The sequence below is a fragment of the Anabrus simplex genome, chromosome 7, assembly GCF_040414725.1.
Source record: "Anabrus simplex isolate iqAnaSimp1 chromosome 7, ASM4041472v1, whole genome shotgun sequence".
NCBI classification, from domain to species: Eukaryota; Metazoa; Arthropoda; class Insecta; order Orthoptera; family Tettigoniidae; genus Anabrus; species Anabrus simplex.
This window is the reverse complement of record NC_090271.1, coordinates 160,378,096-160,625,321: the sequence shown is the minus strand read 5'-3', so window position 1 is coordinate 160,625,321 and position 247,226 is coordinate 160,378,096. Positions and strand designations below refer to the sequence as shown.

The following is a 247,226-nucleotide window of genomic DNA, read 5'->3' as shown; positions in this document are numbered from 1 at the left end:
ATTGTGTGAACAGAAACTCCAGTCATTCCGTACATGTCAGCTACATTGATACTTCAAAACAATAAAGCTTTGAAAAGGTGATAGTGCTTTGTTTATTCTCTCGCCTCGATAGAAACACTTTGCGTGACATTGCCCTGAAGATAAGCTGACACTCTTTAATAGATGCTTCATATTCCAAACTGCGAGTCAAGTTACTAAAAGAATAATGTACTCTGCAATGCAAGATCTTTGTTTTACACAGAGAAAAGACATTATGTTCTCAAAGCAACGTCATACTATAATAGATAGACGCTCCAGTTTGTCAAGTGCAAAAGTTTTTAAAATTATGTTTTTAAACTATTTGAAGTAGATTTTTAAACTGGATTAGGTCGAGTCTGTTATATGTATTATAATGCTGATCTTGGACTCTAAAATTTAGTTACTAATTTTATAATCATTCAAAGCCTGCCTGGTAACCATGATTGTTAAGACGAAGTCTAAACGGTCTGACACCGTGGATAGCCAGTTCGAGTCCCGTTGGTCGAAAAAAGTTTCCTTATTCGAATGTTGGCTGGCAGGGTAGGGGAAGTGGTGTTATTCAATTTCTAATCACTAGATTGCATGCCAAAAGCCTGGATTAAATTCCAAACCTCTCTGCAGTGCTCATATGGAGTGAGGGCACATGACACTGTTGATGGTGATTCATCTGTTGTTGGAGACGTTAAGCCTTGATCAGACCCCTCGGTGCTATTCGACAGGAGTAGGCTATGTGGTGGTTTCACCCTCTCCCTTCCTACCATCATATGTCATTCATTTCATCTAGTTATCTCCTCTGATGATGTTGAGGTCAAGAAGGGCATCCGGTCCTAATAAACCCACCACAGCAGATTCATCTTGCCTCATACCTGACCCTGTAGAGAAACGGGACGAGGGTTGGACAAATAAACAAAAACATAAGCATTCAAATTAGTTTGTTTAGTTTGTTAACTATCTTATTATGCTTTTGTAACTAGTTAAATTAGTTCATTTACTTAGACTACTATCTTACTACGCTTTTGTAACTGGATTAAGTAACGTTTGTTAATGTACATAGAATGTCTATATCAAACTCTTCTTACATTTCATTAATCAGTTTAGAATTATTCAAATTAGTTACTGCTTTTAAATGTAAAATTGATCCCTTGTAGTATCAGTATAAACGCATGGTGAAGCAGCAAATGCAGTTTTACTCTATCTTGGTACTTATTATACTGTACATCGTCCATTTATCATACTGTAATTCATACATTTACTCATTAAATATTGCATGAACCTCATATTTTATCATTATCAGAACATCAAGCAGTTAATATTCAGTGAATTAAACTTGGCTATGTAGCGTGACCCCATCGCGAAACACTGCTTCTCTTGGAGTCAGATACAGAAGTGTGCTTGTGTCGACACACTGCTTCGAAGCAATTCGCTGTGCCATATCGAATGCTTCAAAACAGTCGGCAGTGTCACTTTGCCCATCTCTACTAACAACCCGCTCCAGCTTTGCACAGGAGCCTTTTACAATTTATGTCAATAAGCATTTTAAAGTCTTATAACGTTACTTCCTGATGTTAGCACAAAGATTTTGCTTTGATGCAACACATTAAAAGGTGTAAAATTGTCCACTAGGGGGTGGTATGGGGGTGGGGGGCGACATTCTCCTCTGAGATCAATCCCAGCCAAGTAACGTATCTGTTCCCTGTCCGTCTGGAAAGTAAAGTCTTGCCAGGAATTAGACTCATTTGAAAATGAATGGCAAATCTGTGTAATCGTAAACAGTTTCTCCAGCAGCACAGCCAGTCAAAATAGTACCTTCGATGAGAAAACTTTTCATCATTTTTATTTGCAAACATGTCCAATTGCAAATTTAAGACTATGTAGTAATATAATAGGAACCCCTTACTTTCAGAACCTCTTTGTGCTGTGGCACATGGGAAAGATGCGAAGGATTGATGAATTCTAGGGGCCTTATATACTCATGTTCATAGAAACCAGAACACCTAGAAAGACTAGAGATGGGAAGTTCATATTCACAGGACATGTCCATTAGTACGTTCTGAAGAAATTATTATATTTGAACCATGTCGGCCTTCAGGTTCAAGGTCCACATCGATATCTCAGCGCCCCGTCACAGACTGGTAAAATGTGCCTGTGGCTCTCGTCACTGTAAACTGAATGTAATGGATCAGTGTGACTCTAGCAGACGTGCACGATGCCTCGCAGACGTATGCGAGAACCGTACCGTCAAATGAGTGAGTTTGAAAGAGGGCGCATTATTGGGATGAGAGAACATGATGCATCTATCTGGGAAATTGCTGCTCGTGTGCGATGAAGTGTGTCAGCAGTGCAACGGGTGTGTACAGAATGGTTCATAGAAGGCCGGAGAACACAACGAGATGGGTTTGGTCGCACCACCTAGACCCCCCCCCCAAGAAGATCGACAGTGCAATGGGTGTGTGCAGAATGGTTCACAGAAGGCCGTAGAACACAATGAGATGGGTCTGGTCGCACCACCTAGACCACACACACACCTGAGAAGATCGACACCTCATTCGAATGGCATTGCAAGACAGATCTGCATCCTCCTCGGCTCTGGCGCAACTGTGTAACACATTGTACACTATCAGGAGTTGATTATTTTCACCATGTTGGTCCGTATTGACTTATATTCAAATTTCTGTAAACATATTTTCACTGCCTTGTCAATACTTTATACATTTTATTTTATTTAATTACCGTACATGTACATGTTTCGAGAGCCACCGCTCTCTTCTTCAGTGGTGCCAAACTTTAATTGACCGGGCGAGTTGGCCGTGCGCGTAGAGGCGCGCGGCTGTGAGCTTGCATCCGGGAGATAGTAGGTTCGAATCCCACTATCGGCAGCCCTGAAAAATGGTTTTCCGTGGTTTCCCATTTTCACACCAGGCAAATGCTGGGGCTGTACCTTAATTAAGGCCACGGCCGCTTCCTTCCAACTCCTAGGCCTTTCCTATCCCATTGTCGCCATAAGACCTACCTGTGTCGGTGCGACATAAAGCCCCTAGCAAAAAAAAACTTTAATTGATCCTTGGACTATGGTACAGTGGTATAATATAACAAGTATAAATGAATTTTGAAAATTGTTACAATTATTTCTCTTAGTTTCACCTTTACTATTTACTGTGTCATTTGTTGCAGATTTTACTGGAATTTTCCTAAAGTAAATCTATTAAATTAATCTCTATATGTTTATTTATGTCCTTATTTACAGTACATCTGAAAGAATAAATATTTCTTCTTGTCTAAATTTAACATTTACTTGTCATTTAGTGGAAATCCTTAAATAAATCAATTTGTAAAATAATAGATAACATCTATAAAATAGTTCTTATCCTAAAATTGTAAAATCATAAATAATAAATATCAATTTGTAAAATAATAAATAACATCTATAAAATTAGTTATCCTTTAAAATGTTTCTGCTCTCTTCTTTCTTCTTAAAGTCTGCTATAATTTTCTAGACCTCTCATAAATCAGAATATCTTCTCTTAATCTCGTCCAATTCTTCATTCCATCTTATTTATCCAAAAATTAAAATGATGTGATATTGGTCTGAACCCAAACAATATGTCCTCCTTCCTTGTTGTCAATCTGCTACTCTGCTACTGGTTACGCGATGACCATGCTGGTCGCTTTCTAACCGTCAAACTCTTCAGCTCGACTGGTTGCCAAAATTTAACCTTGACCAAAGTATTCTTGTACTAGTTTGAATAAACAAACGTGTTCTGCTCTCTGCTGTCAATGACCTTGTTAGGCTCGCTACTACCTGTCGCTGTGCAGTAGCCTTTGCACCACCATCGCTGACGCAGCCTTCTTCAGCTCGTCACACCATGTCCAGATGTGTGATCCGCAGTGTGGATCTTGCCCTTTCAGAACAGACCATTCTCCGTCACCTCCAAGCTGAAGGCGTCCCAGATCGTCGCGTCTTCCGAATTAGGAACGCATCCAGCCCAACCTATATGCTTCGTATACACGTCTCGAGCAGTGTTGCCAACTTATATTTTCAAGATCCGCTAAATACCACTAAAAATCCGCTAAAATTCCGCCAAGAAATCTGATCTCAAATAATGGGCAATAATAATAATAATAATAATAATAATAATAATAATCTGAGGAAAATTCTCAGCCCCCGAAAAACAGAAGATGGATATAGACCGAGGTCACGTAAAGTGACAGAAGAGCTTTCCAACATTGCAGCAGACATCCGCAAAAGACGTCTGGAATTTTATGGGCACGTCCACAGACTGCCGGCAAGTAGACCGACACACAAGTTTGTCATCTACATAGAACATCTAAATAATATTCTATGGGTACTGGAAGTGAAGAAGGATCTGGAAAAAGCCCAGATGAACTCAAATGACACCGCGGACAGAAACCTCTATAGGGAAAAAAATTAATGGATGGAAAGTGCAACCAGGGAACGAAGTGAAAAAGAAGACTGGAGCAAAGTGGACAGAAGAACGAAAATGGATCCACGGAGAAAGGATGAGAGTGGTTTGGCAACTCAGAAAACAGAATTGTTCGAGCTTTGCTTGAGCCATTGGGTCCATGCAAATAATAATAATAATAATAATAATCGTAAATGTCTGTACTCACCTGATCTGTGAGTTTCACTGGGATTAACCCCCTGCCTGCGAGCCAGCGAGCTAAAACTTAAAGGCGTTTTACTGCCGGGTAAACTAGGTGAATCTCCTACCTCAAGGGCCACACACAGAACAGGCCAGTTCATTAAACGGTCTTCTTTCATAGCATAAATATGAATGCCACTCTCTCACAGTTTCATTATCTGTCGTCATTCGTCAACTAAGAGATAAGTACCCTTTCCCCACGCATTTGATCTCATAACATCAAATCCAAATAACATGTTTTCCTCATGTGACTTCTAGCTCCTGACAAGAAATGCGGAATAGCCCAGAGACAGACTGGAGTACAATTTTTTTTTAAAGTAAAATGGATAAAATGCTAAATTCCGCTATAATAAATGTAGAATTCCGCCAAAAATTCCGCTGTCCGCTAAATGGTATATTTCTCCGCCGACAGTCTTCTAATTCCACCAAATTTAGCGGAAAATCCGCTAAGTTGGCAACGCTGGTCCCGAGCGCCTCAGATGCCCAACACCTAATTAGAAACGAAATTTACATCTACGACAATCGCCATAAAGTGGAGCCTTCCAGTTCCCCACCCCAACCTGTTCGCCATCCCAACAACAATTATCGTCGCACCCGGCCAACCACTTCTTTTTAACCTCACCAATTCGTCAGTCCACCCCTCCCCCCACCTTTTTACATCCCCTATCCACCTTCACTGCTTGAAATCCTATGATCCTTAACGTCTTCCATCCTCAACATCACGTCACTGCACCTCCTAATCCTCCATTTGCATCCTGGTACCCTGCTCTAAAACTTCACTCCCAAGCAAACCCTCTCTTCTTCCTATCACTGCAGTCAGGAGAGACCCCCATCTTTGCCCTCATTCAATCTGTTAAATCACTTACCCACCTTCTTCATTTATCGCATCACACGGTTATCTTCACCTCTCTTGGCCCGAGGAAGAGCGTCACTGTCTAGGGGGAATGTAAGCTTAGTTAGTTAGTTTGCCATCACCTTCTGAAGACCCTTATCGTCATGTACTATCGATCCATCTCTCTCTAATGCCATGATTTTTTCTTGATTTATTCTTTTCGATTTTTTTATTCTGTATAATAGTTTCTGATTTCCTCGACTGTCTTGATCAATTTTATTGATAAACTCTCCCTAACATTTCTCTTTTTCTTCCTTGATACTCTTTATTTGTAGGTTTAATCTTTTGCATTCCATGTGTAACCTTTCTACCTTATTCTCATCCCTCTGATACATTTTTTGCTTTTCCTTTCCATTTCTTTCTTCGCCTTGTTCCTTCATTTTATTTTGTCTGTCCATCATCGTGTCTCCTTTCCCTTAACCTTTGCTTTTGTTTTCCCACATACCTCAATTCTTGCTTCCACAAAATGTCTTAAATTGTCCCACTCTTCTTCTCCACTTCTTCTGTATTAGGCAACTTCCTTTTTAGTTTAAGTACATATGGTCCTATTTTTTTGTCCTAGCAGATATTATAATAATAATAATAATAATAATAATAATAATAATAATAATAATGTTATTTGCTTTACATCCCATGAACTAGTTTTACAGTTTTCTGAAACTCTGGGGTGCCAGAATGTATCCTACAGTTCTTTTATATGCCAGAAATCTACCAACACGAGGCTGACATATTTGAGCACCTTCAAATACCATCGAACTGAACCAGAATCGAACCCGCCAAGTTGGGGTCAGAAGGCCAGTGTCTCAACCATCTGAGCCACTTACCCCAGCCTAGCAGATATTTTATCATGTCCATGTGCTGATTTCATTCCTATATTGGTGATTAATTAATTAATTTCATTTTGCAGTACTGGTTGTAAAAACATTTATTGTTGTACTGCCTTCCAATTCATTTGTTGTTAAATGTGTGCTTTTGTTTTCTATGGACTGTGCTAATTTTGTCCCAATTTCTGTAAAATAATCTACAAATGCATCTGCAATGGAAACTGGTTCATTGAAAAGTGAGTTATCTTGATTACATTAATGGTTGGTGCAGAACTTTTATTTTATCTTAATACTTCATCAATAATTTTCCACTTATCACTGGGGTTTTAACACGTTCAATGCGGATCACACGCTGGGCGCGCGACGCTACGTTATAAGCACGTGCAAAGCACACGCCTAGCACGTCATGAGACGGTTGCTAGGAAATGTAAATCACAGGTTTTCCGCATGGTAAGAAAGGCTCTAATTGTCATCCCGCACATCGTGCAAGTCCAGTCTACTAGCAGATTCATCTGTAGCCATATTTGCGCATGCATATTCCGTTTCCTGCGTATTTCCTCTCCAGAGTTGTCGTCATACGTCATCGTTCATTTATGTAATCTTCGAGCAACAAGACCACTTCAATGCAAGGTAAGACACTGCATTTTCGGGTTATTAATTCTTTAGGAGAATTACGAGTGGTTCCGCTTTTGGAATAAATAAATTCCACTACTGTAAGAAGTTCAGTAAAAGAACTGAACTTGCAATTGTCGTTTATTCTTGCATCACATTTATAAGTAACTTGAAAGAACGTGCAGTAATCATTTTTGACTGCGTCGTGATGCTTATGTTATCAGTTTATTTATATTTTTTTCTGATGGCCAACAATGTGGTTCCTTCAACATCACGAGAGACCTACCCAATTAGCCAAAGTATTTTATTTTTGTCTGTCAAATTCTGTAATACAGAAGTGTAAATATGAATATATTTATGTCTGTGACATACTTTATGCATTTGTTTGCTATCCGCGGTAAATAATGCACAATAATCTACCAACGCGCTTGGCGCGTGATCCGTCTGGTGACCAGTATTACTTCTCGATTTCAACCACCGTGCGGATCACGCACCAGGTGCGTGAGTGGGATAATTCCACGAGTTCAATATAACTCGTCCTACCAACGTACAAAACTTTGATAATTACAACTTTTGAGTCCCACACAAATATTTTGCTCAGGTTGGTGAGTATGTCACGCTCTGCTAATACGCAGTGAGCGTGTTAAACAACTGCAGCAATCTTATTGGAGAAATATGTTTCCTTTGCTGCCTTAATTAGTCTGTTGATCCAATTCCTATATTAATTCTGAGTCAGAGGTTTGATTATGAATTGTTCGCTGCTTTACGAGGCGCTAGCCGGCCCCGTGGTATAGAGGTAGTGTGCCTGCCTCTTACCCGGAGGCCCCCAGTTTGATTCCTGGCCAGTTCAGGGATTTTTACCTGAATCTGAGGGCTGGTTCGAGGTCCACTCAGCCTACTTGATTAGAATTGATGAGAAGCTGCCTGACGGTGAGATAGTGGTCCCGGTCTAGAAAGCCAAGAGGATTCGTCGTGCTGACCTCACGACACCTCGTAACCTCCAGGCCTTGCTGAGCAGCAGTCACTTGGTAGGCCAAGGCCATTCAGGGCTGTATTGCCATGGGGTTAAAAGGCGCTAATATAATTTGTCTCTTGCGCATATGTACATGAGGATACCTTTGGTTATCCAAGGAGTCAGCTTCTTATATTTAGATTGAGTGCTAATTTGTTTGATGGTAGTGTTTTCTTCAATATACTTTGTTATAATTCCAATAAATTTGTCCATGGCTATATTCACATCTGTTTCCTGCATTGTCGTAAACCACTGTCTTTTATAATTTTTCATATTGGATAGGTGACACTAGCGTGTCATTCAATATTGGTTTCCTATTCTTTGTCTCGTAAGTCTGACTCCTTGGCTGAATGGTCAGCATTGAGGCCTTCAGTTCATAGGGTCCCGGGTTTGAATCCTGGCCGTGTTGGGGATTTTAATTGCACCTGATTAATTCTTCTGGCTCAAGGACTGGGTGTTCGTGTTTGTCCCAACACCATCCTCTTCATATTCAGACAACACACCACATTACCAACCACAACAGAAACGCACAATATTCATTGCATCCCTCCATATAGGGTTGGCATCAGGAAGGGCATCCAGCCATAAAACAGAGCCAAATCCACACAACCCCACAGGTGTGGGGAAAAAGTGGTAGTAGAAGAAGATTCTTTGTCTCATAACCAAGGAGAATACTGGACTATGGTCACTGATGCAAGTTCCCTGTACTAAGGCAGAGAATGTTAACTTAGTGGATATACATAAATGTGATCTACCTACGTATACTTGTTTTGGAGTGACTTGTTACCCTTGTAGGGTTGTTTACATATGGAAGGAATCCAGTTTTGCTCATTACATTACTGTAGTCGTTACTAGATTTGCTATATTCCTATCCAGTTGACAATAAGATGTCTTATGTTTATATCACCGACTGTTATCGTATGTTCCATGAACCTACTACGCTGGCGAAGCAAGGGGAGAGGTGATACACGCGGCGCATCCCAGGTGGCGGATAGGGGGGTCCTAACCAGCTTGCTGGCACACTTGAGCAAAATAAAATAGCTCTCGTGGACCGAACACACGTCACCCTGGGGTGGGGGACGCAGGTGAAGAATAAACCCACGGTATCCCCTGCCTGTCGTATGAGGTGACTAAAAGAGTCGACCAAGGGATGATTGAATTAGAACAATGAGACTACTTGTAATTAGTACCACCACGCGGGGAACACCATGGATCGCCTTTACTTGCACATAGTACCCCTATGTTAGGTACACAATAGGTGTGTGATTAGTAGCGATAGTATGTGAATCAGGGTGGGTTTTACAGTACCTGTGATTAGTACCACTATGTGAGGAACAGCACAGGATAGTACAAGTCCCTGTTGTCAAGTTCCGAAATGAAAGTTCTAATATCTGTAGATGGGGATCTGTAGATTGCTAAAATTATGAATCATTATTATATTTGACATTTATGATACTTGCATATTCTCTAGTTGTTTGGTTGTGTTGCTCCGTTTGTTATCTGACTGTGATGAAATAGTGATTTTTTAAATCTTGGTACTCCGAACTGGATCAGATCCTTACAGACTGGGCTTAATGTGTCCTTCTGGAAGATCTGCACTGGACTTTATGACTGGGCCGATATCACCTTTCCTCATAAATACTTACCATTTATTTTGGTCCCACTGTACTTATGCCTAAGGGTGCTTTTAGCACTATGGGTTAGCTAGAAGAGAGCGGGCGAGTTGGCCAAGCAGTTAGGGGCAAGAAGTGGTGTGCTCGCATCTGGGAGATAGTGGGTTCGAATCCTACTGTCGGCAGCCCTGAAGATGGTTTTCTGTGGTATCCCATTTTCACACCATGCAAATGCTGGGGCTGTACCTTAATTCAGGCCACAGCTGCTTCCTTTCCATTCCTAGACCTTTCCTGTCCCATTGTTTCCATAAGACCTATCTGTGTTGGTGAGACATAAAGCAAAAAAAGAAGAAGAAGAAGAGAGTTTAGTTATCTTTTGTCAAATGTTAAATTTATGAAAATGGGAGAGTCTGAACTGTAATGTATGTCCTTTGCAGTTTTTACTTCTGTATCTTTTTCTTAAAAATTCTGTCCTTTTGCTTGGAATAGAACTTGGCTATTATTGTAGGGGGTGATGTGCTCTTGTGTTTTTCTTCCTATTCTATAGCAGTATTCAATGTCCTCGTCAGCTTTAATTTGCTATCCACGTACATTGGTGGGGGTCTGTCGAACTGTTTGTTTTCGTGGTGACCTGTGATAACACCACTTGTTTGATAGGCATTTTAGCTATGGTTCTTAAGATTTGGTACAGGTCTCATCAAAGGCAATGATACACCGTAAGAAGTCCTATCTTTCGTGCTCATAGCGCTGACAGTGCGTACAAGAATTGTTATATCGCAGCCATTACTACATGTCTGTTACCTCATGTGGAACCCATTTTGACGGAATTTTCCACATGTTCAGTCAAATGTGCCAGCCCTGTATCTTGTGCTAATTCATGAATCATTATGTTCCAGTCTGTCTCCTCTAACGTGGACACAGTCTGTACATGTTTGACACTTACTGGTGGGTGACCAGATAGAGGCATGTCCAACACAAATTTGCGTTCTTGTCGGAAGGCTGCAACCCACCTTGCTATCATTCTATAAAGTAACACAGTTGCACTGCATACCTCGTGCAGTCCTTGGTGACACTGTCGTGCTGTACAACCTCTAGAACTCTGGATTTTTAACAAGCTACTCTGTTCATGCTTGGACTGTTAAACTGAGAAGAAACTGAGAATGCTGCTGTTCTAAAATTTTAAATTCATCGGCGTTTTTTCATCACTTATCACATACATTTCACCTGGCACGTTGGTCTCCTCTCAAACTTGGCTTCTCAAGCCTTTTCACTCCCCTCCTAGCCATTTGTGATGATGGTGTTTCTACAGACTGTCAGCCTGAATTTTCAACAGTGTTTTCGTCCTGTTTTTGAATTGTTATCAAACTAAAAACTTTTTAGACTAAGAGGTTTGCAACCTCACCATAAGCACTTACTATTTGTTTTCCTTTCTTTTCTTCTTAGGCTAGCACACTTTCTGGATTCAATTATGTTGTATATTAACATTGTATTCACTGAATTTGTCTCAGCGAGTTATTTATTGCTCCTTCTAGTGGATGTAAATATTGTATATTGTTATTGTTTTTTAGCTTGTATTATGTAGATTACCTTAACCCCCCTTATTTCACTGAAGATGGCTCAAAAGAGTTGAAACATGTTTGAATTTTATTGCTCCATCTAATAATGGAATTATGTTTTGTATTGAATTAGGAGGATACATTTAATTTTTTCCTTTGTAAAGTGAAAACCATCAGCACGGAATGATTCTAATTGTTACAAGTGAACTATGTAGCATGAGTGGAATGTAATTTTTTTAAGACTTTATTGGCGAAGTACTATATAATGTTTTATTTATCATGACCTAACCTGTACTGTTATTTGTAGAGCATAAGATAATTTAATGACCTAACCTGTACTGTATAATATTGTAACAATGCATTTGTAAATAGTAGAATTCTGTTCTATAGTTCCTGGAAAGATCCAGAAAGTTACATAACTTTGTACAAGGTGTGTTACTTTGTTGGTATGTGTTCTAGAAAATGTGTTCTGTCTGTTCTGGAAAAAATAAGACTTTCACGATCATGCGTATTCTGGAATGTTAGTCAAAGTTCGCGATCGAAAGTAAGGTTATGATTGGTGAGTCTAGGTGGCGATAGGGAACACATGCACGCTGATTGGCTGCCTCCAAGGCCAGTAATTCCTATATATAGTGAGCGAGGCAGTGTTCGAATTAATTCTGTATCCTGAATTCTGTCGGTCTTGGTCTATCTGTCTGCGAGCAGCCTATCTGGTTGACGTCCCCCGGTTTCGGGATGGCACTCTCCTCGGGTAAGCACTCTTGAATTCCGTCCTGCTAAAATTTCCGTAATGTTCCGATTTGCTTTTCATACAGGAGTCTGCCCTAACCTCGCCTAGATTCACCAAATTAGTTACTTATGACGCCTTAGTTTTTCAGCTAGACTTACCTGTTCGTTTCCGAGGCATTCCCATTTCTTGTTTCACTAAAATATGTAGAATGTAGTTTAATATTATTTCCCTTGGGGTTTGCCTCTGGTAGTTCTGTATCACTTTAGGTACACTAAGTTTTGGATAACCTTTTTCACATCACTGTATATTGCATTGTACAACTACATTGGTAAATAGATGTATAGTTGATTTGAAATTTAAATTTACACTGCTACAGAATAACCTATGTATATCACTGAACTTATAGCTCATAACTTGGAATGTATTTGTAAAATTATCTTGTAAATAATATTTTTAAAATCTAAGGATCACGGTGATTTATTCGGAATCCGCTATCTAAGCCATGTCCATGCCTTTGGTAGGTTCCCAGCCTTTTCATCTTCCCGGTTTGTCGTTCACTAGTTGGCCCTACTGATGTTTACATACATGTTTTGTTGGAGACCCGCGTGATGCCAGCTACTGTTTTTCAGAGTGTGTAGTGTTTTCTTATATTGTGTATTGTACTCTTACCTTCCCTTTTAACTGTGTTTGTGCCTTGTTTGTGTTACCACTGTAGTAGTAAGTAACATTTGGTAGCAGATCGAACACTGCCTCGCTCACTATATATAGGAATTACTGGCCTTGGAGGCAGCCAATCAGCGTGCATGTGTTCCCTATCGCCACCTAGACTCACCAATCATAACCTTACTTTCGATCGCAAACTTTGACTAACATTCCAGAATACGCATGATCGCGAAAGTCGTATTTTTTCCAGAGCAGACAGAACACATACCAAGAAAGTAACACACCTTGTGCAAAGTTATGTAACTTTCTGGATCTTTCCAGGAACTATAGAACAGAATTCTACTATTTACAAATGCTTATGTTACAATATTATACAGTACAGGTTAGGTCATTAAATTATCTTATGCTCTACAAATAACAGTACAGGTTAGGTCATGATAAATAAAACATTATATAGTACTTCGCCAATAAAGTCTTAAAAAAATTACATTCCACTTATGCTACATAGTTCACTTGTAACACTAATATCTTGTAATGGAAAACATGGCAACTGTCTCTCAAGAGTGCTTGCTCACAACTGCTCATCTTCACCGGCCACTGTGAAGCACGCAGATGGGGGAAGGGCGAGGTCATGTGCTCTGAGGGACGCAGGTCCGCAATCTTTGATAAGAATAACAGAGCCCAGCACTGTTGCCAAAACTTAAAAACCAACATATGGAATCTTATACAATAAGGAGTCTACAGTAACTAATGTATGATTATTCATGTAACTTGGCATTATTCCCCTAAACTTTTAACTGATATCTGATTTTAAAATGTAAATATTTCAAACATTTGTAAGCCTTCCTTTAACAAGCTGCACAGGAAATAATGGGAAAGAGCCTGGTAAGGAGAAAATAAGAATATTCTTACAACCATTTATTGTACCTTTTATTGATATTCTGAAAAAGAGCTGTTACTTCAGTCTGAACTTCTTGTAATACACGGCTGTTCAACAAGGCACTATACAGTTCTATACATGTAAAAATGCACCGTTAATTCCTAGGACGTACCATTTCATTCATCTGATTGATCTTTTTGTGGTTGGTATAAGATATGATGCAGTACAGTATTCTATTGCTATAAATCACACAATTAATATAATACTGACTATATCTTCCCCACATTGAACACCAACTTGTGTAATTTTCTCCACGCTGAAAATTATACTTTAACTTTCTGATGAGAGAAGCTGAGCATTTCTGATTTAACACTACTTAATATTAATACTTGCAAATGTAATTCATTTTCAGTCCACAATAGTCAAGCAATATTATACTCGTAATTCGTTTACAACCTCCCAAGCTGAAGGGAATCATATGTTGGCAAATAGTTTTATTTTCAGTATTTTCTAAAGTTAATTTTTATTGTTGGTATTTCACAGGTTATTCACATAGTCTTCTAAAAAAAAAAAAAAAAGGAAATCTTAAAGATATATAGGGTTTCCTGGGAGGAATGGTCAATGTTCAGGGATATGACAGGAACGATCATTTGAAACAAAATTCTTCATATGGACATACCTATTCCAAATGGTTTCCTAGATAGAGCACGTTTAACGTACATTTGTTTTGGGGCTAGTAGCGTGCACATGTCTTACCCACCTGACCTCTTTGACGTTTTGAAATGAGTACAAGTTTTCTGCATGTAATATTCGTCATACACATGTTCGCAGGACATTATGTGCAAAAAGTCTCCGAATGCTGGTAGTAGGACTATGCTGCACCATTTCAACAGTATGTTGCTGTTTCTACACAAGTTATTGAACTACACGTTCAGAAGAAATATGGGAACTTGGAAGAATGCCGGTTTCACGCAATGTGCTGAAAACTCTGGTAAACACTCTACGATCAAGTGGCACCACGGTATTCCTTGAGAGCAGCAGGAGCACTACCATCGTAGAAGCCATAAACATACACCGTATCTACATATTCTTCCTTAGTATAGATATTTGGCATTTTAGTCAGCGCGTGTACAAACACAGTTAACCGATGCTTCTCTCTGATGCACTCTCAATCCCCTCGCACTACTTCACTCACAACTGCACATTCAACAGGCTAGTTTAATGGCAGGAAGACACCCCGAGTAAAGAGATTGAAAGCAACAGAGTAGGTTGGGCTAGAATAAAAGAGGTTGGGTTGGTAAGACACATATGTGCGTGCCAATAGCCTAAAAACAAATGTACATTAAATGTGTTCTATCTTGGAAACTATTCGGAATAGGGCATATGTCCATATGGAGCTTTTGCTTCAAATGGTCGTTTCTGTCATATCCTTGACCATTGCTTCTGGGACACCCTATATAGTCCTTTTAGAAGCCTGAAAGATTGGTATTTTTCTCTAGTATAAAAAGCATGTGTTTCTGCAGTCACTCATACCACATTCTCTGACCTTCACTGACCCATCCATTTGCTTTAGTGAAGTCATTCACAAAAGGGTGCGATTTCATGACGACAAGCAACAACACTGAATCTCTCATCTGGCTATTTTCAAGGTGCTGGCATGACCTTAAGGCGTTCAAAGGCAGCCTTCTCAAGAGCTTGTCGGTGGTCAGGATGAGCAATGCAGATAAGAGCATGGGCCCTCTGGCGAAGTGTTTTACCAAACAAATCAGCAATTCCATGTTCGGTGACAACATAATGGACATGAGCTCTGGTAGTGACGACACCCGCACCTTTAACAGATCAAAGTCAAGTATTGTTATTAATAAGCGTATGACATATCATGGATCAAACCAAAATTTATACAAAAACATCCTGTCATAATTTAAACAAATGTAATGATAATAATGTTACTTGCTTTACGTCCCACTAACTACTTTTATGATTTTTTTGGAGACGCTGAGGTGCCGGACTTTTGTCCTGCAGGAGTTCTTTTACGTGCCAGAAAATCTACTGACACGAGGCTGATGTATTTGAGCACTTTCAAATACCACCGGACTGAGCCAGGATCGAACCTGCCAAGTTGGGGTCAGAAGGCCAGCGTGTCAACCATCTGAGCCACTCAGCCCGGCTGAAGAAATGTAAAAAAACCTAATATGCTGATTGAGATCTAGGTTAGCAAGCCTTCTAGCCATTGTACCAACAGTGATGAGGTGTTGGCAATATACTCCTGACTACCAAGGTATCTAACAACAGGGCATTCATTCACAATAAGCATAATGGTCAAACTCTGCTCCACAATCACATCCTGGAGAGATCTTAAAGGCCCAAGGTCCATTGATGAAGTATAAAGGCATGTCTTCCACAGTTGGTGTGGAACCTTTTGAGAGATGTCCACATTCTTGGGAGCTCGAAACCATCTGGGACATGGTTTGGATCAAAGAGGCTGGGCCACTCTGAAGCTACCTGCATTCATTTGAACTCCATTCCACTGTTAGAATGAAGCCGTCATCCTGGCTCTTTTCCTGGGTGACAGCCAATTTCACCATATGTCTCCAAAGATCTAAGACATCTCTGAATGGGAAGTGCTGGCTGGATTTGTTAACGAGGAAGCTAAACTTTCCAGTGTCGATTCAGTTAAATGTAACTTAAAAGCCTGTTTCGTTCTTAAAAGAACATCAGATTCTATCAAGTCACAATCAATATTTGGAAATCTTTATGTCATACCTGCCAACTTTCGAAAAGAGAAATCCGGAAGATCCAAAAAGCGGAAATTTTTTAACAACACGCACATGCGTCGCAAAGTCTTGAGACATAATGAAAAAGTATGGCAAGGAGGTAGATTATAAACAATACTAATACAAGCCAAATATATGTTATGATCACCCTGAAATTAAATACTTACACAAAGTTACATCTTGATGACACTGGAAACACTTTCCGTGATTGTATAAAGCAAGGAAATTAAACAGGATATGCCTTCCTAAAAGAATGATATCGTTTCTTATATTATTTAGACTTTCACAGCCCCTGTATCTATTTATGAAGTGTATTTTTGGGCTTATGCTGTGTAATTAATTATAAACACACTCTACGCATTTCAAAAGGAACCTTGGCTTTCTTCATCAGGAGACAACATAGGAAGGCGGTTGAAATACGTAAACACCCAGATCATTTCAACCGCGATACAGGCTACAACCTCAGTGAATCATGGCTACCTATTATCAGAACCATTAGAGAATGATGCTTTACTGTTGCCATTCATTGTCTTTATCATGGGGCTCAAATGGCGTCCCTCTTACATCTTAGAGCACCATTTTAAGTTCCTTGTTGCTTTCTCCTAGCAACCTTTAATGTGTTGTTTCATTTTTGTGTTGTCTCCTGATGAAGAAAGGCAAGGTTTCTTTTGAAATGCGTAGAGTATGTTTATAATTAATTACATGGCATAAGCCCAAAAATATACTCATGAATAATATCGTTTCTTAGTTGAATTCATTACGATCACCACTAAAAATACTAAATCGCCAATAAATTTGTCACACAGTTCCACGAATTCCAGAACTACTGCCAATGTTACTGATACCCACACACAAACAAAGCCTTTCGCAGCTGCTACGAAGCATGACGCAGTTAAAAAAGTTGTTATATATAAATTCACAGCCTGCTACTTTTCAGATTTTTTTTCTTCAAAATCACAGCCTGCTACTTGTTTGGGAACATCTCAGTGAATGATATAGCAGTTGAGGTCGAACAGGTGACAAAAGCACGGTGATAATCAATAGATTAACAATACATTTATCGGTCAAATTTAAAACACTGCTTCTCTTATTACCAGCTACTATCGAAAGTCAAACAAATCCTATTTGACCGCAGAAAGTGAAACCAAATGCGGATATTCAAAGTCCATCCAATAACGATCATCCGTACAACTGTAAAACGCTCAAAATCCGTACATTTTATGGAAAAACCAGAATACTTGGCAGGTATGTTATGTTTATTTCTTTCCAAACATCTAGAAATTTGAAATTTGAACTTTGAACTCATCGTAATGAAGTCTTGCTTTGTCTCCACTCCAGTGCCGACTATTCAGTCAAGGAGCTGGACAAAATCTGAACGACAAATAATTCAGAAAAGAGAAAATAGACTTTGAAAGGTGATATTACTGCAGAATATTAGAGATGAAAATGGGTAGATCAAATCACAAATTAAGAAATACAGAATCAAGTTGAAGGAGGATAGTTGTTTGATAAAAGTTTAATAAGAAAAATGGGTCTCCAGTGGAGCGAGCGGTCGCTAGGAGAATAGTACCATGAATGGTTGCACGTGATACTTTCTCTCACATTAAACTTCACTGAAAATAAATATTACTCCCTGCAAAATTGAGGAAGATAGAGTGAATTACTTACGCAAAGTCTGCATTATGCATTTTAGATTTTAAAAATGAAATGATTAACCATATATTACAGAAAAAAATTACCACTTAATGGAAATGAGTCATTAGTGCAGTCACATGTCAGTACGTAATATTTACAAGAGTGCCGGGCTGAATGTCTCAAACGGTTAAGGCGCTGGTTCTCTGAGCTGAAGTTGGCAGGTTTGATTCTGGCTCAGTCCGGTGGTATTTGAAGGTGCTCAGATACGTCAGCCGTAGATTTATTGGTGTTTAGGTCCCAAATAATTACTTTTTACAGTTTCCGCAGATGTCGAGGTGCAGGAATTTTGTCCCCCAGAAGTTCTTTTACATACCTTTTACACATTTACATATTTTACATATTTTTATTAATATAAACTTTCTGACAGACGCAATATAAATGCAAAAATAAAGTACAATAGGTCTTCTCTCTAACATTTGAGTTAGCTGGATTTTGTAACAGCGCTTATCACCCAACATTCTTCCTCGACTCAATTTTTGAAGACTCATTTATCAGTAACTGCAAATGGAGAAAGTTTTGCCCATGACTTCAGTCAAATACCAACATCTACAACAGGAGAAAGTTTCCCTCTCGACTTCAATATAATACCAACGCTACTGGTCGCGCGATGAGAGAACCTCTCACAAAGGGCGCACGAACTCATATGAATCTTTGTTCCGACTAGAGGAGAGGATGCTCACCCTTCAAATGTGAACCACCTTACGACAGTTTTCCACTCAACTAGAAGAGGGAACAGTCACCTCCCTTGCATCACTGAGAAGTAAACTCGCAAAACAAAATAATGTGAGGAAAAATCTCATATAGTGACCACTCGCGGGTTAAGATATGTTCCAAATTTCCAATTCCTAGGTGTTTGGGCAGAAAAAAATATGAATATTTCCAAATATTGAGTGTGACGATAGAATATGATTGTTCTTTTAAGAACGAAACATGTCATTCCTTGTTTAATAGTGTAATTTTTTTAGGTATGTTATAGTGTCATATTTATATTGAACTTGTGTGTTTGACAGGATGGATTTAACATAATCTTATCAAACAGTCCGATAAAGAGCATTTGAGTGGCACAAGCTTAATGGGGCAATGTGTGGCAGAACTGACTGCCAGTAAGTAGAGCCCTACATGGATGCAGATATCTTGAAAGTTAGTGTCTTAGCAGATGCAGGCTGTATGGCAATATGGATAATTTTGCTGATAATTTCAAAATAATGAAGTTGAATGATTTTCACTCAGGTATACTCTTATTTTTGCTTGTGGTTGATACCTCGACACTGGTATGGGAGAAAGGTGATATATAAAGAACCTTGAGATCATAAAGCCGTAAGTCTGACCTAAGCCCAACTGGCTCCTGCCTGCAATTAGTAGAAGGAAGGAACGAACAAACATTTCAAAAGGGAACTGCTCAATATGCCGTTAGTTGCTGCAAAACGAAATCCCTCATAAACCTGTGACTGTAGGGGTTCTGGTGCCAGCTACCAGGCCTGTTGTATTGTTAACAGATTTATCCGTTTCAATACCTTGGATATAATATAGTTTTAAATATTTACAATATCCGCGGATGCAGATAATATTTAGTACATCGACACCGGGCTCTTATCAGTAAGCTGGAGAAGGCTTGATAGTGCCCGAGATAACATTCTTGGTGTTTTTGACCTGGATGTCTTGATTTCTTGATTTAACCGCCATTAAGCCATTCTGGAGGGCAATACTATCAAAGTCAATGATAAAAAATGACCACAAAATAAGAACAATATCATATTTTCAGTAATTGCATTATTTACTGCAGAGTGAGAGTAAGTCATATACTGTACAGGTTTATTATTAAAAAAGCATGGAATGACTGGCTGTTTGGATGGCAGCATCATTTCTATAGCAAGAACTTTAGCCAAGACGGCAAAATGGCACATGACAATAGCTGAATGGTCAGATAAATTTTCAGAAAGGAAGAGGTTCCTGGTTCATTTACAGACTGTACCCTAGCATTTTAGTGTTGGTATTAAATAACTGTACACAGAGCCATATTTAGACATGAGCCTTATGGACCCACGACCAGGGCGGCAAAAATGGACAGGTTCTAATAGTTAGAGGACGAATTTTTAGAATGCACGACATTTCGTAGTATTCAAAAGTGAAAACTCCCAACATGAATAACGGAATTTTTGTTCCGCTTATATGAAAGCTGTTGGTAATCAAATTTAAAATGCCACCACGTTGTTGAAACACAGCGTACGGGTATAAAGATGACTTCGGGCTGCAACTTAGTCAGGCGGGCAGTGAATAAACACTACCTAGAGACAACCCATAACACCAAGAGTTCTGGAGAAGTCTGTGGAAGCCATTTTTATTCATTTTGTGAGAGTTTTATTAAGCTTTTTTCATGTTACATACACAACATGGATGGCTGATAACGATTACAGTACGTGGCGCACATTATCACAGACTAGCAGAAGGGAAGAAGAGGAGGAAAAGTGAATTGTTCTCTCAAAAACCAAAATTGGACTGGTTTTCTACAGGATCCAAACTATAATTCAAACAACTTCTCATGCAATGACAAAAATAAAAATGATGGCAAGTGCACAGAAAACTTTGATGAGTGAACGTCCACTTTTAGTTGCGTTTCCATTTGTCTGCTGTTGGAACTGTAAATGAAAATCATGAATAATATTACTAGAAACTACTGTGCTAAAAGTGGAGTGAAACATAATCAGAAAATTTTCTGTAACTATGTGGATGTATCTAGACAATTACTGATTTCTGACAAAAGTACTGTTTGAAAGAAAGCTTTTAAATAAAGACGTAAAACATGAATATCTGGTTTATTTCTGCAGCCAACAATCTGGTTTTTTTTTTGCTTCTTGTAAACTTTAAAGGGACATCCCAATTTTCAAAAACTGTTTTCAATGACGGAAATTGGTGGTTAACGTAATAATCATCATTGTATTATGTTTGATAATTTACCTCGGAGGCCTTATACTGCATTCCTTTATCCATTATATAAAATAATGGAAATTGCAATTTTATCCAGTTTAACACTTTCAACACTACCATATTTTAACATGCTTCCTGGCTGTGAACTAGGTCTTTTTGCTAATTTTTAACACGTTATTATGGAACAGCAAAACATATTACATGTCTGATTTTTGTACCGTATGAAGGTGTCAACCATCCAAAATGAAGATGTTAATCAACAAGTGAATGAAAATGAAAACCTACAACCTGCTTTCCAGTCATTGACCGGGTCAGGGATGTAATGAATGAAGCAGATATAGGCTGTTAGTACGATAGGGTCGCCACTCCCAAAGTGATTTATTAATGAATGATAGATGCTATGAAATGAGAGTAGAGAGTGTTGCTGGAATGAAAGATGACAGGGAAAACCGGAGTACCCGGAGAAAAACCTGTCCTGCCTCCGCTTTGTCCAGCACAAATCTCACATGGAGTGACCGGGATTTGAACCACGGTATCCACCGGTGAGAGGCCAACACGCTGCCGTCTGAGCCACGGAGGCTCCCTCCAACAAGTGAATGTCTGAAGTAATTTAATTATACTAGTCTTATGAAAAACATGAAAAAAATAGTATGAAAAATTTCTTTACATTAAGGTTATACCAATAAGCTTGCTCAAACAATAAAAAATAATCATTTAATGCGACTACTTAGGCCACAAATAAACACAAATTCAGTGGAATAAAATATTTACCTATTTAGGAAAAGTTTGTTTTCGTATGGTAGTTCTGAAAACATTGGACTATACACAGTCCTACTTTGCACTCCTTGCACCACCATCCTCTTTTCTGACGCGCTTACAACTTTCCTTCTTGCCCCTGTCTGAGCATACCTTGCAATAACGAATAGCATTCATTTTATTGTTCGTTGGAGGAACGTTTTCTGGAAAATGGTGAGCAAAAGTGCTGTCAACACGGGGGGAGGGAGTAGGTTCCAGCCTTGAGATGTCTTCTCGTCCTCCTTTAGCTGCTAACCGTGAACTGATCACTCTCATGTAATCCACAAGAGATATCTTTGATTTTGAGATCTCTTTATACAGAATGAAACTATTCACAACAGACATAAGGAACAAATGGACGAAGAGCTTTTTCCACCATTTCATTGTCTTCCGTGCAAATGGGTAATAACTGTTCAGTTGATCTGCTCTATCAACACCAGTTTTATTTATATTGTAATCAATGACTACGTCAGGCTTTAGTTTCTGTACGACACCATCCTTCGATCTACCAGAAACAAGTGTAGTGGAAGCCTTATGTTTCGTTGAAACGCATAAAACATCCCGCTTGCTCTTCCACTTCACAGCAAGAAGGTGCCCCTTCCTCAAAAATATCATCCTTCTTCAATTTCTTTGTCTTGAACGTCGGTGGTAAACCCTTCCTGTTTTTCTTGACAGTTCCAACAGCCAGGGTTTTCTTTTGCCACAGCATATTCAGTAGGGAGGGGCTAGTATAGTACCTGTCCATACAAATACATTGGTCCTTACTGAAAAACTGTGAGCATAATCTTATCTACAAGAGCCTGAATGCTGTTGTCAACGCTCCCTGCGGATCCTGTATATATTTCACAATTCAGTACGTAGCCTGTTGCCGCATCGCAAAGTACATACATTTTCATACCGTACTTATTGGGCTTATTCTTCATATAAACCCTACTCGACCACGGAAGGGAAATATACCATATTTTTCATACGGCTGAAAACTGGCAATGCATTTGTGCCCAAAAAAAAAAAAAAATCAAAGAAAGGCCTGAGTTTTTGTAAAGGGTCATGATTAGGTTCCCCCTTCTTGATGAAGGTGGCATTGTCATTTAGGTGCAACATAAATAAAATTCCGGAAAATCTATCACGACTCAACAACCGACTGGCAAATCCTGTCTGATAAAAGGGATCAGTAGACCAATAATCACCAAGTTTGGGTAGCTTCACCACACACATATGCAAAATTGTTGCAAAAAACCAATAAATTTCGTGAAGTTTTACTGCAGACCACCGGTGCCACATGGAATTTTCCTTCAGTTTGCCCTGACATTTCATTGCCGCAATTGTCGTACCTGCATATCTGTTAGTTTCTGTTTTTATATTTTTGATCACATCGTCACTAAAAAAATTACTGAAACAATCCATTTCGTCACTCCCCGTGCTAAACTGAGTAGAACCAAATGCCGACTGGAAGACAGGTAGCTGTGGTTGGTCATCTGTTTCTGACCATTCATCATCAGATTCAGATGATCTAGCAGATGTTCCCAGCACAGGTGAATCATCAGCCTGCGTCTCTTCGTCTAAACGAAAATAATAAACACAAATTTCTGCAGGCAAAGTATTTCTATCATTTGTATTCGGAGTAAAATAATACAGCTAAACACTTACGTACCAAAGTGACGCAACAAATAAAAATCTTACCTGAACTATCACTTGATACGTTATCCGGTTCGTAAACAGGGTCGTCATCACTTTCATCCATCCCTGAACCCGCTTTTCCCGATAAAATATCCAAAATATCACTATCATTGAGCCGGCATGAAGACATGTTTACACAGTAACACAGCTGACAGTGTGAAAGATTTGGCGCGCGTAGCACACGGCACACCGAGTGCTTCGGTAGAGGTCACGACAAGGAGAAAATAGCCTGTTTATAGTTCAGTTCGAAATTCCCGATAACTGCTGCATTCTAGTGGTCACTAGATGAACTATTGCCTCCAAGGGACAGGAACCGTACGTGATATGTGCAGCTGGATATAAACACACGAGAAAATCACGCCCCTACCACATACGGGCGCCGTCCAGAAGCAGGAAAGCAGCGCACCCGTATCCCGTACGGGCATAGTATTGAAAGTGTTAAGGAAGAGGGGGCACAAAAATATTTGGACCCAGAGGTGTTGCGGTACTTAAATTTAGCCCTGGCTGTACACCACAGTACAGTAAGTACACTATTCAAGTTAATCCCAGAAAATTTTAATGTGAAGTTGATGCAAATATGAAAATTCAACATTCTAGGCCAATCATAGGTGAAAACCATAGAAAAATGGTGTATGAAGTAGCACAGAGGAGATATCCTTCCTTTTTATACTTGCCAGGGACCCACCAACTTTCCCCTAAAAATATTCTTATTTATATAGAATTAAAATGGAGACTGTTTAAATCTGAAAAATGCAACCATTTTCTGTGTTGCTCCCATATGCAAGACTAGTTTTCTATTGTCTCTGATAGAGTTTGAATCATGACTGGCCTCAGCACTGCCACTTACAATAAAAATAAGAAAACCATGCAGTTTGAATTTGTCATGGCGTGCACCAGATAATCTTACTTTTTGTCATTTAGTAATTTTTGTTACATTTTAGTTGGACTGCAGGGGATGCTAGAGGCCTATTTGCCGTCTTGTGGCCCTAACCTGCAGGCTTACACCCCTACACCAATGGTCTAGTGTTGGCTACTGAATGCATGATTCGAAGCAGTGTATCGATTCATTCAAGTGTCCGAGTGAATCGATTCACAGGAACGGCGAGCTGACGGCACACGATTCAGCTTACTCCCAGCGGACAGTGCTGAGTGGCGTACTCACTGGACGTTGACGGGGAGCCGAACTTCCGCTGCAGCGAGACAGCGAATCATGGCACATCGAAAGAATCGTGAACGAGCCCGGCTCAGTGAGACACAAGATACACACGGCTCCTTATCGGCTCACTGGACACGTGGAGAGCTGAGCTTCCGCTGCGGCGAGACATACAGTGAGCCATCGCACACCGAAAGAATCGTGAACGAGCGCGGCTCAGTGACACACAAGATACACACGGCTCCTTATCGGCTCACTGGACACTGGCGAAGAGCCGAGCTTCTGCTGCAGCGGGACATACAGTGAGCCATGGTACACAGAAAGTATCGTATGCTATAATGGACTCTCGAGCTCAGCTCATTTGAAAATGATACCCATTTGCATTCACTGTCCTCTTCTTACAGGGAGGTTTAAATAATGGATGGATTTATTTGCAGTGTTAAAAAGGTAGTCAAAACATAATTCTGAAGTAGCTAGTAATTAGGTAGGCTATTAGGTTATACTATTTATTAGTTTAATGAATCTTAGTATTATAACTTAGTTGACATTTGACAATTAAACTCGACTCTAGCCTGCCCTATGACTATGAGTCATGCTCATGACCACTCAAAAGTACCTGTTTTATATTGGGAAGAACAGCTCGGTATTCTCTCAGTTCATATGTCGCATCGTTGCACAAGACTTCAATCATATGTGGACAGACGCAATACCTTAACCAACAGTATGTTGAATCAGAAAACTAGCGGGCTACTGTACATCTCGAGTAGCCTGTACAAAATAAGACGATTTAAAAAAATCCGCAGCTGATGGAAAAAAATACATATTTTCTAAAATGACTGAGTGAGTTGTCGTGCGGTTAGTATCGCGTAGCTATGCGCGTGCATTTGGGGGTGGCGGGTTCGAATCCCGGCAGCCATTAAGATGGTTTTCCGTAGTTTCCCCATTTTCACACCAGGAAATGCTGGGACTGTACCTTAATTCAGGCCATGGCTGCTACCTTCCTAATCCTAACCTTTCCCACCCTGCGTCACCGGAAACCTTCGATGTATTAGAGTGACTAGCATTTTTTTCTAAGAAAGGAGTTCATAGTATGAAGACCAGATGGCAGCTGCGAGCACTGAATGCTGTTGCTGCTGTCTTACCAGCACATACTACACAGATGCAGTAGGAGCGGTGACTAATGTGCCGTGAATCGGATCACTGTATCGATTCAGTAACGTGAACGGAATCAAATGAATCGATTGTCCCATCACTACAATGGTCTAGTCCAGACAATATCCTAACCTATCCAAACCAATGGTTTTGTCCAGACCAATATTCTAATCTGTCCCGACCAATGGTCTTCTCTCCTCTTAAATCTCCAATGTTGGCAACCGGTGTTTATTACTTGTGACGTTATCCAAACCACGCTGTATTGGATCATTAAACTATCTTTCACGAATGTTCAACGGAAGTTTTATTACCACAATACACAAGGGAATGCACAGAACAGAGAAACATTTGATAGTTGAGGTGTTGGCCTTCTGACCCCAACTTGGCAGGTTCTATCTTGGCTCAGTCCAGTGCTATTTGAAGGTGCTCTAACACGTCAGCCTCATGTCAGTAGATCTCCTGGCATGTAAAAGAACTCCTGTGGGACTAAATTCCAGCACCTCGGCATCTCCGAAATCCTTAACAGTAGTTAGTGGGACATAATGCCAATAACATTACTTATTATTATGAAAACCTTTCAGATCTTCACTCATAACGTTGAATTCAGGTCGTCCATATTTATGACCCCTGGAGACAGTGTATAAAAAGGTTTAAACAAATACTGAAGGGGGAAAAAAGAAGATATGTTAAGTATCAGGAAGATTACAAAATAAGTGGGGGAAAAAATATTAATTTTTACGTCCCATTAACTGCTTTTATGATTTCCAGAGACGCCGAGGTGACACAATTTTGTTCCGCAGGAGTTCTGTAACGTGCCAGTAAATCTACAGACACGAGGCCGATGTATTTGAGCATTTCAAATACTACCGGACTGAACCAGGATTGAACCTGCCAAGTCACGCTCGGACGGCCAGCTCTCCATTGTCCGAGCTACTTAGTCCGGCAAAAATGAAAAGAAATCTGAAACAATTACTACTGCTGAACAACTAGAGAAGACTAGTCTTTATGAATAACACCTGTAGAAAATGCACAGTACCTACCTGTTTTGATAGTAGGTACAATTTTGCTTTCACCCTTCTTGGTTGCAGAAGTCATGGCAATGATGGGCTTCCCTTTACCATCAAATCCTTCCGCAGCACCACGAATAAAGTCTACTTGGCCTCCAAATCCTAAAGAGATATAATTCAAACATTAGTAAGCCTGCACTGGCTGTCCTAAGCAAGATCATTTTATAATGCATTTGATTCTTTTAAATAATTTAAAGCAAGAAGAAAATGACCCACTTAAGAAATAGTACTGTTAAAGCTAAGCAAATATGCTATCAATTATCACATTTCTAATGTAAGAAAATCTTCTACTGAATTTCTCTTCTGCTGATCAACCATGTCAAAGTTTATCTCTTACCTGGACAAGTTTTTAACTGGCTCACTCAAAATGTATGTGCTGCTGTGGGTTACTTGACACAATTAACAAACTTCTTTTTTTAAATTTTCTCATTGTTATATACATAAATAAACAACATCACATGAATGAGTTGTTATACCATGCAACATGAATCAGACAGAAGTCATTCTCAAAGCAAAATCTAATATAAAGTAGATATCAAGACAAACTAATATAATAACTGATGCAGTACCATAAAAGCAGGTGATTCCAATGAATGAGAGCAACTTCAATCTTTCATGAGTTTTGTTAGAAAACGAACATCAAGAATATTATTTATACTAAGATCTGTAGCATGCCATAGGCACTGCAATACCTTTGGACCACAACAATAGTAAAGGAAACCAACAATTGGTGTTCTGATTGCAACTGTTAACCCTCCCAGCGTCAATATATATACGGACGTCGATATAGATGTTGATTCCCAGGCAGACATCAATTTTTGGTGGCGAGACAGAGTCTTCCATAGTGCATTGGCACTGCTGGCGACTCCAAATAGCGCAACTTAGCACACAGGGGCAGAACGCTGGCAACCAGGAATGAGTTAGCTGGGATATTTATAATGTCCAATAACGGGCCATTAATACTGGTATTATACGGACGTCGGCGGTATGTGCAAGAAATCCCAAGTTCCGTATATACGGACGTTTCGTTAATATTTTAAAAAAAATATAATTCGCTCTCAAATTTATGCATAACATAAAGCAAATTAATCGGGAAGAAATGTTTTACTCGTATCAACTGCTTAAAAAAACTTTAGTACACTATACAGTGCCGAAAGAAGCGAGCAAAATCTGACTAAGTTGTTTGAGGGAAGTAAATGGTGTTGATGCCAGTAGGCATGTTGTAAAGAAAAGTTTTTTTGAAAAATTGCCTCTCAAAAAGGAAAGAAACAGCTGTGTATGTAGTGCAGCTAGCACCAAATCTGGAAGAAAAAGAAAAAATCTACTTTTATATGCTCAAAGTGCAAAAATGGATTGCACCCTTTATGCTACCCTCTGCACGAATGTTAAAAGTTATTGGCACATATATGTTTGTACATATATACGGTAAATATATCCACTGTAAATACTAAAGTGTAATTTTTTTAAAGCTAATATGTTATTTTCATGAACAGTGGTATTTTTGTGGGTTTTCTTATTATTTACTATTTTGAACATATGAAATTTATGTGCCGAGAAATGCAAATTGCTGGTTTATGTTTAATCTTCAATAACTATGTTATTTTTCCAAATAAACTTTTGAAATGTAGCAGTTTTGTTCATTTTCAAATGTTCTTTTATGTGATATGGATGATTGGAGATCAGCTTTTTTTTTTTTTTTTTTTTTTTTAATTTTGAAGAAATGTGAACAAAGATAAAATTTTAAAAAATCCAATTTGGTCAGTAGATTTTGAAAAATTATGTTGTTTTTTGCATGACTATTTACTCTTTGCATTTGATATCTTTTAGAATATGTATTTACAAAAAAAAATTATAAAATTATTCAATTTGTACAATAAACAAGAGAAATATGCACATTTTAGTAAAATACTACAATAAAGCAAGAAAAAAGCCTGGGATTTCCTGCACATACCCTGCCAAAATGTCTGGGAGTAAAAGGGTTAAAAGTTGATGTGGTTGAATTCTATTGTACGGTTACGCTGTATGATTTCGAGGTAGCTTTTGCATATTTTCGTCCATTAGATTTCATACGCAATTATTAGTCATGAAAATTCATAAAATATCTTTAATTTTAAAATTAAACTGCACTGATATATTTTTAAAAGAAATGATTCATCATAGGGCAGAACTGATCAACATGGGGAAGTACAGAAAGTAGGATGCCACTACAATCCTGCATACTTAACTGAAGCCAAAAATGTTTATCAAGTCAGGAAAACTAAGTATATGTAAAGCATCGGAGGGGTATGTTGATCAACAATAAACACAAATTGAATTCAAAATATTTTCCTCTCCTAAACGTTTCCTAATCAACCACACAAACCATTTTACACTGACTGACAGAGCAAATGCAACACCAAGAAGGAGTGGTTCGAAAAGGATGAAAGTTGGGGAAAAAACAGAGACGGCACGGACGAATAATTGATGTTTATTTCAAACTGATATGCAGGTTACACAATGCGCACGGCATCGACTCGGTAGGATGTAGGACCACCGCGAGCGGCGATGCACGCAGAAACACGTCGAGGTACAGAGTCAATAAGAGTGCGGATGGTGTCCTGAGGGATGGTTCTCCATTCTCTGTCAACCATTTGCCACAGTTGGTCGTCCGTACGAGGCTGGGGCAGAGTTTGCAAACGGCGTCCAATGAGATCCCACACGTGTTCGATTGGTGAGAGATCCAGAGAGTACGCTGGCCACGGAAGCATCTGTACACCTCGTAGAGCTTGTTGGGAGATGCGAGCAGTGTGTGGGCGGGCATTATCCTGCTGAAACAGAGCATTGGGCAGCCCCTGAAGGTACGGGAGTGCCACCGGCCGCAGCACATGCTGCACGTAGCAGTGGGCATTTAACGTGCCTTGAATACGCACTAGAGGTGACGTGGAATCATACGCAATAGCGCCCCAAACCATGATGCCGCGTTGTCTAGCGGTAGGGCGCTCCACAGTTACTGCCGGATTTGACCTTTCTCCACGCCGACGCCACACTCGTCTGCGGTGACTATCACTGACAGAACAGAAGCGTGACTCATCGGAGAACACGACGTTCCGCCATTCCCTCATCCAAGTCGCTCTAGCCCGGCACCATGCCAGGCGTGCACGTCTATGGTGTGGAGTCAATGGTAGTCTTCTGAGCGGACGCCGGGAGTGCAGGCCTCCTTCAACCAATCGACGGGAAATTGTTCTGGTCGATATTGGAACAGCCAGGGTGTCTTGCACATGCTGAAGAATGGCGGTTGACGTGGCGTGCGGGGCTGCCACCGCTTGGCGGCGGATGCGCCGATCCTCGCGTGCTGACGTCACTCGGGCTGCGCCTGGACCCCTCGCATGTGCCACATGTCCCTGCGCCAACCATCTTCGCCACAGGCGCTGCACCGTGGACACATCCCTATGGGTATCGGCTGCGATTTGACGAAGCGACCAACCTGCCCTTCTCAGCCCGATCACCATACCCCTCGTAAAGTCGTCTGTCTGCTGGAAATGCCTCCGTTGACGGCGGCCTGGCATTCTTAGCTATACACGTGTCCTGTGGCACACGACAACACGTTCTACAATGACTGTCGGCTGAGAAATCACGGTACGAAATGGGCCATTCGCCAACACCGTGTCCCATTTATCGTTTGCTACGTGCGCAGCACAGCGGCGCATTTCACATCATGAGCATACCTCAGTGACGTCAGTCTACCCTGCAATTGGCATAAAGTTCTGACCACTCCTTCTTGGTGTTGCATTTGCTCTGTCAGTCAGTGTACTTTACTCCACTTCTGTAACCTCTCTCTGGGAAGTTGAAATAATCAGTGTCATTATCTCCTTAGAAAATACTGTGAACATTCCTCTCTTGTCTACTAATGAAATATCTAATGCTTTTCTTCATTGATGACTTTAAGAAAAACATTTCTTTTTTTTTTAAATTTTATACAATTTGCATTACGTCGCACCAACACAGATAGGTCTTATGGGGATAATAGGATAGGAAAGGCCTAGGAGTGGGAAGGAAGTAGCCGTGGCCTTAATTAAGGTAAAGTAACCTGATTTACAATGTTACTTACAGTATCACATATGAAAAATGGTTGGTTCTTTTCTCGAAATTATTTGTCAGTATCATAATTAAGGTTTTAGTTTCATATTTATATCATCATCATCATTTAAAGGCTAGGTGTAGTCGCAGCAACCATGTTTGATGTTTCGCTGCTCTCCTCTTCACATCCAAGTATGAATTATAACCTATTTCATCGACAGTGTTCTTAATACAGTAGAGCCCTGCAAACTCTACCTAATGTGAACCAGAAGGTTGTGGAGTTTCCGAAATGTCGAGTTCTATGGAATAAGGGGTGAGTTATGCACAACTCATAATATTTTACTGCATAGTCATCATATTAATAGAATGAAGCATTCTGACAGTGCAGGGTGAGTCCATTGACTGCCTACTTGGTTGGTAGTTGTCAAACCTCTCACTTCTCAGTCAGCTCTCATTGTGAATGGTTCAGTGCGAGTTTTATTTTACTTTTGATTTTGTTGTTTGTTATTAAAAATCAAATAATATTTCTAAATACTAATACAGAACAATGATTGTATTTCAATACTTATTTCAAGCATGATGAATACTCTGAGAAAGAGGGAGGCCCACGACTCTTGCACCTCGTGAAAAAAAGAAAGGAAAAACAATCCCTTCCAGCTATGGTGTACGACTATTCATCAACACGGAAGAGAAATAATACATGCTAAAAGGGAATTCTTTAAAGAGGAGGCTTTTTGTCGGAAAGGAATGTTCCTTTAATTACATGCCAGAGAGTCCAGGAACACACTGCCTAAACTCTTCAAGTTAGCCAATGTACAGTGACAAAAGTTATGAAGGAGAAATACAGCAACTTAGAAGAGGGTTCATCTAAACTGTCCATATCTGGAAAGAACAGGCCTAAAACTGCCAGAATCACAAAGCTGGATCCTTTTCAAAATGATGCCATTCACCACCGCACATACTTGTATTACTCCAACAATTACAAGGCTGCAGTTACACTTAGAGATATTTAATGGCAGTTGATTTTCTTGCTGAAAGTGGTTCATGGCCTTGGTTTTGAGTGGCTCAGGCGGTTGAGGCGCTGGCCTTCTGACCCCAACTTGGCAGGTTTGATCCCAGCTCAGTCCAGTGGTATTTGAAGGTGCTCAAATACGTCAGCCTCGTGTCGGTAGATTTACTGGCACGTAAAAGAACTCCTGCGGGACTAAATTCTGGCACCTCGGCGTCTCCGAAGACCGAAAAAGTAGTTAGTGGGACGTAAAGCAAATAGCATTATTATTATCAGTGGTAGGAAGCTGCTGTAGGAGAGGGGTGACATAGTTGCTCTAAGGAGATCTCCTGCAGGAGATTGGAAGTCGGAACCTAATGTCAATTTGAGTTTTCTCTTGCAAAACAGGACCAAAGATGGGTATTCCTTTTTCCCCTTTGCTGTCTAAACCATAAATAAAGCACCTCACCCACTTTCTCATATTTGCCACCTTTAATTTAAACTATCAGTACATGCTCTTTTCGCACACCAAACTTCTATTATGGTCCTCTTCTTTTAGCACCGTATTATACAGGGTGGGCTGGACTTAGTTGGACAGATTCTGTTTAGATGTTATTTTTATTGATAATGTTAACAATGGCAGTGGCTATCAAACATTGAATTGCAAGAACCTAAGTCATGATTTTCAAGATGGTGGTCGACACAGGCACTATCTGAGTCAACAGAGGCTTGCAGACACAAAGCAACATTTTCACATGCCTTTCTATACATATTCACTGGAACATTATTGAACTCCTGAACCATCACCTCATGCAGATGTTGCACACAGTCAATGGATTAGCGTACACCTTGTCCTTGAGGTAACCCCAAAGGAAAAATTCTGGTGGGGATATGTTGGGAGATCAGGCTGGCCAGCTGGCCATGCCACAGGCCCTCGGCGGCCAATCCAGCATTGAGAAAGAAGTTCATGCAAGAGCACCCAAATAAGGCTGGCAAAGTGTGGTGGGGCACCATCTTGCTGCCACTACAGTTCGTCAAAGTTTGGTCTCCTCTGAAGTTCTGGGATGACATTTTCCCTCAGCAACTTTAGATAGGTCCCCCGTGATGCCACCTTCAACGAAGTACAGGCCAGTCAGTCCTTTGTACGTCACGCCGCCCTTCTGCATCACTTCCAGGGACTGGAAATCATATTCAATGGTGGCAAAGGGGTTCTCTGGCCGCCAAAACACGTAGTTATGTCTGTTGACCAATCCTGATGTGCGAAATTTGGCCTCATCAGTCCAGACAATATTCCGGATAAGGTCAGGGTTCCCCTGAAATTTGGTCAGCATCAGCACTACGAACTCAAGTTGCCTGTCAAAGTCGTCCTCATTAAGAACATGAATAAGCCGTTGATGGTATGGCATCAGCTTAGTGTCACTCAACACTCTCTGCGAACTTGTCCTTGAAATGTCCAGTAGGACCGACAAATGGCAGGTAGACTTTGATTTCTGAGGAGATGATGCCAGTTTTGCAGCAATATGTGCTTGTGTGTCAGCAGTTCGGGCAGTTCTCGGTTAACCGGGATGCTTGGGACTCAAAACACTGGCAGTTTCATCAAACTGTATTTATTCGCATGATTGTCTCCCTGTGGACTGCTGGCAGTCAAAACTCTTCCAACATCTTGCGCTGGATTTCTGATAAATTGTTAGCAACTGAGAAAAGGCGCACACATTTTAGCCACTGCTCGATAGTCATAATACCAATATAGTTGGTCCGTTATTGGACATTAAAATTTTTTTCCATCTAACTCATTCCTGGTTGCCAGCGTTTCACCCCTTGTGCTAAATTGGACTCATCAGTTGGTAAATAGCACACCTACCAAGACGCATGGCTTGTGCATACCATGGAGGCCACTGCATTGGCTAATTGGAGCCACCAGCAGTGCTAATACACTATGAGAGACTTTGTCCCATTTTCAAAACCGATGATATTAGAAAACTATGGGTGAAGAGCCATGGAAGATCCGTAGCCACCCCTCCTCTGCTCGGTCGGTCGGTCAGAGTGCAGAGCTGTCGGACCACGGACCAGCCGTGGACTATCACAGGAAGTCAATTCAAAAATGCATACATTCAACATTGGAAATAAAATCAGGCTACACTATTGGTACATTCTGTTGTCCTTGTTCACGCACTGGAATTTCTAATTCACTCAGAAAAGTTTGACAGTTTTCAGTCATTGAACAACAGAATTACACATTACACATTGTTATTCCCAATACCTAGCTTTGGTATGGTAACATTCAAAACATTCTCATATGCAAAGACATACGTCATATTTACGGCAATATACGCTCGTCATATTCTTTACAGCACGGTCGGTGTTATGTTTGGACTTGCTGTAACAAACCTTGCCCGTACACTGTGAGTGTCCTTCCTTCTTCACGCCCACTGCAGTTATTGTGTGGAAAATTATCTCTACCTACTAGCCTTCCCACAGATGATGCTCGTGATTCTTCAGTAATTTCAGCAGCAACGCTACTCACCAAATCATCTGCCAAATGTTCACAAAATTTTGATAGGGGAAGAAAAAACGGGCCTGTTCAAAGGAGCAATATCTTGTTTCCATTGTGTTCCCATGCTTCTCACCTCCCTTCGTCTTTTTGCGACTGGTTCTTCTGGTAATGGACCTGATGATTCATCATCCTGAGGGGCTTGTAGATTTTCACTTTCTTTTTCAAAATAACTTTCATACAGATCAGAATCCGAATCATTTACAAGTTCCGTAATAATCTGTTCACTTATTCGTGGGCTGTATGCGTGCATAGGATTTTCTTTACTTGTACTAGGTCCAGGATCCATATCTCAATATACAGTATAAATCAACTACTTGATTGCAGACTGCTGACTCATTAGAATTTCATTCTACATCTGTGAAGTCATCATTAGAACAAGTGCGCATAAATTTGAGCTTATCGAACTACTAGAGTGTGCGAGGAGGATGCATATCAGCAATTAGATAAGATCTAGCTGAGCGCACATGGCTATGAAACTTTGTCCCAAGGTTGCACCACCAATCACTATCAATCAATAACACCACCTATCAATAGTAAAGGAAATCGACAACACGTTGAAACAAAAACCAATTCGATGACATGAATAGCTTTGGAGTGACTGAATTTCAAATTTTGTGGTAGTAGTATTACTAACAGCGGCACTCAGGCATACAAAACATTCTCATATGCAAAGACATACGTCATATTTACGGCAATATATTGTAATAACACTTGAGACATACTCAGGCATACGCCGCGTGGTAGTAATATTACGACCGCGTATTAAGAGGCCACTCCTAATACGGAGTACATACGCCTTCTGCGGCCACCCCTAACCTGGGGACAGATGCTACCTGACGGGTTCCAGTGTCATTTCCTACATTGAGGGGGCCATCACCCCACCTACAAGAACTCATTTGCCCAAAGCAGTTGGTCTTCTTAGGGGTCGAGTTATTTCTCACCTTTTCTATATGGCAGTCATTAATATTTATTTACACAACTTGCACAGGTTTTAACCACTAAATACCAAAATAATGGGCAAATACAGCCCAGCACGTGGACTCAAAATTAATTTTCTATTTTTAAAAATAGGCCATATGCATTTTCTTTGTACAGTGGAACCTCGATTCTCCATTTTTGGAGGGACAACGGAAAAAAGCATACAACACGGGAAAACGGAAAATCCAGGAACGAATGAACCATCAACAATTTGGCTAAACATCACAAAAAAGACATATGTATAGGCTACTTATAATCTTACAAACACCCCTAAACCAACCAAACTACAGCCCCAATGGGCCTTCCACCTACCAAGCGACCGCTGCTCGGTCCGAAGGCCTGCAGATTACGAGGTGATGCATGGTCAGTATGACTAATCCTTTCGGCTGTTATTCCTGGCTCTCTAGACCAGAGTCGCCATCTCACCATTAAATAGCGCCTCAATTAAAGGTAATCGTAAAATGAGTGAACCTGAAACCAGCCCTCATATCCAGGTAAAAATGCCCGACCTGGCCGGGATTCGAACCCGGGCCCTCCGGGTGAGAGGCAGGCAAGTTCGACCGCGGGGCCGGCTTCAAACATTAATTACCAATACGCGACTTTAAAATGTTGAAACTTTACATTCAGTTTTAGCGGGGAAACTTCGTCAGTTTCCTCTGAAAACTTCTTTCAGTTCAGCAACTTTGATCAGTCAAACTGTTTGAAAAACCTAATAACACCAAGCCAAACATCAATCGACCACAAGTAGTTTTTCATTCTCTAATCTAATAAAATAAATCACATTGGATACAAAAGCGCCCAACATGATGGCGAAATTCCTTTTTTTTAATCTTCCATTGTAATTTGGTCACCGGTCTACTGTTCGTAGTCAGTTTATGGAAATCTTGTACTGCGTAAATTAGGCCTACATCGACTTTTAAAGGTGATGTTGAACTCGAGAATATGGTTTTGAATGTATCGATTCTTAAGTTCTCGAATGCATTATATTCAATTCTGCCCGTCACTAATCACAATCAAACTGGAAATAAAAAATCATCAAAACTTCCGAAATTAAGGTTATTCGCGACCTTGAGTTCAGCTGGAAAGCGTGCCAACTGATATAAAGTTTTTAAATGTAACATGCGCAGATAAAACTACTGCAGTTTTTACAACATTTTAACACAAAAAAGTGAAATTCACAGTCTTATATTAGGACCAAAAGAGTAATAGGCAATCCCAAAACCTCCCATGGCTTTATGTATGTAAGGTGCAACATCTGTTCTGGTCTCGGTAATATAATCGTATACGATAATATTAAAATACTAAGTTTGTGTTACTTAAGAAGGAGCAGTTTCGATTCCTGCCTGAAAGCTCAGTGGCTATACAGTGCCCTGAGGGAAGTGCCGAAAACCTGTTCGGCGATACACTTGAGAAAAGTAAAAGAAAAAAAATAATAAACATCTAACCCTCGACATAATGTAGACATTTTGCAACTACGAACATTTGACAAAACTCGTTCCATCTTCAAGTAGAGCTGTCTAAATGCGCTCTGTCTCCCTATTCTTGTGCACAAATCATAGTATTTTTATGGATACTATTTTTGCCTTTTTCATCATGTAAAACTTGCACAGAGAATAGTGAAAGTAAATGAAACAAATAATAAGAACATCCAAAAACATTAAATTCTCCTAATATGTTTCTTAAGAGTTAGAAGACTTCTCTCAGTAAATTCTCTTAAGTACTCTTGATTGTTCTGCTTCCAGACACAGATGCAGCAGAACCTTTGTTATATGAAACACTCGCAACAGAAATACCATTTACCCAGAACAACAACCAAAAAATAGTTATGTTAAAACGAATTGAAGAAATACTGTTACGTTATACTATGTTGCGTTATGACGAAGGGGATGAGTAACAGAATGCATACACTCTAACCTACTGCCTCATTCCCTTCTCTATTGCTAACTCAGTTTGTTGACTCTTTCATTAGTGCACTAGTAACAAGTCCAATGTAGAGGTGATTGTACCTGTTTAGCAATGTGTTTTTGTCGGTCTGCCATCTAGTGGGCCTAGAGTAAAATAGAACGTCGAAATTGACGAGCAGACAGCCAGATGGCGTCAAATTGAAATGTCTGCACACGGTAGCTGAGGCCATACGATGATTATTATTATTATTATTATTATTATTATTATTATTATTATTATTATTATTATTATCGTTTATTATTATTATTTTATTGTATATCATGTTAACAAAGCAGAAATGACAAGAAAATTTAGCAGCAGTGAAAAGAATTAACAATGGTGAGATTTTTGCATATTGTGGTAGCTGGTTTTGGTGTTTTCCACTGTTTCTAATTGGGTCAAAGTGAATAAAATGTTCGAGAAGCATGGCTTCAAAAATGCCTAACAAGAAAACAATGAAAGCCTGTCAAATTGAGGAAGTAAATGAGACTATGATTTTATGGTTCACGCAACAGAGAGAGAAGGGGGTACAGTAGTTTGGGTTTATCACAATCTTTTATTAACACTGCATATGTATTGTCTTCAGATATTTTCACCTAAAACATCAAAAGTCATTTAACCTCTAAAACTGACATTTTAATTATTCTTCAAAATTCTGGTTATCCAAAACCACCTTCCCCCTTTCCCTTTATTCCAGTAAAGAAAAGTTCTATTGTAAATACAATAAATTCATTTACTATTCCAAATCATCAGAGATGATAACAGTGATACAGGAATGAATCTTTGACTGTACTACTCAGGCTTTGGGCAAATAATTAACAAAAAAAAAAGAGATGATGACAACAAAACAAAGAATATCAGGATGTATAGGAGAAACTGGTTCATTTATAATCATCAATATAGCAATCACTGCTCACCTCCCTATAATTGTAATGTCACCTACCTGAGAACATCCTTGTTCCGATGGAATCTGACACCACTTGCCCAGTGAGATCAACCTCTATGCAAGAATTGATGGCAGTCATTTTTGGGTTACGAGCAATGATGGAAGTGTTGTTGACATAGGCTACATCCAGCATCTCTGCAACACAAAGCTCAAATAAGAGAAAATTTTCATGGATTAACAATACTCACTCTAGAGATCTTTCAAAACTAGAGGTTCTTATTTCTTTATGAAGGGAAATGAGGAACCTTTATTTCGGTACAGTATAAACAATTTAACATTCTCACTCATTCCTTGAAATTTCATTTTAGTACAGGAGATGATGTAAATAAGAGTCATATTATTTAGTTTTTCAGAGCACAGCCTTGTTAGTTCATACATCCATTGTGGATTCTGTAGTGGACTTCAAAGCCATTTCTCCCTGTCTGTCAATTCTTACTATCAAGTGAGCTAATAATATGGATGTCCGCCTCCGTAGCGTAATGATTAGTGTTATTAGCTGCCGACCTCGGGGGCCCGGGTTCAATTCCCGGTACTGCCAGAAATTTAAGAATGGCAGGAGGGCTGGTATGTGGTAGAAATGGTACATGCAGCTCACCTCCAATGGGGGTGTGCCTGAAAAGAGCTGCACCACCTCGGGATGAGGATACGAGTTTACTTGTCCGACTCGTTGGCTGAATGGTCAGCGTACTGGCTTTCGATTCACAGGGTCCCGGGTTCGATTCCCAGCCGGGTCGGGGATTTTAATCTTCATTGGTTAATTCCATTGGCCCGGGGGCTGGGTGTTTGTGCTGTCCCCAATATCCCTGCAACTCACACACACCACACATAACACTATCCTCCACCACAATACCACGCAGTTACCTTCACATGGCAGATGCCGCCCACCCTCATCGGAGGGTCTGCCTTACAAGGGTTGCACTTGGCTAGAAACAGCCACATGAAATTAAATTAAAATCAGGCAAATGCTGGGGTTGTACCTTAATTAAGGCCACGGCCGCTTCCTTCCCAGTCCTAGTCTTTTCCTGTCCCATTGTCGCCAGAAGACCTATCTGTGTCGGTGCGACGTAAAGCCAATAACAAAAAGAAAAAAAAATATGGAAATATATATAATGATATTATTATTATTATTAAAGCGTCTTTATTGTGGCGAAGTTAGGGCTCCCGGCCCTTTCTTACTCTTAACCACTTCATGTATATACAATGTAATTTTTTGCATAAAATTTAAACATATGAAATTTTTACAACCTAAAGTATAACTAAAGCAACTAAAGTATCACTAACTAAACTAAGATGAGTAAAGTATAACTAAATTATATACAGGAACACATTGCAATAAACAACCATATTCACTCTCATTCATGCATCCCATTCACACTCAAGAAAGACTGGAAGTGCTTAAAAGATGACGCTGGCAAAGGATTTTAAATTTTGTCTTAGATTTAGCTTCTCTGATGTCATTGGGGAGTTCAATAGAGTAAAATAATATATTATTATTGGTCCACCTTTTCAATACAAAATGAAAATACATACCTTTAAAGAGACTGTACTTGTGTTTACATTGTTTATGTTTTCTTCGATCTTTGACTTACTTCAGGCTGATGATGACCTATTACTAGGTCGAAACTAGTCCCTATGTAATTTTCATTTTGTATTGAAAAGGTGGACCAATAATAATATATTATTTTACTCTATTGTAATCACAGTTCAATACGGATCTATCATTATGAAACTTATTTCTTTTAATTGGGGAGTTCATTCCACCAGCTCGTGGCGGTGATCGTGAACGATCTGTTGTAGGTTGCAGTTCGATGCACAGGAATTTCTAGCGTACAGCCTGACTGGGTATTGAACAGGTGTAGGGAACTAAGGTAGCGAAATCTGGTGGATAGGTAAGGAGGAGTGTTTTCAGAAAGCACTTGATACACCAAAGTAGTTGCATGGAGTCTACGTCTGCCATTCAGTCGTAACCAAGATAATTGTGTATAGAATGGGGATACATGGGCGTATGGTTGTATGTCGAATGCATACCTGATGCATGCATTTTGGGCACGTTGCAGTCTCATGCTTTGCTCGTTATTGATATCAATAAAAACTGTATCACAGTATTCGAGAATTGGAAACAAGAGTGATTGAATGAGCTTTATTTTCAAGGACCAAGGAAATATATTTTTAAACCGCTTCAGAGGATGCAGGCTTTGATATACCTTTTGGCACACTTTCGTCACATGTTGCGACCAGTTCAATGTTTCGCTTATAGCCACACCAAGATTCATAACTGTTTCACAAAATGGAATAATGGTATTGTTTAGTGCTACAGGAGGAATTTCGTATTGTTTTAAGACGTGTAAGTTTTTCGAAGTACCAATGATTATTGCTTGCATTTTAAGAGGATTAATTTTGAGATTGTTACTCAATGCAAAATTACTTACGAGACTTAAATCAGCATTAACTTTTTCAACAGCACTCTGAATTTTATCAGTTCTAGAGTGGTAGTAGATCTGCAGATCATCAGCATAAAGATGATACTTGCAATGTGTAATCGATTTGGCAACATCATGTAAGTAAATTGCAAACAGCAATGGTCCAAGTACAGACCCTTGGGGGACACCGAGGGGTTTGTTAAGCCACTCAGATCTGCTATTATTTACTTTGACACACTGACGGCGATTTTTGAGGTACAAACTGAAAAAGTTTATTGCCGTCTTGCTGAAATTTAATGAATCCAATTTTGAAAGTAGCAGTTGAGGAACAACAGTATCAAAAGCACTAGAAAAATCAAGTAGAACCAGTACAGTCACTTGTCAAGTGTCCATTGCCTGTCGGATATCATCAGTTACTTTCAGTAGGGCAGTCGTTGTGCTGTGTCCTTTCTTGAAACCAGATTGGTAAGGGTCAAGCAGTGAGAAGTTAGTCAAGTAAGTGAGGACTTGTTCGTGTACGAAGCGTTCTAGTACTTTGGAAAGGGGTGGGAAAATGGATACAGGGCGATAATCTGATGGTAAACTAGGAGAATTCTTCTTAGGAGTAGGAATGACGATACCGTGCTTCCACGCAGTTGGGAATACTCCTGGTACGAGGCAATGATTAAATATATGCGTCAGAATAGGTAATATGGCACCAATAATATTTTTTATGAAAGATAATGGTATGTCGTCATTACCCGGAGCATCTGACTTGAGGGAGTAAATTACACGCTTCACATCGTTCGCACCAACTTTTTTGAAAGTGAATTTTACTTGATTTACTCGGGAATGAACATTTATGGCGTTAATATCATCATCAGTTAGGTCATCAACTGGTCGATGATAATTATTATTACTATTATTATTATTATCATTTTAGTATAGTTAGCATCATAGTCATTATTCTCAGTAATATCATTATTAGTGTATGCTGCTTTCGTAAAATGAGAATTTAGATCATCAAGTGGTATACTGGGTGTCTGCATGGTCAGGCTGCGACCTATACCCATCTGATGCAAATGTTTCCATATTAGTGCTGAATTTCGTCTGTTTGTTATCTCTTGAATATATTTATACTTGCTGTTACGAATTAATTTCTTAACTTGATTTGGAAGAATACGGTAATTTTCGAAATCACTAGTGCTTTCAATTCGCCTAAATCTCCTATACCAAGCATCACGATTTGCCATGACCGACTTAATTTCATTTGTCAGCCAAGGAGACGAAGGGTGAGAAACTCGAATTTGCTTCTTCGGAGCGTGTTTGTCATACAATCCTAATATTAAAGAGTTCAGTCTGTCAACCTTATCATCAATGTCATTAGTCAGTAGAATGTCATTCCATGGCAATTGATATGCTTCATTTCGTATTATCTCAGTATTAAAATGCTTGAAGTCCCTTCGCATTATGTACCTGGTTTTGTACTTTGGTGCCTTGAGAGAGTAACATAAGTATATGAGATCGTGGGTCGAAATACCTGGTACAGCAAGCTGTCCATGTTTTACCACTTTCTGCGGATTGTTTGTTATAATAAGGTCAATCAGTGTGTGAGACGTGTGGTTTATTCTGTGAACATGGTTAGTTGCGTCTAGTGTCAGTATATTGTAATCCATGCCATGGAATAAGTTTTGTAAGTATGTTGATTCGTTACTTGTAACTAGGAGATTAGTATTGAAGTCACCAAGAATGATTATGTTTTCGTACAGCGGAGTTAACTTCGATAATGCCACTTCTAGGTCAGATATATGTCGTATGTCCAGCGCCTTGTATACCACTCCGATCAGTAGTTTTTGATTATTAACCAAGAGTTCAACAAACATGAATTCAGGTCGAAATGGAGTCTTAGGATCTGAGGTCATAATTATTTTACTTTTTAAGTCGCTACGGCAATATATAGCGCAACCGCCCCCTACACGATTTAAACGATCTAGGCGATGTAACGTCATGTTATTCAGCTTTACGAGATCAGATTTGAGTGACTGCTGTAACCATGTCTCTGATACACAAATACAATGCAAGTTACTGTTACTAAATAGAGCCTGTATTTCGTCGCAGTGACAAAGAAGCGATTGTGCATTGATATGACAACACTGAAAATATTGTTGGTGGGGAGCTAACCTTTCCTTAAGAATGTCTCCTGCCACGGCTGGTGAAGGGGAAGGTAAGGGTGAAGGCGGACGACAATGAAGAGGGATAGGGTCAATGACATCACGGACATGCTGTTCAGTATAAATAATTGACTCCTTTACGTTAGCCATTGTCAACAGAAAAATTCAAACTACTCACCCTAGTTGTTTCCTAAGCACACAATCACTCTCGCACACACAATCACATTCAAATACACAAACATTATACGCTATTATATCACTCATTGTTTTTCCTAGTCAATCTCGTCGCTCACATAAGGCTTATTAATTGTGCCATGCTGCTAACAAACATTTTCTGTCCATTGTCTTTCAAAACAACAATGCGGCCGTCCTGTGTCCATACCCGTCGGAGTCCGAAGTGATCACGTGCCCTGTTTAGAATAGTTTTTCTGATACCTGTCAGGGATTCAGTCAGTAGAAGGCCAGTTCCTTTTAACAGCCGCTTGGCCCTCCAAACTCTGTCCCGGTCATGATAACGCATGAATTTTATAATTATAATTATATTCAAATATTCTTTGAAAAAAGACAGAAAATATAATAAAATGGATGATTCCAAAGAGATGTACAACTTGATATCCTTTAGAAAGGGAAATATGCCTTTCATGTGGTCTTTGTATTTTAATAGAAACAAACATGAGATTCATTAATTGCGCTCACGTAATGAACCAAATGGTGAATTCCGCAGGATATAGAATTTAAATGTGCTTAGAGGTGCTAATGTTACCTAACAAAGGTTAGAGTGTGGTTTATACTAAAGTCCAATCACAGATCCCAAATGCAGAAGACCCATGGATATCAGATCAATGAACTCATGATAAATCAAAACATCATTTGTGATTATCAGAAAGAGTTTGAGTCTAGAATCACACAAGTGGGAAGACATTTCCAAGAAAGTTAGTTACGAAGGAAGACGTACTCTTCAGTGTCGACTCCGTTAATGTAACATAAGCTTTACCGTCTGTCAAACGCTAATAACATATAACACTACAACATACCTGTAAAAAAACAGACTATTAAAGAAAGAATCATCATCACTGTCCCACTCCAGTCACCCGGGTGTGGTTAAGAAGCCTCCTCCACTCCTTTCTGTCCTTCCACTTTTCCTGCTCCATTACTTCCACCACATCCAATCCAGCTTCTCTAATGTCCTTCCATATCTGATCCATCCACCTTCTTCTCAGTCTTCCAACTGGTCTCTTTCCCTTAACTTCTCTTTCTAATTCCCTTCTTGCTACCCGTTCCTTTCTCATTCTTTTTATATGTCCGAACCATCTCAGTCTTGCTTTCTGTATCTTCTGTACTACATATACATACATATCCCACGTCGTTCCATCTTAAGCGATGGGTCGGCAAACGAGGCTTCTCCACCAGTTGCGGTCCCTGAACTTCTCTCCTTCTTCAATGCTTTCCAAAGTATGTCCTCTCTGTTGAATGTCAATCTTCACCATGTCCTTGTACCTGAGTCTTGGTCGCCCTCTTGGTCTTTTGTCTTCAAGTTTTAGATCGTACATTTTTTTTTGTAATCTGTTATCACCCATGCGTCGCATATGTCCATACCATCTCAGTTGCTGCACTGTTATTTTGTCCTCCAGTCTTACAACTTGAGCCTGCTTGCGGATTTCCTCATTATGCACTCTGTCCCTCCGTGTTTTGCCGATCATGCAACGGACAAATTTCATTTCTGCTGCCTGCATTCTACGAACATCTTTGTTTCTCATGGTCCATGTTTCGCAACCATAGGTCAGGATTGGTACGTAATAAGTTTCATATATGACTCTCTTACATTTTGTTGGTATTTTCTTGTTCCATATTATGTCTAACTATTTTGTAAAAGTTGCTACCTGCCTGAATTCTGTGGGAAATTTCCTTATCTATAGAACCAGTATCAGAGATAACACTTCCAAGATATTTGAATTGATGGTTCATCTGTAGCTGTTTCCCCTCCATTTCAATGTGTCCCATTGGTTGCCCGTATCTCTTCATGACCATAACCTCACTTTTCTCTTGGCTGAAGATGAGTCCATATTCTTTAGCAGATTCTGCCCAGGAGTTTATTTGTCCTTGAAGATCTTCTTTAGAGTCTCCCCACGAACATATATCATCCGCAAACAATATAACTTTCATTTTCTTACCTCCAATGGTTTGGTGAACTTTTCTCTGAATCTCGTTCATCACAGTGATGAAAAGTAGAGGAGACAGAACACCCACCCTGTCTTAACCCAGATTTTATATCAAAGGTTTCAGTCATTCCTACAGGTGTTTTGACTTTACTTCGGGTATCTTCATACAAATTCTTGATCCAGTGTATCATGTCATCCTGTATTCCAATTTTCTTCAGTGCTTCCCACACCTTCTCTCTATTCACTGCATCAAATGCTTTCTTGATATCCAGAAAGGCTAGCCACAAATCTCGGTTGTGTTCATAGTATTTTTCCACTAACTGATGGACTGTAAAGATTAAATCAGTTGTTGATCTCCCCTTCCTGAATCCATACTGTTCTTCGAAGAGGTTCTCTTTAATAAGGGGTCTGATTTTACGCTCTATAATTCTTTCATAAAGTTTACCTACTTGAGATGTTAAAGTGATACCTCTATAGTTGGAACATTTCTTTCTGTCTCCTTTCTTGAAGATTGGAATTATGATGCCTGTTTTCCAATCGACTGGTATGTTCCCTTCTTTCCAGATCTTATGAAAGAGTCTGTAGATCCAATGTTTTCCAGAAATGCCCATTGCCTTGATCATTTCTCCATTAATTTCATCAGCCCTTGCTGATTTTCCAGTTTTGATGTATTTCCAGGCATAATCTACATCATTCCATGTTAATTCTAACCTATTGTCAGAGGCAGACTTGCAGGAGGTAGTACCAGTACTGTCTTTTTGTGTAGGCTGCATGCAATTCACATTTAGTAATTCATCAAAGTAAGTCCTCCAAGTCTCTTTGATCTTCTCATCTTCAGTGATCAGATTTTCATTATCATCTCTTAAGTATTTGGAGTGTTCTTTATCTCTTTTTCTATTTTTTATCATCCCATATAACATTTTCTTATTACCATCAACATCCTCTTTCAATTCATCACTCCACTTGTTCAACCACTTCTCTCGTTCTTCTGTAACAACTTTGTTTGCTTGTTTTTTAGCAACCCTGTATAGTTCCTTATTATGCTCAGTCCGGTTCTTGAAATATTTTCTGAACACGTTGTTCTTGTTCAGGACAGCAGTTCTTGTTCTGTCATTCCGCCATGGAGTTTCCTTCCATCTTCTTGTGCCACTGGTTCGTCCACAAACCTTCTCAGTTATCATTACTAGATTTTCTTTCAGATCCTTCCATTTCTCCTCAACTGTTCTTTCATCTGTCTTTGGTATCACTGTTTTGATGTTTTCTTGGAACTCTATTATTCTATCATTGTCCTTCAGCTTCCAGGTCTTGAGTTTCTTTACCTGTGTGGTTCTTACTTCTTTTAACTTGTTAAACTTTAAGTATCCAATGAGGAGTCTATGATCACGTTCCAGGGAGACACTAGGAATCACTTTTACATCTAACAGTCTATTTTGTAGTTGTTTCTCGATCAAAAAGTAATCTGTAAGAGATTCACTTTTTCCATCCCATCCATATCTTGTGACCTTATGGCTTTTTTGTTTTTGATACCATGAGTTCCCTATTATAAGGTTGTTCCTCAGGCAGAGGTCAAGTAGTCTAGTTCCTTCTGGGTTTCGTGGACCCCATCCATGTGCTCCTAGAATACTTTCATATCCATCTCTCACAGTTCCTACTTGAGCATTCATATCCCCTATGATAACTGTTCCATCTCCTCTTATTCTTTCCTCTATGTCTTCTTCAAAATGTTCTTTTTCTTCATCTTCACAACCAGTGTGTGGTGCATAGCACTGAATGATGATGATGATCTGGGAAGAATCCAATTTCAGCATTATGTGAAGAATCCGATCAGAAACATATTTTACTTCTACTACATGATCTTTCATTTGATGATCCATAACAACACCAACTCCATTTTTTGCTTGATCTCCACCTGACCAAAACAGATGGTATCCCTCTCTGAGTTCCTTTGATCCTTTTCCCTTCCACTTGGTTTCACTGAGTCCAGTAATGTTTATGTTCCTTGTTTTCATTAAGTCTACACATTCCTCTATTTTGCCAGTTAGTGTCAGAATGTTTAGCGTGGCAATTTTGATTTCAGTCTCATATCGAGTTTTGTGTTTTCTCCTCTTTGGATGTGATGGAGCATCAGGTATTGAACCGTCATTAATATCATTACCAATGAGGGAACTAGAGTCATTATTCTGGTGATTACAATATTTCCTTCCGAGAACTCATTTAGTTTTGAAAGCAATTCCAAATTATTCAGAAGCTTCTGTACTAATGGTTCTATAATTGGCTCTTCTCTGAAGGAATGCCATGGTTTATTTTCAAAAGAACATCATCAGATTCTATCAAATCACATTTTAAAAAGTATTTTTTTGAAGTTTAAAAGTTGCATTTCCAAGAAAGGTCAGGATACTGTTACTGAATCAATTTAGCAGGGAAAAAATCCCACCAATGGTGGACTGAACACTATCAAGAAACTGTCTCCAGCATGGAATTGCAGAAATGGGACAGGAGAACTGAAGTACTCCTCATCTATTGCACACAGACTGTTAAATTGATCCACAAAGCAAAATGTGCTTGTAGAAAGGCTATGCTTGAAACCAATGAAGAAACTTTCAGGAACAACCCTCATGAATTTTACCATGCTTTCAAATCTGAACATACCAGCTACCAAGCTCCTTCGACATACAACCTGTGACAATAAAGTTCGGTGAATGAAGTCAGAACAGTCGATTCGGTAACACTGGCGCAACACAACGCTGCATCTGCATAGCAGCAGGTTTTGACGATCTGCTCCCAACATTGTTCAGTTGAGCATCGTGTGTGTGCCGTGTAAGACCTGTTTGACACAGTGCATGTTTAGTGCGTTGGTTCTGAAGTGTGAACAGGAAAATGAACGACCAAAAGATCAATGTACAGTTTTGTTTTAAGCTTGGCAAGACACCGAAAGAAAAGCATGTGATGCTGGTACGTGTTTATGATGATCAAGCACTGTCCTTGAAGTGTGTGTACAAGTGGTTTGCCCGTTTTCGAGGAGGCTGGGGAAGTGTTTCTGACAACCCTCGTAGCGGAAGACCGGTGACCGCCGTCAGTGACGAAAACATTGAGAAGGTGAGGACATTAATAACGAATGATCGGCGATTAACAATGCGCATGATAGCGGATGAACTGCAGATTTCCCAGTATTACGGCCTACTTCTGCTTAAAACAATAATCACCACCACAACTATCACCAGAGATTTCTTGTGGTAGGGTGGCCAATTCCTTTCTGCGTCACCAGCCAACAGTACGTGAACTAGCCATCCAAGTGGTGACCATGCTCACTTTTGCTTAACTTCGAAGATCTCATAGAATTCTCTGTACCGTAATAAAATTACAGTTAATCGTTGATAATCCGATTTTCGTACCACATTCGTCAATATGATAGAAACAACAACCAAACAAAGTTAAAAGCTGATACCAAACAGAATACCTATCAACTTTTCAGCAAATGACTCTTGTAAAAAATTCACGCAAAATATTCCTCTAGGTGTTTGGCTGTTGGAGAGAAAGACAAATAAGTTATTTAATCAGCTGTGTGGCTCAGTTTGACTCCCCAAAAGCAGCGCCACTCAAGAAAGATAAGCCAAGTGGTCGAGTGGGGTAGTTTGTCGCACGTCGGTCATAACTCAAGGTGCTTGTAGGGATACTCACCAGGAACACTTACAATATCATTTCATATTAGAGAGACTGTGGGAAGTTGTTTTACAAATAGCACTGAGCCTCTAGATGGTTCATTCGTTCTAGGAGCTAAGATGTCCTTGAAGTTCATCCTGAGAGGAAACACTACTGAAGTTCATCTTGAGAGGAAACACTATTATATTTCTAGAATTCGATCAGTTAAACTAGAAAAAGCTGTTAGGGGTAGTGTCCTCCTAAAGTCAGCCTACCGTTTTCATTTCAGAGGCAATACTGGATGAATGGGAGACCAGCTCATTCGGGACAAATGTTTCAGATTCCCTATGGGAATCAACATCTATATCATCTGATAGCCAAGCAGGCATCAATTTTTGGTAAAGAGACAAAGTCTCTAATAGTGCATTGGCACTGCCGGTGGCTCCAAGTAGTTTACGCAGTGGCCTCCACGGTATGCACTAGCCAGTGTCTTGGTAGGTGTGCTAGGTACCAAGTGATGAGCCCAACCTAGCACACGAGGGCGAAACGCTGGCAACCAGGAATGAGCTGGAAAATTTATAATGTCAAATAATGGACCATTTATATTGGTACTATAAATTTACTCATTCGGAACAAATGTTTCAGATTCCCTATGGGAATCAACATCTATATCATCTGATAGCCAAGCAGGCATCAATTTTTGGTAAAGAAACAAAGTCTCTAATAGTGCATTGGCACTGCCGGTGGCTCCAAGTACCTACGCAGTGGCCTCCACGGTATGCACTAGCCAGTGTCTTGATAGGTGTGCTAGGTACCAACTGATGAGGCCAACCTAGCACACAAGGGCGAAACGCTGGCAACCAGGAATGAGTTAGCTGGAAAATTTATAATGTCGAATAATGGACCATTTATATTGGTATTATAAATTTACTCATTCGGGACAAATGCTTCAGATTCCCTATGGGAATCAACATCTATATCATGTCGGTAAATGTCGGCAATGATCTCTGGTGACTCGTTTGGTAGTTGGCTTGAAAACATCAATTAAAGCCCTGTCATAGATTGTCCAACAGAGTACCGTTTGTCTACCATCTGACAGGGCAAAGCAGAACGTTGAAATCAACAGGCAGGCAACCTAAATGGTGTCAAATCAATGAAATGTCAGCAATAGAATAGATGAAGGCATACATTTATTTTTCTTTACAATGTTTATTACTATAACCTGTGACAATAAAGTTCGGTGAATAGTCCTGCAAGTTCAGGCTGCTGAAGAATCTCAGAATATTAGGTCTACCCTCACTGCTCCATGTGCATACCAAGGAAAGCTGCCATTAAACCTCGCGAAACTAAAAGACATGATGGCATTGGTGGAGTAGTACATACCATGTAATGATATGTGGTACTACGAAGCAATGAAGTGTACCTCACATGAGGCAAGTGAAGACTGTACTGACTCTCTTACAGAAGACTAAGACAACGCTTAAATACTGAACATTCCACTTGCTATGGTGACTATTTTTGTTTTATTTTGTTTGGATATTTGGATTTAAATAGCACAAGTCTTTATTCTACATTCACTTTGTCACCCTTTACGTTAATGATTTAAATAAAGAGACATTCTCAAATATGTTAACATATTTTTAATATTTAGGTCCAAGACAGAGGTAACTAACATTTTAAATTTATATTAATATAAATAATACTAATCAGCCTGAATTTTCAAATTGTACCCATGCATTACCGTCTTAAAGTAGGTTCTTCAATAATATATCTCTTTGAACTATTCAAGCTACAGTAGAAGTCCGCTATAGCGAGTACGGCATATAACGAGAACCCTGCTATAACGACAATTTTGTCGGGCCCTTCAAAATTTGTATATTAAACTGTGTATTATCCTTCGGTTACAGCGAGAGCCCTATCACTGACACATCCGTTATTACGAGCGGTTTTTTCCGTTACTGATATTTATGCATTCCAGCAATTATGTTACATGCGATTGATCTCCTTCGGAATCGTTTCCTCACTATGTCGACTAGCGAGTTCTCTTGTTGACATTCAAAGGCAATGTCGGAGTCGATTAGTAATACCTGTCAACTGCTGCTCCGTAAAGAAAATTCAAAATGAAACAGAACTTTTTGCGTAATAAATGCGTAAATAACATGTCCAATAACAGTTGTTAACTCGTTAAAAATAAAGGCTGAGGAAACGATCGCTTAATTTTAATGCTAATATTGCAATAAGGATGGAATACACCTTAATGCATGGCAGCGTGCATCATTGATTTCAGAGGTTAGTTTCTATTTTCTCGCATCAGTTCAATTTCAGAAAGGCTATTATCGTATAAATTTATAGCGAGAAGGGTATTTTCTACTGGTGCTAGAAAAACGTAAGTATTCACGATAAATATAGTACAGTTAAGTTAAGTTAGGTCACGCTGTTTGAATAAGAAAACTGAAATGTTTGCCACAAAATGCGATCGATCATCTTCGGTATGATGTACTGTTCTCGCTATGTACATTTGCAAGCTCTCTCGTCGACATTCGAAGGCGATATTGGACTTGATTAGTAATACCCGTTGACTGCTGTTTTCTAAAGGAAATTCGAAATGAAAGAGGATAACGTGTTTTCGTAATAAATGCATAAATAACATGGCAGATTGCAGTTGTTAACTTGTTAAAAATAAAAGCTGAACTAAACTGTTTCTAAATTTTAATGTTATATACTGAAATTAAGTAAGAATGTGATACACCTCTAGATATGGCAGAGTACATCACTGATTTCAGAGGATAGTTAAATTTCAGAATGGTTATTCCCATGTCAGTTTTAGCGAGGAGGTTATCATTTCTCTACATGCATTTGAAATATGTTTTCATGATACATATATGGTTAGTTTAGATTATGTGACGCCGTTTGAAGAAGAAAACGGAAATGTTTGCCACAGAAGCCTGTGGAGTGATACCGTATTTCTCCGAATCCAAGACGACATTTATTTTCCCTCAGAATATCATGTGAAATATCAAGGGTCGTCTTGCATTCACGGCCTTGGCAACTACCGTAGTAACCCTGGTGCTACTTTTTCACCCCCCCCCGCGTGCACACAAAACTCGTTGACAATAAATGACCGTCTCTTTATTATACATCGCTAGCCCACGGCGACCGGTTGTTCAGTGCCTATGTGTAACGTCGCTGGATCTCAGGAAATAGTGAAGAGAGAATTACATAATATTAGCCTCTCTACACAATCGTTTCTCAAATCTGCAGAATGGCATAAAAAATGCACGCCTTCGAATTCTTAGAAAGGCCATGGAGCAGAGTTATAGTGCGTGCACTGTACCTGACACTTAGTAAAATCAAGTTTTATAGATAGCAGGAATATTTTTGTGATGGATCGTCGTACGGTAAAGATACGTGGAACAAGGTATTGCCGGCAAATTTTCAGCGGGTGCTTGTCAATATTATGATGACAATTTTAAGTTAATGGTTATTAAACACACGGAAATGTAGAATAATCGTGCAGCCGAATGAAAATACGGTATAGGCCTAACTAAAGCCAATATTCGGTGTTAGTGTGAAGACAAGGATAGCTTAAAAATGCGTACAGCACAAAAAATGCATTCAGTGGTCCGCAACATTGACAATTTAAAGACAGCGCAGATGAAATTGTGAGGTATGTGCACAAAAAACGCAAGGGCGTAATTGCCATACCGCGGCGCAATAAACTCGTTTGTTGACCTACAACGTCTGCGATTAGGCCTATTCATCGCTAGCTGCTGAAGTTGGCCGAAGCCAGTTATACTTGACACTGAGGAAAAGTAACAGTTTTATAGAAAGTAAGAATATTTTCCTGATGGATCGTCTTATTGTAGAGACGCGTGAAATAGGTATTGCCGGCAAAATGTAAACGGGTTCTCTTTGATATTATGATGCCAATTATAAGTTAATGGTTATTAAACCCGCTGAAATAGAGAATAATTGTGCAGCCAAAAAATAATACGCCATAACTAAAGCCAATGTTCAGCGTCTAAAAATAGTCTAAAATGTGTACTGTATAAGAAAGGCATTCGTATGATTTTACAAGGCATTTTTTAAGTCTGATATAAATATTTTGAAGGAAAAGGTGGGAGCGCCTTGGATTTGGAGAAATACGGTACTATAATTTTTGGGAATGAAATTAAACATACACTTTCACATAATATCAGATTTCGAAAAATAACAAACAAGTAAACCATAGAGTAGATATTATCTGTGAAAATGCAAGTTTTGTGCAAGCTGACTGTCGTTTCATACTGATTTTGATGTGTATGGGGTTTTGCCGACTTTTACAAAAATTGTATATACAGTAATGACAATCCGCGTAATGACAAATTTTCACTGGTATAAATTCTCGCTATAACAGACTTCTACTGTATATGAAATATGTTAATCTGTTTTATGTCTCTCCTGTAAAAAAAATGCTAAAATGGAGTTACCTCCCCCTCTTGCACCAGCCCTTCAATTATGTATTAATTTTAAAGTTTGTTAACATTGTGTATCGAACAAGGTAGATTAAATCCTATTTTTAACTAAAAAATCCTCTCAAAAGCACTTCAAAATCTCACTAAACCTACTGTTGATCTACAGAATGGTGAATATCAAGCCAGCTTCTGCAAGACCTGCTCCAGCAGCAAACAAATCTTTTCACTAAAGAGTATTATCAAAATCGCATCTTTTTGTGCCAAACTACTTGTATTCACGCATATTGATTTCAAGAAGGCCTATGACTCAATCAACTGATTCAATTTTCTTGATATCCTCAAGGAGATGGGTGTGGACAACAAGACTTCTTCAATTATCAAACAAACTCTGACCAACACCTACTCACAAGTAAAATTCATGGGGGAAATCTCTAGATCCTTTGGGATTAAGGCCTAAAACTTAATATGACAAACATCTGAATAAATTTTGATGATTAGTTTCAAAATGATTCATTGATACTTTCAGGTAACTAATTTAGAATAGCCCTGTATTGTAAAGAGAGGCTGCCTGGACGAGGCGGTAAAGGCGTATTCGGTTCGCCCGGAAAGACGTGGGTTCGAATACCCGTCAGGAAGTCATAAAATTTAAGAAATGAGATTTCCACTTCCAGAGGTGCATATGGCCCTGAGGTTCACTCAGCCTACACAAAAAATGAGTACCAGGTTAATTCCTGTAGGCAAAGGCGGCCGGGAGTAGAACTAACCACTCTACCCCATCAAGTGCCGAGGTTATGAATAGTGGAAGCCTTTACATTCCACCACTCCCAGGGCCTTCATGGCCTGTACGGAGATGACTTTGCTTTGCTGTATTGTAAAGTTATTTTTCTTAATTATTTTTATTTTAATGAATAAAATATTCTCCGAAGAATGTGACTAATCTTTTTCAGGTTCAATACATAAAAGGCTACATTCCTTTCTTCAGGCCCACCCACTTTCCACATCCATTTTCTTTTCTTGTTGTTTTATTAAACTTAAGTTGTAACTGTACCCATGGTAGTTACATTGGTAGTTATGAGTGTGGATTTTATGCACTGAAATCTCAAAAATTTAATTTTTGCATAATGAATATTTGAGATACACCTACTCCTTCTCACTTGAGAAAGGAGGAACTGATCTACAAAATAAAGATTTAAGAATGTATTCCGACAGGTATTGTTGGGGATATGTGACTGTTGACATCCTGTCTTAACAAGCTGGAGATCATTCCCCTGTGAGCAATGATGAATAATTGGTTAAGTCTTTGTCCATGAAAAAAAAAAAAAAAAAATTATTCCTGAATTTTGCTCTGTTGTTTCAGTGTTTGAATCTGGTAAGCCTTCTGTAAGCCAGTTGAAAAGAGTCAAAGGTCAATTAATGCATTACACAGATCATATCTGGGACTCATTGATGTTCCAGTTGTCTGATAATGCTACTGAGGAATGTAACTTGTTTCTTCAATCCTTGCGTGAACTAAAATTGTGGCTTTCCTTGAAAGCCCATTTGATCCTGTTTTGGCACAAGCTAGAATTATCTCTCCTTCTGTATATACCGCACCTGTTCTGTCATAAGCTAGTGTTACTAGTGCTCATATATGTACTGCTTCTGTGTCCTCATTAACCAGTTCTATATCTGAGTGAAAATAGATGCCTCTGGTTGTTTCACAGGTATGTGCGATGCCTGTTGAAAAATGCAATCCTCTGTCATTCCTCAAACTAATACTATCTATGCCTGTGTGAATGTTTACTACTCTTGTATTTTTGCCAGAGAATGTTTTTGTTACTCAAGTCATCAGTAATCTGGTTCCTTCAAGAGTCAATACTACTCCCACTCAAAGGTTTACTGCTCCTGTTTGTCTCCAAACTTATACGTCTCCTACTTCACTGCACCGATCAGTTTACAAGTATTTAGCCACTTACCACATCCACTATCATCTATGTTGAAATATGTGTCTAAGTTTTTTGCCAATTCTATAGATGAGGTAATTTCTTTCCTGTTGATTCCTTGTTGAATTTATAAACCAAGCAATTTTGTATAATCTCAGCAATAATCAGGTATTTCAAATTTGTCTGGAATTTTTGCTGAGCATGACTTGAAAGCTATTTCTGGAAGCTAGACTATTGATTCTTTCCATTCACATATTCTTGAATTCTTCATACCGTTTGGACACTGTCATTGCTCATACAAAATGTGCGGGCCAATGACCTTCGATGTTAGGCCCCTTAAAACAACAAGCATCAAGCATCATAAAATGCGCAACATCTGAGTGAGTCTCTATCAGAGTACATACAAGACATTTAAATTTTATGCTAGTGTGTTCTTACTCCATTTCTCTTAAGCCCAGATGGTGGCTAGTATCACTGAAGGCCTTGTGCCTAACTACTGCTCTTATCTGTCCTTGTCAACTTATCAACACATTTGTCCACCTTCTCACAGCTGGAAGCAATACTGTGTCAGCTGAGGGAGTGAAATATGCTGAATAGCTGCATGTTGAGCACTCAGAACCTCCTGTTAGTACCTCCTTCTCTCAGGCTACTCCTTTTTTTCTAGACCACATAATTCTCATGTGTGTGTTTTAATTGCGGTGCTTCTGATGATTTACATAATAACTGTCCAAAGATTGGGCCCTTAGGCAATTCTAGTCTTAATGCTAGTACCGTATTTCTCCAAATCCAAGACGTCTTTTTTTTCTCAGAATCTCATGTGAAGAATCAAGGGACATCTTACATTCATAACCTAATTTCCAAGATATTTCTATCTAATCAGTTTAAAATTCAACTTCCTCTAATTTTACAGTTTTGTAGAATCCAAGACTATCTAACCTAAACTGTTCTTTCTACTGCACTAGCATAATGTGAGGACCAAAAATTAGCACCCTGGATGTTAAAGTGGTACAACAATCATAGAATAAAGATATATTATTATAATACACACTCTTCATACTTATGAGGTAACTCAATCCAAAGACTTACCAACAAAAGGATTGTTGTCAACAAAGTCATAGAGGGCCTGTGTTCCATTGAGGAAGCTGCCAACGATTCTGCCCTTGTGAATGATCTTGCGATTATTTGTGATACAACCTTTCTTGACCAGGTCAACTACACCACTAGCAAACATTTCAGAGTGGATACCCAGATCCTTGTGGTTTCCAAGAGCAGATAACACGGCATCAGGGATGCTTCCAATACCTGTAAAATGACCACAGTGCAACTGCAAATTAGGGACTATAAATATACCCACGATTTTGTGGACAGTACTCAAAATTATGTACAACCAGAAATCACACAATACATTATTCTACTTGTGCATAAAAATTAAGATCAACAGTGAAATACTATGCAGTGTCAGGCTACAGCCTTTGTGCCAGCATCAAGACAGCACTGGAATATACTCTGTAACGAACTCACCCTATCTCAACCAAAGTTCATCAAAAAGCTCTACTAGCTTATGTAAAATTTTGTGTATGGCACCATCCATCCAAACTTTCCAGCTCCTGACTCTCTACTGCTAGCAGCATGGGTATACCTCATGCTTCACAGAGATGATAAAACTGTCCTGGTGCATAAACAAAATACGTAACTGGAGACAAGTACCAGGAAGGTCCCCCCCTCCCTCTCTCTCTCTCTCTCTCTCTCTCTCTCTCTCTCTCTCTCTCTCTCTCAACGGGTCAAAGAGCATCTCATTGAAGGAATGGCACAAGGCCAAATTTATATCTGTTCGAAAGAGGAAGGGAGAGATGAGGTAAACACCCACGCACTCGAGGCAGCCAGAATTTTAGAGAACAAATCAAGAGTGTTGCTGCTGCTGATGATGATGTCATCTGAAGTTCTGTGCTATTTGCTTTACGTCGCACCGACACAGATAACATATACCAATGCAGCTAGCAGTAGCGAGTCAGGAGCCGAAAAGTTCGGACGGACAGTGCTGCACACAAACTTTTACGCAAGATAGCAGAGTTTCTTAATGAACTTTGGTGGAGATAAGCTGAGTTCATTACAATTCCAAACATGTACGGTGGTATTCCTTATGGCTGCAATACAGTGCAAGGAACAAGGACAAAGATAGCCTACAACAAAGTAGATGGAGCAGAATGGAACATTTAGAGTGCATGTATTTTGGTATGAAATAAGTACATATTTGACCACTATGGCAGGAGAACGTCTCATGAAGTAGTCTGTGGATATAAACAGCTGAAGGATCGATTGGCATTACCATTCTATAGGAACCCCTTTCAGATCCTGAAACATATGTGAAGAACATTTGTCATCCGAGTATGGTCTGCCTCAAATCCCCCAATGATTCTTTCACTTGTAACACAATTGTTGTGGATTCTTTATTTGGTCCCAACTGCCAGATGAAGCAACTAGAGTAAAACAGACTACTGTCATTAGCAGGATCTGCGAGAGGTTCCTATAGAATGGAAATATCTGTCTATCTAGCACATGCACTTGCTCAATTAGAGTAGAGTTCGGACTACGGATCAACTGGGCTGAGTATTGTTTTCAGACGGTCCAGACTGGCTTCATAATGCTACTCGGTATGTTTATGTACAGGATGGCCTACCTTTTGACTAGATGAAAATACTGATGGGCGATTTTCACCTAGATTTCTATGTCCAAACTTTGTCCCATTTCTCTACAGGATCAGGTATGAAGCGAGAGGAATCTTTGTAGGGAGTTTTTACGGCCAGATGCCCTTCCTGATGTCAACCTCATCAGAGTTAATGAGATGAAATGAATGATGTGATATGAATAATAAAAAAGGGCACATGAAAGTACGTGCAATTTTTGTCCTGTGCTTTAATAAGTGCTCTGGCAGCGATATCAGGCTCTCTTTTTAAAAATGGAACTAGGCCCATTTCTGTAGCATACACAGTTGTTCGTAGGCAGTCACATTCAGCAGAGAAATTATTTCCACAGGCAAATATGCAGCACTGGTGAAAAGGAGTGCTGAAATGTGTACATTTTAAATGTGGCACCAACCTTCTGAACATTGAAGATGGCAGCAATGCACCATAGGTTGTGCGTATGTTCACTCTTCCCTGTGACAAAATGAGGCACAAGTCATACACAGCCTCGTCTTTTTGACTTACAGGCAATAACTCCTAATGGTACCACATTTGAAAACACATTCACTTCAATACTCCTTTTCCCCAGTACCACATGTCTGACAGTGGAAATAATTACATCACTGAATGTGACTGCCTCTGGTCAACTGTATGCAGCAGTTCCATGTTAAAAAAAGCAGCTTGGTATCACTGTCTCAGTACTTATTGAAGCATGGGACACACAATCTACAGTATGTTCTTTCCTGTGCTACTTATTGTTAATCATTTAGGTGAAAACTACTTCAACTAATCAGAAGATACTTAAGGTGAGACTTAGGTGAAGGAGTAGATATAGTCAACCGAACATCAATGAGGAGGCTATTATGGGGATGCTAGCATCTTAGACTGGAATAAAATGATGTTGGGCTTATGTTACCCTCTTCATGCATTCAGTCATAGTTCTGTAACAGACTAGTACAGCATATAAGATGCCATCTTCTAACAGTATAAGAGATTCTTTCGGGGGTGTAATGTAGTGTGCATACATGTTCTGTTCATAGATAACAACACATATTCACACCAGGCTACAATGACAAATGGATAACTGGAAAATGAGGTGATGTTGGTACACGTGGTGAAACCTTTCTGTACAGGACATTAGCAGATGAAGTCTTGTTGGACGTACTGACTGTTGTCCTGACTGGATGGAAAATGGCGAACTAGGAGGTGTATTACTCTGTGAAGCAGATGATATAACATAAATACGGAGTGGGGAGGGCAAGGACATACCCAAGGAATTGCTGGTGAGTGGACCAGCAATAAAGCAATAAACGCAAACTACATCGGGCAGCATATTATAATACATATATAATTATTTACATAGCACAGCACTGTACATTTATTTCTCCATAAAGATTCCAACTGTTGGTGAAGTCATAGGATCTTAATAAGAAATTTTAATATTGTCAACATTACTTTGTGCAACATTCTTTTCACTGTTCAGCTGCCACTAAATCATGTGTTTTAGCTGTTCAAGACACTAATTTTAAATAGAATAAAATACTGTAATTTTAATATGTGTAAGGTGAACTATGAATTCTTCATTCTGTTTTATATCTTGGTCACTTGTGAAGTTTTATGGCTGATGATGGCTCAATGAGCCGAAACATGTACTACAATTATGTAAAATATATTAAATTATACCGGGTCTCCCATATAAACTAAGACTGAACCTACGGTGTTTGTACTCTGCGCTATAGCAGTTGCCTCAGCCGAACTTACGTCACACGCAGCCACCCTGCTTTGTACAATCTTACCTTACCTTGTAAAAGATCCTGGAAGTGTCATCCTTCCTAGGTTATACAGGCACTGTATCTGGTAACCACACTGTGGTTGATTCGAGCAAGTTCTGCCACTGTAAAGTTTCTGATTTCATTTGTAATGTTTTCTTTCAGTTCTTCCAATGTGCGAGGATTTGTTTGATACACTTTTTTTCACTTTAGTAAAAAACACACACTGTTAGATCTGGAGAACGAGGAGGAGGGGGGGGAAATAGACAAGCACTGATCACTCTGTCTGCAAACACTTCCGAGATTGTAAGAAGGGAATTTTCTGTTGTATGAGCAGGGGCTGAATATTGTTGAAACCACCCACGTCATTGTTCTTCTTCCATTAACTGATGGATCAGAATGTCATCTTGGTACTCTCTGCATTGACCGTAGTCTCGAAAAAAATAGGCCCAATTATTAGTCTTGCCGTAACAGACACCACACACTAATCTTATCATAGGGGACTTCATAAACACCATTAGGGTTTTCCGCACACCAACAGCGAGAGTTTTGACTGTTCACATGAGCATAAAGATGAAAGCCTCACCTAAAAAGAACACAAGCTGTGGGTCAAATATAAATGATCATTCAATGATGCAAGATACCGCTCACAATATCTCACTCTTGTGGTTGGATCTGCAGGTTTTTAAAAATGGGCCCATGTAAACTATATGGTTTGATGTGTAACAGCTTTGTAACTTTGTGTGAAGAAGAAACCGAAACCTCTACTTGTTGTGCTAATTTTCTTAGTGATTTATTCAATGACCATTCCAGATTCGCACCAATGTCATCTAGCTTTACCTCTGTTAAAACTGTTTGTGTGCGTGCATTTTTTTTAATTGAGCACTGAGCCAGAATGTGGTAACAGGGTCAGTCACTCCTTGTTTAAGCCCAATTATTAAGCCAATGCTACACACGTGTTTTACAATGCGCAAGCAAAGGATCTGGCCAATTCAGTCTGTAGTATTAGGAATGTTAGGGAGGTAAATTGTTCCCTTCACATCTTTATTCCATTTACTTGATGATAATGGTGAAAATTTGCAAGACGATAGCAATTTGTTTGAGTAGGCTTATGGCAGACAGTGTGTCCTATGGAGCCACCTGGCTTTCTTGTCACTAAAATGTTCAAGAAAGGTAGGCACCTCTCCAGCTATCTCCATGATGAATTTAATCAAGGGCAGTTCCTGAGTTGCTGAAAACCTTTCACCCATTATCACTGCGTAGGCTTCTGAGGGATGCAAAGTTCCCGTGCCGATCTCACAATCCTCTTCCATCCTTTTTGATCTTGAGCCTGCTCTTCCCAGTTATCAATTTGGAGGGTCCGGCATACCTTGTTCATCTCCTTCTTCCAGGTGCTTCGGGGTCTTCCTGAAGGTCTTTTCCCATTAAGAGATCTCTTGTATAGATCTACAGATGCTCCGTTATCCTGCATCCTCAGTACATGTCCAGCCCAGTGCAGTCTGTGGGATTCTATCACACCCATTATAGTGTGTTGTTGAGAGAGGGTGTAAATCTCACAATTAGATCTTTTCTGCCAGCTTTGAGAGATAGGATTGAACCCTGGGCCAAATATTTTTCTATAAACTTCATTCTCAGAGACTTGCAACAGCTGCTGCTCTTTCTTGGTTATACTCCATGTCTCGGAACCATACAGAAGTACTGGTCGAATGATTGTATTGTAGATAATCATTTTTGCATTCCTTGTTAAAAACTTGGAGCCTAATATAGGACTCAGAGTAAAATGCCTTATTTGCATTCTTAATTCTAATTTGGTGTTCCTGTTGCCTCCACTTTAGCTCATCGATTAATACACCAATACACTCTTTTAAATATATATTTCTGAATCTTCAAAGGCAATCCTGTCAACCTTCTCATGATTCAGTCTCTGTACAATCATGTAATGTGTCTTTTTATCATTACCTCATGAACTTCATTTGCATGATCAAGATTTCTGACTTATGGGCCCATGTGGAAGATCACAGACGTCAATGTGAAGTAAGTTAGTCTTTGGCCTTCTGTTCACATGGTAACATGTTTGATTCTGGCTAAGGTTAGTGGCATTCGAGGATATCTGAATACACCAATTCCGTATAGCTGCTTCCAGCATATAAAAAGCAATCCTGTGGGATAATACTGTGACATCCTGGCATCTGTTGAGACTTGCAAGAGTTAAAGGGATGTAAAACAAATCTGGAAGATTAACTGTTATGTTTATGGTACCCACTAACATTAAGTCCAACAGATCTGAGAATGGTTGGTTGAAAGGTCTTTAACACGTTCCACTGCATATTAGCAGAGCGTGACATACCCGCCAACCTGAGCAAAATATTTGTGTGGGACTCTTTTAAAAGTTGTAATTATTGAAGTTTTGTACATTGGTAGGACAAGTTCTATTGAACTTGTGGACTTATCCCACTCACACACCTGGTGCGTGACCCGCACAGTGGTTGAAATCGAGAAGTAATACTGGTCACCAGACGGATCACGCGCCATACGCATTGGTAGATTACTGTGCATTATTTACCACGGACAGCAAACAAATGCATAAAGTATGTTACAGACATAAATATATTCATATTTACACTTCTTTATTACAGAATTTGACAAACAAAAATGAAATACTTTGGCTAATTGGGTAGGTCTCGTGATGTTGAAGCAACCACATTGTCGGCCATCAGAAAAAAATATAAATAAAATGATAACATAAGCATCACGACGCAGTCAAAAATGGTTACTGCGCGTTCCTTCAAGTTACTTATAAATGTGATGAGGAATAAGTGACAATTAGAAGTTCTTTCGTGTTATACACATATATGATGCAAGAATAAACGACAATTACAAGTTCAGTTCTTTTACTGAACATATTGCAGTAGTGGAATTCATTTATTTCAAAAGTGGAACCACTCGTAATTCTCCTGAAGATTTAACCCTTTCCACTCGTGTGTCGACCTGAGGTCGACAGCCGTCACTCAGCGTTATAGCTCGTGTGTCGACCCTGAGTCGACACAATGTTTCGCCGCTCGTTGCTAGGTTACCTGGAATGCCAGGTCTTTTGTACTTCGTTTCGTAAGTGCTGGTCCCTTCCGGAAACTGAAAGAAACCAAATATGTGCGTTTTAGTTTCTCTTTGCTTGGCAAAATTGCTCCGTTTCCTTGACAATGGAAAGCAGTCGCGTGACGTGAAGCAACATGGCGGCGCACAGTCTGACAGAAGCTGAGATTCTTGCGTCTATTTCGGCTGATTGTTTTTATAGTGACCATGAAAATGATGAAAATTTTGAATCTGGCAATGAAAGAGATATATCTATTAGTGATTCAAATGGCGATATTGATATCAGCGTCGCAAGAAATCATGGAGGCGGCGATAGTATTTTGACTCGTCCCGGTCCCAGTGATACAGTGCTGACTTCAAACATACCTTGGAGATCGCGGAGAACGGGTGATGCAGGATTACCCAAACGTCCTTACAGATTAGTCAGTGCATTCATAAATTGTGGCAATAGACTTAAAATAGAACTAGAGTACTGGTAGCTATTTTTTACTGATCAGTTGATAACCTCTATTGTCCATGAGACAAACAAATTTGCCGAAATATAAATTACAGCAAAATACTCCACTTCTGAAGAGATCTATCTGGTTTTCTTGGAAAGCTGTGACATTAGAAGAGCTGAAGGCATTTATTGGTACAATTATCAACATGGGGATGAACAGTAAGGCAAAAATGTAGGATTAATTTAGTGCAGACTGGTTGGATAAGCAAGCAGGGCTCCATCCAAGCATTTGCTTTGAACGCTTCCACACACTAAAGACATACCGTTAAGAAAGTGAAAAACATGATTTTGTGTCATGTAAATACCATACATTCATTAATTTTGTAGTTTCTTCCTGTGTTATTGTTACAACCAGTACTTAACACCAGGTTTTAAAATATGAAGAATGCTGACAGAAATAAATGCGAGTTGGGAGAAATCAGGACGTACAAATAATTCGAGTGGAAAGGGTTAATAAACAGAAAATGCAGTGTCTTAGCTCACATTTAAGTGGTCTTGCTGCTCAAAAATCCCATAGAATGAATGATGACGTATGACGACAACTCTGGAGAGGAAATACGCGGGAAACGGAACACGCACACGCAAATATGGCTATGGATGAATCTGCTAGTAGACTGGCTTACACGATGTGCGGGATGACAATTAGAGCCTTTCTTACCATGCGGGAAACCTGTGATTTACATTTCCTAGCAACCGTCCCATGACGCGCTAAGCGCGTGCTCCGCACGTGCTTATAAAGTAATGTCACGCGCCCAGCACTTGATCCACATTGAATGTGTTAAGCCTCTGGGAAGAAAACCTTTTCCTATCATTGCAATATGATGATACAATATTTAACTTTGTTTTCAATCAATTTGGCACCAAAGAAATCAATATGAGTGAATTAATATATTTCAACAGATTTCAGATGATAAATTTCAATCCAAATGAAAAATGCAGGCCATGCTAGGAATGGAGAAAATACTGGATAGAATAGAAACAGGGTGAAATGATATGGCCATGTCAGAAGGATGGAAGTAATATGAATACCAAGAGCAATGCTCAAATGGACAGCGAATGGAAGGAGACTAAGAGGAAGGCCAAGGGGAAGATAAGAGATGGATATAGAAAGTTGGATAAAGGGAGCAGGAGAAGAAAATTAAGAAGCAGCAATGATATGAAGTCTCTGTCTGATGCTTCATTTTGTTAACATTGCCTTGACATGCTCATCAATAAATGCCACAACTTACCCATTTGAAGAGTGGCCCCATCCTCTACCAAGTGTTCTGCAATGTTTTTACCAATCATTGTCTCCTCCGCAGAAGGTGGTGCTCCTCCATGTTCTGGAAGAGGCTTATCAATCTTGACGGCAAAGTCAAAGTGGGACTGATGAATAAGCGCATCGCCAAATGTTCGTGGCATTCGACAATTTACTTGTGCTGAAACAAACCAAAATTTATTGGTTATTTATTTCTCCTTCCTAAGTTTTAAAATATTTAGTCTCTGTTGAAGGAATGAGAGCCTAGATTTTTACTTAATCAGTTAGATGTGTACAATAATCTTCTGATATTTGGTCAATTAAATCGTAAAATAGTTTGTATTTTCAGGTATTTCTTCACTGATGATATTGTAAAATAAATCTTAAAATATTTTATATTTTCAGCTATTTTCTCCTAGGTGGTAAGAACTATTTTCAAGAAATCTCATAAACTAATTGACTATTTCAACATATGTCCAGTCCCGCAGTGTAGGGGCAACGTGTCCGCCTGTCACCCAGCGGCCCCGGGTTCGATTCCTGGCTGGGTCAGGTTTTTTTATTGTAAATGGTTAATATCCCTGGCCTGGGGACTGGGTGTTTGTGTCGTCCTTAACGTTCCTTTCCTCATATTCAACACTCTACACTTCCTCCATTCCAATTACACGCAGGTTCATATCACATGGTGCAAGTCGGGGAAATAGATCTCTAGAGATCGACGCCCTGAACAAATAGCATTTTTTTGTAATTAAAAAAAATTCAATATATGTTAATCATTATGTGTTTGTTCCATTTCCATTATATATATTGAACCCTTAAAGTTAATGTTTCTCAAATTTCACTGAAGACAGTCAACTTGTTTTGAAGTCACAATGTTTCTTAATAAAATTAAGAGTTTTAACTGAAGTTTGCACTTTGAAGGTATTACTTTTTCTAAATGTAAGTTATTATGAAATTGCAAGCTTTCATCTAATTATTAAATCATTACTGATCCACCATTCTGTGTTGAGCTATTCCAACCTAGACATTGTTTGCTATTTCCCAGAGCCCAGACTAGCCCACTGCTTTCATTCTATATACCCGCCAACTCCTGTTGTTGCTCAGTGCATGAATTTACCATCCATTTTTAAATAGATGCAACAATAATATATGCTAAAGTTTACAATTTAGACTTCAGAACAAATTTAAATAATTGAACAAAGTTTTGAATGCTGTAATGGGAAACCTAATCCTGGGAAGTCCTTGAATGGGACAACAACGTTCTGTACATAGTGCGCAATATATTTAATGGGGGGGAAAAATAATTACAATATTCAGCAGCACTACGACCAAAAGCACTTAGTTACACATCTTAATATCGTCAATGATGAAAGAAGTGAGCACTTGAAACATAGGTGCTGGCTTCGCATGATGTAGGGTAAACATGGAAGAGGATCATTTTTATCCCCTGTATAAAAAATACTGTGTTAGTTCTTAACCGTGAATCTAAAAGTATTGTTCTGTCACTCTGTTTTGAATACAAAATTTTCTTCTTTTAAGTTAGTTTTCTTCCATTTCATAACTTTCTTTGCAGAATTTGAACACAAGTTCAGAAGGTGATACATGTGAAAATTTTACCATACTGCCTTGAACATTAAAAAACATTAACACAGTTTCTTTTCTGGAAAAAAAAAAAAAAAAATGGTGTTTCAAACTGAAGCCTTTAAGATAAGGGCAAAATAAGAGATTCTGGCACACTACTGCTTTAACTGCATCAGAACTAGAGCAGTAGAAATATGGAATACTGTAAGACATTGAAGGCAAAGGAATAGCTGGATATGTGACTGCTACATTAATAACAGACTTCATAGTTTCTTATGCTTGGCATGAGGATTTTTTGTTTGTTTCTGTAAATCATAGAATACTTAAAGAAAAACAAATGAATAGGACTTCAATATGAATTTTGTCAGTCTTATGGAAAAATATCCATATATTTACAATCGCCTTGCACATTCTGTACAACTGAAATCGTTCAGAATCCTAGATACATCTCCCTAGATACATACACACTAAAGACACCCTATTTCCCTAAGTCAGCTTGACAGTAAGACTGTACCTAAAACTGACTTAACATTCAGATCATTATTAATGCCAAATAAATTTACTAATGTTAGTTACTGAATGATCACTTTAGTAGGCATTAAGTCAGGTAAAAGCTAAAGCACTGTCATGCATCTGTCACATTGCTGCCATATCATCTGCAGCATCACTTCCATGAACGATCTTCCCAACAATATTTGGATAATCTAAGACAGGTGCCATTACCAACAATGATCTTGGAGTAGGTAAGAGCAGCACGGACACAATCCACACTGGTTCCAAGACTGCAGTAGCCATGTTGATCTGGAGGAGATACCTGGCAACATTCAATTTATATTATCAGTCACCTTCAAAACAGCTCCATTAACAATACATCAATTAAAAAACAAAAAATTGTATAACGCAAAATTATGTATTTTTGAACTGATTAAGCTCCTATTGTTTAATATTATAGCAAACAAAGAATAGTAATAATTTCTTCCATAAAACAAGAATAACATAATTTTCTTGGCACACACAGTAATTAAAAACATTGTATTACCACTCCAGCTAATGTCTGAAACCCAACTGTGTTAATAAAGATTTAAACAAAGTAATTCTTGACTTAGTTTTGAATGGACTTCAGTATTATTTTCTGCAGTTTTCCTACAACAATTATTTTCTGCAGTTTTCCTACAACAACAACATCGTCTATGTCACTCACACCAGTGGTCCTTTTCTAATATTAAAAGCAAGGCAGTCAAACCTCTGTATACTGTAATATCCTAATATAATTATAATAACAGTAACAATATATAATTTTTAGACGTGCCTGTAAACGGTCAGCTGTTGAAGGAGATTTGTCTCTGCATAATAATAAACAAGAAAAATTGATTAATTTTGTATCTGAGTGATCCAGTAAGTGCAATTATTTATTTATTGTTTTACAATTTGTTTTATTCATTTTCTATGAAATACTTTTCTGCCTTGTCAATACTTTACATTTTATTGTAATTATCTACCATACACTTTTCGAGAGCTACTACTCTCCTCTTCAGCGGTGCCAAAACATCAAATGAAATCCTTGGAATTGATACATTTGTACAATCCAGTCATCAACAAAACAATTTATACATAAATCTTGAAATCGTTAAAATATTTCTTTGTGTCTAAACTGTTCACTTACACTTAGTAAGTCATTTAGTAAAAACTTTAAAAATAGAATAATTTTCAGACCATAAAATGAATCAAACCTATTACGTTAGTCATTATATACTAGAATTTAAAATCTACTCTGCTCTTGAAACTTCTCATTTACTTAAGTCCTAGTGTTTACTAAATGACATTGTAAGAGAACAGTTTAGACACAAATAAATATTTTTATTTTATTTTTTTAGGTGTAAATTAGGACTTAAGTAAAGGAGAAGTTTCAAGAGCAGAGCAGATTTTTAATTTTAGTATATAGTGACTAACTTAATAGCTTTTATTTATTTCATGGTTTGAAAATTATTCTATTTTTAAAGTTTTTACTAAATGACATAGTAAGTTAAGTCAACAGTTTAGACACAAAGAAATATTTTAACGATTTCAATATTTATGTATAATTTGTTTCATGTTGATGACTGGATTGTACAAACGTATCAAGTCCAGGGATTTAAGTTGATGTTTTGGCACCACTGAAGAAGAGAGTAGTAGCTCTGGAAATATGTACAGTAGACAATTATTAAAAAAATGTAAAATATTGACAAGGCGGAAAAGTGTTTCAAAGAAATTGAATATAAGTCAATATAGACGGGATTTAACCAACATGATTCCAGCATTTCCTGGTGTGAAAATGGGAAATCAGGGAAAACCATCTTCAGGGCTGCCAACATTGAGGTTCAAACCCACTATCTCCCAGATGCAAGCTCACAGCTGCACGCCCCTAACCACACGGCCAACTCGCCCGGTAGTGCAATAAATACTGTGATAGTAGAAGTAACCAAGATTAGTGACATTTTAAAAAAATTTTGCATTGAGTAGTTCTGTTGGTATTGGTAAGTTAAATGCTGTAGGTTACTATTGTTAACTATTAGAGCAGTACCATCTATCGGGATCTCTGTGATATCGACTGAGTCTTTGTATTCTTTGTTTGTGAACAGTTCAGTTCAATTCAGTATTTATCAGAATGTAGAAGTGTTAAGTTTGAGCGTATCAATTATTAATAAACTCTGTTTTCTTTTCATTAAGTTATCGACACAAAGTTACGCAAATTAGGTTTACTTTGCTTCAATTCTGGGTTGGGCGAAAAGAGCAAATAATATTCAATTTTTTAAAATTGAAATATCTGTAGTTTTGTTGGTAGAATATTTATAAAGACAGGTTATTACACTGAATAGTTCCTTCTGCAATATTTTACATTCCTACAGCCCTAGGTACTAAACACTGTATCTTGTATAGCACTTCGAAATCTGTCGCACTTATCTCATATGTAATAGCCAATAGGTAATATGATAGCCTAGTAAAGTTTATTTTAAAAAGAAGAGTATACATATGTTATTTTTCACCAGCAAGATAGTTAATGGTCTTTGCATTGATGATTATTACTGTTCTTCGTATTCAAATATTCCACTGTTGGCATATGGTCAAGTAAAAAATTAATCAGCCAATTCCTGTATTCTGATATTTGTATTTTTAAGTCTCCAGCATAGTTACAAAAGTTCTTGAGTAATTATTTGAAACATCTTCCTGTGTGCTTTCAATCTTTCATAATTTAAGGGCAGTTTTAATTTCTGTTAGTGCATAGGTAGAACAAAGGGACAGGCTAATACAAAGATGTGTCACATTTATGTTAACAACTAGAAGGACTCAGCCCTCAACCATTCATCCTGGAGATCATTAATTCATCGCGGCACACATTTTCTTGAAGAAAACCATAGGCAAATAGAGAAAAAAAGGCAACGTAGAAAAGAAGAGGAGCAAAATAGAAGAATACTGGCTGCTTTGCCAGGGATTATCTGTCATCACAGCGGCAAACGGGTGCCTACCATATTGGGCTGGACAGTCACCTACGGACTCACAGATGACGAGGAAATCTGCTTGAAAGACCAACCTATTTGTTTTCAAGTGTTAGCTAATGTATTGTATTGTATTATATTATTAAAAAAAGAAGGAAATTTGTTAATATCATTATCATTATTATTACTTTGCTCTATGTTTCCCTTTCCTCTTACCTCTCCCGCTGTATCACTTCCCTGTGTTAGATCTCCCTCAATGTGCAGGGTATGGTAAGACAAGAAGGAGGGGACCGAGCTCAATAGCTGTAGTCGCTTAAGTGCGGCCAGTATTCAGATAGTGGGTTCGAACCCCACTGTCGGCAGCCCTGAAAATGGTTTTCCGTAGTTTTGCATTTTCACACTAGTCAAATTCTGGGGCTGTACCTGAATTAAAGCGACGGCTGCTTCCATCCCACTCTTAGCCCTTTCCTGTCCTATCATAACCATAAGACATATCTGTGTCAGTGCAACGTAAAGCAACTTATAAAAAGAAGGGAGGGGGGGGGGGGAAGGACAGGAAGAAGTTGTGGAAGACATGTGGACCAACGTTTTAAGGGGAAGGAAATAGAGGGCTAAGGAAATTACTCGGGGAGAGATTTCAGGAGAGGTATTGGTGACGAACTGGTATGAGTCACTGCTGGGAGAACACCAGAGGGGAGACTGGGAACAGAGAAGTGTTACAGAATACGGAAAGGAGGAGAGGCAGGAAGATAGGAAGAAAGAGGAGGAAAAGGTCATGAGAGGAAGAAAAGAAAGAAAAAGGGAGACAAAAGATAAAAAGGGGACCTGGTGACGGTGATTGTGGCAGCGGCGGTGGGAGAAAAGGAACAAAATAGAAGAATATTGGCTGCTTCGCCAGGGATTATTTGTCATCACTACGGCAAGAGTTGACCACAGGAAAAATGAAAGTGAGGAACCTAACGCAAGTAATTAGAAGCAATGCCAGACTCTGCTAGGGGAACCATGATGGCAGCGGTGGTGATGGTACCGTTTTACGAGGAAAATGAAAGTGAGGAGCCTGGTACAAGTAGTAAGCGGAAGCAATGCCAGGGCTCAGCTAAGGGCCCCATGGTCGCTAACCCACGCTCCAAAGTTCAGAGCCCCTGGGGCCCCTTTTAGTCGCCTCTTACGACGGGCAGGGGATACCGTGGGTGGTATCCTACTGCCCCCACCTACAGGGGGTTTAAGGGAGAGGAAATTATTATCAATGAGATAGAGTGTAGGAGGGATACTAAATGGAGGGTGATTGGGGATTTAAATGGGACTAAACAGTGAGTACATGGGAAAGTACGGGCAAGATTTGCAGATCCTAATGGGTGGATAGTTGACTGAGATCTGCACTCAGTTGGCCTTCACTTGACATGCATAGGTACGTTTGTATAGAAGGGTTATTAGGAGGTATATTCAAGGAAATAGGGTAGACTAGGGCACGCTGATGAAAATACAGGAAGTTGGAAGTCAAGTAGGATGACAAGAGTTGTTAGAGCTAAATTGTAGAAGTATTGTACTGTAAGGAAAGGAATAGATATACACTGCTGTGCAAAACTTAAGGATAAGAAAGATGCAACATAACATATCAACTACACGGTGGAAATGAATGAAAGTGCGGTAACATGTTGCCAGAGGTCTCCCACACGTGCATAACCTGGCATGAGGTCAGTGACAAATGGCTCACAAAATGAGGCAGTTGAAGGAACGGGACAAGACAGTGTGATTCAATGAGCGAGCTGTTACAGTGCACTGGGGCGGTGTTATTCATTACTACATGGCCCGGAGACAACATTTGGATGACTTCACATGAGGAAGAATCATTGGAAAACTGGAAGAAGACAAAGTGTGACAATTGTAGCCCAGGAGTTTGGTATTGCTCACAGCATTGTTTCACGTGCATAGAGAGCATTCCGAACAACAGGCACTGCTGTCTGAAGGAGAGGAGGGGGTTGACCACCGTCAATTACAGCAGCAGATGACCGCTACATTGTGCAACGAGCAAGAAGAGACTCGCGTCAAACAGCGGGTGCAATTGCAACCACATTTAACAAGACCGCAAGGCACCCAATCAAATGCTCCATAGTGGCAAGACAACTGCTTGGGGGTGGTCAGTTTGCCCGACGATCATTACATTGTATTCCATTGACACCCGCACATCAGCAGCACCGTTTGCGATGGGGCCAAGAGCATCAGGTCTGGACCGATGAGGAGTGGGGTCGCATGCTCTTCTCGGATGAGAGCACATTCAGTCTGAGTAGTGATTCTAGATGTACCCTCATCTGGCGAGAGGAGGGAACATGTAATGCACCCAGGAACATTGTCAAACATGTTAATTTTGGTGGTCCAAGTGTTACGGTGTGGGGAGGCATAATGCTGCATGGACGTACCGACCTCCAAATCTTTGAATGGGGTACCCTCACCTGTCAGTGTTATTGTGACAGTGTACTCCATCCCCATATGTGCCTTTTCAGGGGCATATTCGGCCTGGACTTCATTTGTATGGATGACAATGCATGACCGCATCAAACAGCGCAGGTGGAGGAGCTCTTGGAACGAGAGAATAATCGGCGAATGGACTGGCCTGGCCATTCCCCGACTTAAATCCCATCACACAAGTTGGGCAGACGTATTTCAGCATGTCCACATGCATCAACGACCACCCAGCAGTTAATCAAGAAATTAATTTTAAAACCACCTAATCGATACTTTATTTTTTGCCTTTGGCAAAATTAAAAATACATTAGCACACAGAACATGTTTTGACCACTTAGTGGTCATCTTCAGCTGTATAAAGATAGTTTAAATGAAAACATTTGGACAGTAAGAACATTAAACCTTAAAACTATGTCCCATGGGATTCTAAAAACTATTGCTCTAGGTGCTCTAAAAGAAGGGAGGGGGTCGGGGGGTTGGGGAAAGTTTGGGGGTAAGGTAATATGTGTGGATGATACTTAAATTACAATTCGCGTCTATAATTGTGTTAAAAAACTTATTAACTAATATACATATTTAAAATATTTAAAAGCATCTGTGGTGATACACTTTTCGTAATAATGCTAGGTGGCATGAATAAAAAGTCAATGTTTGTAACAGTCTTCAGGCATTTGTGTGAAGGATACTTAAATTAAGATTCGTGTCTACATAATGTTAAAAAAACTTATTTACTAATAAACATATTTGAAAAATATCTTCAAGCGTCTATGGTGAAGCACTTTTTTCAAAACACTTGGTCTTGAATAAAAAGTCTATGTACAGTATATTCCAGTCTTCGGGTATTTGTTGTTTGTATTTTGTAATGATTATCTTCCTTAATTATTACTCTTTAGGTTATGGTACAAGGCCGTGTTGACTGTTTGACTGTAGACAGTCCTACAGAGAAGGCTCTGGTAGATAATGAGTACTGTGTTATGTTAAGTGGTTTGTCAGATACCTCATTGTGTCAGTATAAACAACAATATAAGGCTTCATGTAACAAAGTGCAAAAGCTGTATGATGATAAGTTAAAAGCATTTGCCATTACTCTATATTTTCTTTCTCCGAAGGCATATTCATTTGTAAGAAACACTTTTGATACTTGTCTTCCACACCCTAGAACATCATCTCGATGGTATCAAAGTGTAGATGCTAATCCTGGCTTCTGTGTTGAGGCTTTTCATGGACTTAGGTCATTTGATTCCATGGCTATAAGGAAACATTTGGAATGGGATGGTAATATATTTCATGGATCTGTAGGTGTTGGTATTAATAATGTAGATGAATCAGCAGCATTAGCTTCAGAAGCCTTAGTTTTTCACTTGGTATTTGTGAATAATTCCTGGAAGATTCCCTTAGGATACTTTAGACATTGCTGCAAGATTCTGATGTGACAGTAACTTTATTGACCTCTGATGGTGCTGCAACAAATATTGCTTCTGCTGATTACCTGAGTTGTAACTTTGATGTAAATAACATGGTTACTCATTTCCTCCACCCAGTTACCAAACAGCCAGTTTATTTTTTTCTAGACCCTTGCCATATGTTAAAATTGGATAGGAACACTTTAGGTGACAGGAAATACTTACATAATAGGTCAGGTCAGGTAATTCAGTGGAGTTTTATTGAGATGTTGAACGAGGGATGTACCTAGGGAACAAAATCAGGAATTCACACATAAATTATAGGATAATTAAAATGAAGGTCAAATTATCTGCACGAGTTTTGAGTCAATCTGTTTGTGATGCTCACTGTATTGTTCAAGGTTTCCAGGGTTGTGAGGCTACAGCAGAATTTATAACGATATTTAATATTCTCTTTGATGTTCCAAATTCTAGGAGATAAGGGGTAAATATTTTAAGAAAGCTCTGATTTTACAGAATATTACTGAAATCAAAGATTTCCTTTTGAGGGCCAAACAGTACATTATGCAGCTACAGGAGCAATTCAGTGAAAAGCTCATCTACTTGTCCACCAGAAAAACAGGACTTTTAAGGTTTCTAATTGGTACTGAGAGCACCATTTCAATGTACAATTTCTTTGTTGGAGGCTCTACATAAAACTTTCCACTGAAGTATTTTCCCCTATATAAAGTAAACCAAGTCATGGCAGCTTCGGATTGGTTGGATGTCTATGTTTCAGTGCATAATCACCAGAGCCAAAATCAGCCAAAATATCAATTTAGAAGTAAAGCAGTTGCTATTTCTCAAAAACACTGTCCCTACCTCCGACAGCGGTTCAATTTGGACACTAGACGACTACAACACCGACGAGAACGTTTTGATTTCAAGTGAGTGTTCAACTCAAATACAACTTAAATACCCACCAATACAATTTGTCAGTATACATTTCGGCTTGTTTCAAGCAATCATCAGTTGACAAATAATTAATGGTAAAGAATGATCATTCTCTTATACATAAAAAAACATACATTAAAACATTTGAACCTTTATGAGGATCCTTAAAATTAATGTCTCTTGAAAAATGTGAAATGTCATTTTAAATCCAATGCACTCTTAAAATTAATGATTCTTATAATAAAAATGTAATGTTAAAAACACTGCATATAAATTTGGTGATGAGTGCGTGAGTCCTCTGTTGCATCATAAGCACTTGTTTGATTAATTATCCCGGTCTAGAAAGCCAAAAATAACGGCTGAGAGGATTCGTTGTGCTGACCACACGACACCTCGTAATCTGCAGGCCTTCGGGCTGAGCAGTGGTCGCTTGGTCGGCCAAGGCCCTTGAAGGGCTGTAGTGCCATGGGGGTTTGGTTCGGTTTTTTGATTATCGCATAGGGAGGTGTGCATTTTCATGTAGTGTGATCTTGAAAAAAATTATGTTGTTCAATGGAATGGGGCTAAAACATATTAAAACCACCACACATCTTTCAGAAATCCGTAAAGAATTAGTGCCTCTTGATGAAGAGAATGTCCAGTTTGAAAACACTGTGCTTCATTGAATGTGAAGGGCATATTAACTTTTTTTTAAAAACATAGGCCTTAGCTTCATTAAATCCTTGAAATAAAAGTGAAAATCTCGAAGTTGAGGTGCTGAGAAATGTAGTTACTAACTATGATGTGGTCAACATTTAGCTGATTTTCCAAAATAAATTCTTGACTTGAATGATAGACGTTTTTGAAAAATGAAATGGATACTCCATTCAAGTTTAATTGTCTACTAGCATGTCCCCGCGGCTTTGTCCGCGTTTATTAATTCATCCGTTAGATGTTTTTAAAATATTTATTTAAAAGTGAAACAAGAAACTTTATGTTTATTAACACACATTACTTTTACATAAATTGCATGAATTACATTATTTTTATTATATTGTTACTTTCAGTCCTTAAGAAACTGGGTTGGTGGATGGTACAAATAATATAAAATATACTTAAGATATACTAATTTTTCCTCATTGAGTTTCCGGATAAACTATATTAGGTGTCCTTCCATTCGGAGTTAAGATTTATAGTATGTTTACCTTTCCAACTCTTGAACAACCCATGTATAGCTGACCACGGGAGTAGCACGGTTTCTGAAGATACGAGTCCTGAAACTTTTAGCAATTGTCCTTGTGTTTTGTTGATGCACATACAGAAACTTAAACAGGGAACTGCTGATGTCTAAATAGAAACTGTATCGGAAGGGATGATTTGAATCTGAAGAATGAATACTATTTAGCCCGCCGCATGTCCAGTCATGGGGGTGGCTTCAATAATATTCGGCATCAGTTTCTTTACTGAGAGTCGTGTTCCAGTGCAGAGGGAAGGAGGATTCATATTCTTGAGAAGGATGATTGGTACCACAATTGTCTGCCCCAAGATGTTTAAGGCTACTCCAGGTGATTCCATGTTGTTCAAAAACTCATGTCCGTCCATCCATCCCGTCCAATCCATTCTTATCCCATCCCATCTCATCTCATCTCCCTCAGGTATGAGAGATGCGGTCTTCTCGAGTTCTTCCCTGAGACCTTGTCTTCAAAGACATTCTGGAGAAAGATGTCATGTCGTAGGACGTGTCCAAGAAATTTAGCTTTCCTCTGCTCTATTGAATAAATTAAGGTCCGTTTCTCATTAACGTCATTCAAGATTTGGATATTAGTCTTCTTTTCTGTCCAACTCGTCCCTGTCAGTCTTCTCCAGAAGCACATTTCTGCAGCTTCTATTCTTGATTGTGCTTGTTTTCCCAAAGTCCAGGTCTCACAACCGTAAGTTAGCACTCTCCAAACAAAGATTTTAACAAATTTCTTCCTGGTTTCAATTCCTATGTGCTTATTTAACGATAGATTTTTCCTGTTTTGAAACATGTGTAATTTCATTGATGTTTATTTCTGTGCTTTGGGCTTTATACACGTTAAAAGGCAAACATCTCTCTTTCCAATCACACCCAACATTCTCAGAGTTTGAAATATGAACTTCCATTCAACCTTGTTGAATGCTTTCTCTAAATCAACGAAGCTACATAAGTTTTCCTGTTAACTTCCAGTCTTCTCTCCAGGATTTGACGCAGAGCTAGAGTTGCTTCTCTAGCACCCTTACCTGCTCTGAAGCTATACTGGTCATCATCTAAATTCTGATAGATTTTTCTGCTGATTCGGCCCTTAAGTATTGTCAGTAGGATTTTAGAAGCATGAGATGGAATGGCTATTGTTCTGTAATCTGAACAGTTCTTGGCACACGCTGAGCGAGATAGTTTAACCACATGGTGAATTTAAACATTAGAATTGGCAACAAGGTTTTGAGATCGCATTCTGCTGGAACCTATCTAATCTTATAAAATATAGAATAATAATGTTGAATAATGATCTCTTAAAATATTGCACAAGAACATCTAAAATAAGGACAAGGCACAGAAAGTTTTGTTAAGTACACTGAGAAATAACAGTTTTGAAGACTATAGCATGGTCAGTCTCGAAAATGTGAGCGTCTAAAACCAAAATGGATCTTCTTCTTCTTCTTATTCTTATTCTTCTTCTTCTTCTTCTTCTTCTTCTTCTTCTTCTTCTTCTTCACCATTAGAACTTTGATGGCCTTAAGTATTTGTGATATAAGTGGTATGTTCTGAGCTGTCAGTGGAGAGATGGCGTGGAATGACATAAGCAGACAAGTAAGTTTGAGTGGTGTCTTTAAAAGTAGGAAAGATCACAATATGAAGATCAAGTTGGAATTCAAAAGGACAAATTGGGGCAAATATTCATTTATAGGAAGGAGAGTTAGGGATTGGAATAATTTACCAAGGAATATGTTAAATAGATTTCCAATTTCTTTGCAATCATTTAAGAAAAGGCTAGGAAAATAACAGATAGGGAATCTGCCACCCGGGCAACTGCCCTAAATGCAGATCATTAGTGATAGTGCTTGATTGATTGATTGATTGATTGATTGATTGATTGATTGATTGATTGATTGATTGACATTGCATGCAACATAGTTTCGGTTATACACATAAACAAGTGAATGATGCGGCAGATTTAGCGGTTGGAAGAATTAGGACAAGAACTGCCATAGTATTCACCATGTGAGGGTGCTGATATGAATGAAGTTGACAAGTTTTATGAAGCACTGAATGACATCGTAGTCAGGGTTAATAGCAAGGATAGGACAGTGCTAATGGGCGATTTCAAAGTGTGAGTTGAAATAGGAATGAAGGATATGACAAGGGGATGGATAAATGTGGGGAAGATATGGAATCTAAGGAATGGGAAATGTTTACTAGACTCTGTGCTAGTATGGGATTAGCAGTTAGGAATAGCCTACACACTTCAAGCATAAGGCTATTCACTGCTTTGCATGGGAGGGTGGGGGCAATAAATCCATCAAAGAGTATATCATAACAGACTATGAATTCAGGAAATCTTACAAATGGGGTGGTATTCCAAGGACTTTTAATATTTTTTTTACTATTTGCTTCATGTCACACCCAACACAGATTGGTTTTGGATGACAATGGGATACAAAAGGGCTAGGAGAGGGAAGGAAACGGCCATGGCATTTGTTAGGGTACAGCCCCAGAATTTGCTTGATGTAATCCAGGGACATTTTTGTGATACAGATCGATATCTGATCTGTAGTGAACTAAGTAAATCTAGGCCTGATAGAGAAAGTGTACTCTGTCAGCAGATGAATAAGGGTAGAAAATCACCAGGACAACAAAATTAGATAAAAGTACATGGATATGATTAGTGGAACATTTCAAACAATAGACAGTAAGCAGGTTCAGGATATAGAAAGAGAAAGGGTGGCATACACTATACTATATACAATACAAGTTACAGGATGGCAGCAAGTTAAATTCTCTGTGTGTTTATCCTCTTGTGTTCTTGTATGAGTTTTCATGTTTAAACAAATAGTGTGTCCAGAAGAATATAGTAATGTTCATCTAGATGACCAGGCAGTAATTCTGTGTGTGGTGAAGTGCACAGAAATGTGTTTATACAATTTAAATGTCTGTTTGTAATCCATCCTACAGCAGCCACTGGCGTGCCCAAGCTTCTCTTGCGGAAAGTGTATGACTCGCCATTTCCACATGGAACATACCTCAGCAAGTTGGAAACTGGTTGACTGCTGTTCGTGAGTTTCACTTTCCTTCCCTGCCAACTGCAAACCTTCCTTGCATTCTTGTAACACTGGCTTCGAATCCAGCCTCCAGTAAATTATCTTGGTTTTCCTACCCGGTCTACTTTAAGTTTATTATTAACATTCTTGCTGTTAGCTGGTGATGTGGAAATAAACACCAGACCCATGGTGGCAGTACATTCTCAGTTTACCATCAGAATATCTACCTCACAAAAACAAAATTCTTGACTGTGAGGAATCCCTTTTTCCAAAGAGTTTTCCATTTTTATAATGGACCATGGATCTCAATGTAGGGGGGGGGGCTCTCCTGGCCATTAAATCCAAATGGCACGCAACCCTACATACTGATTTAAGTAGTGACTGTGAATCCGATTGGGTAGAAGTGAAATTTCACCATACCGAATACCTATTTGCTTATTTTTACAGATCACGTCGATCAACCCTCAATTTTTCTGAAATATGCTCTCTTCTGTAATGAAAGCCATTAATCTGAATCCTAATGTCATTATACTGGGTGACTTTAACCTTTATCTTGGAATTCCCCCGCGCAAGGCGTCTTTTCTAACAGCCTCAACGAGTGGTATCTCGACCATTATATTACAGGCCGAGGCCTCCACCAGTATGTCCTTGAGAACACCTGTGGGGATAGTCTTCTTGACTACCTGCTTTGCTCCACTGAGCCTTAAGCTATTTCTGTGGGGCGAGATATTTTTCAATCGAACCACAAGACTGTAAAGGCAACTTTCTTCTTGCCCCTCCCCATCCCCCTGGATGTCATTAACCCTTTATCAGGATCAATGGTAGAGTGTCAGTCTCTGGATCCCAAGATTATGGGATCAAACATGGCAGAGGCAGTTGGATTTTTTAAGGTCGGAAATAAGTCCATTCGACACTCCTTCTCATATGATGCTGGTATGCAACAGATCTCTGGTGACACATTTGGTGTTTACCCGACAAAATTAAACCTCAGCCACAAATGCCCAAGAGAGATTCGGTTTACTTTGTCTGCCATCTAGTAGGCCTAGAGTGAAACAGAACGTCGAAATTGATGAGCAGACAGGCTTTAGGCGTCAAATTTAAATGTCTGCACATGATAGCTGAGGCCATATGATTATTATTGTACCGGGCGGTACACCTCCGGGCCGCTAATTCAAACATTGCGCCAGTTGAAACTCCTCTACTGGAGGAAGCCTGAACTTTAACCACCATGTTACTTCTAAAGTTTCTCTGAAGATGTCTCTACAGTAAATTTTGAAGTGTTCTGAACTATGTCAGTTTCGATGTGTATTTGTTTGCTCTGTAGTAAGAAGTGTGAACATTCTCTTCTAGATGGCACCTCTTAAGAACTACAATTGTGCACCCTAGTGCGAAGTGAAGGAACCTTTTTTTGAAGAAATTTAGTATTTATAAGTTTGTTCTTTATTAAATTTCTTTCAGCCATTGTTTAAGTTGGCAGTTTTGAAATTGGGCAATCGCAAATTTCTGTAATTAATTTTCCACCAATCCTGGTTTTCTTCTCCAGTTTTGACATGTAATCTTTTGGCCGTCCAATAAAAAGCTTGTGGGCGGGTGTTATCATTCATGAAACGTCTTGAATCTTCCGCGAGAGTATATAAACTGCTGATTTTCTGGTCTCCTCGCCACTTCAGTAACATCTTTCTTTGAGTGATTATGTAGCAGGGGGCGGGAAGCGCCTCTTTCTTCGGGCAGCAGTTCAACCATCAGGTAATGGCCGTTTTATAACTTCTTTTCTTGCTAGCTCAGCAGTTTAACCCTCGGGGCGGGTTCGAAACTTTCCTCATGTAACCTATATTTAAAATGTAAAAGACACTTGGTATAAATTCTGTTTCTTTAACTACAAATTGGGATAGAGAGTGCCTAACCCTCTCGAGCTCCCATTCATTTTGTTGTGAGGTGACTACATTTTTATAACAGTTTCCCTTCTACTCGTAATGTCATAACATTTTTCAATCGTGTCACCTCCGTAGTATGGGATTAGCCCTTGCATAAGTGGCGTAGTGCCAAATAGGTTTTAAAGAAGTGTATTAGGAGTGCAGTTACGCCTCCTCTCAAGTTGGTATTTTGGGGGCCATGTAATTGTCCTGTTTCTTTATTGAATAGGCCTCAGTAGGTTGGGTATTTTTACCCCTGTTTTCATGTGCTTGGAGGACAGCTTGAAGGTGGAATTTGGTGTGGCCTTTGATAGGCTTGAACTTTGAGAGCGGGTTGCTCTTTCTGAAATTTGGTTTCTGTGTGCCTCGAGCAGGCTTTACTGAGTAATAGGGAGCGAGTGCTCCTGGGCATGATTGGGGTTTTCTGCCCCTTTGTTAAACCTTGTGTATAAGTAAAGTTGGGCTCATTGCTCAGGGATTGTGTTTCTGGAACTCAAAGCCCAAAATACATTAATAAACTGTAATTGTATATTCTTATTTTGTTGCTATATAACTAAGTTCCTGTTGTACTTGTTATTTCTTGATCTCGAAAAGGAAATATAACCTTGTTGAATTTTAAATTAACTTTAATTTCGTAAGTTGAGACCTGTTCATCCCAGCACCTTCTTTCACCTCTAACTACCACGGAGAACTCCGTAACAATTATTAATAGGGAATGGATTTTTATGTAATTACATTTTTTGTGCATGTTTTAACACAATTTACAACATTTATTATTCCTATTCTGTATCCCAAAATGTAAAAACCTAATCTTATTTGACATAAAAACACATATTTTCACAATTTTTTATGTAAATACATATTTTAAGAAAATCCATAATAAGCACATAAATCAGCGATATTTATAATAATATATTTATTGCAGCCAAATAGCCATACAGAAAAAGAGAAAAAGTAATACATTTACACACTGTATTCGCACGCTTGTGCCTTGATTTGCATATTTTTAATTGTTTTTGTTCTTTTGATGCAGAGTTCTATGTGGTAACATTCACAAATGTATCCACATAGTTTGCACTTACATGTCTCTACCGGTTCATGGTATGAGGTGTTGGTACAAATTAGATGGTGGAAACCATGTACTGCCAATCCTTTGAACACGTGCCTCATCTCGAAGCTGGATGTGTTCCATGTCCGGTCTATCATGGCCCCAGTTCCAAAGAATTCTGAAGGAATGTCTTCTCTTTTTTTTGTTGAGTGTTGCTAGGAGATTTTCTGATGCTCTGGTGTTGGGTAGGGTCAGGTGTGTTCTGAAGTCTTCAATGAGGAAAGATTCTTGCGCTAGAATGTAGAAGAGTCTTGATCTTGTTGTCTTGGATACTCCGACCGCTCTTTTTATGTATAGAACTTTTACTGTTTCTAGAGAGGATAGGTTCTTTTCTGTGAGGTACGGCTACATAAATTCTATCCCATATGTTAGTATAAGCATGATTTTTTATCTAAATAGTGCCACCGCCATTTCTAGGCTGAGTGTTGTGATGTAGTTGATTTCGTGCATCGCCCGTATGCCTGTGTTGCTTTCTCTGTTACATGCTTTATAAAGCATTTGGCACTTGTTTGCAGAGTAATGCCAAGGTACTTGAATTTGTTTCCTATGGCTACTTTCTGCCTCTTTATGAAGATTTCTGCCATTGCTGGGCTCTTTCCTCCTTGCATAAATATCATCATTTTTGTTTTTGAGGTATTAATTTCAAATTGTGTTTGTAGCACCATTCCTCCATATCTTTTATCGTGTCTTGTAGTTTTGTGATGTCCTTTGATCCGATCACTATATCATCGGCGTAGGCGTACAATACTACGTCTTCCTTATGGGTTATTCTCATTATTTCTTCTGCTGCCAGGGTGAAAAGTAACGGGCTAATTGGGTCACCCTGCAATACTCCGTTCGTTTGATGTATCGGTTCTGAGAGTGATATATTGTCAGAGATTCTTATTTTATTCCATTGTATTATCGTTTTTATGGTTTCAGTCCACACATTGTTTCTGTTTAGGGTTTCTTCCAGCGTCTGAGTCACAAGTTCGCAATTTATGAGGTTGAATGCTTTTGTGAAGTCTATAAACACTACGTAAAACTTTTCTCTTCTTTCAATCAGCGATATTTGTTACTCAATAAAATTTAAAATGCTACTGTGTTATAAAATGGTGTTCATATTCTCATTTTACGATTATGGTCTTGTTTTTTAACGGTGTACGCGGAGGGATCAAATATAAACAGTTTTATTTGTTATTTAAATTAATTTATTGAAAAACTGAAGACAATTACAATTTATTTTTTCACATAGTTTCCTGGTTTGGAAATGCATTTGTCCTGGCATACGGGCAGCTTTTTGATGCCCTCATCGTAAAAAGAACACGCTCGTGTCACCAGCCAGTTGCGCACAAAGTCTTCCACACTCTCGTCATCTTTAAATCATTGCCCTCCTAGAGCTTCTTTAAGCGGTCCGAACAAATGGAAACCGCAGGGCGATAAGTCCGGGCTGTAAGGAGGATGATTTAGTGTAGTCCAGTGCATTTCCTGTAGATTGGAGACAGAACTACAGTATGGGGCCGCATTGTCGTGGAGGAAGATGACCTATCGAATCGGTTGGTCTTGTCTTTTGTGGTGATATGCAACCCTTGCCTTGTTCAACAGCTCGCAGTAGTAAGCAGCACTGATTGTGCGTCACTCATGCAAAAAAAATCAATCAGCAAAATGCCATGCCGATCGAAAGAACCTTGCCAGCTGACAGTCGAGTCTTGGCTTTCACTGGTGCTGCCTCCCCTTTCATCCACCACTCCTTACTGGCTTGTTTGGATTTGGGAGTGTAGTGGTGGGCCCATGTTTCGTCGCAGGTGGCGATCCAACTCAAAAATGCATCACCCTCTTCCGCAAACCTTGCTGTAATCCTCTGACAGATCTCCAAACGTCTCAACTTCAGATTTTCGGTCAAAAGGCGAGAGACCCATCTGGACACACTTTACAGAAGTGTAGGTCGTTTGTGATGACTGCTTGACAGCTCCGATAACTGATTTTGACTTGTTCTGCAATTTCTGATAGTGTCGCCCGTTGATCATCGTCAACAATGTCTTTAAACACACGAATGCTTTCATCTGTAATGCTGATCCGAGGATGGTGATCATGTTGCTGACTTTCCACACGTTCTCGTCCTTTCTTGAACTTTTTTTGCCAGGCTCATGCGTCCTTGACAATGTTTGATCATAAAACTGTGCAGTCAATCTCTGGCAAATTTCCGCCGCTGTAACTCCTTTACGAGCAAGAAATTTTATAATTATACGTTGCGCAATGGAGGGGTGTACCTGTTACTCCAACATCATGAGGGTTACTGATGAAATGGCGGGAAATATCTAACAGCACGCTCTCCCCACTCCTAACGGTCCTGCCTAAACATAGCAGAAGCGCGGAGCCAGTCCTACCAATGGTTGATGTTCAGGAACAAAAATCCTGTTTATATTTGATCGACCTTCGTATCTTACGTCATAATTCTGAATGTTGTGGCTATTTATGGACTTCCCTCCTGAAGTTCAAAGACTTTCTGGTCACTGACACCTTAGCTAGCATTCCAACTCACTCATATTAGTCACCCAGCTCTGGTTTTATTTACAGAATGTCAGTGAAAGACAATCGCAGAGAGATAAGGTAATGGGGAATACCGTAAATTACACTGCGCACTGGGGATTGGAAAGATATTCTTAGTGGGATTGTGTCACTCCTAAAAGTAAGGTTAGTTGTTCGGGTCCCTTTATCATTCCTGTGATCATGTATTTTTTTCTGAATTTCTAAGGGAGAGGAAATATATCTTTCAGTGTCTTATACTATTACTTTTTTATTGAAACAGTTATTCACCATAAATGCGTGCGTAACCTCCAGAACAATGCCGAAAGTGAAGTCAAGTACAAGATCGCGTCTTCACAAATACGTAGAGGAATTTAAAAACATTTTCACTACCAATGGAAATGTGTTGTTTTGCCAACCATGTGGTAAAACAGTAAGTGCAGATCAACATTCTCAAGTAACCCAGCATTTGTCTGGAAATGAGCATATTGCGGCTGCTTCACGTGTGTTTTCGCGATAATTACTAGTAGATGAACCAGCTACTTCAAATGTAGGCCCATCCAAATACTCCCAGTATTATCTAGATTTATGCAGAGCATTTGTTTGCGCCGACATTCCTCTTGGCAAAATAAGTAATCTGGGACTAAGAAATTTCCTAACAAAATACATTAATTTTGAGCCTCCAGATGAATCCACATTAAGAAAAAACTACCTTCCAAAATATTACGAAGAAACTTCACAAAGAATTCGGGCAGTATGTGATAGCGAGAAACTGTGAGCGAGCATTGACAAAATCACTTATTCACGTGGCGGAAAAGTAGGAAATGTTGTAGTTGGTGTGTTGAAGAATGACAAAACTGCTTATTTACTAGGATGTAAAAAAATTCCCTGCTGAAAACCATGTCACTGTAGCTAGGTTGTTTAATGAAGCTATGCATTTCCTTTGTCCAAAAGGTGTAAAATACGACAATGTATTGGCTCTACTTACTGATAGTGCAGCTTAAATGAAAAGAGCAGCCGAAGATCTTTCTGTAAACTTTCCGAAAATGATACACGTACACTGATCAGCCAGAATATTATGACCACCTACCTACTATCGATATAAATCCATCCATGCAACAGCAGCGTCACCTGACGAGGAATGACTGCTAGTCAGACACACACGTGGTACATGTAGTATCAGTGAGCATGCTGTCCGTGTGTAGAATGGGGAAGGCGTGCGATCTATCTGCGTTTGACCGAGGGCAGGTTGTAATGGCCCGGAGGCTCGGCACGAGCATTTCGGAAACTACAAGACTTGTCGGGTGTTCGAGAAGTGCTGTGGTGAGTGTCTTCAACAAGTGGCGAAACCAAGGTGAAACCACGTCGAAACATCTAGGGGTTGGGCGGCCATCCCTCATTACAGATGTCGGACATCGTAGGCTGGGCAGACTGGTAAAACAGGACAGGCGGAGAACTGTGGCAGAACTAACATCAGACTTTAATACTGGGCAGAGACTCCATTGTTAACCAGATCAACCTCAGAATCAGATTGTTATTACTGTGTGAACCAGTGGGGTATACTGAGTACAAGTGTGTCTGAACATACAGTGCACCGAACACTCCTAAGGATGAGCCTCCGCAGCCGACAACCCATGCATATGCCGATGTTAACACCACAACATCAGCAACTACGACTGAAATGGGCACGTGACCATCGTGACTGGACGTTGGCGTAGTGGCAGAGCATTGCGTGGTAAGATGAATCCTGATACCTTCATCATGCCGATGGGAGGGTGCGAATCCATCGTCTTCCAGGGGAACAGCTCCTTGTCACCTGTACTGTGGGATGGAGACAAGCTGGCGGCAGCTCAATTATGCTCTGGGGAACATTCACGTAGGCATCCATGGGTCCAGTGGAGCTCCTGCAAGGCACCATGATGGCCAAGAAGTATCGTACACTGGTTGCAGACCATGTACACCCCTTCATGACAATCATGTTTCCCAAAGGCAGTAGCATTTTTCAACAAGAATGCACCATATCACAAGGCCAGGCATGAGATGGAGTGGTTTGAGGAACACAGTGGCGAGTTGCAACTAATGTGCAGCCCCCTCCCCCCGAACTCGCCAGATCTTAATCCAATCGATGACATCTGGGATGCGACTGAACGTGCTGTCAGAGCTCATCCCCCCCCCCCGGAATTTACAGGAAATAGGCGACTTGTGTGTGCAGATGTGGTGCCAACTCCTTCCAGCGATCTACCGACACCTCACTGCTTCCATGCCAAGATGCGTCCCCGCTGTTATCCGTGCCAAAGGTGGACTTACCGGCTATTAGGTAGGTGGTCATAATGTTCTGGCTGATGAGTGTAACTTGTGAAGTTCATGCTCTACACAGGTTATATGAAACTGTAAGGGCTCAGTATCCTAAAGTGGATAAATTATTGTCTAATGGTGAAAAAGTCTTTGTAAAAGAACCCTCAAGAATTGATCTGTTTAAAGAAAAAAACCCAGGTCTTGCAATTCCTCCTCTGCCTACCTTCACGTGGTGGGGTACCTGGCTTAGCGCAGCCAATTTTTAAAGTTTCACATCCGTTGTGAATGCATTATATAAAAACAACGCATCTTCAATTGAAATTTTTCAAGGGTTACTGAAAGACAGCTCTTTGAAAAGTGATTTGGCATTTATATTTGCCAGTCTAAGCTTCACGTATAAAACCATAGACATACTAGAAAAATCCACTAACCTGTTGTCCGAAACAGTGAAGGAAGTGCGTGCTGTTGAAAATGAATTAGATTCACTCAGAGCTTCACAGGTACAGAGACTGTTAAAGACCAAATATCAAAATTTGTTCTGCAAAAACAGAGGGTTTAAAAAAATGTACAAAGTTGCTCAAGTATTGGAAGGTGCTCATGTTGGTGAAATTGAAGGCATTAGTGTTGATGACATTCCTCTCTAACAAAGCACGTTTGACGTCCTGTGATGTGAAGCGATCATTTTAACAGTATAAGGCGTTCTTCAGAGATAATTGGCATGCATTTGTGGTGGACAATTTGGAAATGACCTTTGTTGTTCACTGCAATTCTGAGACTACTTCTAGCAACAAATATTCCAGCATGTGAGTAAGAACTGTACAATTTTTTCAAAGATGATAGGTTTCTTCGCTAAAGTTAAACAAAACATAACTGTTTTTGTAAATATCATAATATCTAGTCAGGCACTTCAAAAATGAATATACTGTACTGTACTTTTCCATATATAGACATCCATTTGCCTTAAGGAGCACATTTGGTAGCACCACATTTTAATACAAAACTTTATATTCATTAACCTCTTGAACGGGAGTAGTTATGTGATATTTAAAGCAGAATCTTTTTTTAAATTTTTATCAATTTTTTTTAGGTTTTTAGCACATAAAAAGTATTTTTCACTTTTTTTAGCACATAAAAATCTGCTCCCTAATTATTATTATTACCAGGAACTGTGTTCCTATCTGGCAAAAGGTTGATTGGCAGGCTGTTAATCATACCCTCTCTGCAGGTAGGTGATGTCCAAGATGCAGTGGACCTGTTTTATGACTGGACTCGTGCCGTGTGCTGTGACCTTCACACTCATAAAACATTTGCCAGATACCCCCCATGGAAGAAAAGTGACAACAAAATTGCACAAATGAATAAAACGAAAGGTCACCTTTTGAAGTCGGCTATAAAACCCATTTCAGATCTTTGCAAACACAAACAGCTTCTAAAATGGGATTACCAGGACTACATAAACTCTGCATGCCTAGAAATGAGAAATAACAGCAAGAGATTCTGGTCTCTGATAAAACAACAGGAAAAATAAAAAATATGTGCCAGACACAGTGAATTGGGGTGATAATTTAGCCAGTGGTAGCAATAGACCAGAAATGTTCAATGAATACTTTGAGTCTAATTTTGTTGCATCTGTTCAGTTCCCAGATTGTCTGAGTATTGATTCTGTTCCTTCTCATAGTATCAGTAATCTTTCCACCTCTGAGTCAGAAGTCTATTCCTTACTTTCCTCCCTGCTAGATAATAAACCTACTGCTCCAGATGGCCTCAGTCCTGTCTTGCCTAAGAATATCACTACTATTGCAGCCGGGCTGAGTGGCTGAGATAGTTGAGGCGCTGGCCTTCTGACTCCAACTTGGCAGGTTCGATCCTGGCTCAGTCTGGTAGTATTTGAAGGTGCTCAAATACGTCAGCCTCGTGTCGTAGATTTACTAGCACGCAAGAGAACTCCTGCGCGACAACATTCCGACACCTCGGCATCTGCGAAAACCATAAAAGTAGTTAGTGGGATGTAAAGCAAACATTATTATTGTTATTGTTGTTGTTATTATTATTATTATTATTATTATTATTATTATTATTATTATTATTATTATTACTATTATTGCTGCTGTTATATTTAACCATTGCTTCGTGGCTGGTTACTTTTCTGACCACTGGAAAATCACTAACATCACTCCGGTTTTTAAAAGTGAAAAGATCTGATGTCAGAAACTATTGCCCGATTTCTATTTTAGCCACCCTGTCACTCATCTGCAAAATGATTATCCACCAGCGTCTCCTTTCTTTCACCATTCCTTATAGATCGCCCCAGCAGCATGGTTTTCTTCCTGGTAGCTCCTGCCTAACTAATCTGGTTGTTCTTCTACATTGTGCAACGTCTGCTCTTAATGCTAGTTCTCAGTTGGATGTGTGCTACATTGATATTACAAAGGCTTTCGATACCATAGATCACTCACTTCTTTCCTATAAACTTTCAGAATGTTTGAACATCCACAGTCGCTATCTAACTCTCCTACAGAGCTTCCTCAATAACAGAACTCAGCATCTGGTTCTTGATGGGTTCAGTTCGACTCTTGTTATGGTACATTCTGGCAACCCACAGGGCAGTGTCCTTGGTCCCCGTTTTTTCCTACTTATTGACGATCTCATTAATACTATATCCTGCTTTTCTTGTGAAATTCTACTATTTGCAGACGATTGTAAAATATTCAAACAAATCAATCCTTTATCAGGCATACACCCCCTAAGTGTTCCTCTATCTCGATCACACTTCGTAAATATCCTGTTCCTAATAAATACTCCCTCCTCAGTGACCTGTTTCCAACTCCAGCAGAACAAAACTCCTTAGGAATGTTGTTTGACAGTAAATTGTTATTTGTCTCCCATATACAAACGATAACCTCACGAGCAATGTTACTTCTCGCTTTGTTGTATAGGCTTTCTGACATCACGCCATCAGAGCCTACTACTGTATGTATCTTGCACCCTACCGATTATTGAATTCGCGTTTCCCATTTGGTGTACATTTTCACCCACTAATCTGAATCACACTGCACTGTTCGTGTAATATGTCCCATTTATCTGTGTAGTGGGACATATTACACGAACATTCTATTGACAGTACCCAATTAACATCATGCACCTGATGGAATGTAACATGCCACTTGTATCATATAAGCAACTACAATGGAATTTTAAGAAATCAGTTCAGCTCAGGATTGAAGTTTAGAGATTTTAACTACACAGCAAGATTTTAAAATTTCAAGACGAGAGATTATATCTCAAGCAATATTCAAACTATGTTTCACTTGTATATAATTAGGGTTCAAATGAGACCCATTGTACCAATGTTTAATAACTTTAATTCATAATATTACTGGATTGTACTGTAAGTTATGTATTTTATAATTTAAATCCACTGAAGATGACTCAAATATGGGTCAAAACATGTATGGTAATGTAAAAGCAATATCTTTATAGATTAAGTATATCATAACGTATTGAATAGGAGGATTTGATTAGACATTTATATTGTACAAATTGAGTCTGTCAATACAGAATGTTAATATAATGCAAAATCCCAAAAATATATCGATTACTTCTCTGAAAGCACATCCTGCCTGACTTTCAGCAACATTCATAGTGCCCAAAAATGCAGTGTCCTTCATAAGGAGTTTGCGGTCCATCATATACTCCCTCTTTTATCTTAGCTTTTTATCTTTGGTTTAAATACTCAAAGCATATATCACTTTTGTCCAGTGCTTTTACAAATTGCTTAATGATCCCAAGTTTGATATGCAAAGGGGAAATAGTATTTTTTTAGGATCAACCAGACTAGCATGAATTGCACTTTTCTCTCCAGGAGGAAAAAGGTATTCAAATTTAATTAAATTTACATTAAATCTCGAACATCAATATAACAATATATCTAATTACATTAAATCTGTCCATGTTACGACAAAATGGTTGGTGTTTTCAAAATCATCACATAGTTTCCCGTATGAACCACCTATTTTCACCAAAACCAGAAAATCATTGCAGGATAGTGTTATCTGGAATTATTGGAGACCCTTCTTCAATGGAATTCCTGAGGCAGCAGATAGGAATTGCTATCCACCAAGGGAATATTGCCAGCACTATTGACATATTTCCAGATAATGCTCCACTGGATGAAATTTTCTATCTTGTTTCATACATTTTCGAGGCTGGATCAAATCACTCAGGACAATAGCAGAAAATCATAGCATGTAAACTAAACCACCTACTTCTCATATAACATTCAGAATGTCAAAGTATTGTATACCATAATAATAATTTTTGGTCCCACTAATTACTTTTACAGTTTTCTGAGATGCCAAGGTGCCAGAATTTTGTTTTGCAGGAGTTCTTTAACATGCCAGTAAATCTACCAATATGAGTATGAGGTATCTGAGCACCTTAAAATACCACCAGACTGAGCTGGGATCAATCCCACCAACTTGAGCTCAGAAGGCCAGTGCTCTACTGCCCAAGCTACTCAGATCGGCATTCCTAGGATGTACCTACATTATCTTAAATTAGATTATACTTTTCTAACATCATATTTAGCAATTTTCAAGTATGACTTTGAAAGGGGGAGGAAGAGATGATGGTACGGTAAGACTAGTCTCTTGGTATAACATGCCCAAAATTGCTTATTATCACCTACTACAGTGGTTACTCTTCAGGGTACAGCAAGCCTTTGGGCTGATGATGTATCACATACCCATGTAAGTCTACAAATACCATTTTCTTTTATTTTCTAATGTTTAATTATACAAGATTTAAGTAGATACATCTGACTTATTGTCTGTGAAGCTATGCTCCTAGCTGATGTATTCCTGCAAGTCCTGGCAATGTTCCAGCTTTATCTTACACCATTAGTTGATCACTTAATAAGGCCTGGAATGATGATGTTTAAGTACAGTGCCCACCAAACGGCCATGACTCAACCATCAGAGAAGAAAGTTACCAAATATTAAGTGCAATTCTGTTTTAACCAACTAATTAAAACATGATTGAGTAGTTCTTAAGGGGAGATGGCTGAATAACAGGGAAATATTGAAACTGACATAGCTTTTGTTATATTTGAGATATACCAACAAAATTTTGACACACACAGTCACAATAGTTTAAGCACTGTGGGTCATATTCTTCAACAATTTTTTCATTGACATTAACCTTCCAGCCAATTTTCATTCGTTTTTACTTATCACGCCAAAGCATGTCAATCAAATATGTTAACATTACAGCCATCTTTAATCTGCTACATACCACAGTGTCTGTCAAAATTCCTCTGAATACTGAATACACAAAATAACATTTGACTGAGTAAGGATCGTGACACCTAAAAGACCTCAAATTTTAGGTTAATTAATCCATTAATAGTTTTATTTCAAGCATGAAATATTGAGAAGATTTATAGGCCTACTCAAAACTTTTCACATAAAAATGCATTGTTTCCAAATTTTTCTGCCATCATCTCCCCTTAAAAGGTATGCATCCTGAGTATACTCAAGAATTCTGGTTGTGATGTTCGTAGAAATGGTATCCATCAGTACAGTTTAGAGAGTGAGAGTACCAGATTGGAAGCTGCTACAACTGTAAGTGCAAGTTTGAAATTCTGGTGCTAATAGTCACAATGATTTTTTTTTCTTTACTAGTTACTAGAGGGAAACTTGTACCGGTATTTCAAGTTCTGAGGCACCTTTGCAATTAAGAGTCATGCAATTACAGGTACACATACCGATACCAATATCACAAAAGCACTGAAAATAAAAATACTAAAGAATAGGATTCTTTAGGTCCTAACTTGAACTAATAAGCAAAACAGAGAGAAAAGCACACTACAGCTAACACTGTACAATGGGCTAAGATCACTCTGTCATTGACAGTACGGTTGCATTTCATTCACTTTCATCGCTCTCCTCTGAATACAGTATAGACTAGAAGCTCTATGGATGAAACTTTTTGGTCAAAATTGACTTCAGTGAATAGATACTATAACAGGTGGCACCTGATGTGGCATCTGATCAGAAAACTGTTTGCGAACAAATTGTGGTTACACAATAATAAAAAAATGTCATAATGTGCCCTATTGGAGTATCAATAATCTCTTTTGAGTTCTATAGCCAATATTCCAAGTGCTGTATAGAGGAGAGTAGATGTTGGGTGTGGAATCCTAGATTACAACAATTGATCATTTATGTCTCATACAAGTTTAGTGCATGGGCTATGGTAATAAAGGAATTCATGAATTCAGATATTTAAGTGTAAAGTACATTCATGATGGACATCACTGGCATGGAAGTATTGTTCAGTTGTCAGGGTAATGAGTTAATAGTGATGATGGTCGCTTATGATTGCTTTCATACAGTACAAAACTGTTCAATAATCAGCCCATACTGATCAGGAAGACAATTTAACATACTGGTGCCTATCGAAATGAGAAGAAACCCCAAAGAAAAATGTAGGCAAAATGAGAGCCATGAAGGGAGGTGGGAAAAGATTCCCTTGAACTTGGATGCTATTATATCGCTGAGCCCAAATAAAATTAAATGTGATGGGTTACAATGTCCTAAGCCCATAACACTTAATAACAATAGCACTACAATATATGTAAGGTATGTATGTATGTATGTATGTATGTATGTATGTATGTATGTCCAATCCTTGTCCCTTTTCTTTACGGGTTCGGGTATAAAGCAAGATTAATCTTTGTAGCGAGTTTTTATGATCTGATGCCCTTCCTGCCTGTAGTGAAAATGGGAAACCATGGAAAACCATCTTCAGGGCTGCCGATAGTGGGGTTTGAACCCACTATCTCCTGAACGCACGGCCGACTAGCTCGGTGATTCTTTTTCCAGCTAAGAGACTCGAACCGGCTAACCATGGTGTCAGACCATATAAACTTGACATCTTAATGATCATGGCTACCAGGTGGACTAAAAACCGAGATGTACTACCTCCCCCCCCCCCCCCTCACACTCACTCTCTCTCTCTCTCGCTCTCTCTCTCTCTCTCTCTCTCTCTCTCTCTCTCTCTCTCTCTCTCTCTCTCTCTCTCTCGCTCTCTCTCATTTCCGCAAGATGGCATTACTGTTGCAAATGTATAAAATCTAACCCATCAACGATGAGATCAACAGCTAGTCCTAGTATGCCATTGGCAAGAGTAAGTGAAAATCTACTAAAAAGCATCCCTTCCCACACTTCATGACAGGCGGTCAGATGGGTATACTTTGACTGGCGGGTTTACTTTGAACACTTTTTCAGAAAATGTTTGACCGGATCTAGTGGGAGCGCCATGAAGCTTACTAAAATAGCACTGACTGGGTTTAGTTCCATATCTTTATAAAATATATCTCTGGAAGTCCCTTCTCCCAGCCAAAGAGATTAATGGCATATTCTGCCATTTTTATGTTACCTGTTATTTCGCTGCCAAAACTACGTGTGATAAAATCCAGTTGCATTGCGCAGATCGTATGTCAGAAGAGAGTTTAAATAAACCAGGTATGTTGTCCAATTATCTCTAATGGTATTAAGTCTTTCATTTCAACTTCAAGTTGAAAAACAAATGTAACAAAGTAAAATTTTCTGAGTGTGACACACCGCTGGTCAGAGTATCCCACCTAGTCAATGTAAGCCATGGTCTAAACATATACAATAATATTTCTGGTTTTATCAACCCTAATGGCGTATTTGTATTATATTTCAGACATTTGCTCATCTCTTCAACACAATGGGTCAAGTACACAAACGAAACCCATTGAGTAGATGTTACAACACCGCAGATTCATGTGTTCTAAAGATAGCAATGGAAGATGTAGTATCATGGAAACTGTCAATTATCAAGGCAGCTGCCCATTACAAAATAGCAAAAGGCACTCTGATGAATAGACTTCACAACAAACATGCACTAGCCGTGGGCAAGCCTACTGCATTTAGAAGGAAGAGGAGGATTCATTTGCAGACCATATCATTGTTTTAGGTGAGTGGGGATTTCCCTGCGATACTCTGGACATTCGTTGTTTAGCTAAAGGATATTTAGATGCATGTGGAAGGAAAGTATCAATACTCGGCAAGAATAATTTACCAGGTACTGATTGGGTGCGTTCCTTCATTGAAAGACAAACTACGTCTAAACTACAGACGTTGCCAGAACATTAAACTAGCTAAAGCCAGCCAGCCTTACACCCGAGTATTTTGAACATTTAAAGGTTTCCATGCAAGACAATAGTACAAACTCAATGGTGCCACCAGAGCGTGTATTCAATTATGATGAGACTAATCTCTGCGATGACCCTGGTACTAAGAAGTGTGTATTTAAGCGAGGGATAAAATATCCAAAACGCATCAGAGACAGCACTAAATCAAGTATTTCACTGATGTTTTGTGGTTCAGCAGCTGGACAGCTACTACCTCCATACGTTGTTTACAAATCAGAGCATTTATGGCAAACATGGATGGAAGGAGGACCACCTGGAACACGCTATAACCGCAGTCGTTCAGGTTGGTTTTATTCCAATATTTTTACAGATTGGTTTACACAGTTATTCATACCACATGTGAAGAAACTGAATGGCAAGGTAGTTCTCATTGGAGATAATTTGTCTAGCCATTTTACTCCAGAATTAGATTGGCAACAGCAAATAACGTATCATTTCTCTGCATCCCCAAGAATTCTACACGTATTTGTCAACCACTGGACGTTGTCTTTTATGGACCTCTCAAGAAGTATTGGAGAAATATCTTAGATGAATGGAAGGAAGGATTGCGGAAGAAATCCCAAATACTGTCTAAAGATGCCTTTCCAACATTGCTGAAGACACTATATGAAAAAGTGAAAGGTTCAAATAGTGTGAGTGAAAATCTGATCAGTGGATTTCGTAAGTGTGGTATTTATCCACTTAATGCTGACGTAGTTTGTAGTCGCTTGCCTTCTGAACTTCCAAACGATCCAAATGTAATATCTCCAAATGTATCAGACACTGTTGTTAAAATGCTAAGCGACATGCGATACAAAGCCAAAGAAAATACCGCTACCGGTATGCCTCGAAGACGCAGAACCAGAGTTAATGTAACCCCAGGAATGAGTCTGTGCATTGAAGACATTGAAAACTGTGAAGGAGAGACATCCTACAACGTACAGTTAGGCAACATTGGCAATGAAAGTCCTTCATCCTTTGGGATCGCTACAGATCATCCACCTTGCCTGGGCAATGACACGAATGAATCGTTCAACAACGAAAATAGTGAGCCTGCTGCAAAGGATTCTTCATGTCATGTGAAGATTGAAGATTTTGTGATAGTCAAGATCCTGACAGTGCACAAATCGGAGAAATACTTCATTGGACAAATCACTGAAGTTTGCATCAATGACTCAGGATATATTGTGAAATTTCTAAAGAGACAGAAATCCAAATTTGTGTGGCCAGGTCATGTTGATGAAAGCGAAGTCACTAGAGAACATTATATTAATCCTCACCACACCTGATGTACTAAAACGAGGCTTTAAATTTCTTCAGCATGAAATAGAGTGCTTCAATATTAACTAATATTTGTGACAATAAACAGTAATAACAGCAGTAAATTTATTTGAAATGCCACAGGAATATACTGTATGGATGTTTATTTCTGAATAAAGTCTATTTTTTTCCTTAAATTAAGTTTGACATTAATTTCGTATTCGTGCAAAAAATTTATTTGAGAACAACAGGTTGGTGCTCATATTCACCAATAAATGATCTCTAATATCTCCCCATGCATTTTCTTCAAGTCAATGAAACCTGTGATGGGGCTTACTATGACTGCCAAGTATTATTCATGCACAAAATCTGAAAAACACTCTGTGGTCAAAGTAACCCCATTTGCATGGTAACTTTGACCAGTTACTAAAGGGCTGTTTTCTCATGCATAATGCATGATTAATACATAGTCACCACAGATTGTTTACAGAAAGTATCAGCCCCTAAACTGGTGTACTTTATTTTTTCAGGCGACATTCAGAAGTAATGTAAATGTAATTTGAATAAAAATTTTGGTCAAAGTATACCCATCTGACGGGACAGTACATAACAGATCTATGTAAATGAGACATAGGACTTGGAACTTATACACCTCGGTCTAGCCAGGCCGAACAAGCAATTCGACTCAGTCTTTTATTTAGGTAAGTATTTACGTGAATTAGGGCGACATCAGGCTTGACGATCTTCCGATGGAAAAGCAGCGGAATCTCAGACAAGAAGATTGGGATGCAATCCGACCGACCCTCTGCAACAGCCTTTCGAACATTTCCTGCCATGAAGAACGAACATGACCGGAAGATGCCTGAAACAGAAGACAATTTTGTTATTCAAAATGCTAAAAATATAGTTTTCTGTAGGAATTAAAACTTAACTTGAATGAATAAATATCAGCATGCATTTGGGTTTAAAAATGCATACATTTCGGAATAAAAAATTAAATTAATTTCCAACATAAACGATGAAGACGACTGCAGTGTAATAATAATCAACTAAATAGCACACAACGAAGGGTGAGACAAGTTCCTACACACGGTCCTTACTGCACTATACATAACAGACGACAACCAATCCATGGCGTATGTTAGGTTAGAAATATTTGGAGCATCCTCCTTCTGGATAATATATCGCACCAATCAATTCGATCCCCCCACCCCGCAAACAACTATACACTCTTGTAACGGCTGCATCACTTCATGAAGCTATGTGATCAACTCCCCTTGATATTAAGTAACAGAAGACATGGCAATGTGAGTTTCCAAGCATTCTTTTCCACAGCTTGTTCGAAATCCTTGTCGGGTCACGGATGTGTACTATGGACTTAACCCTGTTTTACATCTGGATATCCTTCCTGACGCCTATCCTATGTGGAGGGATAAATTCAATATTGTGTGTTCCTGTGATGGTTGGTAGTGCACTGCATTGTGTAAATATGAAAATGTGTGTATTAAGACAATTACGAACACCCAGACTCGAAACAGAGGATATTAACCATACATGTTGAAAACATCCCATCCCACCAGAAAACAAACCCGGGACACTGAACCGAAGACCATTCAGCCAAGGGGAGGACATGTATATGGTCACTATAAAAATGACCGAATGATATTATATGTTCCTCGCATTTAATATTTTATGAGACAATTTTAATTTTCAAGTAGATGCAAGCCCTATTCCGGCAGATATCTGGAAGAAGTTGGGACATGAAAAAGCAGTCAGTATTCCTAGCAGGGTTCTTTAAAGAGTGCCTTGGGGAAAATGAGACCCCTTCCTTCTGGCGGACCAGCATTACAGTACCCATCTGTAAAAGTAAAGGTGATAACACTGTTTGTACCAATCACCGCCCTATCCGTCTCCTATGTCACACTATTAAAATCCTTGAGCGTGTGCAAAGCAGCACGACTTGTTTCGGGCGATTTCCGAAAAACGAGTAATGTTACGAGAATGCTGCAACTTTGGGCTGGGAAGACTTTGGAGTAAGGCGACGAGCTGCTCGGCTAAGCGGAATGTTCTAAGTTGTCAGTGGAATAACATTAGTAGATGAATGACGTTCAGCGGTGTTTTTAAAAGTAGGAAAGATCATAATATGAAGATAAAGTTGGAATTCAAGAAGAAAAACTGGGGCAAATAAATCGTTTATGGGAAGAGGAGTTAGGGATTGTAATAATTTACCAAGGTCGATACATTTCCAACTTCTTTGAAATTATTTTTAAAAATACCTACTACGTAAACAACTTATAAGGAATCTACGGCCTGGCCGGCTGCCCTAAATGCAGATCGGTAGGGATTGATTGATTGATTGATTGATTGATTGATTGATTGATTGATTGATTGATTGATTGATTGATTGATTGATTGATTGATTGATTGATTGATTGATTGATTGATTGATTGATTGATTGATTGATTTTGAAAATGCAGGAATATATTTTCTATTTCTTCAGAAAACTGTTTACAGCACATGATACTGATTTTTAAAATCCTGTAGGTTTTACCGTTTTACTATGAATTTCATTATTTCGGCACTGTACCTTCGAGATATACTGAGACATCGTCTATATGTAACTCGCTCACTGCTGTGTCTGAGGATCGTCATACTCTCTGGAAAGGCGACGAACGTGGGTGGATATCAGCTGGATATTATGATACTCATATAATTCAACAAGACTTACCATTCTTGTTGGTTTTCTTGTAAGCCGAGTAATGACGTATATGTAATCCCATTCCCGTCCTATTTGCGCGTTAAAATCACTCATTAAGATCTTGACGTGGTATTTTGGAATTCTCGCGATTTTGGTATCGAGGCTGTTCCAAAACCTGTGTTCTCAGAGTATTTCTAGCTTTGGTCGTTAGTCAGTGCGTGGACCATGATTAACGTGTACGTTCTGTGTGCAGAGCGCAGGGATAGTAGGACTGAGGTGTTGACTACAAAGGCCGAGACGAAGATTGGGGTGTTCATTTGGTGGCTTTGCTCTTAAAAAAAAAAAAAAAACACTGTACCCATAATGAAGAGCGTTTCTTGCAATGCTATTAAAGAGATAGAGCCTCCGTGGCTCTGGGTTCCGTGGTTCAAGTCCCGATCACTGCATGTGAGATTTATGCTGTCAAAGCGGAGGCGGGATGGTTTTTTCTCCAGGTACTCCGGTTTCCCCTATCATATTTCATTCCAGCAACAATCTCCAATCAGTATCCAGTAATCGGGAGATAGTGGGTTCGAGCCCCACTGTCGGCAGCCCTGAAGATGGTTTTCCGTGGTTTCCCATTTTCACACCAGGCAAATGCCGTGGCTGTACCTTAATTAAGGTCACGGCCGCTTCCTTCCACTTCCTAGGCCTTTCCTATCCCATCGTCGCCAAAAGACCTATCTGTGTCGGTGCGACGTAAAACAAATAGCAAAAAAAAAAAAAAAAAAAAAAAAAAACCAATCTCCAATATCATTTCATTTCATCTGTCAGTCATTAATCATTGTCCCAGAGGAGTGCGACAAGCTTCGGTAGCCGGCACAATTCCTATCCTCCCCGATAGATGGGGGGGGGGTTCATTCATTCCATTCCTGACCCGGTCGAATAACCTATTATAGAGATACTGTTTTCATAGAGGGGTTTGGTCGGTTGTTTCATTTACCCGGGAGAGTTTGTGTTGAGGTAACGTATACCAGGAAAGTCTTACATTTGGGTCGAGTTTTCGTAACTGTTTGGAGTTTCCAAGACGCTCCGACTCGTCTTCAGTATGACGTAGAATTTCCCTCCCTCCCCCAGAATCCGATTTAAAGAGTTACCATCTGGGGCAACAGTGTTTCCTTTGTTTTAACCCACCTCTCTCTTTGGTTAGGTATGTTAAATAAGGCCGAACGCACCCCGTTCCAGTCCTAAATCAAAGCAAAGCCGACTTTCCATCCCGAACGATATACAGTACCCGCTCATTGCCACTTCAGAAATTGGTTTCTGTACAGAGTAATAAATAAGTTACAAGACTGTAAGCAACTGCAAAATGAGCTCGATAATGTTGTGAGATGGACAATAGGCAATGGTATGATGATAAACTGGGTTAAAAGTCAGGTTGTGAGTTTCACAAATAGGAAAAGGCCTGTTTTAATTACTGCGTCGATGGGATGACAGTTCCTTTTGTGGGTCTTTGTAAGTACCTAGGTGTTAATACACTGACTGACAGAGCAAATGCAACACCAAGAAGGAGTGGTCAGAACTTTATGCCAATTGCAGGGTAGACTGACGTCACTGAGGTATGCTCATGATGTGAAATGCGCCGCTGTGCTGCGCACATAGCGAACGATAAATGGGACACGGCGTTGGCGAATGGCCCACTTCGTACTGTGATTTCTCAGCCGACAGTCATTGTAGAACGTGTTGTGTGCCACAGGACACGTGTATAGCTAAGAATGCCAGGCCGCCGTCAACAGAGGCATTTCCAGCAGACAGACGACTTTACGAGGGGTATGGTGATCGGGCTGAGAAGGGCAGGTTGGTCGCTTCGTCAAATCGCAGCCGATACCCATAGGGATGTGTCCACGGTGCAGCGCCTGTGGCGAAGATGGTTGGAGCAGGGAGATGTGGCACGTGCGAGGGGTCCAGCAGCCCGAGTGACGTCAGCACGCGAGGATCGGCGCATCCGCCGCCAAGCGGTGGCAGCCCCGCACGCCACGTCAACCGCCATTCTTCAGCATGTGCAAGACACCCTGGCTGTTCCAATATCGACCAGAACAATTTCCCGTCGATTGGTTGAAGGAGGCCTGCACTCCCGGCGTCCGCTCAAAAGACTACCATTGACTCCACACCACAGACGTGCACGCCTGGCATGGTGCCGGGCTAGAGCGACTTGGATGAGGGAATGGCGGAACGTCGTGTTCTCCGATGAGTCACGCTTCTGTTCTGTCAGTGATAGTCACCGCAGACGAGTGTGGCGTCGGCGTGGAGAAAGGTCAAATCCGGCAGTAACTGTGGAGAGCCCTACCGCTAGACAACGCGGCATCATGGTTTGGGGCGCTACTGCGTATAATTCCACGTCACCTCTAGTGCGTATTCAAGGCACGTTAAATGCCCACCGCTACGTGCAGCATGTGCTGCGGCCGGTGGCACTCCCGTACCTTCAGAGGCTGCCCAATGCTCTGTTTCAGCAGGATAGTGCCCGCCCACACACTGCTCGCATCTCCCAACAGGCTCTACGAGGTGTACAGATGCTTCCGTGGCCAGCGTACTCTCCGGATCTCTCACCAATCGAACACGTGTGGGATCTCATTGGACGCCGTTTGCAAACTCTGCCCCAGCCTCGTACGGACGGCCAACTGTGGCAAATGGTTGACAGAGAATGGAGAACCATCCCTCAGGACACCATCCGCACTCTTATTGACTCTGTACCTCGACGTGTTTCTGCGTGCATCGCCGCTCGCGGTGGTCCTACATCCTACTGAGTCGATGCCGTGTGCATTGTGTAACCTGCATATCGGTTTGAAATAAACATCAATTATTCGTCCGTGCCGTCTCTGTTTTTTCCCCAACTTTCATCCCTTTCGAACCACTCCTTCCTGGTGTTGCATTTGCTCTGTCAGTCAGTGTACAAGGAAAGATTTTTATTGGGGCAATCACATAAATATGATTGTAAATAAATGGTCAAATCTCTGCCCATGGTTATGAGGGTATTTGGGGTTGTAGTAAGGATGTAAAGGAGAGGTCATAGAAGTCTCTGGTAAGACCCCAACTATAGTATGGTTCCAGAATATGGGACCCTCATCAGGATTATTTGATTCAAGAACTGGAATAAATCCAAAGAAAAACAGCTCGATTTGTTCTGGCTGAGGTCCGACAAAAGAGTAGCGTTACAAAAATGTTGCAAAGTTTGGGCTGGAAAGACTTGGGAGAACGGAGACGAGCTGCTCGACTAAGTGGTATGTTCCGAGCTGTCAGTGGAGAGATGGCGTGGAATTACATTAGTAGACGAATAAGTTTGAGTGGTGTCTCTAAAAGTAGGAAAGGTCACAATATGAAGATAAAGCTGGAATTCAAGAGGACAAATTTGGGCAAATATTCGTTTATAGGATGGGGAGTTAGGGATTGGAATAACTCTTACAAAGAGAGATGCTCAATAAATGTCCAATTTCTTTGCAATCATTTAAGAAAAGGCTAGGAAAACAACAGAGAGAATCTGACACCTGGGCGACTGCCCTAAATGCAGATCAGTAATGATTGATTGATTGATCAAGCTTTTAAATAATAATAATAATAATAATAATAATAATAATAATAATAATAATAATAATAATAATGTTGGAGGGAGGATCCAATCAGCCGTCGCGCTGACGTCTCAATATGCATACTGGTACGGATTAACTAGGGCTCGGATTGGGAAAGAAGAGGAAGACCTCTATCATCCAGACATCCGCCTCGAGTTCTTATTGGAAACCAATGAAACCAACTTCTAAAGTGGCTATGAGCAGGTACTGTATGTCGTTGGGGATGGAAATTCGGCTCTGTTTTGATGTAGGACCAAAGAGAGCGGGGGGGTTAAAACAGACTCTTACCATAGCCTGTCTGGAAGTCTGTTTCAGTGGTTTTCAACTTCAATCATCATCATCATCATCATCATCATGGCCGCGCGTGCTAACTGCTAACGCGTTGCAGCTACGAAGCCAAGCTCTGCATTCGGGAGATGCGTGGGTTCGAACAGCATCGTCGCTGTGCTGAAAATGGTTTCCTGTGATTTCCCATTTTCACTCCCAGCCAAATGCCGCGACAGCTCCTATTCATAGGCCACAGCCGATTCCTTCGATCCCCTTATCCAGTTTCATTCACAATCATTCATTTAATTTTTCATTTCAACTCCTGAACTAAGGTTGGCGTAACGAAGGGCATCCGACCGTAAAAGTATGGCATATGAATTTATCTCACCTAATCCCCGACCCCGTGTCAAGAAATTTGACTAAATGGTAGATATAAAATTATTATCATAATCATCATTTAGAACCGATGATCTTGATGTCTGGCGCCTTAAAACAATGATCACTACCGTTTACTTGAATATAAGAGTACATTAAACATCCTTTTATTTTCAACCTTGCTTCCTTATAAACCACATGACTAAAGTGGTCCAAAGCATTAAATTTCTTACTCCAATGTATGTTTCCTGGAATTTCTGATCACACAACCCAACGGCGACATCATCATCATCATCATCATCATCATCATCATCACCACCACCACCACCACCACCACCCACATCTCACTGATTAACCGAGAAGTTAGAAGTAACAAAACAGTATTAAGTAACTAGTTGAAGTTCATTGAAAAATTAACTGGGGCGTGCATCGTTGACAATGACAGAAGGTCATTCGTTAGATGTACGCAGCTGCAGCAGAGACTACGTACACTCAACCACACAAAATTTGGCCGCTAACCAAAATCGAAGAATCCGCCACATTAGAGACACACAGTCAGGGTAAACCTGTACAGTACTGGCCATGAAAGGGAAGCATACACAGTATCTAGCTTTCAGATCGACGCATAACAAATAAACAACAAATAACGAAGGGGATTGTTTCTAGAAGATAAAGGAGTAGTTGTTTGTCTGACATACCCATTTATAACACACTTCATCGCTAAATGGTTATGCGACCTGTTCCGACAGTGGATGTAGCAGTTATATATACAGTAGGTAATAATAATTTCGTGTGGCTATTTCTAGCTGAGTGCAGCCCTTGCAAGGCAGACCCTCCGATGAGGGTGGGCGGCATCTGCCATGTGTAGGTAACTGCGTGTTATTGTAGTGGAGGATAGTGTAATGTGTGGTGTGTGAGTTGCAGGGATGTTGGGGACAGCACAAACACATAGCCCCCGAGCCATTGGAATTAACCAATGAAGGTTAAAATCCCCGACCCGGTCGGGAATCGAACCCGGGACCCTCTGAACCGAAGGCCAGTACGCTGACCATTCAGCCAACGAGTCGGACTATACAGTAGGTGATAGGGTATAAATTGCAGGGTTCGAATCCATCCAGTACTCGCTGCCTTTTGTTTATATCACTAACTACACTAGTGTCCAAAAGTTAGGCATAAGTAACGAGTAAGCAGGGCAACAGGAAATAGACCGCAAATCGCACGACGTATGCACCTCCCAAACTTACGTGTTCGCTCTGTATTGTAAAAGAGTGTTCCCTGCTTTGACTAGCGGCCTAACCGCAAGGTAAACACAGCCAGGGCCTGCGCCCCATATTCCCTCAGTCGTGTTTGCCCTGTGATAGTGTGCGGAGTGTAGCCTCGTGGGGAACGTGACAACATAATGGCACAATAACGCCATTTGGACCCCGTTTTGCAGAGTAGAATACTCGGCAGCCTGGAAGCAGGCCAGACACAGACCGAAGTCGCCGTATCCTTGATGTGCCACAAAGTGTCGTTTCCAGGCTTTAGAGACGATTTCAAGACACAGGGGATGTTAGTCGTACGCCAGTACCAGGTCGACCAAGGGTAACCACACCACAGCAGGACCGATATCTGGCCTTAACCGCCCGACGAAATCGGAGTGCACCTGCAAGACAATATATTGTCGGCGGAGCTTGCAGCCGTCTCATGGGTTGCCGTTTCCCGGCAAACTGTGTACCGGAGGCTCAGAACAGCAGAGCTGTTTGCCCGACGTCTAGCGGTGTGCGTCCCGCTCACTCCAGCACAGAGACGGGCCCGTTTACTGTGAAGCTGTCAACATCGAACTGGGCCACGAATGAATGGAGGCATATGCTCTTCACAGATGAATCCCGCTTCAGTTTGCAGAACGATTGCCGTCGCACATTAATCTGGAGAGAACAGGGTAGCCGATACAACCACAGGAACATCGTGGAACGGGATCAGTATGGTGGTGGTGGCGTCGTGGTGTGGGGCGGAATCATGTTGAATGGCCGTACGGACCTGCACATCTTCATGGGTGGTCCGAGGAACAATGTTAACGCTCCAAGATACAGGGATGAGGTACTGAGACCACATGTTCGACTCTTCAGAGGTACGGTTGGTCCAGACTTCCTCTTAATGGACGATAATGCCCGACCGCACCGCGCTGCTCTGGTGGATGAATTTCTGGCTGGGGAAGACAGTCATCGCATGGACTGGCCAGCGAGGTCTGCGGATCTGAATCCTGTAACATGCCTGGGATTCATTAGGAAGGTGAATTTCATCCCGTCAGCCTCCACCGAGGATCCTCCAAGACCTTCGCATTGCCCTTTCGGAGGCATGGGATCGACTGCCACAAGAGCTCTTGGACCATCTGACAGAGAGCATGCCACGTCGCTGCGAAGCATGCATGGGCGTTAGGGGTAACCATACACACTATTAACAGTATAGTTTGTTGTGGAAGACATTGCCAAGTTTTGTTGGTTGTTGTCAAAGGTGTACCATAACTATCAGAACCTTTCTGACACTGTTCTTTTGGACAAGTTGTGTGACATATGGTGTGTGAGTCAGCTTCCGTTTGTTCAGCAATCCGTCTGACATTCTTATCAGGCGGTATGACCTCGTTTATTGATTATGCTTAACTTTTGGACACTAGTGTAGAACAGCTTGTAAGCAGAGTCACTTTTGAATTGCACTAACAATATTAACGAGAATAGTTATTGTAATTCCCTTATTTCATTTCATTTCTCTGTGTAGAAGTACGCATGATATTGGTCCATTAATATCTTAGATGAAAAGGTAAGCATAGAGAGAAGGCACATTGATTTTTATTATTATCCACATACGCTTAATTAGACACATTGTTTTATAGTTAAATGCATGAAACATGTTAGTTCCTTGTTACCTACATTAAGCATAACAAGGCCTCGTCTCTGATTCCTATGACTGAAGGCAATACACAAATAACGAGGACAGCTGTATTTCAACAGAAGTATCTCGATTTATCTGTGGGTTGGCCATTCATTCTGGCATGAGCAAAATTTAATCTTGGAAGCATCCATTCATAAATTCATAATGCACGAAACTCTCTCCACAGTTTGTGGCTATTCGCGACTGAGAAAGAAGAGTATTTTTCATTCATTCATTCATTCATTCATTCATTCATTCATTCATTCATTCACGACCACAATTCAACCATGAAACCATCCATTTACCAATTCATGCAGTCCACTCATGTTGTAATGATAGGATACTCCATAAGTCTGACAAAAAAAGTAAGTACTAAATAAACTAAGGAAGGGGAAGATACATGTTGGCCTGGACTGCATAGCATTGTTAAGACCTAGGACAAAAATACATTATATTTAGTGTAATAATAGTCAAAAAATTGTTACAGGGAAGTGTATGCACGTATCGAATTTAATGAATTGCAATAAAAGAACGCTCTCTCCCCAGTTTCAGGCGATCCGGAACTAGGGGATGGGAGTATTCTGTTCTTATACCCTATCACCTATATATATTTACAATTTGTTCTATGGTGACGATGGGATGGGAAAGGCCTAGGAGTGGGAAGAAAGTGGCCGTAGACTCAATTCAGGTACAGCTAGGTGGGAAAATGGGAAACCACGTATCACCTATATATAGCGCTTCTACCAACTAGCCCCCTGTGGGTGGGGGTGGCAGAATAACACCCACGGTATCCCCTGCCTGTCGTAAGAAGCGACCAAAAGGGGCCCCAGGGGCTCTTAACTTGGGAGCGTGGGGCCTGAGATGAGTCCTGTTATTGTTAACTTGTTAACTACTTCCAGATTTACTCCTTCAAGATACCATTTTTCCTTTTTTGCTAATTTGTTCCCGTTTTTGCACACCATTACTCTAGTTTTCTGTGCGTTAATTTTCATATTCCACTCTTTACAGTACTTCTCGGTACCATCAATACTTTTCTGCATTGCAATTGGCGTTAGTGTGAACAGGAGTATGTCGTCAGCAAAGACAAGACCAGGAATATCCTGATTTTCTAAACATGGCAGTGCTAATCTTTCCTCAACTTCAAAATCTAGTATATCGTTAATGAGCAATAGAAATAAAATCGGTGACAATTTACATCCCTGTTTCAAACCCATTTTAGAAATAATCTCTCCTACTACTACTACTCCTTCTTTGACTCTCACAGTACATTTTACTTCAGCATATATCTTTTCTATAGCCCTTATCATTTTACATGACACTCCTACTTGTCTCAATCTAGTAACGACTGCCCCCCTGTTCACAGTATCGAATGCTTTTTCTAAATCTATTGATGTAATATAGAGCTTTCCACCTTTTTTCTTTACATATTTGTCAATAAGAGTTCTCACAATAAAAACATTATCTGGTGTTGTTCTCCCTCTTCTGAAACCACTTTGAAATTTCGACAGGATTGAATGTCTCTCTGCCCAGTTCCTTAGTCTATTTGCTAGTATACCCGTATATACTGTCCCCAATGTATCTAATAAGGTAATTCCCCTAATGTTTCCTAGATTTAATCTATCCCCTTTATTTTTGTATATAGGGCATATTATCCCCTCTTTCCAAGCTTTTGGAAATATCCCTTTCTCGAAGATTTTATTGAATATCTTTGTCAAAATTTCCAACATGCCGCTTCGTTCTCCCACCTCTTTCCAAAATTCATATGTGATACCTGAAATAGCTCCTGATTTTCCCTTTTTGGCTCGTTGTAACAGGTAGGAGATAGGGATCTGCGCTCGGATGGCCTTCATTTAAACCGCAGTGGTACGTATAAGTTAGGAAATTTGTTTGGAAGGGTAATAGGGAGGTACATTCAGGGAAACGGGATGGCCTAGGGAGCGGTGATAAGGGAACAGGGAACTGGAAATCAAGTAGGGATGACATAAAATTGTTAGTGTTGAACTGTAGAAGTATTGTAAAGAAAGGAATAGAATTAAGTAATTTAATAGATATATATTTACCAGATATTGTAATAGGAGTTGAATCATGGCTGAGAAATGATATAATGGATGCAGAAATTTTCTCACAGCACTGGAGTGTGTATCGTAGAGATAGGATAGGAAAGGTGGGAGGGGGAGTTTTCATTCTGGTGAAAGAAGAATTTGTAAGCTACGAAAAAGTTAAATATGAGACACATGAAATTCTAGGTGTAAGGCTCATTTCACAAGATAATAGGCAACTTGATATATTTGGAGTGTACAGATCGGGAAAGGGTAGCACTGATGCGGATTCGGAATTATTTGATAGGATAGTCAGCTATGTGGGAAACGACATGGAAAGAAATGTGATTGTAGCGGGAGATCTGAATTTGCCAGATGTCAATTGGGAAGGAAATGCGAACGACAGGAAGCATGACCAACAAATGGCAAATAAGTTAATATGGGAAGGACAGCTGATTCAGAAAGTGATGGAACCAACCAGAGGGAAACATATTTTGGATGTGGTGCTGATAAAACCAGATGAGCTCTATAGGGAAACTGAAGTAATAAATGGTATTAGTGATCATGAAGCTGTTTTTGTGGTAGTTAAAAATAAATGTGATAGAAAGGAAGGTCTTAAAAGTAGGACTGTTAGGCAGTACCATATGGCTGATAAAGCAGGTATGAGGCAGTTTCCAAAACGTAACTATGATCGGTGGAAAACGGTAAATAAAAATGTAAACAGACCCTGGGATGGGTTTAAAGAAATTGTTGAGGAATGCAAAAACAGGTTTGTACCATTAAGGGTGGTAAGGAATGGTAAAGACCCACCTTATTATAATAGAGAAATAAAAAGACTAAGAAGGAGGTGCAGACTGGAAAGAAATAGAGTTAGAAATGGCTGTGGAAGTAAGGAGAAATTGAAGGAACTTACTAGAAAATTGAATCTAGCAAAGAAGGCAACTAAGGATAACATGATGGCAAGCATAATTGGCAGTCATACAAATTTTAGTGAAAAATGGAAGGGTATGTATAGGTATTTTAAGGCAGAAACAGGTTCCAAGAAGGACATTCCAGGAATAATTAATGAACAAGGGGAGTGTGTATGTGAGGATCTTCAAAAGGCAGAAGTATTCAGTCAGCAGTATGTAAAGATTGTTGGTTACAAGGATAATGTCGAGATAGAGGAAGAGACTAAGGCCAAAGAAGTAATAAAATTTACATATGATAACGATGACATTTACAATAAGATACAAAAGTTGAAAACTAGAAAAACGGCTGGAATTGATCAGATTTCTGGGGATATACTAAAGACAATGGGTTGGGATATAGTACCATATCTGAAGTACTTATTTGATTATTGTTTGGCCGAAGGAGCTATACCAGATGAATTGAGAGTTTCTATAGTAGTCCCTGTGTATAAAGGAAAGGGTGATAGACATAAAGCTGAAAATTACAGGCCAGTAAGTTTGACATGCATTGTATGTAAGCTTTGGGAAGGCATTCTTTCTGATTATATTAGACATGTTTGTGAAATTAATAACTGGTTCGATAGAAGGCAATTCGGTTTTAGGAAAGGTTTTTCCACTGAAGCTCAACTTGTAGGATTCCAGCAAGATATAGCAGATATCTTGGATTATGGAGGTCAAATGGACTGTATCGCGATTGACCTGTCTAAAGCATTTGATAGGGTGGATCATGGGAGACTACTGGCAAAAATGAGTGCAATTGAACTAGACAAAAGAGTGACTGAATGGGTTGCTATATTTCTAGAAAATAGATCTCAGAGAGTTAGAGTAGGTGAAGCTTTGTCTGACCCTGTAATAGTTGAGAGGGGAGTTCCTCAGGGCAGTGTTATCGGACCTTTATGTTTTCTTATATATATAAATGATATGAGTAAAGGAGTGGAATCGGAGGTAAGGCTTTTTGCGGATGATGTTATTCTCTATAGAGTGATAAATAAGTTACAAGATTGTGAGCAACTGCAACGTGACCTCGAAAATATTGTGAGATGGACAGCAGGCAATGGTATGTTGATAAACGGGGCTAAAAGTCAGGTTGTGAGTTTCACAAATAGGAAAAGTCCTCTCAGTTTTAATTACTGCGTTGATGGGGTGAAAGTTCCTTTTGGGGATCATTGTAAGTATCTAGGTGTTAATATAAGGAAAGATCTTCACTGGGGTAATCCCATAAATGGGATTGTAAATAAAGGGTACCGATCTCTGCACATGGTTATGAGGGTGTTTAGGGGTTGTAGTAAGGATGTAAAGGAGAGTGCATATAAGTCTCTGGTAAGACCCCAACTAGAGTATGGTTCCAGTGTATGGGACCCTCACCAGGATTACCTGATTCAAGAACTGGAAAAAATCCAAAGAAAAGCAGCTCGATTTGTTCTGGGTGATTTCCGACAAAAGAGTAGCGTTACAAAAATGTTGCAATGTTTGGGTTGGGAAGAATTGAGAGAAAGAAGAAGAGCTGCTCGACTAAGTGGTATGTTCCGAGCTGTCAGCGGAGAGATGGCGTGGAATGACATTAGTAGACGAATAGGTTTGAATGGCGTCTATAAAAGTAGGAAAGATCACAATATGAAGATAAAGTTGGAATTCAAGAGGACAAACTGGGGCAAATATTCATTTATAGGAAGGGGAGTTAGGGATTGGAATAACTTACCAAGGGAGATCTTCAATAAATTTCCAATTTCTTTGAAATCATTTCGGAAAAGGCTAGGAAAGCAACAGATAGGGAATCTGCCACCTGGGCGACTGCCCTAAATGCAGATCAGTATTGATTGATTGATTGATTGATTGATTGATTCCTTATTTCATGAGTCGAAATAGCCTCATCTAATTCGAGTCCTGTTATTGCTTCCACTTACTTGTGCCATGTTCCTCACTTTCATCTATCCTATCCGACGTCCCTTCGTCAACTGTTGTTAATTTCCGACTCCGATGGTATCAGGTTGCGAGGCCTAGAGCGCCTTTCATTTTCACGCCCTTCGTGGCCTTTGTCTTCCTTTTGGCCGATATTCTTTGTATCGAAGTGTCGGATCCCTTCCATATTTTCTCTCTGATTAGTGTTATACAGAGGATGGTTGCCTAGTTGTACTTCCTCTTAAAACAATAATCACCACCACCACTTCTACCAACTAGCTACTACATTCCACTGTCGGAACAGGTCACGTAACCGTTTAGCGATGAGGCATGTTATGAACGAGTTTATCGATGAAAAGTAAAAAGCTGCTCCTTTACCATCTAGTAATAATCTCCTGCGTTATTTGTTGTTTACGTATCATACATCGATCTAGAAATCGGATCTCAGTGAAGTCTACAAACCAAATACTGTGTATGCTTCCATTTCATGGCCAATACTGTACATGTTTACCCTGATTGGTGGGTCTCTACTGTGGCGGATTCTTTGATTTTAGCTAGCGGCCAAATTTTCGTGCGGCTGAGTGTACAGTTGCGGCAAAGGAGTGTATGCCACGATCAATAAGAACGGACTTGCGCAGAAAAGCTCAAACACATACTCGACACTAAAACTGGCCAAAGAAAGAGGCCAATCAATGTGTTAATCCAAAGCAAATTCCACCCTCTCGCAACACATTACCTAAAGTGCAGTAAAACATGTCTTCATTGGGTTAATTCCCCATTATAATATGTAAATTCGTACGGACCTCTAGTACAATAGCTTCCCGCTCTGCTAATTCGGGACGGATTTTCGGCTCTGCCATGAATTCAGTACCGGAACAGGGTGCACTCAGCCTCGTTTAACATAACCAAGGAGAGAGGCGGGTTAAAAATCTAGTTTAGCCATTCAAGAAGTCGGTTTCAGTGGTTTCCAATTCCAACGGGGATAAACGGGGATAAAAGTCAGGTTGTGAGTTTCGCAAACAGGTAAAGTCCTCTCAGTTTTGATGGCGTTGATGGGGTGAAAGTTACCTTTGGGGATCATTGTAAATACAGTACCTAGGTATTAATATAAGGAAAGATCTTCATTGGGGTAATTACATAAATATGATTGTAAATAAAGGGTACAGATCTCTGCACATGGTTATGAGGGTATTTAGGGGTTGTAGTAAGGATGTAAAGGAGAGAGCATATTTGTCTCTGGTGAGACCCCAACTAGAGTATGGTTCCAGTGTATAGGACCCTTACCACGATTACTTGATTCAGGAACTGGAAAAAGTCCAAAGAAAAGCAGCTCGATTTGTTCTGGGCGATTTCCAACAAAAGAGTAGCGTTACAAAAATGTTGTAAAGTTTGGGCTGGGAGGACTTGGGGGAAAGGAGACGAGCTGCTCGACTGAGTGGTATGCTCCGAGCTGTCAGTGGAGAGATGGCGTGGTAGAACATCAGCAGACGAATAAGTTTGAGTGGTGTCTTTAAAAGTAGGAAAGATCACAATATGAAGATAAAGCTGGAATTCAAGAGGACAAATTGGGGCAATTCGTTTATGGGAAGGGGAGTTAGGGATTGGAATAACTTACCTAGGGAGATGTTCATAAAATTTCCAATTTATTTGCAATCATTTAAGAAAAGGCTAGGAAAACAACACATAGGGAATCTGCCACCTGGGCGACTGCCCTAAATGCAGATCAGTTGTGATTGATTGATTGATTGATTGATTGATTGATTGATTGATTGATTGATTGATTGATTGATAACTCCAGGCGAATGTCTGGATGATACAATCCTAGTCCCAGTTAAGCTGTATGCATATGGAGTAGTCAGCCCGAAGGATGACTGGATCCCCCCCCCCCCAGCTCCACGATCAGCAGTCACAGATAGCCTAGGCGTTACACTGAATATGCGTTCGAGGGAAATTATGAGGGGTGTGGCTTCCCGTTGTTTCTTTCGATGAACCACAAGGTTCTATTACATATCAGTCAAGCGCACTGAAAGGAATGCATCAACCAACCTTATGAGCGGCACCCTCACACCATGTATAGCATGGCCCGGCCGTATAAGGAATAGCATTGCAAGCATTACTCATACCTCGGTCCAAGGATGAGATTGAGACAGATAATGGCGTGTGACCTCCAGAGGCGCCCAGGTACAACTCATTTCGGCTTCCGCCCATGGGCGACCTGTGTACCTGTGAGAATGGGGCTCTAACAAGCATGAAATTTAAGACGGTTCGAACACCCAGTCTCAGCGATAGAGGAATTTAATGAAAGTTCAAATCTTTGACCAGACCGGGAATCGAACCGAGACCAGTTAACCAAGGAGAAGTGCGCTGAGACAGATGAATGAAAGTAACAAATTTGTTCCAGCTCATCCTAGACATTACACAGTACAGTAGACACTACGTCTCGCTAGAAATGGATTCGCCACTCAGTTTATCTATATCAATAAAATAAATTCCGTCTGTACACTTGAAATATATGCTTCATACTCAGTTTTTATCTCGGATTAGGTACAAGACAGACGGAAGTAGATCCAGTACAATTTTTGTCTGTCTGCTACATCACGTGAAAACGGCTGAGCAGAATATCTCGAAACACAGCAATCAAGTCCAACGGTAACAGGGTTGCGCATTCGGATAGACTAAAGGGTGCGAAACCGCGGGGGAGGGGGATGTTTCCCCGACCGAGCGAGTTGGCCGTGCGGTTGCGGGCGCGCAGCTGTGAGCTTGCATCCGGGAGATAGTGGGTTCGAAAGCCACTTCGGCAGCCCTGAAGATGGTTTTCCCTGGTTTCCCATTTTCACACAAGGCAAATGCTGGGGCTATACCTTAATTAAGGCCACGGCTGCTTCCTTCCCAGTCCTAGCCCTTTCCTATCCCATCGTCGCCACAGGACCTATCTGTGTCAGTGCGACGTAAAGCAAATAGCAAAAAAGATTCCTCCACGCTAAAATTGCCCGGGGGGGGGGGAGTCTTTCATTATAAAATAACGATGGAAATGTAGAACACATATATTACCAGGCAAATGCTGGGGCTCTACCTTAAGGCTACGGCCACTTCCTTCCCAATCCTAGCCCTTTCCTATCCCATCGTCACCAGAAGACCTATCTGTGTCAGTGCGACGTAAAGCAAATAGCAGAGAAAGATTCCTCTCCACTAAAATTGCTGGGGGGGGGGGGAGGTCTTTCATTATAAAATAACGGTGAAAATGTGGAACACATATATTACTGAAATTAATGTTTTTTACTGTGCACATATTTTTTTTAAAACATCAGCAATAATAGGCACCTAGTTCAAAGTGCCTACTGGTTACTAATATTCTTTTTTTCTTCTTCTTGAGCGTTTGTTCCGCCTGCTGGCAGGGTCCGCTGTGTAGATCCGTTGTCTCCATTTAATTCGGTCTACGGCCATGTCTGGATGTAGTCTTACAGCTTTCAGGTAGTTGTTCACTGTCCATCCCACGGTCCATCGCTGTCTTGATCGTCCCTTGGGCCTCTTTCCAGCGACTTCCAACGTATACACTGACTTTGTCAATGTATTGTCTTCTGCACGCAACACATGCCCAAACCAGCGTAGACGGTTTTCCTGCATTTTCTTCTGGATCGGTGCAACGCCAAAACGTTTCCTAATATCGTCGTTTGAAATATGATCCATTCTAGTGATGCCAGCTGACCACCTAAGCATCTTCGTCTCCATGACGTTTAGTCGACGTTCTACCTCCATTCTCATCATTATAACGTTGCTGGCGAGACCTAGTATCCACCGTGCTCCATGTCTTCTGGGATAGGCTAAATCAAATTTGTTACTTTCAATGACCTGTCTCTCTCATCCTAGAGTTTGATAATATGAAAGTGACTAAGCTAAGAGCGATACTACACCATTTGGACTTCCGTTGCAACTTTACCAGTAATTAGGGTTTCCGATAGCAACCCATTTTACACAGAACGTGTGCACTCCGCTGAGACATTGACAACACAATAGGGAACATGCATGATTCGGAGTTTTAATTAAAAATATGCTAATCTGATTCAAAATTGCATGCAGAATTCAAAAATGTGATCAGAATGTACAAATAATAACTCCAAACATGATAAAAATCTACGAAAATGTCACGTCACGCAAGTACGCGATCTCATTGGCCTGACGTCATCGTACAGGTTGGCTGAATTAGCAGACGAAATAACACATAGTGTGCTGTGAGAAGCAGGATACACTTCGCGTATTTCTACTTTACGTTAGTGTCTAGTATGGTTAAATTCGAGGTCTATACATTGGATAATAATCTGAGTGGTATATTTTAGACTTAAAATGAATCCTGCGCAGACAGTGAGGCAGAAAACTTATAAATGGTGTAGAGTTCCGATGTGCAATAGCACATCGCATACCATACCAAACAAATTGTTTATACATGTTCCAAGGACGCTAAAACTAGGGAGAAATGGATTTTGGCGAGCTGGAGAAATGCTGGTGATATATCAGAAAAGTCTACAGTTTATTGTTTTGAAGATTTTAACGTAAGATGAATTTGTTTGAATTTTCAAACCACTTTTCTATGTCAGCTGTTCTAGTGGTAAAACTTTAAATTTTAATGTATGATGCTTTATTTAAATGCTTCAATTACATCTTGGAATATGAAAGTAACAAACAGTGCATTAAATAATGCTGATTATTAAAGTATTCTCCAAGCCTAACCTATGTTTTGGGTGATCCATATCAAGATAATAAATCAAAGGGGTTATGAACCATTTGACAGCTCTAATTCTACCAATATATCTTGGCATGGGACAGTTGTGTATGTCTTTATTGAAGAGCTTAATTGGTAAAGATATTTAGGCTATATCTAAATACTCTATAATCTAACAAAGAATACGCGTGTACATCATGAAAGGAAACAACGTGAATTTAACAAATGTATAACTCTACACAAAACCAATGCTTGTCTGTTGGGGCCTTATAAGTTAACAATGCTCAATTATAATAATTATCATAATATTAATGAAATAAATAACATAATTGCACACAGGTGAAAATAGTGATGTAGGTGTTTAAAATATTATCCAACTTAGCCTAAGTTTTAGGTTATACAAGCCAAGTCATAAACCGAAGGGTAAAAATACCGCGCGAGTTGGCCGTGCGGTTAGGAGCGCGCAGCTGTGAGCTCGCATCCGGGAGATAGTGGATTTTGAACCCCACTGCCGGCAGCCCTGAAGATGGTTTTCCGTGGTTTCCCATTTTCACATCAGGCAAATGTTGAGGCTGTACCTAAGGCCACGGCCGCTTTGTTCCCATTCCTAGGCCTTTCCTGTCCCATCGTCGCCATAAGACCTATATGTGACGGTGTGACGTAAAGAAAAAAAAAAGTAAAAGTCACAGCACCCAAAGACATTCCTGTATTGAGCGACTAAAATGTCACCAGGACACTTTTCTTTCCTGATATGCTCAGCTTGTTAAAAGCCAAATGTAATTAATGTTATTGGCTTCACGCCCCGCCAACTACTTATATTTTCGGAGACGCCGATGTGCAGGAATTTAGTCCTGCAGGAGTTATTTTACGTGCCAGTAAATCTACCGACACGAGGCTGACGTATTTGAGCACCTTCAACTACCACCGGACTGAACCAGGATCGAACCTGCCAAGTTGGGGTCAGAAGGCCAGCACCTCAACAGTCTGAACCACTCAGCCCGACTTGTGAAAACTAAATGAAGTCATATTTATCTTTATCATGTTTAACTTTTTCCCTCCACAAAGATATTTAATTCTCTTTCATGGGCCCTGGAAGACGGTAGGCCAGTTGTCCCAACCATAAATATATATTTTTTTGGGAATGATAGATTATAGCCCTATAGTACTATGATCTTTCTTTCTTTCCTTCTTTCTTTCTTTCTTAATCAGTTTATCCTTCAGGGTTGGTTTTTTCTCGGACTCAGCGAGGGATTTCACCTCTACCACTTCAAGGGCAGTGTCCTGGAACGTGAGACTTTGAGTATGGTGATGAAACTGGTGAGGAGGGCCATTAGCTCGCCCAGGCGGCCTCACCTGTTATGCTCAACAGGGGCCTTGTTGGACGATGGGAGGATCGGAAGGGATAGACAAGGAAGAGGGAAGGAAACGGCCGTGGCCTTAGGTGCCTGGAGGAGAAGTAGGAAAATACGAAAAACCACTTCGAGGATGGCTGAGGTGGGATTCGAAACCCTTCTACTCAGTTGACCTCCCGAGGCTGAATAGACCCCGTTCCAGCCCTCGTACTATTTGTTTTCAACTTTCATGGCAGAGCCGGGAATCGAAACCGGGCCTCCGGGAGTGGCACACATTAACCACTACACCACAGAAGCGGACTAGTACTATAATACAACCTATATGTTTATTTTAGTGCTGAAATCCGATTTCTTACTTTACTAATGCTGAAAGCCCGAAAATGTAATGTTATTCTTTAATAGGGGAATCAGTCTAGAAGGAAATGTTGAAAGTGATGTGATACCTATCCAGGTTCGTTGTTATCCTAATACTATGGGTTACAGTACATTGCACGTATATAAAAGACGCCACTTACAAACTTGATTGTTATCCGCGAATTTCTGCGGCCACAAAAGTCACTATTTTTCAAGATAGATTGTCTGATTGTGCTGTTTTGAACCTTTCTTCTGTCATTTTGAAGTTATTCGCGATCATGAATAATAAACAATCGGCTTTTAGCAACGGCTGATGCACAACGGCTGGTAGAGCTCCATGCGGTACTGGATCGTGACGTCACAGCGCGCCGCTTACGTCAGAGGCCGTTTCACTCGCCTTGCGGAAAGGCACTATTAAATATTTTTTTAATGGTAGAAAACAAGACAACATACCAAAATGTAATACGTTTACGTACTATTTCATTGGTGTACTTTTCAAAAAAAATATTTTTGAAAATGATGCATGTTCCCAATTGCTGCGGGGTATGGATGTTATCTGACCTCCCTTGTCTTCCCATACCATGTGCAGAATCAATGTTATCGCTGTTGCGTCACCATGAACACGCATCTAGGAATTCACCACTGTCAAGTTTCACGGATGATATTACCATTACAAGGCAAATGAAAATACACCTTACTGTTGCTATGCCTTAGCTCAAGCTCCACAGTAGTACCGAAGTATCGAGTTGTTCGAAAATTTGTGAATAATGTAATCATCGCGAATATCTGGTAATTATACATAGTACGGGAAAAATGTTTTAAATATACAAGGTAGGAAAATAAATTTTGTAAACTTGTAATGTGTACAGTTTTGCGATGTAGCTAATATTAACGCAGAAATTTCACACTTCCTAGTTTGGTCCCGTTAATATTGCAACCCCGCTGTAGTCTAAACTAACCAAATAATATACAGCCTAGTGCACAACTCTGCAATCCCACAAAAAATACCGAATTTAGAGATATTCTGAAGGCGTTTTCCTTGATGTAGTAACAAACAACAAACAGTGGCGAAGTGTGGGAATTTTCTTTGCATGAGCTAAACGGAACACAAGAAGAAGAAGAAGAAGAAGAAGAAGAAGAAGAATATTCATGTGAAAAACAATCCTCCCTCTCAAGTCGATGCCGGCCATGTTAAGTGACAGTCCTTAAGTTGTATTAATAGTCATGGTAAATATTATTATTATTATTATTATTATTATTATTATTATTATTATTATTATTATTATTATTATTATTATTATTACCAGTGTTTTTTTACATGTAGACCTGTCATAAATACGGTTTACCAAGTTCCCTATTGTGATAGGATAGTACAAATAATTATATCACACCCTCACACTGTATTTTTGTAACACATATTTATTACGGCTTCGCTCGCGTAGATTTCGTAATTTGATAAAAGTAATCGTTCCTCGGTACTACACTAAAACATCATCCAAAAATTCATAAAGTATAAAACTCAGCGAAAAATTGAGTTTCATTTACTTTTTTCAATGCATTATATTTATTACTAGCTTTACCCGCAGCTTCACTCGCGCGGATTTCGTAATTTGATAAAAGTAATCGTTCCTCAGTACCGCACTAAGACATTATCCAAAAATTCCTAAAGTATAACAACTCAGGGAAAAATTGAGTTTAATTTACCTCAGTACCTCTTTATAAACCACGTCTGTGGTATTGCCTCTTGGAGCTAAGATGAAAAAGCAGGGCTAACTCTGGAACATGCGACACAGAACTATTCATGTGAAAAACAATCCTCCCTCTCAAGTCGATGCCGGCCATGTTCAGTGACAGTCCTTAAGATGTATTAATAGTCATGGTAAAACACACCTTGAGAGGAACTGTATTCTCTTAAACTCAATGGCAATTCCGTTGGGATTCACGGTATTCTAGGGACGAAAACTGTTTCCCCCTTGAGCACACCCTGTGATTATTGTGGCTTCTAAATGTTTATATGCAAAGCTTTTACTTGTAGCCTATTAAAAAAAAAATAGTTCAAATCCACAGTTTAGGCGGATTAAGGTTTCTTAGTAATATTATAGTAGCTCCGATTTTAAGAATGAGTTTACGTGTTGGAAGAGCAGAAGAATTCAGAGTATTAGAACATTCTACGAGGTAACGGAAGGCATCTCCGTTTAGATCACTGAGACGAAAAACCTGTATTCAACGTAAAAAAAAAAAGAATTATTTTACCCCCCCCCCCCTCTCGCTCAAATGGATTTTCCGTATTTTTAAAGGAGGTTCCAAATACCAATTTCCACGTCTATAAACAACTTCATTTTTTAAGATAGGGTAAACTTGGCAAATATGGGCACTAAGGTAATATGGGCAGATTTAAGAAATTCTTCATTTTTCACGCAACGGTAGCGAGTAGAAGCATGCGCTCTGCTAGGTTGGTGATCGTGAAGTGTCATGCCTGCTCAGTATGTTAAAGGTTGTCTTCTACTGTGCTAACGGAAGCTGAAAAGAACATGGTTTGAGGTAAGTAGACCAGTCTACTCTTCCAAAATCGAGGCGTTATAATAACTCAGTTAATTTACTTAAGGCACTACACGCAAAATAAGTTTATTTTTCAAGAAATATTACTAGGGGTAGCTTGCAAGGTTAGTGTAGGGTATGTTGTAGCGAGAGGATACGCGCTTGGGAGTTAATTCTTTCCCATTAATGCCAACTTCTGAAATGTGGCACTAAGGCAAAAATGGGCAGTGACATTGTAGGTAATATGGGCATCATCAAATTACATTGTATTTACGTGACGGGCTCTGAGATAGACTTATTCTTTTTTATTTCTACGGCAATCTGTACGTTTTCATGTTAATCGATTAATATAGCACGTAGCTATTTCGCAAAAAATATTTTTTTTTTCCTTTTTTTCCAGATTATAATGCAAAATGGGAATGAACGAGCGGGTATCCGCCAGAAATGGGATAAAGAGGATATGTCTCATGTGTTAATAACAGTAAGAAATGGCGATTGTAATCATTTACAAGCATCTAGAAGTTATAATGTGCCTAGACAAACTTAAAATTCTTGATAAAAAAGATGAAGGATTTGAATCTGCTAAACAAGCCGGCCAGAATATTTCATGCCGACGAGTCAGGATTCCAAATGAACACGAGGGGTGGCCATGCTGTATGTGAAAAAGTAAAAAATTAGTCCAGTTCCAAAACTGAAGATGGCGACTAGTAAGTGGGGAAGACGTAAGTGTTCTGCAAGAGAACTTACAAGTGAAGAAACTCTGGCTTCAGCGCAGAAAAGGGCTAGGCCTATCGCAGGAGTCAGTAGAGGAGGTTTAGCCGGAAAGCGTAAAGCCATACGGAGCAACAAAGTTTCCTGTATTTGTCCTGTGTGTAAGGGGAATTATTATGATGAGAATGAAAGGCAGAAGTGGGCTAAGTGTTGTGGTTCATGTGCTAAGTGGTTCCATGAGGAGTGCGTAGAGATGGAAGGCGATTCTTTCTATTGTGATGAGGGCAGTTAAAAACCTTGTCAGTTTTTATGACTCAGAGTGTTCTTATGTGACTGTTTCTGTTAGATTAATCCTTTTACTTTTCATATTACACACAGTTTTGGCCAGTTTTATGTTACTTACATTCTCTGATTCAATTCAAGTGATTCCGAGTTGATGACTTAATAATGGTATTAGTTCTACTTCCTTGGTAGCATTTGTTCATGGTCAGTGTTTAATTATAATATATATTTACCCTTATTTCATATATGTATGTTCAATACAACCACCTTGTTACAATACGAAATGAATATAACCATATCAGTGGCTCTAATTGTGATTTAATAACTTGTGCCCATATTACCAGAAAATGTGCCCGTATTACCTTAAGAGTTTGGCAAATATGGGCAGTTGCAGGGTTTGCTGCGAAGCTGCACAGTATGTCAACCACTATGGGATAGAGGCTAGTTCAAGCTTTATTCGAATGGAAATGGTTGTAAGATTTCAAGGATTTTTTACCAGGAAAATGGAAGTTGTTTTAGTGCTCCTTTTCTTCAGATATACCTTATGGTGCCCATATTTGCCAAGTTTACCCTATATGTGTCCTCATAACAAAGAATTAAACTCCCTTTTCAGTCCTTTTCAACCCCCCCCCCCAAGTGGATTTTCCAAAAAAAAATACTACTAGGTTTTTTTTACAATTTATTGGCTTAACGTCGCACCGACACAGATAGGTCTTATGGCGACGATGGGATAGGAAAGACCTAGAAGTGGAAAGGAAGCGGCCGTGGCCTTAATTAAGGTACAGCCTAGTGTGAAAATGTGAAACTACGGAAAACCATTTTCAGGGCTGTCAACAGTGGGGCTCGAACCCACTATCTCCCGGATGGCAAGCTCACAGCTGCGCGCCCCTATCTTTATTTTTAAAGGAGATTCCAAATACCAATTTTCACGTCTGTAACATCTTCAGTTTTTGTGATATAAGTATCCTCATAAAACTAGTTCAATCTTTTTCATTTCATTTCTTTTCATCCTCCCCTCCCCATCCCCACCCCACCCCTAAGTGGATTTTCGAAAAAGAGAAAATGCGTGTTTCTTTATTTTTAAAGGAGATTCCAGATACCAATTTTCACGTCTGTAACATTCAGTTTTTGAGATATAGGTCTAAGTATCCTAATAAAAAGAATGCAATAGTTTTCACTTCTTTTCACACCCTCCCCCCCTCCTAAAGTGGATTTTTCGAAAACAAAAATGTTTCTTTAAAAATGATATTTCAAATACTAATTTTCTCGTCTGTAAACTGTTACGATTGGGATACAGGTATACCCATTTAAACAATTCAATTATTTGTGCCTTAGTTATATTAGAAGCTGGAACGTCTCCTCCACATTGGATCCCATACGTGACTGATTGTGTCAAGTAGTTTGGGAATACTCTCCGCCTCCTTTTATACCGGTGAGTCCGCCTCTCGTGATACCTAGGGATTCGGCATTAATACGGGTATCCGGATACTTCTGATCAGGTATTGAATATCGTGAGTGAATGAGGAAGTGCTGTGATGTGACTTAGTTGGTGTGGATAAACATTGTGTCCCGGTTACAATAGGACACGTTCCAAAGTTAAAAAAAAAATAATGAAAAGGTGTGTGTGTGTGGGGGGGGGGAGAAGGGCATTATGTTGGATTTAAACCACTACACTATCGACATTCATATACCACAGGCGACCGGCATATTAGCCACTAAGACGATATACGTGATAATCGCTAGAAGTGTAGTACTAAACTGCGGCACTTTCAGCTCAAAAGTTAATACACGTGCCACAGTTTTCAGTCATGGTTTGCGGAGTCTATTTAATTTTCTACTATTACAGATCACGTGGCATAACCTATTTGATCATATTACGGGTACAGGTGTTATTTCAAAGAGCAATAAATCGCATTTTTGTACAATGGTCAGTAGGACTGGGCGGGAAAATTGTGCGTAGTTGTTTTTCCATGACATTTATATGGCTGACACATAGGCAGGATGCAGAACAACATCGACCTTACGAAGAAATTTAATGTTGGTTGGGTTTCATAAAATTAAAAAATAAGGGGTACCCGCATACCCGGTATATACAGTATATCACAATAGCCCACCGGCCTATTAATGCTAACACTATGTAGACCTACGTTCTACACCAGAGCTGCAGAAATTACGGGCGCCGGGTCGCCGCGACGACTGTGTTTTTTGCAACTGGCGCCTAAGTTTCGGTCCCCCGAAAATGTCTGTTTTCCATTTTTTCTTCTACTACTCATCAACATGCAACAAAAAAAACCTGACATACGACTTGACGCCACTGAACAAGCTTAAAACCACGCCATGTTCTTCTCGAAAATAAATAAATGCGAGACCAAAGATATTATATATTTTTCTCTTCACATGACTGTCGATGTATATCCAAGAACGAGAGACTTTGCACTACCGATCGTGGATGGTCCACGTGCATAACGCAGCTGGCCCATATCTGTTACAGCAGCAGAGCCCTTGGCGGAAGAATTGAGAACGAATTACTTCATAGTCCACGTAGTCAAAAGTGCAATGAATCTTTGATACTGTGTTAACATGTTAGTGATTGTATGCATGTCCTTTGTTCTAAATAAAAGGCTTTGGCCAGTAAATCATACATTGTGTGTTTCTGCGGATATTTAATATTGTGCTAGCCTTCGAACATGAGACACAATAAGAAACTCGAGTGTGATGACCAATCAGACCAGGCTAATTTTACTTAATTCATCACAACTCCTAACAATATAATACAGAGGTCAACGCTAAGTAGCGCAACTCTATTATTTATAGGTATCAGGTTGAAGGCATTCTTACTGGGGCCTAAACTTGGGGCTGGCTCCTCAGTTCAGAGAAAATTTTTGCTCCGCTGTTCTACATAAATAATATAATATCACACGTGAGACAGATTAAACAATACTCCGCAGTCTACAACTACCTCTCACCCAACGCTATTATGCAAAACTTCTAACGCCACGCGCGAAATTAACCAACAACGGTTTCAAAGATGTTCGATTCAAACTAAACGCGACGCGGAATACAGTAGATACAGCTCGTCTTTAATTAAAATTTTGCCAGTTCTGAACACAGGTAGGCACTATTAAAATTAAGATTATTTTCCCCATGGACATTTTCATTTTGCTAGGGTCTTTTCCATTTTTCATTATTTTTTTAAGTAGTTCAACGTCGCAGGAATCATTCAGGTTTTCGACGATACAGCGATGGGAAAAGGCTACGATCGAGAAGGCAGTGGCCCTAATTAAGTTTGTTATCAGGTGTAAAAATGGTAAACCACGGAAAACTGTCTTCAGATTGTAGAAGGTGGACTTCGAACCCACCATCTCGCTGGTCTACGGCATCGGCCATTTATCTACAGTTACTCTTAAGTGCTCATGCACTCCTTTACAGGTGTATAATACTGTTCACTTTCCGTTATCAGAAGAATAATATCTTGAATTTTCTTGGAGTTACTGTATGTGTCTTAACTAACCGACAAATTAAAGGAATATACGACGGATATTAGATAGGAAGGTTATAACACTGCCAGCGAAATCGACGTCGGTAACATCGAGTCATTCTTATACAGCTCATCTCATTGGCTACTGGTCGAATTAATTTAAATATTGAGGAGTCTGTACAATTAATGCAAGAGGAGGGGATATTTTCCATTATATTAAATCAATTTGAAAATCTGAAGAAAAATAATCCTGAGGTAACGAGAGCGTTTAACTGTTCAGTGAAGCATTGTCTAATGACACTGGTGAGCTATTTCGGTACTTAGTGAAATGTCACTTTTTTCTAAATTTCTGAAGATATGTATGGTTCCTTTATCCTATCCCTGCACACAGTGCCGATATGGAGAGAATGTTTAACGAAAGCGCAGAGAACGCCAGAGAGAAATCGGCTATCAGTGGATTCAGTGAAAGACTTATTGTTGAATCAGTTCAATTTTAAAGACCTAAATTGTATACAGGAGGCCAAAGAACTGCTGAATAACATTAGATGTTTTTCAATACGCACCTTAAGGTAAAATTTATCATCATCATCATCATCATCATCTAAAGGCAAGGCCATGTCGATGTAACCATGTCAGACGTTCCACTGCCATCTTCCTCCATATCAGAGTACGAAATCACAATCTAGTTAATTGACGGTATTATTACAGAATTTTCTTGGTCGTCTCCGCGTTCTCTTTCCCAGAACGTTACCTACAATACTTAACTGAAGAAGAGCGCCGTGCCTGAGTATGTTTACCTCTTCTTGTTCCTGTTTAGTACACGTATTGTTATTAAAACAATAATCATCACCTCCAATAATAATAATAATAATAATAATAATAATAATAATAATAATAATAATAATAATAATAATAATAATAATAATAATAATAATAATAATCGTATGGCCTCAGCTATCGTGCGAAAATACTTTAATTTGACGCTATCTGGCTGCTTGCTCGTCAATTTTGACGTTCCGTTTTACTCTAGACCTACTAGATGGCAGAGTAAACCGAATTTCTTTTGGGCGTCTATGGCTGAGTTTTAATGAAACCCAAGTGTGTCACCAGAGATCTTTTACATGCTGACATCGTATAACATGGAGTGTCGAACGATTTTTTCCGCCCTTCAAAAATCCTACTACCTCTGCCGGGTTTGAATCCGCTATCTTACAGGATTCGGAGGCCGACAAGCTACCAATGATCCACAGAGGGAGTTGTAATATCGATAGAACATAATTATGATGAGGGCAGATTTGACTTTAATGGAGATTTCCGTTTCTTCTATTCTTAATCATTACATAGTAAAGCTTAGGTCTATACTACTGCTACCAAGCCCATCATCAGTATTAAATCTGGTCATGTTCCCATGAGTCACTGAAAAAATGTAGTCTATTCTTTCCTCGACTTCGTCGATCTGGTAACCCTATATTTATCGACTGTTCTAAATAATAATAATAATAATAAAAATAATCCATCTCCGTACGGGCAACAAAGGGCCCTGGAGGAGTGGAAGGTAAATTATCCACTATCTATAACCTCGGCTTTTAGGAGGACAGGGTGATGGACTGTATTCTTCATCGGCTTTGCTCTCAGGAATCAAGCTGGTACTCACTTCTGGTGTAGGCTGAGTAAATCCCAGGAATATGCGTAGTCACTAATATTTAACGATGGTTGCCGAGTAGTACTTCCTTTAAAAATAATAATCACCACCACCACCAATAATCCGTATATTTAAAACAATAAGCTGATATTTGTTATCGCGAGTTTGAGAGAACAGCTGAACCGATCGGCATCATAAAGCATTCTGACGAAAGCTCTTGGCCTGTAGATTTGCAGTGTCTCTTTAAAAGTATAAGAAATGTCTTGCTGTATATTTTTAAATTATTAAATAAAAATGCAACATTCCGATTAGCCAAAGCGCACGCCAGTACTTCAAGGCCACCTGGACTGTGGGAGCGCTGAGCGCTTATACATACGAAAGGGGAGGTGGAAGGGGGCAAGCACGCATGCGCAGTCGGACGTCTTTTTGGTCAGCCGTTCCAATCTGTATTGCGTTGCAAAGTATCGCTTAGATGAGAAGAAGCTATTCAGCTCAATGTTACTCTCTTCGTAGCTCTCCCTGTATTTGCTAGTTTGAAGTGATGTCGGAGAAATGTAAAAATCCTTTTCTCCATGTCGTAATTTTAACATTAACATCATCTTCCCCTCCGGTAGTTAGGAAAGTGAGTCGATCTTCATGTCATAATTTACTGTCATGGAAACCCGAAGGATTATACCTCTATTACGAGCAAACTGCTAATGTACCAATTTTCAATTTTGATTTGGTCGACATTGTGCTCATAGCAAACCTGGAGCCCAGTGCACTGTACATTCAAAATAGGCAGAGTTATAATCCATTGAGATTAACTTCACCATTCAAAACACTTCCATTTTCTTTTAAGTGGCACCAATTTCCAATTCATTTGGCATTTTGTATCACGATCAATAAAGCTCAAGGGGAAACACTGAAACGTGTTGGTTTCAATTTACCTCAGCCATTTTTCAGCCATGGCATATGTTGCAATGTCAAGAGAGCGAACTTTTGGCATCCTTAAAGTTGTAATATCCTTCACTAAATATTTACCCACTGACAGTCATGTTTTGACGGGTTTCGGCTAGTAACAGCAGTAGTAGTCATAATAAGCACCAAGCAAGTGGCTGTGCGATTTGATTCACGTAGCTATCAGCTTGTATTCGGGGGACAGTGATTTCGAACCTCACTCTCTGCAGCCCTAAAGATGGTTTTCGTGGTTTCCCATTTTCACACCAGGCAAATGCTGGGACCATACCTGCCGACTTTCAAAAAGAGAAATCCGGAAGATCCTTAAGCGGAATTTTTTAACAAAACGCGCATGCGTAACAGTCTTGAGATATAATGAAAAAAGACGGCACGGGGGATAATAAACAATATTAATAGAAGTCAAACACAGTAGAACCTCGATGCATCGTTCCCGGAACTGTCATTTTCCCGTATTCATCGTTAAATTTATTCGGTCCCAAAAATGTTCCATATAAACCAATGTTAAATTTCCCCGCATCTATCGTTTCTCGAACTATCGTTTTATCGCATCGATCGTCTAAAAATTATTTGTCCTTGGTCACAATTTTCCCGCACTGATCGATCGTACGTAAGAAAAATACACGCATTTTTTTTAATTTAGAGAGACTGCTCAATACTCTAAGCATATAATAGCGGCAACCTGTTACGCGAGAATATACGAGCGATTCGGAGTTGCTAGTCTTAGAGCAAAGATCTTGTAGGCTGGAGTGCTGTGCGCAGGTTATTCACGCGCAACCTCATTACGAGCCTCCTGGTGCCAACGCTTCTCCTCGGCCCAGTAACCGACCCCTAGAAGTATGCTTATTTACAAGAATTAAAACTTAGACAGCGTAAAACTCAAATTTGCCACCGTTTTCTGTGTTGGTATAGGGTGGCTAAAGCTGCCAACATCGTTTAAAAAAAAAGAGAAAATCACGCAGTGCGCCAGATACATTTTAATTAGTCACAGGGTTATTAATCGCGTCGTACCTTGTATAATGTGTGAAATGCTAGAGCCCTGTTGACCGCTTTATTGCCTTCTGCCCAACAGTCTTGTTATAAGCCGGACCTAACCAAGCCAGACCAATAACCTTTCCTCATAGCCTAGTCTTCAACTAGTTCGTAAGTTGGCAGATTCGCACAAGCCGCTGTGACATCATTCAAGACGCGCCGCGTTGAATTTCTAACCTCTGTGACATCGTCTGAGCTGCGCTGCGGGAGCCGCGCAGTGTTGGGTAAAGAAATGAGAAACGAAACGGCGTAAAAGTCACGCTTTTTATTTTCATCACGTAGACCTATATCATGGTTGCAATATTTTCATACTGGTATGTATAGTATGAGCTAAATGGTTAGCACGTGTTGGCCTTTGGTTCAAGGGGTCTCAACTGGGTCGAGGATTTTAACTTTCCTTGGTTAATTCCAACGGTTCGGGGGCTGTTTGTTTGCTGAATTAAACATTAGAATTCATCTTAGGTAGGGGTCGCATTTTCATATGCGCGTAGATCGCCTATCACGCGACAACTCGAAAGACCTGCCACGCGCCATTATGGTTGTTTTATAATAATAATAATAATAATAATAATAATAATAATAATAATAATAATAATAATAATAATAATAATGAAGCACTACCAGACAGTCATCCGCCCTGAAGCTTTATATGCTTCAGAATGTTTAACATTCAACAGGAAGGGACTCATGGAAAAACTTGAAATCCAGGAAAGAAAGATAATGAGGAAGATACTGGGGCCAGTCAAGGAAGGGGACAGTTATAAAAGACGGCCTAACCAACAGCTCTACAAGTACTGTGAAAGAATAACGAGTGTAGCAAGGAAGAGACGCCTAGCATTCTATGGGCACGTCTACAGGATGCATCCTACCAGGTTGACCAACCGGATTCTCAGCTACTGGCAAAATAGGAAGACCAAGTCACCATGGTTGATGGAAGTGAATAAAGATCTACAGGAAATGGGAATAACAGAAGGAATCTTAAAGGATCGTACAGCACTCAGGAAGATGCTTAAACATAAGAAGTTCCAGGACAGATTACCAACAAAGAAGACTGGCGCCCTTTGGACAAAGGAGAGGAAAGAGCAACACAGCCTGAGGATGCGCAACTACTGGGCAAACATCAAAGCCCATTCCAAAATGCAATAGTTGAATGTCGTGGTCCTTAGCTGGCCTATACGAAACAAGAAGAAGAAGAATAATTGAACCGGGCGGTACACCTCCACGCCGCTAATTCAAATATTGCGCCAGTCGAAACTCCTCTACAGGAGAACGCCTGAACTTTAACAACTATATTAATCCAATGGTTTCTCGAAAGATGTCACCACAGTAAATTTGGTAATTTTGCAGTGTCTGAACGGTGTCTATTTCGACTTGTGTTTATTTCCTCCGGATCAAGAAATTTGGACGTTCTCTAACAGATGTCTCTACAAAACTATAATAACTCACTCTGGTGTAAAGGAATGAACTGTCCTGAAGAAATTTAACATTCATAAGTTTTGTTTTTGCTAAATTTTGTTCTGTGGTTTGAGAGTTGGCAATGTTAATCCTTTCTTTCCGCCAGTTTTGAAATTAGCCAATCCCGAATTTCTTAAATTAATTTTCGGCCAATCGGGGCTTTCTTCCCCAACCTGCTCTGTAACTGTGTTCTGTAACCAATAAACTGCTGTGGGTGTGTCTTATCATTCATGAAAGGTCTCGAATGTTCCACGAGGGTATATAAACTGCTGATTTTCTTGTCTCAGTGCCACTTCAGTAACATCTCTCCTAGTGTGATTATGTAGCAGGGGGCGGGAAGCGCCTCTTTCTTCGGGCAGCAGTTCATCCATACGGTAATGGCCATTTAATAACTTCATTTCTCGCTAGCTCAGCAGTTTAACCCTCGGCGCAGGTTCGAAAACTTTTCTCATGTAACCTATCTTTAAAATGTAATAGACACTTGGTAAAACTTCGTCTCTTTAATTATAAATTGGGATAGAGAGTGCTAAACCCTCTCGAGCTCCCACTCCTATTGTTTTGAGGTGACTTTGTTTTCACAACCGTTTCTTCCTTTCTTAATGTAATAAAGTCTTCTTATACAAGTCACCTCTTTAGTATGGGATTAGCCCTTGTGTATGCGGCCTACCTGCCAAGTAGGTTTTAAAATTGTATTAGGAGTGCAAGTTACGCCTCTAGTCAAGTTGGTATTTTGGGCCATGTAATTAACCTGCTTCTTTACTGAATAGGCCCAGTAGGTTGGGTATTTATTACCCCTGTTCTTGGTATGCCTTGAGGGCAGTTTGAAGTATTGTTTGTTGTGGCCTTTGATGGGCTTGAATCTTGAGAGCGGGTTTGCTCTTTCTTAAATTTGGTTTCGGTGTGCCTCGAGAAGGCTTAATATGGCAATCCGGAGTCAGTGCTCCTTGGCATGATTGGGGTTTTCTGCCCCTTTGTTTGAACTTGGTATATAGGTAAAGTTGGGCATATAGCTCAAGGTTCGTGAGTGTCGGGCTCGTAGCCCAAATTTTGTAACGAACTAAATTGTACTTCCCTAATTTGTTGATCTGCTACTTGGTACCTGTTATATTCTGTTATTTATTTACCTTGAAAAGAAAATATAACCTTTGTTAAAGTTTTAAATTAACTTTAATTTCGTAAGTTGAGACCTATTCCCGCCCGCACCTTCTTTCACCTCTGCTGTTCCACAGATACCTCGGAACAAGTGGTAGCAGAGCGTGGTTGAATGGGTCTCAATTTAGCCCATTTTGTCGGCTAAACCTTGTTTTCGATTCGAACTCTAACGATTTTCTCAGTTGCTGGAACTTTTTTCTCTAAATTTGTAAAATCTATTCTATCATGTCTGACCCTCGCGAAGTCCTCCACCCTGGCCATTTGCGCAAGGAGGAATTTTCTATAAACTCCCCATTACATAGTCGAATCTAGTGGCATGCTTGTTCAAGGGTTTGTGAACTTAAGGTTCTGTCTGGTTGCCCCTTTCAAGTGGTTTCTTTTGGGTGATGATCATTATTTTGGTCGTGTGACGTCAACCTTGTCATTTGTTTCGAGTGCTTCTTAACTGCACTTTTCCTATCGGTTGCCTCTTTAAGATGTAGTTTTGGGCGAGGTCGTGGGGTATGTTCATGGGCTAAATTCTTTGCGATAGACCTACTCTCATTGTATAGGCACTATGCCTTTTGGCCAACTTCTCCTTATCTCTCCTATTAAGCCTTGCTGGATGTCACTTCTAATGTTTGTCTGCTATGGTAAAATGTGTATATTTTATTTGCACGTCTTATTTTTTGTCTTGGGTCGGGCATTTCCTTGCCCAATTCTTCCCGTGTATCGAATGAGCCTTGTGGCGTTCAGGGGTCGCTTACGTCCTATTTCTCTGTAATCGAAGCCTTCTACGTTGTGTGGAATCTAAGTTCCTTGGGACCTGTAGCCTCCTCTAGGCATGATCTGAATCTAGGCTAATTCCTATGCTAGATTGTAGGGTTCTCTGTTTTGCGGCGCGCATTGGTTGGTAGGGTAGCGTGATTGCGAGGTATGCAAATGAAGTATGTGTTCCTGTCTCCCAACATTCTGTTGTGTCGTCACTTTAGATATCCCTCCCGTTGGTGATGTGTCAGATGGGGTAAAGCTTCCAACATACCTTAAGTGGTCTCCGTCATGTTTATTGATCTTCCCTGTTTTCGTCCTCACGACATACACAGTTCTCGGTCTCACTTCTCTATTTCTAACAGTGCCTACTCAGTTGAGGAATTTTGCTTTAATTTGAGATGTATTTCTACTCTTTCGCCCCGCTATCTGGTCCTCCTGCTCAAGTTCACCCATGATGTCTTTTGTATTTTGATGCTTTGTAGGGTCATATTTTGTGTAATAGGGGATCTTGTATGGGAGTTATAGGCTCCTTTTTTTATATACATTTTTCTCTTTGTGATTTAGGGTATTCATGATGTAAGAGAATGGGAGGATGTATTGGGAGTAGGTTGCTCCTTTTGGGTATTGATGCATCTTCTCGTGTTATTTCTTGTCTGTATTGTGAGGTCATGGTGTTACCTCTTTCCATGTGTACATTGTATAGGGTAATTTGTCGTGTAACATGGGTGTAACTAAGTCATCCCTGAGTGATTATCCCCCGGTAGGACGTTTATATCGGCATGAGGCGTGTTTCGGCCTTTGGAATTATCGATGAGGTTCTACATATTAATTACTCCTGGGAGTGGTGATTTTTCTTTGGGGCAGGCTTTTATACGGTAGTAAACAATCTGCATTGTCGATTTGAGGTTCATCCCTGTGAAGTTCTCAATATTTCTTTTATTTTTACCATCTCAAGAATTCCTCCTGGGAAGTAGGTACCATTCATTTTCTTCCGTTAAATTCTCTCGGGAGTGTATCATAACAGTCTTCCCTCATAGAAGGTTACTAAATTTCCGTGTCCCTCTATTTTTTTAATTTTTTTTTATTCGGTGTTTTCATATCGTAAAGTGAGTTGCTCTTTCTTCCTTTTGGCACTCTGGTAATGAAACAGATATGAACATGGACGGACGTCCACCCATTTTAAATGTCGGAAATCCTTTCTTGTTTAAAAAGGTGTGTTCCCGCGGGCAAGCTTGCCCCCATATTTCATGGGCCGTGTGTCATTTTAGTTTTTTGACAACTTATTACATTTTTGGTGAGTAACCCAGCCACCGAGAGGATATTTAGGGTTTACCGGTCGCAGGTGAAATCTGTATAATTCCGTGCTAACTTGGTCTTTATAATTTTGTAAGAATCCCGAAGGTTATATTTTTGATTTCATTTTAAGGCCTTCTGCCCCTTATATTTTTACATATGGTTGAATCCGCCTTGTACCTAGACTATGTAAAACCTTCCCCATGGTTACACTGCTGTCCTTGCACTATGGCCTTTACCACGCTCCCGCCTCCTGCTAAACCACACCAGTGGCAATAACTATATAAATGAAATAAATGTTTCCACGCCGCTGGTCCCTCAGCCTCAACCACAATAACTGTACCCTAAAGCAAAAATTTCCAACAAATGGTCTGTCGCGGAGATCTTACTGTTTCAGTGCCCCCTCGGCCATCAACCGCAGCGCAGCAACTTGAACGGAAACTGGGCCCCCTTCGTTCCTATGAAGACTCTCTAAGAACGGCGAGCCGGAGTTCAGCTCCCGGCAAAGGCTGATGTGCGGCGCACCAACCGCAAGCTACTCGAGGACTGCTTCCAAACTTCGCATCTGCGGCGTGCTTCACCTCGACTACCCCTCTCATAGTGGGGGAGAGCGGTATCTTAGGGTACGGGAGGAGTCCGGGCGACTCGTACAAACATCGGCTGCGGCGGCAGGTCTGGCCGTCAAGCATTAGAAGCGTGTAGTGGCTTCACCTATCTTTAAATTTAAATTGAAATTGATAACCACAAAAGACCTTGAATTCTCCTTCTTTCTTCAAGATTTGTTAACTATTCAGCAAGAAGTACCTTTCAGCAAAGCTACTACATAGAAATTTCAAAACTTGATTCTACTTATCAAACAACTTCTGCTGAGATCTCCGACCACTGAAAAGTTATTTATTTTTCTCGTCTAAATTCTTCATCTCCTCAGCAATAACTTGGACCTTTTTAAAAATAAAAATTGTTTTCTTCTGTGTCACCCCGTGGAAGGACTTTTGGGGGGGGGGGAGGTCTGTACCGGGCGGTACACCTCCACGCCGCTAATTCAAATATTGCGCCAGTCGAAACTCCTCTACAGGAGAACGCCTGAACTTTAACAACTATATTAATCCAATGGTTTCTCGAAAGATGTCACCACAGTAAATTTGGTAATTTTGCAGTGTCTGAACGGTGTCTATTTCGGCTTGTGATTGTTTCCTCCGGATCAAGAAATTTGGACGTTCTCTAACAGATGTCTCTACAAAACTATAATAACTCACTCTGGTGTAAAGGAATGAACTGTCCTGAAGAAATTTAACATTCATAAGTTTTGTTTTTGCTAAATTTTGTTCTGTGGTTTGAGAGTTGGCAATGTTGATCCTTTCTTTCCGCCAGTTTTGAAATTAGCCAATCCCGAATTTCTTAAATTAATTTTCGGCCAATCGGGGCTTTCTTCCCCAACCTGCTCTGTAACTGCGTTCTGTAACCAATAAACTGCTGTGGGTGTGTCTTATCATTCATGAAAGGTCTCGAATGTTCCACGAGGGTATATAAACTGCTGATTTTCTTGTCTCGGTGCCACTTCAGTAACATCTCTCCTAGTGTGATTATGTAGCAGGGGGCGGGAAGCGCCTCTTTCTTCGGGCAGCAGTTCATCCATAAGGTAATGGCCATTTAATAACTTCATTTCTCGCTAGCTCAGCAGTTTAACCCTCGGGGCAGGTTCGAAACTTTTCTCATGTAACATATCTTTAAAATGTAATAGACACTTGGTAAAACTTCGTCTCTTTAATTATAAATTGGGATAGAGAGTGCTAAACCCTCTCGAGCTCCCACTCCTATTGTTTAGAGGTGACTTTGTTTTCACAACCGTTTCTTCCTTTCTTAATGTAATAAAGTCTTCTTATACAAGTCACCTCTTTAGTATGGGATTAGCCCTTGTGTATGCGGCCTACCTGCCAAGTAGGTTTTAAAATTGTATTAGGAGTGCAAGTTACGCCTCCAGTCAAGTTGGTATTTTGGGCCATGTAATTAACCTGCTTCTTTACTGAATAGGCCCAGTAGGTTGGGTATTTATTACCCCTGTTCTTGGTATGCCTTGAGGGCAGTTTGAAGTATTGTTTGTTGTGGCCTTTGATGGGCTTGAATCTTGAGAGCGGGTTTGCTCTTTCTTAAATTTGGTTTCGGTGTGCCTCGAGGAGGCTTAATATGGTAATCAGGAGCCAGTGCTCCTTGGCATGAATGGGGTTTTCTGCCCCTTTGTTTGAACTTGGTATATAGGTAAAGTTGGGCTTATAGCTCAAGGTTCGTGAGTGTCGGGCTCGAAGCCCAAATTTTGTAACGAACTAAATTGTACTTTTTTAATTTGTTGATCTGCTACTTGGTACCTGTTATATTCTGTTATTTATTTACCTTGAAAAGAAAATATAACCTTTGTTAAAGTTTTAAATTTACTTTAATTTCGTAAGTTGAGACCTATTCCCACCCGCACCTTCTTTCACCTCTGCTGTTCCACAGATACCTCGGAACAACAACAACAACAACAATAATAATAATAATAATAATAATAATAATAATAATAATAATAATAATAATAATGTATTTAAATTACGAAAAATGTCCCAATACAGTATCCGTATTTTATTATTTTGCTTTCCCCCTATTTTTTATGTTTTCTGCATTTATAGTTTTCCCGCATCCGTCATTTTCTCCCTGCCCCTGAAAAACGATGCAACGAGGTTTTACTGTATATGTTATGATCACCCCTGAAATTAAATACTTACACAAAGTTACATCTTGGTGAGTGCTCATCTGTTTTCACTTAACACTGGGAACACTTTCCGTGATCGTATAAAACAAGGACATTAAGCAGAATATGCATCCCGAAAAGACTGATAATATCGTTTGTTAGTCCACCACTAAAAATACTAAATCGCTTAGAAATTCGTCACACAATTCCAGGAGTTTCAGAACTACCGCCAATGTTACACACGCGCACAAAGCCTTTCAGCTGCTAGGAAGCACGATGCAGTTACTAAAGTTGTTTTTATATAAATTCACAACCTGCTACTTTTCACGGATTTCTTTTCTTCAAAATCGCAGCCTGCTACTTGTTAGGGAACATCTCATTGAATGAAGTCGCAGTTGAGGTAGTACAGGTGACAAAAGCACGGTGATAATCGATAATATGATTATCGATACATTTACCGGTCGAATTTCAAACATTGCATCTCTTATTACCAGCTACTATCGAAAGTCAAACAAATTCGATTTGATCGCAGAAAGCGAAACCAAGCGCGGATGTTCAAAATCCGTACAATAACGTTGTCCATCCGTACAACCGTAACACACACTCAAAATCTGTACATTTTACGGAAAAACCGGAATACTTTGCAGGTATGTGGGACTGTACCTTAATTAAGACCACGGTCGCTTCCTTCCTCTTAGCCTTTCCCTATCGCATCGTCGCCATAAAACCTATCTGTATCGGTGCGACGTAAAGCAGATTGTAGAAAAAGATAATGCGCTCATGAACTTGGTGTTCCTCACATTCAATATTTTATTAGATATTGCTTTAATTATGATCAAAATACAATTCACCTCCCACGTAGATACAAACCCTGTTATATCTATCGGTTCAATTGTTTCTGAGAAAAGAGTACCTACGAGGAACTTGCACGATATCATGCGCTCTTTTTTGTTTCTAAAAGATTGTACCTCTTGAGAGTGGAAGTTTCGTGCCTACATTTCTCGACTCCCCGGCGGGAAACGAACTCACCCCTTCCTAATAAAAAGAGCACGGTTTTATCGCCTTTTACGTCGCACCGACACAGGCAGGTCCTGTGGCGATGGTGGGATAGGACGGGGACAGCACTATGAAAGAATGGGCCATGACCTTGATTAAGGCACCCTACAATTTGCCTGTTGTAAAAATGTAAAACTTCGGAAGAACATATTCAGATATACCGACAATGGTGGTCGAACCTACCATCACCCGAATGCAAAGTAACAGTTACACAGTCCGAATCGTGCAGTCAGCTCTCCTAGTGTATCTTTTCTTTAAAATTATAATTCTCTAATCTTCGCCTGTCTTCCGGCTGTCTTAAGATCTACTTAAGTAGGCCCTACTCATTCAAAGCAGTAAGACATTCCTGTACAGAAAAGAAAAAAACACTAAGTTGTAATGTGCGCCGAAAATATTAAGGCATTTGCTTTCAGATTTTCCGCAAAAGGGCTAGAATTAGGAAGAAAGCGGCCGTAGTCTTCATTAGTTATCCGCTTCATTTGATATCGCTCTTTAATGCAAACAGTAATCAAATAAATATTGAGCTATGACACTATAACCATATAGCCTTTTAATATATCCTCAGAAATCTTATCAATACTAGCTGCTGCATTTGGCTGGCGTGAAAATGGGAAGCCATGGAAAACCACCTTAAGGGCTGTCGACGGTGGAGTTCAAACCTACAATCTCCCAAATGCTAGCTCGCAGTTACGAGACCCGAACTATGCAGCTAGTTATCTAAAAATCTAAATAAGCCTTAAAAATCATTAACATGTCACTAGATCCTTGTGAACGCGACAAGCTCCATGTGTCAAAGTCTCTATTATTCACTGTGACTGTACATCGTTATCATACAGCGACTCAAGTCCAATGTAACAATATGAAAGTTCATTATGATTATACATCCAATCAGAATTCAGCCGTAATTAGTTCCTTAACCTTGCCAAATGTTTCTCTTACTAATGAGATGCTGATATGCGAAGTTCAGTGTACTGCACATATCCGATCAGTTAACTTACAACTGTGTAGTTTGAGAAAGAAACTTTCATTTCTTGTACGAACGAGAACGTCAACTAAGATCTCCACAGTGCCAGAACAACTTCCTTGTAACTTAGGGGACCGTCCTATCGGACACGTACGGTAAAAAAAAAAGCTTGAGGCTCGTATTGCTCAGCTAGGTGCATGATGCACTACTGAGCAGAGGACAGATAGTGTTACTATTGCATTTAACCTGTAAACAAAAAAAAAAAAGAAAAAAAAAAGCGTAATTCTTTTCAATTTCTGTGTGAATGCAAATTCTATTTATCTAGTAAAATAGCCTCATTTTTTCAGTTATCTCCCATGATCTACCCTATCAAAGCCATGGATAGGTTAATAGCGATACAGTTCATTTGACCTCCTGAATCTAAAACATATATATCTTGCAGGAACACTGCAAGTTGAACTTCACTGGAATAACCTTCCCTAGACCCGAACTGCCTTCTATCAAACCAGTTAGCAATTTTGCAAATGTGTCTACTACAATCAGAAAGAACGCTTTCCAAGAGCTTACGAACAACACATGTTAAACTGACTGGCCTGTAATTATCCGCTTCATTTGGTATCGCTCATATGCAAACGGTAGTCAAATAAACATTTGAAATATGACTCTAAAGCCATAGCCTTTTAATATATCCTCAAAAATCTTATCAATACTAGCTTCTGTTCTAGCTTTCAACTTCTGTATCTTTTTGTAAATATCTGTATTATCATAGTTAAATTTCAGCAAATCGCCAGTATTAGTCACCTCGTCTATCTGGACATTATCCTTATATCCAACTACCTTTGCATACTTCTGCCTTCTGTAAAACCTCACATTTACACTCCCCTTGTTCATTAATGATCCCGGAATGCCCTTCCTAGAAGCTGTTTCTGCCTGAAACACCTACATCTAGCTGAGTCAACGAACTAGAATATAATATAATACACTGAGTGGCTATCACACTGCCATCTTTGAAGAAAGATGAACTAGCATCCACCATGTCTTAAAACGGTACCTCATTATGCGGAGCACTGGGAAAGTGAGTGCAGAACAAAGCGGGGAAAATGATACATTCGTTAGGTGTAACAGAGATTATTTGAGTTGATGATAAAAATATCTGAATACTACTTACATGGGAAACGTAACTATTTGATGCGTATATGTTTTCCTTAAGCAGAGTTTCCTTACAGAATAATCGCAGTGTAAACTAACAAACACACCGTAACTTAGAAAACATGATACGCAACAGTTTACTTTTGTTTGAAACAATATATTGATGAAAATTATTAAATCAATTATTGTTTAAAGCAAAGATGTAGAGATATCCACACCTCTCTAATTTATCAACATACAGCGTAGGCCTACGATACATGATATGTATTAGGATGCATATCTAAACAGCCAAGAAAATTAAAACACTGTACCGAATTGTCATCATTTCAAATGCAACTTTTCTACGGAAATATTTTTATAACATATACTCGAAATAAATGTTACAATAAGCAATGTGAAATTTATATTGATCTATTAGGCCTAACAGTCACATCTGTCGGTTCGAAAGAGCTATATCATCACATGAACCGATACGTATATTCTAGCTCCGATTTATTGTTCCTTGAAAAGTATTAATTTTATATACATCTGCTTTATGGTTTCTTCTTTCAGTTCTTGTGTAATGGCTCTGTATCTGTAGTCTAATTGAAGTCTAATTGTAAAACACTGCTTAACCCGCGAGTGGTCGCTAGCCGAAATGTAACGTGAGTGGTCGCGCGTGAGACTTTCTCTCACATTAAAATAAATATGGCAGTTTTCACAGTTTTGTGGGGCGTAAGGCTGAAATTGAAACGCACGTTCTACCTTATGCATTTTAGATAAAAAATGAAATGATTAGCTGTGGGAAAGAGAGAGAGATAGCGTACGGCTTTTAGCGCCGGAAGTGTCCGAGGACAAGTCTGGCTCGCCAGATGCAGGTCTTTTTTTATTTGACTCCCGTAGGCGACCTGCGCGTTTTGATGAGGGTGACACACCCAGCCCCCGTGTCAGCGAAATTAACCAATTAAGGTTAAAATTTCCGACCCCGCCGGTAATCGAACCCGGGACTTCTGTGACCAAAGGCCAGCACGCTAGCCATTTAGCCATGGAACTGGACATGATTGGCTGTTTATTAAGGACACAAATTACTACTTAAAATAACATATGCAATGTACATAAAAATAACTTCCGTCCTGAAGTTGTAAAAAGTAAAATCTCACACATGCATTATATCTAGTAATATTTACGTACAAGGCAAGGTTTCTGAACACAATAATATTTTCAAAAACAAGAAGTGCTCATAATATAAATACTAACGCGTATAACAGGAGTAAGTTTCCACTTCTAAATAATACAACGTCATTAGTCGCGCGATGAGAGAAACTCTCACGCAGCGCGCACGGACACATAGGAACCTTCGTTCTGACTAGGGAAGGGGGTGCTTGCCCTTCAAATGTGAATCGCTCTACTCATGACAGTTATAAACTCAGCTAGAAGAGGGAACAGCCGTCTCCCTTTCATCGCTGTGAAGTAATAAAAAATAATGTGAGAGAAAATCTCATATAGCGACCACTCGCGGGTTAAAGAAAAGTTTTCTCAGGCTGACATAATGGGATTCCTCAATGGGCTCGGTAGCAGTAAATACATGATCGTGACTGTGAAACAATTGTCCAGCAATAATTATCTTCGCAACAGTGACGTTTTTATTTCTGAACACTTTTTCAGCCACGTGGCGTAATTTAATACCTTCAGCTGGATAAAAGGATATGTTTACATTTTTCAAGTCAATAAGGTCTTTCGTCTCTTCGGAATGCTGAACAAACAACCTTCAGACAGTCGCGGCATTTAATTATCTTTCCCACCTCACGGATGACATTTCCTACTATGTACTCAAAAACATTTTCAGAGTACTTCTTGAGTGACTCGTAATCTGAAGCACACTAGAAGTGTTTGGTTGAGAAGGAGCCACAGTAGATAAAAGGAGCACAATCCTGCACGCCGATCTGAATTGCTCTGCATTTGGATTATTTCTGTTTTCTCTCCTATTACGCATGGATGAGAAATAAGTGGCCCTGACTTAGCCTTTTGGAAGTAAATAACTAAGAGGTGCATCATCTGCCCAGAAATGTCTCTGCCAGTTCCTTTAACTTCACAGATCAATAATAAATCCACTTATGGGAACTCTTCTATTTGACTTGTTTACGAGAGTACCACCCGAAAGTTTCAAAGGGGAACGTGCAAGTGACTACCAGCGCTAAAGGTCGCGAGACAGTGACGTGACGTGCAGGCCATTCTGGTTTAACTAACTCTCAACTGTGGTGTTGATTCATAGAGAGATTTTTTTTATTTTTTTATTTTGCTAGTTGCTTTACGTCGCACCGACACAGATAGGTCTTACGGCGACGATGGGATAGGAAAGGCCTAGGAGTTGGAAGAAAGCGGCCGTGGCCTTAATTAAGGTACAGCCCCGGCATTTGCCTGGTGTGAAAATGGGGAAACCACGGAAAACCCTCTTCAGGGCTGCCGACAGTGGGGCTCGAACCCACGATCTTCCGGATGCAAGCTCACGGCCAACTCGCCCGGTCACAGAAAGATTTGTCATTTGCCTGTATAATAGTACGTTGTAACACATTACACATAGAGGCAATATGGAACGTCCACGTCATGCTAAACGACACTGTTGTGTCGTGAACTGCCATAATTCAGAGCGTTATAGCGATCCTAATGTAAAATTTTCGCGTTTATTAGAGAAAAAGAGTGCGCCTCTGTGGTGTAGTGGTTAGCGTGATTAGCTGCCACCCCCGGAGGTCCGGGTTCGATTCCCGGCTCTGCCACGAAATTTGAAAAGTGGTACGAGGGATGGAACGGGGTCCACTCAGCCTCGGGAGGTCGACTGAGTAGAGGTGGGTTCGATTCCCACCTCAGCCATCCTGGAAGTGGTTTTCCACTTCTCCTCCAGGCAAATGCCGGGATGGTACCTAACTTAAGGCCACGGCCGCTTCCTTCCCTCTTCCTTGCCTGTCTCATCCAATCTTCCCATCCCTCCACAAGGCCCCTGTTCAGCATAGCAGGCGAGGCCGCCTGGGCGAGGTACTGGTCATCATCCCCAGCTGTATCCCGTAGAGGTGGGATCCCTCGCTGAGTCCGAGGGAAAAGCCAACAGATTACGAACGAATGGAGAAAAAGAAAGAAGACAAAAATGGACATTGGCAGTGAACCGAATAAAGTAAGTATAGTGAGATAATACCAGAAGTACAAATGACACTTTGAGAATGGCAGAGGTGTAAGTCATTATTAAAGTAGACATTAATAACGTCCCATACGCCTAAGTTCCTTGTACTTGTTTATTATATCACTATTATTTAATCCGTTTACAGAGCCTCCATGGCACAGGCGGCAGCGCGTCGGCCTCTCACCGCTGGATACCGTGGTTCAAATCTCGGTCACTCCATGTGAGATTTGTGCTGGACAAAGCGGGGACGGGACAGGTCTTTCTCCGGGTACTCCGGTTTTCCCCGTCATCTTTCATTCCAGCAACACTCTCCACTATCATTTCATTTCATCTGCCAGTCATTAATCATTGCCCCAGAGGAGTGTGACAGGCCTCGGCAGCCGGCACAATTCCTATCCTCGCCGGAAATTGGGGGCTTCATTCATGCCATCCCTGACCCGGTCATTGACTGGAAAACAGATTGTAGGTTTTCATATTTAATTCGTTTACCGTTTTTCCCCTCGTACTCAGCGAGGGATCCTACCTCTACCGCCTCAAGGGCAGTGTCCTCTACTCAGTTGACCTCCCGAGGCTGAGTGGACTCCGTCCCAGTCCTCGTACCAGTTTTCAAATTTCGTGGCAGAGCCGGGAATCGAACCCAGGCCTCAGGGGGTGGCAGCTAATCGCACAAACCACTACACAACAGGCCCTTGTTTCTTACAAGGCTAAAGTCATACAAATCGATAAGTTTGTGCTGATTCCAGATTTCACTCTTAGTGTAAATAAATCCGAATTCTTTCCCGCGAAAAATATTAAAGGGAGTTATGACTGAATGTTGAAACTTCTTCAGTTTTGATTCTATGTTTACCACATATAGGTTTCACATTTAGTTACACATAAACTAATATTTTACCAAATTAGAGGTGTGAAGATGTATTGGTACAAACGTACTACCAAGATACGCATGCTTTGCTACGGTTTTAAATCTAAAGTTACCTTTCAAAGTTTTACTTTTTGGAGAGTCCACTGTCGGCTAGTCTATACAACACGCCCTCAGTTCGTACATCAAACGGTTTTGGAAGAATGATTATTTTCAGATCTGACACTCATTTGAACACCAAGCAAATGGAATGTTTTAAAACCTGGGCGTAGATGGGACCAACCTGTGAAATGTTGAATTCGTATGTCGAAAAGTAATGAATGAATGAGTTTCGTTTTAGGGGTAGAATGTTTTTAAAATATTTCTTGTTTAACATCTAGGACACAGAATTTTAAATTCGTACGTGAAAGGTTTACGGAAAAATGAATATTGTGATTGTTAATCCCCATCTAAACTCCTTAGGGGAGAAACATCGTGAAGCCACGCTGAATGGCTCACATGGTTACGGGGCTGACTTTCTAAGCCCAAGATGACAGGTTCGATCCTGGTTCAGTCCGGTGGTATTTGAGGGCTCAAATACGTAGCCCCGTGTCGGTAGATTAACCAGCACGTAAAAGAACTCCCTCGAGAAAACATTCCGGCACCTTGATGTCTCCGGTAACCATCAAAGTAGTTAGTGGGACGTAAAACCAATGATATTATTATTGAAATACATCAAATTTGACATCTAGGACATACAAGAATAACCTTCTTGTACTTAGTACGTCAACGGTTTTGGAGGGATGAATAATTTCCTTTACGGAGCTAACCTCATTTAATCCCTTAGGGATGGAAAGTTTTAAAATATTTCCTATTTTATATCTAGGTTTTAAAAATATATACGGCCATTTGGAATATTGTCTTCGTACGTTAAACGATGTCGGAGGAATTAGTATTTTCGTTTTCGGGTCATAACCCCCATTTAACACCCTTAGGGATCAATCTTTCTTCACACCAGGTAAATGCTGGGGCTGTACCTTAATTAAGGCCACCAGCACTTCCTTTCCTATCCGAGCCCTTTCCTATCCAATCATCGCCATAAGACCTACCTGTGTCGGTGCGATGTACAGCAAATTGTAAAATAATAACATTTAAAAGAAACTTCTGTTATTTAGCACCTATGATATTTGTAATAGCGTGCTCTTTTCTGGTATTATTTCACTTTTGGATATAAAATTCACGGCGTTAAATCCATCATAAACGAAAATATCCCTCGACGATCGCTCCTTGCTCATTATTTACATTAGCAACTCGTAGCGCCAGCCTGCACAATAAATCAGTGAAGTCCGCTAGAGCGCTCTGAACCTCGTGATTTGCAGGTTTAGGGTCATGACGAGGTGATGCGTGGTTACTGGATGAGTAGTCGCCAGCGGCGCATCTCCAGATACCAGGCGCCCTCTGGAGTATAAAGCCTTATCTCGGCATGCGGGGCTTTGCTGAGAGGTGACCGATTATTTCTCTAGCTACATGTGGGAGCATGCATGGAATCTGGTCTTTTTAGTTTTAAAGAACCCACGGCTGCCGGTCTTCAAAGCGTCCTTTAAAAGAAAGAAGAGAAAGAGGTATACACCAGTGGAATTAGCAGATTAATGTAACGAACTGTTCCCTCGAATCCCGATCGCCTCCAGGATCGATGGTCAGTGCGTCTTAGAAGAATGTCCATTCATGATTAGTAATGCAATACAAGAAATGCGCGAGTTTTGTGATGGATGGCTCTGTGTTAATAAATACATCGACGGGTAAACAGAGTCGGCGGTTACTTGAGGCTAAGACATTCGGCAATGTGGCAGTCAAAATCGAGAATCACAAGTCCCTGAACTCCTGCAAAGGGGTTTATTTCCACAGGGATTTCATTAAGGCTTCCGATGAAGTTATAATCCGAAACCGTGCACGTCGGGGCGTTACCGACGTGCGGAGATTAAAGAGGCGTGTCGGTGATAAGCTGCTAGATACGGGCGCTTTCATCTTGATCTTTGACGCCCAGTCACTGCCTGAACGTATTAAAGTCGTGATGTACCGTTTGACCGTTCGTCCATATATTCCATCTCCAATGAGGTGTTATATAACTGTCAAAAGTCTGGCCACACCTCATTCCGTTTTCATGGTTTGTCGACCTGTGCGAAGTGTGGAAAATGTGAGCGTGCTGGTGTCGAATGTACACCACCGCCAATGAGCGTCAATTGAACTGGCGAGCCTGCTACAATTTCCAAAGACTGTCCAACGTTCAGGGAGGTGAAGAAGATCCAGGAGATAAAAACACCGGGTAAGCTTTCCTACCCAGACGCCCGGAGAAAGAGCGTTACTGCGGACGTAGACTGGGAAGTGCCCTTCCCAGGCACGTTCGGCTGGGAAGTTCTCCTCTACCACAGGGGAGGGAAAGACTTCCCCAACCACGGCTGGACTAAGAAGGAGGAGAAGGTGATTCTCCACCACTTCCTTAAGAAGGTGGAGAAAAAGCATTCTCCAATAGGATCGGTGGTTACCGCATCCTCAAAAAAGTCTGGCAAATCATCTGCCAGCCCCCTCCAAAAAGTGCGAAAATGGTGGACAAGACTGAGGGGTCTAGACGTCCCTTTGCGCGATCCGCGATCACTTTCTGGGGAACCTGGTTATCCCGGTAAGAAGGCCCACCGTTCCCGCTCAGTGAGATCACCATCCGCGGAGTACTCAGTCGACGTTTCTTTCACTTCTGGTGAAACCATGGAGACTGAATCACTTATCATCGTGGATGGCGATGACGGTATCGACAAAGACGACGGAAAATGGTACGTAATGGCCCGAAGGGAGGACGAGAAATTGTCCTAATTTCGTTGCACTATCCGTCCACACAATGACACTCACTGCAATAATTACACTCGTCGCCTAGCTGAGTTACCTCAGTTGATATCCGTCTCTGCGGCCTCCATAATCTGTCTACAGGAATCTAGTTTGAGACCTGGACACGATACGACTGCGAAAGACAGAGTAGCTGTAGATTGCGGAGCGACTAGGGCCCTAGTCCGCTTCGACATCTTCAGTGACAAATTACAGCTCCGTACTCAGCTTATCGAGCTAGAATACAATACAGTACATAGAGTGGCTATAGCAGCTCGATTAGCGCTCCGGGTGGAGGCAAGCAGCACTACGGCCGCCATAATACAAAATGTACCAGCTGACGACAACAGCTGCCTAGAGCTGTCTGAATCTGTGTAATCTCGCATGTCTGTCAAGTTCATTGTTGATAGACTGTGGAGTATGTAAAATGTATGTACTTAATATGTGCGTGGGGAACGTGCAAATCACGAGGATGAAACCTCCGCACATACGCACTCACTCACTCACTCACTCACTCACTCAAAGGCAAACATTCTACCCGAGGCAGAGAGGCTGGCTAGACAGGCAGAGGAATGAAAATTAAGAATGTTAGGATAGTACAGACAGCTTTCAGGCAACTAGGGGGACACCTTATTAGTCTGGCCTTCCTCCGAGGCCAATCCAGCATGGGTAACTCTGAGCTGGTACAGCCCTCGGGATCAACAAGCACACAAGCCCACACCGACGTTAAGGTCATGGTGTCCCTAGATGGGGTCGCATTAAAGGCCTTGAGACCATCTTATTATAATATCCTCTTCCCTGCAGGTTCTCGTATGCCTTCTCTGAGCCGGCTGACTACCAGTGACTGACTTTCGACAATGGGGTCACTGCCGCCTCGCGTACAGCAGACGGTGGTGTTGACAATTCTATATTCAGACGCCGCTCCATCTGATCGACTCTGCCTCTTCCCGCTGTCTCAGTACCTTGTCGTTCATCTCTACTTCATAGCTCGGTATTTATCTCCTCGTCACCGGCCGTCTCTATTACTTGTTCAGTTGAATACAAACTCCGCCAACCTTCACTGGACACTTTCGCTTCTTTCACACTATCGTTTATAAGCATCGATTCATAGGCACTGCAGAGCGCTTCTTGCAGTCGCGCTGCCTACGCATGTAGCGCGGCGAACAGTTTTCAGTGTCTTGCAAAATGGATTCGGACGCGGAAGTTCTTGCAGTTGCTTTGCTAATTAGCAGAAGACGAAGACGGCGTGGACGCAGATATTGGGAACATACAATTATATAAACTCGTGTAAAAAGTGGACAACTTTTTACTCTTTACAATGAGTTAAGACAAGATGAAACATTTTTTAAGAATGTCCATAGCATAGCATATGCTATTAAATAGTCTTCAAAAATAAATAATAATACAAGACACATGAATAAGGAATAGTATCACTGTAGAAGAAAAGTCTGCAATAACTATGGAAATTAAAGGCACTATTTTTCCATAAATATTTAAAATGATACAATCATTACAAATTTATGACATAAAAGGTCTGAAATAAACATCTTTGTCAGTTCTAAAATAAATCTGAATACAGCGATCTGATTTCTGAGAAGCCCCTGAAACTGGTGACGATATAGGAGCATGCGTTTTAAGTCTCTTTTTTTTTTAGCAAGGGAACGTTTTCAGAATGCTGGAAACTCGTAGGTGTAGATGGGGTAGGAACAGTTGCATTCACAGGAGTTGAAGCAATCGGGTTCAAAGGAGCTGAATAATATGCATCAATGCCAGCTGGATATCCGTAATATCTTGAATATTCGTAACTATGTTATGGATAGTTGTTTCTTTTATACTTTTCTCAGCACACTTATAATTTTCAATTTATCGTCCAGTTTGTCATGTTCACGAATAGACCTGAATTCCGGCAGTAGGGATAACACAAAATGTCTATCATTGTCATCATTTTGGTCAAATGTTCTTGCTTCTTGAGAGGGCTTTAAAAAAAAATTGGTCGTCGGTTAGTTTCTGTTTTTGACCTCAATCCCTTGTGTGGAACTGACCTGTGAATCACCTCGTAAGAGCTCTGTATCCTCATCTTCCTCTCTAGGTGTTTCGGCAGGAGGTCTTGTGTCACATGCAGGAGGTAAGAAGGACAGCTGTTAAAAAAAAAAATACGTACTGCTTTCTGCCATTTGCCTCCGATTCACTTTTACTTCTGTTTTGCTTACTGAGCTTTCTAGTGTAGGTATCTCTAATACTCTTCCATCATTTTTGCAACTGCAATGCTGAAAATAAAAATAAAATTTCGTTATTTTCAGGTGCTTTGCATCCTGATGTAATTCAGACACCTCGATTATTTTGCATATAAATGTGGAATTTCAACAATATCAAGAAAAGTATAGTGAAAAGTACATGTCCTGAAGATGACAGTATGCCATGTTTGACGAAAGAGGCGTGCTTAAGCATAGAAGAAGGCTTCAAGAGAAACGCAGATTTCTCCAACTCCTTAGTAACTACTGATGGGAAGCATGTGCGCATAATTAAACCTCATCACAGTGGTTCTCTCTGTTATAACTACAAACATTATTGCCCAATAGGTTTGTTACCAACGTGTGATTCAAGTTATAGTTTTACCAAATACACTATACAGAATACGCGACACTTTGCGAGATATCGCAAGACACTGACTGCCAGCGCACCTAACGGGACGGGCTTGAAACTGAGTGTTGTAGTAATACCGTTCAGCTGATGTGTGAAATTTTGTTCTTGGATTTGCGTTAAGAAGAAGATGTTTGTGAAAATTAATTTTTCCGGTGACAATTTGTTTTGAAAATTACAATCATACAAGTATTGAACCATGTTTGGTAAGGTTTGTGCTGTTTTTGGCTGCAATAACTTTGAACTTGTTCAGCTATCGAAACCTGTCTTCCGCTTTCCTTGAGACAAAACATTGTAAGTAAATTCCAATATTGTAAAATATTAGTGAACATTTCACATTAGGTTTAACATTTAGCTGTCAACAAGTATTCTCATCTTAGATGAATTACATGAAGAAAATTTTAAAAATACCTAAAACAAAAATTCTTCTTCTATTCCACCGCTTGTCCCACATCTGTGGGGTCGCGAATGCGAGCTGTGTTGCACATGTAGATTTGGTCCTAATTTTACGTCCGGATGCCCCTCCTTACGCCAACCCTAGGAGGGATGTAATCCCCAGACCTGGGATTTTAGAGAAAGGCCTATTTTGTTTTGAGGATAATTATAACTTAAAATGTTGTATTTTACGTTTCATATATTTATAAGGTTATAAACGGTGGTCCTATACTGCCTAAAAATGCCTGAATTGACGTTAGAACGCATATCTGCCTATATTCCTATAATTCGTAATTTTATCCATAAATCGGTTAAAATGCTTTTAAATATATTCATAGAAAATAAAATAACCGCCGACTCCTTTTCAGCATCTTAAATAAAATATTAAAATCGGACACCTGTAAACCACGTTCCCCTCGCCGGAAAGTCTTAAGAACCTCCCGCAACGCAAACTCCTGCAGTCTGTCACCAGGCAAGAGACAGTATTCATTAACCTGCTTTAGAAAAAAAAAAACTCAATTTCATTCTATGAGAACATTTCGATATTCCCATTTGTTCAGTGTGTGAATTATGCCAGAAGCGTCACGTTCCAAGCCGTCTTTAACTAAAACGTGGTTACAGGAGTTTCCCCCTTTCACATCGGATGGTAAAATTATATCTTGTGACGTTTATAGAAAAAAAGAGCGGTGAAATATAATTTGTATTTCCCCCTAACGAGATACAGTATAATCAATTTAGCAAAATAAACATGGTACTGTATTTTAATTGACGCCTATTTTAGAACTTATACAAGAGTCTATTTTAGGCAGCTAAACATTTTAGCACTTACAAATCCGAGGTCTAGTAATCATTATTGCATGGATCTGTGGAGGTTGGAAGTGTAGTGTGTTGCCTGAATATGACGAGAAAAATGTTGGAACAAACACAAACACCCATTCCCCGAGTCAGAATAATTAATTATATGGTTTTATGTCGCACCGACACAGATCTTATGGCGACGATGGGATAGGAAGGGCCGAGGAGTTGGAAGGAAGCGGCCGTGGCCTTAATTACGATACAACCCCAGCATTTGCCTCATATGAAAATAAGAAACCACGGAAAACCATCTTCAGGGCTGCCGACAGTGGGGTTCGAACCCACTATCTCCCGGATGCAAGCTCACAGCCGCGCGCCCCTAACCGCACGGCCAACTCGCCCGGTTTTAATTTATCTAGCTCAGGAACTGAGTGTTCGTGTTTTGACAATACACACTACACTTACCACACAAACCACCTGCGTAGATATTTCTTCACATAGGTTGGTGATTGGCGTCACTCAGGAAGGGCATCCGGTCGTAAAATAGGACCAAGTTCACATTTACGACACAGTTTGCACCCGCGACCCCACTAGGAGGGGCGGAAAAAGTGGTAGACGAAATGATTACACTGGGGAACAAAAACTTTTTTTGTGTGGTTCCTGGAATTTTAAAACTGATTCTAGGTATATTTGTGCTGCTGATTCCAAAACTACTGTCCATTTTGTTCTAGCAGTTCTAGTTTTTTTAAGATATTGTTAAATTTGTGATAATTTATTCACTTATTTCCCACAAACGTTCATTTATTGTTTCTACCCATTATACACCCGTATGTGTAAATTAAATATTTGTGAAAGTTGTGTTTCTTTGCAGATATATTAAATGACTTCATCACGAAGAAAATGTATTAACAACACAGATACTTTTTGTTACATTTGTGGGGAGTACACGTTCTCTCAGTGGAGACAAGTTATAACGGACTTTGTGAAACGAGGCTATTTTGCTTACTTCAAAATGAAACTGGGCACCACATTTGATGTGTAAAATGTGTACAGAGCACCTGCGACAGTGGACAAATGGGCAAAGGAAGAGCATGAAATTTGGTATTCTGATGGTACGGCGTGAACAGAGCAACCTCACTGATGGCTGTAATTTTTGTTTAGTACATCTAAAAGGCATCCATAGGAAGAACCGGAGGCAGTGGAAGAAGTATCCTGACTTAGCCTCTGCGAGACGCTCTACTGCACATTCAGAAGATATACCTTGTCGAACTTACTCTAGCCTTCCAGAGCGTTGTGAAGCGACAGATGAATCGACTAGTGAGACGAAGGTGGTGATGGGCATCATGACAGCGATTTCGAAGGACCTTCAACTTCAAAAGGTTTCAGTCAGACTGAATTAAATGATCTCAAGAAATGGATAAAACTAACTTAAAATTAAGAAACATTGTTCCAAAAGGACGTATCTTAATGAAGTACTGGTGTTTCTTTGTCCATGTTGTAGGCTTAACTCTGACCAGAAAGGTTCTGTCATGTAACGTTCGATATTGCATGAACTTATATCAACGAATTTTCGTTCCAAGTGGTACATGTGCTGCGGGTCAGTATGTCACCCTCAACATTTTCATATAGCGGTATTTCGAGGCGCAACGATGTTTCATAAGGTGAGGAGAGCTGATATGCAGAAAACTAATACATTTTCAGAATCTACGAACGGACAACACCCCCAAAAGGGACTAATAATTATATTATACACTATTATTATTATTATTATTATTATTATTATTATTATTATAAAGTCTACCACAATTGCAATTGCAGAATCCACAAGTTCTTTTTTCTCACTTCATTCATTTAACTCCCATCCATATCTACCCGTGCTCCAGTGTTTTCTAACGAGGCGCACGCATGACCTCCTAAATCTCTTAATACCGGGCGAGTTGGCCGTGCGCGTAAAGGCGCGCGGCTGTGAGCTTGCATCCGGGAGATAGTAGGCTCGAATCCCACTATCGGCAGCCCTGAAGATGGTTTTCCGTGGTTTCCCATTTTCACACTAGGCAAATGCTGGGGATGTACCTTAATTAAGGCCACGGCCGCTTCCTTCCAACTCCTAGGCCTTTCCTATCCAATCGTCGCCATAAGACCTATCTGTGTCGGTGCGACATAAAGCCCCTAGCAAAAAAAAAAAAATCTCTTAAAAGCCGAGCATCTTCTTCCCCACTATGCGATGACTGATAGTTGTTCTCCCGTCGACCTCTGCCAGCGTGCATGCATGTCGAATACAATCCTTATTAAGATGATTGTACTACTTAGAGGACAGGTCAATCAACAGGGACATTCCAATATTGAATGAAAGCCACGACTAACAGAGAGGCACCATTTATTTCGTACTAGTCTTAACAACACTGCACACTTTCTTATTTTCTGCATAATAGCACATGAAGCTCACTGTGTTAAAGATGAAGGGATATCCACACCGAGCAAGTTGCCCGTGGGGTTAGGGGCGCGCAGCTTTGAGCTTGCATCCGGGAGATAGTGGGTTCGAACCCCACTGTCGGCAGCCCTGAAGATTGTTTTCCGTGGTTTCCCATTTTCACACCAGGTAAATGCTGGGGCTGTACCTTAATTAAGGATATGGCCGCTTCCTTCCCACTCCTAGGCCTTTCTTATACCACCGTCGCCATAAGACCTTTTGAAAAGTGTTACCACACACCTTCTGAGAGTATATCCATCTAAATCATCTACAGCGTCTTTATTCCAAGCATTTTTTTTCTGAGGAAAATAGAATACACGGCCAACAGTACAGTTTATTCATATTTGTACAACCACGTAACCAATCCAGATCTATGTACCACGAGTCACTGTCGCGCCATCAAATGTGTCTGCTACTAACTTTTCACCACACTGAAATTATTGTAACTTCCCCAAAGAGATGTTTAGAGAGAGAAACAGCAGAACGGTCACCGCTTACATCACCGAATCTCAAAAATGTATTGAATTTCGCCTTCGGGACTAACATATCTAAATACACTCGACAGATGTGCTCTGTTAGAAACGTCTGTACTTTCATCCAAAATAACGGAAATAAAATTTGCTTTCTTAACCTCATCTTTAATTTCGCTGGTCATGAAGTCAACATCATTTTGAATGTTAGATGAAAGTCCTGATAAAACTATAAATGTTTTCTAAGTGGTGCCGAAATGCCATCTTTCTTAGCAATTAACGTTAGTAACTCCCTGTAATTTCCTCTGTTATCGGAGTCTTCAGTTTCTCGATGACCACTGAAAGGTAATCCTTGCTTTGAAATAAAACACACGGTATCTATTAAAATGCTGATAGTATATCTGTTATTTTTACTAGCTCATTATGCTGGTTAATTTTCTTTCTGTGAGCTGTACTCTATTCTGGACCTTTTGAACTGAATCATATCGGCTTGAGACACCTCATGGCATCTCTTTAAAACTCAAACTAGATCACTTATCCACACCGTTGTCATTCCAAGCATCCTTTCTTGAGGAAAATGGAACACACGGCCAACAATACGGTTTATTAATTATGCAAAACCACGTAACCAATCCAGATCTATGTACCACGAGTCATGAAAATATCGTACTGTTCTTTTCGATTCCTTGACTAAATTTTCAAGAGAAGGCGTGGGTCTACCTTTTTCAATTGTGTTTTTCTTTTCTTCAAAAGTTCTTAACGAAAATGGCGTGTGCATTAAGCTTTCTATTATACATGAATATTCTGGGCCCGCCAACTTACAGCAGTCATTTTAATGTTTAATGGGTTGCGCAGTTCTATAGGCTATCCTTACCTAACATACATTCACACTTTAACACGAAAAGTCACATCGTATTATAATAGAAAACAATAACAATAATATAGTAATGCACTGCTGAGCGCGGCGGAAAGAACGGGCAGTACAGCTCAGCACTAACGTTATAAGCTTTTGTTTCCACTTTCCATTGTGGTAACACGGCCGAAGAACATAGCAGGACCCATCTCTGTGTCGATGTGAGAGATGCCTTGCTTGGCGCAGGCGCAGTAATACTCGCCCAGCTGTTAGAAGAGATTCAAAGCCTAACCACTGCATGGAGTGGTAACAGCCTCTGGCTCAGCTTTGACGGTGACGATCTACTGCAATAGAGTTATCGCGGCACGTCCAGGTGAAGAAACAAGAATATTAAATATTAGTATTAAAAGAATATTCAATTTTTATATTTTCAAACTATTACTAGTGGTAACAGTGGATACTAGCACGCTTCGCCACTGTTATTATTGAAGAAATAAATTATAATCCATCAACCAGTACGAGGTGTGCCGCGCGAAATATTGGCGCTTTTGATACGACGGTGTGGAGGGTATGAAAGGACCAATAGTTATTGAAACCTTATTATCGATATAAATCGGAGCCACAGCCGCCTTCTTCCACTCTTAGCCCTTTCCTATCCCATCATCGACATAAGACCTATCTGTGTCGATGCCACGTAAAGCAACATATATATCGCTGCAAGAACTAACACTGCTGGATGACCCACAACGCCTAACCTTTGCAGGGGAGGAGGGGGTCTTAAACAGCTGCGGGAATATTCCAATATTCTACGCTACTTTTCACGGATGAAGCTACATTTACGAGAGAATCCGTACAAACTCCACAAATCGGCATTTTTGACGGAAGAAAAACGCTCATGTGAAAGTAGTGAGCACATTTCAGCAGACATTTGTCCACTGTTTCCAATTTTCACACCAGGCAAATGCTGGAGCTGAATCTTAATGAAGGACACGGTCGCAACCTACCCAATTCTAGCCCTTTCCCAATCTTATGTCGCCGAAACTTCCGATGAGTTAGTACGACGACTAGCAACAAAATAAAGAAAACATTTCATCATCGCTTTAGTGTTTCGTTCGGCATTGTAGATCACTGTTTACTTGGGCCGTATGTCCCTTCTCCTCGCCTGAGAAATACTACAGTTTCTTGGTAAAACTACTGCCTGGATTCTTATTAGAAGTTCCTTGGGTATTCGGCAGTGAATGTGGCTGTGCCATGATGATAGTCCACCGCATTTCACTCGCCGTGTCACGCAGCGCTTAATTTATCATTATCCAGGGAGATTGGTAGGCCGTGGTGGGCCAGTTAAACGACCTCCGCGGTCGCCCGATTGAACTTCCATGAGGAGTTTTTCTAGTGGGGTTACGTGAAGACTTTAGTGTATTCGAACCCTGTAGAAAGAGAATATGAACTTGTACCAAGATCCAGGCAGCTTTTCAGGTCGATCGTGACACATCACACATCCTGAACAGTATCCAATGGTCACTACTACTACGCCGCTGTGAATTGTGCATCGAAGTAGAGGAGGGACATATTGAAACGGGAATGTCATTAAGACATTCTCCGTCAAAGTATGTCTAACGTAACTCGTAACACCCGTCTGAAAGAGTTTGAGAAGACTACTGTGCGCGCAGGCAGCGAAGTGACAGCGAGTCATGCAACCGCTCGCTGCAGAGAGCCAGCCAAAGTATTTGGCCAAGGCCATGTGACGTCTCTATCTAACTTTCCATTTCTTTTATTTCAATATCTCGAGAATGGAATGTGCTATAAAAATTCTAATCCCGTCATCGTGTAGCCCCTTATCACAAATGATAATCATCCAAATTTCATAAAAATCGACGGAAGGATAGCCGAGTAATTAAAGGTAGAAGATTGGTGAATTTGAAACCACGTGGTCCGGTCTACGGATATAAAAAGGAGCCCGCTAGGCTAGTAGAAATCAGCGTCTTCGTGTATTCCCAGCTGCCATGGTGTGCGGACCAGCTGTGGAAAGTTATATTTGAGGTCGTTACCCTGTCCGTCTGAGTGCCGATGACAGACGTATTACAAAGTACGAGTGTTCCAGTTTAAATTTCTAAGTGTCAGAAGTGCGAACCTAGGACTCAAACTTCGTGTGAGATAAGATGTGATAAAATACCTCAAGTTGTTAATAGTGACTGACATGTATAAACTGTGACACGTGAGTAATACAATCAGTTTCGTAAAGTGTCGAACTGAAAGGGCTTAAATAATTCACATTCTCTCTACGAGCAAACAATCGCGAAGTGACTTGCATCATTCATTTCAGTTCGTAAATACTGTGCATTAAATTATTTCACAAGACTGTTTCGCATAAACACTTTAACTTATTCTCACATGACTATACCTTCGTAACAGAATTTATTAGCAAAAGTGTGCTTAATTTTTCTCATAAAACTGTGCTTTAGAATATTTTGCAAGACTGTGCCTTAGTGAAAGAATTTAATTCCTGTTCGTAAGACTGTGTCTTCGCAACAGTGTTCATTTCACAAACTGTGCTTTAACTTGTATTCAAAAGACTGTGCCTTCGTTACAGCATTTACCGTGTTTACGAGTATTACGTAAGACTGTGTCTCAGTGATATAATTTGCTTCTTTTCGTTAGACTGTGCCAAAGTAACAGTGCTCATTTCATTCCGTAAGACTGAGCCTTTAATGTCAGAGAAGTTCCCAGACTTTGTAAATTGTGTTACCCCATTAACTTAAATTTCGTCAACGAGGGTATTGGACGACAATTATTTCATATTTTGAACATTGCTAATCTTTCTTTCCATCATAAAGTGTGCTACTGAATTAATTTGAATTTCTTCGATAAGTGCATCGAATGACTAACATATTATTTGCGTTGAGCCTTATTAACTGTGGAACTTTATAAGATTATACGAAAAGTGTAGGGTAATAATCTTCAGTGCAGTGCGGTAGAGAAGTGTCGTATCAGATCCTACCGACATTCTGTACGATATCTACACACGTCTTTACTCCCTTCATGGGATCTCAGTGGAATAAAGTAAAAAATTAATTATTTCACGCTGCACACTGATATCACCAGACGTCAGACTCACGGGTTCGAGTCTCAACAGAACTTCAACGGCCGTCAACCGCCGTGGGATAACGTGGTGCCATGATGCTGAGAGGAGTTCCAAGGTGAGGGGGAAGGAGTACGACAACGTAAGATATCACCGGCGCTGGCGCCGACGGACAGCGTCTCCCCTACCTCTGCCTGGACGTTCTAAACCCCTACTGCTCGTCTGTAAAAGGTGATATAATTTGTCTAAATGAATAAACACAAGGTTCAACTTAATAGGAACTTATTCTACTACCCTTTCCTCTCTGGTTTTCCTAGCATGGACCGTACACGTCTTGGCGTCAACCCATGCTCTCCGCTGAACTAAAGTACGGGCGTTTCGGTTACAATATAGAATATTTACTGCAATCAAGCCATTGGGCAGATTGTTTCTTTCGTTCAGTACTTTAATCCATTTACAATGTGAGAAAAGGAACTCGCTATCGTGGGACGGCAGCGCTGCATCTTCGCTCATGTTAAATAATAAAGTTATTCAGACCCACAGACGAGATGAGAAACGATAGGATGCCTTCCTTGACTGATAAATGTGTCATAATTACCGTGTGTTTTTGTAATGTGAATGCATTGCGGCTGATTAATTAAAAAAAACTGTGGACATTGACCGTAAGAGACAAGGACAATTCTGGGCCAGTCGAACGAGGAAACTTGGGCATTCACGTGGGGCATTATCTCTGTCTCCCTCTAACATCCACCTTACCCTTCCTTCTCTTCTCTTCTCTTCTCTTCTCTTCTCTTCTCTTCTCTTCTCTTCACTGACGCACAGCGGCTTAAGCTCTAGCACAGCAAATACGGCGAATTCGTCAATTTGAATCGCGCGCCCGGAAGTAACAAAGTAACCTCATTTTTTCGAAACGAAAAAATGTCTCCGCCAATCCGATTGCATCATCGTTCTTTACATAACACAACGTGCATTTCGGATTTTTCTTTCTTTTTTTTTTTTTTTTTTTTTGTCGGTATAATTCAGCTACACACAGTATAACTTCCAATGTACACTGACTTAGCAAATGTCATGGGATAGTCACCTAATAGCGTGTGGGGCTTTCTCTGGCCCTGCGAACTGCAGTGAAACGCCGTGGAAGTGAGTCGACAAGTCCCTGTTAGTCCTCTGGACGCAGCTGACACCAAATCGTTTGCAGAGCGGTCGCCAATGCTGGTCTGTTCGTGGGTGCAGGATCCATGGCACGGAGCCTGCGTTCCAGGATATCCCAGATATGCTCGATAGGGTTCATATCGGGGCTCCTGGGTGACCATGGCAGTCGTTGGACCTCCGCTGCATGTTCCTGGAACCATTCCCGGGCGACGTGGGAGCGATGTGGTGGCGCGTTATCATCTTGAAACACCGCAGAACCGTCTGAGCGCTGGAAGGCCAAAAATGGGTGGAGATGGTCTCCGAGCAGCTCAACATACCGAGTACCATTCAAAGTCTCTTCCAGAACAACTAGGGGGCCCATTCCATACCAGGAAAATGCACCCCAGACCATAATAGAGACACCAGCGCCCTGGACCACACCTTCGAGGCAGGCGGGATCCATCGCTTCATGTGGTCTGCGCCATACACGGTGCCTCCCGTCGGCATAATGCAGTTGAAATCGTGATTCGTCCGACCATATCACGTTACGCCATTGTTCCAGTGTCCATCCCTGATGACTGGCAACAAATGCGCGTCGTTGTGCCCGATGACGTTGGGTTAACAGTGGCACCCGTGTGCGGCGCCGGCTCCCATACCCCATAGAACCCATGTTCCTACGGATTGTCCACTGAGTGACGTGTCTAGCACGGCCTGTGTTGAATTGAAACGTGATTTGTTGCACGGTTGCCCGTCTGTCACTATTGACAATCCGTCTCAGATGTCGCCGGTCACGGTCATCGAGGGGTGGATGGACGACCGGTCGTTCGTCTGTTGTTGGACGGTGACACCCGCATTCAACCATTCACGATACACCCTGGACACGGTTGATAGTGTGAAGCCGAATTCCCGCACCACTTCCGAAATCGCACTTCCCATCTGTCGGGCACCGACCACCATACCCCGTTCGAACGGTGTCAGCTCACGACGACGTTCCATGTTACACCTGTCACAAGCACAGCCACTCACAAGGTCTCCTATACAACTGCCGCTGGCACAGGGGGCGTGTGGTGCGCAGACAACACACCTGCGCATCAGTGCTCCGCTATCCCATGACATTTGCTCAGTCAGTGTAATTTTCTAATGATACGTATTATGGATATGCAGAGTTTTGTGTCTTCTTTAAGATGTTTTATGCATTAAACTACGGAAATGTTTAAAAATGATTGGCCATTAATGTGCAATTTGTATTATTATGATTTATATTAGCTTCGTAATTTACGCCCCTTGATGTGTGCCGCATAAGAACAGGGGGGTGTAGAAGCGTGTCGACAGAGCCAAAGTTTGGAAACCTTTGGGTTAAGCAAAACAACACAAATTCTTCTCATTCACTGAAATGAAATGAAGTGGCGTGTGGCTTTTAGTGCCGGGAGTCTCCGAGGATATGTTCAACTCGCCAGATGCAGGTCTTTTGATTTGACTCCCGTAGGCGACCTGCGCGTCGTGATGAGGATGAAATGATGAAGCCGACACATACACCCAGCCCTCGTGCCAGCGAAATTAACCAATTATGGTTAAAATTCCCGACCCTGCCGGGAATCGAACCCGGGACCCCTGTGACCAAAGGCCAGCACGCTAACCATTTAGCTATGGAGCCGGACTTCTCATTCACTAACTCAATTATATTTTGCTTTCTGAGCTAACTGAACAAGCACTTGTCAAGACGAAGTGTTGCTATGAGGAGTACAAAAGAGAAAACTTTCTCAAGGTTATTACTTCAAGGCTACTATGAATGGCTTTACATTCAAATACAGCATTAAATAAGCTATGTTGCATAAAGGTTGACAAGTTCTACCGAACATATGAGACTATTTTTTCAATAACCACATCAACACTGTTAAATGCAAAATATGATGGGTATAACCACAATGTACTAATCATGGCGACAACAGTATAATCATGGCAACAGAGAACAAGCAAATGTTGAATTAAATAATAGTGTAAAGGCAGAGAGTGAATCATTGAACTTTGTCAAGAAACGCTAGCTCGTTTACTACTTGGTAATAATAATAATAATAATAAGAAGAAGAAACATCATAGGGTCTCAGTTACAGTGTGCAGGTATTTTGATTTGACGCCATCTAGGCTGCTTGCGCGTCAATTTCGACATTCCCGTTTACTCTAACAGACAACAGAGTAAACTGGACCTCTCTTCGGCGACCTACGACTGAGTTTGAATTAATTTTGTTGGGTAAATATTAAATGTATCACCAGAGATCTTACATTCCGACGTCGTTCGGCATGAAGCGTCCAACTGACATTTTTCCGACCTTCAAAAATCGCGACTATCTCTGCCACGATCTGCGATCTTGGGATCCGGAGGCCAACACTCTACCACTGATCCACAGAGGGAGTTACATTGGTGAATGGCACCCATCTCATATGAACCATCAACGGTTTAAAAGTAGTTTGTTAGGTTGCCAGACTATTTGGTCAAAATTCTAATTCAAGTCACAGGCCTATGGGCGAAGCATGGACTCGAACCACCAGCAATTGCCCGAGCTAGCCTGCGGTTGGGTACCGTTCAACTAAGCGACGCATACAAAAGGAATACAACCATACATTTTTAGAATACTAACGACAGTCGTCGCTATGCACAGTAAGTCTGGCGTATACTCCCACGTATAATACTCGGATATGCATCACCCACAGAGTTGGCCCCAGATTCTGCTCTGTTGACGAGTTATTTCGAGAACACAGCTGTGACCGTGAGATGTCGACAGTAGACACACCTCCTCTCGTGCTGGAGCTTCCTCACGCTACCGGAAGTTGTTACAGCAGGGACTTGGAGCATGTGGTCATATCAACAAGAGTACCTGGGTGATATTGATATCACTGAATTAATGCTTGGCACTAGAGGAACTATTCCTCTCCTTTTCGTCAAGTTCTGCAAATCATTTAACCTCGATTGGGCATGAACAGAAAAAGTTGCAGTAACTGCTTTGAAATATAGATTCAAATCCAGAAGAACAAACAATTTTTAACGTAACCACGTGTCATTAAATAAATAAAGAAATAAATGTCTTATTTAATCATCATGAGGCCCGGAATCGTTTCCCGATAGTGCCAGAGTGGCAGAAGGGGCTAGTATGTAGTTGAAATGATACATGCAGCCCACCTCCATACGGGGAGTGGCTGAAAAGAGCTGCACTACCTCGGAAAGAGGAAACTGAGGACACGAGTTTGCCCGGCTCCTTAGCTAAATGATCAGCGTAGTCACCTTCGGTTCAGAAGGCCCCGGGTACGATTCCCGGCCGGGTCGTGATTTTAACCTTAAATGGTTAATTCACCTGGCTCGAGGAGCGAGTGTTTGTAATGTCTCCAACATCGCTGCAACTCGTACATCACACACACCACTATCCTTCACTACAATAACACGCAGTTTCCCATACATGGCAGATGACACGCTCGTTGGAGGGTGTTCCTTACAGAGGCTGCACCCGACTAGCAGTAGACACACGAAATTACTCTTATAATCATCACATTTAACTGTATTCTTTGTCTTCAGCGGCAATCTCCACATGGGAAAAGCTGAAATAAATAAATAAATAAATAAATAAATAAATAAATAAATAAATAAATAAATAAATAAATAAATAAATACGTCTAAATCAAACCCTTCCTATCTAAGTCTCACTCTTATAATCATCACATTTAACTGTATTCTTTGTCTTCAGCGGCAATCTCTACATGGGAAAAGCTGATATAAATAAATAAATAAATAAATAAATAAATAAATAAATAAATAAATAAATAAATAAATAAATAAATAAATAAATAAATACATACGTCTAAATCAAACCCTTCGTATCTAAGTCTCAATAGGCTACATTCGAAATATCCTCCACTGCAGATAGCTGAGGGGCAAGTTGTTAAGATTTCGGTATAGTTCAACAATGAACTCACGACTGGAAACTGCACCTCCAAAATTTCGTGACATGTTATCAATCACGACAATGGTTCCTGGGTTCGACTTACACTCTAGGATGTGGTCAAGATTAAATCAACCGGGCGAGTTGGCCGTGCGCGTAGAGGCGCGCGGCTGTGTAGCTTGCATCCGGGAGATAGTAGGTTCGAATCCCACTATCGGCAGTCCTGAAAATGGTTTTCCGTGGTTTCCCATTTTCACACCAGGCAAATGCTGGGGCTGTACCTTAATTAAGGCCACGGCCGCTTCCTTCCAACTCCTAGGCCTTTCCTATCCCATCGTCGCCATAAGACCTATCTGTGTCGGTGCGACGTAAAGCCCATAACAAAAAAAAAAAAAAAGATTAAATCATATCACGACCAACTCTGAAGTACGGTATGTGAAGACTCTTAGTTCAAATAGAACAAGCTGCCCTGTCCAGAGTGTTGTGGTGGTGGCAACAGAGAAAAGACTGAACTGCATCACGCAGGAATGTGCCACTAGAGCCTACAGGATCTTTCAGTGCTGCAGGTCCAATATATAGGTCAGTACGACACCGAGAATGAGGCTTTCTCAATCCTCACGGCGATGATCGTGAGGACAGTCATCGATAGAAGAGCCACGCCTAGCCAGGACGTCGAGTACCTCCTGCCGCAGGGCCTGATAAACAGGCCTACGAAACCCAACTACCCCAACTACTCTCGACTGTACGAGAGAAGCCTGTCAACGTCAACGTCAACGTCTGGCAGACGGTTGGCAGACGGTTCGCATCCCCGGCGTGGGCTGAAAATCAGGGAGGCCGGCTCTCATCATCCCGAGAGAGACGATCATCATCGCCACGCAGACTGCCAGGAGGCATAACCAGGAGTGCATGGACTCATGCGCTAATTGCGGTCATGGGGCCGTGGGCGCGAGGACCGGTCTGGACGGCGACCCTCCCGAGCGTCGCGACCCAGGTCATCCTACCCTGCTTCTCGAGGTGGACGCAGACGCCTAGGCCGTCTGCCAAGAACGCCCACCACCTGCTAGGGCCAACCAGAAAGGGACTAACCACCAGGGAGCAAACCAGGACGGCGGGCAGGACCAACGAGCTAGAATATGATAGAGTGGCTATAGCAGCTCGATTAGCGCCCCGGGCGGAGGCAAACAACACTACGGCCGCCATGATAATAAATGTCCCAGCTAACATCTGTCTGAGTAACCTCGCATGTGTGTCAAGTTCATAGCTGATATAAATCACTTTATGGTTTGGCTTTATTTATTATAGCATGAATATGTCTACATTCTGTTTCGCATTTATTTGTTCGAGTAACACAGTGTATCTTATTCCAGGTAAGTTAATTTCTTTTCTATTATAAGAAGGCTACGTATATTGAAAGATCATCTTCATTTTCGCCACTGTAAAGCACAAGTTCACGTCACAGGTTCTCATTAAAAGACAAACGCTTATCTTATCTATGTACTACGGTTCGTTCTGATGGCAGCACCTCTACTGGGTTCTAGGGCATTTCGTACCACGGACATTTCGTACCACTTGACCGGATAATTACCTGCGAAGTGTCAGTTAAAGATTTAGGAGAGGACATTCCGTGCCACTTGAAAGAGAATGGAAGTATGGCAAAGTAAAAACGATTTCCTAATGAATGTATTCATTTGTATCCCCATTGTCCACTACTGGCGCAGAAGCCTCCGCACGGTGCGACCACTGCTGATGTTAACCTTCCGTCGGACGCAAATGACCTGATTGGTGCACGTGTTATCTCGTATTCGCCATTCGCGGGGACCTAGCTACTTCCACCTTTCAGTAGTTTCGTGTTTCCGCGTGACCTCCAAGCCCATATCGGCCAGTCCATCAGAATATTTTACTTTACTCACTTGATGATGAAATAATGCAGGAGTTTGTAAATATTCACAATAATAGTAATATTATTCATCCTTGTGCTCGTCAGGCACATTGCGCCGGAACACGATGTATATTCTGTTGTTTTGTTTCAGGCTTTACACTTTAAAAATCGACTTTCTTATGATACTTTTTTAAATTGGCTTTACGTCACACCGACGCAGATAGGTCTTATGGCGACGATGGGATAGGAAAGGCTTATGAGTGGGAAGGAAGCGGCCATGGCCTTAAGGCACAGCCCCAGCATTTGCCTGGTGTGAAAATGGTAAACCACGAAAAACCATCTTCAGGGTTGCCGACAGTGGGGCTCGAACCCACTATCTCCCGGATGCAAGCTCACAGCTGCGCGCCCCTTACCTCACGGCCAACTCGCCCGGTCTTATGATATCTACGTAAACATACGTGGTAAGTATAGTGTAAAGGGCAATTATTAAAATAATATAGAAGTTTTCTTCAGCAAATGTAAATTATTGTTGTTTCTGATTTCTAAAGTGTGCCTGTCAGGCTCATTGCGCCCGCTGGCGTGGACATGGAATTCTAATTTGACATCAAGTGGTACGGATTGTCCTGGCGTAAATATTTGTTGGGGATTACGGGAAAATCGTTCGCAGGTAGATAACTACCTAGGCGGTACGAAATGTCCTCAAAAATCAAGTGGTACGGAATGTCCGTGGTACGAAATGTCCGGACACAGATTGCTGCACTGCAAATTACGAGTCATTCACCAAGTAGGCCTACTCTGAAAATGTTGAACACATAGCAGGAAATGTCATCCCACAATATCATGAAATTGTCTCGCTGCTGAAAAGGTGTTCAGAAAGAAGTTACTATCGCGAAGATGTAACATAAATCTTATGTTAAAGTTACAGATTGAACTTCTCTTGTCAGTTGCAGGGCAGCTGTTTTACAACAACGATAATTTATTTACTGCTACCGAGTTCAGTGAGGAAACCCGTTACGCAAGCATGATACACTTCTCATAAAGCAGCATTTTACCGTAAATTAGACTGCGCCACAGATACAGAGTTTTAACACAAGAACTGAAAGGAGTAACCATATGGTATTTTAAAAAAAATATGGTAGATGTACATAGAATTAATACTTTTCATGGGGGCAATGAATCAGAGCTAGAAAGTACGTATGGTTCGTGTGAATGAGAGAGCTGTTTCGAATCGAGAAATTTGGCTGTTAATAGATCAAAACACAATTCAATGTTTATTGTAAATTGTATTTCCAGTCTATGTTATAAAAATGTTACGTAGAAAGGTTGACTTTGAAATGTATAATAATTATTTCAAGTGTGTTTATTTTTCTTGGCCGTTTAAATACGCATTCTAACCCGTAATATTGTACCGTGGGCCTATACTCTTCTGTATTTAGATAAATAGTGAAGATATGTCCACATCTTTGTGATTAAACAATAATTGATTTAATCATTTTCAACAATATATTGCTACAAGAAAAAAACAAACTCTGAAGTATTTTGTTTCTTCTATTTTGAGTTACAATACATTGCGATTTTCTAGGGAAACTCAGCTTAAGAAAAACTTATACGCATCAAATAGCTACGCTTTCCATCCGATATTTTCATCATCAGCTCAAATAATCTCTTAACTGTTATACCTACTGAATAAGATCTGTGTGAAAATGCCTCATTTTCCCGCTTTGTTCAGCACTCGCTTACACAGCGCTCCGCCTACTGAGATACATTTAAGACATGGCGGTCGTCAGTTCAACTTCCTTCAAAGATGGCAGGGTGATAGCCACTCTACGAATTATATTCTAGCTCACTGCCGTTTTTTATAGCTACCATGAACCAAGATATCATTCTATCGATAACCTAATACCAGTAACCTACATATGATTCTGTAATCACTCAAGTGTCAGTCTACAAATTCTTCAGCATTTCTCAGTATTGAATGATAATTTCCGGGCAAGAAGAGGAAATTATTGGGACTAGAAGACAGAAGATTAAAAAAATCAAAGCAATCTATAATGGAAGAGCGTGTAATACATGCCTACTGGAAAAGATATACTACATAATGATGTCTGGAAACAATTGCCATCGGTTCTGCAAATACCATTATCTCATCACTCATTACACCCAAGTAGGTCCCCTCCATGAATTAGTAGTAGTATGTCTGCCTCCGGATCCCAAGATCGCAAGCTCAAACCCGGCAGAAGTAGTTGCATATTTGAAGGGCGGAAAAAAAGTACTTCCGACATTATGTCGTACGATGTCGGCATGCCAAAGATCGCTGGTGACACATTGGTGTTTAACCGACAAAATTTAATTAAAACTCAATAACAGATCGCCCAACAGATAGATATCATCTGGTAGCGTAAAAGGGAACGTCGACATTGATGCACAGACAGCCTCAATGACGTCGAGTTAAAATGACCGCACACGGTAGCTCAGGTGTTGTTATTATTACACTGACTGACAGAGCAAATGCAACACTAAGAAGGAGTGGTCAGAACTTTATGCCAATTGCAGGGTAGACTGACGTCACTGAGGTATGCTCATGATGTGAAATGCGCCGCTGTGCTGCGCACGTAGCGAACGATAAATGGGACACGGCGTTGGCGAATGGCCCACTTCGTACCATGATTTCTCAGCCAACAGTCATTGTAGAACGTGTTGTCGTGTGCCACAGGGCACGTGTATCGCTAAGAATGCCAGGCCGCCGTCAACGGAGGCATTTCCAGCAGACAGACGACTTTACGAGGGGTATGGTGATCGGGCTGAGAAGGGCAGGTTGGTCGCTTCGTCAAATCGCAGCCGATACCCATAGGGATGTGTCCACGGTGCAGCGCCTGTGGCGAAGATGGTTGGCGCAGGGACATGTGGCACGTGCGAGGGGTCCAGGCGCAGCCCGAGTGACGTCAGCACGCGAGGATCGGCGCATCCGCCGCCAAGCGGTGGCAGCCCCGCACGCCACGTCAACCGCCATTCTTCAGCATGTGCAAGACACCCTGGCTGTTCCAATATCGACCAGAACAATTTCCCGTCGATTGGTTGAAGGAGGCCTGCACTCCCGGCGTCCGCTCAGAAGACTACCATTGACTCCACACCATAGACGTGCACGCCTGGCATGGTGCCGGGCTAGAGCGACTTGGATGAGGGAATGGCGGAACGTCGTGTTCTCCGATGAGTCACGCTTCTGTTCTGTCAGTGATAGTCACCGCAGACGAGTGTGGCGTCGGCGTGGAGAAAGGTCAAATCCGGCAGTAACTGTGGAGCGCCCTACCGCTAGACAACGCGGCATCATGGTTTGGGGCGCTATTGCGTATGATTCCACGTCACCTCTAGTGCGTATTCAAGGCACGTTAAATGCCCACCGCTACGTGCAGCATGTGCTGCGGCCGGTGGCACTCTCGTACCTTCAGGGGCTGCCCAATGCTCTGTTTCAGCAGGATAATGCCCGCCCACACACTGCTCGCATCTCCCAACAGGCTCTACGAGGTGTACAGATGCTTCCGTGGCCAGCGTACTCTCCGGATCTCTCACCAATCGAACACGTGTGCGATCTCATTGGACGCCGTTTGCAAACTCTGCCCCAGCCTCGTACGGACGACCAACTGTGGCAAATGGTTGACAGAGAATGGAGAACCATCCCTCAGGACACCATCCGCACTCTTATTGACTCTGTACCTCGACGTGTTTCTGCGTGCATCGCCGCTCGCGGTGGTCCTACATCCTACTGAGTCGATGCCGTGCGCATTGTGTAACCTGCATATCGGTTTGAAATAAACATCAATTATTCGTCCGTGCCGTCTCTGTTTTTTCCCCAACTTTCATCCCTTTCGAACCACTCCTTCTTGGTGTTGCATTTGCTCTGTCAGTCAGTGTATTATTATTATTATTATTATTATTATTATTATTATTATTATTATTATTATTATTATTATTATTATTGTACCGGGCGGTACACCTCCACGCCGCTAATTCAAACATTGCGCCAGTTGGAACTCCTCTACTGGAGGAAGCCTGAACTTTAACAACCATGTTAACTCTAAAGTTTCTCAGAAGATGTCGCTATTGTAAATTTTGAAGAGTTCTGAACTGTGTCTTTTTCGATTTATATTTGTTTTCTCTGTAGTGAGAAGTGTGAACATTCTCTTCTAGATGGCACTACTGAAGAACTACAATTGTGCACCCTAGTGCGAAGTGAAGGAACTGTTTTTTGAGAAATTTTGTGTTCATAAGTTTGTTCTTTGTTAAATTTCTTTCAGTCATTTTTTGGGTTGGCAGTATAACCCTTCTCTTTCCGCTTGTTTTGAATGTAGCGAATCCCGAATTTCTTTAATTAATTTTTAACCAATAATGTGTGTCTTCTCCGATATGGATATGTTGCTTGACCCTAGCCAATAAAGTTGAGGGGGGTGTGGGTTCTCATTCTTGAAACGTCTCGAATTTTCCGCGAGGATATATAAACTGCTGATTTTCTTGTCTCCTGGCCACTTCAGTAACATCTTTCTTTGTGTGATTATGTAGCAGGGGGCGGGAAGCGCCTCTTTCTTCGGGCGGCAGTTCTTCCATCAGGTAATGGCCTTTTAATAACTTCTTTGCTTGCTAGCTCAGCAGTTTAACCCTCGGGGCAGGTTCGAAACTTTTATCATGTAACTTTCCTTTAAAATGTAAAAGACACTTGGTATAAAATTCTGTCTCTTTGACTACAAATCGGGATAGAGAGTGCCTGACCCTCTCGAGCTCCCTCTCATATTGTTTTTGAGGTGACTACGTTTTCTCAACCGTTTATTAAATGTATTATGGGATTAGCCCTTGCATAAGCGGCCTAGAGCCAAATAGGTTTTTAAAATGGTGTATTAGGAGTGCAAGTTACGCCTCCACTCAAATTGGTATGTAATTGTCCTGTTTCTTTATGGAATAGGCCTCAGTAGGTTGGGTATCATTACCCCTGTTCTTGTGTGCCCGTAGGGCAGCTTGAACGTGGAGTTTGGAGTGGCCTTTGAATTGGCTTGAACTTTGAGAGCGGGTTGCTCTTTCTTAAATTTGGTTTCTGTGTGCCTCGAGCAGGCTTTACTGGGTAACTGAGAGCTAGAGCTCCTTGGTATGATTGGGGTTTTCTGCCCCTTTGTTGAACCTTGTGTATAATTAAAGTTGGGCTCATTGCTCAGAGATTGTGATTCTGGGGCTCGAAGCCCAAAAGCCATTAATAAACTGTAATTGTACATTCTTAACTTGTTGATATATATATATATATATATATATATAACCGAGTTCCTGTTGTACTTGTCATTTCTTGATCTCGAAAAGAAAATATAACCTTTGTTAAATTTTAAATTAACTTTAATTTCGTAAGTTGAGACCTGTTCATCCCAGCACCTTCTTTCACCCTAACTACCACGGATAACTCCGTAACAATTATTATTATTATCAGTCTAGCTTAAGCCAGTGAGGAGGACGGACGTGTCGTGTGGCGTGCGCCTGCTGAGTGGAGTGGATTAAGAGTGAGGAAGCGGTAAGGTCAAGCGGTCGGCAAGGAGATAGATACGATGAATTGGGTAGACGTAGAGGTTATGAGGAAAGTAGTAAGAGAAGTAATACAGGAGGTATGTCCGTTTGAACAATTAAAGAAAATGCTTCAAGAACAAGGCCAGGAGCAAGAAAAGACGAGACAGTGGATCCAGGATTATATGAAGAATACGAAGGCGATGATAGAAGGCAGCGAGAAAGAACTGGTGTCACTAAGAGAGAAAATAAAAAATATGGATGAAGAGATGGTAAACCTGAAGAAAGAAATCGAATTCTGCAGACAGAAGCGCAAGAAGAAATCCATATTTATTTATGGGGTGGAGGAAGACAAGGCAGAATCTAAAGTGGACATTATTTACAAAGTGGTAGATGTTATACAAAAAAAAAATGAAAATAAATTTCAGTGAGGTAGATATAGACAATGTGGAGAGAGTTGGCAAGGTGGGAGGGCACAGGCCCATAAAAGTGTCGCTGCTATCTTCATTGATGGCAGACATAGTGATAAGGAACGCTGGTAATCTACAGTGTGAGAACATTAGAATTAAGAGAGATTTCGGAAGAGAAGAGAGTAGAAATTTTAAAATTCTTAAGAAACATCTTGTGAAAGCAAAAATTCAGGGATTGAAAGCGTATATTAGTGGTCAGATACTCGTGGTGAGCGACAGGAATTGGACCCGAAAGTGGACAATATCGAAACTGAAATTAATGGATGAGAGTTTGAGGCAAGAAGAAACTAGCAGGGCTGACAGTTCGAGGCAAGAAGAAACTACCAGGGCTGATGTACATACTGTAAATGAAGGAACACTGAGTAGATGGGGTTCCTGGGAAGAGATCATGAAAAGAGCTGAAGAAAAAGTAAATGCAAGAAGGATGGAAGTAGTCAGGAATTTAATGGACGAATTAGTGTCGGAAGTCTGCGCGAGGGAAGAAAAAGAACCACAGGGGAAGACAAGCGGACAGAATCGGAGCGAGAATAATGGTTTGAGGGAGGAAGCAGAAGAAGTGCCGTGATCAAAGGGAGAAGCTTGAGTTTGAAGGACCTATGGGACAAAAAAGGAAAAATGGAAGGAATAATTACGAGAAGTAAAAAGTCAAGTAACAGTAGTAAGTAACATAGTTTGCCTATGATGGAGGACAGAAGCGTAGTTATGGTGGTGTTTGTATGTGTGTATTTACTCAAGTAATGGTGCCTGTATGTGTAGTATAATTGTAATTGAAGTGATGGTGTCTTTAGGTAGAAGATGGATAGACCAAGTGTATGGTATTTATTCAAGTGATGGCATGACGGAGATCGTATTGGTGAGTGATTTATTAGTTAATGATAAGAGGTATATATTAAGGATATGTTGTATGGAATTGAAGAGAATGATTGTGGAGTGCGATGGATGGATGATAAGAGAGGTAGTGAAGCTTAGAGGGTATTTATTCAAGTGAAGAATGATAAGAGGTAGATATGTATTGATGTTTAGAAGTTGGATCAGAGTTTAGATGGATGGATGATAAGAGAGGTAGCGAAGTTTAGATGGTACTTACTCAAGTAATGATGTCTATATGTGTAGTGTAATTGTTACGAGTTTGGAGATATAAAGGAGGTTGGATGGTATCTACTGGAATTGAAGTGTTAAATATGAAAGGTGATGATAATAGATATATGATGGATGAATGATAAGAGAGGTAGCGAGGTGACAAGGTGTTTTTAAGTGCACTGTAATTGTATGGCACTTATTCATATAATGGTGTCTTGAGATATAAGATGGATGGATTGTTGAGTTCGAAGGGCATTGTAATGGTTAAAGTAAAGAAGTGATGGTATCTGCATGTGTATGGTATGATGGATGAATGATAAGAGAGGTAGCGAGGTGATAAGGTGTTTTTAAGTGTACTGTAATTGTATGGTACTTATTCAAGTAATGAGACTTGAGATATAAGATGGATAGATTGTTGAATTCGATGGATGGATGAGAAGAGGGGTAGCGAAGTCTAGATGGTATTTATTCAAGTAAAGATGTCTTAATGTGTATTATAATTGTAAAGTGAATGAGGACTGGAATTGAAGTGTTAAGTATGACGATGATGGATGAATGTTAAGAGAGGTAGCGAAGTTTAAATGGTATTGGTAAGTGATTTATTAGTTAATGGTAAATCGGCAAGCAAAGTTGGTTTTAGATGATTATTTAATTAGATTAAGCATGGTTGAATAAGATGAGCAGGAATAGATAGGTAGTGCAGTGATAAAGTTGCAACATGAGTAGAATACGTATTAGCAGAATGTGAGTGTAACGGAAGTATGGAATCAGCAACCACGAGGGAGTCAAGTAGAGGAAATGTAGTAGGAATGGAATGTGCTAAGGTTAGCGTGTATGGGGTCTGTGACATTCATAATACCGCTGAAGCATGGAATCAGCAACCCTGAGAGAGACAAGTAGAGGAAATGTAGGAGGAATGGAATGTGCAAAGGTTTGTGTGTATGTTCAGCAGGGGCATGGTGGCGAATGGATGATAAGAAAGATAGCGAAGTTTAGTGGGTATTTATTCTAGTAAAGGTGTCTTTATGATAAGAGGTAGATATGTAATGATATGTGGCATGGAAATGAAGTGAATGAGTGTTAAGTTCGATGGATGGATATTAAAAGAGACAGCGAAGTTTAGAGGGTATTTATTCAAGTGAAGGTGTATTTATGTGTATTGAGACAGTATTGGTTTTGATTTATTAGTTAATGATAAGAGGTACTAGGATAGAATTAGTATAGATTTAATGTTGTAATTAGTTATAGGCTTAATTCAGATGTAGGGGGTGCCCTAGCATGTGAGCTGGTCATCCGTCCATGTTAGAGGCAGCTTAGGATAGATTAGTATAGATTTAGAACTAGTATAGATTTAATGTTGTAATTAGTTATAGGCTTAATTTAGACGTAGGGGGTGCCCTAGCATGTGAGCTGGTCATCCGTCCATGTTAGAGGCAGCTTAAGATAGATTAGTATAGATTTAATGTTGTAATTAGTTATAGGCTTAATTTAGAGATAGGGGGTGCCCTAGCATGTGAGCCGGTCATCCGTCCATGTTAGAGGCAGCTTAACAGATTTAGCTAGGGGTGGAACCTTGCATGGTTGTCCGGTATTCCGCCTGTGTAGGGTCCACCAAGTTAGTAGTATGTAATTTGGCTTAGGCTGGACATTGTTATTTTTCTTTATAACGGATCAAATGGGTATTATTACTGTAGATCTAAAGAAAAATAATAAATCTAAATCTAAATCTAAAATTATTATTATTATTATTATTATTATTATTATTATTATTATTATTATTATTATTCCCACGTGAAGCTCGCCTAGTGACCATGATCGTTAAGGCGTCCAAGTCTGTATGATCAGACCCCGCAGTTATCCGGTTCGAGTCCCATGGGTGGAAAAAGAAATTTCACCCTGAGAATGATAGCTGGCAGGGTAGAAGTGATGGTATACAATTTAACACTAGAATGCACACCAAAAGCCTGGATTCAATTCCAAACCTCTCCAACAGAGATCTGGTAGAGTAAAATGGAACGTCGACATAGACGCACAGGCAGCCTGGGTGGTGTATGACGCCGTTGACGGTGATTCGTCCGGCGGGTAGAGACGTTAAGCCTTGAGCAAGACTTCTTGGTGTTATGCGACAGGAGTAGGCTATGTGCTGCCACCGGGTTTCGACCAATACCTTATCACGTCATTCATTTCATCTCATTATCTCCTCTGATGAGGTTGACGTCGGGAAGGGCACCGGGTCGTAAAAACTCGCTACGAAGATTCATCTCACTTCATACTCGACTCCATAGAGAAACAGGACAAGGTTTGGACAACATTACTCCCACATAAGTCGATGTACTTTAATGGCGTGTTGCCTCCGTAGAGGCCTGGTGCCAAGTCTTTCGAGTTGAAACCCTAGGCAACCTGTGCGTTTGTAAGGATGGGGCCCTACCTAAGATGAATTCTAATGTTAAAGATAGCAAAAATATCCGGTCCTCGAGCCAAAGGAATTACTCAACTGAAGTTAAAATCCCCTACCCGGCCGAGAATCGAACCCGGGGCCCCTTAAATCGAAGGCCAGCATGCTAACCTTTTAGCCATGGAGCAGGACAGCCGATGTACAAAAAAAGGGCAAATAGGGTAATACGAACTTAAGTTAAAGAGTATCATCTCCAGTTAAACAAATCTTAAATGTATAAAGAGATTCCAACTATAAGAAACTCTAAGCTAGGTGCGCATCAATGACTACCATTACGGACAATCTGGTAAAGATGAGATGAGCTGCTCAGGACTAGGGACACGCGATGTTCCGAAATAGATTCCCAGTCCAACACATTCGTTTACCGTCGCTTGAACCATTCAGTTATGTCTATCCGTCCAGTATGTTTATGAAATGAGCCTAATGTAAAGGAATATTCTGAATGAAATGTTAAAAATAAGCATTCATAAATAATAGCGGCATGTGTCCTCCGGAAAGGCCTGGTACAGGTTTTTCCGAACTGACGACCACAGGCGACTTGCTCATTCACAAATGAAATTAAAATACTGAATTTCTGTTGATGGAATACCGATACACGTATCCATATGCATTTCAAGACCGCTACCGACTAGAATGCAGTTTTACAGCCAACAGGTGCAACTTCATTTAGTGTTATTCCCAAATAAATAATAATAATACTATTGTTATGTCGTACACTGTTTGTCTAGACGATACTTTTGATCTAAAGCGTTGTCCCGATTTGTTAACTGCAGTAGCACCAAATAGCTTAATATGGTAGCACCACTTTTATAAAATGTTTTTAAAACGAAAATCCCTTCTTTGTTTAATATCGTAACAATTCGGAAAACTACAGCTGTAAACAAGTCTCACAGATAACGCTTTTAACAATGCACTAGTAGCATTGTATAGGTACCAACTTGACAAAGCGTAATCATCGCCATTTGGTAATAACTTAACGCGTTAAAACTTCCTACTATACTAGGTCTTGTTGTTATTTTCGTTTTCTTTCAACCAACTGTCCAGTGACTTTTGCGCTACCCTGTATTACAGGGAAGTTTTTTTAATGGAATGGGTTAAATTTTGTGGGTTATGTTGAGTATGGATTGGGGATTAGTAGTGAAAATTTGCTAGTTGCTCAAGAAGTATGCTACTTGGACAGTGTCCATAGGTTGTGGGTATTTTTACTGATGGAATATCAGCAGAAAAAATGTAATTTACTGGTGCAGTCACCCAAATTCTTAATGATATAGCGCTCAGGATAATTTCAGTAACTTTTGATGGGGCAGCTGCAAAGTTAAATGTAGTAAAGAGCTTAGGGGCATCATTTTCTGCAGATGATCGTAAATCCTAGTTTCCAATCTTCAGATGAGAACAGGAAAATACACTCTGTTGTACATCATCCCTGCCATATGCTAAAATCAGTCAGAAATCTATTAGATCAGAAACAGCTTCTGGACCGTGATGGTGAGGTTATTATCTACTTTGCAAAGTTGCATGCATTGCAAGAAAAGGAGGAACTGACTCTAGCAAATAAATTGAGAGCCAATCATTTGTTGTAGTACAATCAGAAAATGAAAGTTAAATTAGCTGCTCAACCCCTAAGTATCTCTGTTGGTGATGCATTAACTGTGTTACAGCCTGATCTCAAAGCTCCTGACTTTCAGGGCTCTGGTCAAACGACTAGGCTCTGTTATACTTTTGATAGAATATCTGACGTTTCCAAATCCAAGAACACCTTTGTAAAGCAAAACAAAGCAGTGCTGAGCGCTACTAATAAATCCTGCTAGAAGGGATTCCTTAAAAATGTGTATAGTTATATTTTAGGTATAACCGAATCTGTTACAGGAAAAAAAAAAAAAAAGAATTGTTGATACCAATGGGAGAACATGATTTATTCACTTTCGAGCAGCACACAATACTTCACATAAATAGCAGCATAAAAGTTGTTGAAACTAGAAATTGCCATCCACAGGATGCCACAACTGTATTAGTAACTCAGGTACATCGAGGTCACAATCTTTTTTGTCGATAAGAATTCAAAAGAAAATACGCTGTTATCCTTAGGTAACTTTACCTTATAATCGTTATTAACGCATCATACATCCATAAATCAATGTTTTAATTATAAAGAGTTGCACTTATCTTCATGTCACCCCAACAAAATATGATAATACACTTATTAACAATACCACTAAACAAAATAAACATAATTTCATATGAAGGTCTATAGGGTCTTCTCGTCTTTTATATTCATTTAAGCCTTTTGACTCAAAAGTTAAATTCCACTTATTATACACCATAAACTATAGGTGACCATGATAGGTCAGACAGCATAACAAGTTGCAACACTCGTCTTGAAGAACAGGGCCCAGAAAACGAGCTTCATGAAATACCTGATTTTCCAGATCCAAATGTATGTATGCATCATGTTGGCAGGTCATACATGCCTGATCCCGATATATATATTTTTGCTGAACAGTAAAGTGATTTTGTTTTGCTTAACTGCTTTACGTCGCACCAACACAGATGGGTCTTACGGCGACGATGGGATAGGAAAGGCCTATGAATGGGAAGGAAGCGGTTGTGGTCTTAATTAAGGCACAGCCACAGCATTTGCCTGGTGTGAAAATGGGAAACCACGGAAATCCATCTTCAGAGCTGCCGACAGTGGGATTCGAACCCACTATCTCCTGGATGCAAGCTCACAGCTGCGCGCCCCTAACCGTACGACCAACTCGCCCAGTGATCCCAATGTTAGAAGTAGGGTAACAAAAGTATAGCTAATATAGCATCTGACTTTCGTCCTGTATGCATTCTTTCAGCACTGTCTAAAGCTCTAGAAAAATTGATCTATAAGCAAACTGAACAATACCTGAAAAAATATTATCTGCGTGACGTCTCCCAATCTGGTTTCAAGAAAGGACATAGCACAGGGACGGCACTACTGAGCATTACAGACGACGTTAGACGAGCTATAGATGAGCGGAGAGTGACTATACTTATTTTACTTGATTTCAGCAGTGCGTTTGACATAGTAAATATTGACATATTATTAGCGAAACTACAAAAATTTAATCTGAGTGCCTCTGCTGTTCATCTCTTTGCTTCATACCTCACCGATCGGCGACAACGTGTTGTCAAACGGTATGACCACGGACTGGAAGACGAAGCAAACAGGTGCCCCACAGGGATCTGTGCTAAGACCTCTTCTGTTTACTCTATATATCAATGATATCTCTTCTCAGTTCAACAATTGTAAGTATCATTTATATGCAGATGATCTACAAATATATTATCACTGTAACGCTGTTGATACTGAGTTTGGAATTCATCAGATGAATTCTATTTTAAATCTGATTAGCTCCTATTCTACGAAGAACTGTTTATTAATTAATCCTAAAAAGACAACCTACTGTAATAGGGAAACAAAGGCAGCTAAATATCATTAGTAAGAAGTTACTGCCCTCACATTTGCTTTGTGGTGCAGCTATACCATTTCAGAAGTCGGTAAAAAATCTTGAGATTATCATAAGTGACACACTAGACTGGAGTGAGCACATTATGCATCTGTAGAAAAATTCACTCGTCACTTCACCCTCTCAAAACTCGCCAATCACTTCTTCCACTAAGCATGAAAATTAAACTTATCCAGACCCTCATATTTCCCATACTTAATTATTGTGATATTGTAATGATAGATGCCACCATGGAACAAACATTAAAATTACAGAGGGCAATGAACTCATACATTAGGTTTATATTTTCAATTACATTTTCAACTCATATCTCCCCCTATTATGACATTCTCTCCTGGTTAAAAATCAATTAACTACGATATCTTCACACTGCAACTCTCGTATCTCGTCTGTTGAATGAATCTACACCCCAGTATTAATCCTCAAATTTTAATTTACTCTCCTCCCCTCATGAACGTAACACACGATCGACTACTATACTCTCAATTCCTGTGCATCGCTCATCATCATTTAACCGCTCCTTTGAAGTGTCTGGTGTAAGGCTATGGAATTCCCTTCCAGTCAGTGTCAGGAATTGCACTTCTTTAGCTTCTTTCAAGCGGTCTTGCCGAGATTACCTATTAAACGTATAACCAGCTTGTATGAATGGCAGTATAAATGGAAGAATGAATGAGGTTAGGATTTATATTTTCTTATATTATTTCATTATTCTGTTTTATGAAGTTTATTTTAGATAATATGCGGTTAAGTGTAAATAAATAAATAAATTAGTTAATTAATTAATTAATTAAATAATTAAATAATAAAAGGAATTTTATTGGCGTAGGGATGTAGCGAACCCATCGCCCAGTGGTAAACCACTGCAATCAGCCACCCGAGTATTGGCGGAAAAACCATAACTATTCGGGTAAGGAGGAAATGCCTGCCCGCAGCCGGAGAACTTCTTGAGGCCCTCCAGGGCTAACAACCTTGGTTGTATGTAGAATGAGCAATTTGCTCCAAGCTAAGCTAAAGCTTCTCAAGCATGATGGTAAAACAAAGACATGAAGTTAATACCCCAGGTGGAAACTTTTCAAAGAAATCTACCGTCGCCGACAAGCGACGCATGCAACCCGTTCGGATTCTGGGGGGATGCAACATCATGCTAAAGACGAGTCGGAGCGTCTTGGAAATCCTGAACAGTCACAAAAGCTGAAACCCATATCTAAGACTTTTTTTGGCAACGTTCAACATAAACAGTTTAATACAAACTGGTAAGATGAAACAGCTGACCAATGCCCTCCACGAAAATAAAATCGTAGTAATGGCTCTGCAAGAAACTCGCTTCACTGACGAAGATACGTTTGAGTCTGAAGGGTATCGGTTCTTCAAGAGCAGATCCCATAAGAGAGTAATGAAAAACACCCCTATCTTCGGTACAGCTTTTGCTGTCAACACCAGAATTCTTAGGTCAGTCTCAAATTTTGAAGCTGTTAATGATAGGTTATGCCTACTATCCCTGCGTTGTGCAAATAAAACATATACGCTAGTCAATGCACATGCTCCAACTAATGAACAAAATAAAAAAAGACCTGGAAGGCACAGATAGATTCTGGAACATTCTGGATGCCAGATTAGCGAAAATCCCAAAGCACCACGTCAAGATCCTATTGGGTAATTTTAATGCACAGGTAGGACGTGAACGGAAACACAGGAAAGTTGTTGGGCTCTACCCAGCACACAAAAGAACCAACAAGAATGGAGAACGCCTCGTTGAACTATGTGATAACCACAACCTCCAACTGATGTCAACACACTTTCGTCATTTACCAAGAAAAAAGATGACATGGAGATGCCCAAACAAAACAATAGGAGAATTCCAAATAGACCATGTTGCTATATCTCAAAGATACAGTCCGGAAATCATGAACGTTACCGTAAAAAAGGGAATAAACATAGACTCAGATCACTACGTATCAGTAATAAAGTTTCGGCCAATCCCTCTCAACAAAAATAAGAACGAACCTACCATAATTCGCTCTGACACAAAAAAGCTCAGAGAAAGAGAGACTGAATTCAAAGAACTTGCCCAACCAGTAGAAAAAGACTTCAACAGCACAAGAAAGCAAATGATACAAGCTGCAAAAGGAGTGGCGGAAATCACGAAGAGGAAGAAGCACACGTGGTGGAACGATAACTGCGAGAAGACCTTAGGGGATCGTCTGAATGCCTGGAAAAAGTATTACACCTCGAAAAAAAGAAGAAGATTGGAAGATGTACAAAACACAACAAGCACAAACAGCAAAAATAATACGCAGTGAGAAACGCAAGTATGAAAAGGAACTACTGGACAAGATTGAGCAAGACTTTCATAGAGGTGAGACCCGTGAATACTTCAGAAATTTTAAAAAGAAGGTACAAGGATACAAGGCACCTTCCCTTTGCTTTCTAAGGAAAGATAGAACTCTTGCAACATCAAATAAAGAAAACTGCAAAATCTTAGCTAAGTATTTTAACGACCTTCTAAACTGTGAAAAACCAGCCAACCCCATCAAAACAAACAAACCAGTGAGCCAAATCCTGCCATCTTCTCCACCAAATCGCGATGAAATCAGACGCCACATAAAGAGACTGAAAAATAACAAGGCTCCTGGTGAAGACTCCATGATTGCGGAACTGTGGAAACATGCCCCGAAAGAAGCAATTGACACCCTACACCCAACCATTGTAGATATATGGGAAAAAGAACAACTACCAGAGGACTGGAAGATAGCCTTGATCCATCCTTTACACAAGAAAGGAAATATAAGAGATGTGAACAATTACCGTGGAATTTCTCTTCTGCCAGTAGCCTACAAGATCCTGTCACTATCCATCCTTGAAAGACTAGAACAGCAAATTGAGCACAAACTCGGGGAATACCAAGCAGGTTTTCGGAAAGGCCGATCAAGTGCAGAACAAATACTTAACCCAAAAACCATAATAAGATACCATATGCTGAGATGTCGAACCTATGTATCTACATTTGTAGACTTCAGGAAAGCATACGACACCATCAACCGTGATGTGTTGCTTAACATCCTTGCAGAAATGGGAGTCGATGAGAATCTGCTGGCGATAATAAGGGCAACACTAACCAATACCAAATCCAAAGTAAAATTCCAAGGATGTCTCTCTGAACCCTTTGAGATCAAGACAGGCGTTCGACAGGGAGATGGGCTGTCACCTCTTTTGTTCAACTGCGTACTTGAGAAGGTAACACAAGAGTGGCGAAAGACGTTAAAAGAAAGAAACCTTTACAAACCCGTAAGGATTGGGACAAAGAAAAATGGAGTGGAAATAGATTGCTTAGCGTTCGCTGATGATATAGCACTTATGGCAGAAAATTTCGAAAGTGCAACAGAACAGATCAATGTGTTGAAGGAAGTAGCAGAACAAACGGGTTTACAAATTTCCTTTCAAAAGACAGAAGTAATGTCAAATATCAAAGATGATACAGCACAACTAAACGCCAAATATGGAACGATAAACCGTGTTAGTAAATTTAAATACCTTGGGGAATGGATTCAGCAAAATGGACTTGACAAAAAGGTCATAGCAGCAAGAATCAAGAAAATGGAAGTCACTTTCCAAACCACCCGCAACATTTACAACAAAAAGTGCTTTTCCCTGAACACAAAAATTCGTCACTACAACACTGTCATCAAACCAGTATCACTGTATGCATCTGAATGCCTTATCCTGTCCGAGAAATGTTTGCTTGCGGATTTAGAGAGGAAAGAAAGAAAAATCCTACACACCATACTTGGTCCAAACTACAAAAATGGCATCTACATTAGAAAATCCAGGCAAGAAGTATACTCTAAGGTAGAGAAGATCACGGACACAATGCGTAAAGGCAGAGTTCGCTTTTACGGTCATATACGACGGATGATCGACTCTCGATGGACGAAACGTATCTTCAGTATATTTGACGCAAAACCAAAAACGGCAATGCCATGGTACGTTAATGTCAAGAAAGATCTTAAAGAACTGGGCCTAAAAGCAGAAGATGCACAAGACCGAAATCTTTTCAGAGCAGCCATCAAGACTTTTGGGACTTTCCGGGACGAAAAACGGGCAACTGGTGCTAAATGGACAGAAGAACGTCGTGCTAAACACAGTGAGCTAATGAAGACAATGTGGATCAAGCGAAAGATGAACAAATGCCAGAATGTAAAGTGAGGCTTATCGTGGTCCCTAGTTGGCCGATTAGCGAAGTTGAATTAATGAAAAGGAATTTTGTTTTGTAACCAAACAGGTTGATAAACTGTTACTCTTCATCATAATCAGAAGGTAATGTTGATTTCTCAACATATTTCTTACAGTACTGATTATATTGGCCGGTAAAATGTAAATGATTGCTGGTCATGGTTATGAATATTCAGCGTTTTAGAGATTAACTTGATGGATTAAATTACATGTCTTTCTTTTCTTTTCCTTTCTTGCGACTGAACGGTACATAGTTGTACTTTTTTTTCAGTTTTGTGTGTGTTTATTGCAGTAACAGCTATCGAATGAGAAGTTCCCATTCATACCATACAAAATGTTAAATAGTTTTCAGACTAGATGTGTAACACCATGTGAACATCTGAGTCCTTTGTTTTCATTAGTATTATTATGACTAGGAATTGGTATTATGAACATATACAAGTACATTCAGTTATCATAAATCATATTTAATTCTATTGTCATACAATTTTCCACTCTCCTTTTCCATTAAAGGAAGTCATTTTACAACTAAAAATCGTAAAGCAAATCAAATATTTCAAGAAAAGCTAAACGAAGAAAGACTGAAAACACAACCGAGCGTCATATTTCCAATATAATCACATTTAAAAAGCAGCGATGTCTACTTTGCCCCAAAATCTCACCAACGCCTTTAGGCCTAAAAACTCGCTCATTCACTTCGTACGAAGGAGAATGTTTTAGGGTGTTGGATAGAATTATGTCGGAAGTCCTAGCTGTTTACGCAAGATAGCGAAATATACGGACTCCAATCTAAAAATATGTTGTCTGAAGAATGAAACTGAACAGTAAAGTGATTTTGGTTTGCTTAACTGCAACTGAACACCTTTCTCTTTTTATCCCGCATTTCTCCTGTATTTATGCTTTTTGGTCTTTCTTTCTGTTGGACAGAAGCATCACAAGTATACTGTAGTCTCTGAGAATGTTTACACGTAACAATATTAATATCCACCCAGTTTTTATAAGTAGTCTATTTACACTAATGAATACAGCCGAGCGAGCTTTTTGGCAAACAGCTGAGATTTCAACGTGCTCCGCTGGCGACAGTGATTCCCAGTGATTAAGCTGCTGCATTAGTGAGCTGTACTAACTCAATGTTTGAGACGAACACTCATCAGTTTCTGTTTTTATATTTTATTTATTTATTTATTTATTTTTCAATTTTGTTTTATGTCGCACCGACACAGTTAGGACTTATGGCGACGATAGGATAGGAAAGGGAAGGAAACGACCATGGCCTTGATTTAAAATATACCCCAGTGTGAAAATGGGAAACCACGCAAAACCATCTTTAAGGCTACCGACAGTGGGGTTCGAACCCACTATCTCCTAAATGCAATCTAACAGCTACGAGACGCAAACTGCGCAGCCACTCGCTCGGTAGTTCCTGATCTGCAGATTCACTTAACTGCATACGGTAGACTCCTTCAGAACTCGAGGCAGATAACTCCCGATTGCCAACAGGTTAGGTACTGTATCTCCCTGCACCGAACATAGTGGGCGTAGGCTCGTCAACAACGGCTAGTTTTACTAATGCATTCGGGAGGCGAAAGGGTTGGTTCCCACCGCCGGCTGTTCTGAGAATGGTTTTGCATTCCCCTGCACTATGATGAATATAAAGATAAACCATTTTCCACCCACTCGCCTTTTCTGCACCTCAAATCACCACTTATAATCTCGTCGGTAGATGCAAAGTGGGTCTCGGCCCGTGAGTGGCCCGGCTGCTCCGCTCTGCACTCTGACCGGCCAACCGAGCAGAGGAGGGCTGGCCACGGCTCTACCGTGGGCCTACCTCAAGGCTGACCCCAACCGACGGTTGTCCTGAAAATGGTTTTCCGTGGTTTTCCATTCTCTTGAACTAAAGCGTATGCCGGGACAATTCCTAGTACATGCCACGGCCGCCCATCCCCTCACATCTCTTTCAGCGTAACAAATCTCCCGGCCTGAGAGACGGCGTCACCTTCTAAGAGGCCCGCCCCCTTCAGGGGAGGAATGAAAACACGAAAAAATGAATACCAAACATGGTGCATTTAGTTTATGTATAATGCATCTAGTGACTGGATTGTTTGCTAAATACGGTATATAACACCCAAGCCAAAATCTGAACACCCTTTCGCCTCCCGAATGCAGCAATAAAACTAGCCGCTGTTAACGAGCCTAAGTCCACTCTGCTCGGTGCAGGGAGATACAGAACGTATCCTGTTGGCAATCAGATCTCAGGTTCGAAACCCGAGCAAGTCTAATATTTGGCTTAAAGTATTTCTATTGTTATAAAGAAAGTGTTGATCATACGTAATGAGCGTAATAAATCTCGCGATGGACTGGGACGCAAACTATTAATAAATGTACACTCTCAAAACAAATGCTGAAAATCGGACGATACTCAACACATAACGGAGAGTTTTGTATCAAGGAACAAACAGTTTAATTAATATAGTAGTCATTTCCTGTCTTTCGTTTAGCTGTTCACAATTTCATTCTCAACTACTAACCTACCATTATTAAAATTTAGTTTTTCAAGAATGTCCAATGAGGATGATCATCTAGTTTTATTTCAATACAAGACAATAATCAGTCACCACCGCCAAGAATCTTGAAGAACGGGACGACGACCTCCTCCAGCTGATCGAAAGAGCTGCCAACCAGGTCCCCTCGTCACTGCCTTCTGACGTCAGCCAAGTTCACAGCACTGCTTCGTTAACTGCATATTCAAAACCTGGACCTTATGTCAGCAAATTCCATGACATTACACAATGAAAGTCCGGAAACTTTGTCACCATGCCATCTCCGTCGAATGGCGCAACCATTAACTTAAGCTACGGGCGCAAGCTATTAAGCTACTAATGGGTGTTCTTGCAGGTGTAATACGGACAAGGTCTGTGAGATTTTTGAAAATAGTCACGTCCCTGTGGTTCGGATTTCACGAGAAGAAAACGAAAAGGTCCCTTAGCTATGATCATCACAATATCAACAGTCGCGTTACACCTTTTTTTTTTTGCTTTACGTCGCACTGACACAGATAGGTCTTATGGCGACGATGGGAGATAAAAGGGCTAGGAGTGAGAAGGAAGCGGCCGTGGCCTTAATGAAGGTACACCCTCGGCATTTGCCTGGAGTGAACATGGGAAACCACGGAAAACCATTTTCAGGACTGCCGACAGTGGGGTTCGAACCCACTATCTCCCGAATACTGGATACTGGGCGCATTAAACGACTGCAGCTATCGAGCTCGGTCACGTTAAACTACAAGCCTGCTTTTAGGTAGGTACAGTGAGTCACAATGAAACTCATACACTATCGTAATCTATTTGTTTCGTTATGAACAAAGTTGGGTGATTATATATATATATATATATAAAATAAGAGTTTTGTCTGTACATTGCTCAGAATTTAAAAAGGATGATATATCTGTATCGGTCGTGTCCATAGTAGCAAGGAAATGCACTTTTTAATTTGCCGTAACTTCTGTCTGTCTGCATCACGAGAAAACGGCTGAAGAGAATTTAGTGAAAATCAGTATGTAGTGTCCGGGAACAAGCCGCTACAATCTAGCTCATACATAATCTTATTCACGCTGAGAGAAATGGTAGTTTAGGGGAAGGCCTAAAATTTAATTCTCAAATATTTACGTTATTAGTGGTCCTATCTTAATGAAAATCGGTATGCAAAGTCGAAAAGTAAGTGGCTACAATCTAGGCTATAAATAATCTTATTCACGCTGAAAGAAATTGTAGTTTAGGGGAAGGTCTAAACTTACGTTCTCAAACTTTTATATTATTAGTGGTCCTATCTTAATGAAAATCGGTATGCAAAGTCGGGAAATAAATCGCTACAATCTAGCCTGTAAATAATTTTATTCACGCTGGGTGGAATGGTAGTTTAGGAGAAGGCCTAAAATTTAATTCTCAAATTTTTGTGTTCTTACTGGCCCTATCGACAAATACTAAATTACTAAAGTTATACAGTATTAAATTTCCGATCATTTATGTCTTATACATTTTATCGTACCGGCTATGATAACAGAGATATTCATGAATTTGTATTTTTGTGGCTAAGTCCATATCAGCGCCAAGTCACAAGAAAATGGGTAAACAGAATTTAATGAAAATCGTTATGTTAAGTCGGGGAATGAGGAACTACAGCCTACACTATAAATAATTTCGTAAGACGCCCTAATATTACAGAGTCGAAAGAAAACTAAATGCGAAGGCCTACAATACAGAAAGCTCATAACATTGAACAACAATAACATTACATTGACCATTGTTTGTTGTGATGTGCTTGGTGTCTTCTGTTGCCAGTCATGTCCAATAGATGGGATTACTTCTGTATACCGAGTATTTTTTTCAATTTGCTTTACGTCACACCGACACAGATAGGTATTATGGCGACGATGGGATAGGAAAGGGCTCGAAGTGGAAAGGATGCGACCCTGGCGTTAATTACGGTGTAAAATTGGGAGACCACGGAAAACCATCTTTAGGGCTGTCGACAGTGGTTTTCGAACCACTACCTCCCGAATGCAAACTCACAGCTGCGCGCCCCTAACCGCACGGCCAACTCTCCCGGTCGTACCGAGTAGGCCTAAAACAGCCTGCCTGAATATTGGCGGGAAGTAGCTGGGGAGTTAGATAACTTTCTTTTTAAGCATGCCATTCCTCTGGTTCATACATTTTCTGATACTACTGGTACGTAACAAACTGGTTTATCATTGCATTCGAGCTATTCAATCTTCACTCTGAGGCACTGACTGGAATGAGCAGTGTGTATATTAAACGGAACAATGGCAGAGGAGTATTCACGGCTGTCTGCGGCCTGATCATTCCAGCACTGGAACTTTGGACTGTTAGATCGGCATCGTAGTACGGTTCGTTAAAATTGAGAAAATGTGTGGTTTTACATTTGAGCGAGTATTTTATATGATAACATTGCTTTTAATCCCTACATTCCTACTGACGTTTTTGTACTGGCTTTAAGTTAACTGTAGTTAGGAAAACCACAAAAACAGTCTTTCTGAGAATCCCGTAGCAAAGCACGGGTACATCAGCTAGTTTGTCATATTTTTATGTTCAATGTAACCAAACGTGTAGGCTATATTTTGTATTATTATGCCACTACTTGTCAGTTATCTTGGCCATAAATTAACACAAGTACGTCTGTTTTTTTTTTGTTTTTTTTTTTTTTTTGTTTTTTGGTATTATGCTGCTGCTCGAGATCACAAGGAAAATCATAAGAACCTCGATGGACAGATATAAACACTGTACGTTTGACTGTCAAGTGCAATACGAAACGCAGGAGACAAGGTCAGTCTATCGTCAAGCGTTGCAAAGTAAAGGCACGTTACATTGTAATAATGAGTCGTCAGAGGGGCCAGTTTTCGAAAGAAAAGAGAGAGTTGATGATTTTTCATTATAAAACAGGAAATTCATGAAGATAAATTGGCAAAATTGTGAAGAGAAGTCATTCAACTGTGCAATGTGTTATAGATAGATATAAAAGTACCAACCGGATTCAAAATTCGGACACAGTAAGTCAGAAAAGAATCTTTAACACAGATGAACGTCGGTTATTACGAGAGGTTAAGAAGAATCCAATGATTAGTGCTCCAAAAATTGCTGTAATGGTTGAGAAAGATATAGGGAAGAAAGCCTATCCAGAAACAATTAGGCTCATCATCAGGAAAAAAATAACAGATATGGAAGAGTAAGTAGGAGAAAAACATTAGTCAACGAACTGAATAGGAAGAAGAGGTCACAGTTTGTTACAGAGCATATGAGGAAAGATTTTGACTTCTGGAAAACGGTAATATTTGCAGATGAAAGCAAATTCAATCTCTATGGATCAGATAGGAAAGTTACTGTCTGGAGAAAACCGAATGAAGAACTAAAACCTACCAATATGCGTCCAAGTGTTAAATACGGTGGAGGAGGTGTTAATGTCTGGGGGTGTATGGCAGCTAGTGGTGTAGGGAAGTTTACTTTTATTGACGGGATAATGGATAAAAATGTGTATTTGAACATACTCAAAAGCAATTTGCCTGCTAGTGCTCAAAAACTTGGAATACATGACCAGTCCAAGTATTATAAAGAAACGACCCCACGCACAAAGCTCAGGCGTAGCGAGAATGTGACTCATGTATAACGGTCCAAAGGTGCTGGAAGCACCTCCTGTCACCAGATTTAAATGGTATAGAGAACTTATGGGTCCGCCTCTGTGGTGTAGTGGTTAGTGTGATTAGCTGCCACCCCCGGAGGCCCGCGTTCGATTTCCAGCTCTGCCACGAAATTTGAAAAGTGGTACGAGAGCAGAAACGGGGTCCACTCAGCTTCTGGAGGTCAACTGAGTAGAGGTGGGTTCGATTCCCACCTCAGCCATCCTGGAAGTGGTTTTCCGTGGTTACCCACTTCTCCTCCAGGCAAATGCCGGTATGGTACCTAACTTAAGGCCACGGCCGCTTCCTTCCCTCTTCCTTGTCTATCCCTTGCAATTTTCCCATCCCCCCGCAAGGCCCCTGTTCAGCATAGCAGGTGAGGCCGCCTGGGCGAGGTACTGGTCATCCTCTCCAGTTGTATCCCCGACCCAGAGTCTGAAGCTCCAGGACACTGCCCTTGAGACGGTAGAGGTGGGATCCCTCGCTGAGTCCGAGGGAAAAATCGACTCTGGAGGGTAAATCGATAAAGAAGAAGAAGAAAACTTGTGGCATCAGTTAAAAGTGGCAATAAGGAAACATAAGATTTCCAACAAAGATGACCTGAAAGCTGTTTTACGCAAAGAACGGGAGAAAATAAGTCCATCATACTGCGAAAAATGCCTGCCCGTTTGAGAATTAATGTTAGATGTGCGAAGGGATATCCAACAGAATACTGAGTTTGTAGGTGATTATGTCTTATTGCGAGTGTCTGGAACCTACCACAGGGTGTATGAGTTTCAATGTGATCTCTTTTTGTGTACGTTTGAGGAAAGCTGTTTAATTTCCTTTGTAGATGAAATATACTGTATTATATTAATGTTGAATACTGTAGTAGAAAATTATGTACTGGTTACAACAGAGTTAAAACCAGCTTGAAATAAAAATTATATATTTGTTGGTAAATGCTCAAAGAAATATTTCGCTGATGTATGAGTTTCATTGTGACTCACTGTATTCCATCAGACACATCCAGCGTAGTTCAAAGTTTTTAATATAGTAAAATCTGCTCAAATAAGTACCCCTATACCCACGACAAAACTACCCGAGAGATAAAGCGTAAACACACAAAATGAAGAACGTTTAGAGTTTTAGATCGATAAATGAACGGAGGAAATAACACCATACCGGCACGTTCGTTTCACAACCTTAATGAACATGTACTGTAGCTTCATTTTAGAGGCATGAGACAGTCACGCTATTTCCTGGATATGTTTCTATTTCAACTGATAATCTGTAATACTGAACTGTAAAGCTTGTTCTATGTTTTTAAATAATAATGAGTTATGAATACCGTGGTATTCAGGAACGTATACCACAGTTTTTACTACATCTAGTAGGTATTTGACTTTTTCCGGACGCATAGTAGCCTACTGTAGTTATTTGAAATTACGCTGAATAAAAACTACTTTAAAAAATCAAAACTTCAAGGTATCTCGTTCAAGAATGCCTAGAGGAAGATCTAACTTGCCGCCTTCACCAGCCAATCAGATTCACGCAAGTATAGAAATGATGCACCGACATAAATACTGCCCCACTCTAGTACTGAAAAGAAAGGGAGGGAGTGAAGGGGTAGTATTGAAGGCCACTACAGTACTAAAAGGAAGTGAAAGGGGGAGATGTTATGTTACAAATCTAGCCACCACAGGGAACCAAGCGAGGGAGGATTGAGAGTAGAAACACACAATGACGAAGGCAACCCAGCCATAATAAGGGACGACCCAATCCACCCCCGCCCCCCGCCAGTGACAAGGGAGTGGACAGAAAACCCACCCCTGCAGCTATTGTTTAATTGTTTACTTGTTTTACACGACGTGGGAGCGGAAGAGCGGCCCGCAATCTACAGAGAAATTTATAAATGTATATATGATGTATGCATATAGTTACAGATTGCAGGGACAAGCGTGTGCCACCAATACCGCAAAGAAGGTACGTCATCAGGCGAGAAAGAAGAATCCCCTTGCCCTAAGTAAGGCTTGGCTCTACTCCCCTTCTCCTTAAAGGAGACTTGGCACCAGGGACCGCTGGCTGCTGGACCAAGGGACTAACTGTGGCGTAAAGCCCAGACGCAAGCGGACCCAAGCCGTACCAGGCAGCGACAAGGACTGATTCCCATAATAATTGACAAAAGCAAGGAAAATGGTTATAACTGCATAACACATACTCCTAACACAACCTCTGGACTTTCCAACCCACATCCTTGCATGCGCTATCAAAAGATGTCAGGTTTTACATGTAGGCTCTTCTCTTTTTCTGCCTACGTGGTTTTTCCCTGACCCTTAATACCACACCTTAACACCATCCTACCAACACAAACTTCCCACTCTTCCCCTGCTATCTCTTTTCTTCTTAGAAATTAATAGATTGAGTCGATGGTCACGCGGGGGAAGCGGGCTTGGCCTCCCCCCCTCCCCCCCCCCCGAAAAAAGGAGTGAATGGGTAGTGCTGTGCATCCATCACTGTGCCCATTTGAATCACAACAAAGTCTTTTAGGGGGCTCTCTACCTGCAGCAATGCGTTAAGCGAGGAGGTAGGGGTACGCCATGCTTTTTTTTTTTTTTTATCAGGATACCATTTTTGTGCATGCATGTACTTGTGCGAAGTGTAGGTCAGTAGCAGCCGGCCCGTAAGGACTCCCGAACGGTGTCCTCCCCAGAAAACGAAAAGGGAATTTTATTTTCCCTCGATATTTGGATTCGAATAACGCCAAGAAAATGCATTTCATCGTAAAACTGTAAATTCTCATCAATAAAGAAGATTGTTAGGCAATATCAAACTTAGATGAGTGACTTTTAGCGTGCAGTTCGCTGATAAATGTTTTCAGGTCGAAGGTAAGGCACGGACTCTCGAGCTTGCGTCCCAGAATATAGCGGGATATAGTGTAGGTGAAGGGAGGGAGATGTAAGGGGGATGCACACCGGTGGTCGGTTTCGGATGGACGAAGGGTGCGGGAAAAGGCTTTAAGCTCGGCATAGTCCGTAGGAATAAAGGCATCTTCACAAATCCCTCTACGAGCATGCACCAGCCACGGCTGCATAATACGTGACACTTGTTTGCCCTATTTTAATGATATTTGAAGACGAAAAACAATAATGAATGATAATGAAATGTAACATTTGAGACCAGGAATGTCGATTCAAATTGCAAAGGTGAAGTAACACAGGCCTCTGGCTTGCATCCCGCGTTTCGTGAGGGTTGGCCGCAGTGAGCGAGTTCGTTTTCGCGCGGAAGACTTAAAATGAGTGCGGTAATATTGTTCCGTAGTTGTACACTTTGTTTGCAATCTTCCTTTATGTTCGTGCTTCGTGCTGATTATTCTGTACGCTATTGAGCTTCGAAAGCAGTGTGTTAATTTATCGGTGCGATTGTGATTTGGAACCGCTTGTGGTGATAGTGATATACTCGTGATTTCTTACCTGTGTTTATTGATGATAGACTATAATAATAATAATAATAATAATAATAATAATAATAATAATAATAATAATAATAATAATAATAATAAGGGTTTAGAAAAGGACGCTCTTGTACAGAACAGATACTCAATCTGCAATCAGTATTACATCAAGCAAAAATGGCCGGTAAGAAATACGTTGTCATTTTCGTCGACTTTACAAAGGCGTATGACTCAGCAGACAGACCTACTCTTATGAAGATTTTGCAGGAACTAGGACTTGATGAGAAGACCCATAACCTAATCAAACAGACTTTAAGCAACACCAGGTCACGAGTCAAGTTCAGAGGAACCATATCAGAAAGTTTTGAAATTAAATCAGGAGTGAGACAGGGAGATGGTCTGTCCCCTCTCCTCTTTAACTGTGCCTTGGAAAAAGTAATAAGAGAGTGGCGAAAGGAGTTAGCTAGAATGGACATTCCAAGTGGCATTTATTTGGGACATAAGCGCAATGAGCTCAATGTTGACTGTCTGGCATATGCAGATGACCTGGCCCTTATATTTAATTCAATAGAAACTTCAGTGAAACAATTAAATGTTCTCAGACAACAAGCAGCAAAGGTTGGGCTACATGTGTCTCTCGAAAAAACACAATTCATCACGAACATCGGTGAATCTCCTTGTACGTTGCATCTGGAACAGGGAGAGATCAGGAAAACCAACAGGTTTAAGTACTTGGGAGAATGGTTGGAATCCATTCTCTCTGAAGGAACAGCTTTGTCAACTCGAGTTAACAGGCTTGAAATGGCCTACCAACTGACCAAGAATACCTATAATAAAAAGTGTCTCGTAATACTAAGATGAAGCACTACCAGACAGTCATCCGTCCTGAAGCCTTATATGCTTCAAAATGTTTAACATTCAACAGGAAGGGACTCATGGAAAAACTTGAAATCCGGGAAAGAAAGATAATGAGGAAGATACTGGGGCCAGTCAAGGAAGGGGACAGTTATAAAAGACGGCCTAACCAACAGCTCTACAAGTACTGTGAAAGAATAACGAATGTAGCAAGGAAGAGACGCCTAGCATTCTATGGGCACGTCTACTGGATGCATCCTACCAGGCTGACCAACCGGATTCTCAGCTACTGGCAAAATAGGAAGACCAAGTCACTATGGTTGATCGATGTGGATAAAGATCTTACAGGAACTGGGAATAACAGAAGGAATCTTAAAGGATCGGACAGCACTTAGGAAGATGCTTAAACATAAGAAGTTCCAGGACAGACTACCAACAAAGAAGACTGGCGCCCTTTGGACAAAGGAGAGGAAGGAGCAATACAGCCTGAGGATGCGCAACTACTGGGCAAACATCAAAGCCCATTCCAAAATGCAATAGTTGAATGTCGTGGTCCTTTAGCTGGCCTATACGAAACAAGAAGAAGAAGAAGAAGAAGAAGAAGAAGAAGAAGAATGCTGTGTTCTAGAATTGAAAATGGTGAGTTGTGCTCACAGTGCTTAAATCTTACATGTCTTTCCTTTTTTTAATTTGCATTCTTATTTTTATTACAAGTTGTTTTACGTCACACCGATCAGATAGGTCTTATGGCGACGATGGGATATAAAAGGCCTAGGAGTAGGAAGGAATCGGCCGTGGCCTTAAGGTACAGTCCCAGCTTTTGCCCGATCTGAAAATGGGAAACCACGGAAAACCATCTTTAGGGATGTCGACAGTAGGGCTCGAACCCACTATCTCCCGGATGCAAGCTCACAGCTGCGCGCCCCTAACCGAACGGCCAACTCGCACGCTCATACTTATTTTAACAATGTTTACATCTTAGGGTGATTAATTATTCCTGCTTTTGAATATGAATTATGAGGACGCTATTTTCAAGAGCGGTCCTCTTTCTTTTGACAGTAGATTAGAACTGAAAAGGCTAGGACCTCCGAAACCCGATTTAAATATTCCACAGGCTCAGAATCCTTGCAAAATTAAAGCTGGCTGTACCGGAAAATTCAATCGCACATTGTACAAGCATGCAGACTGGTTGTATGATGTGAGATAAGAAATGCGTTCTTTTGTTACACGGGGTTGGCTATAAATTCTCGTGATCTCACGTGGACATTAACTGGTGTTACGGACCTAGAACTGTTGAATGAGTTTAAAAAAAAAAAAAAAAAAAAAGCTAGTGAAAAGCATACAAACAATAGTGTTCGCGATGCTTGGTAAGGTAGACATCAGGTGACAGTCAGACAGTGCGTATAGGTTGAAAATTAAACAGTTCAATGACGACGAATCGAAAAACCGTTACACACTCAGTAAACTGATTGACTGCATTAACTTTTGTGGAAAATCTTGAGTTCGCACTGCGAGAACACAATGAAACCGATTCATCCGTTAATCCTGGAATATTTCGTGGGACACTCGGACACTCCCCGGCACTAAAAGCCATACGCCATTTCATTTCTCTGAGACAACCAGAATAACCATTACAGTCATCCAAAATCTTTACTCAGTTCATTTTTGGAGACAAAAACAGTTCGTACGCATCCTGCCCTAAAATTCCATGTAGTTGCGGACATTTTCGGGACTAGTTTCTAAACGATCTCCTCTAGTACGGCTGTCCATTTGGAAGATTTAGAGAAAAACGTGGAAAATTTTTCTAAATTGTTGTTTTAAAAACCTTTCACTTACTTGTTGGGTTGCACAGTGCTCGATAATCAAGTTCAACTGATGGGTGTAACAATAAACAAAGTGCGCATTTTTGTACACGGCCTTCTTTCTTGCCTGTATACTCGAGAACTTCAGTATCTCGTGACCACAAATATTAATTTGAGGCAAGAAATCAGTACAGCCCTCAGAGCCACCCAGTACCTGCTTACACATTCTCTCTCATTGGTCACAGCCATTAGACACGTAACACATGCACATATCTGAAGAGTGAAGGGAGATGGAGAGAGTGAAGTACGGGATATCTTCACTAGTGTCCAAAAGTTAAGCATAAGTTACAAGTAAGCAGGGTAACAAGAAATAGACCGCAAATCGCACGACATATGCACCTACCAACCTTACGTGTTCCCTGCTTTGACTAGCGGCCTAACCGCAAGGTAAACACAACCAGTGCCTGCACCCCATATTCCCTCAGTCGTGTTTGTCCTGTTATAGTGTGCGAAGTGTAGCCTCGTGGTGAACGTGACAACATAATGGCACAACGACGCCATTTGGACCCCGTTTTTCAGGATAGAATACTCGGCCGTCTGGAAGCAGGCCAGACACAGACCGAAGTCGCCGTATCCTTGAATGTGTCACAGTGTCATTTCCAGGCTTTGGAGAAGATTTCGGGACACAGGAAATGTTAGTCGTAGGCCAGTACCAGCTCGGTCAAGGGTAACCACCCCACAGCAGGACCGATATCTGGCCTTAACCGCCCGACGAAATCGGAGTGCACCTGCAAGACGATTGTCGGCGGAGCTTGCAGCCGTCTCAAGGGTTGCCGTTTCCCGACAAACTGTGTACCGGAGGCTCAGAACAGCAGGGCTGGTTGCCCGACGTCCAGCGGTGTACGTCCTGCTCACTCACCGGGTAGCCGATTCAACCACAGGAACATCGTGGAACGGGACCAGTATGGTGGTGGTCGCGTCATGGTGTGGGGCGGCATCATGCTGAATGGCCGTACGGACCTGCACATCTTCATGGGTGGTCCGAGGAACACTTAACGCTCCGAGATACAGGGATGAAGTACTGAGACCACATGTTCGACTCTTCAGAGGTGCGGTTTGTCCAGACTTCCTCTTAATGGACGATAATGGACGATAATGCCCGACCGCACCGCGCTGCTCTGGTGGATGAATTTCTGGCTGGGGAAGACATTCATCGCGTGGACTAGCCAGCGAGGTCTGCGGATCTGAATCCTATAGAACATGCCTGGGATGCATTGGGGAGGTGAACTGCATCCCGTCGGCCTCCACCAAGGACCCTCCAAGACTTTCGCATAGCCCTTTCGGAGGAATGGGATCGACTGCCACAAGAGCTCTTGGACCATCTGATAGAGAGAACGCCACGTCACTGCGAAGCATGTGTGGCCGTTAGGGGTAACTATACACCTATTAACAGCATATTTTGTTGTGGAAGACATTGCCAAGTTTTGTTCATTGTTGTCAAAGGTGTACCTTATTTATCAGAATCTTTCTGACACTGTTTTTTTGTTGGACTAGTTGTGTGACATATGGTGTGTGAGTCAGCTTCCGTTTGTTCAGCAATATGTCTGACATTCCTATCAGGCGGTATGGCCTCGTTTAGTGATTATGCTTAACTTTTAGACACTAGCGTAGCATGAACGAAACAAGCGAAGGGGAAGGTACTTGCTCCCCGCCTGCCCGCACGTCCCCCATGGATTGAAAACGATGAGGGAGGGGAATTAGGGGAGTCCTTGAAGGCAACAGACACAGTGTGTATATCAACTCAATGCGGGTCAAATTCTCCAATTTCTTTGTAATTCTTGTGTACCCTTTTACTGAAATGGGATAGAAATTAAATGGGATAAAGTGGCGTACACAAAATACAAGACAGAAACAGTGCTTACATTTAAAAGACAATAAACTGTACTAGGAAGTAAAGTTGCACATCTAAAGAATGAAAGTGGTCAAATGAAGCGTAACAATTTCAGTAGGGTGATGTACTGTATGCTGGTTTATCGGCATCACATTGTGATGCACAAAAAGGAAGAATCCTTAGTAGTGTAAGAAAAAACTGAACTGAATTTTGATCTTCCCTAAGTACAAATCATCCACACTGTCATCGCTCATCATTGAGAAACTAACGATGACATCAGGCGGTGCTGAACTGTTGCAAGAAAAGAATCACTGAGAAGCAGTTACAAGAGGTGAAACATGCTACAACATGATATGTATACCAGAATAACTCAAGGAGTTGCAAGAGTTGGCGTCCTAAAACACTATATTTACACCAGAATAAACAGGCATTTAAACATGAACATTTCTTTTAGGTTAGGCACATTTTAAAAGTGAACATTCGAGGCATCCATGTCGATGTTTTCCTTCATTATGTGATTATCCTGATTGATGATTCTCCACTCCAAAGTTTGACAGGTTTGGATATGTATATGAGAATTTAAGAAAATACTTTAGTACAGAGTGTAGCATTGCATCGAAGTTAAACGTGGACAATAACTAATGCAGAAAGGAGAATACAAGTTTTTGAAATGTGGTGCTCCGGAAGAATACTGAAGGTTATACGGGCAGATCAGATCACAAAATAAGAAACACTGAATCGAGCTGGTAAGTAGAGAACGATTCAGCGATGTTTGACCAGGATGAAAGGTAAATTCAGAGGACACGTTCTGAGACATCCAAAACTTGTTCACTTAGTTTTTGAGCGAAGAGTACGTTGTAAGAATACTGGGGGAAGATATAAGGATGAACACGACAAACACATTAGAGTATATGTAGGATGTAGTAGATATGTAGAAATGAAAAGATCTACACAGGACAGTGTGACAAGGGGCAGTGCATCAAATCAGTCTATGGACTGATGACTCTGGCTTTACGGGGAATTCGGAAAATAGCCATTCTAGTAATAAGCAATTTATGAGGACACAATCCATTAATAATAATAATAATAATAATAAAAAATCACTTTCGCTTTAAGTATCAGGATTACCGGTACAACCGATGGACAACGTCTTACGTTAATATCCTGCCAAGTAAAAGCAATCTAATTCCATGGCTAAATGAGGAAAGAGATCTTTGATGTCACGCCAATGTCACAAATATGTGGCGTGGACATTTTGTAAGCACTCTGAGGGAAGCATGGCTGAGGATGAGCTTGCTCATCGAGTTCACAAAATTGCTTCGTAGCATGTCGCGTAACAATGAGAGGTATTTCTGCTATGAACAGATGACTGTTACAGATTTGTTTTGGAGACTATCAGCCGCAAAACAGTCCTCACTTGGCCATAATCGTGCACTTACGTAATTTGTTACTCGTACAACCCATGTTACTGTGTTATCAACGACAGTTTTGATACTACCCCTGGGTAATCTCTATGTTATAACTCAGCCTATGAATGAGTGATGAGATATAGGTTCTCAGGTGGAATAAAGATAAAGGTATCTCGCATGCTGTGTTAGATAATAACGAGTGATGCTATTAGGATAAATACCCTTAATACCGGGTACTCTGACTCCAGCGTTAGAGATTACAGTATTAACACTAATAGCATTATAAATATACTGCTCATACCAAGGGCAAAACCTCGAATCAAAAGTCCTTGGGAAAAAAACATAGTCTCTTTTATCCTTGGTCTATTCGTGTGTAACAGTGGCCCATTAGCAGGTACAGGTTATTAAAATTATTACTGAAATTAAATCCGAATTCAACTGAGTACACTTATTATTGACGACCAATAAAATGTCTAGGTATGCTGACAACTCGACCATGACCACATAAAATCAATCCTTTACTGTGACAGAGAAAACCTTGACAACGGATCTGGCCATACCGGCTATATAAAAAAATGGAGGCTCTATCCTAATATGACAAAATCTGAAGTAAGTTGCTTCCATCTGACGAGGGAAGTACCCCGGTTCGAACGGCTAAAAACGACATAAAGTGGGCTTAATGTATACAGTTGTACCTACGCCAATAGCTATCAAGGCCATTCATCTGTAAAGGTACGTGTTCGGTCGCCAGCGCCATCTGACAGCGCACAGGCCGCGCTGCATTGGAGCTGTACACGCAATGCCTGTTAGTTGCAGTGTGTCGTAGTATAGTGTACACACAAACGTCCGACATGAGTAGGTGGAAGCCAATCAATCCTGTGAATGTTGTGAATTGCTGCGCGAAAAGGTACGCCGACGCTACACACTGGATAGTGAAGATGTAAGTGGAGTGGAGGATGGGCCATTCGCATGCATGTTATATGATATCATGACGCAGAAATACAATGGATCTGTAACAGAACTACATACCGACACATTGGAGAGTAATGGTGACTGTGAGGCGTAGAAGAAACAGCACATGAGTGTGAGGATTCCAACCGTACCGACAATCCAGCAACGGAAGGAGCTACACGTGACAGTGATTTCGCTCCTTCACCACCAAAACGAGTACGAACAAGTGTGACATGGAGTATTGATGACCGAACATTGGACATTTATGAGGATTATTATAACCACGGTTACAATTCTTATCAGAAACTAATGAAGCGTTATAGCTGCATTAGGTCCAAATCAAACTGCAAGGTAATTTTAGATTATGTGACGCGCAAAAGGCAAGACCCAGGTCTGTTCAAGGGAAACAAAACATTAAAATTGAAGGCTTTAAAAGAGTATATAAAAATACAATTTGACAGAGTTAGAGATAAGGGATCAGTGGTCCACTACTGGCACATTCAAGCGTGGGCTCTGGAGGCCGCTAGAGCAGTTTCCCTGGACAAATAAACTGACAGCAGTGTGTCCACGGAACATCCATGTTGAAGCGAGTAAAAGTGGAAAAATGACTAAAGCACATATGAAGAGCTTCTTTAATTCGGTCCTCGCTGAACATATTGGTGAGAGAGGTCTATTACTTTGCGATTCCTGGTCAGGACACAAAGACTACGGCGTCATTGAAGAATGTTTTCCAAATAAAGATATTACATTAAAGATATTGCCACCAAAGACAACCAAATACTCTCAACCTCTAGATGTATATATTTTTTTAGGCAATACAAACTCTATGTGAGACGTCTTGTTGATTTCGTACGTTTGCAAATAGATACCACGCAGGCTACATTACATGATCGATACTTCATCACCCGTCTTCACTCCGTCATCTACAACCAACTATCTGCACCGAGATACAGACCTATGTTAACATACGCATGGCAAAGGGCAGGTTTATGATGTGGATGTTCCTGTTGCTTCGTTTGATAATGTGATCATTGTGGCATATGAGTCTGGACTATTGCAATGCGGGAACATTGTAAATAATGTAGTATGTCTACATGTTGCCCTCATTAAGTGTGCATACTGTTCCATTCCGCTGTGTTTTAATCACTTCATTGAAACTCCACATTTACACTTCGACGTCGAATAAAGGACAACACAGTATCTTCCATTGTGGGAAAGATGACTATGTCAACACGGTACTGCATGTATTAAGAGTTCTTGTTGCAAGCACGTGTTCAACCTTTTGGCAGATGATACTGCACCACATCTGTTTCTTGTTACTATAATGGTCCGAAGTGCCTGTTGCACGGTAGTACCTGCTGCGAATTGTGTTTCTGCAATATTTGTACGCCATAACTTCCAAACATTGATTGTACACTAATGTGAAGTTTACAGATAAATGTCTTGAAGGATAGTAGAACAGACATATCTTCGTATGTTAAGCGCACCTCCAGTCAGTTTTAGCCGTTCGAGCTGGGGTATTTCCCTCGTGAGTGACACGTTCGCAAACATGTAACTACCTATTCTGTTTAATGGCGTACAGCTACACCACAATTAACACCCTAAATATTTGGGTGTGACACCGGACAGATCCTTGACCTACCGTATAACACCTTTTTCAGATTTCAAGTAAACTACGAGCAAGAAACATCCTGTATAAACTGACAGCCACTTCATGGGGCGCTCAGGCAAATGTACTCCGGACGACTGCACTTGGCCTAGTTTACTCCGTGGCTAAATATTGTGCGTCAACTTGACTCAACAGTTGCCATATTAAGAAGACTGACGTCCAGTTAAACCAGACTATGAGACTGATATCTGGGACTATTAAATCCTCCCCAGTTTACTTGTTACCAGCTCTCTGTGATATTGCTCCTCCACATCTTAGGAGAGAAAAGAGCTTAATCAGAAAATATCAAAAAATTGTGTCCAACCCACAGTTACCAATCAATGCTGATATTGCAAATCACACGATATTATATCACTGAATAGCTTCAAGAAATCCACTAATATCAGCAGGATCGATTTACTCAATAAACAACTTCGAGCTACAAGGAATTGAATGAAGAGTGGTCCACCGAGGCACCTCCACAATGGCAACGAGTCAAACAGCATAATAAAAGTCCCCGGGATTCCAGCTACCCCATCAGTTACGGGGACGATTAAATCGGATACGCACTAATCATGGATGCTGTGCTGCCTTGGCATATAAATGGGGTTGGAAACCATCAACTGCCTGCGACTGTGGAAATGACAGAATCTATTGATGCAACACCTGACGTAGTTGAATGGCTCAAGAATCTGGACTGTAAAAGGCTGCTGGAAAGTGTCCATCATGAACTTGTTTTCCATTTCATTGTTTATTCCAGATTGTGTTGTACTTTATGTAAGTAATACGCTAAGTAAATGAATACAAAACGCCTTTGGCACGTGTTAATGGCTCTCGCCATTGTTCGTATCACTACAATACCGATCCACACGAGATCCATCTCGAGCCAAGCGCAATAGGAACGAGTTTTCACAGTTCTAATTAACTATACAACCCCTCACAAGTAAAAATTCCATGCAATATTTCTCCACACAAGAAAATCTGTACATGTATTCCACATGTTTCAATATTATTAAATACCTGCTTATAAATTTGTACAAGTCTCTTAATATTATAGGGAAATTCAAACCTGAATTCTAATGATGGGCCCGTCTTAGACTGGGTCTCGAGGTTTCTCGAGACTAGCGCAGACACTGTTTCTCGCCAGAAAGTTCGAGGGATCTCGAGAGCACTGTCCCCGCATTGTGCGGCGAGCAGCGTGTCATAGGCCTACAGGTAGAGAGAATGAATGTTGTTTGTGTAGAGTATGCGAATAGCAAACCACGGGCCTTCTCCATTCTGTAAATACGTGTCAACAAGCGACTAGGGCGTTCATTCCTTTCATTTTTACCGAGGTCTTTTTTTACGCAGTATAATATAATTACAAATTCTGGCACTGTATGCAGCGGTGAGTACACGAATGAGTAGGCTAAGTACAGAAAATGACGGCAACTGTATGTGTTCATCGTTATCAGACCTCACATTTAATACCCATATGACCAGTGCTTGTGTTTGCCGATATTTTGATGACGAAGGGAATAATTCGTTACAATGTTATAGAATATTCGCGTCATAATTAGGTACTTCAGCATATAACGGTGCAATGTGTAATTGTGTATGATTGTACGCGACAACTTTAAGACGATGTACGAAACGCAACGTAAGTCGTGGATGTTGGTTATTTTGAAGAGATGCCACATAGTACAGCCCGCAGTGTTGTTTATTCAAAAGAAGTATAAAATACGTCGGCAGAAATTCTTCTGGTATGATCCGGGCCTTAACAACATTATGTTGCTGAAGGGAAATCGTCAGAGAGAACTCCTCCGGCTCGGCCTGCATCAAAAGAAGCTACCCCGTCGACAACAACTGCGAGGTATCCAGGTAGGTGTACGTCATATGTACAGTTATTCACACATCATACAGGGTTATTCAGCTAAGATATCCACCTGAAATAATTGGTGAAAAGATACGGGCATTGTTTTCATTTCCGTTAAAGGGGTTCGTTGTTGAACTTGCAGTACTTTTCTAGGCTTTTGGCACAATTTATCGGCACACACGTTTCCATATGAGAACTGCTGATGATACACTATCAAGCTTACGCTCGTAGTTACTGGGACGTCGCACAGATAGCAGCACAGGAGAATCAGTCTCGAGATATGTGACGTCAGTTTCGAGAGTCTCGAGCGAGGTCATTGCCCATCGCTATTGAATTCCCCACTCTTCGAATGGATACGTAAACCATTTCTTCAAGGATGGTCAACAGAAGACTGAATTCAAAGGTATCTGCTGGGCAAGAATAGTGTCACGTGCTCGTGGGACTGACAGCCCCGGTATTTTCTGGAAGGAATGAGTGTGTCAGGCTAGGGAGGTCCCGGCCAGCGTGAGGGCATGCGACGGCCTCTCTTTCTGCTTTTTTTTTTAAATTTTATGGAAGGCGAAACTAGAAAGTTCCTATTCTGGACACACACCGAAGACACTAGAACTCCATCACCAGGTATATAAAAGCAAGGTTGCCCCGAACAAATATAAGTGTTGGTCGAAGTAGAGTTGTTAGTGTTGGGTTGTGTTTTCTCGTCGACTGATACGTATTGCGTAGTTTCGTGTGTGAAGCAGTCGCATGAACTGATTGTGCGAGTTATCGGTCGAGCCTACTGGTGTGTCTGGTAACCAACGAACATACATTCGAACCTGGCTGCATGAAGCTGGTGCGTGATGTGACTGGTGCATGCAAAGCCAAGGGAAAGAAGGGAATGCTGAAACCTGTCAATCAAGATTACGGAAGGGTCGCCCGTTCCAGGTAAACACCAGCCAGCCGGAGACCCACTGCGAGGACAATAGACTTGTAAATAGCCATTAATTAGTGTAGTGCTGCCATTCACTGTCAAGTATAATATATATGTGTGTACTAATTAGGTCATCCTCCAGTAAGTTAGTTCAATACAGCAATCAGTGTTTCATAGGAAACCATATGATTATACTTTGAATGCTCTCTATCGGCCATGCCAGAAAATGACTTATTTATATTCTTAGCTGCATTCTATAAAACTAACGAAACCTATAGTGAGATAGAGAAGCGTCAATGAAAGCTAAAGGAGAAATCACGAATAAAATGTATTCCTTACCCATAAAAGCATACGGAGCAGAAGAGTGGATATGACTAAAGGAGATGAGGACCGAATACAGGGGGAAAAATGAAATTCTTGAAATGTTCTTGTAGGAAACAAGAAAAGACAAGAGTGAGGAAATACGAAACTAAATTAAAACGTGACAAAAATAGAGAAAAGCAGGCTTATTTGGTTTCGACATTTTCAAAGGATGAATGATGAAGAAAAAATATTACCAAAACAGACTACGGAAAGCCAAATGAAAGAGAAGAGAGGACGAGGACGACCAAGACTGAGATGGATGAACTTAGTCCAAAACAGAATGACAGTGGACCCTAGAATGTAGCACAATGCTTGATGGGTCGGTGAGTAGTGAAATGATAGGAGAGGAACCATTTTTGCCCCTACCGGTCAAAGCTGGAAAATGGGAATTGATGATGATATCTCTGCGATATTTATTTCTATACCACGTAAAATTTAACTTCTTCCAAGAACGACTGCAGTTTTCCTACGTCAGAATTCGTTTTCTTAAAAATCACTTATTGAGACACACTTACCTTGGCAGTCGGGTTCAGTATAAGGTGCTGGACCCTCGGTGTGCATGTGACACACCACGACATCTTTGAGACAAGAAGACTTGCCGTGAGCAGTCATGGCCTGGACCAAGTCGATAGGGGTAGCGGCAGCTCCCTGCACAAACACCGTGTCTCCTGTAATAGAACAGTCCACAGATGAACAGCAAGTCTTCATAAAATCAGCAACTATAATTTACACAGACAATTTCCGGGCATGTGATTAACTGCACCATCCATACAAATCAAGCAAGTGGTGGTGGTGGTGATTATTGTTTTAAGAGGAAATGCAACTATGAAAACATCCTCTATACAAGTCAAGCAAAATGATGGCAAAAAGATTGTTATAACTTGACTCTACATACACTGGATAGCTATACTTCGATTGCATACAACAAAAAACTAAATACAGAAATGATAACATCACGAAGGTATATTCTGAACTGTTTGTAATTACATATCCTGAATGACTTGACGTATAAAGAACGTGCGGGTGGCGACATACAAGGAACTGTCGAACTGTCCCGCCGGATTTTCATGACTTAAGACTTGACGTATAAAAAACGTAAGGAAATTCTCACATTTTCGACCCTGCATAAGGGCAACCACTGAGGTACTATCATCTTCGGCTCCGAGAAAGCTTGCTAACGGTACCCCAAACGAGGGGTCGGAATTGATATTTCGACGATCAAATAATAGCTTTTCCGGAAAATATAACTTCAAGTTTTTAGCCCCTAACTTGCTGTATTAGTCTTTTAGGAAATGGACTATTTCATTATCCGAATATCAGGCGTCAAATGGTCTGTCTTTAGACATCTTAAATACGTTTGTATGTCTTTCGATTTCGGAGTTATTATTTGCCAAACAAATCATACCCATAGTCGCTTTTTAAAGCGTCACGCAAATTTCACTGTGGCCCACCGAGCATCATATTCCCATTTCTTAACAAACGATACCTTAATCATTCTGGCCGGATCTTAAGTTCCGGAGCTGTAAGTCCGAATCTGAGCACATGATTTCGTTACAATAAGGTTCGAACGTACGTTAGTGTAACGAAATTTTCTTGTTACCATGCGACACGTTATGTTTTTTTACCATATTACTGTAGTGATCGTGGTAGGATTAAAATCAAAGTTCGGATGAGTAGAAAGCAGACGGAGTGATTGATAAGTTTGCACTCACAGCGTTAAGCTGGGCTACCCAAAGAATTGCCGTGGACATGCGTACAAATAAACAATACACAATAGAATTTTTGAGACCGCAGTGGGAAACAGGAAGGACAATAAGATTATTTCATTATCTTAATTCGCTCAACAAATATCCTACAATAATTAAGTGCACACACAATCAGTAACATCTAATGCAAGATCAAAATAAATTTGAGCAAATAACATGCTTCGATGTAAAAGATGATAAATAGTTCCTTCTCATTTCATGCGACTTGATACAGATACAATTAACAAGAAAAATAGTCCCATAGTGAAGCAACTGAGAGTGTTACAATGATTTATTTGGTTGAGTACACTCAATAAACATTGTATAGTACGAAATAATTCCCCCTAACATTTAAGATACGATATTCAATTTTTTTAGTTTTACGTCGCACCGACACAGATCTTATGGCACGCGAAGGAATAGGAAAGGGCTGGGAGCGGGAAGGAAGCGACGGTGACTTTAATTAAGGTGCATCCACAGCATTTGCCGGGTGTGAAAGCGGAAAATGACGGGGAAAAAATCTTCAGGACTGCCGACAGTGTGGTTCGATCCTACTATCTTCCGAATGCACACTGACAGCTACGTGACCCAAATTAAGCAGCTACTCGCTCGATAAGAAGTTTTATTAATATTGTACTAAATTTTCTTTTTGACAACAAGAGAATCTTGGAAGAATGATAGGAATCCTTCGCCTCGACCACATAATATCTTTACACAATTCCAAGAGGAAAGTAGGTACACTGCTAAGTCTCAATTTAGTAAATATAAAGCCTAAATAAGAAAATCGAAGTAAGAATTAAACTGTGAGGTAAGGAAGGACAAGGTCGGGAAAGGCAAACGGAGGAAGCAATACGTCAGAATGAGGTCGCACGCGTAAGCACAAAAGCAGCATTACAATGTAGACAGCACTAAACAGTGTGAGCAGAAAGAAGGAACATAATAATGCTCACTACATGTTACCTCGCAAGTTTCAGACACACGATGAGTTTCATAAAATTCACACATAAGGATTCTTTAACGATAGACCAAAACAAAACACTTGAAAGGGATAATTTCGCGTTGTATCAATAGTTTACTAGGATAGTGACCATACTGCTATAACCAAAGTTAGGTTAGCTGTTCTTACTGTTTGACATGAAGCACGAAAATCTTAACACTCGCCATGAATGAATGCCATACGAGAATTAAAAGTCTGAAGGACCACAAGTAAGGACACCGCACATCCTCCACAAGTGGACTGCAATCCTCTACACCATCTCAACTTATTTTGTGTTCAGTCGGGTGATGCCGCAACTTTAACTTCGCACTCAGCCGCCAGAAAAAAGGACGTCGGCCTACCCAACATGTTCACCTGTGTTGTTCCGGGCGTCCACCCATCAATCTCCGAAGAGACCAACCTCTCCGACCTCCGCAAGACTGGAGTCTACTGTGCAACCCGGCTCTACGAAGGCTCCGTACCAGCAACCGACGTATTTCTCTATCTCAATTCTTCAGCCGCTCGTGACAAACTTCTAACTACTGGAGCGTATATCCGCCGACGCCTCCATCGAGTGGAAACCACTCCGAGCGATCTTCTGGTACAACTACTTGCCTATTCGACTGAATTCACTGCACCCGCTGATTTAACCACCGCCACCACGCCACCTCCATACATCCCCCGCCACACCCTTTGTCCTTTCCTTCTACTACTTCTACCAGCACCACCACCACTACTACCCCCACCACAACCTCCTCTGTTCACAGCCCCTCACAACTACCATCACTAATACGGTTATATCCCATCCTTCCCTTATAATGGCAACATCTTCCTCCACCCCTCCTACCCCTGCCCCATCAAGTCAACAAGCAACAGCAACTGAAAATACCACCGACACAGCGCGTCAATCATCGCCAGGATTCTGAAGACAATGCCTGGATGCCTGCCGATGTTTAGACTGAGCAAATGTCATGGGATAGCGGAGCATTGATGCGCAGGTTTGTTATCTGCGCACCACATGTCCCCTGTGCCAGCGGCAGTTGTATAGGAGAGCTTGTGAGCAGTGGCTGTGCATGTGACAGGTGTAACATGGAACATCGTCGTGAGCTGACACCGTTCGAACGGGGTATGGTGGTCGGTGCCCGACGGATGGGAAGTGCGATTTCGGAAGTGGTGCGGGAATTCGGCTTCACACTATCAACCGTGTCCAGGGTGTATCGTGAATGGTTGAATGCGGTTATCACCGTCCACAACGACCGGCCGTCCATCCACCCTCGATGACCGTGACCGGCGATATCTGAGACGGATTGTCAATAGTGACAGACGGGCAACTGTGCAACAAATCACGGCTCATTTCAACACAGGCCGTGCTAGACACGTCCCCCAGTGAACAATCCGTAGGAACATGGGTTCTATAGGGTATGGGAGCCGGCGCCGTACACGGGTGCCACTGTTAACCCAACGTCATCGGGCACAACGACGTGCATTTGTCGCCAGTCACCAGGGATGGACACTGGAACAATGGCGTAACGTGATATGGTCGGACGAATCACGATTTCAACTGCACCATGCCGATGGGAGGCACCGTGTATGGCGCAGACCACATGAAGCGATGAATCCCGCCTGCCTCGAAGGTGAGGTCCAGGGCACTGGGGTCTCTGTTATGGTCTGGAGTGCATTTTCCTGGTATGGAATGGGCCCCCTAGTTGTTCTGGAAGAGACTTTGAATGATACTCGGTATGTTGAGCTGCTCGGAGACCATCTCCACCCATTTTTGGCCTTCCAGCGCCCAGACGGTTCTGCGGTGTTTCAAGATGATAACGCGCCGTCACATCGCTCCCACGTCGCCCAAGAATGGTTCCAGGAACATGCAGCGGAGGTCCAACGATTGCCATGGCCACCCAGGAGTCCCGATATGAACCCTATCGAGCATAGCTGCGATATCCTGGAACGCAGGCTCCTTGCCATGGATCCTGCACCCACGCACAGACCAGCCTTGGCGGCCGCTCTGCAAACGATTTGGTGTCAGCTGCATCCAGAGGACTACCAGGGACTTGTCGAGTCACTTCCACGGCGTCTCACTGCAGTTCGCAGGGCCAGAGGTGGCCCCACACGCTATTAGGTGCCTATCCCATGACATTTGCTAACTCAGTGTATGTATGGCCAGTGAAATTTCGTCGATCCATCATGGCCCATACGACCTGTTTCTGGCGAAGGATACTGGACGTGAAAGGTATAACGTCCTCCGCAGCAGCCAGAATTTCAGTTGTAACAGAACTTACGTTGCCGTCAACAGATTCCAGCATCCCAACGTCCATCACTGCGAGTTTTGAAAACTCTGCCTAATTTTTCCATCAATGTAAACAGCGCTTCGGTATTTCGGACTGTCTTTTATTCAAGAGTGTGAATACTATCTGGAAATGATCACTATCACAGAGGTCATCATGTACTTGCGTTCGTAATTGGGAACTAGCGCACAGCAGCACAACGTGACAGCCAGGTGGGAGGTTGTGTCGCGTGCGCTGCTAAAATGTATTATTGTAATTATAATTATTATTATTATTATTATTATTATTATTGTACCGGTTGGTACACCTTTACGCCGCACATTTGAATTTTCCGCCTTAAAGTACCTCTCTACTGGAGAAACCCTGAAGAACTGAACTAACTCTACTCTTTATCAGATGATGTCACTGTGTGTTTTTGATTTGCTTTTGTTTTTCATTGATCAAGAAGTGTGGACATTCTCTAACAGATGTCTCTACCAAAAACTATGATAATGCGCTCTGGTGTAAAGGAATGAACTTTCTTGGAGAAATTTTGTATTCATAAGATTTGTCTTTACTAAATTTTCTTCTGTCATTTGTGGGTTGGCAATATTAATCCTTTCTTTACGCCTGTTTTGAATGTAGCCAATCAGGAATTTCTGTAATTAATTTTCGGCCAATCGGGGCTTTCTTCTTCAATTTTGTGTGTAACTGTGTACTGTAGCCAATAAAAGTTTGAGGGCGGGTTGTGATCATTCATGAAAGGTCTCGAACTTTCCACGATGGTATAAAAACTGCTGATTTTCTTGTCTCCGGGCCATTCGTATAACGTCTTTCTCAGTGTGTGAATATGTAGCAGGGGGCGGGAAGCGCCTCGTTCTACAGGCAGCAGCTCTTCAACAAGGTAACGGCCTTTTAAAATCTTTATTTCCTGCTTGCTCAGCAGTTTAACTCGCGGGGAAGGTTCGAAACCTTTAATATGTAACCTATATCTTTAAATATGTAAGCCTTTTCAATCCTTGTAAAAACTTCACATAACTTGAACTGTAATTCGGGGATAGAGATTGCTTTACCCTCTCGAGCTCCCCTTCATTTTGAAATTGAGGTGACTACGTTTTCGTGACCGTTTCTACTCTTCCGTAATGTGTTAAAGTTTTCTCGTACGAGTCACCTCCCTAGCTTGGGATTAGCCCCTGTGTAATCGGCCTAGCGCCACTTAGGTTTTAAAGGTGTCTTTAGGAGTGCATGTAAACGCCTCCAGTCCTTACTGTATTTTGGGCCAGTAACTTAACCTGTTGTTTTCCTTCATGCGAAGGCCCTGTAGGTTGGGTACATGACACCCCTGTTTCTTTGTAAGTGTCCCTTGAGGGCAGTTAGAAGTAAAGTTTTTTGTGGCCTTTGATAAGCTTGTAAAATCGAGAGCGGTTCTGCTCTTTCTTGTATTTTCATGGGGGCCTCTAGGAGGCTTAACATGGTAATTAGGAGCAAGTGCTCCTTGGTATGATGGGGTTTTCTGCCCTTAAATCAAATGATTTCCTTGGCAAGGTTGGGCTGATAGCTCAAGGAATGTAAAGTGGAGCTTGGAGCCCAGGGCTTGTAACGAATATTGAACTTGTTCTTTCATTTGTAAAATTATTCTTGTACCTGATTTTTCCATTGTTATTTCACCTAATGAAAAATGTTACATTGCCTCTAAATCTTGTTAAGTTTTGATATTTTTGAAAATATAACCTTTATTGAAATTTTAGGTTAATCTTTTGGCCTTGTAGTTAGACCCATTCCAACCCGCACCTTCTTTCACCTCTGCTGTTCCACAGATACCTCGGAACAATTATTACTATTATTATTACTGTTATTATTATTATTATTATTATTATTATTATCAACATCATCATCATCTGGGAACGGCATTCGAACTGCAAATGTGTCCAGCTGATTCTCTCATAATCGTGTCGTGTCCAGGTTTCAAGCGAGATTCCTGCAGACTATGGTAGCAGCATTGACGGATATCAATTGACGTAGCTCAGCTAGGCGACGAATATAACTAATGCAATAGTGCTATGGTTTGGATGAGCAGTTCAACGAAATTAGGATAACTGCTTGTCTTACTTTTGTCCAACTAGCTGCCATTTTCCACCGTCGTGGTCGTCGTCGCCATCTTGGATAATGAGTGGTTCAGTCTCCATTGTCTCCTTAGTAGAGAATGACTTGGCAACTGAGCACTCGGTAGATGGCGAGCTCTGACTGAGAAGGATGGTCCTTCTTCCTGTGAGAACCGGGTTCCCCAGATAGGGATCGAGCAAGAGTTACGGCAGGGCTTCTATCCGGTCGTTTGCTTATCGTTTGAAGGAGAGCCGGAAGATGGTCTGCCGGGTTTCTTCTGGGATCAGTGACCCACGATCGGTTTGGAGAAAATTTGCTCTCCAAATATTTAGGGGAGGGCTCGGATTTAACTTTCTGCTCCTTGTTATTCTGGGCATTGGTGGGAGCGGTCTTCCAACCCTGTTTGGAGGAAGTCTTTCCCCCGTCCTGATTTTTTTCAAAATGGCGCCCGGTAATGACGACGTAGTGTTTTATTCTCCGAGTAAATTAACCGTAAAATGTGACGAAAAGTGCGGAAAATGTCGAAAATTAGTGAAAAATGGAATGTTGTGTGATTCATGTGATCGATGGTGGCATTATAAGTGCGGAAATTGCCCTAGAGACGTAAAAACTAATGAAAATGTTGACTGGATTTGTGAGCAGTGTGTTCGTAATGTTGTTGTTGGGGACGGCGTTGACGAAGCACCGAAAATAGTCGATGAGGAATATAAAAGTGCATTAGAAATTATAAACATTCTAAAAAAGGACAATGAGACTCAAAGTCGAAAATCAAGAATTAAAAGAAAGACTGCGATCGCTAGAATTTGGGACTGACCATTCTTCGAGTGATATGCCGGTACAAGTAACAAACTCGAGCACGTGGTGTCAAGTAGTTCGTGGATGGCCGGCTAAGAAGAAATCTACAACTGAATTTCCGGAAATAAACATCAGAAATAGGTTTTCTGCCCTAAATAATTTAATTCTGGAAGAAAGTGATCGCGCGCGTGAAACCAAATCATCGCGATCCGTTGCCGTGCCGAGTTTAAAATTTAGGCCTAGAATTCAGATTCAAGACCCAGTTAGGCCTAAATCAGCGAAGGTAGCTGTGTTTGGTGATAGCCAAGGAAGGGGAATTGCGGGAGTGATTAACGACGAGAATATAGCAGCAACCGGAGAAATATATCCAGGAGCTTCTATCAGCAGTGTTGTGGAAAACGTAGAAGCAGCAACTAGGAACTTCGGGAGCGGCGATGCAGTGCTTATCATCGGTGGGACGAACGACGTAGCTCGCGACGACGCCAAGAATGTAAGATCAAAACTTAAACATACACTAGGGAAGCTGACCCACACTAACGTTTTTGTAGTGAACGTGCCCCACAGGCATGATTTGAGTAGAGACTCGTGTGTGAACATTGAAGTGGACAAGGTCAATACAGATATTGTTAACATTTGTAAACATTTTCGGAATACTCAGGTTATTGAATGCAGCAGTTTTGAGAGATACTGTTATACAAAACATGGCCTCCATCTAAACAATTCAGGTAAACGAAAGATAGCAAATATTGTTCTAGATTTTATTAATCTTAAGATATGTACTGTAAAACAGGCAACTCCCTTGAGTTATAATACTGACCAGGAAAACTAGTAGAAAGAGCCAGCTGTACCTCAAGCTGGCTCAGTCAACTAGAAAAAGAAACTCAGGGTAGTAAGGAATTTCAAGTTACCCAATTGCAACAGTCAAGTTTTAGGGAGGAAGGGGGTCTGAGATTGCTCTTGGTAAACTGTCAAAGTGTAGTAAATAAACAATTAAAATTTGGTACATTGATGGAATCTTATGAGACTGATGTGGTGATAGGAGTGGAATCGTGGTTGAAAGAAGGGGTGGGTAATAGAGAAGTATTTCCAGAAGGGTACACAGTCTATCGTAGAGACCGAGGAGATAAAAAGGGAGGGGGGGGGGTGTTTATTCTGGTGAAGGAAACTTACTGTTCACATGAATGGTTTACCGATGAAAGGGATGAAATATTAGGGATAAAATTAGTTTGTGTTAATATGAAGGAGGTGGGAATTATAAGAACATACAGGCCTGGAAGAGAGGAAAGAGACATGGAAATCTTTGAAAAAATAATAGATTATAGTTGTAAAAACAATAATAATGATACGGTAATAATTGGGGGAGATCTAAATTTGCCTGAAGTTGAATGGAAAGGAGCTGCAAGTGAAGCCCATGAACAGAAACTGGCAAATAAGTTAATTTGGGAGGGAGGATTTACACAAGTAGTACAAGAACCGACTCGTCTCAATAACTTACTAGATCTATTCTTGGTTAAACCATGGGAAATTGTTGATAAAACTGAGGTAATTGAAGGAATAGGAGACCATAAGGCTGTAATAATGGATGTAGGACTCGTACCAAAAAGGCTTAATAAGAGGGTTACACAAGACAAGAAATTGTACAGAAAAACTAAAGTTGATGAATTTGGGACTTACCTTAAATCACAATTCAATTGTTGGATAAGTGAAGGGAGTAACGTGGATACACTTTGGGCTAAATTTAAAGGAATTATTTGGGAAGGAGAGAAGAGATTTGTACCTGTTAAGAAGGGTAAAATGACCTCAGACCCTGTTCATTATACAAGGGAAATAAGAAAATTAAAAAGAAAATGTAGAATAGTAAACAGGAAAATCAAAGAGGGTAGGGAGAGTAGAGAAACTAGAAAACAGCTAATGAGGGAACTGAATAGAGTGAAAAAGGAAGCAAAAGAGAATTATATGAATGGCATACTTCAAGAGGGTAATGACCACAAAGGGAAATGGAAAAAGCTGTATTCATATATCAGGAATCAAAAAGGAAAAGGAATCCAAATTCCTACAATGGTGGGAGAAGGGGGTGAACACTATTTAACAGATACTGAGAAAGCAAACCTATTTAGTAGGGAATTTAGAGATTCAGTAGATGATTGTCAAGAGTTGGAAACCGAAACAGAAGATAGAGAGGGAGAGACAGAGGGAAACAAGAAGCTTCTCATTCACAAACGAAGATATTTTCAGAGAAATCCAACTGCTTCAGCAAGGAAAAGCAGCAGGAAGTGATCAAATTACTGGGGAGGTATTAAAGACAATGGGGTGGTACATAGTGCCTTATTTAAAATTTCTCTTTGACTATGTCATAAATAATAGTGTAATACCAAAGGAATGGAAGGAATCTATAATAATACCAATTTATAAAGGAAAGGGTGATAAAAGGAAACCAGAGAACTACAGACCAATCAGCCTGACCAGTATAGTTTGTAAAATACTGGAGAGTTTAATATCGAAGTACATCAGAGGGATATGTGACGATAAAAATTGGTTCATGAGGAGCCAGTATGGATTTAGAAAGAAATTTTCTTGTGAGGCACAACTGGTGGGATTTCAGCAGGACATATCAGATCAGTTGGATTCAGGAGGTCAGTTAGATTGCATAGCCATAGATCTTTCCAAAGCCTTTGATAGAGTGGAACATGGAATATTATTAAAGAAATTGGAGGGAATAGGATTGGACGTAAGGGTTACACGTAGGATAAAAGCATTTCTAAATTCAAGGGTTCAGAAAGTCAAAGTAGGAAATAATGTATCTCAGGAAGAGAAAGTTTGGAAGGGAATTGCACAGGGTAGTATAATCGGTCCGTTACTTTTCTTAATATACGCAAATGATTTAGGGAACAATATAACATCAAAAATAAGATTGTATGCAGATGACATAATTGTTTATAGGGAAATAAACAACATTGAGGATTGTTCAGAATTACAAAGGGACCTTGAAAGTATCCAACAATGGGTTGAAGAAAATAATATGAAGGTTAATGGAGGCAAATCAACTGTTACAACTTTTACAAACAGGAGCTTTAAAACTGAATTTGAATATACTTTGGATGAGGTAGTTATCCCAAAAGATGGCAAGTGCAAATACTTAGGTGTGAGATTTGAAAGTAATTTGCACTGGAAGGGTCATATTGATGACATTGTTGGGAAAGCATACAGATCATTACATGTCATAATGAGGCTACTTAAAGGATGCAACAAAGAATTAAAAGAAAAAAGTTACTTGAGTATGGTTCGTCCATTATTGGAATATGCAAACAGTGTTTGGGATCCTCACCAAGAATACCTAATAAAAGAAATAGATAGTGTGCAGAGGAAAGCAGCAAGATTTGTAACAGGGGATTTCAGGAGAAAGAGTAGTGTATCAGAAATGTTAAAGGAACTTGGGTGGGAAACTTTAAGTAAGAGAAGGGAGAAAACTAGACTTATAGGATTATATAGAGCCTATACAGGAGAAGAAGCATGGGGAGATATCCGTGAGAGGCTTCAGTTGGAAAATAATTATATTGGCAGGACTGACCACAAATATAAAATTAGAAGGAATTTTAGCAGAAGCGATTGGGGTAAATTTTCATTCATTGGGAAGGGTGTGAAGGAGTGGAACAGTTTACCAGGGGTAGTGTTTGATCCTTTTCCAAAATCTGTATAGATATTCAAGAAGAGAATAAACCGCAACAGAGAAAATAAATGAAGTGTTAGAGGGCATTCGACCAGTGCAGGTTATTGTAAATAAAATAAAATGTGTGTGAATAAATTAATTCCATCCCCTGGTCTAAGGAGTTTGGACAGCCAAAGTAGGGGACTGCCTGTAGGGGTGAAGTACAGTGGGGACTTCGAGGGCCCTGGGACCGCTACGGTAGCTGTGAAGGCCCTTCAGGAACTCTGAAAAGTGGTGGCAAAAGGGGCTCTGGTTAAGACGCAGCAGGTCGTTATGCTACTTAGGATCCAGAACGGGTAGAAAAAAAAAGTAAATAAATAAATGCAATATAAATATTAATGTTATACCAGTTGTATAGTATCATTTGAAGTAATTCCACATTCTGTATATCAGTTGACTATATTTGTAAGTAGTACAGGAGATATTATAAGTAGAATTTTGTAAACAATATAAATTTATTAAGGATGAGCTGTGTGTTTAATAGAAAACATTGTTAGCGTAAATTGTATAATATTGTATTATAGGAAAAATTTTCTTCTCTTGTTAATTTAATATTTAGTGCTTGACAATAATGTATTTTAGTGTACCATTTGCCACCGAGGTAGACACCTCATTTGCAAATAAAGAGATTTTGATTTGATAAGAGAAGACTTCCCAGCCGAACGAGCCAGGGAAAAGCCCCACCCGGACGACGACGGCAATGGTTCACCAGAAGGTACTTGTACTTTCCTGGGAACGTCACTACCCTTCATAGCTTTTACCCATTGGTGGCTACAGTTTGATGTTTCAGATCTTTATGTAGTAGTTGCGTTAACAAAGCTCTCTGGCGTGATCTATACTTTCACGACGAGTACTCCGCAGCAGCCAATGATTTAAACTTTCTCCGGGCCCAGTGTTTTGATCTCCTTGAAGCTCCTTCTCCTGCCTGAATGTGAGACATTCTTTGGATATGGGAGTATGCATACCTGGGCAATTGACGCACACAGGCTTTGTTGTACACTCGTCACCAGCATGCTCACGTTTTCCACACTTCTTACAGGTCGTCGAACCTTGACAATGCCATGAGGTGTCGCCAAAATTCTGGCAGCTATAACACCTCACTGGAGGTGGTTTGTACAGTCGAACAAACGGTACGTGGCGACTTTGATTCGTTCGGGCAAATACTGGGCCTCAAAGGTCAGCGCCCGTATCCAGCAGCATATCACCGACACGCCTCTGTAACCTCTTCACGTCCCTGACGTACAGCATTCCTGATCATATCATCGGATGCTTTTACCTCATCCCAGTGGAATCTTCTATATATTTAAAAAAATACTAAAACTAAAGTCAGTCAGTCAGGCCATTCTATCCGGTCGATCCCCTTCATTCTTTTTTTTAACTGAAAGCTATTCATGCACAGATTTGTCATCAGGTAAAATAAATCACTTAATTTCCACCTTCCTCAAATTATTTGATTTTAAATTTTTTGTCTCTTTGAAGCAATCATATATTTGGTTCTAATTAAGGTACGGAGTTCGTCTCAGCCTAATAACACTCAGTGGATCAAGCTCTTTCATTTCAGCTCTTAACTATTCAAATTGGTTGATTCTGAGGAAAGTTATAAGTGCACATTCAATATGACGTCTCATTTCTCAACATTGTTTCTCATTGAAGCAATCATATCTTTCGTTCTAATTGAGGTACGCAGTTCGTTTTCGTCTAAAAACACTCAGTGGGTCGAGCGCTTTCTTTTGAGGTAATAACTACTTAAATTGGTAGATTCTGAGAAATGTTATGAGTACATTTGTCACCATGACGAAGATCTTTGAAAACAGTTCGGGGCGTAGTGTTGTTCCAAGGAACGCATAATTCAATTTCTTTGTGTGACGTATTTTCAAGTGTTTTGTTGGCATAATATTACATTCTATTACCACAGCAGATCATGTGCTTTATTTCATTAACTCGAAACATTGCTAATACATCCGTGTGGATAGTAACGAACACCATGCTTTGTACATTGCGGGCGGAGCCAGCGGGAAACTGCTAGTATAACTTCATCGCAAGAGTTCTGGGATTTTTACTGCTCGATTTTGACAGGCACAATACCGAACCGTTTATTTTGATCGGCCGTCGCTGTCTGGAGAACCCAAATCATTACGCGAAGAAGTGTCGGAGCTTCCTAGAAATTCGCGCAAAACATCTACGAGAAAACGTCTGCTACGAAAACTGAATATCAATACTCATGAAAACTGGTAAATCGAAACAGCTAACAGATGTGCTCAAAAGACCCAATATCCTCATCCTAGCACTACACGAAACCAGATACTTTCATGAGGACGCTTGAGGCTGAAGATTACAGGATGGAAAGGCATCAAAACCGAACTAAACAGTACAATACTTGGAAAAGCTTTCATCAAACAAAATCTAACAGAATCATAACAAATTTTACGTCACCAACAGCTCGAATTTACGTAGTTTAGATCAGGAGACAAAGGTTACACTATCATCTATGCCTTTTCACCTACCAATAAGGAAAACAGGAATTATCCATAAAAAGCGGAGGAATTTTAACAAATCCTAGAACATGAACAATCAAATTTACCTCAACGTTATATTAAATTATTATTAGTAGGAGACTGACGGACAGATTGGCAGAGATTGACTTTTCAGTCCACAATCGTACCTGTTCCGAGGTATCCGTGGAACAGCAGAGGTGAAAGAAGGTGCTGGGATGAATAGGTCTCAACTTACGAAATTAAAGTTAATTTAAAATTTAACAGAGATTATATTTTCTTTTCAAGATCAAGAAATAACAAGTATGACAGGTACACAGTAGCATATCAACAAATTAAGAAAGTACAATTGCAATTTGGTAATGGATTTGGGCTTCGAGCCCCCAGACACGCAATCCTTGAGCAATGAGCCCAACTTTACCTATGTACCAAGATCAACAAAGGGGCAGAAAACCCCAATCATGCCAAGGAGCACTAGCTCCCAAATACCCAGTTAAGCCTGCTCGAGGCACACAGAAACCAAATTTAAGAAAGAGCAACCTGCTCACAAAGTTCAAGCCTATTCAAAGGCCACACCAAACACAACCTTCAAGCTGCCCTCCAGGCACACAAGAACAGGGGTAAAAATACCCAACCTACTGAGGCCTATTCAGTAAAGAAACAGGACATTTACATGGCCCTAAAATACCAACTTGAGTGGAGGCGTAACTTGCACTCCTAATACACTTTTTTTAAGACCTATTTGGCACTAGGCCGCTTATGCAAGGGCTAATCCCATACTACGGATGTGACACGATAGGAAAACTTTATTACATTACAAAGAGAAGGGAAACTGTTATGAAAACGTAGTCACCTCAAAACAATAAGAGTGGGAGCTCGAGAGGGTTAGGCACTCTCTATCCCAATTTGTAGTTAAAGAGACAGAATTTATACCAAGTGTCTTTTACATTTTAAAGGAAAGTTACATGATAAAAGTTTCGAACCTGCCCCGAGGGTTAAACTACTGAGCTAGCGAGCAACGAAGTTATTAAAAGGCCATTACCTGATGGATGAACTGCTGCCCGAAGAAAGAGGCGCCTCCCGCCCCCTGCTACATAATCACACTAGGATAGATGTTACTGCAGTGGCCCGGAGACCTTTTTTTTACGGGGGGCCCCCGTAGCCCGCTCCCCCGCCGTGACCATCGACTCAATCTACATGGCCTCCGACATGCTATTAGTTTCTAAGAAGAAAAGAGATAGCTGGGTAGAGTGGGAAGTGATACTACAGGAGTATCTGCCTGTCCCCATGCTCAGCATGTTACTAGGCCAGATGTGGTGGTGGGTACCAATAGTGGTGTAATCGGGTAGTAAGGGTCAGGAAAAAACCACATAGGCGGAAATAGAAAGATGCCTACATGTAAAACCTGACAGATGCCTACATGTAAAACCTGACAAAGACCCGGAGACCAGAAAATCAGCAGTTTAAATACCCTCGTGGAACATTCGAGGCCTTTCAAGAATGAGAACCCCCACCCCCCTCAATTTTATTGGGTAGCATAAAGCAACATCTCCATATCGGAGAAGACATACGTTATTGGTCAAAAATTAATTAGAGAAATTCAGGATTGGCTAAATTCAAAACCAGCGGAAAGAGAAGGGTTATACTGCCAACCCAAGAAATAACTGAAAGAAATTGAACAAAGAACAAACTTATGACTACAAAATTTCTTCACAAAAAGTTCCTTCACTTCGCACTAGGGTGCACAATTGTAGTTCTTAAGTAGTGCCATCTAGAAGAGAATGTTCACACTTCTTACTACAGAGCAAACAAATATAAATTGAAAAAGACACAGTTCAGAACTCTTCAAAATTTACAATAGCGACATCTTCTGAGAAACTTTAGAATTAACATGGTTGTTAAAAGTTCAGGCTTCCTCCAGTAGAGGAGTTTCAACTGGCGCAATGTCTGAATTAGCGGCGTGGAGGTGTACCGCCCGGTACAGTACCAATAAAAATGGGGAGAGGGTCGCCGGCTTTTGCAGACACTTTAATCGTAATTCTGTTAATGCTATTTGTTCGGGGTGTCGACCCATGTGGATCTTTTGCCCCTATTGGCACCATATTGTATGAACCTGCATGTAATTGGAATGGTGGTAGTGTGGAATGTTGTGTGTGAGGAAAGGAAGATTAAGGTCGTCACAAACACCCACCCCCAGGCCAGGGATCTTAATCATTACAATTAAAAATAAACATTTAGGCTCGTATCAACTAGATCATGTGACAATTTTCAGAGCTATAGAGAAATCATGAATGTCAGTGTAAGAAGAGGGCTAACCATTGATTCTGACCATTTTTTGACAGATCAAAATGAAGGTCCAACCCAATAGACTGAAACCAAAACTTCCAAAAATCCTAAAATTGACGCATAAGTATTATCTATATATAAAGCAGAAAGACTGTCTGTCTATCTGTACCTTATAAAAATCCATACCGTTCCACCAATTTGAACTAAATTTCGAATACTTTTAGTACCCTGCGGGTAACCCCATCTACAAGAAATGTTAACATCCCTCTCCATTCCATAGATTTAGGCCCTTGGTTCATTAACATAGGCTTTAGGTCATTGCATGTTAAGAAAACAGTACTGCTCTTATGACAACAAAGTTGTCATATCGAACGGCTCTGCTCAAGAGCATCACGGGAAAACCGTGGCATATATATATATTGGTACTGAAGTTCAAGGCAAACTGGGAGAAAATAGACAACACATTTTTATAGTCTCGGGGTGGGGGATGTAGTAAATTTCATTTCATAAATTTTCCCAGGCAACGCCAAGTACTACTGTGCCGTCATAATGCCCCACGAAAAGAATGGTAAGAATTAAATGAGCTGATGAAAAAATGGCAAAAACATGGCAAAAACAGAATGCGGTTAAGAAACAAAAGCTGAATAACAAAACCAAGTAGAAATAAAAATCATAGCGAATATATGTATCAGTACAAGTCATGTCGTGATCTATCGCTGCACACCAGAGTAACTAAGAAGGAAATCGAAGGAAGGCAACAAAGCGATGGCTGTTCCCGTCATTCTGCTTCCACCCTTCGAATGCATTTATTATAGATAATGTTAAGTAGTTATTTATAACTCACGGGCAAACTCATGCCCCCATTCATTTTCTTTCTTTCATAATACAATATAAAGTACATTATAATTTTCCTTAATCACGATGATTTATGAGTGTTTAAGAGGGAGTGTGTTCACTCCTTGTACGTCCAGTATAGCAATACTGATTTCTTAACAAGGAATGAGCTATAATATAGGCGAATGACCAGCAGTAACCATGGCAACGTCAGCTCAAAGATTCTGCAGTAGATAAAGGCCTGGTGTTCGAAGTAGGCACGTGCGTAAATGTAGGCTAAGGAAAGGAGAGATTCTGCTACACATATGACTGCCTCGAAAAAAGCACAGTGGTATAAGCCACCCCTAGGGATTGTGGTTGGGAGGGGGTGGCATATATAAAAATAATCGAAAATAGTTCGAAACTATACGTTTCGGGGTCGCTGAGGTGAACAGTGACACTTCGCATGTCGTTTAAGTCCAAGTTCAGTCCCATCGGCATGGGGGTAAGAAGGGATGAAAAAAGTCCAAAACGGCCCAGTTTATGGATTTGTGTGTGTGCACCCCTCTGAGCGGGAGTGGAAATGGGATGAAGTAAACAAAGTAACATAAAACGACCAATACTAACGTAGAACCCATAGTTTTCGGCGTCGCTGAGATGAATAGTGACACTCCAGGTGTCTAAGTCCAAGTTCACCCGCATCGGCACGGGGGTGAAAAGGGAAGAAAAAGAAAATATCCAAAATAATCAAGATTATGGGTGAATGTACGTTCCAGCATAGCTTTGAAACAAACAAAAAAGACTGCGAGGGCAGGACTTATTTTTCTTCTTCTTCTTCTTGCGTTACGACCTCTGTAGGACCACGGACAGCTCCTTCATGGATTGCATTTTCTTTTTCTCCTCCCCGAACCTCTTCATCCTTTCTCTTCTTCTCTCCCGCTCTTCTTCCGAGATATTCAGTATCCTCTTCCCTTGTCTACTCCACTGGTGACTCTCAATCCTTTTCCTGTATCCATCCCTATCACTTATCTCTGGCATATTAGTCGGTATGCACTTGCTTCTCCAATTTTCCTTTTCTTCCACCTTGATCCCCAATTCCGACCAATCTTTCCGGAGTTCAACTACCCACTTGGTTCCTGTCTTTCCTCGTGTCCTCGCTGTTGTTTCCCATACTCATTTCGTCATTCTATCCATATTCATCCTGATTACATGTCCCGCAAACCTTGCTCTTTTCAGTCTGATTTCTTCTGCGATTGTCCTCATGTTCCGGTATAGTTCTTCCCTGGGTCTCCTCATCCATCTCTCACCTCCTCTCTTAGGGCCTAGTATTTTCCTCAATATTTTTCTCTCCTCTTTCTCTAGTTGTTCCGCACCATTTCTTCCTAGTGCTATTGTCTCAGCAGCATATAATACAGCATTTCTCACCGTTGCCTTGTAATGTCTAATCTTTGCGTCTGTAGATATATTCTTTTTATTGTATACATCTCTGGCCATACAGAAGGCTGATCGCATCTTCTTTATCCTCTCTGTTATTCCCTCATTGCTCCTATTCCTTCCTGTTATAAATTCTCCTAGGTACTAGAATTTGTCCACCTTTTGCACGGTGCCTTCCGGTGTTGTCTTGTTGCAGGCGATCCTCAGTCCTACCCTTCCGGCTATATTGCTTAAGTTGTTGAGTTGTGTCTTTGCACCTTCTTCTGTCTCACTTACTATAGCTATGTCGTCCGCAAAGACTAGACAATCTACTTGAGCCCTATTGTACTTTTTGTCCCCAACATGCGTCTTTGGTATTCCCATTGTCTCATTCATTGTTCTCCACTGCCTGATGACTTCATCCAGAGCTATGTTGAACAACATTGGTGATAATCCATCTTCTTGTTTGACACCAGTGTTGATATCAAATTCTTCAGAGAGTACTCCTCTGAATCTCACCCTTGCCTTTGTGTCTGATAGAATTTCCATTACGAGTTCATGTGTACAACAGTAACTTAAAAGACAAAATACTGTGTAGTCGACATACTTTGTCCTTGTGGCAGCCTCCGCATGGGGGAAATAATAATAATAATAATAATAATAATAATAATAATAATAATAATAATAATAATAATAATAATAATAATAATAATAGTGCCATCTAATCCTCTGTTCTTCAGGATTCTTCCAAGGGTTTGTCTGTCGATGGAGTCATATGCCTTAGTGAAATCTACAAAGGTTACAGCCGTTTTTTTGTTCTTTAAGGCCCTATGTTGTTTCAGTATAAATATCTGTTCCATGCATCCTCTTCGCTTCCTAAATCCTGCTTGGTAGTCTCCAATTGTACTTTCTAACTGTTTTTCCAGTCTACTGAGCAGGACTTTCGACAACACCTTATAGCCAATCTCTAGTAGCGAAATTCCTCTATAGCTGTTTGCATTCCTCTTGTTTCCCTTCTTACGTATTATGATCGCATTCTTCCATCCTTCTGGTAACTTCTTTGTTCTCCAAATCTGACCGATGATGTTGGTCATGTTGTCTACTGCCTTGTCACCTCCCCACTTAATCATCTCAGCTGATATTCCATCTTCTCCGGTTGCTTTGTTATTCTTTAGATCGCTTATGGCCTGTGCGACCTCATCTCTAGTGGGAGGACATGACTCTCTCTTCTGTGTTTGTCCCCAGCTCCAGCTCTTCTTCAGGTGGTTCACAGTTTAACAGGTCATGAAAGTATTCTGCAAGTATCCTACAGTTCTCCTTCGCACCAACTGCCAGATCCCCATTCTTATCTCTTATAAAGAGTTATCTGCCTTTATATCCACTCAGGCTCTTTTTAAATGTCCCAAAAAGTCTTTATTATTGTTTTTCCTGAAGTTGTTTTCAATTTCATCCAATTCCTGCTTCATCCTCTGTCTTTTGGTCCATCTTATGGTTCTGGCTGTTTCCTTCCTTACTCGTAGGAAAACTTCCCATTTTTCCAGGTTCTTCTTAATGCTCTAGTCTCTCCAGGCTTTCCTGCGATTCACAACCGCTTCCTCACAGTCCGTATTCCACCACCAGTGTTTCTTTTTCTTTTCTTCCTTTCCCCACATTTCAGCCTGTTTCCTCATATTCAGCTTCATGTCATCCCATCCATTGCCAGTTTCTATTCCTTCCTCGTATTTGGATCGATTGTGCCGTAATTTGTCTCTGTCTATATTTATTTTTCCAGTTGGTCTACTTGTCTGTGGCAGTCTACCCCTGTGCGGAATCCAAAGGCACTTGATTTCTGCAAGATAGTGATCTGATTCTATTCTTGTGTTCTTTCTGACCTTTGTGTTCATAATCTCTTTAGTGTTTGTCCGATTGATTGTCACATGGTCAATCTGGAATTCCCCAATGTGGGTGCATGGGCTTGCCCATGTCTTTTTCTTATTCGGTTTGGCCCTGAAGTGAGTTGTCATAAGTTTCATTCTGTGTTCTCGACATAGTTCAATTAACCTTTCTCCGTTTTTGTTCGTCCTCTTGTGTGCTGGGTACTCGCCTACTATCCCCTTATGTTGCTTCTCCCTCCCTACCTGTGCATTATAATCACCTACAAGTATCTTTACTTGTCTGTGTGGTATGCTTTTCAGTGTATCATCCAGTTCTTCCCAGAAACTGTCTACAGCTTTCTTGTCTTTTCTGTTCTTGTCATCGGTAGGCGCATGTCCATTTACTATGGTATATTTTTTGTTCCCTACTCGAATTGATAACGTGGATATCCTTTCAGACCTACTCTTCATTTCAATTATGCCATCCTCATACCTCTTGTCTATTATGAATCCTCTACCAAAGCATGTAGGTGTGTGTCTTCTTTTTCCCACTCTAATTCCTGGTTTTCCTTTCAGCACTATGAAGCCTTCTGACTCCACTGTGTCTTCATCACTATATCTTGTTTCTTGCATGGCTAGTATCCCAATGTTTCTTTCTCTCATCTCATCTATTACCTGTTTAAGTTTACCAGTCTTTGTCATTGTCTGTACATTTATGGTCCCCATCCTGACAATCTTTTTCGTTTTGATCCTTTTCGAGGTTCTTGGGAGCTCCGACTCTTCCCATTCGCACATTCTGGCAGGTCCCCCAGAATCCGAAAGCCTGCTTGCGTCAACTTTGGTTGACGGGGGATTGTCCCCCTGGGGTAATCTCAATTGTACAGTGCGATCCATTCCATGAGCTAAAAGGAATGTTTGTTGGGACAGCTCGGGACTGTCCAGTTATACGACTGAGGTTGTTAGCCCCAGAAGGCAGGACAGGACTCCTCCAACACCGTGACACTTTGGATGCCGTTTAAGTCGTAGTTCAAGCCCAGTCGGAAAGGAGGTTGAGAAGGGTTGAAAAAAGGAATGTCCAAAATGACAGAAACTATGGATGTATGTGTTATATTCCAGCATTGCTCTCAACTAAAATTGGTGCACACATGATTTACTACACTATCTGGAAAAAAAAAATTACGTGGGGTAAGACACGCCTGGCGAAGGGGAAGATACCGGTACTAAAAAATAATCGAAAACGACGAATATTACTGCTGAATCCATAGTTTTCGGGGTCGCTTAGATAAATACTGACACTCCGGATGCCTTAAGTTGAAGGTGAAACCCCATCAGAGCTCTCAACCAAACTCAGTACGGATATGAGTTACTACCTCGAAGAGATACCGTAGGGGTAAGACACACCTGGGGGAGGGGGTGACATGTAAAATAATCGAAAACAGCCGATATCAGTGTCGAATCCATAGTTTCTGGGGCCACTGAGTTGAATAGTGGCACTCCGGATGTTGCTTAAGTTCAAGTTCAGCGCCCATCGGCATGGTGATTCAGAAGGGGTAATAAAGAAAATGTCCAAATTCATCGAGATTAAAGTTTTTACACGGTTTTCGGTGTCGATGGGCTGATTGGTGACAGTCACAGTGGCAGTTGGAATCGTGTACATCATATCTATAATGCGACGCGTAAATACATTTCGTTATAACTTATTTTTATTATTTGTTTGAAAGGATCAACTACTTCCCAAACTATCTGGGCTTCCACAAGGAAATACTTTATGGCGTAACAAAATAATCTTAAGCTAGAACGTACAATTACACACACAAAACAATATTTCTAAATTTACAAATTTGCAAAAGAGTTGGTAAACAATCAATCAACGTCACAATTAAGAAAACTTTATAAAAACACTTGAAACAGGTAATACAAATCCTAAAGTAAAAGGTGTGAAAGAGGAAATTACCAACAATGTAGATGTACGTGTGTATAGTACCTTCCAGAATAGTTCTCAACCAAACTTCGTACAAATACGAATTACTATCTCGAAAAGATACTGGAAGAGTAAAACACCATCTAGCAAATCTAGGGGAGGGAATGACGTACAAGAATAATCGAAAACGACCAATATTAGCGTCGAATCCATAGTTTCCGCGGTCAGTGAAGTGTATTGTGGCACTCTGGATGCCGTTTAAGTACCAGTTCAGCTGCGTGGGCGTAGCGAAAAGTGGTGACGAAGAAAATGTCCAAACTTACCGAGATAAGTTTAATTAACGAGAAACAGAATAATATATAAGACGAAATTAAACACATAACAATAACTTCCAAACTACAAAATAGTTCTTAATCAGTCAAGGTCAAAATAACAAAATCTACAAAAATATCTTCACACATAATTAACAGGAAATAAAATACCTAAAAGTAAACAACCAATAAAATGCCCGGGCAGCGCCGGGTAATATAGCTAGTTAGAAAATAAGATCGAATTTACCAAAAGTCTAAGTACAAAAAAGGATGAGAAATTGGGACGATTTTTTTTACAATTTAATTTCACGGCACACCAACACAGATAGCTCTTATGGCGACTGTGGGATAGGAAAGGGCCAGGAGTGGGAAGGAAGCGGCCGTGGCCTTAATTAAGGCACAATTCCAGCATTTACCTGGTGTGAAATGGGAAACCACGGAAAACCAACTTCAGGACTGCTGACAGTGAGGTTCGAACCCGCTATCTTCCAAATGTAAGTTCACAGCTGCACGACCTTTACCACACGCCCAACTCACTTGGTAGATTGGGAAGAGAGGGCATATGAAATGGTAGAATCAGCAAAAGAACTGGGTAGCCATCACAAAAAGGAAATACTGGTGGTAGAATACAACATGTGACGCAGCGATCGAAAGTAGAAGAGCAGCACGGCAAAAATGGAATTCAAGGAAAATAAAAATGGTGACTGGAATAACTTTGTAGAGATCAGAAAACAAGATGGTAAATTGACAGTTGAAGCCATACACAAATTTACCAAAGATTGTTGAGATTGCAATCAATGAAGTGATACTCGTTTGTGCACACAGTAAAGTTAAGACACTGGACACTGAACGTTGTTTACAAAAACTGTTTGAACTGTCGCCCACGACATTCCATATAGGCATTCAATCGACGAAGCAGACTCTGGCGGAGGTAAGCATACGGTGTAATGGGGGGTTGATGAATGCTTCACTGCATTGTTTAAGAATATAAAGCATATTGGAAAAATAAATAATTGTCCATTATGTCGTTCCTGGCATTCAAAGGATTTCCCTGATGCTGGGTTTCGTCCTACACTATGTTCCTATTAGAAAGTTGCCGTGATTCAACCCTTTACGGGCTACTTCAGTTACTGCGCAACCTTTTGAACCACCTGGTAAACTTCATAGGTGACCTAAACTCACTCACTCTTCTTTTAGCGTGTACTTGTACCACTGTATCCTCGCCCTCGATGCTGTGTGTGCTGCGGATCAGAAATTTCCCGACAATGTTTTTTCTTCTATTTGTTTTACGTCGCACCGACACAGATAGGTCTTATGGCGACGATGGGATAGGAATGGGAAGGAAGCGGCCGTGGCCTTAATTAAGGTACAGCATGATATGGAAATGGGAAACCACGGAAAACAATCTTCAGGGCTGCCGACAGTGGGGTTCGAACCCACTATCTCCCGGATGCTCCCGACAATGTTATCAATAATAATAATAAATTATAATGTTATTTATCCTAAGTCCCACTAAATACTTTTTTACGGTTTTCGGAGATGCCGAGGTGCTGGAAATTTGTCCCGCAGGAGTTCTTGTACGTGCCAGTAAATCTACCGGCACAAGGTTGAGCACCTTCAAGTACCACCAGTCTGAGATTCGAACCTGCCAAGTTGGAGTCAGAAGCCCAGCGCCTCAACCGTCTGAGCCACTCAGCCCAGCTGACAATATTATCATGTAAGACAAGCACTCGGGGACTTCTGCCTTAGAAATATAAGAAGCTTAGTTTTAGTTTGTTCTCTACGCAACAGTACAAAGGGCTTGCATACAGAGTATTATTTTCTTGACATACCATGCTTACTGGGAAAAAGTTGCTGCACGAGTGTCATTTTCAGCATGCATTCATCCAAAAGTGACCTAGGCTAAAGTCTACATTGACTAGAAAATTTTCCCTTCGTGGACCGGCTTCTATTAACGAAAGAACTAGCTCAGCTGCTAAAAGTAAGGTGCATTCATTATGGAGGAGACTCTGACATTGATAAACTACACAGTTCAAAAAAAATTAGGCGATGATGTTTGTAACGTCTGGTATGTGAACGTTAATTTGGTATAATGGGGTTACAATGGTCGTACAGCATTCCTTGAGACCTTAGCTACTCAGGGCATGTCAAATCGAAGTTATACTCCATCTGTAGGCGAAACCATGCATTAAAGTGCCAGGTGACCCCTCAAAACGAAGTGAATAGTGGTGCGTCCGTGTGTCGTTGTGAGGTATACAGACTAACGCGGTCATTTGAGCACGTTGTACGTAAACCAGCACGTCCCATGAGACATCTTAACGAGGTTCAAGTAGCAAGGGCCGTTACTTTCATCCAGGAAGGATGGACTTTTCGTCGTGTTGCTGTGGATCACGATGTCTCTCCGTCAGTTATTCACCGCTTGTGGAATCGCTACAATGAAACAGGCCAGTTCACAAGGAGGGTTGGACTTAGTCGTGGACGCATAACAACCCCACAGGATGACCGATATCTGACCATCTGTGACTTGCGGCGTCGTTCAGCAACTGCCAGAGAACTGCAACAAGACCGCAAGAGGGTCACTGGAGTCACGGTGTCTCACCAGACAGTAAGGAACAGGTTAAGAGAAGTGTCCTTATGACCCAGATGTCCTGTGCGAGTGCCACGTTTAATGCAGCAACATCGCGCAGCTCGCCTTCTGTTTGCCCGTACCCACGTCAACTGGCAACTTCGCCAATGGAGACTTGTATTCACAGACGAGTCCAGATTTCCCCTGACGCAGCGTGATGGACGTCAACGTGTATGGAGACGCCGTGGTGAGCAGTACATGCCAAATGTTGTCGAGGAAGGCGATCGATTCCGACAAGGTTCTGTGATGTGTGGGGTGGCATTAGTATTGATGGCCGTACGGATCTTGTCGTCGTCCGTGGTAATCTTACCGCTGCGAGGTAGATAGAGCAGATACTGCTACAGCATGTGTTGGTTGCTGCATACGGTGTTGGCCCTGAATTCGTACTCATGCACGACAATGCCAGGGCTCATGTAGCGCGCATCACCAGAGCTATCTTGCGAGAACTGGAATTCAAGAGATGGAATGGCTAGCAGTGAGTCCCGACCTTAATCCCATCGAGCATGTGTGGGATAGGCTTGACAGAAGTGTTCGTGGACGTCATGTTCTACCACAGACTCTCCAAGACCTCGAACAGGCTGCAATTGAAGAATGGGCCCTGATACCGCAACGTGACCTCCGTCGACTTATACGCAGCATGCCACGTAGGTGCCAAGCTGTGATAAATGCTCGTGGAGGATATACACCATACTGAAGCTCTCCAACTGTGAAAACATCCACCCTGGAGGACTGTTATCACTTTGTTTTCGCCCCCTATTTGGACATTTCCGTTTGTGTTACTTCTACGGTAAAGAATAATGGTTTAGTTGGTAATATACCTGGGTGTGAGGTATTGTTTTGTGGAGCATGACATACGTTCAAAAACATGTTCCCGTAATTTTTTTGAACTGTGTATATACAAATGATATGCTATTGAATTTTATTCCACACAACTTCCTCTGATATTTCAGGACCACAATGAATGAATCTAATCTCGTAATAAGGATAAATTACTACCGGTATACAAGTTTCAAGTCCAACCCTCTCAATCAGTTTCGCATATGAAGACGATAATAACTGCCATTACAGCTCCATTAAAGAGAACCACGCAAGAAACAAATATCGAGAAATTGCAGGGCTCTCTGAAATTGCCTATTCAAATCAACTCTTGTCATTATCGTATCATTCAGAGGACGTACACAAGCTGTTTCAAACTGACTTCGCTTCCGGGAAGGAATTATTCACAAAATGTCATCACTCAACATCCAATCTCATTTACATTCTTATATCACTATTAACCGTAGAACTATTAAGACTTATATCTAATGAGTAATAATTAAGTTCCGAATGTCAATATTGCAAATGGGAGACTCACCATTCCTCAAAAGGAGAAATGGAATATCGATGAGCTTTCATTCTAACATACAGCAAACCACAAATGAAAAATGCTGCACCTTTATCTAAGGACACCTTAATCATAAACCACCTCGAACTTATGAATGTGATGCTTGTCTTATAATCCTCTGTCGGTGGGGCCGGTAGCATACATCCACGGCATCCCCTGCCTGTCGTAAAAGGCGACTGAAACGGAAACCAGGGGCTCTGAACCTAAGTGCGTGGGTTGGCAACCACGGTTCCCCTAGCTGAGTCTGGCACTGTTCAACTTACTTGTATCAGGCTCCTCACTTTCACCTTTCTATCAGACGCCTATCGGTCAAATCTTGTTCTTTCCTGACCCCAACGGTATTTAAGTTTGCGAGGCCTAGGGTGTCTTTAATTTTCACGCCTTCCACGGTCCTTCGATTTCTTCCGCCGTTACCTCCATTCTTCGAACTATTGGACCTCTTCCTTTTCCCCTTCTGATTAGTACTGAGAGGATGGTTGCCTAGTTGCACTTCCAACTAAAACAATAAATGAAATGGCGTATGGCTTTTTTGTGATGGGAGTGTCCGAGGACATGTTCTTCTGACGCCCGTAGGCGAACTGAGTGTCGTGATGAGGATGAAATGATGATGAAGACGACACATAAGCCTACACTCAGCACCCATGCCAGCGAAATTAACCAATGATGGTTAAAATTCCTGACCCTGCCGAGTATCGAACCGGACCCCTATGTCCAAAGGCCAGCACGCTAACCATTTAGCCATGGAGCCGGACTACTAAAACAATCATCTCAACTATCACCAGTATTATAATCTGAGCTCTCGTGATCGCCCGCGTAGATATTGAAATAGATTGCTATCCTAATATTCGTCTGGGATAGAAATGGCAGCCACCGTTGGGGACAGAGGTAGAAACGAAGGTTAGCCAATGCTAGCACTGGAATTTGTAACTCAGGCCCTCAGAACGGTGCAGTGTTTCAGGTTTGACCGCTTAGGCGATAACGCCACGTCAGTGAGTGGAATGTACATAGGATGTGCAGAATTCTTATCCTTTGCGATACCCTTCATTATAACAATAAATAAATAAATAAATAAATAAATAAATAAATAAATAAATAAATAAATAAATAACAAAAAGGGCACTTCCCCTTACAACCACCACTACCATCACCACAAAAAGGTTCGAAAGCAGTATTTGTTTCTTGGAAAGTATGCTCAAGTGTTAAGAGGCTTTATGACCTGAAAAAATCAACGATGCCTACATTTAATGCCGTGCGCTCTCCAATTATGTAAGAGTAGAAACTTGCTGTGATTATTTCGACTTTACTTTCCAGTGGTAAATGATAGAACCGTATATTATTTTACCCCACGAGTTCCTATTCCATGACCAAACCCAAACAACTTCAGAGAGACCTACAGATGCTAAAATTCAGAAGTCGTAGAACTATTCAAATTTGAATCCCAACAATCACAGCGGCCAAGTGTGTTCTCAGATTTTTGTCATAACATTCACTCCTATAAAATGCGGATATGTTATCGTAATATTGAAATTCATAACACCCCATTCAGGCGGTGGTGGTGGTTATTGTTTTAGAGGAAGTAGGCTACAACTAGGCAACCGTCCTCTATACAGTATAACACTAATCAGAGAGAGAAAATGGAAGGGATCCGACACTTTAAAAAATTAAGATATCGTCCAAAGAAAGACAAGGGCCACGAAGAGCGTGAACATGAAAGACTCCCTTGCCCTCGAATGCTCTAATAGCGTCAGGGTCGGAAAAGAACAAAAGTTGACAAGAGGAGGTCGGACAGGATAGATTAAAGTGAGGAGCCTGGCACGAGTAAGTGGAAGCAATGCCAGAACTCAGCTAAGGGCCCTGTGTTCACCAACCCACGCTCCCAAAGTTCAGAGTCCCTGGAGCCCACCCGATTCAAAGCTAGTCCCAGATCACATTTTCCCACATAACTGCTGATACCTCTATAATGCAGACAATGGTTTACATACTTCAGAATATGATTCCCATGACCAATACCCTTTACCTGATATGTTCCAAAGTACAGCAAGACACGAACAAATGACCAAGCTTCAAGGCACTATCGCTATGGTGCGGTTAGAAATTTAAGTTTTAATTTTATAGAACAGAATAGAGTACTCCCATCCCCTAGTTCCGGATCTCCTGAACTAGGGAGAGAGCACTCTTTTATTGCAATTCATTAAGGTTTGATACATGCATTACATTTTCCTCTTATAATTATTTGACTATTACTACACCAAATATAATTGATTTTGCCCTAGACGTTAACAATGCTATATTGTCTAGGACAACTTGTATCTTTCCTTAGATTGTTTAAGCTTACTTCTGTGTCAAGTCATTTTGGAGTATCCTACCATTAACAACATGCCTTACTTATCGGCTGAATTATGAATAGAATAGCCTATAACGACAATTTATATATTACTACATTTGAAATTATTTTTAACCTACGAGTAATTATATTCATTATTCTAGGATCGCAGGCCTCTTATCAATCTTATCCATATCCTTCATCACTCTCGTTTGTATTTGTTTTGATGTTTTTAATTTCCTTTTTCCATTTACTTTTTAAAATACAAAAAATGTGCTATTCTTCCCAGTGAAACCCACTCTTTAATTAATATTTTAGCAAATTGTGTATTAATTTTACACGGTAAGCGTTTATAATTGAAAAAAGAAACTAAATTTGTAAGAAAAATCCAGATTCAATAACTTGTAAGAAATTAAGGTAAACGTATAATTTACTTGTGATGAAATTAAACTCTGTAAGACGCTTGTTTCCCTAGTTTTGAATGAAGTCTTACAGGCCAGAACAAAACTCCATTCTGGTCAGTTTATATCTCCTTTTTTCAGTAATATCTTTTAAACAAAGGAAACTTAGCGCTTCATGAAGTAGGCCATCATTTCGAAGGATATGTCCAAACCAACTCAAAAACGTCTGCTTCGGATCATAGCTGTTACATCAGGTTTATTGTCGATACTATAGTTCTATGTCCTCACAACAGCGGTTGTTATTTTCCTTTAGTGGACGAACAATTTTTCTCAGAATTTTATTTTCAAATGTGTTTCGTGACCGGCTGCTTTTCTTACTTATAACCCAATTTTCAGCACCATACGGTAGAATAACTACACCGGTTTCCAAAATTAAAGCAACACATAAAGAAACACACGAAGTGGATGAACATGCACCTCATTTGTTGGACGTAAGGAGTATTTATTGTATAAATAATAAACATAATATACACACAAACAATTTTTCGATCAAACAATAACAAAAAAACTTTTGTATTTCCTGAATTTAGTTTCAGTCGCATAATACCAACGAAACGGGTTACGCCTGCTTATCAGCCTATGGCGTTTGACCACCGCTGGCAACAATACAGGCCTGACAACGACGTGACATGCTGCGAATAACGTCATCAGGCATATTTTGCGGTATTACCTTACATCTTCCAGCAGAACAGCCAAAACTCCTAGAGCATTAGTGAGGACTAATCACGCGAAGCAACGTGCCAACCTAGAGCATCCCAAACATGCTCTATCGGATATAGGTCGGGAAAACAAGGAGGCCAATCCACGCAAGCAATACCTCCTATTTCCAGGAAGTCATCGACCAACTGTGCTCGGTGAGGACGGGCATTGTCGTCCGTCAGTAGAAAGTCCGGGCCCACAGTACCTCGGAATAATCGAACATGGGGTGTCAGGATCTTGTCGCGATACCTTCCAGCAACTTAATCTTATCGGTTTACCCGTACAACCTAATGGAGAAGTGTTCGTGGGGGTTATCGTTATGACTCCCACACCACTATACATCTACCTCCACATTGGTTTATTTCCACAATGCTGGAGACCCGAAATCGTGTTCCTGGTTCTCAAATGCGAAATGTTCACAAGTCACTCTCGAGACCGAACTTGGACTCACCCGTAAAGAGAAGCCCACTGTTCGTCTGTCCAGTTGACATGTTGGCGGCTCCACTCCAGACGTCGTCTGTACTCACGCGTCAGAGGTACACAAACATTAAGTCCTCGACAATAAAGGTATCTCGGCCTATGTCTTCTGTACGCTGTGTTGCCTCGATACAACTGTTCCAGTGGATGATGAGCTCCGATGCCAACTGTTCTTGCAGTATGACGGTGGGACCATTTTGTCCATTTGGCCAGAGAACGGTCCTGCTGTTCTGACGTCTTTTTACAATTTGCTTTACGTCACACCGACACAGATAGGTCTTATGGCGAACAGGAAAGGGCTACGAGTGGTCATAATTAAAGTACAGCCCCGGCATTTGCCTAATTATGAAAATTGAAAACCATCTTCAAGGCTGCCGACAGTGGGGTTCGAACCCACTATCTCCCGAATGCAAGCTCACAGCTGCGATACCCCAACCACACGGCCAACTCACTCGGTTGTTTCTCGGTCGCTCTGAGTCATCATTGCCCTAGACTGCAGGTTACAGTTTCGGATCTACAAACTACAGCCACATCCGAGAGAGAAGAGCACGATGTACCCATATCAGCTTTACGACCATTCATCCTACCGCACTCCACCGCAGGAGTCTTCCAGGCCTCTTCATACAATGATAAATGTTGAGTTAATACATGCTAAAGGAATTAACCGAATGCAGTTTAAATCCCCGATCTAGCCACTGCTTTGATAATCAGCCAAGGAGCCCGACTTCGTTCGATCACCATTATCTTACTAATTTATTATTTACTAGCTGATGTACCCGTGCTTCGCTACGGAATTCTGAGAAAGACTGCTTTCCCAACTGAAGTCAACATAGCTCATTACAATGAAATCAATAAGAATGTAGCGATTAAAAGCAATATTATCATATAAAATACTCGATCAAATAGAAACCGTTTTCTCACTTTTAACGAACAGTACTACGCTGCCGATCTAACAGCCCAAAGTTCCAGTGCTGGAATGACCAGGCCGCAGACAGCCGCGAACACTCCTCTACAACTACTAAAATGTTTTCATTCCTCCCCTGAAGACGGTGACGCCGTCTCTCAGGCCAGGGAGAAGGAGATGTGTGGAGAAGGTGGGAGGGGTGGCGGCTGTGGCCTATACTAGGAACTGTCCAGGCATTCGCCTTAGTCAGGAGAATGGAAAACCAGAGAAAACAATTCTCAGGACAGCCGACGGTGGGGACCAGCCCCTCTCCGTCTCCCGAATGCAAGAGGCGTAGAGCCACGGCAGAGCCAAGGCCACCCCTCCTCTGCTCGGTTGGTCAGTCGCAGTGCAGAGCCATCTGACCAGCCGAAACCCACTCTGCAATCGCCTCTGCTATTATCCCATTAAATGTGCACACGGCTCATTTTAATCCGTGCCTCAGAGTAGAGGTTGAATAGCTGGAATGCTATGATGAACCAGTGTGTTACGTACGGGCAGTATCAAAAAATGTATATGATGATAATTATGCTTGTTGTCTAGAGGGGGCTAACATCTAGGTCATCGGCCCCTAATGGTACGAAATGAGACGAAATGCAATGATAATTTAAAAGTACAAAATTCATCCACTGACCAGAATTCAAAACGTGGTGATGATGAATGAAGGAATGAATATGAATTTAAAACAATCACTGGATCCGACGCGCAATGCCTCACCTGACCAGCAACAATATTACGGACCAAGAGACAAAGCAAAATCCTGAATCGACGATGCTTGTTGTCTAAAGGAGTTCAATATCCATGTCAACGGTCCCTCATAATGGCACTTATCGCTAGTAAAGGAGAACCATGGTATTTCTCAGGTTGCAGTACTAATCAAAGGTAGCATAAACTCACGGTGTTCCAAACATTATGGTACTACTCACAAGCATTGTACGTCGTACAGGTAACGCAGACCTCTGGTGTATGTCACATAATGGCGAATCTCATAGGCAACCCAAACCCATAGTGTTCCTCACCTAGGTGCACTAATCACAGGCGCCGGTATTCCCGTGGTGTTCCGCATATAGTGGGTACTAATCATAGGCAACGAAGACTCACGGTGTAGCTCACATTGTGTTACTAACTACAGGCAACCCCCAAACTCGTGGTGTTTTTCACTTAATGGTACTAATCACAGGCAACGTAAGACCGTGATGTTCCACATTTAGTGGTAATAATCACAGGTACTGGAAACCCACAGTGAACCCTGCTCCTGCTACGAATCACAAAACTATTGAGTACCTAACAGAGTGTACTCGCAAGTAAAGGCGACCCCTTGGTGTTCCCCGCATGATGGTACTAATCACAACCAGTTTCATGGTTCTGATGCAATCATCCCTTGGTTTCCCCTTTTAGTCTCCTCTTACAACAGACAGGGGATATCGTGGGTGTATTCTTCGTCTGCATCCCCCACCCACAGGGGGTAGACAAAGAGAAAAAAAGAAAAAGGTAGCGATCCGTCACTTCGAAAAATGAAGTAACGGACGAAGAAAGGCAAGGGCCACGAAGGGTGTGAAAATGAAAGACTCCCTAGGCCTCGAGTGCTCTAATACCGTCGGGGTCAGAAAAGAACAAGAGTTGACCATGGGAGGTCGGGTAGGATAGATGAAAGCGAGGAGCCTGGCACAAGTAAGTGGAAGCTATGCCAGGACTCATCTGAGGGTCCCATGGTCGCCAACCCGTGCTCCCAAGTTAAGAGCAGCTAAGGGCCCTTTTTAGTCACCTCTTGCGACAGGCAGGGGATACGCCCCCATTTCCGTGATTTTGTTATACATATCCCTTTTTATCGATTATATATACTTTAATGGTGACTGCTCAGCCCGAAGATTGGTTGTTTTCCTTGCATTAATTTTGAGGTTCCATTTGCGCATTAATTTTGAGGCTCCATTGGTCTAAAGTTTCTGCTAGTATGTTTATCATTCTCTGCGTACTTTCGCCTGTTTCTGCCAGTACGGCAATATCATCAGCAGTCCGACTCGTTGGCTGAACGGTCAGCGTACTGGCCTTCGGTTCAGAGGATCCCGGGTTCGATTCCCGGCCGGGTCGTGGATTTTAACCTTAATTGGTTAATCCAATGGCACGGGGACTGGGTGTATGTGTTGTCTTCAGCATCATTTCATCCTCATCACGACGCGCAAGTCGCCTACAAATAGAAAGACCTGCACCTGGCGAGCCGAACCAGTCGTGGGTTATCCCGGCACTAAAAGCCATACGACATTTCATTTTTTTCATCAGCAAATCTTATAGAATGTACTTGTTCACGATTAATTTTGATCCCATCTGTTTTCACTTTCATGACTGTGATAGCGTCTTCGATGAACATATCGAACAGATAAGGAGAGAGTGGATATCCTTGCCTAACTCCTATTCTTATTTTGGCAATTCTCTTGGTCCAATTGATTTCAAAATCAATATTCTGCATTCTGTATAAATTTAGTATGTGTGTCTATCCTTCCAAAAATTCCTGCTTTTTTTACGGTAAGGAAAAAGCTGTTTCCAGTGGACTTGGTCAAAAACTTTCTCTAAGTCGATGATGGTCACGTCCTATATTCCTCAAGTCTTCTCTCCAGATTGAAATGAAGTTCCAGAATTGCTTCCCTAGTACCCCTCCCTGATTGAAAACCATACTGGTCATTATAGATATACTGTTCTAACTTTCCTTTAATTCTATTCTTGATGATGTTGAGCAGTGTTTTTGAAGCATGAGACAGGAAAGTGATAGTTCAATAACCTGAACAGTATGTAGCATTTTTATTTTTTTGGTATTACAACAGTTCTGCTTTTATTGAAATAAATAAGGAGGAACTATACCATTCTCATAGCAATCCGATACAAGCTGAAAAAGGCAACGTTTCATATCGTCACCCGACTGTTTAAGAAGTTATGCCGGTATGTTATCTGAACCGGGTGCTTTCTTTTCCTGGAGAATGTGTTGTGCTGCATTAAACTCGGACGGTGTGACTAAGGGACCCTTTCTACATTAGTCTATCCCATGTTCTTTTTCAATGTAGCTGGTTGTATTACATAATTTCCTTCGTATAGGTCTTCAATGAAGAATTCTTTCCAACAATGACAAATTTCTTCGGTGTTAAAACGGGAGGTTTCTCATTTTATCATTGACTAAGGAGCGTTTGATTTTGGGTTTGCGTTGTAGGATCCTGATATTGAAATATGCCTTTTCCACATGTCGTCTGAACATGTCCTTTTCAATAATCTCACGTGTTTCCTGCATCCAGTTCTCCCCGATTCGTAACACTTTCTTGTGATCTGATTTCTAATTTCTTTGCACATTTCTTTATTCCCTACTCTCCTCTACTTATTCCTTTCAAGAATAAGGTTTATGATTTTATGAGTCACTCATTTTATGAGCAACTGGAGATAATGCACGATATCAGATTGATTATATATTAGTCAGGTGGTGGTGATTATTGTTCTAAGAGGAAGTATAACTAGGCAACCATCCTCTTTTATAACACTAATCAGAGAGAAAAAAATGAAAGGCTGTTCGTAGTTTACATGGATCATCTGCTGAAAGGTATAAAATGGCAGGGAGGGATTCAGTTAGGTGGAAATGTAGTAAGCAGTTTGGCCTATGCTGACGACTTGGTCTTAATGGCAGATTGTGCCGAAAGCCTGCAGTCTAATATCTTGGAACTTGAAAATAGGTGCAATGAGTATCGTATGAAAATTAACCGCTCGAAGACTAAATTGATATCAGTAGGTAAGAAATTCAACAGAATTGAATGTCAGATTGGTGATACAAAGCTAGAACAGGTAGATAATTTCAAGTATTTAGGTTGTGTGTTCTCCTAAGATGGTAATATAGTAAGTGAGATTGAATCAAGGTGTAGTAAAGCTAATACAGTGAGCTCGCAGTTGCGATCAGCAGTATTCTGTAAGAAGGAAGTCAGCTCCCAGACGAAACTATCTTTACATCGGTCTGTTTTCAGACCAACTTTGCTTTACGGGAGCGAAAGCTGGGTGGACTCAGGATATATTATTCATACGTTAGAAGTAACAGACATTAAAGTAGCAAGAATGATTTCTGGTACAAACAGGTGGGAACAATGGCAGGAGGGTACTCGGAATGATGAGATAAAGGCTTATTTTTTTTGCTAGTTGCTTTACGTCGCACCGACACAGATAGGTCTTACGGCGACGATGGGATAGGAAAGGCCTAGGAGTTGAAAGGAAGCGACCGTGGCCTTAATTAAGGTACAGCCCCAGCATTTGCCTGGTGTGAAAATGGGAAATCACGGAAAACCATCTTCAGGGCTGCCGATAGTCGGATTCGAACCTACTATCTCCCGGATGCAAGCTCACAGCCGCACGCCTCTACGCGCACGGCCAACTCGCCCGGTAAAGGCTAATTTAGGAATGAACTCGATGGATGAAGCTGTGCGCATAAACCGGTTTCGGTGGTGGGGTCATGTGAGACGAATGGAGGAGGATAGGTTACCTAGGAGAATAAATAACTCTGCTATGGAGGGTAAGAGAAGTAGAGGGAGACCAAGACGACGATGGTTAGACTCAGTTTCTAACGATTTAAAGATAAGAGGTATAGAACTAAATGAGGCCACAACACTAGTTGCAAATCGAGGATTGTGGCGACGTTTAGTAAATTCTCAGAGGCTTGCAGACTGAACGCTGAAAGGCATAACAGTCTATAATGATAATGTAATGTATGTATGTATGTATGTATGTATGTATGTATGTATGTATGTATGTATGTTCGATCTACATTTCTTTCAAGATGATTGTTCCTTGTCACAGAACTCTACAGACAAGTTCTATGATTAATATTTGCATTTTGTATGAAGTGGAAGTTGCGCTGATGCAATTATAATCAATTAACACCTATTTAATCATTTTAGGTAAAATACTTCCTTGGACAACACAGAGTGCAAGAGTTAAGACTGGCCAAGGAAGATTATGGGGAATGAAATTGCAAGAAAGAAGGAATAAACAGAGTGCACGTTTGGCTTCACGAATTGAGTCAGGAATATATTACAAATTTATACGGTACTCTCAATGTCTGAACGATGACAAGCACTGATTAATGCCCATGGAGGACTCGTTAAGTATTAATGATAACAGCACAATCATATGAGGTAGCTGGTTACTTGCAGAACTGAAAACTATAATATTATATAATGTTGAATTATTAATATTGTGTGTGTTTCTAACAACACTAAAGAAAAAAGGAAAAAAAGACGTTTACTGTCAGACTCAAACACCATTTTCTTTTCAGTGAGTGTAAAACTGCTGTATTATTTTTTTATTATTTTTAGAAATTGGTAGAATGAACGAAATAAAATCCCTAAAAGGCAATGCCTTCATTCATTCCAAGTATGAAAAGGAAGAAATCAAACAAACTTTGCTGGTTAGGTTCGAATCCCGGTCCATCTTGGATTGAGATATTAATCTTAGAAATTACGTGGCGTCAGAAATGGCATCCGGCTTTCAATCCCCGGCCAAAACCAAAATGAGCCTGGGTGGCTCCAGCGATCCCAGAAATAACGGGGATAAGCTGAAGGAAGTATTCAAGAAATATACCGTAATGAAAATATAAAATTTGGAAGGTGATGCAATATTTTTTTCCACCACTGTAGCATCACAACTGGAATATCGAAATTGGCCGACAGGCTGCCTAGATGGTGGTGGTGATATTTACTCATAGAAAGCGATGCCAACGGTTTTTTTTTTTTTTTTTTCATGTTTCGAATCATCATTTTCGGAATATGTTTTTATAGTAATTCTCCTGCATGTACAATGTACAGGGACGAAATGAAATGAGTTCTAGGAGATCTGTCCACGGTCATTCGCGAGCGTTTCAGCTTCCTTCCAGGATATCGTCGTTGCGCCTGGCAAAATCGCTATGCGAAATATTTCAGCTTAGAATTTTGACCGGTAAGGTTATGTCAGCTAAGGTTATAGTGTGCAGTTAAATCACGGACCAGCAGCTTCCATACTTCACAGCCAAAAATAAGACAGACTTCGGTGAAAGCTACGTTTTCTCTGGCCTACATCAAAAGAGAGATGCAAAAATACGGCATCCCTCAAAAAACAGCAACAGGCTATGAAGCAATGGCGCTTTGGTATAGTTAATAATAATAATAATAATAATAATAATAATAATAATAATAATAATGTTTTTGGCTTTACGTCCCACTACTTTTACGGTTTTCGGAGGTGCCGGAATTTAGTCCCCCAAGAGTTATTTTGCGTGCCAGTAAATCTACCGACACGAGGCTGACGTATTTGAGCACCTTCAAATACCACCGGACTGAGCCAGGATCGAACCTGCAAGATGGGTTCAGAAGGCCAGCACCTCAACCATCTGAGTCACTCAACCCGGCTTGGTATAGTTACATTCCACACGCAATGTTCGTTACCTCATCTTAAATAACTGTACTGTTCACCTTACTCGACTTTGTACATAGAATCCTGTCTCACTAGGTCTGAAGTTCAAACTCACAAAATAAGATATCGGAAGGTGACAGACACTAAGGCTATGAGACATGGCGCTTTGATATAGTTACGTTGCACACGTAATGTTCGTTACCTCATCTTGAATAACTGGACTGTTTACAGTACTCGACTTCATGTATATAAGTTACAGGAAACTCTCGGTTATCCGGGCTAATCATCGGACAAATTCGCATGGATAACTGATAATATTTGCTTTACGTCCCACTAACTACTACTTTACGGTTTTCGGAGACACCGAGGTACCGGAATTTAGACTCGCGAGAGTTCTTTTACGTGCGAGTAAATCTACCGACACGAGGCTGACGTATCTGAATAGCTTCAAATACCACCCAATGAGTCACGATAGAACCTGCTAAGTCAGAAGGCCAGCGCCTAAACCGTCTGAGCCACTCAGCCCGGTCGTGGATGACTGAAAACACGGATAATACATTGAGAATTTAATGAACTACGAAACTTATAATAATACAGAACATACAATGTATGTTCAGTCTTCAGCCCTAAGGTTGGTTGGATCCTCAACAGCTCTGCCATCAGCTGTCATAGATGGCCTAGGCATCACTGAAGAGGCGTACTAGGTGAGGAGTAAGATAATTTCCCGTTGCTTTCCTCACCGAGCCAGAAGCTGCTATCACATATCAGTCTGCCAGGTCCACTGAAATGCAGCAACATTTTCACACCATTCATAGCAGGGTCTGGCTGCAGAAGGAATGACATTACTAGCATCGCTCATACCTCAGTCACTTTCATATTGTCAGAGTCAAGGATAAGGCAGAGACGATCAATGAAAGTAACAAAATTGCTCACTGTTTTAAAATGCAATAATGTCAAACAATTAACACATTCAATGACCACTTTTATCAATAAAGAGGCCAACATAAAAAATACGTCTATTATTGGTAAAGCACTTGAGGTAGTACAAAAAGTGTACAAAACGTCATTTTTTGTCGTTTGGCGAAAAATAATCAGTAGTGTTCCTTTGCTTTCGAGATGTTTCAACGTGCAACAAAATCACTAATTAAAATTTCCCTGTTCAACATAATCTAAGAATTTCAAGCGCTCAGTTCACGTGTGTTCAAAATGCCGTGATAAAATAAAGTAACAATACAATAAACCTTGGAGGTGTACGAATAATCAGCACCAGGATAATCGGGAGTTTTCTGTATATAGAACCCTTTTCCACCAATCTCATTAATTAAAGGAAAGAGAACGCACAGAACAAACGCACTACATGTCAAAACCTCAGCATCCGTCTGCTAGATTGTTAGCCCAAAGGCTGGTAGGGTCATCGAACACAACCAACAAAAAATGTCATACAGTTATAGGCAAACCGCAAAAACCGATGGTGGTGCGAAAATGAAGTGTTCTAGAAAAGACGAGGAATGAGGTAGTTCCTTCATTGGACCAGAAAATGCTACTACAGCCTAATAGTGCTAATGCAGCCACGCTATAGTGCCATATCCTCGCAGAACGTAGGCGATCAGTAGCATGATCTATTGTTTGGTCGTAAATGTTCTGAACAGAGTAAGCTTTGTCAACCCAAACCATGGCTCAAATTGCCGAGCCACGATGTCCTACTTCTCCCCGGACCACGTTTTCCATTAATTTTCCCTTGGAGTATTACTTGCAGAAGGTGGTATTTACCGTTCCGCATCATATGACCAAAATATTCTAGCTTCCTTCTCTTCATGGTAGTGAGAAATTCTGGTTCTTTGTTTATACGGTGCAAAACTTCTATAATGGTCATTTTAGCTGTCCAAGGTATCTTCACCATCCTTCCGTACATCCACATTTCAAATGATTGCAAAATCTTGCACACTATCTCAGTTAGTGTCCATGCCTCAATGCCGGATAACAGAATGCTGAAAACGTAGCACCGGAGTAGTCGTGTCCGCAGTGTAATGGAAAGGTCACGGCTTGTCAAAAGTGTTCTTAAAGTCTCTGAAAAGAAGTTCTGGCTTGCTCAATTCTGCATCGGATCTCATGAGCAAGGTCCCAGTCATCACTGATGTGACATCCCAGGTATTTAAATGTTGCCACTCTTGCGATCTGGTCCTTTGCTGCTGTGAGATTACCTCGAATGCCATTTTCTTTCCTCCTTATAACCATCCACTTGGTCTTCTTTGCATTAAGCCTCAAGCCCATGACGCTGCTGGCTTCAGTGACAGCATTAAATAGTTCCTGTGGATCATGGAGATTGGTTGCAAGTAGCACAGTGTTATCGGCAACACCGTTTCGAAATTAGTTAACTCAACAACAGTTCTTGCATGGAGAACAGCAGGGTGCTAAAAATCGTTCTGGTCTGGTGATATAGGCCTTGCGTTACTGAAAAAATACACCTCTTAATGATCCTGTACCTGACGGCCGCTTTCCTGATAGGTATTACGATTCTGAATAGTGCCGCATGACAGCTGAAATTTCTTAACAGGCAGCGAATAACGTTACGAGAGAGGGGATTACCGTCAGCGGTCTATTACATACATACATATCTTTATTGCCCAACCATAGTACATACCATCGGTTTATAGGTAATAAAGAAAATACGCCACTACTCCTCTCCTAAACCTAAATTACAATCTACTACAACTACCACCATCATCCCACACGTGTGCGGATAGCCAGCACACTTGCAAGATGTCAGCTGTCTATTGTTATAATTTTTGGGACAGGAAGGTGGCTGGAAGTATGCGTATTTGTATGACTGACGTAAGTATCCTTGGACATATTTTTTTATTCCTCTTTCCAAGACTTGCAGGTTGAAAACTTTTCTGGTAATCATTCGATCTCAGTTGACTTTTACCAATGCTTAAATAACATGTGCTATACCGGTACTGTAGGCACATCTTACTTTTTTGTTGTTGTTGTTGTTGCTATTTTGCTTTACGTCGCACCGACCCAGATAGGTCTTATGGCGACGATGGGATAGGAAAAGCCTAGGAGTTGGAAGGAAGCGGCCGTGACCTTAATTAGGGTACAGCCCCAGCATTTGCTTGGTGTGAAAATGGTAAACCACGCAAAACCATCTTCAGGGCTGCCGACAGTGGGATTCGAACCCACTATCTCCCGGATGTAGGCACATCTTACTAGGCCCAATATTCCGTGCATAAATCTTGCTTTTTAACGACATATACAGTAATAGTCCTAGGGAGTCCTTCACTTTCCCACTGCCTTTGGTTCCATAGTTATCTTGATATGGATGCCCTTTAAACTGAATTATCAATCATGAAGAAACGTTCAGTCTACTTCGTGAAGTATGAAGGAAACTACTCTCACTTTCAAGACAGCCGCCATATTCCAGGATCGACCCACTAACAATAATAATAATGTGTGTATGCTCAGTCCTCAGCCCTAAGGCTGGTTGGACCTTCAACAGCTCCGCCATCAGCTGTCATAGATGGCCTAGGCATCACTGAAGAGGCATACTGCGGAAATTATGAGTGAGGTATTTCCCATTGCTTTCCTCACAGAGCCAGAAGTTGCTATTACATATCAGTCTGCCAAGCCTACTGAAATGCTTGCACCAACAAACCCTATGAGCATCATTTTCACACCATTCATAGCAGGGACTGGCTGCATAAGGAATAATAATATTGGTCTTACGTCCCACTAACAACGTTTACGGTTTTCAGAGACGCTGAGGGGTCGGAAATTTGTCCCTCGGTAGTTCTTTTACGTGTAGACGGGGCTGAGATCTGAGCACCTTCAAGTATCACCGGACTGAGCCACGATCGAACCTGCCAACTTGGACTCAGAAAGCCAGCGCCTTAACCGTCTGGGTCAATCAGCCCTGCAACCAACCCACTAATAGCTGGTCTCTCATTTGAATCAAAGGTCTCGATTCGGAGAGTAACAACAGTTGGATTTCAATTTGAACACTATAAATATAACAATAGCTACAAATCACCATAAAGGATCACACAAGATGGTTTACGTCGCTCCGACACATATAGGTCTTATGGCAGCCATGGGATACAGAAAAGGGCTAGGAGTGAGAAGGAAGCGGCCGTGGCCTGAAGGTCCCCAGGATTTGCCTGGTGTGAAAATGGGAAACCATGGAAAACCCTTTTCAGGGCTGCCAACAGTGGCGTTCGAACCCACTAACCGCACGGCCAATTCGCTTGATAATAAAGGATCAGTTTATTAGTTCCCACAGATTAAAATAATTAACAACAGCTACTTCATCATGATCTAAAGGCTACACCTAACCGATACAACCATTCCTATATATCATTAGCTGCCCTCTTTAATATGACGTAATTCGTATATCCCATTATTTTTTCTATAGGCTATCAGTCGAGCAGGATTTCCGTGGTCATCCCTAACCTGACCGAGGATCGAACCCGGGGCCTCCGGGTGAGAGACAGGTACGCTACCCCCAGACCGCGGAGCCGACGATAAGTTACTTAGGCCTACTGATGATTAAATTATGTACAAACAGACTTCAACACTCCATTTTCAAAGGTAAATGGATTAATGTATTGGAGAACTTTCTACCAAGTGAAAACAAATATTCTCAGTAGTGGTACTGATTATTTAATTCACCACTTGAAAAAGAACAATGAAGCAAGCTTACAACAAATTTGTGCTTATCTTGCTTTATTTAAGAATCTGACACAACTGCCCGCGACTACTCAAATATCACTACCTACTTTTAAATTTGTGCAATAACATAAAATATGTAATAAATTAGCTTTGAGCCTTTGCTAGCGAGTGTACCACTATGTCTTCTAGTTTGGGCTAGAATAAATATGTTACTTTCATTGACCTGTCTCTGTCTCATCGTTGACTTGACAATATGAAAGTGACCACGGTACAAGCGATGCTAGTAACACCATTCCTTATGTAGCCAATCCCTGTTATGAATGTTGTGAAAATATCGTTCACAGGGTCGGTCGGTGGTCTTGGCGGACTGATATGTAATAGCAACTTCTGACTCGGTGAGGAATGCAACGGGAAACTACCTCACTCCTCATTTCCCTAGTATGCCTCTTCAGTGACGCCTAGGCTATGACAGCTGTTGAGGATCAAACCAACCTTCGGGCTGAATACCAAACAAACAAACAAACAAACAAACAAACATACAAATAAGCTTTGTTCCTGGTTTAAATTTCATGTAAATCGAGGAGTCGAACTAGAGAGAATACATATCAAGATGATAGGAAGAGGATATATGAACTCAACCTTCAGCTCCAATAAACTTTTAATTAAGTAAACCTGGAGTCTGCCGAAGGTACTACTAAAAGAATTACAGGTTGACAGATCAGTTAGTTGTTTAGATACGAACACACACAGGTCATTAAAATGGGCGTGCGTTGAAACATCATTTACGTCTGTGTGATTAGGCGTACCGTACTAACTTTTATGTCCTGGAATTGTTCCCAGAGTGGAATATGAGCTAAAGAATTGTATCCGTAATACTTTCAGTATACAACTGTGTCAGTATATGTGACAAAAATATGTAGAAATGTCATCAACAGTCCAAGGTTATGTTTCTCCCGTGTAGATCTTACGAACATAAGGATCGAGAAACAAGCACTTTATTACGATAGCACAGAACTATTTCGTTTTCATTAAGATGCCATCAACACAAAATAGGACAAAACATGTAGGTTTATACAGAGTTAACTCACCAGATTTGATACATTGGACAGCTTCGCAGGTTTCGTTTACCCATTTTGGTTCGCGGTTTAGCGGTTGTGAAGGTTCCGGAGTATACGTATAATACGTTCGCGGATTATTCACTCGAGAAGTGACGGCGACAGCAGCACTTCTACTTAACGAACCGGTAAATATCGATGACACTGCAGATATTCTTTGAACAGCGCCAGCCATTTTAAAAATTGTACTTTCTTTCGTTCGGATACAGCTATACAAAAGCAAAACACGGAGCAACAAAAAGATATTTCACTTTTAAAAACACACGTCGGCAATTTTCAAACAGTCCACAGCCTACACTGGTACAGTTCGTTCTCGCCTCCCCGTTGCTAACCGAAGACTAAGAATATAAACACGCGAGCTGCAGGCCTACTGCAAACCACGGAATACGTATCTGGCTACAAGGGGCTGGCTGCTACTGACTTCAAGCGAAGTTCCTGCTCGCCAGCTGAGATAGTGGCGACAAGCGGGGAATATCAGAATCAACAGCTAAATAGCACGGCCGACCGAATCCCTGGCTGCGCTACTTATAAAGCACTGCCTTCGTAATATACAGGCCGTACTATAGAAAGCGCGCCAAGCCTATTAGCTGATCAATTGAGGCGAGCTAAGTGAATGCAAATACAGTAGAGACAATACGCGACACTTACGGATTTAGCCTTGCTAAAATGGCAGATAATTCGACGGTGGCGCTCCTAGTGACTTGACCTGAAAAATTGCGCTAAATTCAAATATCAATGGAAATGTATATACGGAAATGGATAAATAAATTACGTCTAGAAAGAAAGTGTCATTGAGATATTAACATCGAAGTTGCTAAAGCAATTCTGGATAAATAAATGAAGAATTATTTAAAAAGGTTATTATTCAAAGACTGAAATTAGGCATATAAACAAGATGTGAAATGGACTGCTGTGAAATGGCTTGATCTTTCATTTATGCATTACTTTTTTAGCTTTAGCATTCCTGCCTGAACTCTTAAGGTTCAATTTGTCTTTTTTTCTCATTTAAAAACATTGTATCACCACATTAAGACACTTGTCAATAAAAATATCGGCACATTCCTTACACACACGATGCAATGAATTAACATTTAATAGCTGGACAATTTTCCTCTTCACAAGAAGCCTACTAACAAAAAGAAAATCTATAAAATCCCGGCTTTAATCTGAGAAGAGGGATAAAAGAAAGAAAAGTATGAAAATGTTATCGATAGTGATGCTTTGAGGAATATTTACGTACAATTAGAGTAAAAATGTAACATACCCTTGGCTGTATAGCCGAGGATTTTTAAAGTCGCTGGCCTGGAAATTATCTGAACAGATCGTATAATTTGTATATAAACGTAACGTCCCTTCTTTCTTGTACACCGTATCCAAATCACTTCTGTGACATTTCAAAACTCACAGATCACACCTACAACAACACATCGGTATTGAAGGTTAACTGCTGCACTATACAATAAAATATGCGTATTACATTTTAAGCCAGTTAAAATATGGGTCGAGCAGGTCGGAAGATTATGAAGTACTATAAAAATCTCTGTCACTGGAAGAATATCTATGCAAACACAATATTACTTACATTTTCTTGTCACGAGGGAGTCTGAAGAACGACCGCGCATTCTTCTCTACTTCATAGTTACTGCAGCCAAACACAGCACATACCTTTCCCCTCATGTTGAGAGGAGATATCAAGGAATGACACACGCTACTATTTTATTATGTCAACTAACTGAAAACGCATACATAACACCAAAAACTTCACACTCAAATACACGTGCTCTTATGACAGAATCAGTAGTTTTCAGGTCTATTCGCTAGAGAGAGCTCCAATATCTGTCCCTCGATATTTCGCTCAGTGTCGCGCATTGTCTCTACTGTATTTGGTGAATGTTATAAACTGTACTTGTGAATCTAATTCAGAAAGATTGGGGGGCATTCTTTGGATAACTGTGAATGCTAAAAGACAGAAATATATATTTAAGTATATTGCATGTTCCTTAAATTTATCACACCTAGATTTAATTACACAAACCAAACCAAACCCCATGGCACTACAGCCCTTGAAGGGCCTTGGCCTACCAAGCAACCGCTTCCCAGCCCGAAGGCCTGCAGATTGCGATGTGTCGTGCGGTCAGCCCGACGAATCCTCTCGGCCGTTATTCTTGGCTTTCTAGACCGGGGCCGCCATCTCACCGTCAGACACCTCCTCAATTCTAATCACGCAGGCTGAGTGGACCTCGAAAGAGCCCTCAGGTCTAGGTAAAAAATCCTTGACCTGGCCTGGAATCGAGCCCGGGGCACCCTGGTAAGAGGCAGGCACGCTACCCCTACACCACGGGGCTGGCCTTTACTTACACAATATTATTGAGATAATGAGACCTTATAGTTTAGGTTAG

At 40.7% G+C, this 247,226-nt stretch overlaps 1 protein-coding gene across 1 annotated transcript; it reads right to left on the bottom strand.

Moving 5' to 3' along the window:
* Window positions 1-13,486: 13,486 nt before the first annotated feature.
* Window positions 13,487-245,253, bottom strand: LOC136877402 (4-hydroxybutyrate coenzyme A transferase). The gene is made up of 9 exons (XM_067151409.2): window positions 244,801-245,253; window positions 201,561-201,713; window positions 96,308-96,456; window positions 66,487-66,577; window positions 64,178-64,366; window positions 55,996-56,211; window positions 38,163-38,300; window positions 26,673-26,801; window positions 13,487-15,290 (listed from the first exon to the last, which is right to left on the bottom strand). The coding sequence occupies exons 1-9, from the start codon at window positions 245,000-245,002 to the stop codon at window positions 15,106-15,108; spliced, it is 1,452 nt and encodes a 483-aa protein (XP_067007510.1). The 5' UTR covers window positions 245,003-245,253; the 3' UTR covers window positions 13,487-15,105.
* Window positions 245,254-247,226: the final 1,973 nt, after the last annotated feature.

Bases quoted from the DNA above. Each gene is read 5' to 3' on its own strand.
- LOC136877402 (XM_067151409.2), bottom strand. From the start codon at position 245,002: ATGGCTGGCGCTGTTCAAAGAATATCTGCAGTGTCATCGATATTTACC. The intron at 64,367-66,486 runs GTAATGGCACCT...GGTTTGTTTCAG, and splicing joins CTACTCCAAGATCATTGTTG to CACAAGTAAATTGTCGAATG. The intron at 26,802-38,162 runs GTAGGTGACATT...ATATCTCTTTAG, and splicing joins CGGAACAAGGATGTTCTCAG to GATTTGGAGGCCAAGTAGAC.